Source organism: Saccopteryx bilineata, chromosome 7 (assembly GCF_036850765.1).
Source record: "Saccopteryx bilineata isolate mSacBil1 chromosome 7, mSacBil1_pri_phased_curated, whole genome shotgun sequence".
Lineage (NCBI taxonomy): Eukaryota > Metazoa > Chordata > Mammalia > Chiroptera > Emballonuridae > Saccopteryx > Saccopteryx bilineata.
In genome coordinates, this window is record NC_089496.1 from 3,525,892 (window position 1) to 3,814,249 (window position 288,358).

Sequence of the window (288,358 nt, forward strand, 5' to 3'; positions counted from 1 at the left end):
ACCACCTGTAACTTAAAATGGCTCATTTAGCCCTGGTAGCCCGAAGCTCTCTGCTGTTGAGGGGAAGTTGAACGAAGAGTCTGCTCCCTCTTTTCATTCTTCCATTGTTACCATTGTCTGCTCAATACACCCAAACCAAAACACCCCTTGTCATTTCCACAGGAACCCTGGGACCTTACAAGCAGTGCTTTTAAATCAAGCTGACAATGCAGGAACCCATTACTCACCCCCCTTCCCATGCTCGGGCTCTAACCCCAAGTCAGCTTTATGTTGGAGACTAATAAGTGCAGGTATGTGACTGCAGACCTGTTTCAATCACAGCGGATTTATAACGCAGATAACAAGGCCCAAGCATCAGGACTCATCACTTGCACATGCTCTTTCCATGTTCTGAGGGCAACCCGACAATAAATAGGGTCATATGTTTTTTTATTCCCCCCCCCCCCAAATCTGTACAATTAAACTGCTTCTACATTATTTTTCTTAAAGAAGGCCCCACCTTCCAAACTGTATTAAATTCCAGGCTCCTGAAAATATGGGTCCACCCCTCATCTCCACATATTTCCAACTGTCCTATTGCATGACTAAGGTGTGTACTAATTTACACAGGAAAGCTCCTAAAACAGAAATAGGTGATATATCCCTGTTGTCCTGGAATGAGGTAAAGGGGTTTGTTCTTTTTCCCTTCATCTCGGTCTTTCCTGGATACCAGCGCTTAATGAAAGGAGTAGGGGGGGGGGGGGGTGCTGATCTCTGTCGCTCAACTCTGTGCCTGATCTTTTAAGGCTAGTAACAGTGGACCGGACCGGGTTTTACTATTGGAACACAGATACTCTTTTTGAGGTTTATAATTGTTAGGACAACCTTTGCCCAGTTTCTTTCGCAGGAGGACCTTAGAGACTTTATGGTATAGAATAAACACGTTCTAAGTCACGTCTGAGCGCGGGCTCCAACGTCACAGGCTGCTTTACAGGGTGCCCTGTCCGGAAAAACATCTTTCCGCGTGGCCGGAGCTACATTTAATTCCCGCTGCTGACAGCCTGCGGGCGGCAAGGATGTCCTTCTGCCTCTGGGGAGGTCTTGCGTGTGCAGAGGGAGGGGGCGGAGGGCTGGGGGAGGAGATCGGAAAGGGAGAGGTAATCCCCGGTGTTTCGAACATCCCGTTTTTAGAAAGACTGAGTCTCTCCCGGAACAGCTGCTGCGGTCGCACCACAAACTTAAAAGCAGTCCTCCCGCTCGGAGCGTGCTTTTCCTCGCCACCCTCGCCTCCCCAGAGCTCCAGCTGGTGCCTGGGTCTACGCCGGTCCGGCCGGGCGCTCGGGGGCCAGCAGCGCCCCCTGCCTCTCGGCCTCGCCTCTGCGGCCGCAGTCTCCGCGCTCCGCCAGGGCCGCCGGCGGCTCCGCGGCTCAGCCAGGGCTGCCGCTCCACGGAGCTCGCGCCCGCTCGGGTCGCCGCCTCGCAAGCCTACAGCCTGCGTCCCCTCCCTCTCTCCCTGAAGGGGCATCAGGCCAAGAGACAGCGCAGGAAGCGTCCGCGGCAGGTAGGGCTGGTTTCGGGTCACCTGCTACTCCAGTGGGAGGGCGCGCTAGGGACCGCGGTGGTAAGTGGGGGTGACTGTATTGGGGGGTAACTGTACTGGGGGCTGGTCGTGGGCCCGAAGTGAGGGTGCAGAACGCCGGGGAGATGAGGAACTGTCTTGAGACAGAAAAGCGCTCAGAGCCGACCGGGAGTGGGCGCGTGCGGCAACGCGCGGCGAATCAGTGCACTGTCGGGCGGCGGGCTTCTGCGCCCGGCTCCGGGGCCAGCGTGGCGGCCGGCGCAGTCCTCTCTCCCCGCTGCCGCTGCCGGAGGCAGTCGCGTCAGCCAGAGCCGTCTCCAGCCGCCAGCATAGCGCAAACTTTTCCTCCCAAGACGCGCCCAGAAACTTCGCGCCTTCTTCCTGGCTTCCTCGCCCCCTCCCCGGCCAAGGCGGTTGGGATCGCGTTTGAGCCGCCTCGGTTGAGCTTCCTGGCTGCAGGTTCATTTGGATACACATTAGTGGGGACTCGACCCAGGGCATCTGCGGGCCAGCTCACTCCTTTTCCCATTGAGCTGGGGGAGGGGGCGGGAGAGCGAGGTGAATGTTTTGTTGTGGTGCTTTTGGGGAGGGATGGACGACACCTTTTTCTTTGCGGGGAAATCGCGTAGCACTGTCGGTTGGAAACGTGCATCCTTCTGGACCTGGAGGGGAAAGTTGGAGTAAGAGCTCTGCCACGAGGCTGGCTATTTGGGTGGCTCAAAGGCAGTTTTGCTGGGGTGGGGGGTGGGGGTTAGCCCAGGGTAACCCTCGGCTAGGCTCGCTCGTGATGGCTCTGGATTTGATTCCGGCTGGGAACGTAACCCAGTGAATTGTCCCCTCTCTCTGGAGTATTCTCACCCATCCTCGACGCGCCCGGAGTTGACGCCTTAATAGGCTGCTCTTGCAGAGCCGGGCGGTTTTCAACACTGGCCGATTCTCCTTCATTTTTTACTTCTATTCAACCTCGTGTGCTGAATTACTCTTCTTCGGTCCTGGCGCTCGGAGGGGACTTGACAGGAGGAGGAGACACCGCGCTTTCGCCCGCAGGCTGGAATCGAGGGGACTTGACCGGAGCGGCACGCCCAACAGCCGGGCCGCCGAGGTCCCGAATTCAGTGTTACAGGGATCTAAGTTGAATGGACAAACTTTCACCATTTAGTCCCGAGTGAAGCGTAAATAAAAGCAAGTAAATAAAAGCAAGTGCCCCTATGAGGACTCCTCTTTCTGCATCAAACCCCTCCCATTCCCCCTTAACTACTCAGTAATGTTTGCGCAATCAAAAGAAGAGATCAGGATGAAGGGAGGGATTTAAAGTCTACAGTTTAGCAGGAAAGGGTTCTCCAGATGAGAGAGAGAGAGAGAGAGAGAGAGAGAGAGAGAGAGAGAGTGTTTGAGGGGGTTGTGGGACAGGCAGAGGAGATAGGACCCCTCCTGGGTCGGCACAGCTATTGTGTAACCGTGACAACCGCCAGGGCTGGAGCGGTCACAGCCTTCCGGGTTCTGCACGTGGAAAGAAAAATGTGAAGGGTGGGGAAGGGAGAAAGCCACATGTCATCACTCCAGTGATGCCTTGCTTCTCCCGCTGCACCAAGGCCAGACGGCGAGGAGGAAGAGTAGCAAGGGTCAGGTTTGGAAGTGAGCAGCCCCAAGCGGGAATTGCTGTAACTCTGTCCAGCCTTGGAATCGCTGAGGCTCGTTGCAGCAGTTAAAGCTGGCCCGAGGAGCCATCGCTGACAGACTACAGAGTGATGGTCCCTCTCAGGGAGATGGGAAAAGACCTTGGTCCTTGGAAGAGAAAGGCCAGGAAATACCGGAAGGTGATGTGAAAAGAGATAAGAATAGGGTCAAGAGTTAGCTGAGAGACAACAACAACGGTTCTGATCTGGACTGGCAACATTTCAAATGGAATTTGCCCATTTATAAAATGGAAAATTAGTGGAGAAGGATAGGGACGTTTATCAAACGCTGCATACCAGGTGCTTTTTACATTATCATGATTATTCCTTCCAATTCTACACAAAATGTCATTATTTTTGTTTTAAGATGCAAATAAGCAGATAAACAGGGTTAGAAATGGGTGGTGTTCCCATTTTTGCTTTTTGAACCTTAAAGAATCATAACTCTTAAAGATGCTGTTGAAGGTTAGAGGAATAGACCGAGCAGTTATTCTCATTTTAGAGATAAGAATAATGAGATGTAAAGGCATTAACTGATGTGTCCAAATATAAGCTAGTAAGGGGCTGAGCTGAGTCAGGAACTATTTTACCTGGATGTAGGTCACCTTCCAGAGACTTCAGGCATCTTTCCATGACCTCACATAAAGGAAGGGCCTTTCTAAGATCAGTTTGCCTTGTATCTGTATAATGTAATTGACAAGCAAAGAATATACAAGTAGTAGAATTAAATGGAATCTGTGGTTGAGGATGTGTGGAGGCCAAATCAAGTCTGTAAGCAGAGAATCATATGTTCATGATATTAATAATATATATTTATATTTATCCTTATCTTATTGTAGCTTATATGATTTATTAGTAGCTTTAATAATGTTTGTAAAGTTTATACAGTATTTTTAAAAATATATTTTGTCAAATAGTAACCCCATGTCCATGCTGAGAAAATTTCCTGAGATTAATGAAGTTTTTTCTTAGTCTACTTACTGCCTTTATGAGCTAAAAGCCTAATAAAATCTTCATGTTTCAGCACCACTAGCTCACCTTTGTTAAGAGTCTGTTGCCAGTTCACTTAGGGGAACAATGATTTGAGTTTTGTTACCTTCCTACTGACTTTCTGCGAGGGAGGCTAAGGAAAATGTCTGGCAATACACAGTGTTTTGGAATTATCAGGAAACTAAATTAACACGGCAGAAACTAAAAGTAAAAGGTAGAGAAATAATTATGTGGCTTTACCTTTGCCTTCTTGCAGAATTGCCTTTATAGGTGTGTCTTAATTAATTTGTTTTAAAATTTTGCATAGGAAACATGCGAAGATGAACTGAATTTCTATTCTATTTCTATGTGTGTGCAGGGGAAGGTCTGGTAAGGGTGGGAGTGGATTTTTTTTTGGTGGCAGGGAAGGTCTAGAATATAAACAATTACAAAGGCAGAGGACATGTAGTGTTTCCAGTGACAGGCTAGCAAATCAACTATATGGTTGAACTTGAGCTGAATTATTGTGAATACTTTTCCTTTCCAAATCTAGAAAATATATTGTTTGGTGTTGGAGTTAAAATAAGATAGGAAATTTCATGGTGCCTATTTTTTATCCTTCCTACTATATTTTTACTCCATTGCATGGTCGTTTGTTAACTATCTAAATGTTTATCATAGACCTTAATGTGTCTCTGAAGATGTCTCCTGGAATTGGCAGGTATCTATTTCTGTGGGCTGGTGTTTGTTTACTGCTTATACAAAGTTCCTGGGTTGTTACCCACATTTTTATGAAACAGTTGGAATATCAAACTTCTTAGTCTCAGGGAGAAAACATTCCGGTTGGTACTGGTTTAACGAATATTAATATATCTTCAGATTATTTGTTATAGCTTTGTTATTTTAGGAAAAACAAATGTGACTCTGAATTTTACTATTCTGTGTGGGAATTATGTTTTGATGACATGTTCCTTGGGAAGCATTCCTGTCAATTAATAAATGATTTATGTCATAAATAAGAGTAACCATAGCTCTATTTTAAAAGATATTATTCTTTTCATAGTTACCTAGAGCTATATAGATAACCCAAGTAAAGTAATAAGTATTTTGACATTCAATAACATATTCCTTGAAAGGGAAAAGAGATATTCACATTTGTAAATAAATAGTACAACAATAATGATTGATCATGGACAAAACTTGTTAATCACTTTCCTTTTTACTTCAAAAACTTGGTTAAAAGATACTACCTTACTCTAGGAAACCTTATCCAAAATCCTTTTTTATCTTTATATTTTCATTACGCCTTTCAATGTAATATTTTATTTAAATTTTTTTTAAACAAATTTTTATTAATGGTAATGGGATGACATTAATAAATCAGGGTACATATATTCAAAGAAAACATGTCTAGGTTATCTTGTCATTAAATTATGTTGCATACCCCTCACCCAAAGTCAGATTGTCCTCCGCCACCCTCTATCTAGTTCTCTGTGCCCCTCCTCCTCCCCCTAACTCTCTCCCTCCCTCCCTCCCATGTCCTCCCTCCCCCCACCCCTGGTAACCACCACACTCTTGTCCATGTCTCTTAGTCTCGTTTTTATGTTCCACCAATGTATGGAATCATATAGTTCTTGTTTTTTTCTGATTTACTTATTTCACTCCGTATAATGTTATCAAGTTCCCACCATTTTGCTGTAAATGATCTGATGTCATCGTTTCTTATGGCTGAGTAGTATTCCATAGTGTATATGTGCCACATCTTCTTTATCCAGTCTTCTATTGAAGGGATTTTTGGTTGTTTCCATGTCTTGGCCACTGTGAACAGTGCTGCAATGAACATGGGGCTACATGTGTCTTCACGTATCAATGTTTCTGAGGTTTTGGGGTATATACCCAGTAGAGGGATTGCTGGGTCATAAGGTAGTTCTATTTGCAGTTTTTTTGAGGAACCACCATACTTTCCTCCATAATGGTTGTACTACTTTACAGTCCCACCAACAGTGAATGAGGGTTCCTTTTTCTCCACAGCCTCTCCAACATTTGCTATTACCCATCTTGTTGATAATAGCTAATCTAACAAGGGTGAGGTGGTATCTCATTGTAGTTTTGATTTGCATTTCTCTAATAACTAATGAAGATGAGCATCTTTTCATATATCTGTTGGCCATTTGTATCTCTTCCTGGGAGAAGTGTCTGTTCATATCCTCTAATTTTCTAAGCAGTTAATAGAATGATTTTGAATCTATTGCTTATAGAAAATAAGATTAAAGATCTTTGGTTTTATACTTTACTTTCTGTGAGATTTTAGGAAGGAGAGATTTTTCTTCTATTTGAATTTTACCCTTTCATAGAAAAAAGTGGTACAATGCTGAGTATTTTATCATAATGCACAAAATATAGGAGTGGTATAATGCACATGAAATAAGGTATATAAGAATACTTAGTAAACAGTTACATGCTATAAAAAGTACCCAGTTGACAAAGGAAAATATATATCACCTATGTCCATGTTAGTTGACCTTAACTAAGTAATAATGCCAACCCAAATAATAATTAAAAGGAAGGATATAGCTAAATCAAAATTCCTCATAAATAAGAAACAGACTGATAGGCAATAAAACATATTATTAATTATTTTGAAATTTAAATTATAATGAGATACTTAAATTATTAGGCATGTATAAATATAAATGATTAAAACATATAAATAGTTAAGTGCTTCAAAAAGCTGGAATATATAATGAAGTATACTGTTCATACTTAGATTTGAAATGATTTTACTGACTTTCAATCTATATCAATATTTGATCATTTATCTTCATGCTAATGATACTTAATAATATCTAATAGTCATGAATCAGGATATTATTAACGAGCTTGCTTATCTTCCACTGGTAAAATTTAGACATTTTGCTCATTATTTTTCAAAATTCAATAAGCTACAAGTAATACCTCTCCATAAAAATTTGTAAAATAAACCAAGAATTAAATGAGTAAAAGTTTGGTGAAAAGTCTGTATCTTTCTGAATCTGAATCTATCGTCCCTTTAAAGACGTGGTGTCACTGCTTCAGAAATTAGAACTTACTTTCTATCCCTGTTTTTTCTATAGGGCATTTGATATAACTTCAACATGTTATGTTTTTAAAATTCGTAGTTAACAGTGTGCTCTATTAGTGAGTTTTACTAGGAGATCTCAGGAAAAATTGAAACACTTGCTATATTTTTCTAATTAAATAGAATTAAACATCATTAAGTAGGATTGTTACTACTGAGAACAAAATCAATGAAATAAGCAAAAAAGTGTAAATTATTGAGCATCTTAAGAGAAATATAGTACTATTGCTTTCATGGAAAATAAAATGTTATATGTATGTGAAGGTGACATTATTAATCTACCATCAGATCAATATTCAATTTTTTTTCTTATATTATTCATTAATTTACTAGGGCTTGTACTTAGCCAATATCTTGCATGTCTTAAACAGCTTTAAAGGATTATGATGTTGTCATTATTCCAGAAATGAGCCTATTATAACCCACCCCTAATAATGGAGATATATTTATGATCAGTGTGTATGAACTACAGTGTGTCCATAAAGTCATGGTGCACTTTTGACCAGTCACAGGAAAGCAACAAAAGACGATAGAAATGTGAAATCTGCACCAAGTAAAAGAAAACCTCTCCCAGTTTCATACCTATTCTGTGCAGTTCGATGTGGGCTCACGCACAGATTTTTTAGGGCTCCTTAGGTAGCTATCCCGTATAGCCTCTATAGACTCTTCACTGACTGATGGCCTACCAGAACGGGGTTTCTCCACCAAACTGCCGGTTTCCTTCAACTGCTTATCCCACCGAGTAATGTTACTCCTATGTGGTGGCGCTTCATTATGAACACGCCGATATTCACGTTGTACTTTGGTCACGAATTTGAATTTAGTGAGCCACAGAACACACTGAACTTTCCTCTGTACCGTCCACATCTGGACTGGCATGGCTGTGGGCTGCTCCGCTGTATACACGTTGTTACATCATCATCTGCACAGGCGCACAAGCCACATCATCCTACAGAAACTGGGAAGGTTTTCCTTTTATTTGGTGCAGATTTCACATTTCTATCATCTTTTGTTGCTTTCCTGTGACTGGTCGAAAGTGCACCATGACTTTACGGACACACTGTATTTAAAAACGAGATACAGAAAAAAGTACCCTCTTAATTTGTTTTAATAGGCTAATGAAACCTTTTTTTTCACATATTATATTGACAGCTGGACCCATGCCTAATAATAGTAATAATCTCAAATTCAGTCTAAATAGTCTGGTTTTCTTTGATGAGATGTGTAAACTCAGTGTTAGGTTTTTATTTCCCATTTTTGTTTTTTATCTTTATTGTAAAGACCAGTTCATACATGTGAAATTCAGGCATTCTTGGATTTTGGTATTAGTTGTTGCTTTTAGATAAATAGTTGGTCTTCATATTGGAAGTGATTCTTCTGTGAAAGGAAAAAGTGTTTCCTGAGGTGAAAAAAATGCTATTCTTAGTTGGATAAACACTTTCAATTTTGAAATATAACACTTAATTTGAAAAATAAGTATTTGGAATACTCAGAATTATCAGCTTACTTATAATAATAAATACTGGATCAATAGAATTTGATACTAATTTGAGTTTTCTTATTGAAATGGAGTGTATTTTTTGTAGGTCTTTTATTTCTTTAGTAATGATTTTCATTATTAATATAATTCATAATCATCACTGAAAAATTAAAAAATGCAGATAAGTATTTAGTAGACAAGTGTTAATAAAAAAACTTATCCATAAATCTACTACATACAAAGACAAATATTAATTTTTAATTAAACATGGAATAATTTTTTAAATGAACTTTATATGTGACACCTAGTACCTGGATCTCTGTTTCTAATACCAAACCAGGGATCTCTGGAGAAATGGCCAATTCTAAGATTGAGGCAGTAACTATAGAAGGTGGGCCTGGCTTATTTTGTAGTGCCAAAAAATTAAGTGCTCAAACCTCTCTTTCTTGCTTTCTCTCTCTCTCTCTCTCTCTCTCTCACACACACACACACACACAGACCATAATCACACACAATAATAGAGGTATGTCAAGAGATACAGGTTCTAATTGAAAGAACTCCCTGGCCATGCTGAAATGATTTGAACAAAAAATAAAGTAGTATTGATTATGACCCAAAGTATAAAATAAATATTCATTAAGTCATGATAATATAAATAAATGATTGAATATATAAATGACTGGTCAGAAGAGACAAATCTCTCATGCAATACATTTTAAAATAATATGTAGCTATTCTGTCCTCAAGGAAGAGGAGAATAACTTTCTACTTCTGATGTGTGAGATGAGCATGGTCACTTTCTCCAGCAAGTACAGAGTGAAGAGAGGAAAAAGAGTCATTTACAGTGAATAAGCCTGGGAAACAGTATCTTAGCCAAATAGATGGTCAAGGTCAATGTCAGCAGTCGTAAAGCATGTTGATAATGTGAGCCCTTGATATGATGGGATGAAAACAACGCTTTACCTTGGCGACCTTTATATAAAAACCCATAACCTCAATAACTAAGAGAAAAACATCAGATATTCCAATAGACGGGCAGTCTACAAAATACATACTTGACCATAACTCTTCAGACCTCTCAAGATCATCCAAACCAAGGAAAGTCTGAGTTGCCATCAAAGGTAAGAGGAAGACAAAAAAACAAACAAACAACTGAATGTAATGTGGTATCCGGGATTAGGATCCATGAAAGGAAAGTAACATTAGAGAAACACTAAGGAAATCAGAATAAACTATGTATTGTAGTTAATAATATATAATATTGGTTCACGAATGTAACAAGTGTCCGTACTAATATAGGATGTATAAATAATGGGAGAAACTTGATGCAGATTATAGGGAGCTGTCTGTACTATCTTCCAAATGTTTTTTATAAATCTAAAACTGTTCTGAAAAAGAAAGTGTATTTAAAATATTAGATTACAAAACATGTAGACTAATCATGGTGAAAAGTTATTTAAAAGGTGAAAATGTCTCTGGTCAGCAAGATTAATGTCATTCAATTAAATGCTTACTTTATTCACCTAGTTCAAGGTGCTACCATTCTGCCTATTTTTTTTAACTATTGATGCTGAATATAATAGAACTTATCATAACAACTTATACTTTTAATGAACTGGTCACATAATTACTTATTTTTCTAAATAAAATGTATTATTAAAATTTTCCAGGTCATCATCATTATAGGTTCTTGTGCAAAGAAAGCTAAGTTTTAGTAATGTCTTATAAATCAATCTTAAATGTTAAAAGAGAAGGCAAACTTTTTCCCTACCTCTTTTTTTGCTATTTTATTGATATTGACAAGATCTATCATCAGTGCCAGATATCTTCAGGTCTAGATGATGATTATGCTTCCAAAACTCTTGCCAAAATGGCTCGATGACTATTTATTCTTTTTCTGCCTCTTTGAATCTCAAGGAATCTTCTACATTAAATATGCTAAAGATTATTTCTTATTAAATATTATATGTATAACACATATATCGTTATTTTGAAAATTAAAAGTACACATAGGAGGCCTTGGCCGGTTGGCTCAGCGGTAGAGCGTCGGCCTAGCGTGCGGAGGACCCGGGTTTGATTCCCGGCCAGGGCACACAGGAGAAGCGCCCATTTGCTTCTCCACCCCTCTGCCGTGCTTTCCCTCTCTGTCTCTCTCTTCCTCTCCCCCAGCCAAGGCTCCATTGGAGCAAAGATGGCCCCGGCGCTTGGGATGGCTCTGTGGCCTCTGCCCCAGGCGCTAGAGTGGCTCTGGTCGCAACATGGCGACGCCCAGGATGGGCAGAGCATCGCCCCCTGGTGGGCAGAGCGTCGCCCCTGGTGGGCGTGCCGGGTGGATCCCGGTCGGGCGCATGCGGGAGTCTGTCTGACTGTCTCTCCCTGTTTCCAGCTTCAGGAAAAAAAAAAAAAAAAGTACACATAGGAGTCCTCTCCCACCCCCCAAATTTCTAGAAGCTGAGACTAATGTGTGTTCCAGCCAATGCAGGGTGGGCAGGAGTAGGGGCTACCATTTCACTTTATACCTATTATACCTATTCTATACGTTTTCTCAAAGCTTTCCCTTACTCCACATAGACTCTTTCTTTCTTTCTGTGTATATGTACATATTTCTATTGAAATCACGTTATCCCTTCTTTTATTTCAGATTGTTTCATACTTTTAAAAAACTTGTTTTACTTTCTGCTCAACTTATGTTTTACTGAGACAATTGTTGAGAAGTTAAGGCATGCTTTTAAAAAATTTCTTTCTGTTTTTAGTTTGTATGAGTCACAGCATAAAAGATTTCAAGGACTCATTTGGGGAAAGTTATGGAACCTGATCCCAGAATGTGTGATGAGAAGTTCTTTTTTCTTTTTCTTTTGGTTATATCCCATGGAATTTTCTAAAACAATAAAAATGTCTGAAAAAAACCTCAAATCTATATGATTATATTCTCTGGACTCTCATCAGAATCTTAGATTCAGGATTTTCATTTTTGTTACACAAAAGAATTTAATAACTTTTTAAAAAAGAGATTGTGCCTATTATAATTTAACTTAATCAAAAAGAGGCATGAAAAAATAGAATATTTTGACCAAGAACATTTTTTTATATTGAGAGAGAGAGAGAGAGAAGGACAGACAGGAAAGGAGAGAGATGAGAAGCATCAACTCATAGTTATGGCACCTTAGTTGTTCATCGATTGCTTTCTCACATGTGCCTTGACCTGGGTTGGGGGAGGCTCCAGCAGAGTGCGTGACTCTTTGCTCAAGCCAGTGACCTTGGGGTCAAGTTACCAACCTCTGGGCTCAAGCCAGTGACCATGGGGCCATGTCTATGATCCCACACTGAAGCCAGCATCCTCTCACTCAAGCTGGTGAGTGTGTGCTCAAGCTGGTAACATTGGGGTTTTGAAACTGAGTCCTCAGCTTCCCAGGCTGACACTCTATTAACTGCGTCACTGCCTGGTCAGGATTGACCAAAAACTTATAAACTGTATTCCTAGCTTGCATAACAGTGATAAGTGCAATTTATACTTTTGCATTTTTTTTACTTTCTGTCAATACATTTTTATTTCCTGCTGATACATTTTCAAGTAATTTTAGGCTACTAAACCTTTATTATATGCGGCTAAAGTGTCTGTTTGTCGCTGATAGCTTATTGGTTTCTTGCGTAACTGTACTAGCCAATGAGGTGAAGTTGCTACGGCTGAACACAAATTGAGCGGGTCAGGGGGAAGATGAACATTTGTTTGCATTGGCAATCATCTGCTTTTGAAACAATTGAAGGCTGAACGCAAATTGAGCGTGTCAGGGGGAAGGTGAACATTTGTTTGCATTGGCAATCATGTTTTACATAAAAACTACGTCTTAACGTAATTTCTTTTAAGAATGCCTCCTAGAAAATACAGCACTGAAGAGGAGAGAAAAGGAGCCAAAGCTGCACAAAAATGGCTTTCTCGACCAAAAGAAACCACTGAGCAGAGAAAGACAAGGCTTGCTTCAGTCGCAGAGCAAATGCGTCTTTCTCGGCAAAATGAGACTGATGAGCATAGAGAAACAAGGCTTGCCTCAGATGCAAGACAAAAAAGCCTGTCTCGACAAAATGAGTCCCTTGAACAAAGGCAGGAGAGAAATGCAAAAAAATGACAGAGTAATGCTGACCGAAATGCAAAAAGGATTAAAACAGTTTCAAACGGAGAAACTTTAATTTTTGAGCGGGAAACCCCATGGGACACTAAGCAAAGGGGCGTCTCGCCGCCTGCCCTGGGTAATTCAGTTTGAATTAGCAGACACCTTTGCACAAATCATTTTAATTACAATTTATAATATCTAGAACAGCGGTCATTTCATATGACCGCCGGGCTTTCTAGTTTATAATTATAACTAGAGTGCTGTTTTTTAAAATGTCTTTGTTAATAAAAATAAATCATTTTGGATCATCAATTTTGAGGTTTAACTTTACATATTAGAAGACAAATTATTTAAATAGTAGTGCAGTTGTATATGTATTAATTTAATCCTTGACACATATTCTGAATCAAAATTCACTTTTGAAGACAGAAGACATTCACTACTGTCTTCTGTTTTATATTTTTATATTATAATCTAGTTAGTGCGTTATAAGTTGCTCCTGAGCCAACTGGTATAGTAGACAGACTATACTGTCTGCAAAAGTATTTGCATAACAGAGTTGTATAAGATGAGTTATCTGTAATTTTAAAATGGGAAGTTAATACATACCAAGATTATCATATCAACTTTTGAAGTTAAGACTTTTATCATCTGTGAAGTAGCTGTTCAAAAGCATTTCTACTGTATATACAATGACAGAATACCAGTTGCCTTTCACTGGCTAGATTCACATTGCACAGAGCCACAGGGATTGTTGTTTTAGACTATATTGTGATGAGATTTGGCAGAGAGTGTTCATTGTGCAGGTTTTAAAAAGGGCAAGTTTTTGGCAGAATTACTTGCATAGAGAAAGAATGCAATGCTTATACATGTGCACTCAATAAAACCTTCAGAAAGCTTGGGCTAGGATCCTACGGATATCTCACTCCAGCCTGCCCCGCCTCTGGATGATGATTGTTTAGAACCTTCTTTTGTTGTGTCTCTATCACATAGGCCTCTTCATATTCCAGGAAATGATACTTTTGATTCATATTTCAAAAGCTATTACAGTCTAGTGATCCAGTCGTTTCATATCCTGTGCCCTCCCCTTGAGGTTTATTAAGAACAGCGATTACAGCAGGTCTGCTCTTTCCTGATGTTTGCCACACAGCCGCCATGGCCATGCCGTCCTTTTTGAATATTTGTAACACTTGGTTGTTTCTGATAATCAGAAATAAAGATTTAGAATTTCTCATTTTTGCTTTACTTACTATATAAAAGCAGTATTGAAAAGTGTTTTTCTTTAACTAGATAAGGTATTAGGATGAGCAAAACAAAAGTCTTATAAATTCCTCAAATCAATATAAAGGACAAATCAGTGTCAGCCACATGAGCCAACAATCTCTATTCTTTCCTCACAGGGCACTGGCTGTGCAGGTTTCTCCTTTCATTTGGAATAATTTTGTCTTTCATTGCCACCACCTTTCCTGGCCCCCAAATGCTGCCCACTCTGCATGCCAATCTCACATCCGTTAACTAAATCTTGCTTCGAAACATATTTTTCACTTAAATTCTATCTACTTGTCCTTAATATATTTTATAGTTTCTAATAACCGTTACTGTCTCTCTTACTTCTAGTATCACAAGACTAAGGTTCTGAAGAATAAGAAGGAAATGGTTGTTACTTCCACATCTTTCTTGATATTCTTGTAGCTGTAGCATATGACCAAGTCTTGTACATGAGTATGCAATCTCTAGTGCTTTAATTGGAATGAAAACATTCAGATTCCATTGCCTTTGTTTCTTCCTCTTTGGCTACTTTGGATATATAATTAACATGGTTTATTTCACACATATATTCCTTTACCATAACGGTTATTTCACACATACTCATATTACTTTTGATACTTTTGTATGTTTAATTCCCTTTTTATCTTTTATTTAATTCAATTCAAGAAGTATTTATAGAGTGCCTGCTACGTTCTGGGCACTGTAAAAGTCACTAATGAAATACATATAAAAAAACATTGTTGCTATCCTGAGGTAGACAATTATAAATGAATTCATTATTGTTGTGGGCCAAGTCAATCACTTTGTTATTAAACCTAATAAACACAAGCTTCTATTTGTGGTCTTGGTGTTTTCTCTCTATAGCCTCCTCCATGACTCCATGATTATGCCATCTTCTTCCCTAGCTCTGCTTATATTTATGCGGAGACAATGCCCAGAGCATTATCTCCAGCCCTGACTTCTCTCTCGGGTCCCATTTATTTTGCCACACCATTACCACACCTGGGGATTAGTCCTCATTGCCCAATCCTCTCTATGGAGGTCTGGCAACTGAAAGTCTCAAGAGTCTTGATTAGTGGAACTTTAAAATGGGGCCTTAAAGTGTGGGAGGGAACATGGTACAATACTTAAGACCAGGGGTCACCAAACTATGGCCCCTGGGCCGCATGCAGCCCCCTGAGGCCATTTATCTGGCCCCCGCCGCACTTCTGCAAGGGGCACCTCTTTCATTGGTGGTCAGTGAGAGGAGCATAGTTCCCATTGAAATACTGGTCAGTTTGTTGATTTAAATTTATTTGTTCTTTATTTTAAATATTGTATTCCCTTTTTTTTTTTTACTTTAAAATAAGCTATGTGCAGTGTGCATAGGGATTTGTTCATAGTTTTTTTTTATAGTCCAGCCCTCCAATGGTCTGAGGGACAGTGAACTGGCCCCCTGTGTAAAAAGTTTGGGTACCCCTGATTAAGACTATGAAAGCAGACAGACAACCCAGGTTCAGATCCTAGCTCTGTCACCTCTGAGCTGTGTGATTCAGACAATTACTTGACTTTTTTACATCTGTTTCTAATCAGAACTGGGGGTTCATGAAAGTCCTAACCTCATAGCGTTATTTTGAGGAATACACGGGTTAATATAGGAGACTCAAATGCTTATTTGATACACAGATACATTGTCTATCATCTTTTCTCTGTCCTTACGCACATTATACATATTGCACATAGATTACATTCTCATGCTATATGTGCACTACTCTATGGCCTTTTTGTTTTTTATACGCCGAGTTCTAGTCACCTCTTTCAAAGAACAGCCCTTGGGTGACCTTTCTTTGTTATATTACTGGATAAGAGAATGACATTTTAGAATTGACTGTTACCAGCTTCTTTTTTTTGCACACAGGTGTGTTTTTAAAGACAAAAATTGGGGGAATACTGCAGAAGACCATGGTGTAAGGATATGAGGAAGAATCTAGGGCAAAGGAATCCTTCAACACTAGTTATCACAGAAGAAACAACTGGTTATAGAGACTAAACATCAAATCATCTAATTCTTGGGTGCCATATCTACTGTACATTACCACTGGCTTCGTACCTCCTTGCTGAGTGCCCCATCTCCAAATAAGCAGCGCAGATTGGCACAGCCACCTTCTCTGCCCCACACTTTCTTGTACTCAATGCATAGATTTTTTTATCCCTCCAACAGGGCCTGCTGTCATTTTGATCTTGTCTCACAGCTTGCTTCCATGGTTGGGTCACTGTCTTGTCTCTATAACTCTCCTGGAATAACCAGATACTGCTTTTGGCACCTCTCATTTAATGCTTCAGTTTCAGAATATTTTATTTTAGTCCCCTTTATAGAAAATATATGGAAACAAGTGACTTAATTCACTATCCACCACTTGCAGATCTGGACATATACCCAGAAACATTCTCCTGTCTTCAGTCTCATGTCCCCGGTCTAGACTTTTTCTAGATGACTTACGAGTGGGGAACTTTTCTTACTGGAGCTCTTTACCTTAGTCAAGATTCCATACTCTTCCTAAAAATGGGGTTTCAGGGCACCTTGCAGAAACCTGCGATACAGAACTTGTGGAATCAGATTGGCTAAAGGAAGCCAAGCCCTTATCTCCCAACCAGGAAATTTGGGAAAGCCCAGAGATCAATGAGTAAGGCCTGCTTCTAGGTGTGAGCAGTCTAATACCAAAGAGCATCTTTGTCCTCTGCTGCCTCACCTGCTTGACAGTCTAGACCAGGGGTCTCAAACTCACAGCCCGTGGGCCGCATGCGGCCCGCTGAACAATTTTGTGCGGCCCGCAGACTAATCCACGAAGTTCAATATATTTTGGATAAAATTAAGTAAGCCTAGGGGCCTACTTGTATTTTTCATTTCTCTAGCATCCTAGCTAGATATTAGCTTAGTTAACAGCAGTTGTGATGTGAACTACAGTTTCTGGTCGTTTTGTGACACTGAGTAAACTGCATGTACGATTGTGCTTGCTCTGATTTTTTTTTGTTTTCAACTGCAGTGAGAAAAGTGTTGCGTAACAGTTGCCTTTTGTAGACCTAGTGGGGCCCGCCGAACGGCTGTGATCTTGCTCTGCGGCCCACATGCTGAGTTGAGTTTGAGACCCCTGGTCTAGACTATAACTAATAGAAGCAGTATGTATGTTAATCAGTAATAATTGAACTTAAAGGTCGCTTTAGCTTCTGAGCAACTAGAAGTGAAACTGAATAATGTTTTAGTTATTTAATGGGAAAATACTTTTCTAATGCTTTTCTTGGTATTGTTGCAAATTAGTCTGTTCCCATAATTGTTACTTTTGCATATGAATATTTATTAATATACCATGTATTAATCATAATTTATAAATTATCTATCTTACATTACATATCTTATACCTATTTTATATTAATAACACTTTATTAAACCTCATTTCTATTTTATGGAAAGTGAAATGTGTTAGAGATGAAATAAGCAAGATTCACTTGAAATATTTTCTCAATAATCATAAAGCTTATTACTCTACAATGTTCATCCTAGGGATAGTAAATATATTCTTATGGTTGCAAATAAATTCAGCAGTAATACTCAGTAAATATCAATCTGCTGACTTCTCTCTTGATCGGATATTAAATAAAGGAGACATTTCTATTACTTTTCTAACTACTTTGCTGCAGTTTTTCAAGTGATTATTTTCAGGTTCATCCTGGGGACCAGCCAGGCTAGTAGTGGGTTTTCTAGGTGCTTACAGGAACACTAAAAAGAGGGTGATCTGGGTCAAAGTATCAGTTCTAGGTCCATAACCCAGGATTGAAGGCAGGTAGGGAAGGTGGAAATATATTGGGGAAGCCATGCAAGTTCTTATTTTGTGCCCCTGTGATTTCGGGGTTGCACCTGACTGCTTCTTGTATACAGCTGTCACACCTTCCTCTTTCTTTTTCTTCCACCAGTTCACCTTGCCCACAGTTTGCTGCTTTTCCTTCCGCAGACTGCCTCACGGATCTATTCATTTTCCTTGTTTCAGTTCTTATTTAAATGGGAAAGACACGTGAATTCTTCACCCTGACCTCTCCCCGGATCGTGGTCACTCCGCCAGTATTTTCTTCAGTAGTCCACACAGTTCATCAAACGTGAGGAAGCAATTGAAGTTCTTATTGTGGGAGTGAAAGGAATTTTCTTCTACCCGTCTAGGTTCTTTTAGCTGGTTCTAATATTGAAATCAATATGAGTCAGAGTAACTGGAGAAAATAAGCAAATTAATTATAGATATGCACATGGGAGCCCCACATACCTGAGAGGTTCAGAGACAGAAAGTTAAAATTAGGTCTATAGCAGTGGTGAGACACATAATTTAACAACCAGTTCTCTGCTCTAATGACCGTTTTAGGTATAAAAAACTGATATACCAAAAAGTAGTTTATTATTTCATGCATTTAATACTTAAATAAGAATAAAAGAGGTACACAAAACCAGATTGTTACAAGTTTTAAATTATTAATGAAAAAATGTTAAATAATACCTGACCAAAACAATAAAACTGTTATTTATATTGTTTCTTTTTTAATATTTTTTAATTCATTTTAGAGAGGAGAGAGAGAAGGAAAGAGAAAGAGAGAGAGAATAGTGGAGAAGCAGGAAGCATCAACTCCCATATATGCCTTGACCAGGCAAACCCAGGGTTTCGAACCAGTGACCTCAGCATTTCCAGGTCAACGCTTAATCCACTGTGCCACCATATGTCAAGCCCCATATATTGTCTCTTGATTGGCATCCTCACTTGCAGTTTTTTTCACTTATGAATAGAATGTTCATTACTATGGGTGCTAGAATATGCTGTTGCAAAGATGAACATTAAAAAAGAGAGAATGTAAATTTGTGATTTACATATGTAAAAACAAGGTAAGAAACTCTATTCAGGACAAACAGTAAGAGCAACATAAATGTTAAACATATATGACAACAAAATAAGGACTCACTATTTTATCTCACAAACTAGATATTTTTTTAAAAAGGCCAGCCACCCACCTTAGAGAGAACCCTGATTACAAGTGCCGTTTTAACAACTGGTTTGCCGAACTGAACAAAAAATTAGGTTTTGGTTCTGCCGAACCACTGAGAACTGGCTAAATCCCACCACTGGTATATATGGCATCCTGAGCAAGAACTGAGGTGAGAGCCTGGGGCTTTGTAGGGGAGGAGGGCAATTCACAGTATGAGAAGAAGATTGGATGTTTAATAATTAGACTTTTGCCCAGCTGTATTGATAGCTTGTGAAATGCTATTTCTGATAATAACTCTTATTATGGGCAAGGCCTTAGATACAAATTTTTTAAAGGAGAGATAAGAATTTGTCTTGAGCTCACAGGATCTGTTACTTCAGCTCAAAAGAATCCACATGCCCAAGTAGCACCTCTTGGGCAGGCTTTCCGAGCTCTTTCATAGTTAGGATCCCGTCTTGTGGTTGTGATTTTGTACACACACATGTTACTAATGTGGTGGAAAGTGAGTGAACTTTGAAGTCGAAATTTGTTGTTTGGGAAAATTTGGTAAGTTATTTAACTCTATCAGCTTTGGTATATCCATACATAAATGACAATTTTGCATACAAAACACATGTGAGTATGAAATGAGAACATGTAAATAATGAATCTCCCCCAGTGCCTGATATCATTGTTATTTAATATTTCAACACCAATAGTTTTATATCTTTTCACCAATATACATTAAGTATGTTCTGCCGGTGGTGAAAACCTTGAAATGCCAGGAGACAGACTTTGGATTACATTCCATAGGCAATTGAGAATGCTTAAAAGTTTTTGAACATAAAATAACTTAAATTTTAGGAAGATGAACCTAGTAATAGTTTTCAAGGAGCCCGATGAAGAGATTCTTCATAGATGTAATAAGGGCTAGACTTACAGGATGGTGATGAGAATTGAATGTGAGGGTGCCAGAGCAATACAAGGTTATTATATCAAACTTCTACTATTTAGGTATGTCTGTATTTCATGACTTTCCTTATTATATTTTCAAAGTATTATTTTTATTGAGGGAACTTTGCACTTAACATGACTTAGAACTGTTTTTATCTTTCTCTCTTAAACCTAGGTGTGTTTACCTTCAAACTTTCTCATTGATTTTATACATTTTGAAAGGAATGCACATTGTTTGCAGAATTCACAAGGAAACAAGTAATATCTTTCCACATATAAGGTCTGAGGTCAGAGTTGATTCCAGCAGGATATAGAATACCTCATGAATTTTTTTCCTGTTAAAGGAGGTTAAATATTTTGGATTATTAATGTAATTTTTAGAGACAGAGGATGTGGAGTGCGCACAGCCGGCAACTTCCAGGCAGGCATCATGGGAAGCCAGTGACATCTTAACTACTTAGTTTGTGAAATAAAATAGTAAGTCCTTATTTTGTTGTCATATATGTTTAACATTTATGTTGCTCCTGCTGTTTATCCTGAATAGAGTTTCTTACCTTTTCTTAAAATCTTTTAGTATCCTGTCTATTTTGTACATGCTAATTCAATCCTCACCTTTATAAAGATAACAATTCACAAAACATAAATAAAATCAGTAACTATTTTCACTGTCACACACACATTTTATAAACAAATATTTTAATTTAAAAATATTTTATATGAATACAGTTTATATGTATATATTTCCCTAACAAACTATCACCTCCTTAAGGTAGAGACATTTGTCTATATCTCGAATGTATTTTTCTTGACACTTATGATAACAGCCAATCATTGTTGATTTGTAATTGCAAGTGTAAATAAATCAAAATAGAGGTGTGAGAGTCAAAAATATAAGATAAAATCTTGAGTCATATGCAACATTAACAAAATACTTTGTTAATGAACTAGATACTTAAGCTATTTTTTTTTAAATTTTAGTTAGAATCAGGAAGTCTTGGAATTATGTTTTCTCTCTCAATTAAAAACATCAAAAGTCTTGAGATAGCAGTAATTATTTAATGAAAATATTACCTTGCCAGGATAAGCTCTTTTATAGCAGCATTCTATACCGTTAACAAGGTTTGAAAATGTCTCAATTACTCTATTTTTCCTCCTTACTATCGGTTCATTTTGACTCTAGGTTATCTTCATTCAAAAGAATGGTAAGAACAAAAAATATCTTTGACAGTAGCAGACAACCTGCTAGTATTCAGAACATAGTATTCTTAAAGTTCAATTTTACAGTCTAATTATATTAAATTTCTGCATCTCCAATACAGAATTTTGGAATTTCCCCAACATGGTATATTTTGTTAAAACTTTTAACAAAACTAGCAAGAGTTTTTGTTTGTTTTGTTTAATTCCTGACTTGAAAATAATCAGGGTGTAAGTCTCATGACTTTTTGGTCTCAGGATGTCTATTTGAAAATACTTGTAATTAAGGAATAATAAATAGTAAAATAACTTTTGTCTAGTTTGTCTTGTGGACTTACGATATTTCAGAATAAAAGGAAACCTAAAAGAATGTTTAGTTCAATTTGTTTTTATTTTACAGAGGTGATTGATGATGAAGTAATGTGAATTCTCTCTCCTCTCCTTCTTAATCCCTCCCTGTTATTTCTCTCCTCCCTCTCTCATTTACTTCCTTCCTTAAACATGAAAGACATCTATATTCTAAGATGGGTGCTGACTGTTTGGACGGCAATGGCCCCACATTTAAGTAATTCATGATCCGTGTCTATAAGACACTACTTGCCCTATAGTGTGTCTTGTAATGTGTTCTGAGGCACACAACTGAATAATCACAAAGCTGAGATTATAACTAAAGTCTCTTCACTCCTAGAAGGACAAACATCCTATTTCTTATTGATGTGGACCTCATCAAGAAAGATTCATTTGATGTGATCCCCGAGAAAGAATTTATCTGCTGATATGAATTTGCCATGGTTAACCAAGGGCCCAATTTATATAAATAATAAGGGCCTAGTGGCCATTTGCTGAAAGGGGCTTCTTACATAGTTTATATACCAGGAAGAAACTCAGACTGAACTCTGAGCTTCCTACACTGTGACCTGCTTGTTTCTGCTGTCTGGGTCAAATACTACAGGGAAGCCCTGTTTCCCTTTCTCTACGGATTGAGACCTTCCCCATCCAATCAGAACTGCACAGTTTGGATGCCTAATTTACATAAAACTGACCTAATGGATAATCTGGGGAGGGTAGCTTTTGCTATTTCTTTAAATGCTGGCGTCCGCTTTGTCTCTATGGATCACAGTTTAGGTTGCTGCATGAGTCTATGTCTCCCAAGCTTCAGTTCCTTTCTGCTCAGAGATTCTTCTATTTTTATTATACTCTGTAATTAATTTTAGTTTGCCCTGAAGTCAACAGATGATTTAGAGAATAAATCTAATGTATTCTATTGGAATTTTTGACACACCCAGGTAAGGTGACAACTACTAGTGACATAATGATGACTATTTCTGAGAGAACAAATTAATTTTTTATCTGATAACCAAAGACTCTATTCTGATTATGATCACCAAAGCTGTAGAGCTGCCACTGATATGGTCTTTTAGCTACTTTTATTATAGAAAAAGAGTACATTTATAAATGTATACCTTTATTAATACTGTATAATATTTTACCTATGTGTCTGCATATACATACTCTCACATTTGCATATATCTGAAGGAGAACAGTATGTGCTCCCAAAATATACCCCTTTGGCATAGGGATTATCTTGACTTTGTTATTTTTAAGAAACAACGCAGACAGGGGAAGCTCTGAAAACCTCATAGATGTTACCTTTTTGTGTAAAAAAAAAAAAAAATTATATTTACAAGGAAAATTTCTATTGGTAAGGGTGTCTTCCTCTCTGTACCCAGAAGAGGGGGATGACCAAATCTCTAGAAACTCTTACCAGTGGAGAAGGCAATTGCTTTAAATTTGCATAACAATCATACCTTTGTTTACTGTGCTTTTCCTGATAGATTCCCATAACTGAGTCTCACTGGACTCCACATCTTCCTTTGTCTTTAGCTAAAGGTAATTAAATGATGGCTTGGGCTATTTGGTGATTTACTCAGTTTTCCTGAGTCTCTCCTATGTATACAGGAGGTATGCATATTGTAAACTTCTGGGGTTTTTTTCTCCTATTAATCTTATTTTTAAATTATTATTAAAGGTGTTCTCAGCCAAGAACCTAGAAGAATAAAGGTAAAATTACTTTTCCTCCTTTGAAATCTAAGTATATTTGTACGTATATGTCTTTCATGCAACATTTTAATCCTTTATTATGTCTACTGGGTCATTATATATACTTTATGTCTACTATATATCATTATATATACTTTATATTATAGTTTTATATATGTGTTTATATATATATATAGTAAGATTAACATATTAGTTAAAAGACATTAGGTGATTATAAAATATTGGAAACATTGAATAAATTAATAAAAACTTATTAAGAAAGAGTCAATATTGGGACAAAAAGAGAAACCCTACAGTCTTGAGTAAAGTACTGTATTTCTCCATGTATAAAATGCACCCCCTTTTTAAAAATTTGGGGTCTAAAAACTGGGTGCATCTTATACAATGGTTGTAGATTTTTTTACTTGCATTTCCCATTTTTCCACGCTTATTTTTTCTCTCATTGTTGAAGACAGTGATTCATCAGACAGCTGAGGACAAGCTAATGGATGGGAGTTTTGACAGTGGTGAAGAGTTGTATGAATTTTATGATGAATAAATCTTGAGTTCAGTGACTTTATGTAATACATTTTTTTTCAAATTTCTGGCCCCCAAATTAATGTGCAGCTTATATATGGGAACATCTTATACATGGGAAATATAGTAGTTTTTATATTAACAGTAAATAACAGAAATGCACATTCAGAATCAAACTCTCCGCTCCCAGTTGTAACATTCACCCCTGAAATTGCCTGTTTCCTGGTCTGTGCCCTCAGTTATAACATAAGCTCTGAAATGGCTGGAATATGTCTATCTTAATCACCATGTTATGTCTATGGTGCTAAGTACATGGTAGATGCTCAATAATAAGTATTAAATGAATGAATGATTCCTGACTAGAATGATATGCCTGTGAAGTGTCCTCTGTAATGCTCTGACTGGTTTAGGATATTCAGGAAGAGTCTTCCAGATAGTCTAGAAACTGTGGAATCTTTGATTTGCTTTTTCTTCCTTATTTGAGTTTATCTTCTGACTTACATTGTTATCTGTCAGTTTTAGGATAACTTTATCATTCAGTAAACCCAAACCAGAGACAGATTGAAGGCAACTTGCCCTCATGCACATTCTATAATTCATTTTTAAAGAGATGCTTTTGGTAGTAACTCAGCAACTTTAAAATTAAAAAAATGGTAATAAATCATATTAAAATATTGATAATAATTGTTGAATAGTATTTGCTGTTAATCATTCCTTGTGTAGTTTATTCTGTGTAGTTTGTAGAAAGGATGAAGCTCTCTTGGAATTGGTGTCTAACTGCACCTTTCCTCCCTCAAAATGTTAAGCAATGGATAGGTAGGTGTATGACCAGTACTTACTACCATCATCACCATTCTCATACAGGTTCTCATTGGATTCCAGCAGATGGTAAAGAAACAATGGAGCCAAAAAATGGTGGGCCATTCCTTTATTCAAGTCTCATACCAGCCAACAAGCAAACACACAGGGAAACACTTCCCTTTCACTCAGAATTCACAAGGCTACTGACACATTCTACGGTTCCACAACCAGGAGAATCTTCTTCAGTTTCCTCTAGAATCAAAGGCCTCACCAGTCCCAAAGCCCATCACCTCTGGTTCCTCAGCTTCTCCTTCAGCACTCTGCCTTCTCTCTGCTCTCTCTGCACAAGCTCTGCTCAACATGGCTTCTTTCTCCTCCAGAAAACATTAGCAAGACAATGGCCCTTCCCAAGCAGGTAGGTAATTTGCAATTCCACAGATCACATACCTGGCATTGCCCAGTGCCATTTTTAACAATAAAAGTGACAAACTAAAATAATACAGATTTTACAAACACATTTGCCCAACAGCAGGTTATGTGGGCAGAGATGGGTCCTTTTCCATGTTTTTAAATAAAATACAAACAAAAAATGCTGGTTCAAAACGTTGTCAAACCATTCAACTATAGTGTGGATTTCAATCCAAAATAAATATCCACATGAAAAACATTCATGTTAGCAGAATACAATGTGGCTTTTGGTTTGTTTATTGTTCTTTGTTTGTAGGAGGTGTCAATTTATCTAAAATGTTGCCACTTTCCATTTATCATCTGGGTGTGAACAAAAAAGAGAGATAACCTCTTTTTACACAATATCATGCCTTCTTGATGCAGTCACTTTTAATAATAGAAACCAAAAGAAATGTTTCCAAAGTATTTATCATAATTCTACCAGGAAGCAGATGTGCAGTCTTATTTTTATCTTAATCATGTATTTATCTATTGCATTACATCTTTCAGTTGTGGATATTTTCCTGTAGAGGGAAATTCCATTCTTCCTGGAATAATAATAATTCTCCAAGTTTGATATGTATTTTTAAAGTGGTGAATTGATATAAAAATACATTCTCCCTTCTTATGTGTATTGGTCTCTTGATTGTATCTCTATATAGGTAAGAGCTTGATTGCTTATAATCCTTACTGAGGTTATTTCTGGGGTATCATAAAAACAAATCTAGGGAATTTCAAGGGGAAAATAATCATATTCCCACTAAAATATAGTCAAATGGATATTCTACAAGAGTATCAGCTTCATAGAAAATTATATAAAGGTGTTTGTAATAACTTATCCTCCTATCATTCTAGCTTTTTCATTCTTTTCTTTATTCTTACTGAAATGATTTTTGTCTCCATCAGAACATCTCCCCCCTAGGTCCTCTATATTTCTGGAGACTCTTGGTTTCACCTGTCTATGTATCCAGCTTAGATCTCTAAGTCAGGCATTTCAAACACAAATTTTTAGCTTATCACAACATTTCACATGCTGATGCTTTGATATAGTTGATGTAGTTTCTTACACAATGATGCCTAATCTGGCTCCAGCTCTCTTGTTCTCATGTGGGCTTCTATACACCTGTGTCTAAAGCAATACCTGTTAGTTCACTAGCCTCCTTGCTGGTGAATATTTCTCTAGGGCCAATGCACTGCTGATAGTTTCAGAACATTGTTCAACCGTCTTTTGACAAATTTGGCAATAAATAATCATATTCACCACACCTATAAGCTGTCATTCAGACCATGGTATGATGAGTTGCTTTGGCCATAGTCTGTTATACCCCCTAGCACAAAACCTCTAAGGTCTGTTTCCTTTTCTGCCTTTGTATCTTCCTGGATTTGAAACACAAAATGTGTAAAATAAAACAGAGTTTTAAAAAGTTGTATTTTCTTCACTGAACTTTCTAACCTACTTTATTTGTTTCTGTTATCACCATACAAACAGTAGTCTGAATTCTATACAGTAGTCATTTCTAATGCAATGTAAAGACTGTGTTTTAGGCCTAGTCATTCTGGGTGCCCATCCTCACTCACTCTGTCACTTGTTGGCTAGTAGCTTTGGAAATTTATTTTATCTTTATATTTTAGTTTCCACATCTATAAAATGGGGTAATATATAAGAATATTTACTAGGTTACTGTGGGAATCACATAAGCCACTATGGATTCACAATTTAGAATAGTGTCTGTACCTTAGTTACCCCTGCACAAATGTTAGGTGCTATTTTCATCACTTTCCTGTGTACTCTATTTCCAGCTTGTTCAGCAAATTTTCTTAAAAGTTCCTTCTTTTCCATTCTCACTGCCAGCACCATGATTCAAACCTTCATGACCTTTCACCTGAATTATTTAATAGACTCCTAACTCCTATTTCTGTTCTCATTTAATTGTAAACCCTAATCAATTTAGGATGTTGCATTGAAAAACCTTTATCTTGAAATACTTTGGCTGGGAGAGGTGCAGCAATGACATAAAAGTGAGAGTTTTGTATTCAGATTTTCTGAAGACAAAAATTCCAGCGGTACTTCAAAGCAACCCTATGGTGAAGAAATTGCAAGTGAGGACGCCAATCAAGAAGCAATATGGAGAAGAAACAAGATGGCAATGGAGTAGGCAGACGTACCAACTTCCACCTCCCAGAACCAAAGTGGATTACAAACTAATTTTAAGAACCATCATCTGGAAAAAACAACTTTGGACTAAACTAAGAGGACTCTTCAACCAAGGAACGCTAAAGAAGGCACACTGAGACTGGTAGGAAAAGCGAGAACACAAAGAGGGCTGCCCAGCTCCCTGGAGCAAATGGTAGCCAGGAGAGACTCGCGTCTCGGGAAGTGAGTTTAGCAGGAAGAGGAGGATTCTGAGTCCCAGAAACAAAGCTCCAGCCTGCAGCACCAGAGCCTAGAAGAGGCGTATGGACAGTATATAGCTGGAAACAAGACAGGATAGTGTTTGTGAGAAAGAGACTGATTTCTAAGACCCAGGATTCTTCTTAAAAGGACTGAGCAGAAAACCTCTCTCACAACCACTCACCCGGGGCTCCAGGGGACAGGGAGAGAGAAGAGGACCGGAGTAGCAGGTAGAGGAGGCACAGGAAGAAACATTTTGAGAGACAGCCACCCTAACCTCTGGGACAAGTCACTCCCCAAATCTGAAGTGAATATTTCCCCTGGAAACAGCAATACCAGCAAAGGGAAGCAGGACACCAGCCAAAAAAGCTCTCCTGCTGCACTCAGAGCAGAGTTGCTTACAAAGAGGGAGCTTTTGGGACTACAATAGTGAGTCTTAGGGTCTGAGCTGCAGCGCCCCCACCCACACCTCTGAGGGATCGCCGGAGAGCTGGCGGTGGCAGGACGCGGAAGCATGGTTGGGTCAGCAAGGGCGGAAGCCGGCTGGCCACCACTGAGGCCCAGGTGTGAACTCAGTCTCACCCAGCTGGGGAGGAAGGGGCATGCAAAAGTGGTCAAGCACAGCTGCGAGCCGTCTGTAATCCAGCCTATGGGGGAAGGGCAGGAGCCCCGGAAGGGGTGGAGACCTGCCCTTCAGCAAGGGGGCAGGAGCACAGCCCTACCCCGCGTGCGGAACCAGGCTTGTGGCATGACATGGGAGCTGGCTCCTCCCACAGGGCTGGAGCCAAAAGCCCAGAAGAGGTGGAGTCCTGCTACTGAGTGTGGACATGCAGCCTGGCCCGGCCTGTGGAGCCAAGGCTTTCAGCCGTCCCATGAGCAGGCTCCTCCTGCAGGGGTGGGCCAAAAGCCTGGAATCAGGCAAGACCCACAGCTGAGCAAAGGTGCTCAACCCTGTCCTCAGGGGCGAGCATAATGCCACCCGTGGGGGTGGGGCTTGTACACCCAAGAATGTGATCACAGTCACTCCCGTGAAGGAGAGGCAGAAACCACAGCAACAGCCCCAGTGGGCAGGCACCGGCAATGCCCATACCCCAAATGTCCTAGGCAACAACAGCAGAAGGGTGGCGGGCCTGCAGACAGACCACACCTAGGGAACACAGAGGCCACACCCAGTGGACTCCAGAGGCCAAAACTTTCTTTTACACAGACAAAATGAGAAAGAAAAGTAATGCAACACTGAATCAACAGGGAATCAAGAGAAAACCCCAGAAAAGGACCTGAATGAGTCAGATATAACCAAATTACCAGATGCAGAGTTTAAAATAATGATTATTAGGATGCTAAAATATATTAGAACAATAGATGGTCATTATGAACACCTTAATAAAGAGATAGCAAATATAAAAAAGGACTTTGAAATAATAAAAACGAATCAGTCATAAATGACAAATACAATATCAGAAATGAAGAATACAATGGAAGGAATTAAAAGCAGGATGGATGAAGCTGAGAATCAAATCAGAGAGTTAGAGGACAAGACAAATAAAGGCACGGAAGCAGAGCAGAAAAAAGAAAAGAGACTCAAAAAGTCAGAGGAAATTCTAAGAGAGCTCTGTGACAACATGAAGAGAAATAACATTCGCATCATAGGGGTTCCTGAAGAAGAGAAAGAACAAGGGATAGAGACTTTGTTCAAGCATATCATAGCTGAAAACTTCCCTCAATTAAGGCAGGAAAACATCTCACAAGTTCAAGAAGCACAGAGAACTCTATTAAAGAGAAACCCAAAGAAATCTACACCAAGACACATCATAATTAAAATACCAAAGCTAAGTGATAAAGAGAAAATATTTAAAGCTGCTAGAGAAAAAAAGACTATCACCTACAAAGGAGCCCCCATAAGGATGACTTCTGACTTCTCAACAGAAACACTTGAGGCCAGAAGGGAATGGCAAGAAATATTCAACGTAATGCAGGATAAGAGCCTACAACCAAGACTACTTTATCCAGCAACACTATCATTTAAAATTGAAGGAGAAATAAAAAGCTTTCCAGACAAAAAAAGTCAAGGAATTCACTACAACCAAACCAAGGCTGCAAGAAATGCTAAGGGGCCTGTTGTAAACTGATCAAAGGAGAAAAAGAATATAGCAAAAGAGGAATACAGTTTTAAAGAATGAAATGGCAATAAACAATTACATATCAATAATAACCTTAAATGTAAATGGATTAAATGATCCAATCAAAAGACATAAGGTAGCTGCGTGGATAAGAAAACAGGACCCATACATATGCTGTCTACAAGAGACACACCTTAAAACAAAAGATGCACATAGAATGAAGGTAAAAGGATGAAAAAATATTTCAAGCAAATGGAAATGGAAAAAAAACTGGGGTAGCAATACTTATATCAGATAAAATGGACTTTAAAACAAAGAATCTAATAAGAGATAAAGAAAGTCACTACATAATGATAAAGGGAGCAATCCAACAGGAAGATATAACCGTTATAAATATCTAGGCACCTAATATGGGAGCACCTAAATATATAAAGCAGACTTTGATGGATTTAAAGGGCGAGCTGAACAGAATACTATAATAGTAGGGGATTTTAATACCCCACTAACATCACTAGATAGATCCTCAAGAAAGAAAATTAACAAAGAAACAGCAGACTTAAAGGACACACTAGATTAACTCGATTTAATGGATATCTTCAGAACCTTTCACACTAAAGCAGCAGAATATACATTCTTTTCAAGTGCTCATGGTACATTCTCTAGGACAGACCACATGTTAGGGCACAAAAGTGGTCTCAACAAATTTAAGAAGATTGAAATCATATCAAGCACTTTCTCTGATCATAATGACATGAAACTAGAAATGAACCACAACAGAAAAGCTTAAAAACTCTCAAACATATGGAAAATAAATAGCAGGTTGCTAAATAATGAATGGATTAAGAATGAGATCAAAGAAGAAATAAAAAAATTCCTAGAAACGAATGACAATGAGCATACAACAACTCAAAATTTATGGGACACAGTGAAAGCAGTACTGAGAGGGAAGTTCATAGCACTACAGGCACACTTTAAGAACCTAGAAAAAGCTCAAATAAACAACTTAACCCTACATCTAAAAGAACTAGAAAAAGAACAGCAAGTAAAGCCCAAATGTAGTAGAAGGAAGGAAATAATAAAGATCAGAGCAGAAATAAATGACATAGAGGCTAAAGAAACAATACAGAAGATCCATCAAACTAAGAGCTGGTTCTTTGAAAAGGTAAACAAGATCGATGAACCTTTAACCAGACTCACCAAGAAAAAAAGAGAGGACTCAAATAAATAAAATTAGAAATGAGAGTGGAGAAATAACAACTGACACAACAGAAATACAAAATATTATAAGAAAATACTATGAAGAACTGTATGCCAAAAAGCTAGACAACTTAGATGAAATGGACAAATTCCTTGAAACACACAATCTTCCAAAAATCAATCTGGAAGAATCAGAAAACCTAAACAGACTGATTACACCAAATGAGATTGAAACAGTTATCAAAAAACTCCCAACAAAGAAAAGTCCTGGGCCATATGGCTTCACAAGTGAATTCTACCAAATATTCAAAGAAGAAATAAATCCTATCCTCCTCAAGCTATTTCAAAAAATTCAAGAGGAAGGAAGACTTCCAAGCTCCTTTTATGAGGCAAGCATTATTCTGATTCCAAAACCAGGCAAAGACAACACAAAGAAATAAAATTATAAACCAATATCCTGATGAATATAGATGCTAAAATCCTTAACAAAATATTAGCAAACCAGATACAACAATATATGGAAAAATCATACACTATGATCTAGTGGGATTTATTCTGGGGAGTCAAGGCTGGTACAATATTCACAAATCAATCAATGTGATTTATCACATAAACAAAAGCAAGGAGAAAAACCACATGATAATTTCAATAGATGCAGAAAAAGCATTTGATAAAATCCAGCACCCGTTCATGATCAAAACTCTCAGCAAAGTGGGAATACAGGGAACATACCTCAACATGATAAAAGTCATCTGAAAAACCCACAGCCAACATCATACTCAAATGGACAAAAATGAAAAGCAATCCCCTTAAGATCAGGAACAAGGCAGGAGTGCCCCCTTTCACCACTCTTATTCAATATATTCTTGGAAGTCCTAGCCATGACCATCAGACAAGAAGAAGAAATAAAAGACATTTACGTTGGAAAAGAAGAAGTAAAACTATCATTATTTGCAGATGATATGATATTGTATATAGAAAACCCTAAAGTCTCAGTCGAAAAACTACTGGACCTGATAAATGAATTCAGCAAAGTAGCAGGATATAAAGTTAATACTTAGAAATCAGAGGCATTTTTATATGCCAACAATGAACAGTCAGAAAGAGATATTAAGGAAACAATCACTATTGTCTCCTTCACTATTACAACCAAAAAAATAAAGTACCTAGGAGTAAATTTAACCAAGGAGACTAAAGACTTGTATTTGGAAAATTATAAAACATTGATAAAAGAAATCAAGGAAGATACAAACAAGTGGAAGCATATACCTTGCTCATGGTTAGGAAGAATAAACATCATTAAAATTTCTATATTACCCAAAGCAATCTATAAATTCAATGCAATACCAATGAAACTACCAATGGCATACTTCAAAGATATAGATCACATATTTCAAAAATTTATATGGAACCAAAAAAGAACACAAATAGCCTCAGCAATCTTAAAAAAGAAGAATGAAGTGGAAGGTATCACATTTCCTGATATCAAGTTATACTACAAGGCCATTGTACTCAAAACAGCCTGGTACTGGCATAAGAACAGGCATATAGACCAATGGAACATAACAGAGAACCCAGGAATAAACCCACAGCTCTATATGGACAACTGATATTTGACAAAGAAAGTAAGAGCATACAATGGAGTAAAGACAGCCTCTTTAATAAATGGCGCTGGGAAAATTGGACAGCTACCTGCAAAAAAATGAAACTAGACCACCAACTTACACCATTCACCAAAATAAACTCAAAAGGAATAAAAGACTTAAATGTAAGTCATGAAACCATAAACATCTTAGAAGAAAACATAGGCAATAAACTCTCCGACCTCTCTCGCAGCAATATATTTGCCAATTTATCTCCACGGGGAAGTGAAATAAAAGACAGGATAAACAAATGGGACTTTATTAAACTAAAAAGCTTTTGCACAGCTAAATAACAGAATAAAAAGACAAACTACAAAATGGGAGAACATATTTGACAATACATCTGATAAGAGGTTAATAATCAAAATTTATAAAGAACTTGTAAATCTCAACACCAGGAAGACAAACAATCCAATCAAAAAATGGGCAAAAGTAATGAATAGACACTTCTCCAAAGAGGACATACAGATGACCAATAGGCATATGAAAAAATGCTCCACATCACTAATCATTAGAGAAATGCAAATTAAAACCACAATGAGTTATCATGTCATACCCGTCAGAATGGCGCTCATCAACAAAACAACACAGAATAAGTGCTGGCGAGGATGTGGAGAAAAGGGAACCCTTCTGCACTGCTGGTGGGAATGCAGACTGGTGCAGCCTCTGTGGAAAACAGTATGTAGATTCCTCAAAAAATTGAAAATCGAACTGCCTTTTGACCCAGCTATCCCACTTTTAGGAATATACCCCAAGAACACCATAGAACTGCTCCAAAAAGAGAAATGCACCCCCATGTTTGTGGCAGCATTATACACAATAGCAAAGATCTGGAAACAACCCAAGTGTCCATCAGAGGACGAGTGGATTAAAAACTTTGGCACATATATACTATGGAATACTACTCAGCCATAAGAAATGATGACATCGGATCATTTACAATAACATGGATGGACCTTGATAACATTATACAAAGTGAAATAAGTAAATCAGAAAAAACTAAGAACTATATGAATCCATATATAGATGGGACATAAAAATGAGACTCAGAGACATGGACAAGAATGTGATGGTTATGGGGGGGGGAGATGGGTGAGGAAGGAGAGAGAGGGGGTGGGGGAGGGGAGGGGCCCAAAGAAAACCAGAGAGAAGGTGATGGAAGAAAATTTTACTTTGGGTGAGGGGTATGCAGTATATTCAAATGTCAAAATAATGTGGAGAAGTTTTCTCTCAACATATATACCCTGATTTATCAATGTCACTGCATTACATTTAATAATAAATTAAAGAAAAACCTTTATCTTAGTTAAGAACACTGTATTTGGTGAGATCATGGTCTTACAGAAAAATATATAATTTTGTATATATTGTATAATTGTGTATAAGTATGTATATATTTCTGTATGTGTGTGAAATAGTAAAAGTGAAATCAACTGCATTCTAACCAAATTAGATAGTCATGGTTATTAAAACTGCTCATGTTAACCATCTTTTTGGCACCTTCCTCAATTGATTAAAAAAACTACTGAAGCATGTAATATACTCACGTATATACTTATATAATTTTAAATGATAGAGCCTCTATGCTCTTTTAAAATTTGTTAACCAGTTTGCATATGTGTGTGTATGTGTGTGTATACACAAAGGGGATCCTCAAGTTATGACGGTATCAACATACGGCATTTTGAGTTTATGATGCTCACTTTCATAAATCTGAAAAAAAATTGAGACATGAGAGTTTCAGTTTATGCTGTTAGCGTTGTACTTACGGACTATGTGGGTGAGTAGTTTGGTTGCATGGGGCAGAAGAATACACATTAACATGGCATGTTTGTGTTTTTCTGTTCTAGGTCATGATTTTACAGCTGTGTTAGGATATGGAAGTGACTTAGGCTAGGAAGTGTTTTCACTTACACCAAATTGAGTATGACAGTGTTGTAGGAACAGAATTGTGCTGTAACATGAGGGCCCTGTGTGTGTTTGTATGTGTACACATATATATCCCTATGTATTTTTTTTTTACTTTATCTTCTCTTCATAAATTGAGATTTTTTACATCATATACTTGTTCCTGTTTTATACGAGAGGGATCAATTTGGTTGGTGTTCTTTTGTTTAAAAGAGTTGACCTGAAATGAAGCTAAATGTGAGTTTTTAAAAATTGATATACATATGCTTCAAGTTGTTGAAAAATCATCAGTATTGAAACCATTTTGTGTAAGGTATGATTTTCTTCTTCTGATGTGTTTCCCTCATTATCAGCTAGCTGTTCTTGAATGCCAGTGTTTTTATCTTCTCTGCTCTAAGTAATGTCAGAATCTAGCTGAAATACCCTATGTTGATTTGATTTACCTTAAGTTGTTATGAATTCACTGTAAACTAACTTTGAGTTTAGCTCACATTTATCTTAGACACATGAGACTATGGCATCACCTCTTTTCCCATGCGACACTCTAGAGTCTCTTAAAATAACCACTAGTCTTTAATTCCAGATTACATGACATCCATATTATGAAATTTTCATTGATGCCATGTCATTCACCTTCCACTTAAATCAAGAAATAAGTTTTAAACTATAGAATTTACATATTATGTCTCTATTATAGCACTTACATTCTGCCTCAGTTCTAGCTCTTTGTATGCATATTTTAAGTACTTTGTTACCATCTTGAGTAAAGGACCATATTTGATTGACCAGCTACAAACAAAATACAGAGGAGTGCAATCTCATACAGGTTCTCAATTCTAAGATCAGTATTTAAAGTTAAATGGCATATTGTCAATATTACCCTGAAAAGTCACTAAAGTAATATGTAAAATCTATTATAGCATTCATGTGCTACATTAGGGGCTGACATTCAGTGTCTAGCATGTATATAACATTGAAGGTTTTCCTTCTGCATTGGATTAAGTCTCTGATTCTTCCCTTCAGCACAGATGAAGTCATTGGCTTCTATGTAAAGGCTGTGTTTTATGAAAAAATTCATGCATCTTTAAACATGCAAATCAAAAACAGCTTGGTGAGATGCTCAGACTATGAGAACTGAGAATGACTAAGGGGATTTCCTTTCTTTTCTTTCTTAAAATTATTTTTACAATACTAAGGAGCCCCAAATTCTGTCTCCTTGGTTTTTATAAAATTTGGTTGCTCATATTCACAAGAGTTTGGGTATATATATGGGTAAATACATAAAAGATGACAGAGATATAGATAGATAGGTATAAGGTTGGATAAAACTATATGAATTTTGGGGACTTTATCAAACTTTAAAACTTTGTGCATCAAAGGAAACAGCAAAATAATAAGGCAACCTTTAGAATGGGAGAAAATAATTGCAAATAGTACATCTGAAAAGGATTACTATTTATAATATACAAAAAACTCCTACATCTCCATAACATCAATAAAAAAGAAACCTGATTGAAAAATAAGCAAAGCCCTGACCTATGGTGGCTCAGTGGATAAAGCATCAGCCTGGAACACTGAGGTCGCTGGTTTGAAACCCTGGGCTTGCCTGGTCCAGGCACATATGGGAGTTAATGCTCCTTGTTCTGCCCCCGTTCTCTCTCTCTGTGGCTCTCTCTTCTCTCTGAAGTGAATAAATAAAATGTTTAAAAAAATAAGAAGAAAAATAAACAAAGGAGTTGGATACACATTTATTCAAAGATATATAAATGGTTATAAAGCATACGAAAAGATGGTTAACATCACTATTATTGAAGAGATACAAATAAAACTACAGTGAGATAGCACTTAAAATCTATTAATGTGGCTACTGTGCAAAAATCACAAATAACAAGGATCGATGAGGATGTGGAGAAATGAAAACTTTTGCACACTGTTGGTGGGACTGTAAAACGATCCAGAGGCTTAGGAAAACAGTATGGAATTTTCATTAAACAGTTGAAAATATAAGTACCACATGATCCAGCAAGCCTACTTTTGGTATATAAAGTCATTCTACCTTATCCATGGTTTCGCTTTACTTGGTTTCAGTTACCCAAGGTCAACTGTGGTCCAAAAATATTAAATGGAAAATTCCAGATATAAAAATTTCTTAGATTAAATTGAGTGCCTTATTGGAACACATGATGAAGTCTTGTGCCATCCTGAAATGTATACCCTATGGATAAGGGGGGACTACTATATATTTAAAAGACTTGAAAACAGGATCTTGAAGAGATATTCATAGACCAATGTTCACCATAGAATTATTCATAGTAACCAAGAAATGTGAACAACCCCAGTGTCTATCAAAGGATAAATGGGTGAAATATGGTGTGTCTGTACAATGGAAAATTATTCATCCTTAAAAAAGAAAGAAATCCTGTCACATGCCACAATATGGGTAAACCTTGAGGACATTATGCCAAGTGAAATAACCCAGTCACAGAAGGACAAATACTGTATTATCCCACTTATAGAAATATATAATCAAATTCATAGAAACAGGTAGTAGAATGGTAGTTTCAGGGGCTGGAGAGAGGGGAAAATGAGAAACTGTTCAAAGGGCATAGGGTTTCAGCTCTGTTCTGGAGATGTTGCACAACAATGTAAATATGCATCCCAATACTGAGGTGTACACTTAAAAAGGGCTAAGATGGTACATTTTATGTTACATGGTTTTTCCCAAAATTAAAAATGATTTAAAAAATACTATATAGTTTAAATAACCAGTTTAAATTGAGGGTGACTGACATTATATAATATACTGGCTCAGTTTAAGATATTATTCAAGAAAGGTTTCAATATAAGAAACATTGTTAAAATTGCAGACGTTTTTATCTTACAGACTTTCATTCAAATCCATGTTCTGCTACTGACTGGCTCTATGACCGAAAATGCTAGTTTTTCTGAGCATAAATTTCATCTAAAGCTAATTTGGATTAAAAATAGTATGTACCAGCAGGAGCTTGAAATGACATGTTGGGTTTAGCACATGGCAAGCACTCAGAAAAGGTTTATTATTACTATCGATGGTTCCATTTAAAAATAAATATTTGTAACATCATGTAAGTTTAAGGCGTCTTTGTTAAAACATGCATCTGTAACTTCTTTACTTAATTCATATTTGGAAGATAGGCAGGAATTACTTTTCTTTACTGTGTTTGAAAGAACATTAAGACATGAAATACTTGATTATTTACTTGAATCAGGATTGAAACACTTGGCTAGTTGAAGCGCTTCTGGGAATGAGAAGAGGGCGCCTCTCTGAGGGACTGAGCTGGATTTCTGAATTGAGTCTTTCAGGAAGAAGGGGCTTCTCTGCCTATTTTCCATGAATTTTTATTTTTTTCATAATAAATTGCCTTGAATCTGATACATGTTAAGTAATATCTCTTATTTTTTCATTACTTAAAAAAATGAAGTCTTAGAACATTTTCATCTTTCTTATTCCTCTTGTATACTTTCTGTTGGACACTTGAAACTTTCTTTTCTTATTTATTTTCCTATTAGATGTACTATACAATAGCCTTTGTTATGTTTATAATTCCATTTCTTATGTTTCAAATATTATAAATACCCTCTTGAATTCTGGGAAAATTTAGCATTATTTTATTGTTCACTCTCTCACAAAGGGTTCTTCACTTTGCAAGAATGTTCTTACTAAATTATCTCCACAGACACTCGCTTCACTTTCTTAAGAGGGATTTTTTTCAAAGGCTGTCTTTCTTTTTCCTTTCCTTTTATTTTCTATATGTTTTACATCCTTTTAGGAATTTGCTCTTTCCGTCAAAATGTAAATTTTTAAAATGGACTGCTCATTGCTCTCCTGGTTCTCGCCTTGAGGTCTCTCATGTCCGACCTTCCGAAAGCGCATTAGCTCACTGCCTGGGAAGTCTTCTGCCCTGGGAGCCGCTGACTCAGTTCCTTTACTTCTTTCCAAGGAGTCTGAACATATTGAACGTTATTTTCCTTTCAGTCAGTTCCAAGATGATGTTTGCCTCTGCTTAAGTGTATTTTCTCTCGGCTACTGGAAACTTCTGTTTTGAAAATTGCTCCTCGGTGCATTTGGGAGGAAGTTGCCAAGTTTCTTTCTTTCTTTCTTTTTTTTTTTTTTTTTTTTTTTTACAGAGACAGAGAGAGAGTCAGAGAGAGGGATAGACAGGGACAGACAGACAGGAGATGAGAAGCATCAATCATCAGTTTTTCGTTGCGACACCTTAGTTGTTCATTGATTGGTTGCTCATATGTGCCTTCAGCAGACTGAGTAATCCCTTGCTCGAGTCAGCGACCTTGAGTCCAAGCTGGTGAGCTTTCCCTCAAACCAGATGAGCCCGCACTCAAACTGGTGACCTCGGGGTCTCAAACCTGGGTCCTCGGCATCCCAATCCGATGCTGTATCCACTGCGCCACCATCTGGTCAGGTGCCAAGTTTCTTTTTGTGCTTAAATTTGTTTTTCAGTTCCTGAAAATGTGACAGAACTTCTACCCTTTTCTGACGTTCTTCTTCCTCAGGTTTCACCTCACCCTCCTAGCATCCCTCTGCCATGTTGTCTCTCCATTCCAGGTCACTTCAAATATACTATTGTTCTGAATGCTTAAATCTACCTGAACCATCCACTGTCTTTTTCCAATGTAGCGAGAGTTGTATTTTCATTAACTATGCATGATATGTCATTCTGTAAAAACAAATGACTACACATTCTGGAAACTTAAGCAACTAAATTTCATTCTTTTTCTTTTATACCTGATCTACTTCATCTGCTTTTTTCATCCTTGTATAAAAATTGTGCTTTAAACTGACTGAATGTGGCACAGTGGGTACAGCATTAACCTGGGATGCTGAGGACCCAGGTTCAATACCTGATAGTTGCCAGATTGAGCACAGGCTCGCCAGCTTGGGAGCAGGCTCACCAGTTTGAGCACAGGCTCACTGGCTTGAGCATAGGGTCATCAACATCATCCTATGGTCGCTGGCTTGAGACTAACAGTCTCTGGCTTGAAGCCCTAGGCCACTGGCTTGAGCAGGGGTTCACTGGCTCTGCTGGTGCCTCCTGGTCAAGACATGTTTGAAAAGCAATAAAAAAAAAACCAAATGAGTTGGTACTTCTCATCTTTCTCCCTTCCTGTCTATCTCTCTCTCTTGCTTAAAAAACAATTGTGCTTTAATGACTCCACAGAAACTCATGGTGGAAATGTGGCTTTACATAGTAATCACTGTTATGGGAATTTTAAGTGTTTATTGGTGCTGTGAATTTTAAGTTTTATGAATCATGTAAAGAATATAGTGTAGTGGAAAGATGACCGAGCATGTATTCAGAAGATGCCAGTATTTGCTGTTAGTGTTCTTGTCAACTTGACTTTGACTTTTCAGTAACTCTTCTGATTCTGTTTTGTTATTTCTAAAATGGTAAATTAATAACACCTATTCCCAAAGGTGTGCTTCAAATGAGTTAAAAATCATGTGATTAAAAATTGTAAATTGGTACATAACAGGTACAGATTATTCTTATGTTGACCTCAAAGCATGGAGATGCAAGTGTGTCAAGCACATAAAAATGTAAATTACAAATAGAGAATGTGACTAGAACAGTATAAGAATTTTATTTATTCAGCTTTCAATAGAAAATCAGGACTTTTCTTAAAATGCTGAAATTTGCATCCTGGGTTTTATGTAATAAAAGAAAATTTCTAGGTAACCCGGTGAATATTTGAGTATGTGAGGCAAGTGGGTTACATTTACTTTTTTGTTCTGAACCAAATATCATATCCCGGAATACTACAGGTGTGGGGAGTTCACAGTTTCTATCTCTGATTGGATTGGTATTCTGCTGTGATTCATGGGGAAACCCCGTTGGCCTGCATGAACGTGTGGTAGCATGTGTTGTTCAAGATCAGGTTCTGTGTGAAAACCCTTTGCTTCCTTGTGTGAGGAGCCATCATGCTCCCACAGGAAGGTGATTTCACAGTTTTAGATCTACCTACATGTCTAATTGCATAAGTGTTTTAACCTTTAAAAATACTGCATGGCAAACCCACATATAGAATCACTAGAAACAATATTAAAAGGACTTATTATCCCCTTTTATTCACTTTTGGAAACTGCTGAATTACTCTGCCATTTTAAATCATTAATTAATGAAGACCATTTGATGAACAACATATGGTGGGTAAAGCTACAATTTTCTATTCTTTTGAAAATTGAATTTGAATTGTTAATTTGAGTCCAACATTTCTTTATTCTGTTCATTGAGTTGTCTTCTAGAATCATGGTAACCATCTGTATAGTCAAGTTGCTTATATAGGGTGATATTAGCTGTTTCCTAAGACAGTACCTTGGCTCCATAACGTACAACCAAATTTACTTATTATGTGTTTTTTACTTTACCTCCTAATATTAAGGTTGCCTTCTTTTCTGCCTAATATATTTATTCTCCATAAACCTCTCCTCCTGGTACAAAGTTACATAATAATGCTTTTAACCCCTCTAGATTATTTATTCCTTTACCCTGTTTGTAGATAGCTATTTTGCCCATTAACTTGTTGCTCAGTCAAGCTGTACATGTTTAGTGCTTTTAATCTTTCATCACAAATCATTTTCCTCTACATCTTAATTATTCTTTTCTCATGTGTCTGAACTCCTTCCAGCTTATCTGAACCTTTTGGATAATGAGATGCCTGGATCTGAACACCAGGTGCAGTCCACCAGTCCTGTCTAGGACGCCCATGGCCTCCAGTGCTGCTATGATGCCTTCTTGTTCCTGGATGTGCTCATTAGACAGGCGAGGCCTGTCTCTACAGGCAGAGTCAAGCATGGCTGCATCTCGCCCATCCTGCAGCTCCCTTCTCGCTAATCTTTTCTCCAGAATAAAATATCTCAGCTTTCTCTTTCCCTGTCTTATATTCTTGTTTTTTAGCTCTTCTTATAATTCCTGTCTTTTCTTATTTTTTTAAAATTGCTTTTATTGAGGGAACACCGGTTAACATAATCATACATGTTTCAGGCACCCAATTCTATGACACATCTCTGTACACCATATTATGTGCTCACCCTGCCCCCAAGTCATCTTTGTCCATCAGCATTTATCTCCTTTACACCCTCCATCTTCTCCTCCCCCTCTCAGACAATCACTGTATGGTTGTTCATGTCCATGAGATTTTTTTTTGTATTTTTTTGCTCAGCCCTCCCTCTGTTTTTATTTTTTTCTTCCTGCCTAATCCATGATCTAATTCATCCATGTATTTCACTATTTCTATCTTTTTCTAACCAGTATCTTCCCACTTCTACATTTTTATACATGGTGCTAATTAGCCATTTCTGCCACACTGCATGTGCACATCAACTTCTTTCCCACCTCCATGGGCAGAGGTAGGCATGCTCCCTTACATTTTTCCAAGGACTCACTGTACTGAGTAGTTGAGAGAGGCACAAGCAGAGCAGGGACAATAGGCCAGGTACAGAAGGTCAGCAGAGCAGAAAGCCCTGGATACCTAGCAATGGGAAAAGCTGGCCTGGGACCTCGCCCCTAGGTTTCCCTGTTATATCACTGCTCATGCAGTTTGGACCCTCCCCTGAACTTTCCTCTCCTGGCATGTTGCTAGTCGGGAGGGTTAGACCCCCTTAGAAGAGGAACGAATATCAAATACATCTAGGCATCAGTTGTGCTTCAGCTTCAGGCCCAGAAAAATCAGCAAAACCAGACAAGCAATGCCATGGCTGACCTCAGAACCTTCTGCGTTAATAATGATGCCCTGCCCTGGCACTGACCAGTCAGTGGAGATCATGAGGACACACCTGGAAAGCAGATGAATATTCCATTGAGATCTTCCCTTGAAACCTCTAGGGTTTCAAGAGGTCCTCACGAGGGTCCTCAAGAGGGAGGACCAGTGTGGCTCTCTCAGGCTCTCTCAGAGCAAGACTGGGCCTTTCTCCCACCCTTCCCCCAGGCGTGTTTTCCTTGTCTCCATCTTTCTCCTGAGCTCCGAGGGCCCTTCTTCTGCCTCTGTAACTTGTTCCTGAGCCCACTTCTTCTATAGCTCACTTCTTCTTCCTCCAGGACTTTCGAAATAAACTATCTGAAATCGTTTGAGTCTCGGCTCAGAGTTCTTTCTTAGTCAGAAGGCAAGTACTGTTGTTGCTGAACCAAGGTTCGGTCTCACTCCAGCTTTTGCTGCCAATGTTACCTTTTCATTTTCTTTTTAAATCAAATCAATAAGTAGTTTGGCAATATTCTGCTGGGCATGAAACGTTAATTTTATCACAGTTGCTCAGAAAATTGAGCTATAAATATTTTAATACTATTGTTTGTGACTTAATAAAAATAACATTTAGTTCAATTTTTATTGATGTATTATATAATTTTGGGGAAAGATATCTGTGAAATAGCTACCATGTAAACTATGGCTTGTGTTTCTTAAATACTAGTTTGGTCTTCTTTCTTCCTTCACTCTGTTCTTTTCTTTCTTTCCTGCTTTCTTCCTCCAATCACATAATGGTTACTGACATCCTACCACCTGCAGGATAATGTGAGGGAGAGAATATAGCACTTACATTGCAGTCTCTGCTTTAAAAGTGGTTGATTGTGCAGCTACATCAAATCAGTTACATTCTGTAACTTTGTTCTTATACATAACATAGTGGAGTTCAAAAATGTGATGTTTAAGTGAGAATAAGACATCATTTTACTATACTTATAGGAATACTGAGAAATAAATCCCAAAGAAAGTTTTAGATCAGATTTTGGAGGACTTTAAAAGCTTGAAAAGTTGTATATAAAACAATAAAAGGTCCCCGATTTGTCTACCAAATGAATCTTATCAAAACACTTTCAGAATATGAATGTGGTTGGTGTATGAACGGTGGAGAATTGAGGTGAGGGAGACTGTCAAAGGAGCTAGGAGAGTATTATAATAGTCTAGGAATTAGATAATAAAAACAGATAAACATTAGAGCTTGGAAGAAAATTTGAGTCTGGTATTATGGATTTGGGAACAAACTTTAAAATTGGTGGCTGGTCAAAACTGGTTGGATTGCCTTACTCCCTGGAATGTTTTCATGGTTAATCCAGACTTCTGGGCACTTTCTCTGACTTGCTAAAGACTAGTGTGTGAAAACTGTAATTGTTACTATCCTCTTTGTTAATTCATATACTTAAAACTCATTACAAAATTTTCAGGTGAAAGAGCAGTCATTATCAAAATAAGTTAATTTTATGATTTAGTGTGAATAGAAAAAGGGGATATCCAAAGGGGTTAATGAATTAAAGAATCTAGAGTCACTGAGGGAAAACTGCTGCAGTGAGGCAGTGATGTGGTTAACTTAGCAGGTAGATCGTCACAAGAGGTACAGCTGGTGGGAATGGGTGAAAAAAATTAAAAGAATTTTTAGGAGACCTAGGAATCTGCCCTCTTGTTCTCAGTGGAGTAGGAAAGGTCTGAGCAGCGTTGCGGATATCAGTGTGCTTTGGGTGACTGAAGTGAATTGTTTGGGAAAGGGACTACCCTGGCCAGCGGACTTTTATTTTATTTTTTTTGGTTTTATTTTGTTTTTCCCAAATAATAGTGATGTGTGGACACTGTAAATAGATGCTTTTCATCTACTTATAAATATTGGGAAAGAAAAATAAAAATTAATAGGCAGATCATATTGGGGCACAGTGCAAAAGACTCAGACATGAGATGATTAGAGCCAGCACTTTGATAATTTATACAGGGTTTGAGCAAAGGTTCAATAGTGAAGAGAAAAATTGTGTCGTGGAAAGCTCTTCAGTAGTACCAAATTAACCTATTTGTGTTTTTGTTTTGTTTTGTTTTGTTTTTTCATTTTTCCGAAGCTGGAAACGGGGAGGCAGTCAGACTCCCGCATGCGCCCGACCGGGATCCACCCAGCATGCCCACCAGGGGGCGATGCTCTGCCCATCAAGGGCATTGCTCTGTTGCATCCAGAGCCATTCTAGCGCCTGAGGCAGAGGCCACAGAGCCACCCTCAGCGCCTGGGCCATCTTTGCTCCAATGGAGCCTTGGCTGTGAGAGAGGAAGAGAGAGACAGAGAGGAAGGAGAGGGGTAGGGGTGGAGAAGCAGATGGGCGCTTCTCCTGTGTGCCCTGGCAGGGAACCGAACCCGGGACTCCTGCACGCCAGGCCGACACTCTACCTCTGAGCCAACTGGCCGGAGCCCAAATTAACCTATTTGTATAGGAGCATCTTTTTAGGAACTTAGTCTCACTTGGAGAAGGTAATTAAATATTTTCCTGTTACTATTTTGAAAACAAACAGGATCTTTCATTTGAGTTTTTTTTTATTTATACTACACGAGTATTTTAATATTAATATCAAAATTGTTACCTTACTTGATATTAACATTATTTATATACTACCACACTTTTAGTATTGACTTTATTCAGCTAAGCAAATAAGAATGAATCTTTATTCTTATAAAATGAAAAAAGAGAATCAAAACCCAGATTAAAAAAAATCTGATGAAAAAGGCAGACTTGTATTAGGGATAATGACACTTTCTATATTTCAAAGTGGCATTTATTTCTGAAGCATGTAAGCCTCTCTTCACAGTGACTTACTATATTATAGGGCCATGACAATCAAAACAGCATGGTATTGGCAGAAAAATAGACACTCAGACCAATGGAACAGAATAGAAAGCCCAGAAATAAAACCACATATATATGGTCAAATAATTTTTGATAAGGGGCCAACAACACACAATGGAGAAGAGAAAGCCTCTTCAACAAATGGTGCTGGGAAAACTGGAAAGCCACATGCAAAAGAATGAAACTTGACTACAGCTTGTCCCCTTGTACTAAAACTAATTCAAAATGGATCAAAGACCTAAACATAAGACCTGAAACAATAAAGAAGAAGACATAGGTTCTAAACTCATGGACCTGGGTTTTAAAGAGCATTTTATGAATTTTACTCCAAAGGCAAGAGAAGTGAAAGCAAAGATAAATGAATGGGACTACATCAGACTAAGAAGTTTTTGCTCAGCAAGAGAAACTGACAACAAAATAAATAGACAGCCAACTAAATGGGAAATGATATTTTCAAACAACAGCTCAGATAAGGGCCTAATATCCAAAAGATACAAAGAACTCATAAAACTCTACTGTGTTTATCAAGAGTAAAGTAAACTATTATTCAAACTCACTTCCATTTGGGATTGTAGCACAAAGTGTTAATGGCATCATTATTCCAAACAAAATATGTTATAACCCTTACTTTTGGTGACAGGTTTCTTCATTTCCATGAATGGCTTGTAGTTTATAAGATATTTAAATGCTGTAATTATTTTCTTGTTATTATATGTTATGCTAATGATTTTGCTGGTTGACATGTTAGTCCTTTGATAAAGACAATGTCATTTTTGTCACCTTTGTGAGATACATTTTTATATATGTTCTCCATACTAAATAAATATGGATAATATACAAGTGATAGCTTTGGGGGGATAATGTGAACAACACATAAAGGTTTGCTTATAAGTTGGTAAGCGTCTTAAAATTTTTCATTATTGACTTGCAATATTGTAAAGACAGTAAGTCTTAAAGAGAGACAATTTTTCAAGAGATAATTTTGGAACTTTACACTTTTAAATGCTTTATTCCTTCAGGTTGGAAAAGTCAAGTTCTAGTGTTCTATAAAATACTATAGGTTAGAGGCTGCTTTCTTATATTAAGAATTACTTATGGCATCATATGAGACATGAATATATTAACACTTTATTTTGTGTATATGTAGCATTTCTAAACTAAAATATATATTTTAGAAATAGGTGATAAAAACTACCTATCTTTAGAAGAAAAATCAAAATAATTTAATCAGATAAGTTTGGACTTAAAAGTACATCGGGTAAAATAAAGGGACTTCTATAAATGTGATGCGTTATATGTTTACTCATATTTTCAACAGATCAGCATTAAATTGTTGTTAAAATGCCACTGTTTTCTAATTAAACACACACACACACACCCAAAGAACAAGCCTGATCAGTGGCACAGTGAATAGAGCGTTGGCCTGGGAAGCTGAGGACCCAGGTTCGAAACCCCGAGGTCGCCTGCTTGAGCACGGGTTCACCAGCTTGAGTGTGGGGTCACTGGCTTGAGCATGGGATCATAGACATGGCCCCAGGGTTCGCTGGCTTGAGCTCAAAGGTCTCTGGCTTGAGCAAGGGGTCACTGGCCCCCTAGTCAAGGCACATATGAGAAAGCAGTCAATGAACAACTAAGGTGACGCAACTATGAGTTGATGCTTCTCATCTCTCTCTTCCTGTCTGTCTGTTTGTGTCTGTCTCTTTGTCTCTCTCTCTCTCTCTCTTACTAAAAAACAAAAACAAAAAAACAAAGACATTTATTATTATTCTGTGATAGGTGCAAACATCATCCTGTAATATTACACTCTTTAATAATTTGCATTCTGTTTGAAAATCTAAACAGCATTAGAAATAAATAAGTACTTAAAATAAAACAAAGCAATATATCTGTAAATATGATATACCTAGAAGGCAAATAAGCTATGATTATTTTATATTTTTTCAAATAATAAATGTTTCACAGTCACTATGTAAATTAATCATTCATAAAATATTTTTCAATAACACCATCGTTAGGGACTGCTCATTGATTTGCCTATAACTAAAAATTTGTGTCCTCTTGCAGGTTGCCTTTTGGAAAATAGATTTAATTTTCAGTATAAGTATTATTAGAGGTTTAATATTTACCCATGGAAAAGAAAATAACTGACCCATCAGGGAGATTAAAATTAAAACCATAGCCTCATAAGCACTAAATCCTAATGGTTAAGTTAGTGTAATTTCATGCACAGTAAGAAATAAATTGTGTCAATTATTATTATCTCTTAGTAACATTTTTAAACTATAAGAAAAGAATATAAATATATCACACAAAAGGAATAAGTGGTAAAATATACTCTTCATTTCACTTTGAAAAATGTTTTTTAAAATTCAGATAAATTGGCAGGATGGAAAGATAAGTGACAAAACAAACACGTATAGAAAATATATTATTTGTAGAATCCAGGTGTAAGTATATGGATGTTTGTTGTACCCTTATGTTTTATATGTGTTTGAAAATTTTTATAATAAAATTTTGGAAAAACATTTGCAACGTAAGAAAGACATCATTTTTTAAATCAATCAATGTGATAAACTGTTAAGGTAAATGCCAATAATAACATGACATAATTCCTAATAATTAGAAAGATAAGCTATGCCGTATTTTAAAATGTGTAGTATATTTTTAAAGTAAATCTAAACTTAGCTAAATTCCTTTCAGTTATATATTTTTTGAAGAGAAATTTATACTCTTTTTCTCTAGATTATGTGTTTAAACCTAATTATTTTTTATGGCTGTCTATTATTTAGTGGTAACCTGAAGTTATCACCTTGTGTTGTATTCTTGTCAATGGGCTTATTCAGTTTTATGGTTCTCTTTGGTGCATTTACAAAGTGCACTTTATACTACACTTCTAGTTGCCTATAAACAAGAAAACAATCTATACTACTGTATTTCAAATCATTGCCATCCTGGCTGGCCATTCATTTGCAATAAAAAGCACAAGTAAAATGGCAAGTGTAATTCATACATGCTCATTTCTGAAGTGTTAATAAGTAAGTGTCTGGTCAGCTGTGGCATAGAGGAGGCAGCAGACCCCACACATGGTGGGCTTGTCAAGTTTGTTGGGATACCAAGAGTATACCTCCCTGCCCATTCCCTTCTCTTCTATGAGTTTTTCTATTAGTTATTCTTCATTAATTTTGTTCCAGCTTTTTAAGAATAAAATATTTAAGGAGGCTATTAAAAGGTAAATGTTATCACGCACTATTGTTACTGAACTCGATAGGGCTGGCCACTTGGGTGTTCTAGCCAAGAACAAGAAGTGGTTGTTGCAAGGTAGTTTTATTTACTTGTAGCATGTAAAGAAGAAAGAGAATTCACATCCAAAATATATTTTATATATTATTATTAATATATATATATATTAGCCATTGCTTATATATACTATTTGGTCAATTACATGTTTATTTCTTCTTTGCAGTTAGCCAAATTTATCAGTTGAACCTGTCAGGCTCATCCTATTACAACTGAATCTGAAAAATATTGTGCTACATTTAGCAAGAATAGCATCAGGTAACAATGGCCTAGATTTCTGTCCTATCTCACACTCTGAGTTATTAATATCTGAGCTTTAGTTAATGTACATCCTAGACAATGCTGAGAAAATGTGGCACAGAGAGAGTTTGGAACTTGGAGATTATCTGTTGTCTGTCACATCTATTTACCAGTTCAGCAAGCACTAGGGAGACAGCGGCTTGGAGCCTGGGCAGTCAGGAGCAGGCGGTTGTGTGCTGGAAAAGAACAAGAAGAGGGTCTCTTTGGGCCATGGTGACAGAAGGACAGCTTTGCCAAGGCTAGCAGTCCTTGGATAATCTATGGCCATATGTTTGCAATTCCTCATGTATAAAACGCTCCCGTGTATAAGACACACCTTAATTTTGGGGCCAACATTTGAAAAAAACATGTATTACATAAAGTTATTGAACTCAAGTTTTATTCATCATAAAATTCATACAACTCCTCATCACTGTCAAAACTCCCATCTATTAGCTTGTCCTCATCTGTGTCTGATGACGAATCACTGTCTTCATATATTGGCTCATCCTCAGTTCCATCTTTTGCATTTGAAATGCCACACTTCTTAAATGACTTGACAATTATCTCAATCTTGATGTTATCCCAGGATTTTTTCACCCAAGTACAAACTTCTCCTATAGTTAGTTTCTTTACTCTTCCTGCTGGTGTCAAATTGTCCCCAGAAGACTTTATCCATTGGTTCCATTCATCTCTCATGGCAGCTTTGAAGGCTTTGTTAATGCTGAAATCAAGTGGTTGGAGCTGGGATGTCAACCATGTATGCTCCATGTATGACAGCAAGTTTTGTTTTCTGCTTTGCAGCAATCTTCTTTGCATTTTTTGTTATGTGTGCCCTGAACTGATCAAGCATCAATAGGGCATTTTTGTTTGAGAGTTCACCTGGTCTCCTTCTCCAAACTTTCTCAAACCAGATCTTCATTCTATCCTGTTCCATCCAACCCTTGTCATGAACGTGGACAATTACTCTTCAAGGAGTGTCTTCTTTTGGCATTGTTTTGCATTTGAAAATCAGCATAGGAGTCAGCTTGGTTTCATCAGCACAACAAGATAGAACAACTGTATAATGGCTCTTTTCATGTCCACTTATGTTCACAGTTACAGTTTTCACCCCCTTCTTGTCAACAGTTCTGTTACTTGGGATGTCAAATTGAAGATGGACTTTATCCATATTTGCAATCTGTCCCAACTCAAACTGATGTGTCTTTGGACATTGAATGACAAAATGATGAAATTCAAAGACCTTCTGCTCTAGCTTTCAGGCATCTTTTGGGCAAGTCTGGTGAGTGTACACATGCTTAGTCCATTCCGTTTCATGAACCTGAAGCACCAATTGTGGCCTCCTTTCAAATCAGTAACTTCTTTTTCATCAGCAATTCTTCGTGCCTCATGCTGAACCATCTTTGTGAACAGAGGAATTCCAATTGCCTTTTGCTCTTCAATCCACGTCTTCAATTCCCTCTCTACACCAGGCCATTTTGCTGACTTGCCTCTCATGGCCTTCTTCTGCCATGGTATTTTCATTAGGATTTCTTCTTTCCGTAGCTAGTCTCGATTGATTTCTCAGTTGGAGGAGGTCCAGACATACATTCAGCAGCACAATTTCCATCCACTTTTGCAAACTGAATCACTTTTAACTTGAATTCAGCACTGTATAGAAATCTTTTCTGAGTCATTTCTGGGCAGAACATGGCAAAATGTAACCTACCATTATATACCAGTAACAAATGTGAAACAGCTCAATGACAAGAATGAAAAAGCAGGAAATGCAAGTAAAAAAAACTACAACAATGAGCACAAAAATAAGTGCAAAAAATGGAAAATGCAGGTAAATCAATCTACAACCACTGTATAAGATGCACTCAATTTTTAGACCCCAAATTTTTTGAAAAAAGTTATGTCTTATACATAGGGAAATATGGTATATGTAATATTTTTTATAAATGTCATAAATTCAAAAGATCTTGGATTATAAATGATGATTGGGTCTCTGCTATATAACTTTACTTAATATTTTTCATTGAAACATTTTTCATTGTAAAGTTGTTATGATGCCTTGTGTGTTCAAATTAGTTATATACTTTCTAATGTCATTAAGATGAAATTCCATGTGACTGTTTACCTTGTTCAGAATTAGCAGCCATGGCTTTCTGATAATTACCCAATATGAACAAGCAAGTGCCTCACTTGCTCAGGCTGTTTGACTTTGGTTTGCATTGGTGTCAGAGCAAAAGAGTGACGACTGTGCTAGGATTTTCTACTATCTTATTAGTTTTATAGGATAACACAACTTACCATATGGGTAACAGCATTTGATCAGTTTTCATCTGGATCCATATTTTTATTGGGGTTTTAAATATACATTTTTATAGAAATTATTTTGGTAATGAGATGATCAATATATATTTGAAGGAATGTTGCTGGTGTATAATCTTAGCAATGTTCTTTTGTAATTAAATTACCACTAGCTATCATATGCTGTGTTAATATTCTGTTGTTTCACTGTTTTCCATGCATCAATGGAAATCAAATGGCTCTTAGTTTTTTTTTTATTTTTTTGAATATAAGACAGGGTTAAACTTTTACACAGTTACTTAGCCTAACATCATTTTCATCCTTGCCAACTTGTCTTACTTCTCCACAAACCTATGAGTTATGTTGTCCTCGTTTTATAAACTATTTCCTTTGGCAGCAAAAATAGAGATTTCTTTTGGCTCTCAACTTGTATAATTAGTTCAGCTTAAATAAAATTTAGTTGCAAATATTGATATCTCTTTCACATGCTTATGACTAAGAATGATCCTTCCACATGATGCTTTGGCTTAGCCTAATAATCAGTAAAAAGTCAATTCAGTCATTACTAATTTGCACATTCATTAGAATTTGTCCAACAGGTGGCTGACATAATCAAAACCTAAAATCAAAAAGCATTCTTTTTGGATAAACAAATACTTCCTACACATAAGTGTAGGAGTAAAATAAAACATAAAAACCAGACAAGGAAGAGATCAAGGAAGAGATCCTATGAAAGAAATTCACAGGAAACACAAAATAACACCTTCACCACAGGGGGAAGTCGATGTGAAGAAAGGCAGCTTTGGATTCTTTCCAATGGGGCTTAATTGAACTACAATAAAGACATTGTTATACCAGGCTCCTTCCTATCTGGTAAGCTTACACAAACTCAGAAAGCAGCCACATCGAAAAGCTTCAATGACTATCATTTTCTGGACATAAATCTAATGAGAGCTATAAAATATGGAAGACTAAAGGCAATATCAAAATGAAGCTTGAAGGTTAAGTGGTAAATTAATTAGTATTAATTTTATACACAAATTCTCCTTCAAATAACTTGAGTGGTCTTACTTGCAGTGATACATTTTCAGATTTTCTCAAAATGCACATAGAATGGAAGTTTCCAAAGTTTTTTGGTTCATAGTGCCTTAGCAGCTTAGTATTATTTTCTTGGCACCATTTAGGCCAAAAAACAAACAAAAGCCAAGAACTCTCTTTATTAAATAGTTATAGCCAAATAACAATAAATATTTATGTCCTGATAACCTAAATTGGAAGAAAAAATAAAATTAATATTTTTATTTCATTCTGGAATAACCACAGTTATTAATGTGTGTGTGTCTGTGTGTGTTGGGCACTGCAGAACTTTTCAAACCTCGAGACAGAGTGAATGCTACCAGCTCTATTACCTGTTCCTCATGGATTTTCAGCAGGTAACTGCTTTTTATTGTATCACCGGCTGAAAATCCAGCTTCACACATCTACGATGCCCTCAAAGGGAACCTTGAACGCTCCAGTGTTGAAACTGTGAAATACCTTGACTAATACATAGTTTGTATAGTATCTGACAGAAGTTGAATGTTGTATTTACCTTAAAAAATTAAAATATCCCACAGCAGGCCCTGTGAGTTCATGTAGCATTCCAGGGTGCCTTGGCACGCAGTTTGGGAATCACAAATCGAAGGTATTGAATCCCAATGTGAATCTTAACTGCTGAATCTTAAAATTGAGGAGTCAAAAAGCCTACGGTGAGGAAATTGCAACATTGTAAAGCAGTTGTAAAACCTCTTATCTTACTCCCTAATCTTAGTGTTTTCTAGTTTTCTCAGTTAAGTTAGAACAAGTATTTCTCAGGATTCACAGGGTAATTTTCTGTGGCTCTAGAAATTTGATGTTTGTGTACACAGTGGCTGTATATGGCCCCATCATCTTTGCTTGGGTCAAGTGTTACTGATGTATTTGTTACAAAAACATTATCAGTGTCTGTGAGGACATTTTCAGTTTTGACATGGCATTCTCAGAGTTGGACTAAAGGTTTTCCAAATTGTCTAACTATACTTTTTCAACTCAGCAAGGATGATTTTTAAACAGTCCACATGAGATGATTGTTCTGAGAGGGGGCTATCTTCATATGAATGTATTCTTACCGCAGATAAATCATGGGGTGTTCTAAGCTAGGGGATTTGGACTAATTTTCCATTTTATCTCATTTTTGCATTCCATTAACCCAGTTAATTGTATAAATATTATTTTTAAAATATCTTAAAGAAATGTATATTTACTTTCAGCTATAGAGCTCAGTTGGTCTTATCTGGATTACTAGAAGAAATCAAATATGAGAATTTTTCAACTAGATGATATATATTTTTTTCTGAACAATTAATTATGACAGCTATCACTGTTCCCAAGCGAAGGCTCAGAATAGAAAACTAAAGTGAATTGTCAAGAATGTAAATCAGTTTTTAAGTGAAAAGGAAAACAGAAAATAGAATAGAATAGAGCTCTTCTTACATATCTCAGGCAGGGCCAGAGCTGGTTAGTAATGGAGATACACAGTTCCTGTCACTGACATGCTCGTGATTTTTTTTTTGTTATAGAGACAGAGAGAGAGACAGATAGGGACAGACAGACAGACAGGAAGGGAGAGAGATGAGAAGCATCAATTCTTCATTGCAGCATCTTAATTATTCATTGATTGCTTTTTCATATGTGCCTTGACTGGGGCGCTACAGCAGACTGAGTGACCCTTTGCTCTAGCCAATGACCTTGGGCTCAAGCTGCTGAGCCTTGCTCAAACCAGATGAGCCTGCGCTCAAGCCAGCAACCTCGGGGTTTCAAACCTGAGTCCTCTGCATCCCAGTCCGATGCTCTATTCATTGCACCACTGCCTGATCAGGTGACATGCTTATGATTTTGAATTCAAATTTTGAGTTATGCATTTTTAATCTTAATTTCCTGTCTTCAACTTTGTTAATAAATTTCCCATACCATTAAATAGATAAACTCATCATAATTTTTGGTTCTGGCAACATATTAGATGGCTTTATTAGCAGGGACAGTTTGTTTAATTTATATATATATCATCTACTAGACCAGGGGTCGGGAACCTTTTCGGGTGAAAGAGCCATGAATGCCACATATTTTAAAATGTAATTCTGTGAGAGCCATACAACGACCCGTGTACTTTATGCATTATTCAATAAAAATTTGGTGTTGTCCGGGAGGAGGACAGCTGTGATTGGCTCCAGCCACCCGCAACCATGAACATGAGTGGTAGGAAATAAATGGATTGTAATACATGAGAATGTTTTATATTTTTAACGTTATTATTTTTTTTATTAAAGATTTGTCTGTGAGCCAGATGCAGCCATCAAAAGAGTCACATCTGGCTTGCGAGCCATAGGTTCCCAACCCCTGTACTAGACAATAGATATTTGAAGAAATGAAATCCAGGACTAATGCTGGTCAGGCTAATTTGTCTGGGACCTTGTGAGTACTCTCAGCCATAAGACCCCTAAAAATCTATAGGGAGACATAGCAGGGAGTTAGTCATGTGAATAAAGGCTGTTTGGAGGTACTTCACTTATGACATATAAACAGGACTGACTCTAGTTATTTCATATTCAACTATAAGTGCAGAAAACAATAAATTAGCTGATACTTTGATCTGCAATATCTAAGTAAGTGAAACATTGGGGAAAGTAATATGTAAGTAACAAAGTATGAGAAGAAAAAACAATTCAGTTTCTTTTTTTATTTCATGAAATTCTGTTGTCTAAATTTCAGAAACAAATGTGTATGCATATCTTTATGTATGTGTATATACATGTGTGTGTTTCTAGATTTTGCTTCTGAACTGATTGTGTCATTATGGTTTTCATGGTTGATATTGAATTTTTTCCCACCTAGGTAGCTAGTAGCAGGTCTATAGAGTTATATTTACAAATAAAGATTGGGATGATTGGAGAAATAGATACAAACTCTGGTCCCGTGACCAGAAAAGTGGGGGAATACTGTTAAAATTATTTGCCTTCCCTAGAGGAATGAGTGGTGTCATCCGGCTGTCTCCAGATAATTTTCTGTTCCCTTATGGGAGTTCTTACTTAAGAGTTGTATTTTAGTACTCCAAGTTTTCAACAAAGCAGTTTTTTAAATGCCAAGTTTCTTAATTTGTCATTCAATTCTTAAATACTTTTAGTACTAAAAATAAACAACAGCAATAGGATATACATATATCTCAACATCTTCTGATTATATTATTGTTTGATTTAAAGTCTGTACTTTTGTCTGTACCCTCCAAAAACAATAAAACATGAAAGGTAACACTCATATGTTGTTCAAACCATCACATCTATGCCATTACTTTACAATTATACTTGGCTCCATCCATTCATTTATTCATTACTTTTTTTACTCTAATAAATTTGTTGAATGTATCTTATGCACAATCATAATAATACTTTCTATACTGAAATGGGACCATTCCAAGAATAAGTTAAAAACTTGGAAGATTGAGTGTTGTGATGCTTTTTTATATCCAATAATGCAGAGCATTAAAATACACCTAATGAGGTTTCAAGGATTATATTTTCCCTCCTTGCCTAATAAACAAATAAGTAAAACCAAAATAAACACTAATAAAACCCAAATCCAGGACTTTGTGTATTATCCAGCTGCTCTAGAATTTCTCTTCAAAACATATTTATTCTACTTAGAAAAGCACAGTGGCTGCCAAGCCAGGTTGATTTGTAATGACAATTTCTCCCATCTCTGAAATGTTAATCAATGGATTGACGTTTAAGTATGAATTCGCGGTAAATTCTATAATCTTTTGAGATATTAATATCTGCTTTATGTGAATCAAATGTTTCCAAGTAGCTGGACCAGATGGTGGTGCTGTAGATAGAGCATCAGCCTGGGATGCTGAGGACCCAGATTCAAAACCCTGAGGTCACCAGCTTGAGTGCGGGCTCACCAACAATGGGGTCACTGGCTTGAGCATGCGTGGGATCATAGACATGACCCCATGGTCACTGGCTTGAGCCTAAATGTCACTGACTTGAGCTGAAAGTTGCTGGTTTAAGCAAGGTGTCACTGCCTCAGCTGGAACCTCTCAGGTCAAGGCACATATGAGAAAAAATCAGTGACTAACTAAGGTGCCACAACTATAGTTGACAACTTCTCATTTCTCTCCCTTCCTGTCTCTCTCTTGCTAAAAAAAAAAAAAAAAAAAAAAAAAAAGTTTCAAAGTTGTGGTGAATAGCACAGGGCAGATAAGAAAAAATGCAGCTTTAATTTTGGGCTCTAACTGACTTAAAATTGTTAGATATTGCAGGCTAGTTCTTAAAAGAATTCTGTGTATAAATGCTTGAAGGCCTTGCTAAAGATACAGGAATTCTGCTGGTTGTGTAAATTGCTCATTGTTCTGTCATGTGAAGTTTAAGGCAAAAGTTGTCTCGACCCTGGGAATTCCTTCCGCTTTATCTCACAGCGAAGTGTTTTATTTCTCTGAGGACAAGGATGAAGAATGCAGATTTCCACGTCTTACCTAAGTTTCAAAGCTAGCATTAGATTCACTTTTTTTTATTTTATTTTATTTTATTTATTTTATTTTATTTTATTTGTAACAGAGACAGAGAGAGAGACAGAGAGAAGGACAGACAAGGACAGACAGACAGTAAGTGAGAGAGATGTGAAGTATCAATTCTTTGTTGTGGCACATTAGTTGTTCATTGACTGCTTTGTCATATGTGCTTTAACCAGGGGCTACTGCAGAGGAAGTGACCCCTTGCTCAAGCCAATGACCTTGGGCTTCAAGCCAGTTACCTTTGGGCTTAAGCTAGCAATCATGGGGTCATATCTATGATCCTATGCTCAAGCCAATGACCCTGCGCTCAAGCTAGTGAATCTGCACTCAAGCTGGATGAGCCCGAGCTCAAGCTCGCAACTTCCGGGTTTTGAACCTGGGTCCTCTCCATCCCAGCCTGACACTCCATCCACTGCGTCATCACCAGGTCAGGCTATCTATTTTATTTTAATTAATGTAAAATTAAATGTAAAAAGTGATACTACATTCAGTTATTAGAACACTTTTAAGTTTGTTTGAAGCATCTTTCGTTCATTCAGTATCCCTTTTCATTGTAAATTTTATTAAATCTCAATACAGATTAATTATTTCTAAGTAGAGAAATGCAAAAATTTAAAGTACATAGCTTATTTAGAACACTTAGTATGAAAAATATAAAGTATCTGATTAATACTTTTTCTATTGATTACATGTTAAAATGATATTTTAATATATTGGTTAAATAAAATATACTACTTTTTCCATTTTGGACATGGCTACAAAATTTTTTAAATTACATATGTCTCACATTTTACTTTTTTAGCCAGCACCTGGACATATTTTAGAATTGGATTATATTACCTATGTACTCTTTTAACCTTCTTTAAATAACTATAATAAGGAAATTATTAATACTTACTTTAAACTTTATATTTTAGGCATTCTGCTAATCACTTTATAGTCTGACTGCATATAAATACTCCATATCATCTTATTTTTAAACCTAATTTCATGTAGCATCATAATAGGTATGTGTAGGTATTCATTATCTTTCTTGTGAATAATTAATTTTTAAGATGATCTTTTTTTTTTTTTTTTTTTTTTTTTGTATTTTCTGAAGCTGGAAACAGGGAGAGACAGTAGTCAGACAGACTCCCGCATGCGCCCGACCGGGATCCACCCGGCACGCCCACCAGGGGGTGACGCTCTGCCCCTCCAGGGCGTCGCTCTGTTGCGACCAGAGCCACTCTAGCGCCTGGGGCAGAGGCCAAGGAGCCATCCCCAGAACTCGGGCCATCTTTGCTCCAATGGAGCCTCGGCTGCGGGAGGGGAAGAGAAAGACAGAGAGGAAGGAGAGGGAGAGGAGTGGAGAAGCAGATGGGCGCTTCTCCTGTGTGCCCTGGCCAGGAATCGAACCCGGGACTTCACGCCAGGCTGAGGCTCTACCACTGAGCCAACTGGCCAGGGCTAAGATGATCTTTATGGAAATAATTTTTGCCTTATGGGTAAGGGTATGAGAAGTAGGGTTATTGAAAAGAGGAGAAAAAATAGCAAGTTGAAATAGACTTGTTTTTGATGTTACCTTTTCTAATTAAGGTGGCACTGTCCTAGCAATTAGGCATTCCCAGAGATTTCATAATACCTGTATAGTTCAAGAGAAAAATGTGTATGATGAGTTATATTTATTTTGAGAAACTATAACTCAGCCAGAAAAATGAATAAGTTCTTACATTCACGCCATATTGCTTGTCTGGGAATTTTTCTAGTGAGATAGCAAAAAGAGCTATGTTAAAAAAAATATTGACAGGATTTTCAAACACTAACAAATGATATCCCACTTTCTTTTCTTGTGAACAACCTCTTTCTGGGCTCTCTGAAACCAAACAAATTTCAAAAGCCTTTATTCTTTTTTCTAAAGTTTGTCTACATCCTACTTTCTGAGATCCATGCTGAATGCAAATTAAGGGAAATGCCTTATTACCAAGAAAAACAACTAAATAAAAATAGGATAAACATGAGATAGTAGGTTTCTTATTTCCCTGATGTAGTTTGTGTCTTTAATAAATAAATTATGGCATCTTCAGAAAGTTTTTATTAAGGAGTTTTAAGTAAAGTTATAATTTCATTCATGTCTAGAGAAATAAATTTTGACTTTTAAAACAATAAAAGTCATATGGAATTAACTCTAGGTGATACTGAAGTTGTAGATAAAATTGAGCATTTTCTCAACAGTTTACTAGGTATTTTGGTTCAAAAATCTGTTTTGTTGATAAAGAAATAACTCCTCAAGATTTAAGTAAACAATTGAATCATTTTAAAATTGGGAGAGAAACACCCAACAAATCACCTTTTTTAGTGATGTTGATATATTGTTTAGAAATTCTTACAAATCCCAACAAACTAGAATGTCTTTCCAACTGCCATATAACTCACAGAAACACATTTTTCTTTTCATTATTTTTTGGGGAGTTGGCTTTTGAAACTTAAATTGTACATTAATGTATTAAAGCTCTATTTAACTGTGTATTTTCCATTCTTTTCTGTTCTATTTGAGTGCAAAGTATATCACACACATCATAAATTAATACTGAAAAATTTAAATTTACCCCAATAAGGTCTCTCAGTGATGACTTTATAAACTCAGTCCTGTTTATTCTGTGTGTGGCCACTTTAGTTATTAGTGGGGGTTACACTGACTCCCTTTTCCCAGATTTATGAGACTTGGCAAAAACCTTAAGAAAACAGAGCCCAGCTTCTCTCAATGAAAACATTATTAGATACAAAATAAACATTAATTTAGGTAAACTGGTAGTACTCGGCCCAACATTAATACACCTTTATTTAGATTTCACTCTGATGAGTGAAAGAAGACATGGGGGACAGGGGATTGCTTTACAGCGACCACAAAAGAAGGCACATTAAAATAATAGCTCAGACTTTGTCCTTAGAACACCTTCGTGCTCACTCATGGAGGGCAGGGTCCTGACCGGGGAAGCATGCATCATGTCCTTCTTCCCGTGGAGGAAGATCAAGAGAACACCCAATCTTGCTGAAATTAGCACAGAATCCCTAAAGGCAAAATGATTGATTTTCTTTGGGATTTCAACAAAAGCTTTGAGAAATAGGTTAACTAACCACACAGTTAGTTAATACATGGTTTTCAAATAACTTATTAACTCTTGATAACATTGAAGTTATGAAGAGACTAAAGTGTTTTTAAAAGGATAACTTAAATGTTTCTGTTGCCAACAAGTTAATGGCCTGAAAAAGAAAAAGAGGGACAATTTGTGAGCTAGATTAGGAATGATATGGACACAGCAGCTAGGTACAGGGTGTCACACTAAATTGAATCCTGAGTTGGACAAATCAGCTATGAAGAACAGTTTGGCGACAATCCTGAAAATTTTGATATGGATTGGATAATTTAAAAACTGCAAGTATATTAACAGTCAAAATGAAAATATTTAAGTTATAAATTGGTTACATTATATTAGTTATAAATTCATGTGATTCAATGTTTATATATGCATTTAAAATATGGAAAGATGAACAAAAATTTTTTTTTAATTTTTTTTTAATTGAGAGGAGAAGGAATAGCGAGACAGACCCCTGCATGTGCCCCAATCAGGACCCACCCTGCAACCCCTATCTGGGTGATACTCAAATCAACGGAGCAGTCCTCAGCAGCCAGGCAACACTCGGACTAATCCAGCCACTGGCTGTGGGAGGGGAATAGGGAGAGGAGGTGGAGGAAAGGAGAAGAGAAACAGATGGTCAGTAAGCCAACCAGCCAGGGCCAAAAGATGAACAAGATTTTAACAGTGATAATTTCTGAGTGGAGTGTGAATAGGAATATAAAGGTTTTCTTTTTCTTTTATTTTTTGTTTTGCTTATCTGTGATTTGACTTTGTAGAGTGCAAGCATACTACTTTTGTAATAATTACAATCTATTAATAAAATAGCAGTAAAAGAAACAAGTTATTGTAGTTATGAAAAATATAAAGAAACCCTAGTCTTTAGTCAGTGAAGTAGGTAATGTCTTTGTTTTATTATGTAAAATCCAAAAGATTGTTTCAATAATATGATACTAGTTTTTCTTGAAACCAAACTAGTTGATACGAAGAACAACATTCAGCCTGATGGGCGGTGGTGCAGCGGATGGAGAGGTAACCCGGTCGCCGAGGTCCGTAACTCGAAATCTTCAGGTGGCCCGCTTCAGTGCAAGCTTACTGGCTTGAGTGTGGGGTCACTGTCTTGAGTGTGAAATCATCAACATGATCTCACAGTCACTGACTTGAACAAGGGATCACTGGCTCGCCTGGAGACAACCTCACCCTCCAAGGCAACGTGTCTGAAGCAATCAATGACCAAGTGCTGCAACTAGGAATTGATGCTTCTCATCTCTCTCCTTTCCTGTCTCTCTTCTCTTTTTCTCTCACAAAACAAACAATCGAAACAAAGAACAACACTCAGACTTTGCTAAGAAATTTCAAGTCTCTATCAAAACAAAACAAAAAAGACTATTTTCTTTATGGAAGAAATCTAAATTGCATTTGAATTTTGTCATTTTAGGTAACAAAAAATTTTGCTATAAATAAGAGTTTTTCAAACTCCTTTTACTTCTATCCCTAGCCATATTATGCATTCACTCACTCAGCATTAGGCCATTCCCTCAGAAAAACTTTATGGAATTTGGATTAAATAGATTTGGCCTTAATAGGAACTCTGTATTAATCTGAAACTGTGTATAACATTATTAATAACATTCATGTTGTAGACTGTTGATTATAGGAAATAAATGATATAGTCTCTCAGGAAATAAAAACAAGACTCCTCTGTAACAGGTAGGACCAAATTGTGTATGGATGTTTATAGTGACTGATGAAGAATGCCTCAATATCTGTTTTTTAATGTAAATAATCTTGCACACATTAGAACAATAGGACACCGTAAAGATAATCTCCACTAGTCTTTTCATTTAAGAATAAGGAAACTGCAGCTCACAAAGAGTAATTTGCCAACAGTCAAATTATTTATTGACAGAACTTAAACCAGAACTTCACTTACCTGATTTCTAATACTGAATGTTTTCACTCTGTACTAAAATGTTTTCCATATTGAGGAAGGAGAGAGAAAATGCAGAAGTGTTATTTACTAAATCCATATGCATTACAGAAAATCAAACTGAATTTAAAATGAAAGCTTAATGATAAACTGATTTTTGTAGATGACCAAACATCTTCCTCTAAAATTTCAAGAATAGTAACCTTAAACACATTAGTTCATTTCCATTGATATTATGAGTTTACTTAGTCCATTATATAATATAGTCTTGTCTAATACCATTTAATTTAATTAGTTCTCATATTCAGAGTATATGTAACTTGTAAGAATTACAAGTCTAAGTAGTTACTTATTACTCATTCTAAGATTGCATGAATATGAGTAAGCTGGTTATAGTTTCACTCTAATTTGGATTTCAAAAAGAACCAACTCTTTGCTGTTTTTCAAAAACTTGTGCATTTCTTTTTTTAATTTTCATGCCAACTGAGATATTATGGTTTTTAACCATTTCATGAAAATACATTTGGATTCTCTTACGATCCCACCTGCTTTATCAGGAGGGAGCAATCAGAAGTAAAAAGAGGTCAGAAACTATTCTTACTTTAAAAAGACAACCATTCTCTTAGTAACAATGGAGGAAATGAGACTTTGTTCTAATACTGTATACCCAGTAAGTTCAAAAATCCAAATGAGAATTATCAGTGCTTTTAATGCAGTTAAGAGAAGAAATGTTTTAAATGATCACAGTGAATCTACTTAATGGACACTTAAATAAGTTGTTCTGTTTAGATGGTAGCTTCCCCATTCTACTTTTTTTTTTCCTAAGTGTGAGGAGAAGATACAGAGACAGACTCTCACATGACCCTGACTGTGATCCACACTGCAACCTCTGTCTGTAGCAGATGCTCTGCCCATCTGGGGCCATGCTCACAACTGAGCTATTTTTAGTGCCTGAGGTGGAGGCTCCAGGGAGTCATCCTCAATGCTCAAGGTGATGTGCTCCAATCAATTGAGCCATGGCTGCAAGAGAGGAAGAGAGAGAGAGAGAGAGAGAGAGAGAGAGAGAGAGAGAGAGAGACAAAGAGAGAGAATGGAAACAGAAGGGGTGAAGAAGTAGGTGGTTGCTTCTCCTGTGTGCCCTGACCAGGAATCAAACATGCCTGGTTAATGCTCTGCCGCTGAACCAAGAGGCCAGGGCACTCATTCCACATTTTATCTTTTCCAGTTTTCTCCAAATCATTTACTATATTCTGACAAATTTATGATGTCCTTTGTATTTGTTTTCTATTTCTTCTTCCAAAATACAGGCTGCTTGAATAGATTTCTTCTCTGTTTATAAGTCAGTGCTTGACACTTAAAAAATGCTGAATAAATATTTTCTTGAACAAATAAATCAATAGTCATCAGTAATAGTGGTTCAATTATTATTTTAAATCAGATAAAATAGAATATTGTCCCCTTTATGTTAACAAGTATTATATTTTTAAAAATACTATTATTTCTTACAAATCATCTCATAAACTTAATTTTACTAATATATTCATTAATATTTTTCATATATGTACATTTAAAAATTCTAGGACACTTAATACTAGCCTGTAGTATGTTAACTGCTCCATAATTAATTACAGCATACAGAAAATTTATTTAATTTTATCTGTTTTTATAATTTTTTACTTTTTCCGTGTGCTGTGCTGATAGTTTAAATCTGTAGTGCTTTAACCTTCACTTAGGAAAGATAAAGGTAGTGATTATGGTTGTTATTGTTGAGTGGTAGGAATAATTACTTATTCTGCAAAAGTACTATAAATTACAGTGCTTATCAGGTGTCTTACTTTTTTTTTTAATTTATTTATTTTTTTCTGAAGCTGGAAACGGGGAGAGACAGTCAGACAGACTCCCGCATGCGCCCGACGGGGATCCACCCGGCACGCCCACCAGGGGTGACGCTCTGCCCACCGATGCTCTGCCCCTCCGGGGCTCGCTCTGCCGCGACCAGAGCCACTCTAGTGCCTGGGACAGAGGCCAAGGAGCCATCCCCAGCGCCCGGGCCATCTTTGCTCCAATGGAGCCATGGCTGCAGCAGGGGAAGAGAGAGACAGAGAGGAAGGAGGGGGGGGGGTGAAGAAGCAAATGGGCGCTTCTCCTATGTGCCCTGGCTGGGAATCAAACCCGGGTCCCCCGCACGCCAGGCTGACGCTCTACCACTGAGCCAACGGGCCAGGGCAGGTGTCGTACTTTTTATTAAAAACAGTATATACATCTTAATCTAACCAGGAGAAGGAGTTAATTCTCTTATTTCATGAATTGTAAGATGCATGTTTTTTTTTCCTATTTTAACATCTCAGGCAACAGGATGATGCATCTTACACTCAATGGCATCCCATAGTTTGATTGGCAACATTTTTTTCTTAGTGAACCTGAAATAATGGTATAGGACCTATACTATAGGCTATAATAGCTTCTTAGGTAGAGTATATATGATATAATAAATTACAATATGTTTAAAATCTTTATTCTTTAAAACAATATTCATCTATAGATTCTATGTGAGAAAGGCAGAAATATTGTCTGATTATATTGAGTTCAGGTTGCTCTAAGCCTTAAATTTAAAGCATTTTCTTAAGTAAAATATTTTCCTTGTTAAAAGCATACAAAACAGATATCTGTTTGAATAGCAGTTTATATTTTTATGCATGAAATAACTGTTAGTACCATTTATATACAATAGTCAGTTTTTAGATCTCACTTTTTGACATAGAAACAATGTTTAACATAGTGGCTCTCTGATCAATTCATCCTCCTCTAAAGATCTCACACTGATCTTGAGCCCCACAGTCTCCCTCACTAGCAGCTTTTTCTCTGTCTTGGCTGCTGAGTCACCTCATCTCCCTGACTTCTGCACAATGGAGACTACCCAGGATCAGGGCTCACACCTGTTCTTTACCTACATGCCTGCCTGCCCTTGCAACTTCACTCTAGTTAATGCCATCTACATCTGATGGCTACCACAGGCATTCTATCCCTGACCGCTCCCCTCACCTTCTGACTTGAATTCAGCCATGTTCTCAATGTAGTCACGTGGACCTCCAGTAAGCAAATTTAACATATCCAATATCTGATTCTTGATCTTCTCGCAAACCTCTTCGCTCTCATACACCATGTCCAGTCTTTCAATTAATAAAGTGCCCCTCTTCAGAACTGAATGCTGTACCTGATCATCTCTTTTTGCATCTTTCACAGCTAAAACTTGGTGTTTCCTTCACTCACTTTTGACCTTCTCAAGATCTTTGCTTCAATTTAACTTCTTGATGATGCTTTCTTTAACAATTCTTTTTAAAATTCCAAACCTCAATCTGTGGTATTATTTATCCTTTCTTTTTTGATATATTTTTTTCTTCATAGCACTTGTCATGATCTGGGTGGTATTTCTCTTGACTACTACATGCCTTCCCATACCCATACTTAGTACGAAGTAAGCTCCAGTGCAGTTAGGAACTGCCCTATTTATTTCTGTGTTTTATCTTCATTATCTAGAAGAGTATCACATTTTAAGTGTTCTGTAAGTAATAGTTAAATTAATTTAAACCTATCAGTATGACCACTATGAAGTATTCTTTCATTTCTTCCCTATTTTCTCCCTTTTATTTCTTTCCTTCCAGCAAAACATATTACTGACCTGTGTTTTAGATATATGACTCATAGAACTCACACTCAGGTCTAAAACTTTCTTATTTTAAAGAAGGGGACAGTAAAAAGTAGGCCTATCTCACTCTATTTTGGCTGCTATAGCAAAATGCCATCAACTGGGTAATTTATAAACAAGTAAGATTTATTGCTCAAATATGGAAGCTTGAGAGCCCAAGGTCGAGGGTCCAGGATGGCTGCCGTTGAGCGAGCGTTCTTGTCCTGGCCATGGATGGTGCCTTCTTACTGTGCCCTCACATGAATGAGCTAGGGATCCCTGTTGCCCCCCCCCCAAGAGACTGCTTATTTCTTTATTTTCAAATACAGTTGAAATATGATATTATACTAGTTTCAGGTATACCACATAGTGATTAGACGTTTATATAAGTTACAACATGATCACCGCACTAAGTATAGTCCTGGTGTCTTTTTTTAAAGTGCACTAATCTCATTCATGGGGCTTCCGCCCTTGGGATTTAAGCACTTCCCCAAGGACCCACCTACTAATACCATCACTGTTGAGGGTTAGGATTTTGACATATAAGTTTTGGGGGGAGCACAGACATTCCTACCATAGCAAGGTCATATAAATAAGCTGAAGAGAAAAAGTTTGCTGGTGGCAGAAGCTGACCTCAAATTAGTGTTGAGAAGCCATGGAGATACCACATTCTTCAAACTAATAGTCAGCTGTTTGGTCTTACAATGATATTTTCCATTAAAGACCATCTGTCATTGAAGAGTATGTAATGATTGCTGTTATGGTGGCTGTTAAAAGGAATGAAAAATCCTAAGAGGGTAAAAATAAAATTTCTTGAGTTTGCACTTTGTGAGGACTATGCTGATTACACTAAGTATGTTTAAAGTGATGGAGTTGTTTGAAGAATGTGAGTGTAACTGTCTAGCCTGACATTAGATATTATTGAACATGAGCAGTGTTATTTCGGATTAACTCATAAACCAATTCCATGGTGTACTTTTCTTTCTTTGTGCATTTATTATGTGTGCAGATAAAACAAACATTTTCTGTCAGTGTTGAAATGAAGTCATGTTTTAGGTTTGAGCCTTCTTTCTTTTTTTAATTTCTACTTAAGTCCTAGTTGATTGTCAATATCAGACTCTTGATCCACTTTTTTTTGTGTGTGTGACAGAGACAGAGAGAGTCAGAGAGAGGGACAGATAGGGACAGACAGGAAGGGAGAGATGAGAAGCATCAATTCTTCGTTGTGGCCCCTTAGTTGTTCAATGACTGATTTCTCATATGTGCCTTGACCATGGGGCTACAGCAGACCGAGTGATCCCTTGCTCAAGCCATCAACCTTGGGCTCAAGCTGGTGAGCTGTGCTCAAACCAGATGAGCCCGTGCTCAAGCTGATGACCTCTGGTTCCTCTGCATCCCAGTCCGAAGCTCTATCCACTGTGCCATCGCCTAGTCAGGCTTGATCCACTTTTTAATGGTTTTAACCAGTCCTTCAGCAGTGCTATTATCTTTATTATTACTGTTATAGAACCTTCCTGTGAAATTACAAAACAAAGATAAATAAATAATGGGGGAATAGCATTTCTATGCTGAAAGTAAGACAAAAACACAGTAGGCTATTAATTAAGTATTGGCCAAAATGTGTTTGGCCAAGAGAGCTGGAATTTTACAAAGATGAAAGAGAATCTAATCTGCTAACTCTTATCCTCTGATCACATGAAAGAAATAGTAACACTTCTTAATAGTTTTAGGACAGATAGTTTACATTTGTACTGTTTTTAAAATAATTTTATTAAAAATGTATTATAAATATAGATGATAAAAAACCTATCAAAGATTTTATATCAGCCCTGGATGGTTAGTTCAAGTCAGTTAAGAGTGTCGCCCAGAAACGAGGTTCTGGGCTCCATCCCTGGTCAGGGCACACATGGGAAGCAACCAATGAATGCACGACTGAGTGGAACAACAAATGAATGCTTCCTTTCCATCTCACCTCTCTCTCCTTTGCCTTTCTGTCTTAAATAATAATAATAATAATAATAATAATAATAAATCCCTGGCCAGATAGCTAGGAGCATCATCCTTGAGTACAGAGCACAGAGGTCGCTTGTTCGATTCCCCAGTCAGGGCACATAAAGGCGTAGCTCGATATTCCTGCCCTTCTCTCTCTCAAAAAAAAGTTTTATATCTATAGATTTTAAACATACATTTAAAATCAATTCTAAGACAATCAATAAATGAACATTGATTTTTTTCCTCTTATACAAAGACCCCGAGATAACTGCTCAAACAAGAGAGTGGTACATTTCCGTGTTGTGTGGAAGGACTGATGCAGTCAGGGCTTTGGGGCTGGTAAGTGGCTCTGTTCTGCCCTCAGATCCTTTCTGTCATGTTGCCCTGAGGTCCTTAAAGTGGCGCTCTTGGCTGCAGTGTCACCAAAGCTGGCTTATAATCACCGTATTCACGTCTAATCTGTTTGACTAGGAAATAAAAGGCAATGGAGGCAAGAAACTTATTTCAAAGAATTGTCAAGTGCATTCATTATACCCATCACTTTGAGTTACAATATATTTCCTCTTCTTCTCCAACTGTGAGAGGATAGCAGATTAGCTCCTATGATGTGCCTTGCTCAAATTCAGGGCTGAGCCATTTCTATTCCTAACACAAAGTAGAGGTGTTGGTATTGGGGGACAGTATTTTCTGCCACATCCTTATACCTATGCCCATCATAAAGTAGAAATTTTTGAAACTATACTTTTATTTTTTCAAAAAAACACTGTTTGTAATAGTAAAAGCTAATTTTTATCTTTTATTTTGATTTCATTACAAAGTTTCAGTGAAACCAGACCTTATTAAAAATCACAATAGTTGTTTCATGGATACACATGTAAATCATAACTATAACTTTGGATATCTTGTCTGAAATATGTTTTCTTAAGTTCACCTATAAACACATTGGAATTTCTTTTTAAAATCAATTTACATGAGAGTTTGTTTTAAAATAAAACCATTCCATTGTTGCTAAACATTGTATAGAAGTGGAGATTATCGGAATTTTTAAAAAATAGTTCCACTATAGCCAAATAACTGAGAAAGAGTGTGATGTTTCTTCATTTACACCTTGAATGTTTTTTTTGTATTCATAAAGCATAACCTGCTCTTTTCAATTCCTTATAATAATTATTCAATCAGGTCCTTTATCACAAATTTACATGTGATTTCTGGGTTATTAAAGAATAGCATTTATTTCTTTTAGAAAATTCATAAACTCTGTATCCCCAAAATTCATTTAATGTTTAGTAAGTTAGACGAGCAGATATTTTTATGTTTTTTCTTTATAATTAGTTGATTTCTTATCTATCTCATTAATATTTATTAGGCTTCTACTGAGTCTGTTCAGCTCCTGTGGGTAATTTGAGTTGGATTTAAAAGATTATACAATTTCTCTGTCTAAGCATCTTTTAATATTTTTAGAGAGGTAAGAAGTGGACAGAATTCAGACTTTAAAGAAGATAATCTGACTGTCAGTTAATGTAAATAAAAATGTGCTGTTGTGATGCTGATAGATCAGGAATTTATCCAGAAATGCTGTTTGAATAAGATTGGATCTGAGAGGGCGGGACGTTATGCACACAGAGCAGGAAGTGAACATGGCTTAGATGGTATGTGCTTGTTGACCATCTTGACTGGAACAGGGAGTGCACATTGAGGAACGGAGAGACCAAGTCATTTATTTAAAGAAGGAACAGACATGCCAAGCTAGGGAGTTTACATTTTGAATAAGAGATGGCATTTTGAAACCAAACACTTTTAAAAAACAAAAATCCAAACATTAGCCACTCCCTGGATTGGAGTCTGTACAGGGTAGAATCCAGAATACCAATCATCATAACCCAGGCTTATAGTCACAGCAAATGGGGGCTCAGTTAATGGGCTTGGAAATGGAGTAGAAAAAATCAATCCTAGATATAAAATAACATACATATTGCTAAAAGACATTGCTTACACTAATGACAACTTTGTCAGTTAAAGAACAGATATTCCCTTACTTTTTCTTCTCATACCCATGTTACTTCTCTATTTGATAAAGAGAAATTAGAATAAATGTAAAAGCAGTTTTTTTTCTTATCTTACTCTGCACTATATAAGAGCCAATAACATTTATCTTTCAGAAAGCAAAATTGAGTTAAATCAAAAATTAATTAAAAAAACAGGTTTATATTTGTTGTCTGTTACAGTCATTGAAATAACATTTATGTATGCTGTTCTTTATGAGAACTATAAATCCCTGTTAAGGTGATGACATATCAAACACCTAAATTTACATGGAAGAACTTTAACACTCTGGGTGGTTAATTCTTGACAATAAGATAACCTATGTGAAGCATGGCAAGACTTGATTCAGGTTTTTAGGCTTTTTTTTTTTTGTATTTTTCCAAAGTTAGAAATGGGGAGGCAGTCAGCTGTCTGCATGTGCTTGACCAGTATCCACCCCACATGCCCACCAGGGGATGATACTCTGCTCATCTCAGGCGTTGCTCGTTTATGGCCGAAGCTATTCTAGCACCTGAGGTGGAGACCATGGGGCCTTCCTAAGCTCCCAGGCCAATTTTGCTCCAATGGAGCTTTGGCTGTGGGAGAGGAAGAGAGAGACAGAGAGGAAGGAGAGGGGGAAGGGTGGAGAAGTAGATGAGTGCTTGTCCTGGTTGCCCTGACTGGGAATCGAACCCAGGACTTCCACACATCGGGCTGACGCTTTACCGCTGAGCCAACCAGCCAGGGAGGGTTGAAGGCTCTTAACTCAAGGCTCTGTGTTCTATAACATCCTCCATTTGTACCTTCTCTGCATTCTTTATGCAGGGAATAACTTCTTTATAATAAGAGAAGTTGACACACTGAAAAAGTTAGATTTAAAATTATTTTTAATGTTCATTTTATTGATCTTAGGAGGTGAGAGAGAAGGAGAGAGACAGGAACATCAAATTGCTCCTGTATGTGCCCTGATGGGGGATCAACTGGGACCCTCTGCACTTCAGGATGGTGCTCACCAGCCGAGCTGTCAGCCAGGGCAGAAAGAGTCAGAATTTAACAGTTCAAGTTGTGAGACAGAGTTCTGGAAATAGCAAAATATTGAAAATGTCTTCCAATTAATCCAAATTTATTTTTAACAGCAATAAGGCATAATTTGACTTCCAGTGGTAATGATTTTCTATTTTTTTTAGTACCTCAGGCGTAAACATATTGTAGGCAATTATATAATTTAATTGATATAAACTGAAATAATCTTGAGATACCATTTAAAGATTGTAATTCTTTTTCTAAAATATATGAATTTACAACTTTTTACTACATACATGATATATATGAATCAAATGCAGTATTTGAAAAGTCAAAGTTGTGTGACTACATAATACTGATGTTTATCACAGTTCTTCATAGTCTAGTTCTTCTTTGAATGAACAGATAAAACAGTACACAAAGTAACTTTTAAAAAGAAGACTCTTAATTTTATTAGATTATTTCAACGTGAGAGATTTATTGAGGGGCTGTCTAAAATAACTGATTTTTTTGAAGTATTATGGATAGAAAGGTATCTTTTTTTGTTGTTTTACAATCAAGAATCTTTCAAGTTTTATTGAGATATAATGGGCATACATTAGTGTGTAACTTTATGATAGACAATAGCCAAAACTTCTTTGTTCCTCTTTGACATTCCAGAAGATGCACACATGCACTCTTACAGTTGAACTTCACATTCTCTCTAACCCATGACAGCAATAACCTTTACATTTCTTCTTTTTCCTTGAAATGGCTTGCATATTTTACCACTTAAACACTGCTTTACCATCCCTTTTTAGCTTGGATATGCATTTACTTAGGAAAAGGTATGTGCTGTGAATGTTCTTGGACTTTCAGAATTATAAAGACAGGATACATGCTTAGTGGATAATTCTCAAATATGTGCTCAATTTCTGCTAATGTTCAATTTTAGGTTTTGTCTTCTGGATAAAACTCAACAATTGACAAAAGGAGAGAATGATGAAATATAAGGAGGCAGAAATAATCACATCAAAGTATCATTTTCTTTAGCACAAAGCTTTCTCTATTGGGACAATGGGGTTAAGGGGGCTAGGAGGAATTTAACAGAATTTCCCAAATTACTAAAGAGCATTAGCTCACTTCAAATCATAGGTACCAACAGGATTCTTTGGCAGACCACACCCAACTAGGGTACTGAGATTATCCTAATTCTTAATAAGGAATAATCATCACAATGGCCAATGTTTATTTTATACATACCATGTGGATATAGGGATTTTACTGTATATTTTATGAAATTGAATAACAATAATGTTGCCATTATTTCCTAAATTTTGAAGAAATGCTTATCAGAAAGTGATAAAACTTGAATTTGTACCCAAGTTCACCTGACTCCAAATTTTAAAATTCTTCACTATTTCATGGCCCCTTTTTAAATAGAGGGGTTTTCTGTAACATCCTCAAATAAGGTTAGAGAAAAATGTGATTCTAAAAATTCTTGAAAAAAAGATATCTAGGAATACCAAGAATGTCCCTGACACACTCAGTTATTTCTTCTATTTTCCTTTGGGCATGAATCTTTGTAGCAGCAATGGGTCATTTCAGTTTGATCTCAGAGTTCCCATATGTTTTTGGTACTCTTGTGGCAATACAAATTTTTCATGTTTTCATGATTCATGATGACACACATAGGGATGAAATATAGAAATTTTAGCTACTTTATTACCATACATTATGAGGTGGGCTGGTAACGGAAGAGGAGGAGTCTGACTACTTTTTCATTTAGCAAATATATGCTCCACTCCTGCTCTGTGCCAGGCAATGTGTTAGGCTTTGGGAATACAATGGTGAATATGATTGATGTCCTTGCCTTCATGTAGCCTAAAAGAAGTACATATGTCCATAGATGAAGATCACAATTGTTCTGGGAGGTGCAAATGCAAATCTTGAGATATAGGCAATGGCCTATAGTTTTTCTTTTAAACTGTGATTTTACTGTACTGTAACAGTTTATTTTTTTTTTGAATATGCTGAAAAAGTGCAGCAGTTATTGAAAAAAATTAAAGCTAAAGTTCTTTATGGGTATAAATTTTTGGCTTTTAGAATATCCAAATAAGCTTTCAGAAGTAACTTTACATTGGCTTTTTGTCAAAACTGTTTTTAAATATTAACTCAGTTCTCAGACCTTCTTCAGAGACATTTTATTCAAACATTTTATAACTCTAAATTGAATATTATAAAATAAAAACATTTCTTTTTCACTCTTCCTTTATCTTTATTTTCTAATAATTTCCATATCCAATAAAGCAATTAGATATGTTCTTTTGCTTAGGATTTCATTTTGGCAGTACATATGGGCTCAACAAATTGAAAGTTCAGAGAAAATAATAATAATAATAATAATATTTTAATAGGGATCTTATCTAATTGAACATTAAAAAAATTTACATTATGGAATGAAGGTTGGAAAATTTAATGCCAAATTACACAAACACATTTGCAAGTTGGATAGGACAGCAGGGGGGTTTCCAGGTTTCCTTTTAAGTTTCATATTCACTTAATATCTTTGGGAAAATAGTTACCATTGTAGTCCATGTAAAGATGGAAGACCTCTAAGATAAAACTTTTTTTGAGAGCTAGCTATGTGCCAGACAAGATGCTGAGTGCTTTCTGTGAGCCATTCTGGCAACAGGCATCTCATGTTCTAAGAACTGATAATTCTATTTTATCGTTGAGGAAACTGGATTTAGAGAAATTAAGTGAATTCTCTGAGTGTAAATCTGATAAGCAAAACAAAGATTACAACCCAAACCATAGCAGAGCCAGAACCAGAGCTCTCCTTAGTCTCTGTCAGCCCTGGACAATCAGGACTCTTATCCCAGTTGCTATGTAACACATGGTAAAAAGAAATGAACTCAATTATTGAGGATTTTGAGAGATTATTGATGTTATTTAAGGAGAATTCTGTATTTTAAAATCCCAACTGCAGTGCTAGTTTCACTTTCGAGTCAACTTCAGAGGTCATAAAGTAGAATGCGATAGGACATTTTCTCTAAGAGAGAAATATGTCAAAACTGAAAATGGGGAAATGTCACATATAACTCAGTGCTCAACTCAGAAATCCCCCTGGTTAGATCCCCCCCCCAGATCTACCCCTCTATTCTATTCTTTTCCTCTGGGTTCCGGGGGATACTTAAAAACTGATGTTCCAAATAATTGATTCTATTTTCCACAGTAATTCAAACTACTCTTTATTGCTCCAACACATATACTTTTTTCTTGGCTTACTTCTTTGACACCTAATTGAGATACAACTCACATATCACATCCAATTCATATACTAAACTATCTACTTCATTGGTTTCTAGTACATTCACAAATATGTGCAACATCACCTCAGTCAATTTTAGAACATTTCCACCACCCCTCCGGGAAACTCCTGGACTCTTTAACTGTCACCCCATACTCACTGCCCTTTTCCCAGATCTACCCCCAATCTACTTTCTGTCTCTGTTCATTTCTTTGTTCTGGCCTTTCATATGAATGAACTCATATAATATATGGTCTTTGTGACTGGCTTCTCTCATTGAGTTTATCTAAGTGAGGCAGAAAGATATGGGATGGACATTTAAATCCAGTGTTTCAGATATAGCTGAGAATATAAGGATGGGGTTAAGCACAGTTCAGAAAACCAATATTAAATATACACAATACTTTATGTCAATTATCTCTCAGGAAAGATGAAGAAAGAAACTGATATAATATCATACGTAGGACACTAGCTAAGGATGATGATGAGGGTGGAAGGGGAAATTGCACAGCTAAATATTAACACAGGAAAAAAACATATTTAGCACAGGGCTTCAACATAGCAATCATTTAAAAGGGGGGAGCAAAATGTTTACATAAGAAAGACCAGAAGGGTGTTTAGAAATATGAGCTGCTTGATAAAAAGTTGAAATTTCTGTACAATTTCATAAAACAGCACCCCAATCTATTCTTTACACACAGGCATATTGCTCATGCACTGAGTAATTGCCAAGTTCCTTTTAAATTACAAATATGTGAGTCCAGGAACTACTTTCTTATATGTATTAAGAGAATGTAGGTAAAAGGGATTAATTTAGCTTTAGCTACAAACTGTTTAACAAGGTTTACATTGCGCTTCCGTATTGCATAGTCAGTGAATCTAACAGTGTTTCTGAAAGTGTTATAGAGTCACACTTTATGAGAGTATATCTAAAGAAAGTTGAAAACTGGTATTAATTATCAAACAGTGTTTAATCATTTTACAATAGCCATATTTCTTTTTAGTTTTGTTTCTGAATAATGTAAATTGAAATATGCATTTTGAGAAAAATAATGTACAAATATTGAATTCTTACACAAATTGTATTTGAGTATTTATTAAGTGTGGAAGGAATTTGTAATATGTGTAATATGTGCTATTAGTATACCACGTTAGGGCTAGCAGATACATTAATATGTTCCAAAAGGTAAACAGCTTTTTGAATCTGTGGGAGAGACAACCTCAAATCTTTCGTATACTATAAATACAGCAATCTGGGACCTATTATAAATAATACTTGGCATGTTTACAGACATGGAATAGTTTCAATGAATTGAAAGTTTTTAGTTATTTTTAACGTACCTAAACCTAATTGAATATTAACATAATATCTAATTTTTTCCTACTTTCAGTGAAGAGGTATTGCTTCCATGTTTTCTGGATTATTATAGCCAATAAATTAAAATTTATTTTTTAGTTCCTGCTATATATCAAACAAAGTTGTGCTATGTTATGATATATAATCATAGCATGCTAATAACGAAGTTAGATCACCCAAGTGTCATAAGCTCATATGAATTTCAAAATATCCTTAATAATAAAATGACAAAATTACTTGTAAAAACTGATCTTGGATAAAATATAATTGCTTTTATATGTGATTGTTTTTTCATGAAGAAAAATTATTTTAATTAACTATTTAAAATAATCCTATATATATGTCAAAAGATGTCAGTAATTTATAAACTATGTATACTTCTTAAGTGCCATCATAATTAGTAGTCAGTAATTTTTTTAAAGAAAGTCAAATAAATAACTTTATAAGACTTTATGAAAGCTTTTTATGTCCATTTTAAACATAAAAATGAGGGGTGGGAATAGAAAATAGTGTGCTGAAAAATAAATAGGGTAGATGAAAATTTTAAACATATATATAGGGGTGGGGCTTGGGGGACTAGATAAAAAAGGTAAAAGGATTGAGAAGCACAGATTGGTAGTTACAAAACAGTCACAGGGATGTAGTGTGTAGCATAGGGAATACAGTCAATATTGTAATAACTATCTATGCATGATGCCAGGTGGGGACTGGAAATATTGGGGGAAACACTTTGTAAAAGTATATGATTATCTAAGCACTCTGCTCTTCACCTGAAATTAATACAAAATAATATTGAATATAAACTGTAATTGTAAATGTTTTTAAATTAACAAAGCATATATTGAATTATAGACATAAGCTCTACTTTGAATATTTGGATGAGCATAGTATATCTATCAACTTTGCATAGCCCAGGAGGTTATTTAAATTCCTATTTTCTTCCTTTAAGGCTAGTATCTTGTCTGGAAAAGACACTAATGAAGCCTATTCTTTCAATCTTTATTAATAGAAATGAAGATCTGAAAGTCAAGCATTATACATGTTCACCAATGTTTATTCCATTTTTATATTAAGATTTTACATATCATTGTTTCATTGGTATCTAGTTATTTTCTCTTTTATGAAAACTTGCATGATTCAATTTAGATGAATAGCATTAGAAACACTCCAGATACAAGTATGTCTCATCCTTCATAACTGTATTCAAACTCTGTCTGATTGTCTCCTTGTAAGCCGGAGAAATGGAGTTTACTTGCTTGCATGTTCATTTGTTTGTTTTCCTGATCTCCTGTAATTTTTCTCTTCATTTGAGTTCATACTCTTGGAGGTTATATAATATTTTCCTGGCATCTCTTTATTTATAGGACTATATAGGTGTATATTCAGGTCATTATTAAATGTCTTTAAAACAGTAATTTGTTTTGAACTTAAAAATATTAAAAAGTAAAATTAGGACAAATTGAATACAATAATTTCAAAATGGCTAATACTCCTTCATCACTTACTATGTACTGGGCACGGTATAGGACAGTGTTTTTCAGCCACTGGTCCTTGGTCCAGTCTATCAGAAATTTCATGCTGGTCCGAGAAATGGTCAATCACTGATGTTGTATGACGACTATAGACTCAGTGATCTTAGTTGAATTTATTTATGGCCAGAGTGATTTCTGCCTTAGTGGTCCACAAAATAATTCTCCTATTTTCACTGGTCCTCAAGTATAAAAGGGTTGAAGATCACTGGCAGGCTTTAGAATGTAGAACCAACATAGAAACTATTACTGTATATCATCATCACTAGAATTATAAGTACCAATCATTAAAGAACTATTACTGCCAAAATTGATGGACAATTTTTTCCTTTGTTGTAAAAAACTTCCTTGTTCATATTCATCAGTTGTTGGATTTAATGTTAAAAATAAATAAAATAATCTTGATTATATTTACATTAATTATATTAAATTATTATTTTATTTATTTAATTATTTGTAGCCAAGCTGGCTTAAATATTATGAAATTCAAATCTGATAAGAAGACTGGGTTTCTAAATTCTACATATGACACAAAGTTCTTTTCACATACTCCTTACTTTTAATCTCGGATAGTGTTATGTTTATGAAGTGCATTATTTAAACTCTTCTTCTTATACAGATGAAACGCCTTACTTTGCTAGAAATGTTTATTTCTGACATGTTTCATTAAATAATGAAGAAAGAAACAAATAGTGTTAATATGTTTAGCACATCTTTCACCTAGAAAAAATATGGGTACATAGGAGTCATTTAACTTATGTTTTTTGATCTCAAAATACATGCATTCCTGGAGAATTTATGAGAATATGAAGTGCAAGGTCACATTTTTCCTGCTATATGCTATATTCATGTTAAAATGTTTGCTGTTAAACATTGGCGTTGCTGGTAGATTTAATTGGATATCTTGGTTTATTTATTTAAAAGTGTTAGGAGTTTTAAAGAGAATCCTTATACTTGTTTTTACCATATGTCTTAACAATGATTTTATTAATTTACTATTGTTGACTAGTTTTAAATAGTTAGAACCTTAAGATTCTAAGTTAAGCATTGTGCAGACCCATGTTATAGTTAAATTTACTATAGGAACTTACTTAAATACTATTTCCTATATACCAGTGGTCCCCAACCCCCGGGCCGTGGACCTGTACTGGTCCGTGGGCCATTTGGTACCAGTCCGCAGAGAAAGAATAAATAACTTACATTATTTCCATTTTATTTATATTTAAGTCTAAACGATGTTTTATTTTTAAAAAATGAGCAGATTCCCTCTGTTACATCCATCTAAGACTCACTCTTGACACTTGTCTCATAAGTTCGACAATTATATTTAAAAATACAACAGTTGCCTGACCTGTGGTGGCACAGTGGATAAAGCATCGACCTGGAATGCTGAGGTTGCTGGTTCAAAACTCTGGGCTTGCCTGGTCAAGGCACATAGGGGAGTTGATGCTTCCTGCTCCTCCCCCCTTCTCTCTCTCTCTCTCTCTCTCTCTCTGTCTCTCTTCTCTAAAATGAATAAATAAATAAAAATAATTTAAAAAAAAAGGTTCAGTCCTCGACTGCACTTTCTCAGTGTAGAGCCCAAGGTCTTTAAAAATAAAAATAAAAAAAATAAAAATACAACAGTTTTTACGCCAGTCGCATAATTTTATTTTGTGCATTTATCCGTCCCACCCTAAAGGCCAGTCCGTGAAAATATTTTTTGACATTAAAACGATCCGTGGCCCAAAAAAGGTTGGGGACCACTGCTATACATAAGTGATTTTGTATAATAGGTTGATATGAGTTTTACAAATTGGCAACTATTGATAATAACCTCTATATATTGTTTTTGAGGACATGATGAACTTCTTGATTTGGAGTCCTATAAAGTATGCATTAAGTGATTTTAAAAATCTTTTTTTTAATATAGTAATCTTCTCATTAAATACTTTTTAATTGGAAAATATAATTACATGTGTAAATTGTAAAACAAAGGGCCACAGCAGAGGCCGGGAAGTAAAAGAAATTCTTATTTTGCACAGTCGTGTCATTCTTATGCTGGCACCATGCTCTAATCTTCGTATGTCTTTACGTTGCCTCTACTGTAGTGTAAGTACAATTTTTGTAATTTTTGTGAGCAGTATAATTCAATCTTGTGCACCCTACAGGAAAACCATCTAATCAAACAATAAGTCAAAAATATGAACTACAATTAGGCCAAAATGAGTTTTTACAGACACTAGTACTTTTAATTCAGGGTGGTCATAGCTCCTTGTGTCTTCTGAGCTTAAAAATACTTAGGTGGTATGTGCACCATGAAGGTATGAAGAACAAATAGCTCTTTATAAATAAAAAAAGGAAAATAAAAAAACCACGAGGACTACTTTTCTCCCTTCCCCTACACACACACACACACACACACACACACACACATTTAGGGTTTTGGTTTTTTTTTTGGAAAAAACTCTAAATCTAAATGTTCAAGGTTTTCATATGCAAAGACTTACTGTATATTTTAATTTCTGTCCTATGTATAGAATCTACCTTTTCACTCTAATTATACATCATTTTGCCTTAATGATTTTTGGAACAAATGGATATACCAAAGTAAGGCAAATCAATGAAATTCACATATAAAATTTTACATTCCTTGCTCCTCAAATAATATTTTTGATGAGTTACCTTCCATCTAATAAGTCCTGGACTCTGTGTTCCTTTGGGAAATGGTACAAGACCTTCTTGAGTGTTAGATTATGCATTGGGATCTCTGATTTAGTGGCACAGTGTAAAAATCTCTCATAATCAGAACACTCCCTATTGGCTCCACATCTGAAGATCCCCAAGAGAGCTGTTTGTCTCAGTGAACATCTGGAATAGGTTACATGCAGTTAATTGGCTCCAGGTCGAGCTTGTTACAGACAGTAGCATGCAGTATAACCTATGCAATTCACTAAATCCACCCACTTGAGGTTAAATCACACCTACTTCACTCTATAATTCCTCCCAGATGCAGGACACACACACGTGTGCATACACAAAATGCACACAGACACACAGACACACACACAAACATGCACTGGAAGTTAGCAAAATATCAATAGATTAGTGGAGAGGTTGTTGGCAATGCATTAAACATAAATTATTTCAATTAAAAGATTAACTATTGAATTCAAAGGACTGTTGGGATGAAAAACAAAGAACCAGGAACTGCAAATTTTAGAGAGTGACTTTTATAGTAGAAAAATATTTAAAATAAAAAGAAGTGTCCCAGCAGGTTCAGGATTTGTGTTTTATTTTATCCCTTGCCCTTAACATATGTTTCAGCACGTGTAGGTGCTTATCAGAATGTCAGAGTAGCAAGGAAAGCAGTACTTTGATTTTTAACGTATTTAACAATATTAATGAGTTAAGTTACAAGGAACAGTATGACTACTGTTCATTGAAAACCAAAACATCAATCTTCATAACTTATAGTGTTGGAGGCACAGGGCATGTCATAGCGATTAATGACCAGTTGGAGGAGTAGATATCTCAATACATAGCCAAGGGCCATTAACCCTAACTGGCCATTAATTCCCAGGAAATGTCCTGTACTGAAGTCATTATTGCTAATAAAATGCACACATGGAAAATCTCCTCTCTTTTGCCTCTGTGCATAAACATACATTCACATTATATGCGTTGTTGCATGTCATGAAAATAAAGTAGTATTTCACATGACCAGAGGTTCAGAAAATCTAAGTGTAATGAGAAATTTAATATATACTTAATCTCTGCATTCAATTTGCCTTTCATTTCATGGCTAGATGAAAGAATACATGTTTGTATGTTCAGGCTGTGGATCTGTTGCAATCAGACACCTATGTTCTGCTAAAATGTGGATATAGGGAAAAGTGAAAGGAACAAGCAGATGGGATTGGAGAAACCCGATGAATATGAATTGAAGCAGCATGATCTATTATCAAAGGCATTGTGGAGTAACAGCATAGTGTGCATCATAATGTATTAGGTACCAAGACAGGCAAGAGACATGTTGAAGAATTAGGTCAAGTTCCTCTTTAGTGTCCTCTTTCCCATCCTGCTGGATTATGCTCTACTCTCTGCCTCTCCTCAGCAATCTAACCAAGTCTATTATGCTTCTAGTTTTCATGAACCCTTACTAGGTTTCACTCTTTTCTTGACCTGTCTCTTTATGCTCTCCATTCTCCTTGATTTTCCTCCATGATGAAGCTGTCTTTGTCTTGCTTAAACCTGTGTGATACTCCTTTGAGCTATCTTCCCTTATTAAGTATCTCAATTTCAGGAATTGTTTCACAGTACTTTAATTATTTGCATATAAATAACCACTCTTTTTTTAGAAAAGAAGCTTATCTTTATTCTCACCTTAATAAATAGTTGGGGTTTAACAATGGTTTTATGAGATATATACACATATTCCTATTTGCAAAAAGCAGTATGTTTGCAAGGGAAATCTGGAAGTCAAAGAATGCATCTATTTTGCTATATAAATGTCAAATTGAAAACTTACAAGGAAGCATGTCCTAAGAGATTAAGTAATTCAAAGCACGTAATTTAAAATTAATCCTGATAAATTTTTCTGTAAACCAGATAAAGTGACTCTGTTTTTAGGCATTAACATAAACATGTTGTCTAGTTAGCTTTGAAACAATACAATTCATTATTTCTTAAAAGTTTTTTTAAATGTTATTTAAATAAGGACTTTATTAGTGTTTTATATTAAAACACATGTTATTGAAATTTTAAAAACAAATTTTCATAGAGGACTGATGAAGATATAGGTCTTTTTGGTCAGAAGTACAATACATGCCTGTTTTCTCTCAGATTACATCTAATCAGATGAAAACTTCAGAAAATATCATTTAAATGTGAATGAAATATATGATATGTGGCATATCTAATATAATATTCTCCATTGAATATCTAAATCAACTTATTTATATTTATAATAATCTCCTAAATCAAAGAATTAAATACACATATATATACACATAGACAATAGTTTGGTACTTCCTGTAGGTATCTTTAAAGGTAATTAAAGTAACTGAGAAAATGTAATTTATTAATTCATGTTCAATATTTTATGAAAAACATAAAATTTGTAGTTTATCTTTAAAATGTTTGTCATGTATACATAAATTAATATATTCCTAAATCTTATTCACTTCCAGAATGATCTCAATTTCTGAGATTTAAGGTAAATGAAAGCTTAATATTCAAAGTCTAGAGGCATTTTAGTAAAGAGTTGATCTATTATAAGAAAAATTTACCTATTTTACCTTCTCTTAAAACTAAACTACATAGATATAAAATATTAATTTTGATATTAAATAATTAGAAAATAACTTAAAGTATAATTACTTTTATATGGTGAAAGCTATCACCAAATATGTACAGAAATTATTGGGACAAAAGTTGAAGCTGCCTGACCAGGCGGTGGCACAGTGGATAAGAGTGTCAGTCTCAGATGCTGAGGACTTAGGTCACCGGTTTGAGCATGGGCTCATCCAGCTTGAGGGCAGAATTGCTGGCCTGAACATGGGATTATAGGCATGACTCACTGGTCTCTGATTTAAGCTCAGAGTTTGCTGGCTTGAACTCAATCAAGGTCGCTGGCTTGAGCAAGGGGTCACTGGCTCAGCTATCCCCCCACTCAAGGCACATTAGAGAAAACAATCAATGAACAACTAAGGTGCCATAACTATGAGTTGATGCTTCTCATCTCTCTCCCTTCATCTTTCTCCCTTCCTGTCTGTGTGCCCCCGTCTTCTCTTTCTCTCTTACAAAAAAAAAAAAAGTTGAAGCAGAAGCAAGGGCTATCTAAAATGCTCCCAGGAAGTGGATATGGCAAGACCTTTTCTGTGGGCTATTTCTTTAAAAGGCAGCAGTAACTCTGCAGAGAAGGAAGACAAGTTGAAGGACCGCATCAAGAGTTGAAGATCACTTCATTTTGCCATAATGAAACACACTTATAGACTTAGGGTTTAGAAGGCAAACTCGAGCTAAAGTCCAGAACAAATGTTTTAATCCAGCTTTTATTTGCCAGGTGACCTTGAGAGAACTGTTTAATTTGTACCTCAGTTTCCTCCTCTGTGAGATATTTGTCTATCTTTCTTGGCTGTCATTGGCATTAATAAATAAGAAGTAAAAGAACGCTTATTAGTATTTTTTAAAATTTGATAAAAATTCAATTTGAATTGGGCAGTATGAAACTGAAAAATTTTAGGAGTGTCCCATCATCAGGAGTCAGGGGAAAGAATTATACAGAGAAAATGAGGAAGCAAAGAAAGGAAATTATTTGATTGGCTGTAATTTAAGGCTTAGTTGGCTGTTTGTGATTGGTTGTTGTTATTGTTTTCAGTTCATGACTTTGAATCATTCATAGGCTTAGATTTCAGTTTGCTTACATAGGCCACTGTGCCCCATCTAATGGCCTCCTTCTTTAATTAATTTAGCAGCATTAAGTCATTTAATTTGTGTAAAGCACTTCAAAAAAATGACCTAGTCGTCTTGGCCAGTGGCTCAGTGGATAGAGTGTTGGCCTGGAGCACCAAGGTAGCCGGTTCAGTAAAGGGCCTTTACCATCCATCTCAGGTCACCGGCTGGAGGCCACCTGGCTGGGCTGGCTTGGTCCCAGAGTCACCGATCCCAGGGTTGTGGACTCCATCCAGGGCACCAGTTGGAGTCCTGTTCAGGGCACATATGAGAAGGGATTAGTGGCACAAATAAGTAGAACAACACATTGATGCTTTTTTGTCTCTCTCTTCTTCCTCTTTAAAATGAAATGAAATGAAATACCTAGTATCATATAAATGAATGTTATTTGTAATTTTTATTATTAGGATTAGTTTGCAATATGTGTGGTTTGATTTATTTCATATCTTAAGAAAGACAACCAAGATGGCATATTGATGGCAGCTCATTAAGAACCACTGCCTTCCTCTTATAAACTCTACTTTACAGTTTGTTTTTCTATTCAGTGCTTTCCATGTAGAACAGTAAAGGTACAGCTAAGATCGCATTGTACCAGGCCTAAAATTGTACTGGTGGCCCTGACCTGATCATCTCCAATTTTCCCAATTTTAGATAGACTTTTAAAAGATATTTTAAGTAAGAGAAGAACTCCCTCACAATGACAGCTTTTATTTGTTCTTGTTTGAGGATCTTTTCTTTCAGGGATGATAAGGGAATAGAGTAAGCTTTCGCCAGTGTTTTTATCAGACCAAAGAATTCATTAGGGACAGAAAGAGTTATTCCTTCTATATTTGCATTAAAAAAACTTTCGTAGAAGAGATGCTAGTTAACATAAATTGTTGATTTTAAATTATGCACTCATTTCCAAAACTGAAGAAAGCCAGACCTGAAGTGTATTACTCATTTCTGATTCATTTCCCTGGCAACAATTTGTAAGAGCAAACCAGGAGAGAAGGAGCAGTTATTTTTTAGAATTCAAATACATTCATAAATTTATAGTAGTAATTTTTGGGAAATCTATAAACTATTAAATTAATAGTTCTCTTCTTGTTTTTAGATTGTTTCCACTATTTCAAAGAGACCATTGTTTTCATCATGAATGCTGATACAGATGAGAAACCAAAGTCCAAAAGCTACTCTTCTTATCTTTTTAATGCCTTGATATTGCTAAGCATGACCATGCTGTTTCTTCCGGTCACTGGAACTTCTAAGCAAAATATTCCACGACTCAAACTCACCTACAAAGGTAAGTGTGTCCATGTTTTCAGGTGGTCTCTTTGATTATGTATTTATTCTATTTATAAATGCATGCTGACTACACTGACATGTTTATAGTACTGGTGTTAGTTAATACAAATATTATAGAACACAAAGGCCAGTTATTTATTTTATTGTGAGGAAGATAGATGCCCAAACTGTCTGTGCACATATACTTTCATTCCATTATTTTGAATGATCAACTACTTATGAGAAAAATTAGGAAATTTTGGTCTGCAAGTTATAATCAGTTTTGTACAAAAACAAATCAATCCCTAAAAACAGAAGAAAAACAATATACTGTAGCTGCTAATATCTGGTTTATTTCTAGAGGGGAATATTTTTAAAAACAGGTAGATATCTTCAAAATAATTAGCACTCTAGAATACTTTTCACATCTCAAGTATAGACATTTTTTATTATTTAAAAAAATCAGCATGAAAGTCTTAAAAAGATGAAAAAAACTTTCAGAAATAAAATCTGCTAATTGTTTTTTAATATTTAAATTAATATAAAACAAAGTTTATGTAAGTTACTTTGATCATCTTGTGTGTATGTCTGTATAATACACATATGTATATACATATATATGAGAGAGAAGACAGAGTGCCAAGCTTTATGCTCAAAGCTAATTTTTTGTTTTGTTTTGTTTTGTTTTCTGTGATATACTCTTGGCTTCTTTAATAGCTTAAATAATGAGAAGAATGTAGCAGACTCAGACTCCTCTATTCTGAATTTAGCAGATAAAAAATTTTACTGGCAGTTTTAATATACTCTGATCTTTAAGACAACATTTTTTTCAGCTTAAATTAAATACCAATAATAAAAGCTGATTTGATGTCAAATATAAGTGTAAATGAAATTAGCATATTATAACCATTACACATTTTTATATGTTGGTATTTATTTGGAATTTATAAATTAAAGAGTTAAAACAAAATATTATTTTTGCATTTTTATAATATTATTGAAAATCTAGAACATATAAAACTTAATTTATAGTTAAAAAACTAATTTGTGCCTGACCAGGCAGTGGCGCAGTGGATAGAGCATCGGACTGGGATGCAGAAAACTCAGGTTCAAAACCCTGAGGTCACCGGCTTGAACACAGGCTCATCTGGTTTGAGCACAGCTCACCAGCTTGAACCCAAGGTCTCCGGCTTGAGCAAGGGGTTACTCGGTCTGCTCTACCCCCCCCCCCAACAAGGTACATATGAGAAAGCAATCAATGAATAACTAAGGTGCTGCAATGAAGAATTGATGCTTCTCATCTCTCTTCCTTCTTGTCTGTCTGGCCCTATCTGTCCCTCTGTCTGTCTCTTTCTCTGTCTGTCACAGAAATAAAAAACTAATTTGTGGTCGAGGGGATGATTGACTGGAAAGGAAGAAGAGGAAAATTTCTGCGCTTATAGAAATGTTTTCTATCTGGATGAGGATGTGAATCACCCAAGTATATGGATTTTTCACAACCCTTCATATTGCACATGTCAGATGTGTTCATTTGCCTATATTTAAAATTATCTTGGGAAAAGAACAGCAAATATTAAAACAATAAAAATATGAGGAAAGCTTGAAAATGAAGACATGAAAGTAAAAGAGGAAACATCTGATTCTATGATAAAGTGAATAACACAAGAATATTGCATCCATAAGGTAAAAAATGAAAGAGATCAGATTTACAAAGAAATTTTAATAATAGCTAATAACCAGCAGCTGTGGATTCATTAGAGCAAAGCATTAATATAAGGACTATATGAACTATGCCACTTCATCCTCACCACCACCCTGTGAGGTGGGAATTATTATCATTTCTTTTCCTACTTATGAGGATACTAAGGTGCTGAGAAATTGAGAAATTTACCGGGATCTCAAAATAGTGCATGGTTCAGCTCCTGAGTCAAAGCCATGCTGCAGAGGATCTTAGTGCCTAATTGTATCTCTCAAACCCTAGACATAAGTAGTTCTTCCCAGAGGCACTTGCTACCACAGTGAACTTTAAAGTTTACAGAAGCATCATTTTGATATTTAACTAACTATATGAGTTTCAATTGTTAAAATTGAATGGAGTTGAAGAAGATTACATGCTCTATTTAAGATCATTAGATGGCAAAAAAAAGAAAGAAAAAAGGATAAAGAAAAAAATCACTGGATGGCCAAAATAGATTTACAGATTTGTGGGATTTTGCACTATTTGATAAAATTATGGGGAAAAAAAGTAGATTGTCATTGTGGTAATTGCTATTCATAATCAAATTTTCATATAAGTGATTGTAAAATTTTAACTCAAATGGTAAACTGATCATTTAAAAATAACAAGTTAAATTCTTAAAAAATAGAAAAAATAATAAGTTTTCCCCTAGATGGTTTTTGTATTAATAAATGTCTTTAGACTTGGAATCAACTGTATTAGAGTTTAAAATCCTGCTTTATTTATCTCATAGATTCTCATACCTCTCAGTACCTAGTGCTTATATAAAATGAGAACTGGTATAAGTATTGGAATATTCTTTGGATAATTTTTATATTAAGTATACTTCTGAAATGTATTTGTAGGTATTTATCTACATGTAGGTTATATACATATCAAAGGCTGCTTAACAGTAGCAGTGATTAACTGTAGGGTAGGAATTATAGAAATCTCCTCCCAACTCAACCCCAATAGTCACACACACACAGACAGGCACACTACTATGGGCTCCCTGTGGTTGCTACCAACCATTCATTTCGAGATTGTATGCTAACAGTCATTTGGCTAGGAGAATTACTGACAATTTTTACTTCTCTTTCTACTTTAAAAAATGTGTATCTTTCTTCTCTTTGGAATCATCAGTTCGGCACTATGAAGTCTACAGTTTCTATTAACTTTAAAATTTTTCCACCATTTCCATATCCACCTCTTCTGTAGCATATCTGAGAGTTGAGAAAGACAGAATTTCAAATCCTGACAATACTGCTTTATAAAACTGGCCTATTCCTGAATATACAAAGTTATGACATAAGAATACTGCTAATTTAGGGTTATGGTGAGAATAATTGCTTACATACCACATTCCTACTTCTAAGATAATAATCACAACTCTGCCTTGGCATTTCTATCTTTCTTTCTTTCTCTTATTATTCTGACTAGTAAATTGAGATCAGCTAGTACTACCCATTGCTCAGACAGTTTTGAGAGTCTAAAAGTTTGTACTTGGGCACGGAAACACTGTAAAATGTGGGGTTAGAAAAATCAGCCAAAATGAAACTTTAATTTGGTTTTCAAAAATAATTAATTTTTATGGCACAAAATCACCTTTGTTTTGCTTTCCCTAACTCACACACTTGCTTAGGAACTGATTAGAGACCCAGGCAGCATCCCTAGAGTTAGCTCTTTTGAACAGCTGGAAGATTATTTAAAGGATTTCTTAAAGGCCAACAGAATGTAATAATCATTTTATCCAAAGAATGCTTTTTGATAAAGACTTAGCTTTGAACCCTTAAATCCACAGGAGCTTGTTTGGTTCCATTGTTGTATAAAGAGATTTCTCTTTAGTTGCATATTTTGAATTTTTGTATATTTATTCATGCTAAATCTGTTTCTTCAGTAATGAGTAAGAAACATTGAATCAGGATGTTCTATATTTCTGGATGTGTGTAGTATGTGGTGTGTATGTGTGTATGTGTGTATGATCTTTTAAGTTTTTTATTGAATTTATTGCAATAATTTTGATTAATAAAAGTATATACGTTTCAGGTGTACAGTTCTATAACACATCATCTGTATATTGTTTTCTGTGTTCACCACCCCGAGACTGTATAGTCTGTTTTCTAAGTACATCCTTTTGAGCCTGGCATAGTGAGAATTTAAGTATCAATACCATTGGAATATTTTTCTCTCAAAAATTTTGCTATCTCGCCTGACCGGGCGGTGGCGCAGTGGATGGAGCGTTGGACTGGGATGCAGAAGGATTCAGGTTGGAGACCCCGAGATCACCAACTGGAGCGCGGGCTCATCTGGTTTGAACAAAAAGCTCACTGGCTTGGAACCAGGGTCGCTGGCTCCAGCAAGGGGTTACTCGGTCTGCTGAAGGCCCGGCCCGTGGTCAGGGCACATATAAGAAAGCAATCAATGAACAAGTAGGAGGTTGCAGCGCGCAACGAGAAACTAATGATTGATGCTTCTCATCTCTCTCTGTTCCTGTCTGTCTGTCCCTGTCTATCTCTGCCTCTGTAAAAAAAAAATAAAAAAAATAAAAATTTTGCTATCTCAAAGAATCACAGTAAACCTGCAAAGCAGCAGCCAGTCAACACTGAAGCCACATATATATAAGACATCAGAAGGAAACTAACCTACCTAATAGTTACCATATATCCACTCATTCTACAAATATGTATTGAGCCAACACTGTGCCTGGCACTGTTTTAAGTCAGAGATAAGTCACTCTCCTCTTTGAATTTCTTTTCCAGATAGGGATATAGACAATGAAAAAGTAAATAAATGAATAATATTTAAAATAGTGGGAAGGGTTCTGAAGAATATGAAGCAAGAGTGTGAGTGGGACCAGGAACCTCCTTAGACTGTATCATGTTGATGTTTTATGTCACTATAAAAAACCCATTGTTTTTATACCCATTTTATAGATCAGAAACCTGTGGCTCAGAGCTTAAGGCGTAGGCCCAAAGCAAGAAGCCATTAAATGGCAGAACTAACCTGTGTGTGTTCATCTCTCTAGTTCAAAGCCCATGCTCTAGCCATCTTGTGTCCTTGACAGAAACATTATATATTCAGGAACACAAATATAAAGAAAAAAAAAGAAAAACCCACAAGATTTCACCATTACTTCTTTGTCAGTATGTTCTTTTCAATAACTACAAATAGCATTAGTTATTTTTTTGCTCCTTAAAACTTACTTTCCTAGAAAATAAACACTTATACGCACCTTTAAAATTTTTATCTGCTATTGTATAACTAAACAATGTAGTGTATAGAATGGTTATTTGTATTGTTGCAATTTTCCGAGAAATGAGTGGATACTTCCATATATTTATTTTATTTGAACAATTACTTTGTTTACCAGTGAAATGTGGGATGTATCTTAAGTAGAGGTTCATGGTTATTTGACTCATCTTAACTCTTTTGATTTAACTAATCTAACATTAGCTTGATTATCTCAATTCATTGTAATGGTGGAAGAAAACAGGTTCTGAGGCCAAACTTCTAGGTCTTAACTTGCTGTTACTAGTTAAGTGGATGTTTAGTTTTTGTGCTGCAATTTTCTTATTATTTCTGTGAAATATCATTATCATGTAGATGTGAATGGTTGTTCCTAAACCAAAGGTTTCTCTCTGTAAATAAGTTTGAAAAATATAGCTTCCTCTTGGGTGTCTACAACGTTATTAAAATTGCTTCTGTTTACTCCCAAAGCATTTTCTACTTGAGTCAGTTTTCCTCAGCCAGGTACCACACAGGAATTGAAAATTTATTAAAGGTACTTTGCGGATTTTAACCTTGTGGTCTTCTGGTTGTTGACTAGCTCTTACAGTTAAACAGGTCACTGTTAACCTTGATTAGTTTTTTTAAGTAGTTGGTAGTCCCCAGAGTTGGTTAAAATGAATCATAAAATCATTCTTTAGTTCATACATGTAGTCTGGGTATTTTTTTTTTCAAAATAGTGGGGAAAGTAGATAGCTTGCTGTGAAAATGTTCTGCTAAAGTACTTACTGAAGAAACATTATCAATCTTATAGTAAGAATTTTTATTTTATGTGTTTTTTCTATAAACAAGTCATTGAAGGTTTAATTTTGGTGGATGTACCATATTTGAATGGACACACTTGTTTTCCCAGACATATCTTCTCTAAATGGAGGCTGTGCAGTTAGGATTCCATAGGTTTAAGAGTTCTAGGGTAATTTTATTGTGTATTTGATATACTACTGTCAGCAGTTCATAACAATACTTTCTGAATGTTCACTATGTTTCTGGCCTTATTCTGTCAACAAGGGGATATATCAGCAAACAGAAGAGGCAAAATTCCCTGTCATCATGCAGCCTATATTCTGATATGAAAAGGCAGACCATAATAAGTACACCATATGGCAAGACACAAGATGATAAGCGCTATGGAGAAAAATGAATGAATCAGGAATGTTAGCAAAGAGTAGTGAGGTGTAGTAGTTAGGCAAGAGATCACTAAGAGAGTGTTGTTCTCATAAATATTTAAAGAACAGTTGCAAGTCATGTATTGAGAATTGAGAAATGAATTGGGAGTGGGGCAAAAGGAATAGCAGGTGCAAAGATCCTGAGGTAAAAAAGGTATCTGGCATGTCCAATGATCCTAAAAGACAGTATGGCTAAACAGCAGTGGAATGGCTGAAAGAAGAAGATTATTTAGAGTTAACAGAAGGGAAGATTAGTGCTTCCACTGCTGCTGTTGTTAAAACATTGCCTTTTCATCTGCATGTTATGAGAATCCACTATAGATGTTTTAGCACACATATGACATGATCTGACTGTTAATGTAGAATCACTCTGGTTTCTGTGTTGTGAATACACTGAAAGGAAGAATTCAGATATATAGGGAATCAAGTTTGAGGCTAGTGTAATAATTTGGTCTATGAACCAGATTGGTTGCAGTGGAGAAAGAAAAAAAGGATATGAAGGGAGAGGTAACAGTATTTGTTGATAGCTTGAATATAAAATAAGATATAAAGTTATAAAATCTGACTCTATAGGTGTCTTGTTTGTTTTTGGTTTAAAGCTTAAGTTACTATTAATTGAGATGGCAAAGATTGTGAGAGAATTTGGTTTGGGAGGTCAAGTAGACATATTTGTTAGAGGAGGCTATTAGATTTCTATGTAACATGTCCGTCAAGAAGGCATCCGAGTATATATAACTTACAGAGTTTATGGGAGATGTCAGCTGGAGATATAAATTTGGCAGTTAACTGATAGACATTTTTAAGTCCCTGAGATTCCGCTTGACCTGTGGTGGTGCAGTGAGTAAACTGTTGATGTGCAATGCTGAGGTCATTGGTTCAAAACCCAGACTTGCCTGGCCAAGGCACATATGAGAAGCAACTACTATGAGCTGATGCTTCTCATTGCCCCCCCCAACTCTTTTCTCTCTGTGTCTCTCCTCTCTTTAAAATCAATAAATAAAATCTTTAAAAAAATAAATCTCTGAGACTGTGGCATGATGAAAGAATTTTAAAAGAATTAGGAAGCTTGAGTCGTGGATTACTAAATCAGGAAATTAGAGAAAGGAGGAATAAGTATCAAAGTGAACTAAAAAGAAATATCCAGGTATGTAGGAGAGAAATCAGGAGTTGTAGAATAGAGGAACTTAAAAAGAAAGGAAGTAAAGCAAAAGGGATTATCAGCAATGTCATGTTCAGCTAATGTGTTATAAAAGATGAGAAGTAAAAATTAATGTGAGATTTAACATTGAAGCCCTGGCTGGCAGGCTCAGTGGTAGAGCATCAGCCCAGTGTGTGCAAGTCCCAGGTTCCATTCCCATCCAGGGCACACAGGAGAAGCACCCATTTGCTTCTCCACTCTTCCCCTTCTCCTTTCTCTCTATCTCTCTCTTCCCCTCCTGCAGCCAAGGCTCTATTGGAGCAAAGTTGGGCCAGGCACTGTTGATATATCCATGGCCTCCACCTCAAGTGCTAGACTGGCTCTGGTTGCAACTGAGCAGCCCCCCAGATAGGCAGAGCATCTCCCCCTGGTGGGATTGCTGGGTGGGTCTCAGCCAGATGCATGAGGAAGTCTGTCCTCTGCCTCCTCACTTCTCACTTCAGAAAAATACAAAAAATATATATACATAAAAATAATAATAATTTAAAATAATAATAGATTTAACATCGAGAGTTCATTGTTGTTGATGAGAGCAATATCTGTATGTGGGAACCATAGGACAATTAGAATGGATTCTTATAGGCTAAGTTGTAGGCTAAGGAGCTAGAGACAATTAGAATTAATTATTTCAAGGACTCTTCCTATAAAGAAGACTTGGACAGTAGTAACTGGAAGAACAATGTGATCAAGAGACTTGTTTTATCATGTGCTAAATAACAGCATATTTATATGCTAATTGGAAAGATCTAGGACTCTAATGGGAAAGATCAGAAGAGATGTGGGATAATCCATACACTATTGAATAAAATATTAATGAAACTATTTTTTCTCTAAAAACAGGCTACTTTTAGAACAAAAGTTAATAAAAGTGATTATTTTGTATAATAAACTATTATCTGTTTCATCATCAGTGTCAATTGTTGTCTAGATGGAAAGAGAAGGTAAACAGATTCAAAATATATTAAAGGAGAAATGTGTTCACTTTGATATAGTAATATAGGTAATAAATAATATATATGCTTTAAAAATTGATATATTAGGATTTGGAAATAAAACTCCAGAAAGGTTAAATAATAACCCAATGGTCATATAAGTGAATAATTAAAAAACTGATCCAAATCTGCTACTTTTCAATTCAGTAGTGTTTGTACTACAACTTGCTTGTCTTCTACCCTATTATATAATAATAATTAATATCTGTTTCAGTGTATGTGGAACACTGTTCTAAACATTATTAATCTGTAGAGCAGGGGTCCTCAAACTTTTTACACAGGGGCCAGTTCACTGTCCCTCAGACCGTTGGAGGGCCGGACTATAAAAAAAAACTATGAACAAATCCCTATGCACACTGCACATATCTTATTTTAAATTAAAAAAACAAAACGAGAACAAATACAATATTTAAAATGAAGAACAAGTAAATTTAAATCAACAAACTGACCAGTATTTCAATGGGAACTATGGGCCTGCTTTTGGCTAATGAGATGGTCAATGTGCTCCTCTCATTGACCACCAATGAAAGAGGTGCCCCTTCCGGAAGTGCGGCGGGGGCCGGATAAATGGCCTCAGGGGGCCGCATGTGGCCCGCGGGCCGTAGTTTGGGGACCCCTGCTATAGAGGTTCACAAACTGGTGGAAGTTACACAATAATATGAGGTAATACATGTTATCATATTGCCATACAAATATCATTACAAAAAGTGTTTCTGCATTTAAGAAGATGCACTAAAAATCATTGAGGTCTACAGTGGTCAGTGATGTCCTCCTGGTGGGATTAACGACACCTGTGTCATGAAACACTTTGATTGTGTGTTTGGTTATACATAAAAGTGAAAGGGACTTTAGAAGGGCCATAGCTTAAGTGAGTGGTTCTCAAACTTTTTGAAGTCGGGGTGCATTTAAAATCCTGCAAGTAATTGTAGCTGCACTATATACAAATTTCTGAGAAATATGTTATAATAATTAAGTCAAATATTAAAGAAAAAATATAGTCCAAGCATGCTTTTATGGTAATTAAACGAAATAAATATGATGAAATTAAATCTATTCTGACATTAAAAAACATATTTATGTTAAATTTATTGAGTTATATTTTTTAGAATTCATGAAAAAGAGGGGTTAAAAATAAAAAAAAATAAAAAAGTTATCTTTTCTATATATAGATATATTCTTAGTAATATTTAGTAAATTTGGCAGGTCCCAGCACAAATGTGTTAAGTTTTTTCATTCATACATATCATCTTAACTTTACACCAAACAACTGATAGAAGAAACTTGCCTCCAGTCTTTCCCAGGGAACATGGGGGGTAGTGTAAACAATCCAGTACCACAATTTAACAGCCTTTTGCAACCTAATCAGGCTAGTGAGGTGGGAGGTTGGGCAGACTGTCAGTTTACAGTCAATTCCTCACATTTCTGTCTCCCAAAAATATAAACTCCAAAAACCCTGTTGGTTTTTGGTCCCCAACAGGCACATATTTCTCTGGAATACCACAGGGTACACCTGGAAATCTTCTAGAGTGCACCAGTGTGTCCTGTTGCACACTTTCAGAACCACTGGCTTAAGTAAAGGCATTTTTTGGGCAATTAAACCCAGTCAGCTATTTTTCAGTTAAAAAAGTTTTTTTTGAACAGATCTTATGTGTAGTTAGTTTATTATTTTATAAATTATTGAGGCGATGAAAAATTTTATATGCAACTGTTTGTTTTATGACTTCTCTTACCTAAAATTTGGCTCTAATACCTTAGGTCTTATTAAAGAATTTTTACAACAAGTTTCTTTCACTACATCTGTAAAATATAAAATTATGGACATTTTAAAAATGAATTTTCTGGGATCTTTCTTAACAGAAAATTTGACAAATGGCTCTTTGTTTCTTAAGAACTACTAATATTCATTTTGCATTTTTGTAGGTGTCTATTAAACATGTTGATTCAATTCTATTAATTCAAAAGAGGCATAAATTAGAACTAAAGTGTTTTTTACTTATAAAGATACTCATTAAGGGGTTTTTCGACTGAAGCCACAGAGTGCAAGACACAGTAGAGAACATAAGATAAATATTTTAGTAATCCCAGTGGAATGGTTAAGTGGAGGAAGCAAAGGTTTGAACATGTCTGTGAGTATAGTGCATAAATGTAGAGTTGTTTTGAAAAAGAATCTTGTTTTCCTAAGTAATGCTAAATCTGAAAATATAAATTATAGCTGTCATGGTTAATAGGTATTAGAGTTAGAAGACATAGATAAACTATTATCTATTTTTTAGCTCTTTCTTTGTCATGTACTGTTCATGCTGCATTAGAATGATTATTTGCTCCAAGTCTAGGTTTTCTATTTGGAAATGAATGATAATCCTGCTTCTGCTTGAGTTCTAATTAAATAATATAAGGAAGGTGGAAGGCTCCTTGGATATTATTAGGCATGAAATGGATGTTATGGCAGGCTTCAAAGAAAGAGTATACATATATTATTGAATTAATTAAAGTAAGATATGGTCCTGGCCGGTTGGCTCAGTGGTAGAGCGTCGGCCTGGCTTGTAAGGGGTCCCGGGTTCGATTACCGGCCAGGGCACACAGGAGAAGCGCCCATCTGCTTCTCCTCCCCCTCTCCTTCCTCTCTGTCTCTCTCTTCCCCTCCCGCAGCGAGGCTACATTGGAGCAAAGATGGCCCGGGTGCTGGGGATGGCTCCTTGGCCTCTGCCCCAGGCGCCAGAGTGGCTCTGGTCGCAACAGAGCGACCCCCCAGAGGGGCAGAGCATCGCCCCCTGGTGAGCAGAGCCTCGCTCCCTGGTGGGCGTGCCGGGTGGATCCCGGTCGGGGGCATGCGGGAGTCTGTCTGACTGTCTCTCCCCGTTTCCAGCTTCGGAAAAATGCAAAAAAAAAAAAAAAAAAAAAGTAAAGTAAGATATGAAGAAAACTTAAGGTCTTTAAAAATATAATTGTATTTAGGCATCATGGGTAGAATTTTTGCTGCCATGGATAATAGGAAATTTACTTGAAAGTCAATAATAAATCATAAATTGTTATAGTTGCATCTTCCTTCTAGATTAATACATATTACATTTTATTTATTTATTTTTTACAGAGACAGAGAGCGAGTCAGAGAGAGGGATAGACAGGGACAGACAGACAGGAATGGAGAGATGAGAAGCATCAATCATTAGATTTTCATTGCGCGTTGCAACACCTTAGTTGTTCATTGATTGCTTTCTCATATGTGCCTTGACCGCGGGCCTTCAGCAGACCAAGTAACCCCTTGCTGGAGCCAGCGACCTTGGGTTCAAGCTGATGGGCTTTTTCCTCAAACCAGATGAGCCCGCACTCAAGCTGGCGACCTCGGGGTCTTGAACCCGGGTCCTTGGCATCCCAGTCCGATGCTCTATCCACTGCGCCACCGCCTGGTCAGGCAATACATATTACATTTAATGGTACTTTTCTTCTTTGTATGAGAAAACAGGATGAAAGTATATATTTTATGGTTTTAAACTAAGCAGGTCATTTCTTATTTAAAGCAATGAAGTTAGTTATAACTTAAGTTACATAAATTAGAGATATACAGATTGGAACAATGTAGAATTGTAAAAAATCATAATAATAATTTAATCATGTTACATAAATTACTACATGTCATCATTTAAAAGTTTAAGAGATATTCTCATGTGAAAAAGGAAGGAGTCCAGCTCTTTAGTGCACTGGGCCACGGTGTTCTTTTAGCTTTTCTGTTAAAACTGTGATTCAAGGACCAGTAGCATCAGCATAATCTGAGGACTTGTTAGAAATACAGAATCTCAGGCTCCCTCCTAAACTTCTAAATAGGAATCATAGCTTAACAAGCCTCCCAGCTGATTTGAATGCTTGTTAAATCCTGAGAAGCACTGCTCTAGGAAGTTGTGTTTTAGCATCCAGCCTCTCCCTCCCCAACACCAGCATTTGGAGATCACTTTGGGAACTTTTTAGGACTGCAAAGCATTAGAACCACAATTGGGTCTTCAAATGGCACATTATCCTCTCTCAATTATTAATAAGCCTGTAATAAATCCTGATTTAGATGGAAGGTAGATAAACCAATGCAAACACAAATCACTAGTTTGAAAAATCATTAAATGTTTATTAAACTTATAGGCAAGAAGTGGTCATGAGTTATATAGCAGAGGTTTAGACATTGTTCTTATCTGTAAAGGTTTGTAGTCTTCTTCAGGGATAAAATAACTGCAAAAAGATTAGTGCCATAAGATTAGGGTACAGAAAAGCAAACACTTAAAAGAATTTCAGAGGCAGTTGGGTATGAAATTGAACTTTGAACATTGGATGAAATTTCAGGTTTACTAAGCAAAGTGTATGTTGCCATTGGAGGATTTTGATCATGAAGTTGACCTAACTTAATTGTGATTTGTGGGGGGAAAATAGAACAGACAGCATTACGTGGTAAGGGTTGGTGGTAGGTAGGGGGACACATAGAACAAGGTTGTTTATGAGCCTGTAACAGTAATTTAGAGTAGTAAGATGTGTCTTCACTGGCTGACAATAAGAATAAGTATTTGATAAGAAGAATAGGAAATTTGCATGACAGTATCTATAATGCTTGAAATTTAGCTGGATGTTGGTGCAAGTGAAATGAAATAGACTTAGAGGTACCAATTATTTAAACTGAGGGAAAGAGTAAGGCAATACAGAAGAGAAACTAAAGATGATCCTGAGAATTTGAGCCTGGAGTCTAGGTCATGTCATTAAAGTCATTAAAGTAAGTAGGATGACTTGGTTGCAGGAAAACAACAATACAAAGCAAGCTACTGCAAATTTGAACTGCAACTTTGAAGAGGCAGTGAGGTTTAGGCTTGTCTATTTTGAAGTCACAGTAGAGAACTAAAAATTTATGACAGAAAAACAATTTATAGGAAACATTATTTCATTTCTTACACCCTATACATACTGCCCGAATTTGAGAGAACATTTATTTCATGATTTGTTTTTAATCTCCCTCTTGGAAGTGTCTGTGTTTTTTCTGATGCAAATTCTCTGCACACCTCTACCAGGATTACCCTCCGCAGGTAGTTGATCAGAGGACCCTTTCTGGAGAAAGCCTAGAGGAAAATTCTATAGCTATTTGACATCTGTTTATTCTGAGTGGATAGCCAAGCTGACATTATTCTGAATCGATGGAAATTAAATTTCAGCTCAGACTTCACACTGAGTATCCAGCATGATGAGTGAAAACCGCCACCACCAACAAAACCAGGACAGATTCAGGCCAATTACTTTAAATTTCATAATAGCAACAGCGAGGTGGCGATTCAAATAACTGCCGGGAAAAATAGAAGACACATTCAAAGGCTGTGGGATATGGATAGCATCAAACATCTCAGCCGTGACTTGGAAAGCTGGAAGATAATCTATTATGCCACAGAACCCTAAAGATGAATGTAGATCAACCAGAATTCTGTAGTTGACCGAACTATTAATAAAAGTAAATTAGAAACATTTTCACAAATGAAAATTTTTTAAATTTGTCTTAAGGAACCTTTATTAGGAAACTTCTGGAGATGTCCTCACCAAAATAGAAAATAAATCAAGGGGAGCCCTGGTGGGTTGGCTCAGCAGTACAGTGTTGGCCCAGCTTGTGGGAGTCCTGGGTTTGATTCCCAGTCAGGGCACACAGGAGAAGTGACCATCTGCTTCTCCACCCCTCCCTCTCTTGCTTCTCTCTCTCTTCCCATCCTGCACCCATGACTCAGATGGTTTGAGCAATTTGGCCCTAAGGAACTGAGAATGGCTCCATGATCTCACCTCAGGTGCTGAAATAGCTCCTTATGGAGCAGTTGCCCAAGATGGCTGAGCATCGCCTCCTAGTGGGCTTGCCAGGTGGATCTTGGTTGGGGTGTATGGGGTAGTCTGTCTCTCTGTCTTCCCACCTCTCACTTAATAAAAAGAAAGAAAGAAAGAAAGAAAGAAAGAAAGAAAGAAAGAAAGAAAGAAAGAAAGAAAGAAAGAAAGGGAGAGAGAGGAGGGAAGGTTGAGGAGGGCAGGGGAGGGGAGGAGGGAAAAGGAGGGAAGGAGGGAAGGGCAGGGAAAGGAAGGGAAGGGAAGGAAAAGGAAGGGAAGGGAAGGAAAAGGAAGGGAAGAAATCGAATAAAGGAGGAAGATGTGGGATCCAGGAAAGATGGGTTCATAATAGAAGAGTGGTTGAAGGAAGTTTAAGCTAGCCATTTCTCAGGTGAGAGATCAGCCAGTCAACATTGCAGAAAGAGAAAGAAAGGCCCTAAAAGGAATATCTGTGGGAGAAGAAATAAAAACACTGACAGAATTTAATCTGAAAATTTTATGGAGACATTTTTCAGGAAGTGTGGTAAAATTTGATCATGATCTTATAGAAAAACAAGCAAATGTTACAATGGAGAAATTATTAATAAGAGCAATGTTTTTCAAGAAAGAAAGTTTAATCAGAAAACATTACTTTTCTAAATAAGGAAGAATATTTACCTTGGAATAGTAATGGAATCATTAAATACAGGTTTCATAAAATGGACATATTGTAATGGTTGCAAAAAGAATTGGCATAAAGAAGCTAAAGTTCTCAACTTCTATAAACAGAAATTCAATGAAAATGTCTAGAAATGACATTTTAAAAGATAGTAATATATAAATGTTACAGACAAATATGAAAATGAATAGAAAATAAACTAAATGTTTTAATATGAGGGTTAGGTTTGGGGTGGACAGAGGATGAAACGGGAATAGATGGGCTTATATATGTCTTTTAACATTACCTTTTGATAAACATATGCTTAACTTTGATATAATTAGTGTTTTTAAGTAATATTTTAAAAATATTGTTATCTTTTCAGTTATTCTTTTAAATCTTCGCTCTATAAATTAATTTGTAATGACCTTAACTTGAATTATTTACTCCAGTCAAATTTGTCTTGCTTTTTAGAATCTGTAGTAGATGGAAGATTAAGGTATGCCTGAGTTGGTTGTTTTGTTTTGTTTTGTTTTTTTGTTTTTGTTTTTTTTTACAGGAACAGAGAAAGTCAGAGACAGGGATAGATAGGGACAAACAGGAACGGAGAGAAATGAGAAGCATCAATCATCAGTTTTTCACTGCGACACCTTAGTTGTTCGTTGTTTGTTTTCTCACATGTGCCTTGACCACGGGCCTTCAGCAGACCGAGTAGCCCCTTGCTCAAGCCAGCGACCTTGAGTCCAAGCTGGTGAGCTTTTTTGCTCAAGCAGATGAGCCTGCACTCAAGCTGGCGACCTCGGGGTCTCGAACCTGGATCCTCCGTATCCAAGTCCGATGCTCTATCCACTGCGCCACATCCTGGTCAGGCCCTTTCTGAGTTTTTAAAAATTAAATACATATACTTGATTGAAAACAAATCCATATTCATTTGTGACTCGATGTTTTGATTTTAAGCATGTCTTGAAATTTGAAAACGGAGAAATTCTCAATACTTTGAAAGGAATTAAAAAAAATAATTGGCAAAGTAAAATTAGTCTTCCCCTGAGTTATCCTCTCAAGTATTTCTGAGGAAGTTGATTCTATTATCAAATAGTTCTCCTGTAAATGTGCTGGGTATTTATAGTGCTAACCTTTTTTTTTAATAGGTCAGTAGGGAAAATGAACATAGCAAAAGCTTTTGAGAATTTAAAAGATCTTCTTATTCAGAGTAAGAATTTAAAAGGTCTCATAATCATAAATTATGAATCTCATGTGTGATGGATTATATAAAACATCTACTATTGAAAGCTAGCCAAATGAGAGTAAACCTGTGATTTAAAAGCATGGATGTAAATGGAAATGTGACAGTGTAAAATTGCCACACTCCTACGCCATATCCTGTCCTGGCAAGAACATCGCTCTAGTGATATAATAGGCTTTATTTGTTTCTAATTTATGTTTCCTTATGTGGTATTATGTGATTTATTATTGACATAGATAATGATCTAAGTCTTAACGAACTGAATGGTCTCCAAAATTCCATTGCAGAAGATTAAATGAGAATTTGACTTATTTTTTTCTGATTGAAACTTGCATTTTCAGTAAGAAACATAATTGAACTTCTCACCTAGGAAAGTATAATGATAATATAATATATTATACACCTATATTTTTGAAGTAGTCTTTTGTTGGAATTATTCTTTCTTTATATACTTGATCAATTTTGAGCCGTATGCTCTGGAGTCTAAATGCATATATATAGAGAGGTTAATTGGTATTTTTGATAGCAGGAGGTAATCAAAATCTTTTCATATGATCTCAGGCTTCAGAAATTCAGTTGGAAATGGTGGGGGCCAGTTTAACGTGAATTAATTTTCTGAAGGCTGAGTCCAAGAGAGAATGCATGTCTGTCTTGAACCAAAAGCTGAAAAAGCAAATACAAGTTCACCGAAAGCCAAAGGGACTCAGTGAGCCACAACATTAGGGGACTGATTTTCACTTTGGAATGACCAGTTTGTTCCCTTTACTCAATTCCTGATCCAAACTGAGAATGGGTGAATGGGCTTTTTAAGGAGGGGAAATCAAAGAGAGGGGGAAATGCTTTGGTAGCCAGAACATTTCTGGAAACTGTAGGAAGAAGGAATTTCATAGAAGGAATCTTTGGATACTAACAAGCATCATGAAAGCCCTGGGAAATCTAAGATCAAGGAGGGGGAAGCTGAATTTATGACAAAGGCAAGAATAGATTTTTTTTTTTACTTTTTTAGACAGCTTTGCAGAGAGCACACTGGAGACGTGACTGCATTTAAGAAATCTTAGAACCACCTTATTGATGTAATGACTATTTTCTTGAGGAAAAAGAGGAGCATGTGGGGCAAGAATTTGGGCTGAAATATCCTGAGATGGTAGGGAAAGGTGACTGGGTTTTGATCTAGATTCATTTTTAGTGGTAAGCTATCTCTGCTGAGGAAGCTTTCTCTCCTTGGACTGGAGTAGATTGGAAATTGACTTTCCTTAAAGGTGATTTTTTTTTTTTTTACCCCCATGAAATTCTGCCTTGATTTTTTTCTTCTTTTAATTTTTTAAAATCTTCCTATTGAATGTTTTTTTAAGACTATGGGAAGCCATTTTTTAGCTATGCAGCCTTCTCATGAGAGAAATTTGCAACTCCACCCAACTCCACCCAGTTCAGGATTTCTGGCAATAATTGCCGGGTTTCAAGGGTATGAGATCTTGTTCATTTAACATTCAAACATTGAGGAAGTCTTTGTTACTTAATCCTAAATTTATTGGATTCAGTGTGATTCACCACTCCCTTCCTTTCTGGGATGAAGGGGAAGAATATAGACCATCATCAGGTGAAATGTTTCTTCAAGCTGAATGAACAGTTATATTAAGGGACACTAAAAGGGAGATACAAAGAATTCTTTTTTAGAATGAATGTTTATTTCAAACAGGAGCAGGGATTATGGGATAATTTTTCTTCCCTTCATATGGGTCATTTGGCTGTGAGTGAGATTTATTGTTACTATCTTCACCACTAAGAGCAAATTGGTTTTGTAAAGCCTACTTAACTGTTCTGGACTTCACTGAATTGGTAACATGTGAGTCCAACAGAATTATTGAATAGATCTTCCTTTAGCTCTAGTTGCTTTGTACTGTTCTTCCAAAAGTTGAGAGACTACCTCCTCGGAGGAACAAAGCAATGCCCATAGACCTGGGAATGACAGTGTGTTCCTTGATACATATGCAATTTCAACAAAAGTTAAACATAAGGTTCTAATGATATAGAACTCTAATGTTGAAAAGAGTTTAGTGATAATTTGTTTTTTTACTCACACATACTGATGAAAGAGGTGAAGTAGTGTCATTTGTCTTGCTAAAGGACATACAGATTGGAAGTTCTTTCCATTTCACAAGTAAAGATATTTAACAGTGAATACTAGTCTCCTTTGTCCACGTGTGAGCGCTTCCTTCCTCTAGGCTGTAAGATCCATGACAGTCAACACTCTGTGGCACGGGCAGAATAGTTGGTGATTTTTTTTTTCAAACCATACCTTTATTTTTTTTTAATAATAATTTTATTTTTTTAATGGGGCGACATCAATAAATCAGGATACATATATTCAAAGATCAACAAGTCCAGTTGGTGATCTTAGTTGAGTCAGTGTTTTGCCTTCAAAATTCAAATTTCATGAAGGTAGTGACTCATGTTCTTGTGCTGAAAATGAGGAATTATGCTAAACAAACTTATTACCTAAATGTGGGAAATAGACAATTTTCATTGTGACTTCAGGCGAGCTATGAGGAGTTGTGGATAAGACTCTGGACATACTCTTCAGAAAAATGCACACATTCATAAACAGAAAAATACCACGTTGTTTTATAGGGTTTTGGGTCCTCAAAAACCATTTTGTCTCTCTATAATGGCTCACTGATCATGAGTCACAAACAACTTGTCTGTCATAAACTCAATTAAAATCATATGCATGGTTTCCAGATTTAAGTGAGTGGAGTAAGAGAATGATCAAGTCTTTGGTTCATTAATTTCAGAAAGAATCAGTTTGTAGATTTTCCAAGAGTGTATTGCTGGAGCAAGAGTGGGGATTTGAGGGTCTGGGCGATTGAATGAGATTAGAAATTGAGAACTAATTGATAGGAAAATGAATTGCTAAAAGAAAAGTTAGAGGAGTGATCACTTACTGTGGATTAAGTCAAAGGTTTAGGTAGATAGAAAAATGAATGCATTTATGACTGAGTTAAATACTGCTGCCATCCAAGGCAAATGGGCTGGTTAATGAAGAGCAGAGTGGGCATTCTCTGAAAGGAATGTGAAAAGCAACACACTACCCACCACCCAAGGCGGGAAAACCAACAGTGTTTCTGTTCAAAAGGATTATAAACTGTGGATAGTCTTAAAAATCACGTGACTAAGAGTTACCAGTTTAGGAGAAGAAAAAAACCAATAAAGCACCTGACCTGTGGTGGCGCAGTGGGTAAAGTGTCAACCTGGAAATGTTGAGGTCGCCGGTTCGAAACCCTGGGCTTGCCTGGTCAAGGCACATATGGGAGTTAATGTTTCCAGCTCCTCCCCCCTTCTTTCTCTCTATCTCTCCTCTCTCTCTCTCTCTCCCTCTCCTCTCTAAAATGAATAAATAAAAAAATTAAAAAAAAAAACAATAAAACTCTGAAATATATTGCTAAATTATTTGTGTTTAATTTTCATGAATTTGCAGCCTGCTGAGCCAGCATCCATTTCTGATTTCTGAAATTCCCGGGATCGTGTTAGCTCTGGGTGTTAAGATGTAGGCTCGGAACTTAACCCCCGCCACCCCTTGACATTAGTTGATGATCCCTTGGAAACAAAAATGACTTTGCTTAGTTTGGCAGAAATGCAAGAAAGATAAGCTGCTCGGGGAAGAGGGAACCTGTTCCAATCCCTGTCCCAAGGTCCTTTCAAAATGTGTACGTCAGCCTGAGAAATTTTTATATGTAATGCCTAAATCTAATTATTTAGTTTGGCTACAAAGGATTGGCAAAGCATGCTTTAATCATTTTGATGCTAACATTGTCACAAGGCAACATTAAATCATTTTGAAATGATAATACATAAGGTTAGTCACTATTTTTGCAGCTGTTTTTCTTTGTCAAATTTGTTTGAAACTGAACCCAATAGAATTTGTTATGGTAAAAGAAAATAAAACAAAAGACTATGTCCACTTTGTATTTCTTTTCCTCACTGTGTATAGATATAAACAAAAAATGAGATGCAAAATTCTTAAAGCACCCTCCTCCTCCCATCGGTATGCTATCATTGAAGACTCACCATCTTTCAGAAATTGTATAGTTTCCCTGTCCCACCTTTCCTGATTCTCATCCATCTTGAACACTGCTGCCAGACTTATTCTCTGACATTTAGTTATGGTCTTTGTCACTTTTCTGCATAAAAAATTTATTGGCTTCCAGTTGCCTACATTATAACCAACTCCCCAGACCACCATCTTAGGTCCCAGTTACCTGGGAGCTGCCTCATGCCCTGCTTACATTTCACGGCCCCCGCATGTTCTCTGGGTGCCAGCTCTGGGTGCCAGCATCCTGAACTACTCTATTCCACACACAGTTATGAATACTAAATTTGACTCACACCTGACCTGGGTGCTAGGATTCAAAGGTAAGTTCAAGACATGGTCTGTTCCCCAAAGGAGCTCACACTCCAGAGTAGGAGAAATATTTAAAATACAGTGTGTAATTGCAACAGATGGTGATATATGCCCTTGTACATTCTAGTGCTGCCTAGGATATAATTTTCTTTACATCTTTTCTAGAAAGCTTCTATTGTTCTTTCTAGACCATTCTCAAATAACACCTCCAGTAGTGGGATTCAGCTGGTTTGCACCAATTTGGCAGAACCTATACCTAATTTTTGGTTGAGTTCAGGGAACTGGTTGTTAAAATGACACTTGTAATCAGGGTTTTTTCTCGCAGGTCGATGCCTGGGCAGCTGCCTGATGTGGAAATCACAAATTTATATTTCTTACTCTTTTTTTTTTTTTTTTTTAAATAATTTTATTTTTTTAATGGGGTGACATCAATAAATCAGGATACATATATTCAAAGATAACAAGACCAGGGTATCTTGTCGTTCAATTATGATGCATACCCGTCACCCAAAGTCAGATTGTCCTCTGTCACCTTCTATCTTCTTTTCTTTGTGCCTTTCCCCCTCCCCCTTTCCCTCTCCCATTCCCCCCTCCCCCCCGTAACCACCACACTCTTATCAATGTCTCTTAGTTTCACTTTTATGTCCCACCTACGTATGGAATAATGCAGTTCCTGGTTTTTTCTGATTTACTTATTTCGCTTCGTATCATGTTATCTAGATCCCACCATTTTGCTGTAAATGTTCCGATGTCATCATTTCTTATGGCTGAGTAGTATTCCATAGTGTATATGTGCCACATCTTCTTTATCCAGTCATCTATTGACGGGCTTTTTGGTTGTTTCCATGTCCTGGCCACTGTGAACAATGCTGCAATAAACATGGGGCTGCATGTGTCTTTACGTATCAATGTTTCTGAGTTTTTGGGGTATATACCCAGTAGAGGGATTGCTGGGTCATAAGGTAGTTCTATTTTCAGTTTTTTGAGGAACCACAATACTTTCTTCCATAATGGTTGTACTACTTTACATTCCCACCAACAGTGTATGAGGGTTCCTTTTTCTCCACAGCCTCTCCAACATTTGCTATTACCTGTCTTGCTAATAATAGCTAATCGAACAGGTGTGAGGTGGTATCTCATTGCTGTTTTGATTTGCATTTCTCTAATAGCTAAAGAAGATGAGCATCTTTTCATATATCTGTTGGCCATTTGTATTTCTTCCTGGGAGAAGTGTCTGTTCATATCCTCTTCCCATTTTTTTATTGGATTGTTTGTTTGTTTGTTGTTGAGTTTTATGAGTTCTTTGTATATTTTGGATATTAGGCCCTTATCTGAGCTGTTGTTTGAAAATATCATTTCCCATTTAGTTGGCTTTCTGTTTATTTTGTTATCAGTTTCTCTTGCTGAGCAAAAACTTCTTAGTCTGATGTAGTCCCATTCATTAATTTTTGCCTTCACTTCTCTTGCCTGGGGAGTCAAATTCATAAAATGCTCTTTAAAACCCAGGTCCATGAGTTGAGTACCTATGTCTTCTTCTATGTACTTAATTGTTTCAGGTCTTATGTTTAGATCTTTGATCCATTTTGAGTTAATTTTAGTACAGGGGGACAAACTGTAGTCCAGTTTCATTCTTTTGCATGTGGCTTTCCAGTTTTCCCAGCACCATTTATTGAAGAGGCTTTCTTTTCTCCATTGTGTGTTGTTGGCCCCTTTATCAAAAATTATTTGACTATATATATGTGGTTTTATTTCTGGACTTTCTATTCTGTTCCATTGGTCTGAGTGTCTATTTTTCTGCCAATACCATGCTGTTTTGATTGTCGTGGCCCTATAATAGAGTTTGAAGTCAGGTATTGTAATGCCCCCAGCTTCATTCTTTTTCTTTAGGATTGCTTTGGCTGTTCGGGGTTTTTTATAGTTCCATATAAATCTGATTATTTTTTGCTCTATTTCTTTAAAAAACGTCATTGGAAGTTTGATGGGAATTGCATTGAATTTGTATATTGCTTTGGGTAATATAGCCATCTTGATTATATTTATTCTTCCTAGACAAGAACAAGGTATATTCTTCCATCTCATTATATCTTTTTCAATTTCCCTTAACAATGGTTTATAGTTTTCATTATATAAGTCCTTTACATTCTTTGTTATGTTTATTCCTAAGTATTTTATTTTTTTTGTTGCAATCGTGAAGGGGATTATTCTTTTGAGTTCCTTCTCAGTTGTTTCATTGTTGGCATATAGAAAGGCTATTGACTTCTGAATGTTAATTTTGTATCCTGCGACCTTGCTGTATTGGCTTATTGTTTCTAGTAGTCTTTTTGTGGATTCTTTGGGGTTTTCGATGTATAGGATCATATCATCTGCAAAAAGTGATACCTTTACTTCTTCTTTTCTGATATGGATGCCTTTTATTTCTTTGTCTTGTCTGATTGCTGTGGCGAGAACCTCTAGTACCACATTAAATAAGAATGGAGAGAGTGGACAACCCTTTCTTGTTCCTGATTTAAGGGGGAAAGCCTTCAGTTTAGTGCCATTTAATATGATGTTAGCTGATGGTTTATCATATATGGCCTTTATCATGTTGAGATATTTTCCTTCTATACCCATTTTGTTGAGAGTCTTAAACATAAAATTGTGTTGTATTTTATCGAAAGCCTTTTCTGCATCTATTGATAAGATCATGTGGTTTTTGTTCTTTGTTTTGTTGATATGGTGTATTACATTAACCGTTTTACGTATGTTGAACCATCCTTGAGATTCTGGGATGAATCCCACTTGATCATGATGTATTATTTTTTTAATATGTTGTTGTATTCGATTTGCTAGTATTTTGTTTAGTATTTTAGCATCTGTATTCATTAGAGATATTAGTCTGTAGTTTTCTTTTTTTGTGCCATCCATGCCTGGTTTTGGTATGAGGGTTATGTTGGCCTCATAAAATGTGTTTGGAAGTATTGCTTCTTCTTCAATTTTTTGGAAGACTTTGAGTAGAATAGGAACCAAGTCTTCTTTGAATGTTTGATAAAATTCGCTGGTATAGCCGTCAGGGCCTGGACTTTTATTTTTGGGAAGGTTTTTAATGGTTTTTTCTATTTCTTCTCTACTGATAGGTCTGTTTAGGCTTTCTGCTTCTTCTTGACTCAGTCTAGGAAGGTTGTATTGTTCTAGGAATTTATCCATTTCTTCTAGGTTGTTGAATTTAGTGGCATAAAGTTTTTCATAGTATTCTACAATAATTCTTTGTATATCTACGGTGTCCGTGATAATTTCTCCTCTTTCATTTTGGATTTTGTTTATATGAGTTCTTTCTCTTTTTTCCTTTGTAAGTCTTGCCAAGGGTTTGTCAATTTTATTGATCTTTTCAAAGAACCAGCTCCTTGTTCTATTAATTTTTTCTATAGTTTTTCTGTTCTCTAATTCATTTATTTCTGCTCTGATTTTTATTATCTCCTTTCTTCGGCTGCTTTTGGGTTGTCTTTGTTCTTCTTTTTCTAGTTCCTTAAGGTGGGATGTTAAGTGGTTCACTTGGGCTCTCTCTTGTTTGTTCATATATGCCTGAAGTGATATGAACTTCCCTCTTATCACTGCTTTTGCTGCATCCCATAGATTCTGATATGTCGTATTGTCATTTTCATTAGTCTGTATAAATCTTTTGATCTCTGCACTTATTTCTTCTTTGACCCATTCATTATTTAAAAGTATGTTGTTTAGTTTCCACATTTTTGTGGAATTTTTTTCCTCTTTTTTGCAGTTCAATTCTAGTTTCAAGGCTTTATGATCAGAAAATATGCTTGGTACAACTTCAATTTTTCTGAATTTGCTGATGTTTTTGTGGCCCAACATATGGTCAATTCTTGAGAATGATCCATGTACACTGGAGAAAAATGTATACTCAGTCACTTTGGGATGAAATGTCCTGCAGATGTCTATCATATCCAGGTGCTCTAGTGTTTTGTTTAAGGCCACTATGTCTTTGTTGATTCTCTGTTTGGATGACTGATCTAGAGCCGTCAGCGGTGTATTGAGGTCTCCAAGTATGATTGTATTTTTGTCAGTTTTTGTTTTAAGGTCAATAAGTAGCTGTCTTATATATTTTGGTGCTCCTTGGTTTGGTGCATATATATTAAGAATTGTTATGTCTTCTTGATTCAGTGTCCCCTTAGCCATTATGAAATGGCCATTTTTATCTCTGAGTACTTTTCCTGTCTTGTAGTCAGCATTATCCGATATGAGTATTGCTACACCTGCTTTTTTTGGATGTTATTTGCTTGGAGTATTGTTTTCCAGCCTTTCACTTTGAATTTGTTTTTATCCTTGTTACTTAGATGAGTTTCCTGTAGGCAGCATATAGTTGGATTTTCTTTTTTAATCCATTCTGCTACTCTGTGCCTTTTTATTGGTGAGTTTAATCCATTTACATTTAGTGTAATTATTGATACTTGTGAGTTCCCTATTGCCATTTTATATCTTGCTTTCTGTTAGTTTTGTGTCTTGTTTGATCCTTCTCTTTCGTTTTTCTATCTTTTGTTTTTATTTGGTTGTATTCCATACATCTTTCCTCTGTTGCTATCTTTTTTATCTCATGTGCTTCTGTGGTGGTTTTTTCAATGGTGGTTACCTTTGAGTAATGAAAAGGGTCCCTACCCTGTTCATTGTAGCAAACTATTTTGTGAGTACTTTTGCACTTCATCGTCCTTTGCTACTGTTAATCTCCATCTTCTCCCCCTCTTTCTTTTTGTTGTTGTCACAGTTTAAATTTGGTTTTATTGTGTCCTTCTTGGAGCTTTTACTTGTGGCCCTGTTTTTTTTTGTTCTTTGTATCTGATTGGAGAACCCCCTTTAGTAATTCCTGGAGTGGGGGTTTTCTGATGGTAAATTCCCTCATCTTTTCTGTATCTGTGAATGTTTTTATTTCTCCTTCATATTTGAAGGATAGCTTTGATGGGTATAGTATTCGTGGCTGAAAGTTTCTCTCTTTCAGGACTTTAAATATTGGGGTCCACTCTCTTCTAGCTTGTAGAGTTTCTGCTGAGAAATCTGATGATAATCTAATGGGCCTTCCTTTATATGTTGTATTCTTCTTTTCCCTGGCTGCCTTGAGAATTTTTTCTTTGCTGTTGGTTTGTGTCAATTTCATTATGATATGCCTTGGAGTAGGTTTGTTGGGGTTAAGAAAACTCGGTGTTCTGTTTGCTTCTTGAATTTGAGGCTTTAGTTCTTTCCACAGGCTTGGGAAGTTCTCATCTATTATTTGTTTGAGTATGTTCTCCATTCCATTTTCTCTCTCTTCTCCCTCTGATATACCTATTATTCTTATGTTATTCTTTTTGATGGAGTCAGATAATTCTTGTAGGGCTATTTCATTTTTTTTTTAATTTTTAAGTCTCTTTCTTCTTCTCTCTGTTGTGCCTCAAGTTGCTTGTCTTCTATTTCACTAATCCTCTCTTCTATCTGACCTGTTCTATTAGCTAAGCTTGTTACTTCGTTTTTCAGCTCGTGAATTGAGTTTTTCATCTCTGTTTGATTTGTTTTTATAGTTTCAATTTCTTTGGACATATATTCTTTGTGTTCATTGAGTTGTTTTCTGAGCTTCCTAAATTGCCTTTCTGTGTTTTCTTGTATATCTCGGAGGATTTTTAGTATTTCTATCTTGAATTCTCTGTCATTTAGCTCCAAGGTTTCCAATATATTAAATTTTTTCTCCATAGATTTTTCCTCATCTAGCTGTGTTACCTCTCTTTCTTTTGTATCCATGATATTTGATTTTCTCTTTCTTAATGACATCTGAGGGTGGTTTTGTTGATAGTATTAATGAGATTTAATAAAGAATAAAAAGTTAAAAAAAATAAAAAATCAAAAAGAGTTTTTTTTTTTTTAAAAAAAATTAATAATGAAATAAAGAAAAATAAAATAATAATTTTTAAAAAAAGGAAATTATTCCCCCCTTCCTTTTTTCCTCTCCTGTCCCCTTTTTCTTGAGAAAATCTTGTGGTGAACTGTGAATTATAACAAACAATGCCTGTGATGGAGGTCCTGAATTGGGGAAAAGTAATAAAGGGGCAAAAAAAAAAAAGAAGAAAAAAAAAGGAAAAAAAAAAGGGGGGCGGTATGGACCCACAAAAAGCAAATAAGGAAAAAATTTGGGTCAAGAATAAAATGATTTGCTTTTAGGTGTTGGTGTTGTCTAAGAGTTATGATGAGAGGAATAAGAGAACAGAAAAATGGGGGGACAAATTAAAAAAATACTATTGTATTTAGTGGAACAAGAACTAGATAAAATGGAGAGCCAGGGATGGGAGCACTGCTAGTGAGTTAAAAAGGTGAAGTAAAAAACCCCCAAAATGCCACAAACATAAGTTTGAGTCCCAGATAAGATAATTTGTTTGTTATTGAGGTTTGAATGAGAGGAGATGTAAAGGAGAAAGGAAGAAACTAATATAGAGGGAGAAAAGAAAGAGAGAGAGAGGAAAAAAGAGGGAACCAGTAAAAGAAGAAAAAAGAAAGGAGAGAGAGAGAGTTAAGGGTTTTGGAGTGCAACCCTCATAGAGAGAAAGGAAGAGGAGAAAAAAGATAATGGGAGATGTAACACTTATGGGTAGTGTAGTTCAAGGAGAGGAGAGAGTAAGACTGGCAGAGAGTTAATCGGCCAAATTGGAGGAGGAAAAAAAGTATCAAGAATGAAGATAAGAGAAACAAACGAACAAATATAATAAAATGGGATAGGTTATAAAGTCTGCAGATTATTCTTGATTTTGAGAGGTTATCTTCTTGTTTTTTCTTTTCTCTCCCTCTTCCTGGTCGGTGACTCTGTACCCCAGGTTCTGCCCCTTTGGCACACTCAGGTAGAGGTTTGCAGTTGATAAGTCTCTATGGCAATGTCATGTATTGTGCTTTAGTCTCGTTGGGAGTCAAGGCTCATTAGCTTTCATAGGCTCCGACAGTGAGAGAGTCCATGTTCCTGGAGCCTTTCTCCTAGTCTTTCCTTCCTCAATTAGTAGCCTGATAATCCAGCTATGGGGTTGTTGCTGCCTCTGCCTGGATAGTAAGAGGTTCAAAGAGCTGGCAACTCCCCACTCTATTTCCACTCAGCACAGGGCTCTGGGTAAAGCTCAGTCAGTCAGAGCTGCTAGCATAATCAGGCGGGCTTTCCGCCCACTCAAAGACCTCTGGCTCTGCCACTCTGTCCGGTAACACAGGCGGGCACCCACTTCCGGGGTGCTTGGAGGAAACTCTCATTCACTATCTGCGTGCGCAGACCAGGATATCCGGCCAGCAGTCTCACGCTCTGAGTGAAACCCCCAACCGCATGGAAATTTGCAGTGCTGGAATTCGCTCTCGCTCCGTCCCCGTGCGCGGCTTTTGCAAGGCGCTGGGGCGGCCCGAGATTCCGCTTTTGCCCACACAAAGGCCCCTGACTCTGCCCCTCTGTGCGATAACACGGGCGCGCCCTGCCGAGGCACTCGGAGGAATCGCTCACTACCTATCTGCGCGCGCACACCAGGATATGAGGCCGGCCGCGTTTCCCTGAGAGAAACCCTCACCAGCACGGAAAATTTCCACCGTTGGAATTAGTTCTCGCTCCCTCCTGTGCGCGGCTTTCCCAGGGCGCTGGGGCTGCCCAGAGATTCTGCTTTCAGCCCACAGAAAGGCCTCTGACCCTGCCTCTCTGTGGGGCAACACGGACATCCACTTCTGGGGCTTAGGAAGAGATCTCTCGCCCACTAACTGTGCGCCAACCAGGAGAACGGGTAAAATGGCTGCCCCGCTTGTCTTTCTTTGTTTGGGTTTGGCGCGAGTGTTAGCTTGTATTGCCCGGCTTGCCACAGGAACAGTTTTTCCTCCGCTAGGATCTCCGTGCCACAGCCTGGTTCGGCCTTTTGTGCGCGGCCTGGATGTATTCACCCCCTTTGCCCGCCTCAGTTTCTATATTCACAGTTACCAGAGAAAGCCGCCCTGTTTAGGTTAGTGAGGAAGGCGGAGCATTTCTTACTCCCTATTTCCTTCAGGATTTGGTTATATATTTAGCCAATTTTTCACTCGACCATACCTTCGGGTGTATTGTGAAGCATCTGGAGGCTCCAAGTATAGGTTTTTCTGTTTCTGGTTGAAGATCTTGTTGAGTTTTGGGGGAGATTTATCGGTATCGCTTCCTACTCCGCCATTACTCTGACGTCATCTCCAAGAGAGTTCTTACTCTTTTTTAATGTTAATCTGTGCAATAGCGTATTCCAAGCACCTGTAGTAATGTTCATTCCATCCACAAGTGAAAATACTTGCAAGTGAGGATGCCAATCAAGTAGCAATGTAGAAATATCTTAAATAACAGTTTTATTGTTTTTGAGAGGTATTAATATTTTTTCATTAATATTTTAAAACGTTTTATTATAACATAATCTAGTTTTGTGTACTTCTTTTATTGTTCTTAAATGCATGAAAATATAAACTACCTTTCAGTATATCTTTTTTTATATTTTAACTGGTAGTTAGGGCAGAGAACCAGTTGTTAAATTACTTGAATCCCACTACTGAGCACCTCCTTTTGTAAGTTGATGAGCTATGAATTATTCAAAAGATTTATTGATGTTTTGTGTAAACTCCTGTTAGAATTTTTTTCACTTAGGTTGTTTTTTATTTACATCTCTATTTGCACATTGATCTGTGAGCCTCTTGAAGGCAGGACTCAGTCAATCCCACAACCTTAACTACATGCTCAATACTTAACATGTACAGATTCTAATATATGTTTGTGGACTGAAGAGACTTTTAATATTCCAATATTATAAAAAAAATAGAGATGTTTTAATCTCCATAAACCAGGTTAAATGGAAGATGAGCTAATACTTTTCTTTAATAGAACTTACTTGGTCCAAAAGCAAGGTCCTTACAAAGAATAATTCTGTTCAAAATAACAATATTATGCAACTTTTCCTGTGTTCAAGGCATTGTTCTGAGAACTTTATATAAACTATCTCATGAGAATCATGTGAGTTGGGACACATTATGACTTCTTTTTTATAGATTTTATATGGAGTTTAAAAAATACCTCATCATCACTATAAATAGCTTATAGTTGCATAGCATTTACTGTGTGCCAGGAACTATTCTAATGCTTTATATATTAACTAATTTACTCCTCATGCCTACATTATTTATTACATACATTTTATTAATATCCCTATTTTATAGATGAGGAAACTAAGGAACAGAGAATTTAAGTTTCTGGTTCTAGATCTCACAGTCGAGTGGTGTGGCCAGGATATGGCCCAGGTGGTGTAGACGTCAAGCTCCCGCTCTCACTCTTTAACCTAGCCAGGTTTTGTTTGTAATTAAAGTTGCAATGCACTGTTCAGATACTTGTTATTATCCATGGATGCTTGAAATAATGAGGTTTTATATCCTATAATACATTTTTCTCTATTTATTGGGTTAATATATACTCTTGGAAATCTCCTTACATTCTTTCTATTTTGCCCATTTTATTCTTTGTTAAACAAGGGGAAATCCCACAGAAGATACAGAATTGCCTGATGGAATGAAGGTGTGGGTGTAATGTTTTTGTTAAGACTTTAGATCATTTGTCATTTTTTTTTCTAGATCATCTGTCTTATCTATTCTCTCGGTGGCCCTCTTCTCTCCTCTGTTCTACTCTACAATAAGTATGAACTGTTTTTTTGGATATTAGCCCTGCAAAAATAGGTTGACTGCATTTGAAGATGTTAAAATACCATATATTATTCCACTGTGTCTCTTTCTGAAAATCTACTAACATTCTATTTAATTTAATAGAAAAATAATTAGTATAGAGTTCAGATTTTATCCAATGTACATGAAGCATGATTCATAAATATTAATAAGATATTTATGTTTGATGAAGCTACACACACTTGAGAATTCAAATAATATATCTTCTTCAGCATACAGCCTTATGATTTGTCAGAACTAAGACAAAAATCTATCTTAATGACTAAGGGTAATAACATTTAATCACTGTAAATTAGAAAAAAGAGTGAAGGGAATTCTCAAAAATATGAAATAATACTGTGAGGCCCACAGCTGATGGATGGAATGTATAGTCTTAAAATATAAGGGACTCAAATATTTTACAAAGGTTGAAATTGCCCTGATACATTTTAGAATTATGTTTAGATGCCTGTTTCTGAGATGTTATCTTTCTCATCAATTAGTAATGAATTACTTGAAAATAATAATTTTGTTATGAAACCCTGTTAACAACTTATAATGGACTTTAATAAGTGATGAATGAGGGTGTATAAGTACTGGGGAAAAAATCTGAAAAGCTTTGAGTTTGTAAACCAAGACCTAAATTTAAATAAGAGTTTGTCCATATCACAATTATAAGTAAAATAAAGAATTCAGACCTATATCAAAGAGAAATAGAAACTGATATTGGGGTTATATTATCAGCTTTTCCATCACATAATTTTGTGACTTTAGGACATGTGGTTAAATTTGCTGAAATTAAATACCTTTATTTACAAAATTATGAATTTGCTTGAGTTGGTTTTTAGAGTCCTTCCCCACATTACAATTCTGCTTCCATTACTGATTCAGGCTCATATCGTTTTCAGAATCCATTTTTTTTTTTGGATTTGCCTTCTTTGTTTATGTCTTTCTGAGTATATGAAATAGGCGCAGTGTGATCCTTTAAACATGGGCATAAATCTAAACACTATCCTATCAAAAGTAGGGGAAGGAAAGTTATGAGATTTACCACACTTGGTTTCAGACTTACTTTGCATATATTGCTTAATCAGTTTGAAAATATTACTGTGACATTTTTTATGATTTAAATAGTTTATTTACAACTTAAGAAGGTGAACACAGGGTTGTAAAATGTCTAGCTTTTAATTTATTTTGTGTCAACATTTTTAAATTCATCTTAATATCCAGTTTTTCTATGTTAAGTGTATCAATAAATAAAAATACAATAATTACATCTATTTTCCTCTCTCTCTCTCTCTCTTTGTATATGTGGGAGAGAAAGAGAGAGAGAGAGAGAGAGGGGAAGGGAGAGACATGAGAAGCATCAACTCCTAGTTGTTCATTGATTACTTCTCACTCATGCCTTGACTTAGTGTCCCAGGTCAATGCTCTATTTACCCTGCCAACACCAATCAGTCTAATTACATATATTTCTAAATAAGTATATGCTAAAAACTGTACTTTGTTTGAATATAACTAAATTTTGAGTTTTTGTGCTATATTTATGCATTTATAAAGTAGGCAATGTATGTATTAAGATAAACAAATATTGTATTTATTTATAATTTTATTTATAATCTTATGTTTTTATTAATAACTTTTTCTTTCATTCTTTTCTCCTTTAACTTGCTGATAGACTTGCTGCTTTCAAATAGCTGTATTCCCTTTTTGGGTTCATCAGAAGGACTGGATTTCCAAACAGTTCTGCTAGATGAGGAGAGGGGCAGGCTGCTTCTGGGAGCCAAGGACCACATCTTCCTGCTCAGTCTGGTTGACTTAAACAAAAATTTTAAGAAGGTCAGTTTATTTTAATATAGTTGACTGAATGCATTTATTTTCATCTGTTCCCTTCTCCTCTCTGTTTTGTTTTAAGTGATTCAGCATCAAATGCAGTAGGTCATTTACATGTCAAAAAGAACATATTGCCTTTAATATGTTTCAAAATTTACGGATTTAAGTACATATGCATGTTCCTTGTTAGGGATGAATGAGTATAATACTATATTTTGAAAGTATGAATGAAAGAAATGAAAAAGTAATAAATAGATAATGCTACATTATGCAATATGAATGCGAGCTTTGAATTGAAAAGCTGGCAAATGTGCTAACACATATTTATAGCAATTTTTGTAAAAGTATTTTTTATTACCTTTCAGTTAACAAATAAACATGTTATATTGATAGTGTGACTACAGTAGCAATTAAACACCACACTTTTTATCCACAGTTCAATTTTATATCTCAACAGGCTTCTCCTGTGACCTAGTCACACATGGATAGTGACAATTAATAGTGCCCCATGGGCTCATTGAGAAAAATCTTACCACTAAAAGGAAATATATACTAGTTGTTGAAAACATGAAAGGCAATTGCTGCTGTATCCTACATTTTCAACTAGCACAGTGATACTAAAAGGAAAGGGTGCCATACCTTAGACCTTGTACTTATTATTAGCTAATAGTTTAGCAAATATCAGTGTCTGTGCAAGCAAAGGTAGATACCTAGACTAGGAGGATAGAATGACTGATGTGAAGACGTAGTGCATGACCTTTTCTGTGTCTATAAGGAAACTTTGTTTTTTTCCTGTTCTTTTTTAGAAGTATTCCGAAAGAAATACTAGGAGACATTGCAGGGTTTCAGGTTAATAGGTTTCCTCTCCTTCGAAGCAAGTGTTTTTTAGGTATCTCAGGACTGTAAAGCTTCATTAGAGTTCAACCACAATGATTGCCTTAACTCCATAAATTTGAGGTGCTTTTAATAACTAAATATTAGTTGCTCAGTTATTGATTGTTAGCATTCAGGGCTTTAGTCTACACAGAGAAAATATTTATCTCTAGATGTATTAATATTGCTTAATTAATGTCTGCAGCTGAAATTATGGCTTTTGCTTTTTAATCATTTTAACTTTAACTTTTCAACACATTTTTGACTGAGGCCCATCAGACAAAAAGGAGTTATGTCTTATGAAAGTTCAGGTTTAAAAAAATTTTTTTGACATTTATTTATTGATTTTAGTGAGAGAGGACAGGAGAGAGAGAGAGAGACAGGATCTGTTACTGTATGTGCCCTTCTGGGGATAAAAATGGCAACATCTGTGCTTCAGGATGATGCTCTAAAGTCTAAATAACTGAGCTGTCTGGCCAGGGTGAAAGCTCAGATTTGACAAAGAAATAGTCTTCGATTGAAAATGTATATGCATGCATTTCACATAATCTGTATTTCTAGAAGAAAGTCTGAAGACTAAAATACTGCCAGGAGTTGTTCTTGACTTGTTTTAATCCGAACATACTTTCTTCTTTTTTTTTTTTTTTTTTTTTTTTGTATTTTTCTGAAGTTGGAAACGGGGAGGCAGTCAGACAGACTCCCGCATGTGCCCGACCGGGATCCACCCAGCATGCCCACCAGGGGGTGATGCTCTGCCCATCTGGGGCGTTGCTCTGTTGCAGCCAGAGCCATTCTAGCGACTGAGGCAGAGGCCACAGAGCCATCCTCAGCGCCCAGGCCAACTTTGCTCCAATGGAGCCTTGGTTGCGGGAGGGGAAGAGAGAGACAGAGAGGAAGGAGAGGGGAAGGGGTGAAGAAGCAGATAGGTGCTTCTCCTGTGTGCCCTGGCCCAGAATCGAACCCGGGACTCCTGCGCGCCAGGCCGATGCTCTACCACTGAGCCAACCGGCCAGGGCCCGAACATACTTTCAAACACATAAAGATATCTTATTTAAAAAAAAAATATCATTTTGTAGCCTGGATATTCTTCATAGTAAAATGCAATAAACATCTGCTTATGTGCTAGAATTTGAAAATCTTGCTGTTATTCTTCATTCCATTTATTTTTAAGGGTGTTTTTTTCTTTAGGAAAATTTTTTTTAAGGATCCGTACTCTTAGGAGAGCCTATTGATGGTCTCAACTCTATTTCAGTCATCAGCAAATATTTTATCAGGGGCTGAATCTTTTTAAAAGAGCCCTCTTTCCAAATCTTAGTCAACTTTGCTGTATTGCTTTGAGAGGTTCTACATAGCTGACAGCATTTTCCCAAATATGTCTCAGTTTTAGTATTAGAGCAAAAAGCAGTTCATACTTTTAAGGGAATTTATTCTTGTGCTGCTCTGTGCCTTTAGGGATTGGAAGAAAAAGTCCATTTATCTGAACTGAGTGTGTTAGATCATTGCTTAAAATAAAATCTAATAGCACAATTTCCTTCTGTGACTATTTTAAGCAAATCTGTCTTTGGCCATATTCCATGCTTGAAATGTGCTAATATTTAATGAAATAAATATTTATGAAATATTGATTTTCCTTTTGATGTTATTGAAATAAATGGTTATTTGACTACATAATAAAATTAAGGTCTGTACTAGGAATTTTTCGGCCTAACATATTTTTTTACATTTTTATAACATGTATGATTCATAAAAAGGTTTTGCATGTAAAGGTATGAATTTATGTTTATGTCAGTATCCACCTTTAACATTTATATAAATCACTCCAGTGTTAAAAGGTAGCAAGTAAGTGTCAAGATGTAGTACTTTAGCAGTGTTTAGACCTACATGGTTTGCATTGGCTCAGTGCCTCTCGGCTAAAATCCAAAATCCTCTGTAGATGAAACCACACATACTGGGATCTCTGGAAGGCTGAAAGATGTCCTTTGTGCTCCTTGGACTGAAAGCAATATACAGCACATAATTGAGTTATGAGTGACTGGTTGGAAACTTTTTTCTTTGGTAAATTTTTATTTTTTATATTTTTATTGAATTTACTAGGGTGAGATTAGTTAATAAACTTACATAGATTTCAGGTGTACAGTTCTATAATACGCCGTGTATATATTGCATTGTGTGTTCACCACTCAAACTCAAGTCTCCTTCTGTCAACATTTTTCCCCCTGTCTCCTCATCTACCACCCCCTCAATCCTTTCTCCTCTGGTAATCATCATGCTGTTGTGGGTGTCTGTAGGCATTCTTTATCCTTTTGGTTACTCCCTTCACCATTTTCACCCATCCCCACACCCCACTCTTCTCTGACTGATGTCAGTCTGTTTCTATTTCTTAGTTTATTTTGTACATTGGATTCCACATGTGAGTGAAATCATATGACATTTGTCTTCTCTAACTGGTTTATTTCACTTAGAATAATGCTCTCCAGATCCATTCACGGTGTTACAAAGGTAAGATTTCCTTACTTTTTATGGCCAAGTAGTATTCTATTGTGAAAATGTGCCACAGTGTTTTTATCCAGTCATCTACTCATGGGCACTTGGACTGGCTATTGTAAATAATACTGCAATAAACATAGGGATGCATATATTCTTTCAAATTAGTATCTCAGGTTTCTTTAGATATATTCCCAAAAGTTGAATTGTTGGGTCGTAAGGCAGTTCCATTTTTAATTTTTTGAGGAAACTCAAAATCTTTTCTACAATAGCTGTACCAATCTGCATTCCCACCAACAGTGCATGAGGGTTCCTTTTTCTCCACACTTGTGTATTTATTGATGACAGCCATTCTGACAGGTGTGAGGTAATGCCTCATTGTGGTTTTAATTTGCATCTCTTTGATGATTAGTGACTTTGAGAATCTTCTCATGTATCTACTTGCCATCAATATGTCCTCTTTGTGGAAGTGTCTATTAGGGTCGTTGGTCCATTTTTTTTTAAATGGAATGCTTATATTTTGGTGTTGAGTTGTATAAGTTCTTCATAAGTTTTGGATATTAACCCTTATCAGATGTATCATTGAAAAATACATTCTCTCATTCAATGGGTTGTCTTTTTATTTTTTTGATAGTTTTCTTTGCTCTGTAAAAATTTTTTAGTTTGATGTAGTCCCATTTGTTTATTTTTTCTTTTGTTTCCCTTTCCCAAGAAGATACATTAGAAAAAATATTGCTATTAGAAATGCCTGAGGTTTTACTGTCTATATTTTCATCTAGGATTTTTATGGTTTTGAGTCTAATATTTAAATCTTTAATTTTGAGCTTATTCTTTTTCTTTTTTTTTTTCTGAAGTGAGAAGCAGAGAGGCAGAGAGACAGACTCCCACATGTGCCTGATTGGGAACCACCCAGCATGCCTATCAGGGAGCTATGCTCTGCCCATCTGGGCTGTTACTCCACTGCAACTGGGGTCATTCTAGTGCCTGAGGCAGAGGCCATGGAGCCATCCTCAGTGCCCAGGCCAACTTTGCTCCAATAGAGCCTTGGCTGCAGGAGGGGAAGAGAGAGACAGAGAGAAAGGAGAAGGGGAAGGGTGGAAAAGCAGATGGATGCTTCTCCTGTGTGCCCTGGCTGAGAATCAAACCTGGGACTTCCACACGCCAGACTGACGTTGTACTGCTAAGCCAACCAGTCAGGGCTTGAGTTTATTCTTATGCATGATATAAGGTGGTCTACTTTCATTCTTTTGCATGAATCTGTCCAATTATCCCAACACCATTTATTGAATAGACTATTTTTACCCCATGGTATTTTCTTGCTACCTTTGTTGAATATTAATTGACCATAGAGGTGTGGGTTTATTTCTGGGCTATTTTGTTCCATAGATCTATATGCCTGTTTTTATACCAGTATCATGTTGTTTTGCTTATGATAGCCTCATAGTATAATTTAATATTAGATAGCAATTTTTCCAATTGTGTTCTTCTTTTTCAAGATTGCTGTGGGTATTCAGGATCTTTTGTGGTTCCATAAAAACTTTTAAATATTTATTCTAGTTCTATAAAATATGCCATTGGTATCTTCAAAAGAACTTTGTTGAATCTATAGATTGCTTTTGGTAGAATGGACATTTTAATGATGTTGATGTTTCATATCCATAAACAAAGTATATACTTCCACTTATTTTATCTTCTTCAGTTTCTTTCTTCAGTGTTATAATTTTCTGAGTAAAGGTTTTTTACATCCTTGGTTAAATTTATTTCTAGGTATTTTATTCTTTTTAAAGTGTGAATAGGATTGTTTTATTGATTTCTCTTTCTGGAAAATCATTCTTGGTGTATAAAAATGCAACTGATTACTGGATATTTATTTTGTATATGGCTATCTGACTGAATTCATTGATCAGTTCTAGTAGTTTTTTAGTAGATCTTTTAGGGATCTATATATATATATAGTAACATGTCACCTGCAAATATGACAGTTTTTTACTTCTTTCTTTCAAATTTAGATGCTTTTTATTTCTTCTTCATATCTGATTGCTGTGGCTAGGACTTCCAATGCTATGTTAAATAAGAGTGGTGAAAGGGGGGCATCCCTGTCTTGTTCTCAATCTTAAGGGAAACACTTGTGTTTTTTTGTTGTTGTTGTTGTTTTTTTTGCCTATTGATTATGATGTTGGCTATGGGGTTGTTATATATGGCCTTTATTACATTTAGGTATATTTCCTTTTTTACCGACTTTGCTGAGAGTTTATATCATAAATGAGTGCTAGTCTGATCAAATTCATATTTGCATCTATTGATATGATCATGGTTTTTTGTTTGTTTTTTCATTTTGTTTATTGATGTATCACATTTACTGATTTTCAGATACTGTGCCAGCCTGCATTCCCAGAATAAATTCCACTTGATAATAGCATATAATCTTTTGAATGTATTCCTGGATGCAATTTGCTCATATGTTCTTGAGGATTTTAGGCTTATAATTTCTTTCTTTGTATTGTCTCTTTTTGGCTTTGGAATTATGATAATGCTGAGCTCATAAATGAGCCTTCTCTTGAATTTTTTGGAATACTTTGAGAACGATAGGTATTTATTCTTCTTTGAATGTTTGGTAACATTCTACTGTGAAACCATCTGGTTCAGGACTTTTGTTTCTTAGGAGTTGTTTGATTACTGCTTAAAATTTACTAGTTTTGGAAGATTGTATATTTCTAGAAATTCATCATTTTCATCCAGATTGTCTAATTTGTTGGCATATAGTTTTTCATAATATTTTCTTACAATCCTTTGTATTACAACTGACACCTTTCTTTGGTGTCAGTTACTTCTCTTTCATTCTTGATTTTGATTTATTTTGATCCTCTCTCTCTCTCTCTCTGAGGACTCTGGTTATAGGTTTGTCAATCTTGTTTATCTTTTTAAGGAACCAGCTCTTGGTTTCATTAATATTTTTTATTTTTAAAAATATTTTATTTTGCTTATTTCTACTCTGATCCTTATTCTTTAATTCCTTCTACTCACTTTGGGATTTGTTATTCTTATTCAGGCTCTTTTAAGTGTCAAGTTAGATTGTTTATTTGATATTTTTGTTTGCTTCATGTAATAGGCTTGTCATGGTATGAATTTCCCTTTTAAGACTCCTTTTTTTATTTTTATTTATTTATTTATTTATTGTTTTTGTATTTTTCCGAAGCTGGAAACGGGGAGAGACAGTCAGACAGACTCCCGCATGTGCCCGACCGGGATCCACCCGGCACGCCCACCAGGGGGCGACGCTCTGCCTACCAAGGGTGATGCTCTGCCCCTCCGGGGCGTCGCTCTGTCGCGACCAGAGCCACTCTAGCGCCTGGGGCCAAGGCCAAGGAGCCATCCCCAGTGCCCAGGCCATCTTTGCTCCAATGGAGCCTCGGCTGTGGGAGGGGAAGAGAGAGACAGAGCGGAAGGAGAGGGGGAGGGGTGCAGAAGCAGATGGGCGCTTCTCCTGTGTGCCCTGGCCGGGAATCGAGCCCGGGACCTCTGCACGCCAGGCCAACGCTCTACCACTGAGCAACCGGCCAGAGCCCAAGACTGCTTTTGCTATGTCTCGTAGATTTTGGTTCGTTTTGTTCTTGTTTTCATTTGTTTTAAAGTATCATTTGATTTCTTCCTTGATCTCATTGTTAACCTATTTACTGTTTAGTAACATGTTATTTAGCTTCCAAGTCTTTGTGTGCTTTTCATATTTTTTCTTATGGTAGATTTCTATTTTTAGACCATTATGGTTGGAGAAGATGTTGATATGATTTCAGTATTTTAAAATTTACTGAGACTTGTTTTGTTTCCTGACATTCTATCTGTCCAAGGAAATGTTTCCATGTGCAAAAGAATGTATATTCTTCTGCTTTGGGATGAAATGTTCTGAAGATATTAATTAAATTTATTTGATCTAGTATGTCATTTAAGGTCACTGTTTCCCTGTTAATTTTCTGCCTGGAGGATCTATCCATTAATGTCAATAAGTGTTAAAATCTCCTATATGATAGTATTACTATCAGTTTCTTCCTTTATGTTCATCAAGGTTTTCTTTACATAGATAGGTGCTCTTATGTTTGGTGCATAAATATTGACAAGTGTTATATTCTCTTTTTGGATCACTACATTTATCATTATGTAGTCTCCTTCTTTGTATTTTACTATAAACTTTGTTTTAAGGTCTATTTTGTCAATATAAATATTGCTACCTCAGCTTTTATTTCCCCTTTCCATTGCATGAAATATATTTTTCCATTTGTTTACTTTTAGCCTGTGGGTATCTTTTGTTCTGAGGTGAGTCTCTTGTAAACAGCACATATATGGGTCTTGTTTTCTGATCCCTTTTGCTACCCTATGTCTTTCGATTAGAGCATTCAAGTCATTTACTTTTAAAGTGATTATTGATAGGCATGTATTTATTGCCATTTTATTTTTTTAACTATGTTTCTTCAGGGTTTGTGCTTCTTCTCTTTCTTCTTCTTGTCCTTTTCCTCCTCCTTCTTCTCTCTTTTCTCCCAGTATTAGATTTCTTATAATACTAGATTTGTAGTAACAAATTCCTTTTTCTTATCTGGAAAGCTCTTTATTTCTCCTCTAGTTTTAAATGATAGCCTTGCTGGGTAAAGTAGTCTTGGTTGTAGGTTCTTGCTTTTCATTACTTTGGATATTTCATGCCAATTCATTCTGACATGAAATGTTTCTGTTGAGAAATCAGCTGACAGCCTTATGGGAGCTCCCTTGTAGGTAACTTTTTTTTTCTTGCTGCTTTTAAGATTCTCTCTTTGTCCTTAATTTTGTCCTTAATTCTAATTTTGATGTGTCTTTCTGTGGGCCTCTTTGGGTCCATCTTGTTTGGGATTCTCTGCACTTCCTGAACTTGTTTGTTTTTTTCCTTCACCAGTTTAGGAAAGTTTTCAGTCATTTTTTAAAAATATGTTCTTGATCCATTGCTTTCTCCTTTTTCTTCTTTACCTCTGTGTGTGGATGTTGTGCTTCATGTTGTCCTAAACTATCTTCTTTAATTTTTTTCTTTTTGTTGGTCTGATTAGGTGTTTTTATTCTACCTTGTCTTTCTTTTTTTTTTTTTTTTTTTTTTTTTCCGTATTTTTCTGAAGCTGGAAACAGGGAGAGACAGTCAGACAGACTCCCGCATGTGCCCGACCGGGATCCACCCGGCAAGCCCACCAGGGGCCACGCTCTGCCCATCAGGGGGCGATGCTCTGCCCATCCTGGGTGTCGCCATGTTGCGACCAGAGCCACTCTAGCGCCTGAGGCAGAGGCCACAGAGCCATCCCCAGTGCCTGGGCCATCTTTGCTCCAATGGAGCCTTGGCTGCGGGAGGGGAAGAGAGAGACAGAGAGGAAAGTGCGGTGGAGGGGTGGAGAAGCAAATGGGCGCTTCTCCTATGTGCCCTGGCCAGGAATCGAACCCGGGTCCTCTGCACACTAGGCCGACGCTCTACCGCTGAGCCAACCAGCCAGGGCTCTACCTTGTCTTTCAATTGGCTGATTTCACCCTCTGCTTTATATAAGCTACTGTTTATTTATTCCAGTGTATTCTTTATTTCAGTTATTGTATTCTTTATTTCTGACTGTCCCTTTTTTATGGTTTCTGTGATCTTTTTCATGCTGCTGAGCATTCTTATAACCATTACTTTGAACTCTATATCTGATCATTTGCTTGCCTTCACTTCAGTTAGCTCTTTCTCTGGAGAGTTCTCCTATTTTGTCATATAGAATCTGTTTCTTTGTCTTCCCATTTTGGCTGCCTCTTTGTTTTTATTTCTATATGTTGGATAGATCTGCTATGACTCTCAGTCTTTGTGAAATGGCCATAAATAGCATGTATCCTGTGGGGTCCAATGGTACAAACTTCTTGATCACCTGATCTAGGTGATCCAGGATTGTCCCTTGTGTGGGTTTTGGTTTTGTGGGCCCTCCTGTTGTAATTAAGGCTTGATTGCTATTGGCCTATTTGTTCATGAGTTTTACCATCAGGCTGGCTGACTGTGAGGCTTAAAACCAACTACAGTGTGTGAGCTTCTGTGCATGTGCTGACCACACAAAGTGGTATTTGCCTCTGCAGGGTTTGGTGCCTGCCAAGATCTCCCATTGGATGAGCTGCTTGTAAAGCTTATTGGATCCTGCTCTGATGTTGTCTGAAGCTGTCTACAGGGTGTGTTGACTCTGAGTCTCTTGGGAGGGACTCTGGTGTCAGCCAATGTAAGGCACTACCTGTGACTGGTCCTTGACAACCTGTTTGGAGCTATAAGCATTCCACAGTTTATGGCTGTCTCTTCTGGGCCAGGGTGCATGCAGGAAAGATGATGCTGCACATAAAAGATGAATTTTCCCAACACTGGGCCCATGGGCAGGTCAGCAAAAGTCCCAAGGCACCTCAATTTTTGCCTCTGCCTACCTTTGCCTTCTGGCTGCCTGTTAGGCTCAGTTAATGAAAGAGCCCCTGTCTGTGCTCCTCAGCATCATATAAGCTCCAGAGTGGGAGTCCAGGGGATAGGTCTGTTGCTTTCCCCTATGCTGATTCCTCTAGGCTCTACCCAAGGAACATGGTGCCGAGGTATGAGAAAATAATTCAGCACAGGGATCCTGGTGGCTGTCCCTTCAGCTGTTTCCCTAGAACCACAAACCCAAGAATCCCTTTACACAACTGGGCAGCTCTTCTCTCCCTCTGCCAGAACTGTGAGTGGCTGTGAACGAATTTTGTGTGTTGGCCCTTTACAAGGGTGCCTATGTTTCTAATGGACTCTGCTCTACAGAAAACCCACTACTTTTCACAGGCAGATGTTATGTGGTCTCCTCTTCCCAGCTCTGATGTTCTGGGATGGGGATCCTGGTTTGGGATATAAACTTCGTGCTTCTCAGGGGGAACTCCCTACAGTTGAGATATTTCTCCAGAGCCTCAGATGCCACCCAGTTGTGGAGTAGAACCAGCCCTTCTTATGTCTCCACCCTTTCTACCTGACTTAATGTGGCTTCTTCTAGTTGTCAGTTGGTTATTCAGGATGATTGTTTCCTCTGGGAAATAAAAAAATTCTGTAGAATATATTCAGTTGAACTATCAAAATTCAGGGTATATATTTACTTAAAGTTTTTATACAAACAAGACAGTGCCTATAAAAAATTAGCCACTGTCATTTCATACTGACCACAAGCCTTTAGTGAGAAAGGACCAGAAATTATAGAAAAATTATGTACAAAACTAATTTAGTGATAAATATTTAATACCATCTTATTATCTTTACTCTGCTCAGAATAGATTTTGAGTCTTTTAAAAATCAATGTGCTGGTATATGCTCAATAAATTTTGATGAGTAAACTACTGTATAAGAAGGAAGTCAAAACCAAACCTTTAGGGTATTTTCACAATTTGGAGAGTAGAAATTAAGTAGACATTTTTTTTTAACTCTCTGACATTTAGATAAGAAAGATAAGATTCTGATCTTTGTTTTGAGTGAAAAAACTTTCTATAGGGGTTTAACAGACTTAGAAACAAATATAAGCACACATCATGAGAGACATGATAACTCACAATTTAAGAGGCTTTTCTAAATTTGTTCTGTAAGGCCTCTATCAGATACGTACTGAATACCCTGTACGTATGTAGTTCTCTCTAGGAAAGGTTTGGGGCAAATAATGACATTGATTTCACATACCTTTTCCCTAACATTAGACCAAATTTGAGCCATTAGAACCAGCCAGAAGAGATCTTATTCCAAGGGTAAGTCATGAATCTGAAACTGTATTTACCACCCTCAACTTTTCTGTTATAGGTTGAGTTCCCCCAGAAGCTCACTATGAGATGAAGATTAGCTTAGAGAATATTTGTAAGGTAGAGTTTTTAGAATGAACATGTGGGAGAGGGTCGCTAAGGAAGTAGAGTTAGACAAAGGGAAGCTAAGCAGTGATGCAGTTCCAACAAAAGCTTCACTTGAGTGATCAAGCCGATAAGATGGCATACATTTCAATATTTTCCTCTAGTGTAAGTGATAATACCATTATTTAGTTGGGTTTATTTTATAAAAGAGAATCTCTGTTTTCTTCTTATCTGATATATCCACTGTGACCATCAATGTTATCTCTTAAAAAATTAAATCCATATATTGCTTACAGATTTATACACTTCTGCCAGTTCTTGATTTCTGAGGACTTGAATGAACTCCAGATTTCTATTGACTTCTAAGGTTCTTTGCAACACATTTCTATCCTGGTTTTATCCACTGTTTAATGTCCTCTCACTCAAACTTTATGGAGATGGTAATACCATCTGCTTACTGATGTTATCAAGGACCCAGTTTTTTCTGTCTCTTCTGTCTGTTATTCTTGGTGTTGGCATTGTCCTTAAGTTGGTAGCAAGATATCTGGAACAGTGTCATGGATCACATGCAGAAGAGAAAATGTAAAGGGGTGAAAAACCATCATTTATTATGTCTTTTCCTTAGGAGCAACAAAACCTTTTGCAGAACCCTTCCTCATATCTCATTGGCCAGAAACACATAAGTTCAGATCCTTAAATTCAAAAGAGTGGTTGGGAAACTACAATTTGCTTATATCAGTCAGTTACTTTACTCAGAAATGTTCAAGAATCAATGACATTGATCACTATAGTTAGTGAGAGAGACTAGAAAACAAGCTTTCTGAGAAATATAATTTACTTAGGGAACTGATTTTTTTCCTATTAAATACCCAAGACAAACATAAAAGATTTCTCAGCCAATAAAAAAGAAGAGTGTGTATTGTCTATTCATAGAGGATTATCAAGATTAGCTAGTTCTATAAGGAGATTATCTGTAAACATTTTTTTTCTTTCAGGAAATAGCCTTGGAAAGTATTCAGTGCAAGTAAAAATCTTTGAAATTATTTTTCTCGACCATACATGGTAAAAATCGAAAAATCTTCTAGCCTTTACAAATACTTCTCTTGCTTACATAAGAGTTTATTTGCCTCAGTAAAAATCCTCTGTTATTTTTATGTAATCTGAGCTTTATGATATCTAGTCTGCTGCAGACCTCTTCAAATTTGCTGCTATTCTGTATGTTTTCTTCCTTCATATAACTTGTTGGGACTGACATTTTCAGGAGAGAATAGATTACAAGTTGACTCAAAGAATTAAAGTCTTTATCATCATTCTACTACTAATGTTTAGCATTATACACTAATTATTAAATGCACAAAGAACATATTTTAAAAACTTACATAAGTAAATATGACTTAAGCATTATTGACTATACAGCTTAACAGAATTATCCCTAAAATAATGTTGCTTTGATTGATTTGAATTTGTCAGTTTCTGAGGTTGGAACCGATTTTATGAATTTGTATTAAAACTTGAGATTTTGTTTGTGACTGAATTTTCAATCATTTATTTTCTTTTATTCTACTTTAGTCAGTGTTTTTTTGTTGTTTTGTTTTTTATTAAAAAGTCATTTGAGTGTCTACTGTTAACTCTAAGAATATTATACTAGAATATAATACTCAGGTCTGTCATTGCTCATGCCCTCGTTAGGGAGACAAGGCATAACACAGTTTAATGAGTTAAAAGACAAGAGAGAAATTCTTTAAATATCCAAAATAATGGGACAGATAGATCACATATCATCGAAAGTCAGGGATGGGAAAAAAATTTACATGTTGTGCACGGGATTTAAACTAGTTCAAAAGCAATTGTTTTAGTTAACTAGTCAATTAAAAATGGCTTGCCCTTAGCTTTTGATCGAGGTTTATTGTTTTCCTGTTCAGTTAGGATGGGGAAAACCATGTCTGAGAAATGAAGTAGAAGAGAGTCATTTCTCTCCTCCATGTGGCTATTTCTCATAGTTTAAGTCAACGATTTTCATTTTTCTTTTTTGTTTTTTTGTATTTTTCTGAAGTTAGCAGTGGAGAGGCAGTCAGACAGACTCCTGCATGTGCTTGACTGGGATCCACCCGGCATGCCCACCAGGGGGCGATGCTCTGCCCATCTAGGGTGTTGCTTTGTTTTGGCCTGAGCCATTCTAGTGCCTGAGGCGGAGGACCTGGAGCCATCCTCAGCGTCCAGGCCAACTTTTTACTTCAATGGAGCCTTGGCTGTGGGAAAGGAAGGGAGAGATAGGAAGGAGAGGGGGGCAGGTGGAGAAGCAAATGGGCTCTTCTCCTGTGTGCCTTGGCTGGGAATCGAACCCTGGACAGACTTTCACATGCTGGGCTGACGCTCTACTGCTGAGCCAACTAGCCAGGGCCTAAGTCAATGATTTTCGACCTTTTTCATCTCATGGCACACATTACTAAAATTCTGTGGAATACTAAAAATATATTATATTTTTGTGATGATCTGACAAAACAAAAATAGATATAATTTTGATTCATTCACACTAGTCAGCTATTGTTGTGTTGGCTGTTGTTGTTTTTGTTTATTTGTCAATCTAAGGGAAAGAGGTCAGTCCCCCTGACTAAATAGTCAGGTGTTGCATGTTTTAACAATTCTTGCAGCACACTAGTGTGCCTCCTGTGATACACTGGTTGAAAATTGCTGGTTTAAGTTAACGAAATTAGATTTATCTGCCCTTGCTCTTAATATTTACCCCATCTGTAGGGTCAGAGGGAATATATATATATATATATATATATATATATATATATAATTTTAATAGTTCAACTGTAGATGGACATTTATATCTATTTATCATTCATTTATGAGTGACACATTAGAAACCCACTCATGGCAGACATAATAATGAAAGTGTTGACATTTGTACAATATGGTTTAAGGGCCTATGATTTCTAAACAAATGATTTTCAACTACTTGCCATCTGTCACACTGTGACTACAAGTGAACATTCTCCACTTCAGCTAGCCTTAAGTAGTCTTAGCAATAATTTATATAAAATCCAGGGCTCTCTCTATGTAAACATCAGGAGTAATATATACAAGTTGAAAGTCTCTCTCTTTTTTTTAATGAAGTCATAGATGACAGTAAAAAAAAAATGTTCAGTCTTCTCTGTTTGATTATGTTACTTAGCCGGGCTTCTGAGTTAATGAATTGTTGGGATCCTTCCATCTCAAAATATTACTCATTTTGGAACCAGTTCAAGCCATGCATGGGTGGAACAAGTCTCTAAACCAGGATGTAAGCAAACAGGTCACAAAGGGAATGATTTATTAAACTAAGCACTGCTTTTGTATCTGTTTTATTCAAACATTTATTTCTTAGTTTTCTTTCTCTGTTCCTCTCTCTTTTTTTTTCCCAAGTGGGCTATTGAAACAGATGAGAAGACCAATGAGAAATTAACTTGGAGACTACAATTATTACTTATTTCACCTACTAATCAATAGTAACTCATGGAGAATAATGAACAACTTCATTCTACCTCCCACCATCCCTTTCGATTCTTCTCCTGCACCTGTTTGACAACCACAGCAGGTGCATGGGTTTTGAGGTCACTGTTAGGTTGTACAGACAGTTGTTACTCAGTAATGAAAAGGTCCAATCTAAAATATAATAATTCCAACCTCATCTAAAATTGAACCTTCTGTCCCTCTACCTATCCCTGCTGCAGCATGCCATGTGAGGGAGGGCCCCGCATAGGAAATGTTCAGAGGCTTCTTCTACCTAGTGGTCCTTTTCTGGAAGCTTGTTAAAGTATGAGACTTTTAGAGTCAAATCAGGACAAGGGACGGTGAAAAGGTTTAGAAAAGTGTCCACTCTACAGTCATTGTCCCAGGGACTTTTCAACTCTCTGACCCTGTCAGATATTTTAAGGTTGACTTTTTTCATAGGAACCTTTGTGAATTTGGGGAATTTCTACTTTCTGGAGTTTTATTTTTTCTTATTTATTTAAGGCAACTGTATTTCTTTTCTGAACGGTATGTTCTCATTCTTTACCATGCAATAGACTACAGTTTTTCTAGCTGTTAATTTCTGAAGTTGTTTCTCAATACTCTTGAACTGGACCAAAGGTGATCTCATGCCATCCGATTTTTGAGTGAGCATGACTCCCATCTGTTCCAGAGGAAGCTGCCACCTCATTTTCTTGGACACACTCTAGAAGTTCAGGCTGATACTGATATATAACTATTGAGCCCATTATTTGTATTCATACAGCTTATCAGTCTCTCTCTCACTCTTTAGACATTAGTCCTTGATGTCCCATAAACTACATGTTCAATAGAAAGTGCTTCTTAAGGTCCCACCAAGCCCTTTACTAAAACCAACTCCTCGCCTAGGGGTTGTAGGACACATGATACACCTGTCTCATGAAATAGTTTTCTCAAGTTTCCAACTATTTTATGGTTTGAACATGGGTGAAAACATCTAAATGATTCATGTCCACCTACTTGGAAAATTTGTGCATCTTGAGCTTACATCTTATTTTGAGTTTTTTGTCAGCTAATACGTCTTTTTAAACAATTTGCTATACTATCTAAACCATAAAGTGAGCACTCGAAAGAATGTTTGCTGAACCTACAAATGTTATGTGAACTCACTGTGTATCATTCCTGAAGTATTCACACTGGGACTGTAGGAGCAATCAAATGAGAATGTTAATTTTCTTATTAATATTACTTGTTTTTTGGATAGTAATAGCCCCAATCAAAACATTTGTTTTACATCTCATTTCCCATACTTTTCCATAGTATTTCTGTTGTTATAGTATATCAAAGCTAAGCTATAACAATCTAGGTAGACAGTGTAGGATGTGTATTTATCTGCTTTTAAGTAATCTTCAAAATTCATCTTTAAATAGTTTATTGTCACTTTGAGATAATACTTACCTTTATTCCTTTTTATTTTATTAATTTTTTTTCTTGAAATTGATATATGTCAGAATTAAATAGTTCACATAAAATGTTCAAAGAACTGCTGTTAGCTAAGCAAAAATGACCTCTAACTGGCCCCATCCAACAACAATCTCTTAGCTAAACTTACAATGTTGAAAGGAAAGGCTGGACAATACTTAATTTTTTTCTCTTTAAAGTAATTTATATTTGTTTTTAATGTAAAAAGTAGTAAATATGTTTCAGGAGGGGGTGGAGAAGTTAGCTTTTCTACTAGTTTTAAAATGGAAAAGCAATGTACCAGAACAATATATACAATATATAAGTCTAACTCCATATATTAATGGAAAAACCTGAGACAATTTCATTTTACTTTGCTAAAATTTAGGTCCTCACATTTACTCTGTTGGTTATTGAACCACAAATAATCAGAATTAATTAAAAAGAACACAGGTTAACTTAAGGATGAAATGCTTACACTAGAACTTGAACACTTTTAAGAAGACTGACCTTGTATTTATTTTTTTAGCAGGATGTTAAATAAGTAATTCTACATTTACAAATGATTTTTTTTCCACCAAACAATAAAATGTAATTATTGTACTATTTTTCTTCTTATTGAACATGTAAACTAGTATGTAATTATAAAAATTAGTTCAATTACTTGAAATTCATCAAACTCTGCCATTTTGAGGCATTTTTATTAGGAAAATAACTAAGCTAAATGAGTTTATAACTTTAAATATAATAATTTTCGGTAGAATATTTAAATGCCTATCATTGTATAGCATGAAAAGGACTTTGTTGTTTTCTCTTCCTTGAGAAAGTCTTACAACAAGAGTGTTTTCATACATGAGAATCCTGTACTTGCTTGCTTTATGTTGAGTATAAGCAGAAACACTTTTACAAATCTGAATGACCTGCTGACTCAAGTTCATTAACTCACTTTATGGCCAAATAAGACATTCCCATCTAATGCTTTATCCTGTAAGTTTATTCTTTAGGGGAAAAGATTTCAAATAAATAACTTCTTATTTAAAATCAAGTTATTGATAAAAGAAAATTGCCACCCCTTTTATATTCAGTTAGTACTTGAAATTAAGAAAATATAAACACTTGGAAACCATGTGGACATCCCAATAAATTAACTTTTGGAATAAGGCGCCCTGCTTAGTTTCATGGTGATTAATCTGTTTCTACTGCCCGTGGAGCACATGCTGTTTGGTAATCACAGAGGTGGAACAATTGCCTCGTTCATGGATGGGCCGGCTCCCCAGCTCGGGTGCTGATGTGCGGGTCCCATCTGGTCCCTGCAGCGGACCGTCAGGATGTTGTCAGACTGCTCATGCATCTGCCAGGACTCTGACAAGAACTCTCCATTTTAAGGGAAACTGTGCAGATCACTTTGCAGTAATTGTTGGATGCTTATTATGCATGTGATGCGGTGCCAAGTGCTGAGGACAGTAGGAAGAAGCAATGTCCCCCGTCACTCAATAGCAGTGGCCACGAAATTTCAATGAGTCATATAATCCTTTAACAAGATAATGAAGACTGTGACTTGTGTTCCTTACAAAACTGAAATCTAGCTACAAACATAACTCTACCACAAATTCAAGATTACCAATCCATTTATGGAGTCCTTAAAATTTCTTTTAATTTGTATAATACAATAGTATTTCTCTTACTTTCTTACAATATGTATTTATTGAACCCCTACTATGTTCCTAGCTGCTAAGAAATATAGTGGAGAGAAAAAACCAGTGAGGCCTCTGTTTTTATGGTGCTTCTAAATTGGGGGCCATTTGTTGTTGTTGGAGAAGAGAAAAGGAAACAAATAAGAAAATATCAGTGTTAAGTGTTATTTTAAAAATGCAGTATTCTTGGGAAACTACTTTAGATTTGTCTTCAGGGAAGGCCTTTCTGGGGAGGTAACATCAACATGGCCATTTAGGAAAGGGACCGTCCAGAGGAGATCAGAAGCTCATTCTGAGGATACCTCTGAAAGTGCAGCATTAGCTGTTAACCAGCCTGACAGCAGGGACTCAAAATCACGTCCTTGAATTCCACTGCATTTCATTGATCTTTATGTCTAGGGAAAGAACCCACACTGAATTCACAGTACTTGCAAAAAGAAAGTAGCAGATGGATATGATGAACACAAGTGTATTAGAATTCTGAGGTGGTTGGTAGAAGAAAGCTAAATATAAAAAATATTTTGAGCTGAATCCTAAAAAATGAATGGGAGACACCAGTCTCACCCAAGACTTCCTGAAGGGAGCTACATAGGCAGATCAAACCCCAAACTGGAGAATTTAAACTACCCATCTGTAAAAATTTCTACTCCAGCCAGTTTGAATTATATAAGCGTTATTTGCCTTTGGTTCCCCTGTCCTGATTTTTCAATAGTCATTCTCTAAGCTCAGACCTCTTACTTCTCTCTCTCCTTGGAATCCAGAATAGTCATTGTTCCTTGGTTGTTCAAATTCTTGTACTGTATGGCTTTTAGAGCAACATTTTTTCCAACTTATTTGCAATCATTCTGAAACTTGAATCCTGTTATTTGATTGAGATGGTCTTGCATTTTTATGGCTCTGAATTGTTTTGTGTTTAATTAGGTTTTATGAACAAATTATAACTTCCTCTTTTGTATTCTATTCAATTGTTTTGGCATCTCTGAATTAGGCCAAAAGGCATTTGACTGACCTTGCACTTGCTAACTTGAGTCAATTAAAATGCTTCTCCAGAGATGAAACAAAAACCAGATATAATTAGAATTTCCTTGGGATGTTGTTAAAATTTCTTATCACTATTTGAATGTTTCTATAACTTGCCTAAAATTAAATAATTAAAAATAAATTGCCTGACATTTTCACCTTACCAAATGATAACTGTTAATGAATTATGAAAACTATGAATGAAACAATAATTATTAGGGACATTGCAATGTTTTACCTGTGAGTTCCTCCTGCCTATTTGTGTTCAAAGTGAAATAGAGTAATTCAAAAATCAAACAAACTAACAAAAAAATTTTGGATTTTAGATAAATATGAACAAATGAAATCAATATATGGTAACTAGACCAAAGGTTTATTTTATATGTGCATCCCCCACTATATTTGCATTAGAAAATTAATATTAAATCTCTTTTGCAAAAATGTGTTTAAGATATAACTTTACATCAAATGAATATATGTAAAGTAAATTGAAATTACTTCTCATTCTATTAAAATGATCTCTCTCATACTGATAAATCTATATTCTCAAACAAAAAATATATACATATATATGTTTACTCTCAATCTTTTCAAAAATATGGAACACTTCATGAAATTCTGTGTCATCTTTGTTCAGGAGCAATGGTAATCTTCTGTTTGTGGTTCCAATTTTAGTATATGGGCTGTTGAACAGAACACTATACATATATTGTTTGAGGTTCCTATTTGATTCTTCCAAGTGTAAATGTAAAAGTTAAATTTTTGAAAATAATTTCCACTGTGAACTATTATGAAAAAGAAATGAGCATACTAACATGGTTAAGTCAGTAAGTTATAGAATTCAGGGACTGACTTAACAGACTAACTTCTTTTAAAACATTAAACTAATAAATTATCACTTCCAGATAGAGAAATCTTATAAATTATTTAATCTTGTTTCCCACAGTAGTTTTCTATTATCAACTTAATCTATAAGGTTAGCACTGAAATTAAAACCAATTTGCAACCCCTTAGTTATTTAGTAATGGTTACACCCTGGACAGTTATACTGAGAGGTATTCTTGGGCTCATCAAGACCTCCAGAGATCTGTTTGATTTCTGATGAGTGTCCTGCATGTAGGAGAGCAGCAGTAAGCTTTCTACATATTTGAGATTTTTGATTTCTAAACTCCAAGTCCCCAGTGACTACTCATCATCAAAATAATAGCCTTGAAACCTGTATCTGGTACATCCTACGTTAGTTTGTGTGGGAATATTTCAGGATAATTCAAACATGCCAGTTGTGCAATTGGCATTTCTGCTTCTAGTATGCCTTCTTTGATAAGTGAAAGAAAAATATTTGTGGGTAACTTTCTAAGGGAGTGGTGTACAGCTGCATCAACTTCTGGATGGTACCACTGGGCATAGCTTGCATACACTTTTGGAAAGAGAGGTGTGCGTCTTTGTGTCCCCCTACTTAATGGAACTTTTAGTGTGGCACAGCACTGCTTGTACAAGACACTAATGTACCAGAAAATGTATCAGGTGCTAGGTATTTTTTGAGCTTTTGTATTAACTATGTTAAAACTTGAGATTACATGTGAAATATGTTATTTTATACCCATCAGATTTAGCATCTCTGTATCTTCCTGTGGATACCTATAATTCTGTCTCTGTTTCCTTTCTTGTTACTGCTTTTCACCCTCTATAACCACACACAATTTGACTGGAAAAATATGAACATGGTGGAATCTATAACTAGAGATAGAGCTGTATGTTACATAATAACTTCAAAAGATCATTGAAAAAAATGTTACTTGAACATATTTCTGCAAACTCTATGTAAATATGAGTGTGGTTTATTTGCTTTCTTCTGTTTTTAGATTGAATTAAGAAAAATTACATTTCTTTAAAGTCTTTATCAACAAGGAATCAAACATTTTTTTTAAAAAAAGACTTTATTCTAATGACTAGGTGGCAAACAAGAGGAAATCCGACCGTAAATCATAATTAAAATGATCTTTTAAATATTGGCACAACTACAATGGTGTTTTTTAAAGTAAATGTTTAGTCTGGAAAACAATCAGATATCTCCTAGGTGGTTGTTATTAAGGTAATTTTATTTGTGATGTCTAGATTCTTGACAACATTGTGTCAAAATAAGCCAATATATAATTCCTTCTAATCTTTACTTTTAAGGCTTCAATGTTACTTTAAGAGGTAAAATTATCTTTGTGATACTATCTTAGAATTCCTGTGTAATAATAATAATGTTCCAAAGATAATTTATATTTTTAACAGGTGCTAGACTTTATGGGATTGAAGATAAATGATGAAAAATTATATATAATAACATCTTGGAGAAAAAGTCTGCTTTGTAAACAGAAAATAGGGGATTTTATTAAAATTGGTTTCTGGAGTGCAACAAATTCCCAGTGCTGTGTATTTTTATACAACTTTACCCACTGTTCAAATCCTAAGTTTCTAAAGCTTGTAATTTTAGTTATACTGCTTCACACACTAGGATGGCACATTTAATTTATAATTACATGACTTATAATCAATAACTGAAAATGTACAAAGACATTAAAACATCTTTTAGCTATTTGTATTCTTTTGCAAAGAAACAAAGAAATCTAGAATCACTATTTTAATGTCAGGTCCTTAAGAAAAAAATAGAGTTGAAACTGTTAAACTAAACTATTAGGCTAGTGTTGAAACTATTAAGAGCAAACAGTTTAAAGCAATGGTTCAGAGTCAGACTGGTAGAAACTGTTGTTTACCATTGATGTTTCTGGTTCCATCGATGTTCTTTGGTTCTCCCCAAGCACAATAACTCTATCCTCTGTGATCTCTCCTCACTTTATATTTCCCATGGAAATGAGTTCTTTTATCTAGCTACAAAGCTGTCTTGCTTTCTCAAATCCTAGCACCTCAATGCCACACCTTTCTGGGCATACTGAAAGCCCTTCAAAGTCATGTGCCTAATGAAATAATGATCGATGATTAGTAACTACTTTGTGCTAACTTTGGACCTGTCAGTTAGATTTCAAAAATGATACAAAGATTGCTTTCACATTTTGTTAATTTTAAATAGCTCCCTCTGTTTGAATCCCCCATAAATATATTCAAAATAAATTTTAGAAACTTCATTTATTGCATAATTTAACTCAACTAGTACACTGTTTTAAGGTAAAAAATAGAATACTCTGATGACTATTTACTTCTTTAAGTTTCATTTACTAAGCATGAAAGAGTTCTATATTTTCCTTTTCTTTTTTATAGTATTAATACTAGTAAGATATTCAGGTTTGACCAAATCTATAAATGGTCTAAATTTATTTTTGAAATGTTATTAAATCTCACCATCTTATAAAATAGAAAAGAAAGGATTTATTATAGCTAAAGGAATTGAAAAAATATTAGTCAAGATTAAAGACCAAAGAAAATAAGCTAAAAATTAAACTAATTGAGAGATCATGGACATGCATTCTTGTGTACAATTTATTTTCAGTCCAATGATACAAAGTAGAATCACTATAATAAACAAAATCATAAGTATAGAGTTGCAGTTTTGTGTAATGAAAGAATTCTGGAGATTGGTTGTACTAAGTGAGTATACTTAATATTGAACTGTGCACTTAAAATAGCTAAAATTAAAATTTTATGTACATTTTATCACAATTAATTTTTAAAAGAATCAGCAAGAAAAAGTGAGAGGCTAGCTTGAATTCCTAAGATCAAATAGGAAGCAATAATTTCATAAATTCAAGATGCCATTTGTAAAGGAGAGAATAAGATCACTCAGTTCAATATTATTTCTATTAGTGATTTATAAAAATAATAAACAATAAAAAATAAAACTTGAAGAAACTTTCAAATTTCCTGCCTAGCAGCAGTGTTTTATTTCTTCTATTCATTTATTCATTTATTTAGGGCTTCACAATTGTAGGTTGATGACTATTGTAAATTGGCCTATGCATGGAACATTTTTGGTTTCTCTATTTACTAATTTTCATTGCTTAGTTGTTTTTAATTGTGTGTCATCCAGAACAAAAGCTAAAATCTGGTAAATAACTTATTTCTTTTTTTTTTTTTTTTTTTTTTTTACAGAGACAGAGAGAGAGTCAGAGAGAAGGACAGACAGGGACAGACAGACAGGAACGGAGAGATGAGAAGCATCAATTATTAGTTTTTCGTTGCACATTGCGACACCTTAGTTGTTCATTGATCATTTTCTCATATGTGCCTTGACTGTGGGCCTTCAGCAGACCGAGTAACCCCTCGCTCGAGCCAGCGACCTTGGGTCCAGGCTGGTGAGCTTTTGCTCAAATCAAATGAGCCTGCACTCAAGCTGGCAACCTCGGAGTCTCAAACCTGGGTCCTCGGCATCCCAGTCCGACGCTCTATCCACTGCACCACCACCTGGTCAGGCAATAACTTGTTTTTTACTGCCAATTTTTCCTTGTTTCTTTTTTTCAATCTTGGACACCATCATCCTGTAATTCTGTATTCATCACTCTCATGCATTTCTTCTCATATATATACATATACCTAAAATGAATCTTATTTCAGTTGTTTTTAATGTTATTCTAAGGAGATCATGCTGCTTGTAATTTTAAAGAATATATGTTGTTCATGTAATAATGCATTGCTAAGATCCATTCTTATTGCCTTTTATTACTGTAGTGCATTCATGTTTGACTACTGGCTACTATTTAAAATTGTGTGAAAGTATAATTGCAGTGATTTAAACCATGTCTGAATAAATAGCATCTTTAGGTCCTTATTGTGAACCCTATCAAGGTTAGCTTGCCATTTGCGCTACTCCTGGCTCAACCACCTGGTCTATGTCCATCTTTGGATTGTAGGTTGTTAAAGTATGCTCTAAATGAACAACCTTGCTTTATTGCAAAAATCTCAATAGTTTCATTTTTAATAGGCTTTAAGTGCTATTTCTCTGTTCTTTATTCATAAAACCCTAAAGTTTCACTGTGAAGATAATTCATAAAACATTAGTGGCTTCTAAATAATTTGTTAATTCCAGGTTTAACCTGTCTCTTTCAATGTATTCCCTCAGGATATTTTCCTTTTCCTCACCTCTTAAAATATCTTCTGTGAACATTGGGGAGGGACATAATAGAGTTTGTCGGAACTCTTGGAACATTGTCAGCAACTAAGAGCTTGCGTTTCTTGTTTCTCCTTGCTTATAGCTTAACAGAGAGCATTTCTTTCTGTGAGCTAATGAAGTAATGTACCTGTTTGAACCTTACTTTCCAAAAACTTCATGACACAATTTCTAAAGTTTGTTAAAAAACAAAAAAAATAAATAACAAAAAAAATCAAACCTTTATGATAGATTCAATACTACTAAAAAATGCCTGACCAGGTGGTAGGGCAGTGGATAGAGCATCAGACTGGCTTGTGGAGGACCCAGGTTCAAAATCCCTAGATCACTGGCTTGAGCGCAGGCTCATCTGACTTGAACGTGAGCTCATCCGACTTGAACGTGGACTCACAGGCTTGAGCGCGGGCTTGCTGGCTTAAGCATGAGATCATAGATATGACCCATGGTCGCTTGCTTGAGCCTAGAGGTCACTGGCTTGAAGCCCAAGGTTACTGGCTTGAGCAAGGGATCACTTGCTCTGCTTTAGCCCCCACATGATCGCTGGCTTGAGTGCAAAGATCGCTGGCTTGAGCAAGTGGTCACATGCTCTGCTGTAGCCCCCCCACCCCCTTCGTCAAAGCACATACGAGAAACCAATTGATGAATAATTAAAGTGCTGCAACAAAGAATTGATACTTCTCATCTCTCTCCCTTCCTGTCTGTTGCTGTCTCTCCCTCTCTGACTTTGTCTCGTCAAAAAAAAAAAAAAAGAAAAAGAAAAAGTATTAACATATAATTAAAACCTAGCATCCAAGGAGTTTGCTGCCTTTGTCCTTAATTATTTGCCCAAACACTATTTCCTGTATTATGTAGTGGTTGAGACACCCTTTCCTCTGGTTCAGGAAGCTCTTTGGGTCATATTTTGATTCTGCTCTGGCCCTTGACATGTTATTTCATGACTCTACGAGTAAGTTTTCTGACCTGAAAATGAAGAGGGTAACTAGAGCTATCACATACAGTCAATATGAGATTTTGATAAGATGATACATATAAAATGCTTAAGTAAGTGTCAGATGAATCTGAGCTCCATAAGTGTTAATTAGGATAGGGCAAAAGCAGGTTCACAGTTGTGAGTACACAAACCAGTTCTTGTATTGTTATTGTTGTCTTATTTTCCATACAATCAACTGTAAACCTACTTTTGCCTGACCTGTATTATCAACAAATTGACACTGGTCCTTGGGTTGGAGTAAGTGATGAGCTCTTGTGATGAAAAGCTGTTACCGCACCGCATTGCCCATGTTTAATAGTGCACTGCCACTCTGAGCAAACACAGAGAAATAGGGTATGATATAGACCAGGGGTAGGGAACTTTTTGGCTGAGAGAGCCATGAACGCCACATATTTTAAAATGTAACTCCATGAAAGCCATACAACCACCTGTGTACATTACGCATTATCCAATAAAAATTTGGTGTTGTCCCAGAGGACAGCTGTGATTGGTTCCAGTCACCCGGAACCATGAACATGAGTGGTAGGAAATGAATGGATTGTAATACATGAGAATGTTTTATATTTTTAATGTTATTATTTTTTTTATTAAAGATTTGTCTGTGAGCCAGATACAGCCATCAGAAGAGCCACATCTGGCCTGTGAGCCATAGGTTCTCGACTCCTGATATAGACTCTCCTACTTAAGCAAATGCTAATCTGAAATTCTGTTGATATCACAATAAGAACTTACAGGTTTATGAACATAACTTATCTATTCATAAATGCATTTTAAAGGAAATAAGATTAACAAGTAAAAGTGGATGGTTCTGGACAGTTTTGTTTTGTTTTAGAAATTTTTTAGGGTAACTTTGTAAAATACTAAATCTCAAAATTTTTACACCGTATCTAACAACATATTTTTGGCTTGATATCCACTCTTTAAATTTGCATTCTTACTTCCTTAATTAGAATTATAGGGTGTCTTAGATATTTGATTCTAACACACCTTGAAATGTTTTACAGATTTATTGGCCTGCTGCAAAGGAACGGGTGGAATTATGTAAATTAGCTGGGAAAGATGCCAATGTAAGTATAAGATTTAAAAAAATACCTTTGTTATACTGCTACTGATGTGATAGTAAATATTTATATGGGGTTTTATTAAATTAATGGCTCTGGTGTATTATTTTTAAGACTACACTAACTTATACTGTGTAAAGATTATGATATAACATATTTCTACCTTTGTCAAAGGAATGACATTATTTTTAGAAACTTAGAATTAGTTTACTTTCTGTTTCATTAATTCTGCATATTATTTTTCTCACAAAAAACCCTCAGATACATTTAAAATATTTAAAAATAAACCCACATAAGGCCCTGGCTGATTGGCTCAGTAGTAGAGTGTCAGCCTGGCATGCAGAAGTCCCGGGTTTGAATCCCAGCCAGGGCACTAGAAGTTCCCATCTGCTTCTCCACCCTTCCCCTTCTTACTCTTCTCTCTCTCTTCCCCTCCCTCAGCCAAGGATTCATTGGAGCAAAGTTGGCCCAGGTGTTGAGGATGGCTCGGTGGCCTACACCTCAGGTGCTAGAATGGCTCTAGGTGCAACAGAGCAACACCCCAAATGGCTATAGTATCACCCCCCTAGTGGGTATGCCAGGTGGATCCTGGTCCAGTGCATGTGGGAGTCTGTCTCTCTGCCTCCTTGCTTCTCACTTCAAAAAACTACATTAAATAAATAAATAAATAATAAACCCACTGAAAATATTGCATCTCTAGGATTGTGTATTTTTCATTTACATGCATACATTTTATGAATGTACACAAAGTCCTCTTGCAATTAATACTTAATTTAATTGGGTTAAAATGGAACTTAGAAAATCTAGAAAGATTCTTCCACAACTAGACATATAGAGATTTTAGGAAGGTTTGGTTGGAAATGAATGACACAACATTGTGAAATAAAAACTAGAAATTTACTCTAAAATTTGCTAAAGCATAATTATATAAAATAAATTATAATTATATGAAAGATAAATAGTGGAGTCTTAATATAAACTTTTAGTTTAAGCTGCCTTTGGGACCAGAGCAAAGCCTTAGCTGGGTGTGACAGGCTGAATCATCTCGGCATCGCCACCATTGTCCTGCGTGCTCCACAGCTACCTTTCCTGTTTTATCTCCAGTTGAGCACTGTGGCTCTCACTGCCCCTTCTCATCTGAGGCTCAGATTCAGGCCAGATGCTTTGTGTTCTGCCCTGACTTTTTGCACTGTGGAATAGGGGCAATTGCTTTTTTTTTGGCAAATAAATCACTTCCTGAATGTAACTCAAGATGATAAGAGGTTCTAACTTTGGGCAGAAACATGGACTGCATCCTCTAATGTGGATTCTAACTACAATAACCAAGGAATACTAAGCAAAGCAATGCTTTTTTATTAATAACAACTAGTGTGTGCTATTTGAAAGGCATAATTAGATTTTAAAATTCTCACTTTATTAATGTGCTAAAAGTAACAATACGACACATGATGCCTAGTAATTTGAAGGGAAGATTAGAAGACTAAGAATCTGAGATAAATTGGTTCACTCATTTGTACAGTCATTTACTCAACTACTATTTATTAAGAGCCTAAGTCTATGCATAAACCCGAGACTGACTGCTGCCCCGGAGTCTGCAGTCCACAGAGGGACACCGAGACTACGAAATGATGACTGATGCGCAGACACAGTGCTGCAAAGCCAAAGCATCAGAATGAATAGAGAAAGTTTTCATTATGCCTGATTTTGTATTCAGTTAGTATTAAATGTGACCTTTTCAGACGTATTTATATTAGCAGAAATATATCAGGTATGTTAACATCAAATGCAACACAAAATGGTTTTTACTTTTATTTTGCTGGAAATGAAAGAAACTAAACTGTTGTAGGATATATTTTCTTTCTCCCATGTCTCTAATTTTTTCACCCTATTCAATACTCCAACTTTCAGCAAGTGACCAGGTCTGCAAAAGCATCAATATTTTTTTGAACTTGTGGGAAAAAAGATGCTTTGGTTATGAGGGTTTCAAAATTATTGTTGATTAACAGTAAAAGTATGTCATAAACAGTACAAACCCCTTAATATTTTGTATTTTGCCAGCATTGAGTATATGAGAGCAAGGCAAATAGGAAAAAGGTGTTTTAAATTTACTCCAATAAACTAATGTCAATTTTCCCATGGGGCAGATGTGGGATAAACACTCAAGGTCAAACAGTCAGTGAAGGTTCTGATTGTGATAGTGTTCCCATTTCAGTATGTTCACCAATTCTAGTTATACAGTAACTCAGTTGCCTCTATTATTAAGTTAAAGCAAAGGGTGATAAACTTTTCTGGAGGTGGAATCCCAGAGCCATAGGACCCAGCACATACAAACTATTCTTCCAATTCAGTTGTATTGGGGACCAGTAATAATCTCTAACCTTTAAGCATACCTCCTACTAACCTAGGATTAGAGATTTGGGGAGTTTTGCTCTTTTTACTGAAATCTGTAAAGTTTGATGTTGAATAATGTAGGGATAATACAAGTCTTGTCTCCTTTTTAATTTTTCCCTTTAAAATAATATATTTTAAAGTTACTAAGAATAGGTAACATTTTTATAGCACCTATGTTCTGGGAGTTGCTTTTAATGTTTTATATTTATAATTTCATTTAGTCCTTATGATATCTAGCATGATACTATATGCTAGATTTTATTATTATTTCTCATTTTCCAGATGAGAAGACTGAGGCCAGAAAAATTACTATAAATGACTTAACCGGTATCACATGTCTAGTAAATAAGGAAGCTAAGAATTGAATCCAGAAATCTTGCTCCTGCAATCTGTACTCTGAACACAACACTGTAACCTACACATAAAGGTCTTCACTCTACATAGAAGGTCTGAAATATGTATCCCACAAATCATTTCTCTCTTCAGCATCACTATAATCTAAGATACTCATTATTTGGCATAGCACAGATTTCTGCCAACAGAAACCTGAAACAAGTGAGGTGTTTTATTGATATCGTTTACTACCTTTGGCATTACCCTCTCTTTTCCCTTCTCTCTGGTAATTTTTACCTGCTTCCCAAGGGTGTGTTTAGGATTAACAAGTGTTTGGAAAAGACTGTCCCTTTACACAAAGGTACTATATAACTGAAAAATAGTGAATTATTTACCGTAATGAAAGTTAGCTAATTGGAGGGAGTAGAAGTTGAGGAAACAGCAGAGAAGTATTCCACTTTCTTGAACACAAGAAATTGGTATCAATCAGTTTAATACAAGGAGGGCGAGATGACAGGAAGCCATTTGGTAGTACTTTGTTTGTACTTAGAATATTTTTCGAAAGAAAGTCCCTAAAGAAATGTCTTTAGTTCTGACTGTAAGGAGTGGGATAAACAGTCAGACAAAGCAGACGAATGCACAGGGTGTAGGCAGCCTGGCCTCTGTCAGCTTCACCACCGACGGAGGCGTGCACCCTGTCAATGGAGACAATACATAGAGTTAAAGGACCTTGCTTCTCTAAGGTTCTATGATTACATCTTAAAAAAGAATGTCAGAAAGTGAAACAAAGTGTTCATTGTAGAAAGTTTGCAAATTATGTAGGAATCATTTGTAAATATTTCCTCCCCCATGAACATTACCCAGAGATAGCTGGTGACATTTTGATGTTTATTCTTCTATCTTATCTATTTACTATTTTTGACAATGAAATCATTGTATACATAGTCCCTTAAACCACTTTTTTTTCCACTTCACAGATTGCCATGAGCATTTTCCCATGTCATTAAATTTCTTTTTATAACAGTACTTTTAATAGCTATACTGCATTCCTCTATGCATTATCTCATCAATCCCCTATTGTTAGAAATTTGGTATCAATCCAATTTTAATTATTGTAAATGATGCTGCACATGAAAAACCTCATATAAAAATATTGTGAACATCTTTGACTAGTGAGTAGAATTACTGGTCAAAGGATATAAAAAAAATTAATACAAGGAGGGCAAGATGACAGGAAGCCATTTGGTAGCACTTTGTTTCTACTTAGAATATTTTTCAAAAGAAAGTCCCTAAAGAAATGTCTTTAGTTCTGACTGTAAGGAGTGGGATAAACAGTCAGACAAACAGGCCATTGCAAAATGGCCCTCCAGGAAGTTTATGCCTCTTATGCTTTAAACAGTAGTGATGCTCGGGAGAGAGTTTTGTTTCTCATTTCCTTGCTAATATTGGATACAACATATAGTTAATATTTAATACTAAAACATAAAAGAGTAAAATAAATATGTGAAATGTTTACCAAGAAAAATAAAGTTATTTTTGTTGTTTCATCTTGGCATTTTTTCATCACTATTAAAACTAAATATTTTATGTAGTTTAAAATTAGAATTTATTTTTTGGAACGGCATATCTCTACAGTTTGTTCATTTTAAAATTTTTTATGTTCCTTTTCCTGACTGATTATTTACAGATTTTCAAGATTGGCAGATCATATATAACTATATTTATAATATAAAGTATATTATTTGTTTGTGATCCACTCATGTAAAAAAAATATTTTTTCCAAGTTGTCCTATTTGATATTGATTTAAAACTTATATAAGTAAGTGTATCTCTCAAATTTTTTTCTTTAAAATGTTTACCTTTACTTTTCTACCACAATTGGGTTTAGTGCTATAGAAATCTCCATTGTTAGATCTTCCATTTCTAAGAAAGAAATGTGATATTTGGATTTTCTTGTATTTATTTTGAAGTGTTAAAATGTTTTCAAAACTGTAAAACCTAAACAAGTATCTCTGCAGACTGGATTCTAGCTGAGGTCTGCTGGACAAACCTAATATGTAGCACAATGAGAGGCACGTGATGGATGATAAAAAACGTTTGATGATCACAATGTTTTGAAAAATATACTAGAAATAGAAACAGACCCATTTCCTATATCATATGTCTTTCCATATACAACCTAAATAAATTAAAATTAACAATTTATGTCAGTTATCAGAAATATATATAAAGTTGTGTTGGATTTAATTGGACTTTAAGTCCAGAGAATTACATGTACTTCTGTTTTGCTGGTACTCTTCCAGGTATTGAGGGAGAGACTACAATTCCAAGTGTTAATACATACACTAAAACATATGTCTTTTCTCCAACTACTAACTCAGTTTCATATTTGTTTTATAAAGTTAATTATATATACTCATGTATGGGTGTGAGAGGTAATATATTGACACAAATAATACTTGAGGGAATTTTAAAAAGTTGAAGCTTGTTTTTTTTCTCTCCATCTCTCTCTCTGCCAGTGGAGGAGGGGGCTAGGTGGAAAGGGGCATAGGGAGGAGGAATAGGGAAAGAAGGGGAAATTCCGTAAATAGTACTTTTCTAAAAAAGAGTATGTTACTCACTGAACTGAATTGTTTGGTCACATGCAACAACCCTGGCCATTGTGGGCAAGAGCGACGAGTCAGCTTTCAGGAAAAGTTGAAAAAGTTTTGTCTTAAAGTATCTTTCTTCATGCCTAACAGAATTATGCTACCATTAATAGCCATGCAAGTCACTAAATGAATTAAATCAAGTTAATTATTGCTCATGCTATTTAAACAAAACTTGAAAACTTTGTGCCCAAAAAGAAACCACACAGAATCTTTGACACACACACACAAAATAAGTTACAAATTAAAGGGGAAATCCTTGTAAAGTTTCTCCTCACATCACTGATCTGGCTGAAATGTCCACTCCAGGCAATTTTGAATTAAGAGACCTTATCTTTTAGGATCTCTGTTCCCAGGTCTTTTCCTCAGGCAGCCAGTGCCTGTACGTTGCCTCCAGGCTGCCCCCAGGTCTTTTCTTCAGGCAGCCAGTGCCTGTATGTTGCCTCCAGGCTGCCCCCGGGTCTTTTCCTCAGGCAGCCAGAGCCTGTAAGTTGCCTCCAGGCTGCCCCCAGGTCTTTTCCTCAGGCAGCCAGTGCCTATACATTGCCTCCAGGCCCCCAGGTCTTTTCCTCGGGCAGCCAGTGCCTGTACATTGCCTCCAGGCTGCCCCCAGGTCTTTTCCTCAGGCAGCCAGTGCCTGTACGTTGCCTCCAGGCTGCCCCCAGGTCTTTTCCTCAGGCAGCCAGTGCCTGTACGTTGCCTCCAGGCTGCCCCCGGGTCTTTTCCTCAGGCAGCCAGTGCCTGTACATTGCCTCCAGGCTGCCCCCGGGCTTTTCCTCAGGCAGCCAGTGCCTGTACATTGCCTCCAGGCTGCCCCCGGGCTTTTCCTCAGGCAGCCAGTGCCTGTACATTGCCTCCAGGCTGCCCCCAGGTATTTTCCTCAGGCAGCCAGTGCCTGTACGTTGCCTCCAGGCTGCCCCCAGGTCTTTTCCTCAGGCAGTCAGTGCCTGTACATTGCCTCCAGGCTGCCCCCAGGTCTTTTCCTCAGGCAGCCAGTGCCTGTACGTTGCCTCCAGGCTGCCCCCGGGTCTTTTCCTCAGGCAGCCAGTGCCTGTACATTGCCTCCAGGCTGCCCCCAGGTCTTTTCCTCAGGCAGCCAGTGCCTGTACATTGCCTCCAGGCTGCCCGCCTTCTGTCAACCTCAGTACAGAAAGGGTTGAGCCTGCTGACTTTTGTGTAAAAAACGTCAGGTAATTCAGGACTTATCCATACATTGTACTTCCCAGGTCAGCCCAATCTGAGAAGGGAGGAATTTCGTAAATAAATCCTTGGTAATATCGTACCATGTTAGAAACTAGCTCAACAGGTTACTTTCCGCTGCATTTTAGTAAAGTATCCCTAGAAAAGTTTAAGGATGGGATATGTTTTAGGGGTTATTGAAAGCTTTTTCCTTATAATCACTAAAATTATATCGCTTTTGTATATAAAACTTCACCCTGTGTCATTTTGCTTTTTGAAACAGAGCTGTGTCTCCCAGAATCCTTCATCTTTCTGCCTCCATAGTTTATAATTGGGAAAGGGAATTTTTTTATTGCTTTACACAAATATTTAGTTCAGAATCTTGTAAAATTAATGTCTTATTCACCTAGGGCTATTATAACAAACGACTGTAAACTGGGTGGCTTAAACAACAGACGTGTGTTTCTCACAGTTTTGGCAGCTGAGAAGGCCAAGATCAAGGTGTGGCTGACTTGGTGCCCCATGCAAATCGCCTCCTGGCTGGCTGACAGCCATCTTCCACCATATCTTCACATGGCGGCGAGTAGGAGAGCAGGCTCCCAGCATCCTTCCAATCCCATCAGGCAGATCCTACTCTCATGACCTCTTCTTAACCTGATTGCCTCCAAAAGGCCCCACCTCCTAGCACCCTCACTCTAGGGAGGATAGGGTTTCAACCTATGAATTTTGGGAGGACACAAATATTCAGTCCATAACAATTACCCTTCAATTAGAGGACTATCTGGCAAAACCGAGCCTTTGAAAAAATGATGAAATAACTGGCAGTGAGTCAATCCCACCTCACTCCAGCCATATAATTCTACTCCTGCTTTCCCTGTTTATTATTCCCTGGGTAGATCTCACCCTTGCATAAATCACTTCACGGTGGGAAAGGCCAAGTCATAAAAGCCCCTTTAGTGTGCATGAGTGAGCAAAATAAAGGACGTTAAAATCCTTACCCTAGCCTTGAAGGCATCACTGCACGTTATCTGGTGATGGAGTACGTTTTTACACTTCTAGGGTTGTCGTGTTACTGCGCCCCACTCTTTGTTCACAATCATTAGTATGCAGTACTTACTCAGTTAGGTTTTTATTTGAGGTTGCCAGATTGCCTAATATGATGTTAAGGAACATGAAGCTAGTTTCTTATGGTGCTTTTCTGCAAAAAGAAAATATTCTTTTTAACAGACACCATGGCATGAAAGTGAAAAACTGACATTATATCATTTTGTTAAACAAGATGATCTGCCAGAAAATTGTCTTAATGAATATCAAACATTCTTTTTTCAGGAGTCTACATGTAATAAATATATGAAAGCATATATTGAACACCTGACAATATTCAGGACAATAAAGATGTCCGTAGTATGCTTTGCACATCTGTAGATATGACTTTTTTTTCAGTATATAGTCTAAGCAACTATATTCAGTGATCCTGCTCCTGATAGAGAGGCTAAATCTTCCTACTCCATAAAAGAAACATCCTTTACTTGTGTGCCTCAGGGACTAATATTGTCATTTTTTCCTGTAGTTTTAAGCAACTGTGCTTTTTAGAAGGAAGCAGACAGCAGAAGACTCAGTGGGTTCACTGTAATATTCGTCTTTGATAAATTGTGCAGACTTTATTAGGGGGCTAAAATTCTTGAGACATAAAATTGCCAGGGCAGTTGGGTAGGTACTGGGAACTCTTACAGTATGCTGCTTATTCTAAAATCAGAAGAGCCACTGATAGTATAGAGCAGGTAATAAGCAATTATTAAATGTTATATTATTTATTTACATCATGTAACAATTCTACTAATTAAGCTGTTGTCTGCCTTTTAAAACATTTATTTAATTCTAAGAACCATCCCACCAGTTCAGTTAGGTTATTGGTGGTATTTTTTTTTCTCCTAATAACCCTGATAGCAATAGTGCCTGACTTAAGGAATTCACATACATTCAGATAGGGAAAAACTGGACTTTTGTGTTTTATTTTTTTGTTTTTTTTTTTAAATGAATCTCAGTGGTTTCATAAGTTTCCAACTCCTTAGAAAATCCTTTCCTATCTCTTGGGTAGAGTCAATCTAGAATAAAAGTATGTGTTTTGTCAGGGGTCCTTGGGTCCAGGAATTATAAAGCCATAGTTAAGAAATTGTTTCCAATAATTTTGTAATAATAAGTCACTTATGGAAGATAAATTGAAAACAAAATATAATAAAAATGACTATGAAAAATTGAGAGTCGCTATTTACAAGTAACTGGGGGATAGAATATAATCATTATAAAGACAATGAGGATGTAAAGAAGTATTTTTAGGTGTGTGCATATGCAAAACAATTAGAAATGTAAAAATTTCTTCAAAAATTGGACTTAGTATAAAAAATATTCATGGAAAAACAGATTCTTGGAATAAGCAGGAATTAGTCTGAGTCCTAAAGGTTCTGAAATATTGAAAATAAATGGGAATAAAATTGTAGAGCATTCCAGCCAGTAAGAATGAAACACGTGAATAAAAACATGCATCTGTATTCAATATTTTGTCCAGTTAGCTGTTGATGTTGCAGACTACTAGTAGGATCTGTATGAGATAGACAGTATGTGAGTACTCATGTACTCAGTACATGACAGATTTCATTCTCAAGTAATTCTTGAAAGAAAGAATGGATACCTCATTAATACTCTATGCATATCCATTCTCCAGACCAGTGGTCCCCAACCTTTTTTGGGCCACGGACCAGTTTAATGTCAGAAAATATTTTCACGGGTCAGCCTTTAGGGTGGGAAAGATAAATGTATCACATGACCAAGACAAGCGTCAAGAGTGAGTCTTAGATAGATGTAACAAAGGGAATCTGGTCATTTTAAATATAAATAAAATGGAAATAATGTAAGTTATTTATTCTTTCTCTACAGACCGGTACCAAATGGCCCATGGACTGGTACCTGTCCGCGGCCCGGGGGTTGGGCACCACTGCTCTAGACCCCATTGAGTACCACTATAGAGATGTGCAGTCTCACACTGATTAGTTCAAAACCTTTAAAACTTGAAAAATCTTCAGTCACTCATTTAAACTATGGTTTCTAATTTTTTCTGCCTTCTTTGCTAAGTCAGTTCTTTAAACATTTTTTATACATCTTTTTCATTTTCCCCTTAATTTTGATGATTTATCTACTTGAAAACCAGGTGGCCTGAATGATAGTGTTTCAAAAACTTGAATTGTGTGCTAATTCTTTTCTTTTATTTTTTTTATGCCCAATAGACAGAATGTGCAAATTTCATTCGAGTTCTTCAACCATATAACAAAACTCATATTTATGTGTGTGGAACTGGAGCATTTCATCCAGTATGTGGATATATAGATCTTGGAGTCTACAAGGAGGTAATGTAATGAAATTGCATGAAAACAATTTATTGTAATACCTTGTTGTTTAATGCCTAAGACATTACATGGGCCGATTTGAATGTAAAGATGGACTCATATAGTTTATGAACTGTATAAGAACTCATGTTCCCAACCAAAATTATGTTGCCATTTTGATTATACACTTTACTTAAAAATTTTTCTACTAAAAGGTTTTGTTAGTGAGGTGATCAAAATTAATAGTGTAAAATATTGAAAGTGCTTGTTTTCTATGGGCTCTGTGTATGTCTTCATCTTCTCTTGAGGTTCCTTTACAAGTAGATCTGTAGAGTGTGTTGCTGTTGGTAAAGATTCATTTCCCAAAAGAACTTGCAATGGAATTGTATCTTATTAAAAATTTCATTTTTCCCATCCAGCAAATTTTACCTGTTACTTATGTTAACTATAATGGACATTAGGTACAGAAAATGTAATGATTTTCAAATAACTGTGTAGATAGTCATTATTTCTGCTGGACCAAATTGACATAATGGAAATAAAGTCTTCATTAATTAGAAATAATGGATTCCAGCTATCTATAAGTATTTTCAATAAATGAGAAACATGCACATTTCAGTAGCTTAATTAATTACTAATATATTAGAGCTCTTTTCTTATGTCATGTACTTTTTTGTGTCAATCCATGCCAGGCACTTTAAATGGATTGTTTATTTGAAGTTTCACAACACTCTTTTTTTTTCTTTTTTTTTTTTGTATTTTTCTGAAGCTGGAAACGGGGAGAAACAGTCAGACAGACTCCCGCATGCGCCCGACCGGGATCCACCCGGTACGCCCATCAGGGGCGAAGCTCTGCCCACGAGGGGGCGATGCTCTGCCCCTCCGGGGCGTCGCTCTGCCGCGACCAGAGCTACTCTAGCGCCTGGGGCAGAGGCCAAGGAGCCATCCCCAGCGCCCGGGCCATCTTTGCTCCAATGGAGCCTTGGCTGCGGGAGGGGAAGAGAGAGACAGAGAGGAAGGGGGGACGGGTGGAGAAGCAAAAGGGCGCTTCTCCTATGTGCCCTGGCCGGGAATCAAACCTGGGTCCCCCGCACGCCAGGCCGACGCTCTACCATTGAGCCAACCGGCCAGGGCCCACAACACTCTTAATGAAGTTAATACTGCTTTTTACTTCCAACTTACAAGTTAGTAAAAATGGTCTAGCAAGGAACTGAACCAAGTCAGTCTGTCTCTAGAGCAAGCACGTACAACTAACTGAACTTTAGAAAACGAACTCTAAGTGTATCTTTGTTTGGGTGATAGGTTGGACTGTCCACCCTTATGTTTATGTATATAACCACACATATTTGCAGGAAAATTGGCTGCGTGTTCGAAGTTAAAGTCTGAGTTTATAGTACAGGTTTGCCTTTATGGATTCATGCAGAAATCAAACCCACAACTGTGTCTGGATAAATTTTCCTCTCTAACCAACTTGTCTAAACAGCCCAGATTCAAATGTTAGAAAATAAAGCAACACTGATAGTTAAATCTCTGAACCAGTGGGAGACTTGGCAACTTGAATTCACCATTCTTTGTTGCTTGTGTAATGCTCTCTTGCCTAGCTTTGATGAAGGATAATATATAAATATAATAGTAGTGCAGAGCGGTAGGATGTAATTATATGAGATAGCCCCACAGCTTGGATGTGTTTTGAGGCCTGAGGCTAAAGGCTAAACTCACAACCTGCTGAAGGATGCAAAGAGTGCTCTTTAGCTCCTAAAAGTCACAAGTGCTGAAAAGGAATTTAGATGGCACTGATTACTTATCTTGGGACTGTCAAGAAGCCCAGGGGCAGTGAATTTTACAAGTTCTGTGAATAAGAGAATTATGAGTGAACAGAGGTATTGAGCCTTGCCAATTTGCTGCTTGTCTGGACTACAGATAATTGTATTTAGCCTTGTTTGAAGATTGTTAGCTTTTAAAATAAATTCTTGGTCCCAGGAATTCATTGTTTTTCCAGAGGGAGTTCAGAAGGCTCTTCCATTTTCAAAATAGATAAGGTTGTTCCGGAGGTGACTAAGTAGAGGGAACTAATACAGCTGGGGCTAGAATAGGTTTACAGTTGTGTTTTCCCAAGACACAGTTTATTCTTGTGTTATTATTCATTAATAACTTTATTATTTTCCATGTGAACAACTGTAAACCTGTGTTCACCCCACCCTGTATATAAAACGGATGGAGGTGAGAAATCTGGGAAGTGGCCTTTCTGGGGACTCCTGTGCAGTGCAGCTGGGACAGTGGGAAGAAGGTTAAAAATGCTGAAATGAATTCCAGATTTCTAACTTCGGCAGTGAGTTTGAGGACGGTGTTATTTATTGAGGTGAGAGTAGTAACAAGCTTGTGGGGAGAATGGTGAGTTAGTTTTGTACGTTCTGCATTTGAAAATTGCTCGGGAGGTCATGCCAAGTGGTCATTTGGATCTGGATTTCAGGACAGAAGTCAGGGCTGTTGTCAACAACTAATCATTTGAGCATGGGGAGCCAGGGTTTGAAATATGGCTGTAGTCATTTACCAGCTCCATGGTCTTATACATGCTGCATAAGCCTTCCAAGCTTCTGTTTATTCAGCAGTGTAATGAGAGTAATGCTAACTACCTCACGGAGTAAATCTGAGGATAAAATGAGAAAATTATAGTATAGGCTTTGGCAAAGCACTTGCTTTGTTCCAGCCACTTAATATGCAACCATAGTAGGCAACAGGAACACAGAAAGGCAAGAGGCAAGGATTCCAAAAGTATTATACGAATATATATCTTTATATAAAAATAATGTATGCTATTACATTATACATATACACATATGCATATACATATACTCTGCAAAACTTGCAGTGCCTGATAGCTGTTAAATGATTAGATTGGAAGTATATTCTTTGTTTCTTCTGCTGCTGCAAATTTCATCTTTAAATGGGAATGGTATTAATAATAACTTTGCCTGGATGTAATGAATAAATGTTTTCTATCATTCTCATTCCTTTCTTTCAACAATATTTCTGCATGCAGCTTAGATAGATGCTTTTTGCATAATTACTTAGAATTAAGTGATTAAATAGGGAAGCATAAAGTTTGAAGTCTCAAAAGTTAGGGTGCTGTGCAGTTCAGTCAGTTGATCTGAGGAAGTTCATTTAATCAGCCATTCATTTTTACATCATTTTCCTGTTGGTGACCTTGACTGGCTCAAGGCAACTTGCTTTCCTGATATCTCTTTTCTCCAGGAGATTAGAAGGGAGACCTTGTCCTCAGCCTCCACAAATATCCACTTTACGGGCTTATCTTGAGAATTTAATGAAATGTTGCATTTTGCAAACAGAAGTCTGCACAATTGTAAGGGAGTATTTAGTACTTTGCATCAAATGTGACATTCTCTCCGATATTTTCTTGGTTTTCTTTTTTAAGCTTTTAAAATCTTCTGGCATACCAGATTCAGCTTACTTTCCCCCTATATAACATCCCATTTTAGAGTCAACAGTTCTGTTTGATCTGTGGAGAAGTATTCCTTTAATGATATTCAAACATACTCAAGAGCCACAGTCTACAAGTGTTTTGTTTGTTTGTTTGTTTGTCTGTCTCTGACAAATTTCTAGCATCATCCACAGTTGGAAATCGTGCCCTAAATGTGTTCTCATTGGACTTTCAGTCCCTATTATCATAACTTGTCATTAGCTGACTTGTTCTGATTAAACATAGTTGGGTTTGATCATGTTACATGGTCACTATGAGGCTACTATAAATTGATTTTAATACATTTTAAGTTTATGAGTTTGAATTCTGAGACTAGATTCATTAAAACCATGAACTTTGGAGACAACCCTGAGTTCAAGCTACTGTTTTGCCTCTTACTAGCTGTGTGATGCTGAACAAGGTACTTAACCCCTCTATCCTCAGTATTTCTCTTTTAAAGCTGGAATTCCAAGAGTAGCTTCATCATTAGGCCCATTGGGAGAGTTCAGTGAAACAATGTACATAAAGTTTCTGGCCCATGGATCATACATATTAACCGCTAAGTACCTTGCTATTAGTATTCAAGTGCATTTACTTAAACCTCTGGAATGGCAGTTATTAATCATGCTCTTTAAATTGCTATTACTACCCTGGCTGGGTGGCTCAATTGGTTAGTGCTTCATCCCTGTGTATCAGGGTTCAGGGTTTGACAAGGCATGTGCAGGAATCAACCAATGAATACAAAAATGGGTGGAACAACAAATTGATGTTTTACTCTCTAAAATCAATTAATTTTAAAAATTCAAATTGCTATTACTACTTTTTTAAAAGGCGGTAACTACTGCTGGTCCTGTTCATAAGAAAAAGATCTGGCATGGCATATACAATCAGTTACTCTATCCCTTTTGCTTCATTGCTTGTTTTCTAGATAAGTAGCAATGAGTGGTTCTTTGTATGGCATGTATGTGTGCTAAAACACCATCTAGAGAGAATGTCCGAAATGCTGACTTTTTCTAGCACATAAGCTGGGTGAGTCATCTGCCTTTTTGCTGGATGGTAGTGTTGTCATTGTTATGAAACACTCAAGCTCATGGGACCATATTCATTATACATTCATATTTTTCTTGGAAAGTTCAACTTAAGATGTTATTTTTTCCTGAATATTAAAAGTATGCCAATGTCATTCTGACTGTGGCCACTATTATACAAATAGATGTTTCAGCCAAAATAACTGTGGTTTTTAATGTGTACAGTGTTTTCATAATAGTGAAAATATTGTAACAGCATTTTTTTGCCCACATTCATCGACAGCTATGAAAATGAACTGCCTACCTTAGAACATTACATGTCACTAAATTACAAAATACAACAAGGCTTAGGTAATTTGGGATAGTTACAGTTGCTTGGGTAAATAGACCATACTATGAAAGTATAATTATAGTAAATTTATTTTTTAGGTGAGGAAATTTGCTTGCTAGGCTCAATAAATTAGGTATTAGACTTAAGAAATATGTGTGTTTGATGTTGATATTGATAATTATAGTGGTTCAGACTAAACAGAGTGATGAGTATATTAGTACTTCTGATTGAAAAATCCATTCATTATTATTATTATTACTTTGGGCAAAAGTGATCAAAACATGGTGATTGAGTCTTGCCAGAAATAATATTTTCTGTTGAGTTAAGGAGCACAGCATGATACACATGCTATATGCTCAATGAGTTTTTTGTTGAATTAATGAGTTAAAATTTAGTTCTTATCTTCTATGTTCTTGTTGATTCTGAAAGTTCAAGAAATCTCACTGTGTTAATATTTCTCCTAACAGGATGTTATGTTCAAACTAGATACACACAATTTGGAGTCTGGTAGACTGAAATGTCCTTTTGATCCTCAACAGCCCTTTGCTTCAGTAATGACAGGTAAGATCAATGACAGGCAGATCTTGCTTTAGGTGATTTTCTAAAAAGGTATGTGTAGATTAAACTACATTTTCTCATTAACCTAAAGATTACTTTGGAATCTTCTACTGGCTATTTAGTTATAGAATTTTAATGCCAAATCTCTATATTTAGCATCCTTATCAATAAAGTGAGGTCTCAGCCATCCACATGTCTATACAGTTACATTTCAAATGAATTTATCATTGAATTCTTTTTCATGCAAGTGACATATACACTTGTTTTAAATTTTTATGTTTAATTGTCTCAGATTTTCTTATACTAAGCTCTATCCTTATAAATGCAGCAATTCCCAAAATGTATGCTTAAGCTTTAAGTGGTAGAAATAATAATAAGATAAAAGTGGATAAATTAATAAAACAAATGAATCAAATAATAGAGTACAGATAATAGAATGTTATGACACCTTTTCTTTCTGATTTTTAAAACCTGATTATATTAGTGAATTTTACAACCTGATTATATTAGTGAATTCATGAAATTTTTACTGGCATGTTCAGTCTTTGGCTTTGTATACATCTGAAATTTTCTTATGAGATGGCTCTCCTGTTTAAAGAAAGCAGAACTGTGTGGTCTGAAGTCTGTTCTGAGGAATGTCGGCACAACTTCTGAATTTTAACCATTATAAGAACTCCTTTTGTCTTGGTTTGGTTCCTGACTTTAGTCTTTTTTTATTTAACTTGTCTATCAATTCCTTGAATTATCTACGAGAGTGAAGGACATTTTAATTTTCACTTAGTGAGAACTAGTGATCTTCCTTTGAAGTGAAACCCTGTGTTTTTGTGTGTTTTGAAAATTGTGACTAATGTTCAGTCATTATCCTCAAAAAATGAGATAGATGATTTGTGATTGTAATCTGTCAAGTAGGGTTAACATACCCTTAATAAAATAAAAAAAAAACAATAGATGGTAGGCATTGGTGACCCTTCTTAGGAATCTCTAAGTAATTTAAATACAAAGAAGACAGTTGTAAAGCCTGATGGATCTACAAATTCCATTTTGGAGCTGTAATATACAATTTTTTTCTGACAAAATGTTCAAAATTTTGCAGTTTTGTTTCAAACTAATCATTTGTTTCCTTTACTCTTACCAAACATCACCAGACATTACTCATAATATCTTTGATGTAGTTGTGTTTTTTTACTTCTATTTTTAAAAAATTTGCCCCACAATAAAATAGTGCCATTTACCATATACTTTAGGGAAATGTTTTAAGAAATGGAAGCAGTACCATACTATATTTATGTTATACAACTGTATTTCTTTCTTGTGTTTTGTTTTGTTTTCCTTTGAAGTTAACTATTATTATTTCAGTGGTTGTCTCAACTATTATAGTTCAGTAAAAACTTATTTAGAGGGATATAGTAATCAGAGGATTTAAAAATATCTGCATCACTATACAATGGCAAAATTTTAAAGTCATTTTTCTGAGGAAAATAAGATTTTAGTGATAAAACAATGTCTTTAGTTATTCTTTTATTTGGGCATTTAAAAAGGCTAAATGTTCTGTAGAGATGTTTGGGCCTATTAAGACCAAACATAGTCAAAGTAGTTGACTATGAAGATTTTTTTTATAATTTTATTTAGAAAATTAAACTTAATGGGGTGACATATTATTAACAGGTAAATATTTCTATAGCATTTGAACTTTTGATTATGTTGTGTACCCATCCATCACCCAATAGTGTTGGGCCAGTGGTGTAATGAATAAAGTGTCTGATTATGGATCAGAAGTTTTCTTGAAATAGAAGCTTAGCTCTCAAAAGGGCGACATATTCTTCTATAGGGATAACATTCTTTTCTGCCATCTTCCTTCACCCCAACAATGTGCTAACAAGCATTGAGAAACTTTGACCTCCCTCTTCTCCTTTTCTCCCCCAATCCTTTTCTTTACCTCTCCTTCCCCCTGCTCTCTCCTCTGCCTTTTCTCCATTTTTCCTCTGCTCATCTTATCATTTTCTACTCCTTCCTGTCTCCTTTTCCTCTTCCTCCATCTATCCTCCCTGCACCTTTCCCCTCTCAGCTTCTTTTTTCCTCTCTAGGCTCATTTATTTTTCTCCTCCACCTCCTGCTCCTTCTCTCTCCCACCCCCTGTCTCTCCCATAAAACATGGATATGCACTTTACATAAATAACAGGACAAAGAAGTTTGGTATGCAGTAATGGTGACATTGTTCCCTTCTTTCCCTTTTCAGGAATTCCTGTTTATCAGAACTGTTAGAGACATGACTAGCTACAAGGAATGCAAAATGTTATAATTACAAAGAATGACTTCAGTGCTGAAAGCTCCCTTTCAGCAGAGATTAGGCAGAGAAAAGTTGTGGTCATTGAGGTTGTGTTGGTTAAGTAAATACTAATTACACAATCCATTCCTCATTACGGCATTTACTTTTTAATATTTCTTTGTGATGTTACAATGAGTAACTCCTAATTATGATATATCCTTGAATTATTTACAAGAAGGGAAAGAAGTAGAGCTTATTTGTAAAAGAAGCCAATACATATGCAGTTATTAATTCAGAAGACCTTGACTTTTTTCATATTGAACTAACATCAGCTTACCAAAGTTCATTGAGTTATCTTTTCTTTAAACAAGCACACTTTTTCAAAATCTGAAAATGAAGTTTATGAATTATACTGTCAATATATTCTAATGTTAAGCAATAAACATCTTTGGTTTCATGCTGTGAAATTAGTATATTGTAAATAGTGTCTGCTGGTAAACTCTTAGAAGTCCTATGCATTCTTTCCTCCCGCCCAGATGAGTACCTCTACTCTGGAACTGCTTCTGATTTCCTTGGCAAAGATACTGCGTTCACGCGCTCCCTTGGGCCTGCTCAGGACCACCATTACATCAGAACTGACATTTCAGAGCACTACTGGCTCAATGGTTAGTGATGTACTCACATTTGATTGTTTTTCCTTGCATATGGGTAGATAAGAAACTCATTATTATTCATTCAGATGGGCTTTGGGTTAAGTGACTTAGCTCAACATTATAAAATACGTTTGAAATAATTTCTCACTAACTTAGACATATTGTGTATATGATAATAGCTAACATTTGTTGAGTGTGTGCTCTTATCTTTGACACTTCTATGCTCTGATTCATTTCTTTAATATTTAAAATGACCTGTGATATATATAATTATTACATACTTTTTAAAGATGAGTAAACTGAGGTAGAGAAAAGTTGAGTAATTTGGTCAAGGTCTTGCAACTTGTTCATTGCAGAGCTGGGCTTCAAGTTAGCAATATTCTGCAATCTGCTTTTTAATGACTAAACCAAATTCTGTCTGAGTATAATGGAAAGGGGTTAGATTATAATACTAACTTCTTTTGTTTAAAGATAATTTATGTTTTGGTTAAGACATCTCCATCAAATCAATTTAAGCATATTGATATTGACATTAATTTGATTACTTTTTTGTTTAAGGGTCATAGAATATTATAAGTTTTCAATAAAACAAACTCCTCCCCCCCAATCCAAAACAAATAAACGCATTTATTTAATTCAAGAAATAATGCAAGGATTCTTTTTCTCTCCTGCCTTACAATAAGTCAGGTTTTATCATGATTTTTCTAATGTTTTCTAATTAACATAGGACTTTATCCCACTGTGTTGCAGAATAACATAACATTGCTATATAGGCAGGCCAACAATATTTCTCATTCCCACCATAAATATTGAGTTTTAGTGGAGGAGGCCTGGGTAAAGATTTCCTAGGGGCTCTTTCTCTATCTCTCCATATCACTTAAGGAGTGAACAAAAGGGGAAAACACTTTAAAAACATTTTTAGTCCAAACTTCCAGATCTCTTTGTTTATACAACAATGTGAATTTCATTGACCACAGGAGACCATTATGAATATCACTATGAATAACACAAATTTAGGATATCCCCAACTAAGTGATTTCTTTCTTCTTCTTCTTTATTTTTTATTTTTATTTTTTTTACAGAGACAGAGAGAGAGAGTCAGAGAAAGGGATAGATAGGGACAAACAGAGTGATTTCTTAATACTCACACAAGACAGGACTGTCATCTGGAGCAGCATGGAGTTTTGTGGAAATACGTGATTTGAGAGGGATCCATAGATTTTACCAACTGAAAAACTTAGTTACTTGCTTAGGTAACAAGATACACGTATGGTTTTAAAATGAAATATAGATTGTATTTTTTGATCTTGGGATTACAAATGGCATTATATTGCCATTTAAAAGATTATTGCATTTTTCCCCTGAACTGTGATATGTCTGTAAAGAAGTCAGAAGCATCACTCAAACAATAAATGGAGGAAATAGTTATTCAACTGTTATTTGCCTAGCATGTTGTTCTTAGGGCTGTGCAAAGAGAATTGCAAAGTAGGAAGCCTTTGAGTTGGTTGAACATTCTCTTAATAAGCAGCATTTGAGGGCCTATTACACACTGAATGCAATTCTACACACTGGGATTAAAATGATTATATGGCATGGTTGCTGATTTCATGGGTGGCAAATGCCTAAGGCATAAGGGAGTGGGAGATGGGGCTGAAAGGTTGTAAATATTATCCTGAAACCAATGGAAAGTTATCCACAGTTTACCGATTTATTTTTATGAGGTATGATTGACATATAGCATTATATTAGTTGCAAATGTACAACATAATACTATATTGGTATATAATGCAAAATGATCACCACAGTAAATGTAGCAAGATCCATCACCTGATATAGTTCCAATTATTTTTTCTTGTCATAGGAGCTTTTAAGATTTACTCTCTTAAAAACTTTTAAATATGCAGTGCAATATTATTAACTATAGTTACCATGCTGTGTATTATATCCTCACAGCTCATTTCTTTTATAACTAGAAGTTTGTTCTTTTTGGTCCTCTTCACCCATTTCCTGATCTTAATTAGGGAACCAGATCTTTGTTTTTTATGAAGGTAACTGACAAAATAGCATGAAAGGAAGACTGAACAGAGAATGAGGACAGAGAGAAGAGGCCGTTGCACAAAAACAGAAAAATGAGGATGGGACAGGAACAAAGTCAGGGGCAGCAGAGGTGGACATAGAATATATAGGAGTGAATATTTGAAATAAAAATTTGGGAATAAAAATTTTATGGAAGGTTTCAAGAGAAGATTTTGGATATTGGAAAAAATTTACAATTAAAGAAGTCATCAGAAAGGAAGAAGTTGAAGGTAGGAGGAACTACACACTGCAGAAGGTCTCAATGGATTGAATGCAGACAAATGATTAAGAACTAGGAGAACATTTTTGATGCTAAAACATTTGAGGCAGATTGCTTAGTGGTTAGTGACAGGGATACAATATAACCTGATCTATCTAGACATTTCCATTTTTATCTGCTTTCTTCAGCTCTCAATTGTGTCCCAGTTTAGATAAAATTCATACCTCTGTTTCTGTGTAATTTAATTGCTAAAGTTTAAATCCTGATGATGACTTATTTGTAACCTCAAATATTTATGTAAATCCAATTCTTTGTCTAAAAATGTGTAATAATATTTATAATGTGTTATAAAGAGTAAAGTAGATCAAATAGAGAGGTCTGATGGAAAATAATTTTAAGAGCTATTCAGTGTCAATATTATTATCACCATCATTATCATCATTTCTTTAAGTAAGAGGAGTAGAGGGTGCGTCTAAAACCCTGAATGCTCTGATTTTCTGACACCTATTTAGCATTTTTGACTATTGACAACCTTGCCTTCCTGTACACTTCACAATTCTGTGAGCTCATCCATTCTAATAGTTTCTGCTGTTTCCTGTGTTCACGTGTTTCCTAAACCTCTATTTCCAGCCTTTTCTTGTAACTAAATGCCCTTAAAAACATTTATTTGGATAGTTTATATTTTCATCTCAGATTAGAATAAGTTGTTTAATATGACAGTAAAGATATCTAAGCCTTAGCCTTCATTATGCCACTAAAGTGCTTTGAGATTTTTACAAGTTATTTTAGTGATCCTTTGTTTGAGTTTCCTTAAACATGTGCATCTATAGATATAGATGCATAGATAGATATATAAAAAACTAATTATATGTAAAATTGTATGAGTCTAACTTTAAAATTATCTTGTTTTCTCTTTGTAACTTATCCTTCAATACCAGTTTTCTGATTTCATCTGTCTTAACTTCCTTAACTTCATTCACCCAGTTACGTTGAAATTATCTTTGAGCCCTTCCTCTCCTCCACCCCTTTATCCAACTTTTTGCTAAGGGCCTTTACTTCCTTCAAAATATCTATTGACCTTGTTCTTTTTCATGACTACCATCTTCCTATAGGTTTTCGTCACCTTATCTTTGGTTTATAACCATTATTTTACTGTTGTTGTTTTTTTAAAATAATTTCTGGTCTAGCCAGAGTTAGTGTGAGCATCAGGTCGGAGGTATTCTGGGGGACAAGCAGGCTGGAACTGGATGATCACAGTGCTCAGAGGACCCTTCTCGGTCCATGGAAACTAGGGCAGAGCAAGGGCAACATGGCAGAAACTATGTGAGATCCTCTAATGAGGAAGTACCTGGCAGGCTATGGCAAAAATGGTGGGCTTGCCAAGGGAGCATTTCTGTCCTCCATTCTGAGAAGTGTCCATTTTTCAGATATGGTCGGCCTAGGGTGCAAAGAGAGGTCAGTAGGGTCCATGGGCTGGTGTCAGGAGTGTGGGGATACAAAATACAATGATTGGCAGAGGAACTGTGTTGACTAGTGGGAATGAATGTTATTTCAGACATTCTTTCCACAAATTGAGACTCTGTGTAAAGAATAGATATGTCCAGGTGTCCTAACTGCAAGCCCCATCCTTCCATTATGTACCAAATTCTGACAAGAATAAGCATGTCATGTCTCCTGAATTTGGAAGCTGAAATCCCATTCTGGTGGCAGTGATGGGGATAAAGTCTCTGTTTCTTCTTTTATTTTAATTTTTAAAAAGTGTTTTGGCCTTGGCCAGTTAGCTCAGTCAGTTAAGAGCATCATCCCAAAACAACAAGGTTGCAGGTTTGATCCCTGGTCAGGGCACACATGGGAAGCAACCAAGGACTGCACGACTGAGTGGAACAGCAAATGAGTGCTTCCCTCCCCTCCACTCTCTCTCCCTCCCTCTGTCTCTAAAAATCAATAAAAATTATGCCCTGGCCAGATAGCTCGGTTAGAGTATCGTCCCTGAGGACAGAGGTTGCCGGTTAGATTCCCGGGTCAGGGCACATACAGGAGCAGCTGGATATTACTGTCTCCTCTCTCGCTCTCTGCCTCTATCTCAAAAAAATTATTTTTAATTTAATTTTTTATTAAATTTAATGGGGTAAGTGATCAATAAGGGTACATAGGTTTCCATAGCGTTTGAACTGTTGATTGCATTGTGTGCCCACCACCCAAAGTCAACTCATTTTCTGTCACCATATATTTGTCTCTCTTTACTCTCCTCTGTCCCATCCCCCCCTCTTGGTAATGAAGATGTGGTACATATATACAAATGGAATGCTTCTCAGCCATAAGAAATGATGATATATTTCCATTTATGACAACATGAATGGCCCTTGAGGACATGATAGTAAGTGAAATAAGTAAATCAGAAAAGCTAAGAACTATATGGTTTCCCACATTGGTGGGATATAAAACTGAGACTCATGGGCATAGATAAAAGTGAAGTGTTTCTTCCTTAGCACTGGAACTAACACAGTACAGTTAATGATCCAGCCAGCTTGCTCGATAGCTGTAGTATCCAATAGGGTAGACACTAGCCACATATGGCTATTTAAATTTACATTAATTAAAATTAAGTAAATGTAAAATTCTGTTTCTTAGTCACACTAGTCATATATAAAGTGCTCAAGAACCACATGGGTAGCAGCTGCCATATTGGATAGCACAGGTATTGGACATTTCCTTCATCACAGAAATTTCTATTGAATAGCTATGGTCTAAAATGTAGTTATTAATTACATAGAAGAATCAACAATAGCATAATGCTACATAAATATAAAATTTCTTTACTAGTCATATAGCATGTAGATGTAAAACTTGCTCCTGGGTTTTATAAAATTGTTGCCAGGTTGAAAGAACTGAGAGATATTTAATATTTCAAACCATGAGGTCTATGTATAATCTGTTTCTTCATATCTATTATTACACAATTGTATTCTTTATTTTTAGTTAGAAAATTTGAGAATTTCTTTTCTGTTAAATTTTGCTTTTCATTATTTCATTTTCAATTTAAAATCTACATGTCTGTGATGAACTAAACTCTTATAAAGGTAAATTGATATATGTTAAAGTTAAATGAAATTTCCAATTAAGTATTTAGCTGTTAAGATGCAGATGTTAAGTAATTAATCTTTTGAAAAATATGAATCTTTTTTAAGTCAGTTTTTGTCACAGAGCCACTTAGGAAGTTTAAAATCCTTGATGCATGTGTGTACCATATTTTTTTCTTTGCCCTGCCTGGAATTAAACAGGGTGAGATCAGTTAACCTCTTTACTTACTAGTCCAAGGATCCTTGTCAGAATTTCCCTAGGACTTTGTCTAATCCAGTTCTGGAAGATTTAAGAAGTATCAATACTGATCCCTTCTTTGAGAAACTAATCCACATATTAAATACTTAACAAGAGAATTAAAAAATTACAAAGGTGAAGTAGTAATACTATGCAAGTTCTAGATGAACACATGATTTCACACTTTGATTTTTCTCAAATTAATCTTAGAACATATCAGGGAATAGAAATATAAATAGAAGTCAGAGTAGTTACTCAAACACTGTAGAGTGTTTGTGAGAATTTTAGGATAAAACTAAAGTATGGAAAATGAAAACAAATGACCCCTCAGATGCATATATTTTTTCCTTCCCAAAGTAAATGAAACTCTTTGTTTTAATTTTTCATTTTTAACATATGGAGGCAGTTTTTAATTTGAAGTTTCTGTTGGAGTGCTCTGTTGTCTATAAATTCTCCTTCCACTCAAAGGACAACATTTTTCAAAAGTAATAGGAAAAGATACTACAAGAAGAAGCAAAGGAATGTAAGAAAGTCATTATGTATTGTCATGGCAGGTGAGCCATCTGAGTGAAAAGAGGTTCACAGGGAGAAATAAAAGTGATGTGTACTGGAGGCCTCATGGATTTATACCATTTTCAGTTGGCAGTGACTCTTGGTGTCATGCTAAAAGTTCATTTGTGAAAATGCACGAGTATAAACTTCTTCTTTATTAGGACATGTGTTTCAAATGCCAAAGAGGAAAAATGTGCGATAATAGAACCCAGGTGTCTATTGCTGGGATTTTAAATGATTTAATTCAACAACAATGGATGTCATAACACTGATTAAATGATACCTATCTTTACCCAAATTTGGCAGCAAGTCAGGAAAGAGTTTCTATCATGAAACACTAGCATCAATGTTGTAAGACAGGACCTCAATTGCATCAGCAAGAAAGAAACTCTCTGTTCTTTTAAACATCCTATTTTAACTTGTAAATATGCTTATTATTTAAATCACTGACTAGAGTATTTTTTGATACACTTTTTCCATAATTCCATTTTTTCATACAGTAAACATTTGACTTTAACACTCCATTCAATTTTCTTACAGTACTCCAAAACCATTTTCTTACAGTACTGGAAAAAGAACCAACAATTAAAAGAGAGTTCAATAAAACCAAAAATCATTGAATAAACACAAGACCATCTGTTAAATACTGTATGAAGAAGTAGTCTATGGCTCTTAATCTTAGATGTTTATAAGAATCACTTATAAGGTTTCCTTTATTTTTGTATCTCTGTATTTTAAAAATATACATGCCAGTGCAACTGGAGATTTTCATCCAGGTCAGTGACATTGAACTGAGGCATCTGTAGATTCAAAAAAGTTCTATAGCTGTAAGTGTGTGGGAGTCCACTGTTGACTCTTTCTCTCCCCATTATCTCATCCTTCTGTTTAAGTCACTGGAAATATCAAGACTGGGCCATCTTCTTAGCCTTATATCTTGGCCATATATTAATAATTCCTTAATCTATATTATAATTTGTTTGAAGTGAAAAGTCAGTTTTATTAATTTTTATATTCTTTGATTCCTTGATCCTACCAGTTTTCTTGTTCTGAATGCCTTGAATATAGTAGTACTGTAATTAAATACAGTCTTTGTTTTCATGAATTTGCTGAAACCCTAATACCACATTTGTAGGAAAATTTATTTCCACAAAGTGGTATTTTTTTAAGAAAACAATATATATATTTAAATTGAAAGTGAGAAGTGTTCATTTATGACTACGAAAAATTTTTACTTTACTCAGGAATTCAAAACCAATTGTATTGTATGGATGTGTACAATTTGTTATTATTTTCTAGTTTGTCACAATAATAATGATTACCATTGCTGTCGTCATCTTAATAATAAATAATATTAATGAAACGTAGTAAGTCAGTCACTATTACATACTAAATGCTTTACATATATTAATTTGTGATCTTAGTTATCCAAGGAGGTAGATGACATTCATAGGCTCACATTAGGTATGAGAATCGAGGCATTGAGAAAATAATTTGCCTAGCACCACCTTTCCAGTAAGTGGCAAAGGCATGAAATAAACCTGGCCAGAATGTCTCCATGGCCTACACTGAAGTCGACATACACACTATTTGTTGTTGTTTTTTTCATTTTCCCCACTTTAGCAGTTTCACAAAATGCAGCACATAATTCCATAATATAACAAAATTTAGGGTATGTTTATAGTTTTTACTAAACTTTTTATAATAGATATTGTGGCTAAAAAGCAAAAACTCCATCATATAAAAGAATATAAATCATAGAATTTCCAGGTGTGAAAGGGCTTTCTACATAATTTAGTCAAGTTACAAACATAAATATCAGCCAGTCATTTTCTCATCTGCTAAGTTCCTAGAGAACTTGTTCAGGACCTCTTCGTGCAAATACATGTTTCTACATGTGTAATATTTATTTTTGTGTATGTCTCATTTCTTGCATTCCACTCATGGTTCATTGAAAAAAATCGACAAATTATTTTATATATGAAAGATGTCGGTAGTATTGTAGCTAAATTATTTTGGTATTTTAATTTATAGCTTCTTTTCTTTCAAACAGGAGCAAAATTTATTGGAACTTTTCCCATACCAGACACCTATAATCCAGATGATGATAAAATATATTTCTTCTTTCGTGAATCATCTCAAGAAGGCAGTACTTCCGATAAGACGATTCTTTCTCGAGTTGGAAGAGTTTGTAAGGCAAGATATCTTTATTTTACTTAAGCATGTATGTGTGGAAGTAAAACTTAATGTCTAGTATTTATAAGTGATGGGATTATTCATGCTATCTTACAGGCATAATTTTTGAGATCCAAAAGCAAAAGGAAAAAAAATTGATTCAATTTTTCCAAAATGTAAGTTTACTTTTTCAGTGCCTGAGCTGTTGCCTGGGTGTGAATCTCTTTGACACCTTGCTCCTTTTACTGATGGGCTCTTCCTTTGCTAGTTATTGATATTCCATTAAAATCACTGTATTGTCCCAATTCATGGAGGTTAAAATATTCTGATACATTTAATAATCTTATTTTGAAATTGAAAACAACTTAATGAAATTCCTAGAGTAACTTAGGCAGTAAAAACATCATATCTTGTATTTTTATTAAAACACAAATCTCTTGCCTGACTCATGGTGGTACAGTGGATAAAGCGTCAACCTGGAACATTGAAGTCGCTGGTTTGAAACCCTGGGCTTGCCTGGTCAAGGCACATATGGGAGTTTATGCTTCCTGTCCCTTTCTCCTCTCCTCTCCCTCTAAAAATGAATAAAACATAAAAAACAAGCAAGCAAAGATCTCTTCACACATCTAAAATTATATATCTTTGCCTGGATCAAATGAGTTGAAAATATGGCTATAGTATTACCATAATAATTATTTTAGAACATTACTCTAGATTAGGATCTGAGAGAAAATGAAAAAAAGAGGGAAAAAACTAAAATACAATAATTATTTTGAAGAATAAAACAATTACTTTTTAAATCTTGCTATTTTATGTACATTACAGGTAAGTATGGAAACTCTGAGACACTTCCATTTTGTGCCATCGAAGCTCTCATTTTAGTGAATAACTAGCTTTGTAGAATAATAATGCTACTGGATCTACTTTTGACTTAAGTATATTATTTTTGTAGCTGGATTTATCACCACTAAAATAACTTTTCTTAACTAGACAAACACCGTCAGCCTGAACTTAGGTATTCAGAGAAAGAGCTGTTAAGCTAATAAATACTCTCAGTGGGAAGCTTGCTTTGGTTTTATACAAACTTTTCATTTTTCTTCCATCTGAGCCTATCACTTTTTGTCTCAGTCTGTGCCCTCAGGCTTTTAAAACTTCCAGGGACAGTAATACAAACCATCACAGCACTTAAAAGGGCTAATGAAAGCAGGACTTTTGAGTGAGGCCAACTTGTGAGCACAAATGAGTCTTTACCTAGAGTCACAGCCAGTTGTGCTGTCTTCCATTGATGCCTTTACCTGCAGGGGACAGATTCTCTCAAAAGCATCCTCATTCTTTCCGAGTCTAAGAATTCACAGTAATTTCTTTTGAAGGCTCTTGCCTAGAGGTAAATGGCCGCTGCTAGTGTGTTGTTGTACTGAAGCATGCCTTCTATCACAGTACCAACCCTGAAGGGCGGGCTGCGAACTGACATCATTTGTGTAAGCAAGCTATGTTAAATATGTCATAGAGATTTACAATCAATTAAATGTATTTCAAGAGTCACTTTCTGATGAACTTGCTTAACAACTACATGTTTTGTAAACCAGTACAATACTTATTTCTTGATAGGTTTAAACAAAAGAGATTAATTTATAATCTTGAGTCATGTTTTTATCCTACTATCAATATACTGAAAGTTAATTTTAAAGGTGGAGAAATATGGTAAAAAAATTTAGTTGCTTCATTTATTAATATAAAATTCTTTATTAAAAATGTAATCTAGATGTTAAGTATCAGTCATGAGATATTTTATTGAAATTATGAACAAACTCTTATAGAACTGAAAAAGCAGAGAGAATTATAACACTTAAGTCTTCCCACCACAAAACCTCTGAGGCCACACAGAAAGATTGGTCATGCTATTGTTTTTGGATAAAAAGCTAACAAATTGTGAAATCACATAAAGACATGTGATGGATTAATTTTCTTTAAAAAAAAGATACAATAGAGGTTCTCACATTAGTGTTTCTCTTTACTCAATCTCTGTTTTAAGTGAACACTATCTTTCAAACTTTCCACTACAAACATTTGATCTATTGGTCAAATGTTTACAGTTTGTTCTAAACGCTTTTTTTGTAATTTCTAAATTGCAACACTCCCTGCACATGTCTTTAAATCCATTTAATAATGTAGGAATAACATGTGGCAAAAAGTGAATGTTAAAGTGGAGACTTCACTGACGAGGCAAAAAAATTTTTTTAATGACATCTTGCATAAAACCAAAAGTTTAACAAATAGCTACTCAGTATCATCATTGTTGCGATTTCATTTTTTTTCACATAAAAATTGTCACTCTGACATTATTTGGAACATTTTCCTCTATGCTGTTTCATTTTTTTACGTTTATTTGATTGTTATAGGATTGTTTTCTGATTTTCAACAAATAAGAACAGAATGCATCTCTACTACTATGAAACAAAATTGAGTTTGATAAATAAAAGCAAAGCTCTCAGAGGGAAAAGATCAAGTTAAAACTAAGAGTTAGTATACAAAGCTTTTCACTTACATGGGTGTCCTTTATATATATTATTTTTCTACCAGGATTTTCTCACAGAATCAGATTATTTGGAAGTCTTCAGCTTTTGTTTTCAAATTCTTTCTTTCTTTCTTTCTTTCTTTCTTTCTTTCTTTCTTTCTTTCTTTCTTTCTTTCTCTTTCTTTCTTTTCTTTCTTTCTTTCTTTTCTTTCTTTCTTTCTTTTCTTTCTTTCTTTCTCTTTCTTTCTTTCTTTCTCTTTTTCTTTCTTTTTCTTTTTCTTTTTTAGTGAGAGAAGGGGAGGTAGAGACACAGATTCCTGCCTGCTTCCTGACCAGGAACCACCCAGCAAGCCCACTAGGGGGCGATGCTCTGCCCATCTGAGACCCTTGCTCCATTGCTCAGTAACAGAGCCTTTTTTTAGTGCCTTAGAGGCCAGGGAGCCATCCTCAGTGCCCAAGGCCAACTTTGCTCGAACCAATCAGGCCATGGCTCTTGGAGGGGAAGAGAGAAAGAGAAATAGAAAGAGAGAGAGAAGGGGGAGGAGTGGAGAAGCAGATGGTCGCTTCTCCTGTGTGTCCTGACTGGGAATCAAACTGGGACATCCATACTCCAGGCTGACACTCTAACACTGAACCAACCGGCTAGGGCATTGCTTTTAGTTTCTAACTGATCATTTCAGCCCAGTGAAAAACTATTGGCAGTTTAAGAGTCCCATACCTCTTCAGCTCCTAAACTAAAGTAAAAGTTGTTTTATTGATTTGTCATATTATTTTTAGACTGAGTAACATATAGAGATGATTAGGGAGGGGACTTTGAAAGTAGGTTGAAATTGCACAAGAATGACTAAAGACTCATTTATACAATAAAAGGCATCTTTTTTACTTTTGTTACCCATTTATTCACTATTATATTATTTCATTATTTCAGCAACAACCAGGTTATATGGGTTCTAGGCAAAATGCAATATATTAGGCACTGGGAATAAGTAAACTATTATTCTGCTTCTTTAAAACCTCATAATACAGTTAAAGTAATAGAAATATAAAAAGATAATCCCAAGAAAAAAAATAAAGATAATCTTAATATAATGTGATAGAGGTCAGAACTGAGAACTGTGTGTGCGTTCAGTAAAGCTAAATAACTTGAGTCCTGTTTGGGAGGCAGCAGGTATTTTAGGCAGCCTTGTCAGAGTATATTTTGTTTCCAGAACAGTGAAATCTTATAAGTGAAACTCAAGGGTGTAAATGGTGAGCAATGTCATTTGAGATTGGGATGGTAAATCAGAAGACAAGAAGTCTTGTTTCTATATTAAGGAGTTTAAACTTAATGCTGTAGGCAATGAAAAGTTATAAATGTGTTAAGCAGAGAAGTGACTTAGATAGGTAGCATATACTATATTTAGCAATAATTTGAGGAATGCATCTGGGCTGAGAAATATTTGTGCCAGGGAGACATGTTAGGTGGTTCCCTAAAGATAATAGGAATGAAGATATATGGGTAAATTCAAGAGATATTGTTAAAGTAGAATCTACATGTAGATTTCTAAAATAATCCTTAATTTATTTCAAGTAGAGCCCTTTTGTCATGATGGGAATACTCTCTATCTGTACTCTCCAACACAGTAGTTACATGGGTGTTAATGGCAACATATGACTAGTATAACTGAGGAAATAGATCTTAATGTTGTTTAATTATAATTTAAATAGCCTCATGTGGCTAGTGGCTGTATTATAAATGTAGACTACCAAAGCATTCATTCACTTAACATATTTATTGATATTTGACCCTATGTATAACACTATACTAAGCAGTAATTTTATAGAAGATTTTTTGGAGGGAAAAAAGATATTGTACTTATTGAGTTTACCTAGTAGATGATATATAGATCAAACAAGAAAGCACAGGCATTAATATATAATTAGAAAGTGTGATAAATGCTATAATGGAAAAATCACAGGGTGCAATTTGGAAAAATGAGCAGGCTTTAGTTAGGTATCTCTGAGAAAGTGGCTTTTGAACCAGATGTTGAAAATGATTAGGAAATTGTAGGGCAAAGGTGGCAGGGATGGGGAAAAAAAATCCAGGCAAAAGGAAAAGCACATGTGAAATCTCAGAGATGGGTTTTTAAAAGCATTTAAGAAATTAAAAGAGGTTTACTATGACTGGACTATAATGAGTAAATGGAAAAGTATCATGATAGTGACTGTTTCCCTTTAAAACAGACATAAAATGTCAACAGTCTTTGGAAGCCTAATCTTTCTTGTTTATAAACTACAGTGACTGACATTGCAGATATTGACTCCACCATGTATATAAAAGTCTGCAACAGCTCCTGTCCTATACGATCTTTAGTACATTTTAACTCTCCCTGATCTCATCCCAGAGAGGTTGATATTTGCCCTGTAGACAAGGGCTCCTATATATTTAGTAATTGTGAATTTCCACAAGAGAAGGTAGATTAGGAAAATGTGCAAAGAGTTACATTGTAATATTTGAGACAAGAGGCACCAAAAATTCTATGGGCATAGATCTTATATTTGGACAAGTTGAACTTGATATGTCTCTCGGTGTGCTGCTGTAATATCCAGTTGAAAAATATGAACCGAGATTCAGTGGTGTCCGGACTCATGAACTTGGTAACTACCAGTGCAGTTGTGGTTCTTAAAGTCATGAAAGTGTCTGAAATTGACCAAGAAAACTTGTAGATGAAAGAAAAAGGACAGAATCCTGAGAAACAATAACATTTAAGAAAGAGAGGAGGAAATGTCTATAAAGGCAATTGAGAAGAAATCGTTTGATAGCCAGTTGCAGAGCAGACAAGAATGTTTGTTGTCAGTAGTCAAAGAAAAAGAATTCTTTCAAGAACAAAGCAGTTAACAGGAATGTCACACTCCAAAAGGAAGTCAGGTAAGATTACGATTAAAAATCTACTGTTAGATTCACAGCAAGCATGATCATTTGTACTCAAATAATATGAATATTCAGCTTGAAATCAGATCTAGGTTTGTATTTCTGTTGTACTTCTTCCTAGCTCAGTTTCTTACCTAGAAAATGAGGACGCTCATCCTCAGTGACTCTTTCACCAGTCAAATGAAAGGCTGAAATGAGATTGTTTGAATTTGAATGTGACAGATATTGACACAGGGATTGGAAAACAAGGGTGGCTTAGATTCTGTTTTCAACCAATTAACAATCTAAGAGACTGCCTTGTAAATAGTGTAAGTACCTGGTTACACTACAATGAATGTCAAAAATAATAGGCACACTGCCTGCCAGGCGGTATTGCAGTGGATAGAGCGTCGGACTGGGATGCCGAGGATCCAGGTTTGAGACCCTGAGGTCTCCAGCTTGAGTGCGGGCTCATCTGGTTTGAGCAAAGCTCACCAGCTCGGACCCAAGGTTGCTGCTTGAGCAAGGGGTTACTCAGTCTGCTGAAGGCCCATGGTCAAGGCACATATGTGAAAGCAATCAATGAACAGCTAAGGAGCTGCAATGAAAAACTGATGATTGATGCTTCTCATCTCTCTTTGTTCCTGTCTGTCTGTCCCTCTCTCTGACTCTCTCTTTGTCTCTGTAAAAAAAAAAAAAAAATTATGTGCACACACATACATGCACATGTTTGGAGCCAAATAAACTGACCGCTTAGGAGAGGAAGAGTGGTCGTATAGATGTATTGGGCAATTGGACACAAGGTGTTGACCCAAGATTACTGAAAAGAGCTGATATTTTATTAATTTTAAAGACTGAAGTTACTGTTATTATTTTCCCCTCATTTTTAGCAAATATTTGGATTCTGATTTACGGACTTAGTCAAAACAATTTGGAGACATACCTGGTAAACTTATATTAACAATTTGAATAATGCAAATTTTGGACAGGGAGAGTCACTTAAGTAGTAAAATGATTTAGAAGATAATTTCACAGGGCTATGTTGATCAGTGACAGCCTTAGAAAAGTTTGTTCATCCAAAGACTCTTTCTAATTCAGTATGCTTATGATCGTTCATTTACCGGTGAATTGCTTTTCAGTTATGTCAATACTTTCCAGTCAAACGACTTTCTCAGTTTTTTCATATTTAAAATAAAGGGCTGAGCCTAGAATGATTTCTGAAGTCCTTGCCAGGCCCTATGATTCTTTGATTCTGTAGAGCAGCCAATATTTTCAAGCACTACAGGGTGTACCTTTCTTGCATGACTGTTCCAATAGGTGGTCAATTACTCAGAATTTCCTGGTAAGGTAATAAATGCTTACTGAACCAACAGGTGAAACAGCCTGAAATAAACCTTCTGAAAAAAATGTGTCTATTTACTTTGTAAGTTAGTACCTTCAGATACTATTATTTATGTTTATGTGATGTTAATTACCGTGTATGTGTGTGTGTGTGTGTGTGTGTGTGTGTGTGTGGCGAAGACCCACCCTGTAAGTTAATGTGTGGAAATTCCATTCACTTCGGTGAGGTTTGCTTACAACTTTCCGCCTCAAGGCTGTTTTGCATTATTTTTGGATTCTATTCATTTTGGAAGCATTGTCCATTCGCTTACTTAGGCTAGCCCACACCGGATTCCAGCTGTAGGTCATGCCAGTTCTTTTTTTTCTTTTTTTTCTTTTTTTTTTTTTTTTTGTTCTGCAGTATTTCCTTTGTCCATGCCAGGAATTCAGTTTGGATGGCCCTTTCACATAACTTGCCTGGGAGGCCAATTAATAACCTTTTGCCTCAATTCCACTTGCATTGTCTATTTTGATAGATGGCCCTATTTGGACAATAACTGCCTTTGAAGATTGGTGTTTTTAGGCTGATGACACTTGCCGTATTTATTGATCTCCGCCAGGTTGTGGTTTTTTGCTTACTTTCAGCATGTCACAACCTAAATGAGAGATTTAGAGCCATGAGTTACAGATGTGCTTTTGCTCCGCTTCCATCTGTTTTCCTGTCAGAAATTCCTAGGCAAGGGTTTATAGGGCTGGCTGGAGCTCTTTTCTTTTTATTTTAATGAACTCTGATCCTACCTGAAAATGACTGCCTAATATGCCTAGATTTATCTAATTTTCATCTGTTAACTCTTAGCAACTGAATTTCTTAACATTGTATGTTACCCAAGTCCTTCATTTCTAATGATTTTTACAAGTTTTTGAAGTAGTTAGAAAAACATGTTCTCCATTTAGATTCTCCAATGGGCAAATCAAAAACAGTCATCTCCAAACACTGAAGTTCTTTTTTAAAAGAAAAATTCCATTTTGCCTTGAAAGCCTCTCCAGAGTTGATTGCTTTAACCACTGTGTTCGATTCCTGACATCCAAGGTTTTGTGTGCTTTTTCTTCTCCTCTCCTTAGTCTGAGATGTTTGAGTTTGTATAGTTGTGCTTCTTCTACTATGGATGTATTTCAAGTTTATTAGAAGAGGAAGTAGAAGAGTCATTATTTTCTGTATGCTTTTATATTTTAGTGGCCAGAACTTTTTGGGGCATCCCAATGTAACAATTAACGTGACACAGAGGGTCAGCATATTGCAAAAGAAGACCCAGGCTGAAAAGGAAAACGAAACAGTTTTCTGATTTGATTCAGTGGTATATAGTTCACTATCTTTCATTAGTTCATTTAAATATTAAAACATCTTCATTTAAGCTCTTCCTCTCAGTATAAAAAATGATTTAATATAGTATAATGGAATGCCCTTCTAACAAGACTTAAGATTTTATTCCAGGTTTTGGGTTATTTTAGGTGAGAGGAAGGGAGATAGTGAGGCAGATTCCCACAGCTAACTGGGATCCACCCAGCAACCCCATCTGAGGCTGATGCTTGAGTACCACTGAGCTATTTTTTGCACCTGAGGCTGATGTGCTCCAGTGGAGCTATCCTCAGAGCCAGAGGCCATGCTCAAACCAATCAAGCCACTGGCTGTGGGAGAGGAAGAGGAAGAGAATGGAAAGAAGGAAGGGGGGAAAAGCAGATGGTCACTTCTCCTGTGTGTCCTGACTGGGAATTGAACCCAAAATGTCCATACACTGGGCTGACGCTCTATCCACTGAGCCACCAGCCAGGGCCCTAGCTTTTACTTGCTGTTTCTCTCACACCAAAATCATAATTTCAAGCTTCTAAATCGGCCACCTGTGTTTGGATTAGTCTTATTATTATTTACTAATACATATGCATATAGACCATCCTTATTAAGTTTACAGAGATTCTAAAATCTATCCCTAGAAATAACTTGGTGAAGATTAAGGCAGCAAAGAAAGAAGTAGATTAGATAGTAGCTCCAAAGTGTCAGTGGCTGTGATCATATCCCCAGTACTTCCTGGTGCAAATGGGTCTTTAGGAGATTTGAAGACATATCTCAACACAAGACTATTAAAAATCTGCTAGGTACAGCTGTTATTATAAATGGCATATCAGATAAAAAATATGAATGATGTGTTGAAATATAACAAGCATTACATCGAAAACACAAGAGCATTAAATTGCCCTGATCTTATTTGTTGAATTTGGAAAAAGGGCCAACTGTGTATTTGCCTCAGTATGACCATTTCAGCTGTGAAAAAACATTTTCACTGATTTAGATTACTGTAGCATTTAGATCACACTTCACAGGAAGGTGGGCAGACTTAGTTTAAGTAGAATGTCTGAGATTCAATGTTACTAATGGGTAAAACTGGGGAAAGGGTGCACAAAAAATGCACAAAATTATATTTTTCAGTGTTTCAGGGCATTCCTGCATAAAGATGCCCAAGAACAGCATTAGGCCAAAGAACTAAATTTTAAGTAAAGAAGAATTTACAACCTCTGACTCCAGCGTCTAACCTTTTTTTTTAAAGTGCTTAAGGCAGAGGTAATCAACCTTTTTATACCTACCCCCCATTTTGTATCTGTTAGTAGTAACATTTTCTAACCACCCTCCGGTTCCACAGTAATGGTGATTTATAAAGTAGGGAAGTAACTTTACTTTATAAAATTTATAAAGCAGAGTTACAGCAAGTTAAAGCATATAATAATAATTACTTACCAAGTACTTTATGTCAGATTTTCGCTAAGTTTGACAGAATAAATCTTTACAAAATAACTTACTATAGTTAAATCTATCTTTTTATTTATACTTTGGTTGCTCTGCTACTGCCCACCATGAAAGCTGGAACTCCCACTAGTGGGCAGTAGGGTCCAGGTTGACTACCACTGGCTTAAGGCATGTCATTCTCCAAGGTTTACTGATTTCAAAAGCCTGGTGTCCTTTCTCTTAAACTCATCAGTTTGGTTACAGAGTTCTCAATGCACATCTATGCTTTAATAGACTAGAATATGCTCACAAATGTCTTGGAGATTTTGTTGATTTATAAAATCTTCAGGATTTAAGAGTGTAGGAGCTGATAGTCAATCACTACATGTTCCATAAGCTTCTGTTTCGCAATACACAGGTGAGAATGACAATATTTATAAAGTGCTGAGCGATCCCCAAATAGGATGGTATACAGAGATAAAATTGTGTTTAACGAATGAACCCAGAATAGTGACCCAAAGGTCAGAAGACACACTCAATAAAAGTTCATTTGTGACAGTTTGTAGCTACTCTACATGTCTATGTAAGATTTATAAGGATGTAAATTTGCTGGGAGAGTAGAAGGAAAATGAAATCACCAGTAACCTGCCTCATGACTGATCTACCCATCAGTAGTTACTATGATTAGATGTATTTCATAACATGCAACCATCACCCAATCAAATAACTCAGAAATACTATATTTTAAAGTTGCTGAAAGATTATAAATTGTGTTTTGTTTCATTTTTCATTTTTTTTCTTTTCTTTTATAGTAATCACTTTGAAATTTAAAAATATATTTCAAACATACAAACAGCTAAAGAATAAGAAAACAGGGACCCCCTGCACTCACCACCCAGACTGAACCCCTGTGGTCGGGCTTGTTTACATTTAACTTCTTTGTTTCATCTGCATCTTTGTGTAGAGGATGTCAAGGCTTTTGGCAATCTGACCACAAAGAAGCTGTGATAAATTGAGTGGAGACACACAGGAGTGAAGGGTGACTAAAAGCTGCTGATTCTGACATCTCAATAATAAATCTATTGTGTTAGTGAGAGGTTGTGTTCTTTAGAACTTCACAAAAATAAGCAAGGAGGTGACACTTTCATACAAAAGTGGTTACCTCCCTTTCAGCCCTCATCTGGGTTTAAGTTCTCAGGGAGGATTGTGTGGATTTGCAAACAAATCTAGGGATAGAGAGCTAGTCAACAAAGTGAGCCAACTGACACTTCCCTCCAGGAGAAATACAACTCCTTGTGAATTGAACTCTACCATCCAGGTCATGCTTCTGGATGTCTGCAAGAGTTACTGTCCAGTCATTAAATGCTTATAATCCATTCCTGAGAGCTATTATCCCCAAAACTATACTTGTTTCCTTGCTGACAGCAGGTGGCTTTCATCTTTGATCTGGATTTTTTTTTAAATCTTTTTATTTCTTGAGTGGCCAGGGAATGCTGCTAGATGGGTAGGCAAGAAAATTTGAAGATTCTTGTGTTCAAAGGATTGAAATTTCCATTTGTCAGGTTAAAAAGTATGCAAGCCCAGTATAAATCCCTTTTCTGTCCAACAAATTTGGAGCTAATAGAATTTTTTCAGGGTTTGCCTTGCATGTGGATGCTCATTGCAATTTGAAAGAGAAACCATGTTTGAAAATGGACATTTTTTGCTGCTTTTATCTAATACAGTGTTAGAAGGAAAATTGGACTGCCCCTTTTTATGATGAGGTAGTGATGTGTATACCATTTAAAGAAATGTTAAGCAAATATTTAATCTCTCTCTTTACTCATTTAGCAAAATAATTTGAGCAACTACTCTGTGTGAGGGTAAGAGCAGTAAACCAAACATAGTCCCTGGCATTACATTCATGGCAGTTGATATATATATATATATTTTATATATTGAATCAACACTGTCTTTGGTATTTATTGCTGACTCTCTCAAAATATACAATTAGGCAATGAAAATTTAATAAATGTCTGAGTATGTAAGAAGAAGAACACATTAAAATATAAAGGTTTTGACTAGAGCTCTGGTTAGTAAAATTGGGGCTCTGCTAAAAAAACGCGTAAAGGCTACGTGTGTGAATTTAAAAAGTTATAAATCAACGGTCATGTGAAAGATGAAGAGATAACTTACCTTGCCTTTTTAAATACATTTAAAACTATCTTTCTTTTTGAATAATTTCTGATAACATATTTTCTCACTGGAATACTACCATACATTAACACATGATTCGTTATTACATCAAAATGAATTATCAATATTTCCTCATTCATATTAACACCTGGGTTTATATTTATTAAATGATCTGAGGGTATTAGCATTAACAATAAAAATCATATCTAGATAAAGCTGCTTTCACATCTGCAGACATATGACATCATCCAATAGCTGCCACACAGATTGCTTTTATTATTGAGCAATGATAATTAATAGCAGCACCATGCACAAAATGTAATTATACATGTTTCTAGAAGGTTATTATATAAAATATGTATTTATTTTCTTAAAATAAAACTTACTTCATTCTTTGTTAATTACCAAATCTTTAGTAATTTTTTTAGTAATTGTTTATTGTGTACTAAATAACATACAGATGCTTTGCCTGGTATTATAAAGTCTTTCTTGATTTTAGCCCAATTTACTTTTTTTTTTTTGGCAGAGAGACAGAGAGTGGGACAACTAGGGACAGAAAGAGAAAGAGATGAGAAGCATCAATTCTTCATTGTGACACCTTAGTTGTTCATTGATTGCTTTCTCATATGTGCTTTGACCAGGGGGGACATGGCAGACCACATGACCCCTTGCTCAAGCCAATATTCACTGGCTTAAACCAGCAATCTTTGGGCTCAAGTCAGCGACCCCTGCGCTTAAGCTGGTGAGCGGCCCACCCTCTCCGCAACTGCCCCCCCCCCCCACTTCTGCTCAAGCCGGATGAGCCAAACTCAAGCCAGTGACTTTGAGGCTTCAAACCTGGGTCCTCTGCATTCCAGTCCAATGCTCTATCCACTGCGCCACCACCTGGTCAGGCCAATTCACTCTTAGAACATTTTCTTCCACTATTTCAGTTCAATCCATTCTTTATCTACACCCAGTTTGTCCTGGTTCTTTATATATGTTCTGAATTATTCCACCTGTTGTCTTTTCCCCCTGGTTTCCATCACTTAGAGTATTTCCTGAGCTGATCTCTGCATGTCTGAACCTACCTATTCTTTTAAAGATCGTATTAAATCTAAGTCTTCAATGAAGACTTAATTTCCAACTAAAAACATAAATCCAGAGTAAACTCAAATTCTTTGATATTTATCTATAGTTTTATTTATACTTTTCTAAAGATTTTTATCAATTTTATCTTGTGTCTTTGGTCACTAATTATTAGACATGTATTTATTAAACGGTGTTTAATAGGTAGGAAGTGGGGTGTTAGTGACATATTTGGAGTAGACAGACATTGGGTAAAAGGAATAAGGAAGTACATTTTCTGATGAGTAAAAACTGTTAGAAAATAAACTGGATATTCTTTTGCTTTTTACTATTACCATGTGTCAGCAGCCCTAAACAGTAGCAGTGCCAAAATCCAACAGCCAGAAAGTCTTTTGCTTGTCCAAGTTCTACATAAGTGGTTTCCATTGTGTTTGTATTATGTGTATGTGCACATATATGTATAGTCAGCTTCCAACACACATGAGCTCAGCTATATGCATATTCTAAGAATAAGTTCACACCCTGGCTGGTGACGCAGTGGGTAAAGTGTTGTCCTGGAGCACTGGAGTCACAGGTTGGATACGTGCCCTTGAGCCCCAAAGTTGCTGGGCTGAGGCATATCTGAGAAGAAGTCAGTGGATGCACAACTAAGTGGAACAACGTTGTGATTATTCTGTCTTTCTCTCTTCTCTCTCTTTCTCCCTTCCTTTTGCTCAAGAGAAAAAAAGTTTACAATGACTTGGCATCATTTAAAATTTAAAACAGCAAGATGAAGTATTAAGTGCAAATTTTAGTTCATAAATGAAAATATTATTTAATTGGGGTGTTTTAAATTTCAAATTTATTTTTTAATTATTTGTTGTAAACTTAAAGAACAATTAAATAAAATTATTAGGTAATAATTATACAGAGCTATTACTGAAAATAATTCAGTTGTTTACAGATAGGGATATAAAACATGATGAACAACCATGTGTCATAGTACACCCTTGGCATTAGGTGCTAAAGCTAGAAAGGTAGTCAGGGTCTCCCATCTCAGGGACCTTAACTGCCTTCTCAACTCTCCTCCTAATCTAAGAGGTTTCTCTGATTTGCTTTGTTACTATCATTATTCCCCATATTACTTAACTTCCTTCTCCCACTTTATTCAAGAATAGCAGCTATTTATATGACTTTCAGTAATCCTGTATGAAGTAGTCATTTAGATGCTTTTCTCTAATTTAATTTCATTTAATTTTCAGAGATAAAAGAAGCACTGGGAAGGCACTGCCTAAAAATTCAGACTTGAAATTTGACAGTGAACTTCTTATTAACTTTACAGGCCATAGATTACATGAAGGATAAAACTTTTTGTCATGTTTATATTTAAAAGCAAATACATTTATAGAAATAGTGGCCACAAAAATAATTTTTGGAAGTCAAAATTAAGTACTTAATATATTTATACTGTAAAATAGTCTAATTCTGTTTATTATAAGCATAGTAGATTTAGTTGAGTCAAACAAAAAAATCATATTAATTTAGTGTTTATAGAGATACATTAAAAATAAGAAATACAGAGTGTGGCAAAAGTAGGTTACAGTTATGAGGAACTCTGAGTTTATTATTACATTGCTATTTATTAATTACTCTATTATTTTCCATACGAACAACTGTCAATCTACTTTTCCCCTACCTTGTATGTGTCTTTGTGGTGAACTACTTAGTAGTGTAACCATGTTGGGTTGGCTGACAGAAGAAACACTAAAAATTATTAAAGACGGGCAATAGTGACAAGTAACAAAAGCAGGCTTAGAATTCTGAATGCAGTTTTTCAATGACTTTTCAGGTAGAGATAAAAAGAATTATTATTATAGTAGTCAATGTAAGGAAACAGGTGAAAACAACAACAAAAAAAAACCCCAAAATAATAGATCTCTACCAGAAGATTCAAGAAATGAAAGGAAATTCAAACCTAAACTAGGAATACTAAATGCCCACAAGAAAGCACATTCTCAGACCAGGAGAAAATAAAAGGAAAGTGGAAACAGGCTACTGACAATCTATACAGAAGAGACAAAAGGATGACAGGTACCTCTGAGGAAGACTCCTCTGAGGAAGAGCCTGCAATTCTAGAAAGGGAAGAGAGAGCTGTCCTGGAAGTACTGGGAAGACAGATCACCAGGGTTAGATGAGCTACCGTAGAATCATTTCAAGCCACAAAGATTAAATTTGTCAAAATCTAACTGAATGATAAAGGTGAAGGGAATAAGAAAAATAAGAACTCGTAGACACTGACAACAGTATGGGATTAGAAGAGGAAAGGGTGGGGTGGGGAAGACAGAAGAACAAATGGAGGATAAATGGTGATGGAAGAAGACTTGATGCGGGTGGTGAACACACAGTAGAACATACAGAATATGTATTCTAGAATTGTACACCTTAAACCTATATAATTTTATTAACCAATGTAACCTAATACACTCAATAAAATATTTTAAAAACTATATGCTGAGTGTGGGGCTTTGGGGGAGGGTAAAGGGGATAAATGGTGATGGATTAAGATTTGACTTGGGAAGAGTCAACTCAAAACATGGTGTATAGAATGTGTTGTAGAATTGGACACCTGAAACCTGTATAATTATGTTAACCAAGGTCACCCCAATAAATTCAATTTAAAAAAATTTTCTGTGAAAGAAAAAGTTTCAGCTCAGTCTGTTCTCCTCCATTCTTCATTACTTGAGTATTATGAGGATCTTACTTCATTTCTCATTTTCTCATTTCACAGAGTTCTGCAAAGTTCTCTCAGGCACAATTCACACAATGGTTTTTAACAAAATGGTAACATCTCAGATGGCATTACGTACTAATGTATGTTAGTGAGTTAATGAATGAATTTAGGGAAGACCCAGTAGTAAAAAGTTAAGCTATTCTCTCAGACAGAAAGAGAATATAATGAACCTCAGAATAAAGGAAGTAACAGAAAGGAAATTTCATAACTATTTCCATGTTGTTCTCAGTCTCAGCCCCAGGAAGAAATTTGAAATAGAAAACTACTTACCTTTTCCAGGGCAAACCATTTTTCCAGTATAAGAAGCCAAACCCAGGCTTATTTTGAAGGTTTATAGCCTCTCCATATCAAAAAATATTTTTAAAAAATTTCTATACAAAGAAAAAAATTTTTAATATGTCAAGAAATATGGAAAACAAAGCAATGACCTAAAGTCTAGAAATATGTACTATACATCCCACTTTTTAAGAAAAGAGATGCCAAAGAGTGTAGTAACTGTAATAGTACTATTGCTCTGATTTTTCACACAAGTAAAGTGATGCTCAAGGTGTTGCAACAAGGACTTCTACCTTATATGGAGCAAGAAATTCCAGTTGTATGAGCTGGATTCAGAAATGGAATTGCAAGCATTTTCTGGATGCTGGAATGCCTCAAAGAATTTCAGAAAAGCCCTGGCCAGCTGGCTCAGTGGTAGAGCATTAGACTGGTGTGTGGAAGTCCCGGGTTTGATTTCAGGCTAGGGCACACAAAAGAAGCACCCATCTGCTTCTTTCCCCTTTCCCCTTTCCTTTATCTCCATCTCTCTCTTCCCCTCCTGCAGCCAAGGCTCCATCAGAGCAAAAGTTGGCCCAGGCACTGAGGATGGCTCCATGTCGTCCACCTCAGGTGCTAGAATGTTTCCAGTTGCAATGGAGCAACACCCCAGATGGGCAGTGCATCATCCCTTAGTGGGCTTGCCAAGTGGCTCCTGGTCAGGGGCACGCAGGAGTCTCTCTCTGCCTCCCCTCTTTTCACTTCAGAAAAATAAAAAAATAAAAGAATTTCAGAAAAAGGTTAGTCTATATTTTATAAACTACAGGAAAGCCTTTGATTGTGTGGGTCATGAGAAGCTATAGATTGCTCTGAAAGAGATGGGTGTGCCTCAGCACTTCATTGTCCTGATGTGTAACCTGTTTTGGGGACAGGAAGCCACTGTCAGGACAGACTGTGGAGAGTGAGAATGATATCCTATAAACAGAGGTATCAGACAAGAGTCCATTTTATCTCCTTATTTGGTTATTATGTATCCAGAGCATACACGAAAAACTGGGCTAGACTCAGAGGCAGGAGGAGTGAAAATTGGAAGAAATATCAATAATTTAAGATATGTAGATGACACCATCTTACCGGACAGAAAGTAGCAATGATTTGAAATGACTTTTGATGAAAGTGAAAAAAGATAGTGCCAAAGCAGGACTGCATTTGAGCATCAGGAAGACAAAAATCATGACTACAGAAGAAACAATGTCAATGTAGGCAGTGAAGACATTCAAATTGTTAAAGTTTGCTTACCTTGGGTTTCAGACATCAATTTAAATGGAAACTACAGCCATGAAATCAAAGGAAGGCTGAGACTTGGAAGGGCAGCAAGGGAAGACTTAGAAAAGGTCATCAAAATTAAAGATGTATTATTAGAGATCAAGGCTAAGATCATCACACCCTTGTATTTCCAGTTACTATGTACAGATGCAAAGATTGGATGAAGAAGGCTGATAGGACATGGTACTGGAGGAGAGCTCTACAGAGAGCATAGACTGCCAGAAAAACAAATAACAAACAAGTGGCTCCTCGAGCAAATTAAGGCAGAAACAGTGTTGAAATAAAAAATAGCAAAACTGAATGAAGTTGTTCCACTTTGAGCTCATTATGAGAAGGCCGGGTTCTTTGGCAAAGACAATAATACTGGAAAAAATAGAAGGCAGCAGGAAAAGAGGAAAGCAAATGAGAGATGGACTTATTCCATCAAAGAAGCCATGGGCATGAGTCTACAGGAGCTGAGCAGGGCTGCTGAGGCCAGGGCTCCGTGGCCATCACTCATTCATGTCACCAGGAGTGCATGGGACACATACAGCCCTGTTTATCCTATTTAATTGGTTTAAATGCTAATGTTTTACTAGACATCTAAAAAATATGTGTAATGAAATATTTTAGAATGAAATAAAATATGGAAAAAGAAGATTGCCTTTATATGTATGTTATTATTATATATGTGCTTATGTTGCCTTGGAGTTTTATTAGTAGGGTACTAAATTTTGAAAAGACTATTTTTAAATATATACTAAAGCATATTTTTAAGGATGCAAACATTGACTAAATCATACGTATTACATACAAGTCAGTGCTAGCATTTATACAAGTTCGGTATACTAAATACTTCATACATATGTTTCATTTAGTCATCAAAATAACCATCTTTCAAAGCATTACTCATATCTTATCTCTGAGAAAACAGAAACCTGAAGAAGTCAATAGCTTTCTGTAGGTTACTGAGCAAAAATTGGCAGGGATGGGAGCTGATTCCAAACCTGCCTATTTACTTGTAGCCTTGCAGGCATCGACTCATCAGCAGGGGTATGCTGCTTACCCGGCATTCACTTTTCACTTACCCATAAGAATACCATTTAATGTTGAGTGGCAGAACTGTTTTTCTCCTCATTTGAAAGTTGAAAGGCTGGAAGATGTAGGCTCTGTCTTTGTAAACACTGCCATTAGTAAGACACCACCTGTAATCAACACCAGGTTTCACTGGTGATAGAATCATGATAGTAAATCTCTATCTTTATCTTCTTCTTTCCAGAATGATGTAGGAGGACAGCGAAGCCTAATAAACAAATGGACGACTTTTCTTAAGGCCAGATTGATTTGCTCAATTCCTGGAAGTGATGGGGCAGATACTCATTTTGATGAGCTTCGTAAGTCACATGTTTCATTTTTCGTAAAAAATGAGAAGATCTGACTGTCTAATTAATTCAAAATTTATTTTATTTTGACACCAAATACCCAATTATATAGCCCAGTACAATATGCAGGAGTGGTTCTTACTGAATTTGCACACATAAGGAACACAGAGGTGCACTGCAATGGAGCAATTCTACTCTGTGTAAGTGCCCTCCGAGTTAAGAGGGAAGCAAAACTACAGCAAGAGACAGAAAGACACGGGCTCTGGGACTGCCTGTCCATCCACTCTCCGTGGAGTCTTTCACTTTTAGAAGGAACTACTGTCTGTATGTGGGGAACACCTTGGGTTCCTTATTCTGTGGATGCCCCTGCTGGAGAGCATGGGAGATTTGGTGAACTCTGTCCCTCCAAATTGCTAATAAAAATAATACTCAGAGAAGCGTTAGATAGTGTCTTTCCTTCATTTCTCTCTTTACTCCCCTCAAAGCTAATTCTAGAAGGAACTTTTTCAGTTTCATATAAAGTTAGCATCATTAGCTTTTATCTTCTTGAACTTTGTTGGCAATGTAGAAATGATTGTATTGATAATTTTGTCAGTATTGTATTTTACAGTATTAAAGTATTTATTCAATATTCATGGATGATCTCTAATGTTTAATATAAGCATGCTCACCCCTTAACCTTTTAAAAATATTATTTATACATACTTTAGTAACAATGCTGTAAGTAACTAACTCATGTAGCTGTTTTCATACTTTTATCAAATAGATAATTGAATTACTAATAAGTTGACAGAATTAGAGGACAATACTTTTTTACACTGGTGGATAAAAATAACTTATGTTTTTAAGTTTTATTCTTTGTGAAATCACATATTCTTTTTTTTTTCTTTTACAGAGACAGAGAGAGGGATAGACAGGGACAGACAGACAGGAACGGAGAGATGAGAAACATCAATCATTAGTTTTGCATTGCAACACCTTGGTTGTTCATTGATTGCTTTCTCATATGTACCTTGACTGGGGGGGCTACAGCAGAGTGAGTAACCCCTTGCTGGAGCCAGTGACCTGGAGTTCAAGTTGGTGAGCTTTTGCTCAAACCAGATGAGCCCGCACTCAAGCTGGTGACCTCAGGGTCTCAAACCTGGGTCCTCTGCATCCCAGTCCAATGCTCTATCCACTGCACTACTGCCTGGTCAGGCAAATCACATACTCTTAATTGGAAATAGTCATGGAGATGATCGAGGAAGCCATTCAATTTTTAGGGGATTGATGTTAACACAAGGTTAAATGTCCAACTTCAAGTCATATAGCTAGTAAGAAAACTAGTTTTTTATCCTTAATTTCTTAGATAGTAATGTAATGAAATTTACTGTTATTTTCATTTTATATACTGTTTTGAGTCTCAGAAATACTGTATTATTAAAGAAAAAAATATATAAACTCAAAAAATAAAAAAAGGTGAATCATTATTTTTTCCCATTAATAGAAGATATTTACTTACTCCCCACAAGAGATGAAAGAAATCCTGTAGTATATGGAGTCTTTACCACCACCAGGTATGTTAAAAAAAAAATGCTTGTAATTCTTCTAGAGAATTGTTATATATAAGTAAGAAAATTCAGTTGTATGTTCTTTTGTCTCTTCCTTTTGCGTAAAGAAATACATTCTTTAATTTTTCTTTTCCACTTAGTGTTTTCTAGAAATCTTGTCATATCAATCCAAAAATGTTTCTATATTCTTTTCACACCAGCCAAGTATCCTCTATATCATTTGCCACAATTATTTAAACAGTCTCTTGTACATAGACTTTTCTATTGTTTCCAACCCTTTGCTGGTACGCATAATGCCTGAATGACTAACCCTGTCCATAAGCTGTCCCTGTATGAGTAGGTATATCTGTTAACTAAAGTCTCAGACTAAAATTACTGGGTACAAAAGCATACACACATACTGATCACAATAAATAAATCAAGTTGCATGACAGAGGTTAGTACTAAAGAAATACATGTCTTGGTCTTTAGCTAAATTGTAATCAGGAGATGGAACACTCGACTTTTACAGTGTTATCACATGCTATCTTATTTGTGCTTCCTCACTACCCAACAAAGATGGCGTTTGGCTGCTGTTTTCACCATATCACCACACTCTACTAACATAGACAGAGGAAATTTGTATACTTCTATAAAAAGAGGAGCCGATTAATAGTAAAAATAGAACTAGAACTGAAGGTATTTTCCTAATTTTTGTCACTATATTCTTTTCTTCATTATGGATAATACTGTCCGACACCTGTCATTGAATCTCTGGCTTCCTTAAAAGTTTTCCTTGAATTTATGAAACTTTATTGAAGAATATATGGACCTTACTTAATTTTATTTAATATTAATTTTATTTTATTTTATTTTTTTTTCTTTTCATTTTTCTGAAGCTGGAAACAGGGAGAGACAGTCAGACAGACTCCAGCATGCGCCCGACCAGGATCCACTCGGCACGCCCACCAGGGGCGACGCTTTGTCCACCAGGGGGCGATGCTCTGCCCATCCTGGGCATCGCCATGTTGTGACCAGAGCCACTCTAACGCCTGGGGCAGAGGCCAAGGAGCCATCCCCAGCACCCGGGCCATCCTTGCTCCAATGGAGCCTTGGCTGCGGGAGGGGAAGAGAGAGAGACAGAGAGGAAAGTGCAGCAGAGGGGTGGAGAAGCAAATGGGAGCTTCTCCTGTGTGCCCTGGCCGGGAATCAAACCCGGGTCCTCCGCACGCTAGGCCGATGCTCTACCGCTGAGCCAACCGGCCAGGGCTAATTTTATTTAACTTAGTAACTTACATTGGACTATATTCAAAATGCATCTTTATTTCTGTTACATATTATAGCTGACTGTACACTCTATAAAATACTTTGCACTTTTTCCACAGCTCTGCTGTCAATCTTTACAATGTATATTTATATTAACACTGGAGAAATTGGCAGCATTGCTATTGATATTAGAGAAATGGTCTTACTGCCTCCTTTTGATTAAAGTATTAAACTATTTTTGTAGGCAGATTATAATTTTATTCCTGTGGCATTACCCTCATTATATATACATTATACTTTACATAGAAACTCAAATGTACTATTGGCTCAGAATATATCAGAAAACAAAATACTAGTTGATTCATTTTAAGATAGAACACTTGAAATGTGAAAATAAAGAAGATACCCTAAGAAGCTGCTATTTTTGGCTCCCTTTTCCCACTAATTTATATCTGAACTACAAGGTGCAGGAAGAGCAAGTGCCTGTAGTTACTCGAGTATCTCAGCCCTACTCTCTTGGCATATGTCCATTCACAGAACTGACTTTGAAGTCACCATGTGCTCCACACACAAAGTATAGATATGTGCCAGGGAGATGTCGCCCCAAGATATATAGTTCTCTTTTTCTCCTACCAAGTTTCTGCCCACCCAGAGTATGAAGTTACAAGTCAACTCTTTGTTCTTGGTGTACTTTGTCATCTTATTTTTAATGTTGCCCTGAAGACTGAGGTAATGTTAGAATGCATGTCACAGCCTTTGTTCAATGAGAAGATGTAATTAATCTACAATAACAGCAATGTCAGTAAGCATGGTGCATCATCCCTTTAAAATATCATAGGCAGATCATGTGATTTTATGGGAACATCCCCGCCCTTTCTATCAGCTAGTTTTCTTCCAGATGCCTGTTTACTGTCAATGTTCCCCATTAATGTCATTCTAAGAATATTAATGAGTGAGTTACTCCTGCTAAGAGAACTCTTAGCTCATTTGTGTAGCATTGAGATGATGTGTCTCTTAGGTCATAAAGAGTGATCTTGAGGGTTTTTTTTGTATTTTTCCGAAGTGAGAAACAGGGGTGAGGGAGAAGACAGACTCCTTCATGCGCCTGACAGGGATCCACCTGGAATGCCCACCAGGGGGCAATGTTCAGCCCCTCTGGAGCATTGCTCCATTGCAATCACAGCCATTCTAGCACCTGAGGCAGAGGCCATGGAGCCGTCTTCAGCGCCCAGGCCAACTTTGCTCCAATGGACCCTTGGCTGCAGGAAGGGAAGAGAGAGATAAAGAAAAAAGAGAAGAGAAAGGGTGGAGAAGCAGATGGGTGCTTCTCCTGTGTGCCCTCTCCTGGAATTGAACCCAGGACTTCCACATGCCAATCCTCTACCACTGAGCCAACCGGCCAGGGCAAGAATGATCTTGTTTTTAAGAACAGGAATCACTGAAAATTTTAGATTCAGAAAAAATGTATTTTAATTTCAAGAAATAAAACAAAAACGGAACATACCATGGCTGTGTAAGTTTTAATCATTAATTAGAAAAATGTTGTTGGATTCCCATAGAGCTTTTCTGCCTCTTAATTATATGTGCTGCAATCCTATGTAATTATGATTAATTTTTAGCATGAGATAAATACATATGTAAATTCAAATTCAAGAAGGAGCAAAAAAAGAGTTTTTCAACAGTTTTAAATTAATAATTTTTTTGTGTGTGTGACAGAAACAGAGAGACAGGGAGAGGGACTGATAGGGACAGACAGACAGGAAGGGAGAGAGATGAGAAGCATCAATTCTTTGTTGTGACACCTTAGTTGTTCATTGATTGCTTTCTCATATGTGCCTTGACCAGGGGGCTACAGCAGACCGAGTGACCCCTTGCTCAAGCCAGCAACCTTGGGCTCAAGCTGGTGAGCTTTGCTCAAACCAGATGAGCTGGGGCTTAAGCTGGAGACCTCGGGGTCTCGAACTTGAGTCCCTGTGCTTATTGCCTGGTCAGGCTAAATTCATAAAAATTATATAAGGACATTAATAGCCAGAATTTATGGACAGTCACTTACTTAAAGAAAAGACACATAATTATTAATTACTTGTCTAAATTTCTCCATTAAAAAAAGTAGGTAATGTACTTTTTTATTTTGTAAGTTTCTTAAAAGGCATTATGGTATAATAATCAAATAAAATTCAAGAGCATGTAGATAAATATAATACTTTTTTCTACATGTTTCTTTCTATCCTCTGGTTTTTCTAGGAAATTCTTATCTATCCATCAAATGTCAATTTAGATGCCACTTACTTCCTGAAAACTTACAGAACAGCCCAGTTTGTTGCTGCTTAGCTTACTGTAATTGCTTGTAATGAAACTGTTAATACACTTTATTCAGGGAGCTAGAAGCTCCTCGACCACATACCTATATTTTATCTGTAGCACCTGTCCTACACTTATTTGTGCTCAGTAAGTGTCCAGTGAATGAACCAGCGAAGGATTGAATCATGTTCTTTCTTTCAGCTCCATCTTCAAAGGCTCTGCTGTTTGTGTGTATAGCATGGCTGACATCAGAGCGGTTTTTAATGGCCCGTATGCTCACAAGGAAAGTGCAGACCATCGCTGGGTGCAGTATGATGGAAGGATTCCTTATCCCCGACCTGGCACTGTATGTATCCAATTTAATAATCTTTCTTAAGCCCAGTTTCTCTTATCTAAATTTATTGTAATAAACTATGTTCTTCACCACAGCAACAAGCACTGTGAATTTTTTTTAAATAACTGTTATTTACAGTGATGTTTTAGCATTTTCATCCTTTACTGGCATTTATTATTTTTCTTTTGAGTAAGAATTTTGAGGAATACAGGAAACAATGAACTCTAACTTAAAGTGCAGACTATGATGAGACTGTAGTGCTTATCTTCAATAAGTACACAATCCTTCAATAAGTATACACATCTTAGATTTAGATCTAGAATGACAAATATTCCAAATTAGATGGAAATGCCACATAGTATTTATTCCCCAAATACAGCAATATATATAGTCCGAGTCCCCACTTGTATTTTTAAAAGACTACATCAATTATAAAGACATATTTAAATGATCTCCTTTCTTATTATGCATTTATCTTGTTTTTATTATGTTGTACCCAGGGAAATTATGCATATTTTAGATGGCAAAAAGACCTAGATATACCTGGGTCCAAAATTTTATCAGACAATATAAATCATGTTTAAACACAGATGAAACAAGAAATGTGTTTTAAGCCCTGGCCGGTTGACTCAGTAGTAAAGCATTGGCCCAGGGTGTGGAAGTCCCAGGTTTGATTCCCGGCCAGGGCACACAGGAGAAGCAACCATCTGCTTCTCCACCCTTCCTCCTCTCCTTTCTCTCTGTCTCTCTCTTCCCCTCCCGCAGCCCAGGCTCCAGTGGAGCAAAAATTGGCCCAGGTGCAGAGGATGGCTCCATGACCTCCAACTCAGGTGCTAGAGTGGTTCTGATTGCAGAGGAGCAATGCCCCAGATGGGCAGAGCATTGGAGGGCATGCCAGGTGGATCCCCGCCAGGCACATGCAGGAGTCTGTCTGTCTTCCGCCCCTCCCTCCCATTCTCACTTCGGAAAACTACCAAAAAAAATGTGCTTTACAGTTTATGTTTATGCATCTGTTTAAAAAAAAACTCTGCAGTTTAAAATCAGTATGTGCATTATAAATTAAGGCTTTTGTTTGTTCTGTTGATGTAATTAAAACAATTTACTTAAATATTTTAGGATTGAACCATTATTATATCATTCTATTCAATATATATTGAATATTAAATATTATATTGAACTGATATAAAGAAAAAATCTTTTTTTTTAAATGTAGGATTTATTGTATTTCAATCAAGAGGTCTAAAATAATCGTCAGAATCTCTGAAAAAAGTTGACTTACCCGTCTAATTCTATTGAATTTTGCCTGTTCATATGTTCATTCTTTTTTTTTTTTAATTTTTAGAGAGGAGAATGAGAGAGAGAGAAAGAGAGAGAGAGAGAGAGAGAGAGAGAAGGGGGAGGGAGGAGCAGGAAGCATCAACCCCCATATATGCCTTGACCAGGCAAGCCCAGGGTTTTGAACCGGCAACCTCAGCGTTCCAGGTCGACGCTTTATCCACTGCACCACCACAGGTCAGGCCATATGTTCATTCTTAAAGGGCAGACCAGCTGGTAGCCAGGCTTTCTGAATTCTCTTTTAATCATCCTGTTATATAACCTAATTAAATTTGAAAAACACATTTTACAACCATATCTATTTCCTCTTCATAATTCCTCAATATAAATATGTCTCAGGGATGTGTCTAGACTGATCATAAGGTCATCACAACTTTTGCGGAAATAATTTTTTTGCAAATAATATTATGGTATTCATGATTCCCTTTATTTTTGTTGTACACCAAAGATTACTTGATCATTTTATTTTTATATTTAACAGTAATTTAGGGTGTGGATACTCTTCTAAAGGTTTTACAAACCTTAACTTAATTTTCAAAATAAATATGAAGTGCTATTATTATTAATGCTGTTTTACAGGTGAGGAGTCTCAGGCACAAACAGGTGCAGTAACTTGCCCAGAGTCACAAAGCTAGTGAGTGGTGCAGCTGAGCTATCAACCCAGACACTTAGAAGGCTGAGTCCAAACTCTTAGCGCGTGTACTAAGATAATATATTAAAATTTTTGATGTTACATTTATTTTCCCTTTCCATAGAAGATCTTTTACCAAATATACATTACACACACATACACACACATAACTCATATATAATGAATACATTATATATATTTGGGGGATAAGTAGAAGTATTAAAATTCAGAGGGAATTCTAGCTGGGGAAGTTTTATCGTGTTAGGATTCTAGGGTTAATTATCATAGACTGTCACATTCTGAACTGTTTCGTCATGAATTTGTTTTAATTGTTTTATTATTTTATTTTATAGTGAGAGAGAGAGAGAGAAGGAGAAAGAAGGACAGATAGGGGAAGACAGGAAGGGAGAGGGATGAGAAGCATCAACTCATAGTTGTGTCACCTTAGTTGTTCATTGATTACTTCTCATAGGTGCCTTGACCGGGGGCTCCAACTAAGCCAGTGACCTGTTGCTCAAGCTAGTGACCATGGGGTCATGTCTGTGATCCCATACTCAAGCTGGTGACCCTGTGCTCAAGCTGGTGATCCCACACTCAAGCCAGATGAGCCGGTACTCAAGCTGGTGACCTCGGAGTTTTGAACCTGGGTCCTCAGACTCCAAAGCTGAAGCTCTATCTACTGTGCCATTGCCTGATCAGGTCATGAGTTTGTTTTAAATAATAAAGACTGTGACCATTCAGGCCATTTAAAGAGCATTTTTAATTATCTGGATATTGCAGGAGCAAGAATTTGGCACTAGGCCCTGGCCGGTTGGCTCAGTGGTAGAGCGTCGGCCTGGCGTGCAGAAGTCCCGGGTTCGATTCCCGGCCAGGGCACACAGGAGAAGCGCCCATCTGCTTCTCCACCCTTCCCCCTCTCCTTCCTCTCTGTCTCTCTCTTCCCCTCCCGCAGCCGAGGCTCCATTGGAGCAAAGATGGCCCGGGCACTGGGGATGGCTCCTCGGCCTCTGCCCCAAGCGCTGGAGAGTGGCTCTGGTCACAACGGGGCGATGCCCCCTGGTGGGCAGAGCGTCGCCCCATGGTGGGCGTGCCGGGTGGATCCTGGTCGGGCGCATGCGGGAGTCTGTCTGACTGTCTCTCCCCGTTTCCGGCTTCAGAAAAATACAGAAAAAAAAAAAAGAATTTGGCACTAAAACCATTCACATTAATTATGGAAAAGTATTTGCATATCTATAAACAGCAGTTGATTCTTATGATACTAAGAAATTGAAATTATCAAAATGATCATTCAGGTTACACTGGGTTCCAGTTCCAGTGTAGCTCAGAGGTGCTGTGGAGGTGGTTTGTTCCCATGTCCCTGCACCTGCCTGAAAGCGTTGTGAATGCCACGTGAAGCTTAAAGACTATTCACATGTCATGTCACTGCCTCATTCGGACTCGGACACTTTCCTGAACTGTGAACGTGTGACGCTACCATAACAGAACGTGCACGCAAGTGAAGAGGGCTTCCCATCAACGAGAAAAGAAGCACCACGTTGTGGTAATCAGGCCAGTCTGGGCTGCTGAGAACTCAAAATATAAATTGTTCACACTGTAGATAGTTTTTTGAAGAGTCAAAATTATCTAGAGAATATGTGGTATTCACACTGCCAAAGAAATTCAGGTACCTTTTATTTTTTTTAACAATTTAAAAAAAGTGAAAAATATTATCAGGCTTAAGGAGGTGCCATTTAACAGTTATTCCTTTCTAAACATCAATATTTCACATTGAATTTCTATGCCCTTTAAAAATATGTAAATATATTTACATCTGAAGCAGAGCTTGGAGGAATATGCCTTATAAATAACATTTTATCCATAGCCCGCCTCAGGCCACTGTTGGTTGAGGAGACAGATACAAAGTCTCCCTTAGGAGAACAGCAGAGCTGTGCTTGATAGGTCCAGTAGATCCTTTTTTATAGAACTTAGATTTTATTTGCTTTATAGTTTTGGTTGAAAGGAGACGGGTTTTTTCTTGTTCTGTACTAAATTCAGATTATGTTAATGCTGGTTTCAGATGGCAAGTAACTATGTGTGTATATACACACACACACACACACACACACACACACACATATAAGGCAGTTTAAAGAATTTTTTAAATAAACCAAAATACTGAGGTATTTTTAAATATATTTTATTGTCTAATCTTGTCTAATTGATAGTGAAGACCCCCTTTTCCTGAAAGCTTTATGGGCATATCTAGAGAGCAATAGTAGCCAAAGGATATCAATTATTTCTAGGTAACTAGTTATTTTTATATATATTCTCTTTGATATCACTGTGACCAAATATGAAAATGTCTAAAATCATAAATATGTAGGCATTGTTATTTCCTTTTTAAGAAAATTATTTTTAACTTTAGTGAGAGGAGGGGAGGCAGAGAGACAGATTCCCATATGTGCCCTGACTGGGATTCACCATGCGTCCTGACTGGGATGCACCAAGAAAGCCTATTAGGGAGTGATGTTCTGCCCATCTGGGGCATTGCTCCGTTACAACTGGAGCCATTTCTTAATGCCTCAAGTAAAAGTCATGGAGCCACCCTCTGCGCCTGAGGCCAAGTCACTCGAACCAATCAAGTCATGGCTGTGTGTGGGGGGGGAGAGAGAGAGAGAGAAAGGAGAGGGCTGGTTGCTTCTCTGTGTGCCCTGACTGGGAATTGAACCCGTGACATCCACATGCCAGGCCGATACTCTACCACTGAGCCAACTGGCCAGGGCCACCATTGTTATTTTCTAAAATATTTATTTTATTTGCATACAACTCTATTGTAGGATTTTCACACAATATTCTATATTTGGAGGGTTGGTGCTGAAGTTAGGAACATCATATACCTGATGTAAAAATTTGTTACACAAATATGCTTTTTATAAACTAATCTTACCATTTTAAATAACATTGTATTTATAAAATCATTGAAATTATATTTCTCAGTGTGTCAAGTAACTACACTTATAAAATTTTGAGAATTTAAGAACTGGAATGGATGATACAGACCACATAATTCACCCTCAGTTTACAGAGGAGGAAACTGATGCCCAGAATAATTAAATAAGTTGACTCATATTAATTTCCAAACAGCAGAATGAAGAGGAATATTGAAGTTTTCTGACCAGTCTTTTATATTCTCTAATATTCACCTGTTCCCTAAATTCATTTGATAGATATGCCACTGCCTGTCCTAGCTAAAATTAATCATTTATTCCTACATAATCTTCTACATTCTCTCTCATATGTTTTTAAGCAGCTTAATTTCAGTAATTTTTAAGTGAAACCATGAATCGTTTTATTTTCTACAAACCTCCAGTTCAGAAATCTTAGTCAAAAATCATTATTTAACATGCTCATGATCCAGACATAGCGATAAGGACTTACATATTACCTCAACACATCTTTACAACCATGTAATAATGTAGATATTTTATGGATAAGAAGTCCAATGAGAGTAAACTCATGTTCATAGTCTCATAGTTTATGAAGTGATAAGACAAGAAGTCCAATGAGAGTAAACTCATGTTCATGGTCTCATAGTTTATGAAGTGATAAGACTGATTAAACTTAGAAATACGTGAATACAAAGCAAAGGCTGATAACCTCCATGCCATTCTACCTACAAAGTGATAAAAGCAAATAACCAATGAAAACCTTACACTGTTTCCCCAGGAATTGGTCTGTCCTCCACACAAATAATAATGAAGTATTGAAGCTTTATTGCACTTGTCACTTCTCCTTTCATTGTAATTTTGGGGAACATGTCAGACAAAAACATTGCTGAATAATTTGCTTTCTATGAAAAGTCAGAATCTTTACTGAAAGCCACTTTCTACTCAAGTTAGAAAATTTAAATAGATTATTACAAGCCACCTTTGATTTACTTTTTCTGCATACATATTGTTGTTAAAGTTGAGTTCTAACTTGTTCTCCCAGGAGTGCCTTCTGTTGACATTATCACTCAGTATGCCACTTTCATTGTGCCATGCCTTCTTTAATAGTCTTGAAATAATTATGTAACAAGTCGAACCTACACTCTTAGCCCTACAATGATATCACTACTCTACAATGTTCGTTAATAAGCCTGAAAACTCAAGGATGCACGGGAGACTTTGATAAAATTCCTTCACTCCAAAGGATACTTCTGCCCTCTGGTGTTCAACTAGCATCTCTGAGCAAACTTTATTTTGTTCAGATGGACTCTGGAAAACCATTCATGAACTGCAGGTCTTGGTAATAAAAAGCTCCAAGTGAAATGAAATTGGACTAATGTGCCATACGGTGGATGATGCAGGTTAGATATGGACACCAAACTGAGATCAGGCCAAAAAGAACAGGATGCTAAAAATCTGATCATCTGGGAAATATTGTTAAAGGCAGATTTCTTTTTTCACATTTGATTTATTATAAAGACTTACTTTGTAGTTTTCCTCTGTTTTAATAAAAATTATTTAATTTATGCATGAATTCAAATATTAACGTCTACTAAAAGTGAATTTCAGTTCTTAAACCAGTGTCTTATCAAAAAAGTGAAAAGAAAGTACTTAAATTTTGTGTGTGTGTGTGTGTGTGTGTATGTGTGTGTGGAGAGAACATTTCACATGAGATCTATCTTAACAGATTTTTAAGTTCACAATGCAGTATTGTTATGTATAGGCATCATGCTGTACAGTAGATCTCTAGAACTTATCTTGTGTAACTGAAGTTTTATACCTATTGATTAATTACTCTCCAGTTTATACCTTCCCCAGATCCTGGAGGAAAAGAATCACATTTCTTGTCTTTGCTCCATGACTCCTATAGGTGGGATCATGCAATATTTATTTGTCCTTCGCGACTGACTGGTCACACTCACAGTGTTCCAGTTTTACCTCTGCTGTCACATATTGCAGGATTTTCTTCCTTCTTAAAGCTGAATAACATTCTATTATATACATATACCACATTTTTTAATCCAGCCATACATCAGTGAACATTTAAGTTGTTTCCACATTCAGTATAAAGATTCTTTTAAAAATTAGAACTAAAACTGTATCATCCAGAAATCTAGTTCTGGGTATTTATTCAAAAAAATTTAAGTCAGGATTTTGAAGAGATTAGCACCCCCTTGTTCCTTGCCGCATTATTCACAATAACCAAAATGTAGAAAGTTCCTGTTTGTGAGTTCAAATAGTTAAGAAATGTATGTTTTACTACTTTTGAATCATTTTGCCAGTTTTTTACAATTTATAAACCTCTAATTATGTAAAAATATCAAATTCCATTTCCCCCAAATAGTTTCTGCTTTTACTGTTAAACATTTATTTTTATTTTTAAAAAGTCAAAACTTACACATGAATTTTCAAACTAAGGTTCCATTTTCTGATAGGGAGCAAAATGTGATAGTTATAAATACTATCTTTTAATTTTTTAACCTGATTTAATTGATTTCACTTATGTACTTTGGTGAATGATAAATAAATTGTAATCCCCACTAATAGCTTAAATCCAGAAAACATAGTCTTTTTAGTTAGAAAAGAAAAAAAATGTCCTGTAAAAACGTGAGTAAGAATTATAAATCTCAAATAGACCCTGTATAAACATTTCCACTTTCCAAATATATTTTAGAAATGTATATATTTTTAAAAAATTAAAAATACTTTTTCAGAATTCATATTTACATATTAATCAATTAGCTATTTAATTTACCTGGCCCATTTCAAAAACACAATCTTAGATGATTTTTTTCAGCTACCACCTAATATGAAATAATAAAATATCTTCCTTTGTATACATATTAAATTCTCACTAAACTAGAGGCCCCACCATATACAACTCCTCACATGAAATTTTTCTTTAGAGAAAACCAAAGGAAAAAAACTTGCCTTCCTTAACATTAGGGCCCTTATTGTCCCTCTGCTGTGAGATAAAGTCTCTCTAATTCAGGATGAAGGAGTAGATAGGTGTAATAATCCTAATTTCTTTCCCACCAATTATTAAGACTTTCTCACACTGTAAAAGACATTGAAATATCAAAAAGTTCTTTTGATTCCAGGCCTACTAGAATATTCATCATACCAAATATGTTACTATGGACAAGCCCTGGGCCCTGGCATATCCATGTGTTCTAGAAAGGCATTTTTTACTTAACCTGTCAAATCATCACTGCCTTAACTGAGCTGGTTTATTATTTTGTTTCAACAAAGCAAATCCTGTAGGGGGTTGAATCATAGAATAATGATACCTAATGTCAATAACTCAGTCAGACGAGATACCTGTAATGGTGGTTACCTAGAACTAAAATGATTGCTGAGACATAGGAGACAGAGAGAGGGACAAATACGTTCAGACAGACAGGAAGGGAGAGAGATGAGAAGCAGCAATTCTTCATTGCGGCACCTTAGTTGTTCATTGATTGCTTTCTCATATGTATGTGCCTTGACCAGGAGGCTCTAGCTGAACCAGTGACCCCTTGCTCATGCTAGCAACCTTTGGGCTCAAGCCAGCAACCATAAGGACATATCTATGATCCCATGCTCAAGCCAGTGCCCCGGGGTTTTGAACCTGGACCCTTTGCATGGATAGGCTGATGCTCTACCCACTGCACCACCGCCTGATCAGGCTGATTGCTGAGATATTCTAACTTCCCCTGGGAAAGTTAGAATGTTACTAAAGTTAGAATGTTGGGAAACAGCAGGAGTTTGAGAGGATTATGGAACCTAGAAGTTCCAAAAATTTTTGGATAACCTGTTTTGTATTCCTGACTCACCTAAAATATTGGGTTTTGCATGATGACATTCTTAGAGAGCTAATGATTCTCAGAATTTTAAGTCTTCATTGATCTCCTAAATTAGATTTGAGTTGTCACTTCACAGGCCCCATTAAATAAGGATTTTCTTTATTATACTGTAGACAAGAGATGTGTGAGATAAACACAGGTGTGCCTGACCAAAGAAAATGAATAATTTAAAAATAGTATCTTAAACTTCCTTTTGATTTGTAATGTGTTTGACTGCGACAGTCTTACCAGCGGGGACTGAAGATACGGAAGAATTCTCCCAGTGCCGTATGCCAGTGATTTTCAACCTTTTTTGAACCACGGCACATTTTTTATATACATTTACAAAATCCTGGGGCACACCACCTACCAAAATGACACAAAATGACACTCTAACACAGTACATATTATACAGATTGTTAATAATATATTTTCTAAATGTATTTATACTCACTTAGTGTGAAACCTGGGCCTGTTTCGATGAACACAAAAGGGATATCCTGGCAGGAATAGTAGAAAGACACACACGAAGCTCTTCCTCAACAGTTCTCAGTCTTTCCCTGTTTTTAGTTTTTATCGCAGTCAAGCTTGAGAAGCTCAGCTCACATAGCTATGTGGTTGAAAACGGGAGCAATGTCAAAATAGCTTTGTTGGCCGGAATGGGGAACTCCTTGGCAACAGATAACCAAAAGCTGTTCAAAGGAAGATCAGCAAACTTTAGCTTTAAAGTTAGATAACATTGTGATGCATTGTGATGCATTGTATATCACCCTCTGCAGGGGCCTCTTTTAAAAAGAAAAAGGTCAAATATCTATGTACGCCATCAGGATAGACATAACCAGCTGAGGCTGAGGCTTCACCTAGTGGTGGCAACATTTACCTCCAGTCCTGACCAGGATTAGAAATCGGGACCATGGGGAGGAGTAGGAGCTTCAACTACTTGCTGTGGCCACACAATGACAAATGTGCGGCAGCCTGAGCGGGGACCTTCCTGGGTGTGGATGAGAGGCAGCATACTATTGGTTCATCGCTAGTGGTCGGGATGAATCCTAGAAGGTGATTGGTCAGTGAGCGTTTCCTGTGCCTCCACTCTTCCTGTCGCTGATAGCTGGAGGGATTGTGAGGGGAGTGTTTATGTTCAGATGGAGGCAGCTGGCAGTGGGTCGGATAAATAGCCTCCGCAGGCCATATCCGGCACGCAGGCCATAGTTTGGGGACCCATGTTTAATTTCCTCACGGCACACCTGACCATGTCTCACGGCACACTGGTTGAAAAACACTGCTGTATACTATCTTCTCATTCATGCACCTGAGGAATACATTTTGTTGTTTTATTTTGTTTTAAACAAGGCTTTCCTAATTAATTTAAAATCCATGAGAAACTGTAGGGAAGTCTCATTTTATGCATCACTGGCTCATAGATGTCTCCCTATCATATAAAAATTCAGTTTTATTTTCTCCTCAATGTTTGTTCACTGCAACTTCCACTCATTGGGTGACAAACTATTACTTTGTCTTTGTAAAGCCAGTAGCCACGGCCAGGGCCACCATCATAGCAGCCTTCTGGCTATGCAGGTTCGCATTGGATTCGGACAGTCGGTAAAGAAACAGCGGAGCCAAAAACTGGTGGGCCATAAGTCCTTAATCCTAGCTTGCACCCGGCGGGCAAGTAAAAATACACACTGGGCTCCAAAACCCAGTCACATTCAGTGCTCACAAAGCCACTGACTTATCCGAGTTTCCTAGAATCAAAGGTTTCTAGCTCACCAGACTTATTCACCTCTGTTCCCCATCTCCTTCCTTATCCCAAATACAAACTCTACACAAACTGGCATCTCACTCAGCACTCCACCATCTTGGCTGCTTCTCCTGGCCTCCTCCATGTGGCCTTTCTCTGCTCTCCTCTGCTCTCTCTTCTAATGTTAATCTCAGGAACCAAGAGGGCAAACTCCTGTTTTGCCCCCACTTTATACTGTAGCTTCACAACCTCTAATCCAATATACAAAGTAGGGAAGTCCCTAATACAAAGTCACTCCTCTGAGGCATGATTGGATTGTACCACCCCACATCAAAAAGGGTGGGAAAGGCTTAATCCCAAAACCAAGCCCCAGGCTACAAGGATTCTCAACACACATTAATATCACCTGGGCGACGGCCTCCATCTTTAACAAAGTGAGCATAATACATTTTATCTGCCCAACAGTCTTCTCTTCTCTAGATTACTAAGACTATCTTTAATTTTTCCCCTCTCAGGATTTTGATTCTAGAAGGGAGAATCTGGAGCAGGACTACCACATGAGTCTCCTGATTCCAACATCCTAAAACTGAAGACGTGGAAGAGGACATATACAAAGAATCACTTTCATTTCCCTTTAGCTGTGTCTGGGTTGTGTTTCTCAGAAATGATGAGAGACAACTGATTTTAACTTTCTTTTTCGTAGAGCCAACATTCACTTTTAAAATGAGGTTCTCCAAATCCCAGACTACTTACTCTGTTCAACCATGTTTCCTTTTTCTGGTATAGAAATTCCTCTAAAGGAAAGGGAACCTTACGAGAGAAAGAAGTTTTTACCTCTGTATTTGTACTTTCTCTGGTCATAGCTGTTATAAACTGACTCTTAGATGAATAAGCTGGGGGATAGTGTAAAGCCAGAAGCCACGGCCAGGGCTACTATCACAGCAGCCTTCTGGCCTATGCAGGTTCGCATTGGATTCGGACAGTCGGTAAAGAAACAACGGAGCCACAAACTGGTGGGCCATAGTCTTTAATCCTAGCTTGCACCCGGCGGGCAAGTAAAAAATACACATTGGGCTCCAAAACCCAGTCACATTCAGTGCTCACAAAGCTACTGATTTATCCGAGTTTCCTAGAATCAAAGGTTTCTAGCTCACTAGCCTTATTCTCCTCAGTTCCCCATCTCCTTCCTTATCCCAAATACAAACTCTACACAAACTGGCATCTCACTCAGCACTCCTCCATCTTGGCTGTTTCTCCTGGCCTACTCCACGTGGCCTCCTTCTGCTACTGGCTCTACTTTCTCTGCTCTCTCATGCTAATCTCAGAAACCAAGAGCATAAGTTCCCGTTCTACCCCCATTTTATACTGTAGCTTCACAACCTCTAATCCAATATACAAAGTCACTTCTCTGAGGCATGATTGGATTGTACCACCCCACATCAAAAAGGGTGGAAAAGGCTTAATCCCAAAACCAAGCCCCAGGCTACAAGGATTCTCAACACACATTAATATCACCTGGGCAACGGCCTCACGTGGGCAGCGCTATTTTTAACAAAGTGAGCATAATATATTTTATCTGCCCAACAGATAGGATGATCCCTATCAAATCTGCATTTTTTTTTTTTTACTTTGGAAATAAAAATCAGATTTTTTGTTTGTTTGTTTGTTTTCTTTTGGTTTACTTTTCCCAGTTTGCTGGAAATGAAAGCCTGGTTTAGTTCTTTTCTTGTGCCAGTTCTTTCCTCAGGTTAGTTAGTCATTCCTCTGATTTGTTTAAAAGGAAACTGCAACCTGCAGAGAACCGCCTGAAGCATTAGGGGGAGAAAACTTTTAACAGCTGCCTGGTGCTGGCCAACGGGCAAATTCTCTCATTGGGTAAAAACTATTTTTCTCCCTCCTCTTATCCATTGTTTCCTACTGCACGACTAAAAGCCCTCTGCAAACACCTGGGTCTGCCAAGCATAATCTGGTCACACGCAGCCACTCTGGCCGCCAGCCAGGAGAGATAGGCACTTACCCCCGGCCTGTTGCTGTGGAATTTACCCTCTCATCTCGGGGTTTGTCTAGGCAGGTCTCTTTTCTACTCTTTTGTCGGTATTATTTCCAGCAAGATAAAGACATTTTAAACTTCTGTAAATTACTCTTTTTTTCCCCTTTCAAATTTTCATCTATCTTGTTTGCAGACCAATAAGTGGAGACACAGATCTTGGAGCTTATCATAGAAGTGAAATTAGTGGAAGTCAGGCAAATGTTAGAAAACTGGAGGCAGAATTAAATGGAACTCTACAGTGTATTCAGATGGAGCATGTTAATTCATAGAAATTAAATATATATATAAATAGAGAAAAATCTGCTAGGTTTTTAATACCTGGGGTGTAAAACAGCAGTTGGAAAATTTTATAGGGCTTTCTAAAGGAATATAGTGGAATATGCTCATTTGTTTTAGATGTAGCATTTTCCTGCATTTTCTCTTTTTTCCTTTGCAGAATTTTTTTTCCTGTTTGACTCTTACCTGCATCTCTTGCTTGGCATCTCAAGTTATTTTTAGATCTGTATGCTGTGCAGCTATATGATATCAAAGGAAAAATTCCTCTGGTTTTTAATGTACTACAATAACAATACTTGGTTCAAACTGTACTGTCTTAAACCCCAGGGAGAAACTCTCCCAAATCACTTTCATTTGTGAAAGCACAGTGAGGACGTGGACCCAAGAGATCATGTGTAACAACCTGGAGGAAAAAGATCTTATGCAAACACTGGCAGCATGCCAGGAGGAAAAGCTGCCACAAAAAAACACATTTTCAAAGATCATTTTATAATGGTCAATAGAAACCAGGTTTTCCTTCTTTTCTTTCTTTCTTAGATTTTATGACACTTAAATCCTTTTTGTTCATAGTGAGCAATGAGGAAAATTGTCCTATTTGTTTCCTTGCTAAATGCCCATATCTTCATTCATCTGTACTTTCCCACATTAAAATCACAAAGGATTTGAAAATGTCATTCCAAAAACTGTGGCTTCAATGTCATCATATTATTTCTTTGGAAATTTTGGCTACTGTGTAAGTACAGCTGCAAAGTCCAAAGAGATTTTTTTTTCTTATTAAGTTGAAGGCCTGTTTCAAAAATATAATGCAGGCAAAATCTTGCTTTTGCTTTGATTTTAATGATAGACCAACCAGATTGTGCCACAAGCATTATAAGCTATAAGCCCACTCTAAATTGCCTTTAACTGTGAGCTTCAAACATGCAGCCTCTAATTGGGCAGGAGCTTTGAATTATTTGAGCTCCATATCCATTTTGAGTTGCAACTTAATCTATTTAATATGGGGTTCCTTCCTTTATAGAGTTGAAAGATTCCACTTGGCTGAAGGCTAAGTGCTAGAAGCCAGACACAGACTTAGATCTTTAGACCAACATCCAGTTAAGAATATCCTAAGTCATTACCAAATTACTAGTATTCTAAGATATTTCTAACCTCCTTGGTGCAGACCTTGAAAAAATCAATACATATCAAGAAAAGATCAGTTTATTAAGACCAGATATACAAGATTTTTGTGCAAGATAAAGATATTTTCAAATTAATTAAAAAATTATTGTAATATGCAGATGATGTTTAATTGACTTGTACACTTGAAACCTGTGTGGTTTTGCAAACCAATGTCAACCCAATAAATGCAATTAAAAATAAATTTTAAATTTTAAAATCACAAACATATTAATAGGGATGTTTTGTTATATTAATAGATGTTTTGTACAACTTTTATAAATATATATATTTAAATATAGTGAATTACTGGTACAAAATTGGATCAGGGTCATATTTGTGACTTTAAAGATATCTTAGCATCTTTAGATCACTGAGAATGACCATATTGACTGTTTTGAGTAAGAAGTATGATATGTTTTGGAAATTTGACAGCATTCTAATTAATGCCTAATCTAAATTGTTCAGTTCAGTGGAAATTATTTCCAACTTGTCAAAAATTTAAAATATGGAGAAAGCAGCATATTCTTAAAGCTTTCCTCAATGTAACTTATTTTCTTCCCTATGCCTGCATCATATAGCCAAAGTTTTTCATTTCAAAAGAATCAGCGCATTAAGAATTCAAATGTGAACTACTAAATTACAATATACTGAAATAATAAAATAGACTTAGAATATAGGAGTGGAGATATATACTAAAAAAGTGATTATAATTATCTACAATACTCATGTTCTTTGGATAAAGACATGAAATCATTTAATTTGTACTAATATGAATTTTTAACATTTCCACCAGGGGGCAGAGTATGCTAACTATTGAATTGGTGGACCCTAAAAGGCTCACAGACAATTTTAGACAGAAGAAAGTTCCACAGATCCTAGGGGAAGACCTTTTAAGTTGTTTGCTGTGCAATTTTCACACCAGTTATAATTATGGTTTTAATTTAAAAATGAAATCTTAAATTAATTGAAAGAAATTGAAAGTAATGGTTTCTCATATTCCCATGTTTACAGATTACTTCATAATTATTTCAACTTGAATTTCATTACTTTTATAAGAAATAAAAATCTTCATAGGAACAAAGTTAGTTATGGAAACTTCAGAAAATATGGACAAATAGAATATATAATATTTTTGAGAGAGAAGATTGGATGTAGGTATGTCTGAGTTAAACTGCATTTAAAAAATTGCATTTATTAGTCAGCTCACCTTTCCTTTTATATTAGCAATGATTATTGGAAGAAGAAAGTAGAAATTTTTATTAGAATAAAGTAGAAATTTATGTGATGCATGAACATTATTTCCCTCATTTCTTTTCAGTGTCCAAGCAAAACCTATGATCCACTGATCAAATCCACCCGAGATTTTCCAGATGATGTCATCAGTTTCATCAAGCGGCACCCTGTGATGTATAAGTCAGTATATCCAGTTGCGGGAGGGCCAACATTCAAGCGAATCAATGTGGATTATAGAATGACGCAGATTGTGGTGGATCACGTCGTCGCAGAAGATGGCCAGTATGATGTAATGTTTCTTGGAACAGGTACGCTAGAACAAGAGTATACTTTCCTTCCAAGGCATTTTTAATTATTACACAGAGTAAACAAAAACTTCAAAGATATTTATTGGTCAAAAACAAAATGAGTAATTACTAGCTAACATCTAGTCGGAATTTTTTTGTTGTGTTCAGATGTCTTAGTCTTTCCTATTGGAAAATTATGCCTTACTCTTCGCCACACCCACACTGGCCTCTTTTCCTCATTAGCTCGTTTTAGGATTTACATGCATAGAGATTTTGGAGGTTACCTTGCTGAGGAATTCTTCAGACCAGGATAGATGCATTTCTTTCCAGGTAGTCATTTGTTAGTTAGTATTTCTTTTTTTTTTTTTTTTTTTTTTTCATTTTTCTGAAGCTGGAAACGGGGAGAGACAGACTCCCGCATGCGCCCGACCGGGATCCACCCGGCACGCCCACCAGGGGCGACGCTCTGCCCACCAGGGGGCGATGCTCTGCCCATCCTGGGCGTCGCCATGTTGCGACCAGAGCCACTCTAGCGCCTGAGGTAGAGGCCACAGAGCCATCCCCAGCGCCCGGGCCATCTTTGCTCCAATGGAGCCTTGGCTGCGGGAGGGGAAGAGAGAGACAGAGAGGAAAGAGCGGCGGAGGGGTGGAGAAGCAAATGGGCGCTTCTCCTGTGTGCCCTGGCCGGGAATCGAACCCGGGTCCTCCGCACGCGTTAGTTAGTATTTCTTAAAATGGCATAACGTGAGTGTTGAATTGACCATCATAAATATCTTCTTGTCTTCTTTGGTATTTATTTGAGATTTCAAAATCTATTTGTGTATTTTGACTGCAGTGCACCTCCTATAGATTAGATGCTCATTACATATTTGTTGAATGACTATAGACCAAAATTAAACAAGTTGGACAAAGCAATGTTTCTTTATTTTCAAACTTCACATTTCCCTTTCCCTACAGACATATTTGATAAGCCAGACCCCAAAGGATCCTTTTACCCAGTTTTGAAAATCAGTGACTTAAGATGGTTTTTAAAAATAGTTACACATTACTTTGTAAAGCTTTTTAAGTAGAAACTTCTTCTTGGAGATTTTATTTCTTATCCTTGAATTTTGTAGATTAAATAGCACTTTCATTATTGGGGCCTGTTGGGGTTGTTTTTGTTTGTTTTTGTCTGACAACTCAGTGATTATAAAACAATAAAAAAAAATTTTTTCTAGAAAGAGACCTATTATTTAGCATATCTCAAAAATGAGAAAAGTATTATCTAAGAATAAAACATGTATCATTAACATAGATACATTGCATCTTAGTATGTAATTTAATGGTTCAAGCATTGCATAATGAAAGATACCAGTTTTCAAGAAATAAACATTTTTTATAGAACTAGATTTTGAGAAGTACAGACAATGTTAGAATAATTTTATCCTAAAAAATATGTTTGTTCTATAGAAGTTAGGTTTATTAGAAAGCATGTGTGTAAAAGATTCAAGAATTTTCAAGAAAGGAGTCAAATCTGATTATGTTACAAATGACAAATCCAAGGCCAAGGAAAAGAAGTTATATTCCCAGTGCTACAAAGACTGCTATTGAAAAGTCAATGCTTGAAATAATTAGGTTGTCAATAGTTCTAATAAGCTTGCCACTTAATTTCTACTATCTTCTCAAAGCTCATTCAAAACTAGTTTTTGAACATTTCAGTGTCATAAATGTCATTCTGCCACTAGGTGGTAGTATGTAACTTTTGCTGATTAAATTATAAGGATGCTAAGATAGATTTTCAATTTTGACATTTGGAAAATTTATATTTAATATTTTTTAAGGATTGCAGAGTCACTTAAAGACTATCTTGTGTAAATAGGATTATTACCACTCATGTTAATATACTCCAACCACAGTGCTTAGAACTTTAAGAGCATCTATTTTGTATAAGTTAATTTGCAAATATGATTCCTTTCTTTTAATAAAATGTTCTTTAGATTGTCTTTCTGTAATCATGTGCCACCTCGTGTAACTGCAATATAAGATCTTGTACTTAAAGCATCTTTTAAAAATGTTGAATTTTGGTTTATATTATTAACCATTTTATAGTTTTATTAAATTCAACTAAAATAATCTTAAAACTTTGGTTTCTAGCTTGCTAATAATGTTTCTGTATATAAAATACATTTGATAAGTTAAGTTACAGTTTCCTTCATGTAGATAACTTTAATGATTTCTCTTTCATTTGTTAATATTATTTAAATATATATCTTTCCTTTTTTGTGAATTGAATATAATAATTACTGAATAAATATTTGTTATATCAAGAGAGATCAAGAAGTTGAGATTTTTTTACTCTAATGTATTTAACTTTTTAAATGAAGTTTCAAAATATTATTTCATTTTTGTTATCAACCAGTGAGCTATATATGAGCTATATATATATTCCTCTTGTTAGGAATATAATCCAAGCACATGACCTTTTTTTTTTTTTTGTATTTTTCTGAAGCTGGAAATGGGGAGGCAGTCAAACAGACTCCCGCATGCGCCCGACCCGGATCCATCTGGCACGCCCACCAGGGGGCAATGCTCTGCCCATCTTGGGGCGTTGCTCTGCCGCAATCAGAGCCATTCTAGTGCCTGAGGCAGAGGCCACAGAGCCATCCTCAGCGCCCGGGCAAACTTTGCTCCAGTGGAGCCTTGGCTGCGGGAGGGGAAGAAAGAGACAGAGAGGAAGGAGAGGGGGAGGGGTGGAGAAGCAGATGGTTGCTTCTCCTGTGTGCCCTGGCCAGGAATAGAACCCGGGACTCCTGCACGCCAGGCTGACGCTCTACCACTGAGCCAACCGACCAGGGCCCAAGCACATGACTTTTAATATTTTTTTGTAAATATGTTTTATGAGATATATGCTATAATATTTTGGCAAGGGAGAATCATATACATTAAGCTTTACTTCGTGCATGCTTTACTTAATCTGATTTCTTGAGAGACATTCAGAGAAATATTGGGATGTCATGTGAAGATTGCTAGCAATATGTTTACATCAAAACATTGAAGAAGAAATAGCAGGATCATGGGCACTGTATTTTTTCAGACATTGGGACAGTCCTAAAAGTGGTCAGCATTTCAAAGGAGAAGTGGAACATGGAAGAGGTCGTACTGGAGGAGTTGCAGGTATTCAAGGTAAGACTCCATCCAGAGTTCTGGGAGAAGAGATGCTGAAACTGACAAAGCTTTGATATAGGACATGTTTTTAATACATCATCACTTTTCCTGGAGAATTCTTTGCAAATAACTTTTTTTTTTCCTTTTCCTTAAGCAATGAAAAAAAAATGTTTAGACAATTAAAAATAAGACTCACTTCCCCCTGTAGAATACCACTGAGTGCAGGGCTCCTGGGGTTACCCCTCATTACTGCATTCTCGGAGCGTGTGGCCAGACAAATTGCCACAGTGGATAGAGCCTGGGTCTCTTGTTACCCAGATGCTTTTCTGTTTTATAAATTTTACTTTTCAGTTTTCCTCAATTGAATTTGAGAAAACTGGAAAAGTTTTATGAGCCATTGCTTTTCTGTAAGAAAATTTAAAAAAATAGAAAAGCTTGTATGAAAGTAAGCCTTCAGGTATGTTAAATTCCTCTCACCCACCAAAATAGTTAATAAATATAAAATAATAGTTTTCTAGATTTTTGAAATGTCTTTGACTTTTAATAGTAAATTCTTTGTAGATACTTAATGAAATTCAATTTAAAATTATTTTCTAAAGATAACTTTAGATATAAACTTTTATTGCTAGAAAAGCTTTTAAAAATATGCTCTTTTATAACATTTGTTGTTGAAACAGTTTATTAAAACGAACTGTTTCCATGTAAGCATCTACCTATTACCTTAAAAGAGTGTAGAACTCTCCTGTGAGGGGCTTGAGTTAATTAACATGCTGAGTTCCACAGGACCGTGTTTACATTGTGAAGATATTAGTGGTCAAGAAGTTAACAAGAAAAAGACCTGCTTTCTGGCATCTACCTAAAACAAAGTCTTGGTGGTTCCAAAGAGAGAAGCTGGTGTCAATGTGAATGTGAATACCAGAAGCCAAAAATAAAGCCCCCACAACACAGATAGGAACATTAGAATAAATGTATTTGTCAGTTGTCAGGAACAATTGTATGGATTTCACTGTTAATATTAAATAACAAAACTGTTCTCTGAAGTATATAACATAAAAGATATATGGCTAGAACTTTCTCACTTTAAAATTTTTTCTGCATATATTTTCTTAAATTTGTCACATTTGGTACTGTTTTGTTGTAGTAAATATTGGCTAGTGAAAAATGAATGAATTTAGATAGACTAGATAGACCAATAGATAAAAAATTTTAAAATGTTTATTTTATTTTATTTTTTTAGTTTGGTAGCTTTTTTATTCAGGTGTCTGATTTTATATTATATGCATCGAACCATTTCTTCTACAAATAAAACTGGTCATAGTTTATATCAAGATATTAGGTGCATCAATATCTTACAGTATTCCATAAGGAATGTGATCATCCACAAGGAGCACTACAGTGTGTCTGTAAAGTCATGGTGCACTTTTGATCGGCACAGGAAAGCAACAAAAGATGATAGAAATATGAAATCTGCACCAAATAAAAGGAAAACCCTCCCAGTTTCTATATGATGATGTGGCAGCATGTGCACATGCGCAGATGATGACATAACACCGTGTATACAGCGGAGCAGCCCACAGCCATGCCAGTTGAGATGTGGACAATACAGAGGAAAGTTCAGTGTGTTCTGTGGCTCGCTAAATTCGAATCCGTGACCAAAGTACAACGTGAATATCGGCACGTTTATAACGAAGCCCCACCACATAGGAATAACATTACTCGGTGGGATGAGCAGTTGAAGGAAACCGGCAGTTTGGTGGAGAAACCCCGTTCTGGTAGGCCATCAGTCAGTGACGAGTAGAGGCTATACAGGATAGCTACCTAAGGAGCCCTAAAAAATCTGTGCGTGAGCCACATCGAACTGCACTAAATAAGTATGAAACTGGGAGAGTTTTCCTTTTATTTGGTGCAGATTTCACATTTCTATCGTCTTTTGTTGCTTTCCTGTGACCGGTCAAAATTGCACCATGATTTTACGGACACACTGTATATAACTCTTGAAAACTCTGCTCCTGGAACAAGATTTTCAACTACTGATCTAAGTAAGGGCAGGAAAATGTAATAAATAATTATGGAGATGTTCTTGTCAACACTAGTTTGAATTATATGAAAGCAGTTAAGATAAGCAGATTTAGAAGAAGGAGAAACATTGTAGGAACTGAGAATGATTTTCAGTGTAGTTTCTCATACAGTTAGTTGATTTTTCTTTAATAAGATACTTTAAAATAACTGTTTTGATAACTTCTATTAAAGTAGACTCACTACCCATCAGAAGGAAATAGTCCACATTAACATCCTCTCCTCCCTGTGTAACAACAGAGCCTTAAAGTTTACTTTACTGATCTTTGGTACAAGATAATATAATATATCGGCTACTAGAAAGACTGTTAATGCTTATTAACATCTAATTTCTTTTTCAGCACTCATCAGTCATCTTGAACATGGAGTTGTCTTTGAAGCAGGTATTTTCTCATTTTTGTGTACAATTTAACCACATAGCAACAGGGTGATTGAATCAAAGTTTAATTTTAGGGAAAATCTATTGAAATTGGATGTTAAATTATAATGATAGAAAAAGCTTTAGATTATGTGTTTATTTTATAACTGATTAAAGGCTGTTATTTCAGCCTTGCCTTAGGACAAGTAAAACCAAATTTCATTAACTGAATAATATAGTCTCCCCTTTCCCTGGCTCTTGAAAATTGAACTCACTTTTCTAGTCTCATGAGGAAGACTTTCTGTCAAGGGCATGAAGTAATTCCTGTAGACTGCCAACCCTAATTATTAAAAATGGTTTTTAATTAGGGAGTCTAGGAGTTAGACTATGAACTGGGGTGGGAAATAGCCCAACAGTTAACCATCCTGTCATTTAATATATGACTACAGAATCAATTTCCTCAACAACAAAGTTAGAAAAATAATATCTACTACCTAATAAATGGAATGTTGCATGCAAAATTTTAGACTGAGAGCTGGTACATTGTCAATGTAAAGTCAATGATAGCGGATAATAATCACAATATTTTATATATTTTGCCATTATCAGATATGATACTCCAAGTCCCATCTTATTCAAAAGATTAAGATTTGCATTCCCATTTCTATATGTACCCCTAAAGTCTAAGAAAGTCATGTCGGCCTAGCGTGCGGAGGACCCGGGTTTGATTCCCGGCCAGGGCACACAGGAGAAGCGCCCATTTGCTTCTCCACCCCTCCGCCGCACCTTCCTCTCTGTCTCTCTCTTCCCCTCCCGCAGCCAAGGCTCCATTGGAGCAAAGATGGTCCGGGTGCTGGGGATGGCTCTGTGGCCTCTGCCTCAGGCGCTAGAGTGGCTCTGGTCGCAACATGGCGAAGCCCAGGATGGGCAGAGCATCGCCCCCTGGTGGGCAGAGCGTCGCCCTTGGTGGGCGTGCCAGGTGGATCCCGGTCGGGCGCATGCGGGAGTCTGTCTGACTGTCTCTCCCTGTTTCCAGCTTCAGAAAAATGAAAAAAAAAAAAAAAAAAGAAAGAAAGAAAGTCATGTGATAACATATTCAATATTAAGGTGTTGCTAAAATTGTCTTAGATTGCTATGCCTAGTATTATACAGGTATTATTAAGGAAAAACTCTAAATAGGTTTTTTCTTCAGTATTTTCCATTTATTTGTTCATTCATTCAATAGTTAGTTGAGGTTGCTGTAAAGCCAGTAGCCAGGGCCACCATCACAGCTGCCTGGCCCATGCAGGTTCACATTAGTTTCGGACAGATGGTAATAAAACAATGGAGCCAAAAACTGGTGGGCCATCAGCTTTAATCCTAGTTTGCACCCGGCGGGCAAGCAATACACACAGTGGGAAGACACTTTCCTTTCCATTCTGGGCTCTCAAAGCCACTGACTTATCTGAGTTTCCTAGAATCAAAGGTTTCTAGCTCACCAGCCTCATTCTCCTCTGTTCCCCATCTCCTTCTCTCTGCACAAACTCTACACAAACTGGCTTCTTCTTCAGCACTCTGCCATCTTGGCTGCCTCTCCTCCCCTCCACGTGGGCATTTTCTACTCTCCTACAGCATGGGCCTCTCCTAGAACAGGGGTCAGGAAACTTCTTGGCTGAGAGAGCCATGAACGCCACATATTTTAAAATGTAATTCCATGAGAGCCATACAACGACCCGTGTAGTTATGCATTATCCAATAAAAATTTGTTGTCCTGGAGGACAGCTGTAATTGGCACCAGCCACCCACAACCTGAAGAGCGGTAGGAAATGAATGGATTGTAATACATGAGAATGTTTTATATTTTTAACGTTACTATTTTTTTTATTAAAGATTTGTCTGTGAGCCAGATGCAGCCATCAAAAGAGCCACATCTGGCTCATGAGCCATAGGTTCCTGACCCCTGTCCTAGAACATAATCATTCTTCTCCTCTAATGCTTATCTCAGGAACTGAGAGAGAGCAAGCTCCCAGTCTGCCCCACTTTATAGTGTAGAAACCAAAACCTTTAATCCAATATACAAACAATGAAGTCTCTGATACAAAGTCACTTATCTGAGGCATAATGGGATTCCTCATGAGAGTGCACCACCCCACATCAAACAGGATGGGAAAGGCTTAGCCTTAAAACTAAGCCCCAGGCTACAAGGATCCTGCCTGCCCACAGCCCACCCCCAACACACATTAATATAATCACACCCATCCAAAGCAAAAGGGCAACCAATAACATCACCTGGGCGATGGGCTTCCACATGGGCAACGCCATCTTTAACAAAGTGAGTGTAATATATTTTATCTGCCCAACAGTGGCCTACTGCTGTCCTTGAAGGGTAGAGAGACGCATGGATAGCATAGCTTCTGGAAGGTTGTGGTGGAGCTGGGAGACAAAGGAACTGCTACAGTGCAGAAACCAATGGAAGCATGTGCTACAGAGACAGCGGAGGGGGACTGGTCTAAAAGGAAGCCCAGGGGAGCAAGAAAAGAGAGCTACACACCAAGATATGTAACCTGAGCCATCAAGGATGTTGCTGTTAATCAGATAAAAGAAGGGGAGATGGATGGGGAAATGTGTGCCTAGTAGAAGAGAACATTTGAAAAGATGTGAAGAGAGAGAGGCCATAGTTTATTCTAATAAGTTTCTGTACAATTAGAACAAAGGGCATGTGTGTGCTATAGGGACAAGAGGCTAGAACTGAATCTGGAGAAATAAGACAGAGTAAGATTAGGTATATCTTTATACATCCTCCTAAGCAGGTTATCAGTTTTATCTCAGGACAATGAAATGTTTAAGCAGGAGGTTGCAGTGATAAGATTTTCCTTTTAGAGAGATCAGTCTGGGGTGGCAGTGCCAAAGATAGATTGAGTCTTAGGTTAGAGGTGGGTGATGTTGGAAAACAAGGCTAAAGCCAGCGGAAATATTAGGACACTTACATGTAATCCAGGAAAGAAATGATAAGGACTGGAACAAAGCAGTGGAGAGGGAGAAGAGAAAATAGATTAGAGAGTTCTGTATGAGAGAATGGAAAAGATAAGGTGACAGACTGAAGGACAGAGAAAGAAGATTCAAAGACAACTCCCAGATTTGTGTCTGAGGTGGCTGGTAACATGCCTATTGCCAAAGTGGGGTAGCAGGAGTTGATTTAGGGGAAACAGTGTGTCTACATTTGTGTTGTTTTCAAGGTACAGTCTCTGCACAATAAGAAGGGTAAAGAAATGAGAATAGAAAAGACAGAGACCCAACATTTAATGCAAAGAAAGGAATCATTAAAGGAAACAGAAGTCAAGCAGAAATAAAGAAGAACTAGAGAAAGTCCTTATTTTTAAATATTATAGAGAATTGAATAAAACAAATACTGAAAACTGTACATTGTATTAGCCACCAGGAAGTCTCAACTGACAGTTGAATGGGTGGTAGAGGTAGAAGACAGATTTCTGTAGGTTGAGTACATGTATATTATTTGTGCCAGTATCTATTTTCTCACATTTTTTTCTCCATATAAAGTTTCACGTGGTCCACTAGAGTTGATCATGAGTTCTGGAAGGCACAGACTACGGCGTAGTCACTTGTACATCTCCCTTTTCCCCACTCCCTCACCAAAACACATACACGCAAATGAATACATGTAGAGAGCAGTGCCACCAAAACACATACATGCAAATGAATACATGTAGAGAGCAGTGCATTAATTTCAGAGCTTACTCTCAAAATAGAGTTATATTGTCTGGGCTTTTCAGTACTCTGTAGCCTTTCCTTTGTGCTGCAGCCACCCTCAGTCTACTTAATACTTCTTTCACAGGGATACCAAATACTTTCTCTCCCACTTATAACCCATTTTCCTTCAGGGATCAGTATGTACTTCATTAGCAAATGAAATGGTTAGTTAAAACCACAGGCAAGTTTTATAAATCTCTTTCCAGTCATCTCTTATGCAAGAAACCATGTCAGGTGAGGACCATCAGGATTGCCTATAGCATGTGTGCTTGATATAATCTACCAAAGAATATTTTCATCTATTGAGAAGGAATTTGCCATTTTAATTCCTCAGTCTAGTAGCTGGTTTTTAACCTTCTTACATTACTGCTAAGGTTACTCTAGCCCTATAGAAATGCTCCATTTCAATTATCAGGGTCTTCACATCGCCATCCTGCCAGGGGTGGGAGTGATTTGACTTATCTTACTTTTTGTTACATGTCTGTACAGGTGTTTATTATGAGCAGGACACCTGGGAGACAGAATTAGATCTGTGATGTTGTTTCAAGATAGGGAAATTCTTAAGACTAGCTTGAAAGATGCTGTTAATTTATTTGTTTTGCCTGTTTTGCAGCAACAGTTATACATCGGTTCCCGAGATGGATTGGCTCAGCTCTCATTGCACAGGTGTGACACTTACGGGAAAGCCTGTGCGGACTGTTGTCTTGCCAGAGACCCCTACTGTGCCTGGGATGGAACTGCATGCTCTCGATATACACCCACTTCAAAAAGGTACAAGGCACATGGAGTTGTTATGATGCCTCCTTTTCTGTACAACGAATATTTCACATGAATACCTTGTCTTAAGTTTAAATTAAAGAGAAAATATTATATAGAAAGCCTGGTGTATAGAAGGAATATTTAGATTAAAATATTTTCTAGGTTTACATAACACTACATTTTGAAGAATAAAAAAAAATGTTTTGAAATTCTGAAAAGTAGAACTTTAAAAAAAACCTGATATATTGTTTATATTCTTTTTTCTTTATTGGTGTTAAACACCATTAAAATTTGTTTTCTTTGTTACTTTATTCTTTCTATATTCATCCCTTCTTATTTCTAAATAATTATGCACTTATTGTTTTGTATAGTACGTGTAGATATATTTGTTTGTGAAAGTATCCAGTGACTTGGTACAATTTTACTTTTATAGTAATAATTCTAACTTGGCTAATTTCTGCCACTCACGTATATTTAAACATTAACATATGCCCTATTATTTGTACTGCGTTGCTTTATGTAGCTTAAAAACAATGCTATTATGAGTCAACAATTCCCAGCCAGGGATTTATACTACACTCACATGGGCCGAAGTATCCAAGTTATATGTTCAAAGATGTTCATTTCAGCATTTTTTCAATAAGAAAATTAATGTCTGCCCATTAATATGACTGATGCTAGCTAAATATATTATAATACAATTATCTTTTAAATGTGGAACATAGTAGTAATATATCTGTCAAAGTATATTTTCCTTTAGGCAAAAAGTCAGCTAATTGTATATGGCATTATTTTTTTTTAATCTTTAGGTCTTTATTAACAAAATAAGGTAACAGGTAAGCATATGTTAGTTTCATACTACTATACACTTTTTATTTTGAAATGTATCTGATTTGTCAAATTGCAAATTTTAGGGATGACAGATTGAATGTATAGTACAATAGCAGATACCTCTTAAAATTAGGAGGAATTTTATAATCCTTGAAATTGGGATTACAAATTGAAAATAAGAAGTGACCAACATTTTGTTATAGATTTTGTTCAAGAATATACTCATCACAATGAGTATCTGGGGAGTGCTTTTCTTTTCTAAAAGTTAAAAAATAAGATTGCATATTAGTTGGTAATGAACCTTCAGTTTGATGAATTGACCCTGTTCCTTAAGAAGTCAAGATTTTAAAATATCATTGACCTCTGTACCTTATACCATCATACGTTTTTCTTCTTGTACTTCCCAAGGCTATAGCTATGATTTGCAGACATGCCACTGTGATATTTTCCCTTTACAGCATAATATCCTTGTGAGCCAAAAAAATGTGTATGAAAGATGAATCTTGTTCAGGGTTGTCATCGGGTCAACATTGTCCTTAGAACACTCTTGTTATTGCAGAAGTTTAGCTGTGACTTCTGTGATCTCTTAAGTGACAATATATTGTAAAATAGCCAAAGAAAATAAAAATATATTTAATTATATAATAATTTCTTTAACTTAGATGTAGCAATTTTTTTCATATAATAGCTATTTTCTTTTAAGGAAATATGTGACAATAATGCACAAAACCATTATTTTATTATTACCATTATCATCACTACTATCAGAAAACGTGAAGTGCAGATCAGCAAAGACAAGTGACATGTGGGCCATTCACACCACATCAAATCTGTTCTCCTATTTTAAGTGACACTATTTTACTTGTTGCTTAATAAAATCTAATACTGAATCTTCATATGATAAGGTGTTTTGTATTTGTGTGTACTTTCTTAGCCACTAACTAAGGTTGTTTTACATCATATTATTTTCCCTATGACTGGCTTAAAAAAGAGGGGAAGGGTGGTTACTCCCATTTGATATATGTAAAACCTGGATTATATTTATAGTCAACCTATTTTGTTGTCAAAAGTCAGAAAAAAAAGAACATCGTAGTAGTTAAATTCAGATCATCTTATTGCCCAAATAAGATTCATCCTGTTAGGATTCTACTAATAATAATAATAATTTATTTTAACGTTAGTGATTGAAATTGCATTTAAGTTGAGCAGTAAGATAAGCATAGTTCTGTTTCTGCCACTGTTACTAATGTTAGCTGTAAATTTTCTATGTTCCAGTTATCATGCTTGAAGTTCTAAACAGTTTAATTTGTTTTCTATAGGCGAGCTAGACGCCAGGATGTTAAGTACGGAGATCCAATCACCCAGTGTTGGGACATAGAGGACAGTAAGTATAAAGTTAATGTGCTTTTCTATCATTTGAAATTTTAAGCCTAATCTTTTTGTGTCTTTTCATTATTTGACTTAAAACATCGATTATATAGGAAGATATCATTTTGTGTATGCTTATATTCTGAGAAAGCAACAGGAGATTTTATAAATCAACACCCTGTCCATGTGTCTAAGTGAAGAATCCTTTGTTAGATCATTATTTCATATGTCTTTTAAAAATTCTATCTTTTTTTCTACTGCCTTATCTATTTTTGTAAAGTTTGAAAACTGTTAGTAGAGATAAAGCAAGATACAGTCCAAAACATACGGACATTTAAAGAAAACTCAAAAAGACCCTCCCAGGAAGGTCTGATAGAAATATAGGCTAGGCACCTTTTAGAAAGAAGTTTTAGTTAGCTTATGCATTATTACTACTCACTTACTAATTCGGGTCTTCATTTCATCAGTAAATATTTATTAGTAGTTCCATGTGCGTATAATTGTCTCAGCTATGCTTTGAGACAGTGAAACTCCTTAGAGAGCTTATAGTTCTTTGGGGAGATGTCATAAGGCACAATTAGTAATAAGGGAGTGTAGCAAAAGGAGAAATCACCAGAGACTGTGTAGTTCAGAGGAAATTTTATAGAAATTTGAAAAACTGAATATGAAAAGTACGGAGTGGAGAATAGGGGGTTTGTTAAGTAAGTGTGCAAATAAAAAAAATCTATAAAATTAGTTATTTTCCACTGTCAATATCTGCCATCAGCTAGAGAATTTCAGTGCACGTGCGTGCACGCACACACCCACACACACACAGCTGGAGGGAGAAAAGAACTGCCTTGCTGTCATCACATTATTAGTAACCACCCCATGATTGAATAAACAGCACAAATTTTATAGTCCCTAACTTAAGATCCAGCAATGTTTTCCTAATTTAAAAACATAACAATCATGTATAACGCATAATTTTATTCTTCTGAAAAAGAAGCCCTGGCTTAGAATCATGTTTAACTTCTCATTGTGATATGTACGTGACTCACTGTCCTATCCAGTGTTTTATTTGAAAATGATCACCATGTGCTGAGTGTGCAGTTTTCCACATGTGCATATGACATTTATCAGGAAATATTATAGGTATTGAAGACATATCAATGAGCAAAAAAGAAAACAATCTGTACACTTGAAACCTATGTAACTTTATAAACCAATTTGACCCCAGTAAATTTCATTTAAGAAAATAAAACAAAACAAAAAACAAGAAGAAAAAATAAAACAATCTGTGTATTCACAGAACTTATATTGAAGTGTGTATTAGGGGAGGGAAAGGCAATAAACATAAAAACTAGTACAATACATGCTGTGTCTGATAAAGGTAAATGCTATGAAGAGATAAAAAACACAAGTGCTGCCCATGGTCCTTACAATGACTGTCTCCTCTATACCACCCCCCATGCTTGCTCTAACCCATTGCAGACAGATTTTTCTAATCAGCATCATCACTTTACCCAATCCATTTAGTATCCGGGTCACCAGCAATTTCCTCCTTGCCAAATCCAATAGCCAATTTTCACTTCCCAGTTTTACTTCATCTCTAGCTCCTTCTTCCTTGAAACACTTTCATTACTTGACATCCATGTAGTGATGTGCTGGAGCCAGTTCTTATGCCCCCATAAGAACTGATTGTTGATTAGGAAATTTGTAAGCTGGTTTTAACCCATCGGTAGTTTGAATCAGCCACGGTGGGCATTTTCACACCAGAAAAATCAACACAGACTAGAAATCAAAGCCTTGTATTTTCAGAGGTGCTGTCTCAACACACCTGTTCTTCATGGTCCTACATCTATCTACTTTACAGGTTGCTCCTCCTGAGTGTTTCTTTTTCATCTCACTATCTAAATATCCAACCTCTGCCTCTTAACTCTCTAGTACCATCAATGTCAATACTACCAGACTCCCAAATTCATGGTCCAGTCCTGAGTTTTCTCCTTGTGTAAGACTGTGTGCTCATCTGCTTACTCAAGAACACTTCTTCAATACCCAAAATTCATCTGCAATTATATGGCAAAAAAATTCTTATCTCCTCCAAAACGGATCTGTTCTTCAGAATTTCTCATATTAATTAATAGTACCCCTATTCACCCAATTGTTTAGGTCAAAAAGCAGCTAGAAGTCATCTCTTTATTCTTCTCTTTCCTTGGCTTCCTGTCACCAACTTCTCTGTGAGATCATTGGACTCTGCAGCTACAACGATATAATTATCACCTCTGTAGATGCCCCCTTATGGAATCCTCCGTCCTCCCATGCATCCATTAACTTGAGTTCCCTGCTTTCATGCTTGGCTACAGTCTGCATCTACTTCCACAGCATAACCTTTCTAACATCTTCAGTCAGATCATACTATTCCCTTACTCAGTGGTGGGATTCAAATAATTTAACAACCAGTTCTCTGCCCTAATGACCGTTTTAAATATAAAAAAATAATATACTGAAAGGTAGTATATTATTTCATGCATTTAATGCTTAAATAAGAACAATAGACCTGACCTGTGGTGGCACAGTGATTAAAGCATTGACCTGAATGCTGAAGTCGCTGGTTCAAAACCCTGGGTTTGCCTGGTCAAGGCACATATGGGAGTTGATGCTTCCTGCTCCTCCCCCTTCTTTCTCTGTCCTCTCTAAAGTGAATAAATAAAATCTTAAAAAAAAAAACCAGAACAATAAAAGTACACAAAACTAGATTGTTATAAGAGTTTTAAAATATTAAGGAAAAAATATTAAATAATACCTGACAAAAAACAATAATGTAAGATGACAACTTCTCACCCCCTGGTTGTTTGGCACTTTTTCTCTTTATATTACATGGTTGTCTACTGAAGTTACAAACATGAGAGAATTCCATTGTAATCAAAGGTGTAATGAGTTTTATGAAATGAATAAATAAATATTACAAACATAGTTCTGTGAGATTTTTTTCATCTATGGATGGAATGAACATTACTATGGGCGCTTAGAATACATTGTTGAGCAGAGGAACGTTAAAAAAAAAAGAAGAAATGTAAATTAGTGACTTCCACATTGGGTAACTGCTCAGCTGCCCACAATAGGAAGAACCCTGATTACAAGAGCCATTTTAACAACCAGTTCCCCAAACTCAACAAAAGTTAGGCATCAGTTCTGCCGAACCGGGGTGAGCCGGCTGAATCCTACCACTACTCTTACTCACAATCTTTCACTTGCTTCTTAGAACAATTAGTAAAAGCTCCACAGCCTTTACCACGACCTGATCTGGTTTCTAATCCAGTCTCTGACCCTTTTCATATCATTGTTGAATGACCCCCTGACTGTCTGCTGTTTGTTAAAAGCATCAACCTGGTTCCTGACTCAGCTGTGTTTGCATTTGATTCCTCTGTACCTGAAAAACTCTTCTCGTCAGGTATCCACAGAGCTTCATCTTCACATCATTTACCTCTATGCTTTAAAAGATTAATTTTGCAGGCCTGCCCTTCCTGACCATCCTATCTGAAATATCCTTCTTCCCTTTATTTTCTAATTGGTATTATTTTTATTTGTACTAGGTAACAGTGACAGATACTGTGTTTTTTATTTGTTCACTTGATTACTTTGTCTCTGTCACTAGAATGTAAGTTTCTTGAGGGTAGTGCATTTGCCTGTCACAGTCAGCAGTAAATCCCTAGCACCTAAAGCAACATCAGTATGGAAGCACTCAAGAGTGTTTGCATGAGCCCTGGCCGGTTGTCCAGTGGTAGAGCATCAACGCGGTGTGTGGAAGGCTTGGGTTCTATTTCCAGTCAGGGCACACAGGAAAAGGAACCATTTGTATCTCTCCCCCTCCCCTTCTCTCTGTATCTCTTCCCCTCTGGCAGCCATGGTTTGATTGATTCGATTGCATTGGCCTGGGCACTGAAGATGGCTCCATTGAGCCTCTGCCTCAGGTGCTAAAAATAACTTAGTTGTGAGCATGGCCCTAATGAGCAAGCAGAGCATCAGCCCCAGATGGGGTTGCTGGGTGGATCCTGGTCAGGGTACATGTGGGAGTCTGTCTCTCTGTCCCCTCTCCACTTAAAAAAAAAAATGTTTGCCCTATGCATGGGTAAAGGAAAGGATACTCAGAAATGTAGTATTTAAGCTATGTTCTAAGAAGGGAGTCAAAATTCAGAAAGCAGAAGCCCCAGATACTTAAGACAGTGGTCCCCAACCTTTTTGGGGCCATGGACTGGTTTAATGTCAGAAAATATTTTCACGGACTGGCCTTTAGGGAGGGATGGATAAATGTATCACGTGACCAAGACAAGCATCAAGAGTGGGTCTTAGACAGATGTAACAGAGGGAATCTGGTCATTTTTAAAAAATAAAACATTCAGACTTAAATATAAATAAAACGGAAATAATGTAAGTTATTTATTCTTTCTCTGTGGACCAGTACCAAATGGCCCACGGACTGGTACTGGTCCGTAGCTCGGGGGCTGGAGACCACTGCTTTAAGGCAGCTCTGAGCTGCTGGTCAGCCAGAATGGCAGGTCGGGACTTTGTAGACTGCCAACCAGCATTGGCAAGCACACCTGAATTTGTTCGGCCACAACCTCTCCCCTCTTGCCACAGAGCTTGCTTTAGGCACCCGTGCACCCTGCAATGAGGGTAATTAAAACCAGAAAGAGCTCACATAGGTTTTGTTAGTTTGTGGTGATCTCTGTGTAATTTCATGGAGTTTATGTTTATGCAGTAGGTGCTAAACAGCTATTTAATATCTCTATTAAAAGTATTTATTTGTTTGTTTGTTTACTTATTATTCATTAAGATAAGAAGAGGTAGAGGTAGAGTCCTGCATGTGTCTTAACCAGGATCAACCCGGCAAGCCCACTAGGGGGCAATGCTCTGCCCATCTGGGGCCAACTCACTCCAATTGAGCTATGGCTGCAGGAGGGGATGAGAGAGAGAGAGAGAGAGAGAGAGAGAGAGAGAAGTGAGAGGGAGTGGGGTAGAGAAGCCAATGGGTGTTTCTCCTGTGGGCCCCAACCAGGGATCAAACCTGAGAAATCCACATGCCGGGCTGACACTCTACCATTAAACCAACCAACCAGAGCCAAAAAGTCGTTTTAAAATATAAAAATAATTGATACCTATATAGATAACTGATTGGAATAAAAGACAGAGATTAGAATTGAATAATTGTCAAATAGATGTTCCTTTCCCTTTCCTTCCTTCCTGCTGTTTTAAAACATTATTGTAAATAACTTTCGCACCTTTAAAAATTGATAGTAATAGAATATTATATATCATGTTTGTATGTGTATATTATACATGCATATATATAAATATACATATGTTTTTAAATTTAAAAATAGGAAATTTAGGCCCTGGCTGGTTGGCTCAGCGGTAGAGCGTCGGCCTGGCATGTAGGAGTCCCGGGTTTGATTCCTGGCCAGGGCACACAGGAGAGGCACCCATCTGCTTCTCCACCCCTCTCCCTCTCCTTCCTCTCTGTCTCTCTCTTCCTCTCCCACAGCCAAAGCTCCATTGGAGCAAAGATGGCCCGGGCACTGAGGATGGTCTGTAGCCTCTGCCTCAGGTGCTAAAGTGGCTCTAGATGCAACAGAGCGATGCCCCAGAGAGGCAGAGCACCAACCCCTGGTGAGCATGCCGGGTGGATCCCGGTCGGGTGGATGCGGGAGTCTGTCTGACTGCCTCCCCGTTTCCAGCTTCGGAAAAATGAAAAAAAAAAAAAAGGAAATTTAAAATTCAGAAATGAAACAAACATTATTGGAAGCAACAGTAAAATTATTTTCAGCCAAAGTGATGATTTTATGTTAAAGGGTCACTGTTGCTACTGATTGGAGAAAGGATATCATGGAGTCAGCTCACTATTTCACTATTCTAGTTTTCACTAATTTATCTTTTATTAAATTGACCAATGTTTTGGTTAAGTCAGCCTGAATGAGTTTCTCCAGAATTCATGGCCTTGGCCAGCACTGAATGATCCACCTGCATCCCCTGCTTTGCTCACGAGCCCCTTTTCCTCAGGAACACTTTCTCTGTTACTATGAAATGACACGTGTCTTTGTCTCCCAGATCGGCTCTGGTGATCTTTCTGTGCATTAGGAATTTATTAACTGTGAAAAGCATAGTTATAATCTGTTCAATTGACAGAGATAGTGGATAGATTACAGATTTCAAATGGAATCCACACATTTTGAAGGTTAGATTGTAGACAGATCATAATGGTGTCAGCATGCTTCACTTAACTATTGCTGGTAAAACACAAGTAACTTCAAAAGAAGTTTCTTAAAAAGAAGCCTAACCAATGGATGTGTGTGCATTTCTGCCATTTGCTGATAATTTTGTGTGCTTAGGTTTAGGATTTACTTAGGTGCCTTAAGCCCTACTCTGGTTTATGCCTAAAAAGCTAAGTAAGCCCATCTGCAGAATTGAGACATCTGAACAGATGATGAAAAAGTGCATGTTTAGGCCAGGTTGAACAGCAGTCATTTTTTATTTGATCAAATTTGAGCTACAGATCTTAGATCACACATGGGACACAGCCCTTGGCTACTCTGGATGGAATGTATTTCAGATGGTGCAGCTGATTTACGAGAAGAAGGTGTCTGAGACACTGCTCCTTGAGCATCTCATTAACCACTTACAGCAGATGCACACTGGGCCAAAGCATCCCTCTTTGAATAAAAGAGAACATACAAGGTGGGGCAAAAGTAGGCTTACAGTTGTTCATATGGGACATCAATAAATAATAATACAGGAATAAATTCTGTTTCACATACAACTGTAAACCAACTTTTACCTGATCCTGTGTTTTGGGAGATAATATAGATAAAATTCTGATTCTGCATATTGGAACATCTAGATTATTACTATCCTAAGATTGCATCAAGTATAGACCACTGTACTTACTTTTCTGACACTGTATTTCTTAAAGTTATGTGTTCAGCTCTGTAGACAATTTATGGTAGAATTTCTTGGTAATGTGAAATACTCTTCCAGAACTAGCTACAAAATTGGCTATTTTTATACAAAATAAAAGGTGTTAAAGCTTTAGAAGATAATAATGGTTTATTCATTTCAGCTCAGAGACAGACTCAATGTTTAGATTACATCTGGTAAATTCTTGCCTTAAAAAGTCAATTCCAAATAGTTAATATATTGACGAAAGAGTTAAAATTGCAAGGAAAAGATAGAGTTTTAAAAATCAATCTATTAAATAATATTTGACTCTCAGGTAACAATATTATAACATGAATTTCCTTTCTCTTTAATAATGTGTATGAATCCTTCCCCCATGGCATCTGTTCTAAATCAGTCCATTTTCCCATTGCTTTTAAAATCAGGTCAAGGTTAATCTCCTATTCCATGTTTGCTTTCCAGGCATTAGTCATGAAGCTGCTGATGAAAAGGTGATTTTTGGCATTGAATTTAATTCAACCTTTCTGGAATGTATACCTAAATCCCAACAAGCATCTATTAAGTGGTATATCCAGCGGTCGGGAGATGAACTCCGAGAGGAGGTAAGTAAGTTATAGTCATCAAAAAAGCTCACCTTGAGGGGAAGAGTATAAAACTTAAATCAAGTTTTGGTTATGGAGAGATGTTCAACTTTTAGTGCCATATGGTGCTCTCATCACTATTTGATACAAAGGAAAATAACAGCTTATACTAACACCAAAGGTAATGCCATTGAGATATGAATAGACCAATTTAATGCAAATGTGTTAATACTATGTATTTAAAATCAGATTGAATGTTTAGAAAGAAATTTACATAGTTTTTCAAATTTTTATTTCACATTGAATGTCTATATTTTAGAACAATTCCCTGATCAAGAATAAGTACACAGTATTTTCCCTCACTATAGCACAATGACTAAGTTTTAGCTCAATATGTCAAGTATATATAAAAAAGAAATGAAATATATACTTTATAAATAGTTGGATAAGTATATGGACATATGAACATTTTAACTCTTATGTATTAAAATTAAATCAACAGTAGAAAAAGTAATACAGATTTTCCGTTCATCTTTTGACATTTTTCTGGTTCAGTTCTAACACATATGTGTGATTGAAACCTATCACAAGATTTTTTTGTGAGATCTAAAGATATGAATTTAATAGTATGAATTTGAGTAGTCTGAGAAATCCTGTATTAATATTATTAGAATGTCACTGAATTTGTTTTCTATTTTAGTGCCTAAGAAAAACCACTTTAAAACTCAATCTAGAGTTTTAAATTCCCAGTATTAAGGTCCTGCCCAGTAGCTCAGTTGGAGAGCATTGTCCTGATATGCCAGGTTGTAGGTTCAATCCCTAGTCAGGGCACATACACAAACAACCAATGAGTGCATAAATAAATGGAACAATAAATCGATGTTTCTCTCTCTTCCTCTCTCTTTCACTCTCTCTCTCCCCAATTCCTCTTTCTCTTTCTAAAAGTTAATACAAAAATTTTCCAATATTAAACTAAGAACACAGCAATGGAATGAGCACAGGATTCAGAATTCCTTTGGTCATATCACTGAGCCCTTGTGGGCCAGAATTGTATAACATGAACAAAATAAATTCAAAAGTTATTGTGAAAATAAAATGAGATAATACATATAAGAATGTGAATTTCAAAGCAGAGAATTACTCACAAGTGTCAAAAGTACGCCTATAAAATTGCAGATCCTCTCAGGGCGGGTGTGTAAAACAGGAAATAGCACGGATCGTGTGTTCAGCTTGACTGCTAAGGATTTATGAGCAGGTTGTAACTTCTCTAACACTCAGTTTCTCTGTCATATAAGGAGGTGGACCAAATGTTCTGTAAAATACCAGCCTCCTTGATAAGTCTATTGACATTTAGAATAGTGTATGTAATCAATAAAACATTAATATAGAACAGTGCTTTTCAACCTCAAGAGACTGCTCTCAGGGTGTTCACATTTGGCAACATTTTGGGGTGGATGGGTAGAGGATGCTAGTGGGGTAGAGGTCAGAGACTATACTAAACATCCCACAATGCACAACCTCTCACAAGAAAGAATTATCTGGCTCCAATTTCAGTAGTGCTGAGGTTAAGAAATTTTGGAGTAGAAGAATCAGATTTTATCCTAAGATTGGTTCAAAGATATATTCCATCATTATATAGGATGGGGCAAAAGTAGGATTACAGTTGTTCTTATGGAAAATAATATAATAATAAATAAATAATAAGAATAAACTTTCACATACAACTAAATCTATTTTTTTTTGCCCCACTCTGTATTAAAAAGTTAATATCTTTCTCTTCATCGAAGATCTTTAAGAATAAATTTTACATTAAAATAATGACATGTAACATAATTAATACCAAGAGAATTACTTTATTCTTTATAAAGTCAGATTTCTTCAGTAAAACTTGATTTTCCATTATTACTGATAGCCATAAATTTTAAAACTGGCATATTGTATTTATAGTAAATGTTTATTCTAAGGGTACTTATCTTACTTGTATATATTGAGGTATTATCTGACAAAGTTTATTTAGTTTCAACATATGAAGCATATACTTTTTATACAAGACATATTAGAAGAATTTTATCTGAGTTTTTAACATGCAAATTTTCTTTTAGATACATTGTAATATTTTATTTTTTAAAGTGTTGAAATTTAAATTTAAATGTCACAAACCAGTATTTTAAGTTTTATAGTGAGTAAAGTTTGATAATTTTTCAGTTAGATAAAATGTTTAATAATTTTTCTTCATAGAAAATTTAATCTGTCTTTTAAAAAAGGTATATGGTACTTTGCTCGGGGTATCCCAGGTATAGATACATACATTTGATTGTGTATGTTTCCATTCATATCTTTCATGTTCCTGAAAATGATATGCATTACTTTAGTTTATTTTTTAACAGTATATCATTCAGTCTATGGTACCATGATCCATGAATTTTAATGGAGTAGAAATAGTATATTTATTGGATTTTCCTTAAAAGTATCTTAGCTGTAATATTTCAAATGGTTATTTTCATTTATCTTCACAAATAGCTAGTTACACAAAGTGCAGAATCTGCCTTATTGCTTCCTGAGCTGAGGAAAGGGGCAAAATCCAGACGAGATTTGAATCATTTTTCCCAGCAGGACACCTGCTCCTTTCCAGGAAGGTCACACTTTGGAATCTTTCCTCCATTCAAAAAAAGCCTGAGGGAGGGCCAGGATCTCCGAGTGTGGCAAGGTGGCTGTCACCAGGTGTTTCTCTGCCAGGGAGAGAACATCTCCTCACTCAGCTGTTTCACAGCTGGGTGCTGTTGGGGAGGTCCCCAGTCAGTTATCTGTTGACTTTCTTACAAAGCTGTGCTTGAAATTGATGATGTTTATGCTATAACTAGCGAGTTAATTGGCAGTCCCCAGGCTTCTGTTGAACTTTTGGGATCTTAATAAATAAAAGAGGCAAGACAACATGCCATTCGTAGTAGTATTTTTCTATGGATTTAAAAAATATTTTATAAAGTGAAACTAAGAGACATTGATAAGAGTGTGGTGGTTACGGGGGAGGGGGGAGAGGGAGAGGGAGAGGGAAAGGGGGAGGGGCACAAAGAAAACTAGATAGAAGGTGACAGAGGACAATCTGACTTTGGGTGATGGGTATGCAACATAATTGAACTCAAGATAACCTGGACTTGTTATCTTTGAATATATGTATCCTGATTTATTGATGTTGCCCCTTTAAAAAAATAAAATTATTAAAAAAGAAAAAGAAAAAAAATATTTTATAAACATCTTCAAATATTTGCATTTTTCTCTTTGTAAGTCTTGGCTTTATTTTGTTCTTTTTATTATAAAAGGAATGTCAATGTTTGTAAAAACATAGTAACACCTGAAGAACTATGAGGTCTCTAAGAGTAGATAAGCACAAATACTTATTTTGATGTCTATTCCAGCATTTCCCCCACTAACCATTACATTATGAACATTTTCCCTTGTCATTCAACTTAAAACATTTTTTAATTGATTATTTTATATAGAGAGGAAGGCAGAGAGAGAGAGAGAGAAAAAAAAAAAAATCCATTTCTGTATGTGCCCTGACCAGGGATCGAACCAGAAATCTCTGCACATCAGGATTCCATTCCAACAAAACGAGCTATCCAGCTAGGGCTCATTCCATTTTAATATCGTTTTTCTCCTGCTTACCACCCCCACTGCCCTGATACTATAGTCATCCATGAATGTTCCATGTCTTATTTAAATAGCTCATGTTTTCTCTTTTAAAAAAAAGTAATCAACTTCCCTATATCTAAATCTTTCTCTACTTTTTATTTGCTTAGGACAGACACTTAAAAGAAAAATAAGTGGGTTAAGGGCTTTGTCTTCCTGGCTTGAGATAAACAACTGTATGTTGACAATTTCCCATGAAAATCACCATATTAGTGCCATTTCTGAACCCCTGAGGCAAAATTTTGTATTATAATTTAAGAAAATCATTAGCAATTTGATGCAAAAAATATTAAATTGTGTTAATGTTTATTTCTTTTAATATTATTGGATGTGAATGACTTTCTCATGTTTCTTGGCTATTGGTTTCAGTTGTATACTGCTCACAAAAATTAGGGGATATTTCAAAATAAATATGAAATGATAAAATATCCCTAATTTTTGTGAGCAGTATATTTGGTGAATTGCTCTATCATTTGCTTGGTTTACATCAATGCATTTATTAAAAAATTATTTTATGAAGCCCTTTATATATTATAGATATTAACATTTTAATATTTTACATGTTAAAAGTAACTTATTACTGCTAAAAAATTTTGTTTCTAATTTTATTATTTACAAAAATTTTATTATTTATATTTATAATTTATATGTCTATTGATTTATTCTGTATGACTTCTCATTCATACTTAGAAATTTCTTATCTAATTAAATAGAAAATACATATTTTCTAATTTATTATTTTATTTTTAAAAGTACAATTTACAAATAAATCTGAGTTAGTTATGTAGAAATTCACTTCTTTTCTTTTAAATAAGTCACTTGCGTCAGTACTATTTTTAAATAAGTTTTCCTTCTATGTTTGTTGATGAAAGGAAGCCCTAGTCACATCTAAGATAGCAAGGCTTTAGCTGTGAAAATAAAGGACAGGTGAATTATCTAGGTGAATTATCTGCAGAGGAATTACCATTAGGCTGCTAATATCAGAGAAAAATGTTCCTGACCTTTACCTGCTGCTTAGTACTTAATGTCCTTTGTCCCTTTCCATGTTACTCTTCTCATTTTAAATGAATTGCCCTTCCTTGAAGATCTACATTTAATAATGCTAAATATATTATCCTTGTTCACATCAGGCAAATGGATAGTCCACCCCAATTCAAGCATGTTTTTGATTTGTAAGGTTGAGCAGTTTTTACTTATCTCTTTTAGATTGGAGAAAATTCCATGAGTTTAAATTAGTGCCAGAGATTACATTATCTCTTTGTGGAGGAGCTGAATCTTCTAAATTGACTGTGCTGACATTTCACTATCGAGATACAGTCTGCATAATGAATGCATCCTCGTCCAGCGGGGAAGGAAGGCATTACAGTGAAGGAGAATGTAAAGTAGGCGAATGTTAATCAACCACGTAATTTCTAGGTCACAGATTTCTACCTCTACACTGCAAAAGTCCTATGAAACTATGTTAATTCAAAATGTATTTTATTAGAGACACCATTTTATATTTTTGAAATTTTAAGGGGAAAAATCACTTTGACAATCTAATTAATAAGCATTAGCTAAATCCAAAAAGCCTAAAATTTATTAAAGCAAGTTTTATACCTGTAGGTCAAAAACCAGAGAAAAATGAAGCATTCTATGGAAGAAAGTTAAGGGAAGGATCACGGTGGAGCAGTGAAATGCTGGGTGTCTGAAACACGAGTCCTGGGGGTCAGAAGTAGTCTGGAAAGGAGGGAAATGAACCAGACTTAGAGGAAAGCTGAGAGAATGGCAAAAATAATGCCGAAGTGTTGCTTCTTTTGTGGGAAAGCAAAGTCTTAATATCTTTCTGTAGGAAGATTAAAAGGAACAATAAAAAGTAGAGAGAGCTGTGACAGTTTTTGAAGCCACATTAAACAGTTTACATATGAGCAAGAATTCCAGTCAGGAAAGGAAATCTAAAGGTGAACTGGAAAGGAAGTTACCTGCTTTGATTGTCATGCTAATAACCATAGACCATTTTCTTTGAAAAGAATTGCAGAAATAAAGGCTTCAGAACATCACCTCTCCAGCAACATGAAATGTTGCTAATAATACTTCACACTTTAACCTTCAAAGAGCTTTACTTTAACCCTCCCCCAAAAAACACCATATGCTGTGTCACCAACTTGATAAATGGGAGACCAAGTAACGAAGATAAATGAGTTATCATCGGAAGCCTAGCAGATAGGAGCAGGCCTTGGCTTATGGAGTCAGTATTTTGTGTTCTAAGATGTATTTAAATTAAATAATTAAATATATATATATATATATATATATATATTCTATGGTAAAATTACTTAATAAAAATATATATATATATACAAAGTGTGTTAAATTTGAGATTGATGTTTCTGTTTCAAATTGGCCTTTTAGAACCCTACCATTCAAATTCACATTTATTTTAGGCACAAGATTCCATGGTTACTGAGAATATAAGTGTATTCAAGGTTAGTTTGTGTTACAATAGCATTTTAAAATGTCTAGTCCTTTAGGATAAATTCCTTAGAAAAAAATTCTAAAAACCTAGATCACCACATAAGCAAAGTGGGAGAAACAGACAAACAAACAAAACCCTAATGGTGTGGATTTAGTGTAGAGAGAAGGCAGGCCTGGAGACCAGTTAGCCTCATTAACCAGGGATTGGAGCGTGACCTGCCTTTGGCCTCGTGGGTACCCCGCCAGCTGCACTTTGCTGGCACAGAGGGTGGTTGGTCATATATGTGGTAGTTAACTGGGGCTGCTAGCAGAGATGTTTCTTTTCCTTTTCTCATATTTCCAGAATTGAGGGATTTTTTCCCTACATATTTTTCACATAAAGATGCAGAGTTTAGTCCACCCACTGTGAATAAATTTAATTTAGTCCTCTTTATGCCTCCTTGATTTCCATCAACTGCAAGTCTACAATACAGGGGCAGATGTGTAAACTGGAAATCTTCCAGACTTCTTCGTTGTTGCTGTGATTCTACTTAACGCCGAACTACTTAACAATACTCCACATTAAACAGGGCTCTTGTGTCAGTAAACATGCCTTTAGTTTTACTGAAGATAGGTTTGCTATTCACACCAGATTGCCAGCCAGGCAAACTGAGATGTCTGAACTGCCTCTCAGTAGTACTGCTTCAAAGGGTAAACAGCCTCGCATTTCAGGGGAGGTTCTTTTTGTTCTTTGAGCTTTCTCACACTTGAAATCACATTACCATGTGATAGTGTATCGAGGTATGGCAAATATTTCCACAATGACATAGTCGAATGTATCATATATACACCCTCAGTATCAAAATTCAACCCAGAGTAGAAAGAGAAATTCAGCTTTAAATGTTGCTAGCCTCCTGACTATGGTCTTGCTCACGTACAGCTCCCACATTCAGAAGGCTGTACTCAGGCCTTTCCACTTGCCTTTAACAAGTCACCATTTACAGCTTCCATATGCTATTCAGATCATTTATTTAGTGATATCTAGAAAACAGAGTAAATTCCTTGGAAATCATTGTTCTAGTCTACATTAAAGGTGGTAGCAAAGCTATTTTTCTACACTGTCGGTGTCACATTCTGGCTCTGAAATTCGTAGAACACCTTTGTAAAGATGGTCAGTTGATAGTTTCCAGTTTTATACTTCAATTTTTTTTTTTATAGCTTTTCAATCCTGGGAGGAAAACTGACTGTATTCTAAAGGTTCAGTTAGGCATCATAAGGTTCAAACATGCCTCTTTGATGCTATTACTTCAGTTGAATTTTTTCACTCATTTTGTCTATGGCTGATGGTATATGCTTGATGACAGAGAGAAGGGAGTATATCTTTTAGATTCATCTAAGTAAAAGTACATAGCTTGTTTTCATTTACTCATAGTCCTTTCTGTGTTTCATTTATTACCTACATTTTTCCAATTCTGCAGTTGAAACCTGATGAAAGGGTCATCAAAACAGAATATGGGCTACTGGTTCGAAGTTTGCAGAAGAAGGACTCTGGGATGTATTACTGCAAAGCACAGGAGCACACTTTTATCCACACGATCGTGAAGCTGACTCTGAATGTCATTGAGAACGAACAGATGGAAAACACCCCGAGGGCAGAGCACGAGGAGGGGCAGGTCAAGGATCTGTTGGCCGAGTCACGGTTGAGGTACAAAGACTACATCCAGATCCTTAGCAGCCCAAGCTTCAGCCTGGACCAGTACTGCGAGCAGATGTGGCACAGGGAGAAGCGGAGACAGCGGAACAAGGGCAGCCCAAAGTGGAAGCACATGCAGGAAATGAAGAAGAAACGAAACCGAAGACACCACGGCGAAGAGCTTCCTAGAGCGGTGGCCACGTAGTTTTCTATTTAATTTAAAAGAATTCTTTACCTGCAAAAATACGGTCTTCTCTTTTGTACATCCCTTATCCTAAGTCCTAAGAGTTTTCTGTGGAGTTTTTCTAGATATAAGAGAAATAATGAGTTGGACTGTATGTGGAGAGTATGGCATAGGAAGGGCAAGTAGGTCATCTGAACCAGTTTGCCAGGAACTAAACTTGAACCTGCTGTGGGTCAGAACTATCCTCAAAATAGGGACTTTGCATTTGTAAATGTTTAATGTTCCAAGTTTTTGAATTTATGATATGTAAATAAGTGAGCTAAGCAAACATCACATTTGATAATGTACTAAGGTGTTGCGTTTCCCTTGCGTGGTCACTAAGCATGGAGTTTGCCATGTTGTGTTATATGTTCTTATGACCAGATATATCATTCCACTCTAGACCTGGCTACCTTGTGGTTGGAATTGGAGGGAAGACACTAAATCAGACTGCTTATGTACTAGCAGGAACTTTCCCAGTGAGCCATTCGCTCTTGGCACATGGTTTAGGAATTTGGAGAGGCACATTATTTTTTTTTTCAGACCACGGGGGTTTTTAGTGCACTACAGCATTGATTTACTGAAGGATAGAAATGTTCCTTCCAGGATTCCTTATGACTTACCAGGAGAAACAAGTTCACGGAGAGAAGCTGGTGCTCGGTTATGTTTTTAGATTAGAGGCTGAGCTTTACAGGGACAGAATGCTTAATAAATATGGGAAAACATTTAAATAAAATAAGGGAAACATTATGATGTATACTGCATCCTAATGGGAAGGCATGCAGATGGGATTTTTTAAGAAACAGAAAGAAAGACAGCTATAAATTCTGGCTTTGGGGAAAACTCATATCCCCATAAAAAGGAAGAACAGTCACAAATAAAGTGGGTGAAACATAATGTAGCTTTACTCACCAGAGTATAAGTAGCTGCCAATTTATAATACATCTGTTAAAAATTTCCAAATGATAAAAACAAACAAACAAAAACTGCTAGCAAATGTCTGAAGAAAAGGAAATTTTCTAAGGTATCATGGGAAGAATGAATACAAATTTATTTATAACCAAGTGGCTTGAGTACTTTTTTTTTCTAAATATTCATCATATTCTATAAATTATTTTCATTTACTGCCTTTATTCTCTTGAATATTGCATTATGGAATTTTATTTGAGTGAATAGAAAAAAACAATATATACATAACTAGAGATAGAATTAAGTAGACAATGGTGGGTAGTGGGAAAATATATTGTTAAGTAACAGAACAAATGCAAAATTTCTGACAACGAAAAGGGTTAAGTTAACTCTTTGACATCTTTTTTCACATGATCTTTCTGCATTTCTGAGTTTATATGTTGTAATTCAAGTAGCATTGTTTTAGTAATTTAATAATAAATAAGCCTACTGCATGTAAAGAAAACAAACAACATAAACATTTTTCATATTGAGTTAGCAATTTTAAATATTTCCAGTTTGACTGTACCTCTTAAATGCATGGTTTGTTTTCTGCCCATTTAAGCCGAACTCACCTTTCCTTCTTAAACACAAAACCCTTAGCCTTCTTCTGTTTTGCCTTTTCACGCCCTTTTTAGTGTGAAATGAAAAATTAGCCACTTCCTCACATGGAAGGCAGCTTTTCAGAAGACTGAATAGCAGACATTGTTTCTTTCTCATGCATTCTACGTGTCTTGAAAGAACAGCCTGGGAGACCTCATGTGATTAGAGAGCAACTTATTACTGTATCAATATCATGTCTGCGACTGGCTTGATGCTCCAAGCATTCTACTTTACATTCATTTTATTTGCATTGCTTACCAATCTCAAAGTAGTCACAGTGATACAGGAGGCTGAGCACCCCTTTTGATATGAAACTCATAAATATTTGTAGATGTTTCTGTATAAGTAAAACTTAAGGATTTAAAACAGTTCATTTTTTTTTTTAAATAAAGCAAACCAGAGCAAGTCACTCTCTAAAGAAAATGGATAAGAACAGTTGAAGTTGGACCAGACTCCTAATTAAATACCATAACAAGAGTGTTTGTAACTATGGATTTGCTGCATTAAAATGTTCCAGGAACTTATACCAAACTCAAAGCAAATGGTAGGAGTAGGTTTTATTTTTTTAAAGATTTTCACATATTTGTATGTCAGACATTAATGATCAAATTATGTAAGCTTTGAGAAAATTACATGAAGCTCAAATGTTAGGATTGACTTATGAAAATAAATTTGGTTTTCATCCAAATATGAATGTCCAAGCCATTTTTAATAATTTCTTTCTTATTATAGTTATTCAGACAAAATTTTAGAAACCTAATTTAAGGCTAATGTTCTGCTTCTTTGGATTTAAAATTATGAATTTATAATAATTACTTAAAATATATTTGAAATATTGTTAGTAAAATAGAAAGTCATATAATAAAAAGCGTATGGACAATGATTTATGTGTATTTATAAAGATAGAGGGCATTTAAGTTACATTTAATTTTTTAACCTTTTAATTAACTAATACATTGAGGAACCATGAGAATATATTAAATGTAAGTCAAGACACAATATATATACTTCGATACAGTATATATTCCAAATTATTTTTGAGATAATGAAAAATAAAATTATAATCAATACTTTCAAGTACATTTTCTTAGAAATCAATTCTTTATTGGAGAGGTCTTAAAATGTCTACATTTATTCTTGGAGTCATATTTTCCTTCCTTCTTTTGAATGCATATACTTCTGACTTGCATATTCTCTCCTGCATTTCATTCCAGATATTTATGCTGCTATGTGGAGTCCTGCATGTCTGCATTCACTTACATTCAGTTTATAGGGAATTTAAAGAGTTTGTTTAGAAACTCTTTAATTATTAGAGCTTAAAGTACTACATTCACATTGTTAACACTTTTGAAAACCAAACAAGTTACTTAGAAGAAAAATAGCCATACATGAAACTCAAGAAATTTAGAGATTTTCAAAAACCACTAACAGTAGAACTACAGTTGACAGAAAATCTCATTAATCTATCGACTAAATAATGATCATTTACAATATGCTGTTTGCAAAATGGTCTTACTCTTGAATTTTGCCATGATCTATATTTCAGTTTTTCATATGCTGTTAAACTTTGTTCCTGCTGAATTGTACAGTCTAAACCAAAAAAAAAAATAATTTGCAGTGGCCAGTATCTTTTTTTTCAACATTATCAAAATTAAATTTTTAAGAACCATTTAATATCATCTAGATATCCATTAAAATAAAAACCTTCAACACTGATACTTTAAAGTGAAATATATATTTCATAGATAACATCAATGCAAATGAAATTAAAACCCAAAACAGCTTCTGTTTAGAATGTTACATTTCTCTTAGTATCTTGAGATTGATTCACCTTACTGGGAATGGATAGTGTAGAAAAAAGGAGATATTTTAAATGTTTTTATAGAGAGATATATTTTTTCACATAAGATGACCACAATATTTAAATGATTTAGCTTATTATATGTGAGGTTAATAAATAAGATCTAAAATTCTAAGATGCTCCACATCAACAGTGCAAAAGCAGGAACATACCTCTCACTTAAATATGTTGTAGTATAAAGTATTTATGATAAGTTGACAATAGATGAATTTTGGGGTAAAGGGCAAAAGTCTCTCAGCTAATTGTATAATTTAATTCCGGTATTATAAGTGCTTAGTAATAAAATTTGAATTTATAGTTTTGCTATTTTGAGAGAAATGTAGTCTTGTAATCTAAAATAATTGAAATATGTTAATTGTATATTTTGGTTGTATTATAATAAAACACAAACATTTGTATTCTATGGTGTTAAACAGAATGTTGGTTTGTGTGCATGTTTTGTTTTCACACACCTGGACATGGTAACCAAATAATATGTATAATATTGCATTAAATCAAATAGCAGAGAAAATATTTCCTGACAATCATCAATAGATATATTCTTCACTATAAGTTTACCATAACTTCCCTTATTAAAAAAGAATAAATGGCTCTCCCTAATTACTACAGTTACATAGTTAAGCTTTACTGTGATTTAAATTTAGACTTTGGCAGACTGAGATGAACATTATTATCATGAGTAACTGCTTTTAAGATTTCTAATTACCATCCTATAAGTGAAATTTTAAAATACTCATCAGTATGTTTAGCTGTATAAGAATAATTTATTAAAGGAGTAAGTTGAAGATTTTGTTTTGTTTTCTTTATAAAAACATTTCTCAAATTTCTTCTAGAGAAAATATTTCTTGCCAACTTGATACACATATGCAAGATAGTTTATATTCACAAACATTATTATTATAGCATTTCCCTAAACCTGGCAGTAAAATAACTTGTAGAGATATTGCATAAAGAAATTTTAAAATTTCTGAATGCTCTGACAAGCTTTTTAACATGAGTTTACAGTAATTCATAATTAAAAGAAAAAATAATTTTGTATAGGGCATTCTTAGGTCTAAGATCATGTCCAAACTTAAAATGCAACACAAAATTAATTGAGGAAAATTCCAGAAGTATTTGTTTGAGTATAAAAATTTTTATGAATAATTTCCAGGACTAAAGCAATAAGAGTTTAACATTTATGTTGAGTATCAAAAGTTTATAATCATACATCTGAATTAACGTGATTTACTAGTCCAAGAAACTCTTGTCTAGGAAGATAAAGCTGCAAATTCATTATTGTTAGTTTCAGAAGTTCATATACCTTTCTTTTGTGTAAATATCAATACAAACACACATCTTGGAGACTGATTTGGCAATATCCAATGAACTTGAAATGCACACACTCCAAGAACCAGTTTTTCATAATTAAATATATACCCTTGGGAACCTTCTCTGGTGTGAATAATAGATATTTTCAGAAGTTCTTGTTGATGGGTTAATTATAATAGAAAAAAAGAGAACAATCTGTTCTGCAAAAAGACAAAGAATAAATTAAAGTATAGTCACTTAACGGAAACAGAAGTTTAAAATAAAAAGAAAGTATACATCAGGATACAAAAATCTCAGGAATGTAGAAGGAATAGAATCCAGTAGTATAGGAATGCAAAGAGAATTACACTTGGTATATCAAATATAAAGAAGCAAATGATACTGCTTATGCATACGTATGTTCATATGTAAGTATTAGTAAACATTAAAAAATTTTCTGAAAAATTTAAGCATCAAATTCAAAATTAATTTTCACTAAGGTTCAGAAATAAGAGAACAAGGAAACAGGGAACTACAATTATTTCAGTAACATTTTATTTCTTTAAAAACATGGTTAAATATTATATTTATAGTATGTTACATATATTTGTAGGAACTAGTGTATTTGAATCTTAATATTTGATGAAGTTGGGCTTTGGATTATAACAAATATATTGCTCTTAACACAATTCTATGTGCTTAAATTATTTAAAAATAAAAAAGTAGATTAAGGATCTACTCAATTAAAAAATAACTCAGTAATAAATTCTATCTTTGCAATTTTTATTAATTTTTAATGGAGTGATATCAATAAGTCAGGGTACATATATTCAAAGAAAACATGTCCAGGTTATCTTGTCATTCAATTATGTTGCATGCCCATCACCCAAAGTCAGATTGTCCTCCGTCACTTTCTATCTAGTTTTCTTTGTGCCCCTCCCCATCCGCTTCCACTCTCCCCCCTTCCCGCCCTTGCCCCCCCCCGTAACCACCACACTCTTGTCCATGTTTCTTAGTATCCCTTTTATGTCCCACCTACGTATGGAATACTGCAGGTTTTGTTTTTTTCTGATTTATTTATTTCACTCCGTATAATGTTATCAAGATCCCACCATTTTGTTGTAAACGATCCGATGTCATCATTTCTTATGGCTGAGTAGTATTCCATAGTGTATATATGCCACATCTTCTTTATCCAGTCATCTATTGATGGGCTTTTGGTTGTTTCCATGTCTTGGCCACTGTGAACAATGCTGCAATGAACATGGGGCTGCATGTGTCTTTACGTATCAATGTTTCTGAGTTTTGGGGGTATATACCCAGTAGAGGGATTGCTGGGTCATAAGGTGGTAATATTTTCAGTTTTTTGAGGAACCACCATACTTTCTTCCAGAATGGTTGTACTACTTTACATTCCCACCAACAGTGAATGAGGGTTCCTTTTTCTCCACAGCCTCTCCAACATTTGCTATTACCTGTCTTGTTAATAATAGCTAATCTAACAGGTATGAGGTGATATCTCATTGCAGTTTTGATTTGCATTAATCTAATAACCAATGAAGATGAGCATCTTTTCATAGATCTGTTGGCCACTTGTATTTCTTCCTGGGAGAAGTGTCTGTTCCTGTCCTCTTCCCATTTTGTTATTGGATTGTTTATTTGTTTGTTTTTGAGTTTTATGAGTTCTTTGTATATTTTGGATATTAGGCCCTTATCTGAGCTGTTGTTTAAAAATATCATTTCCCATTTAGTTGGCTGTCTGTTTATTTTGTTGTCAGTTTCTCTTGTTGAAAAAAAACTTCTTAGTCTGATGTAATCCCATTCATTTATTTTTGTCTTCACTTCCATTGCCTTTGAAGTCAAATTCATAAAATGCTCTTTAAAACCAAGGTCCATGAGTTGAGAACCTATGTCTTCTTCTATGTACTTTATTGTTTCAGGTCTTATATTGATATTTAGGTCTTTGATCCATTTTGAATTAATTTTAGTACAAGGGGACAAACTGTTGTCCAGTTTCATTCTTTTGCATGTAGCTTTCCAGTTTCCCCAGCACCATTTGTAGAAGAGGTTTTCTTTTCTTCATTGTGTGTTGTCAGCCCCTTTATCAAAAATTATTTGACCATATATATGTGATTTTATTTCTGGACTTTCTATTCTGTTCCATTGGTCTGAGTGTCTATTTTTGTGCCAATACCATGCTGTTTTGATTGTCGTGGCTCTATAATATATTTGAAGTCAGGTATTATAATGCTCCCAGCTTCATTCTTTTTCTTTAGGATTGCTTTGGCCATTCAGGGTTTTTTATAGTTCCATATAAATTTGATGATTTTTCCATTTTTTAAAAAAAATGTCATTGGAATTTTGATGGGAATTGCATTAAATTTGTATATTGCTTTGTGTAATATGGCTGTTTTGATTATATTTATTCTTCTTATCCAAGAACAAAGAATATTCTTCCATCTCATTTTATCTATTTCGATTTCTCTTAACAATGCTTTGTAGTTTTCATTGTATAGATCCTTTACATTCTTTGTTATGTTTATTCCTAGGAATTTTATTTTTTTGTTGCAATCGTGAAGGTGATTATTGTTTTTAGTTTGTTCTCTAATATTTCATTGTTGGCATATAGAAAGGCTATGGACTTTTGTATATTAATTTTGTATCCTGTGACCTTACTGTATTGGCTTATTGTATCTAGTAGTCTTTTGTAGATTCTTTGGGGTTTTCAATGTATAAGATCATATCATCTGCAAAAAGTGATATCTTTACTTCTTCTTTTCCTATATGCATGCCTTTTATTTCTTTATCTTGTCTGATTGCTCTGGCTAGAACCTCTAGCACCACATTAAATAAGAGTGGAGAGAGTGGACAACCCTGTCCTGTTTCTGATTTAAGGGGGAAAGCCTTCAGTTTTGTGCCATTTAATATGATGTTAGCTGATGGTTTATCATATATGGCCTTTATCATGTTGAGATATTTTTTTTCTATACCCATTTTGTTAAGTGTCTTAAACATAAAATTGTGTTGTATTTTATTGAATGCCTTTTCTGCATCTATTGATAAGATCATGTGGTTTTTGTTCTTTGTTTTGTTGATATGGTGTATTACATTAACCGTTTTACGTATGTTGAACCATCCTTGAGATACTGGGATGAATCCCACTTGATCATGATGTATTACTTTTTTAATATGTTGTTGTATTCAATTTGCTAGTATTTTGTTTAGTATTTTAGCATCTGTATTCATTAAAGATATTGGTCTGTAGTTTTCCTTTTTTGTGCCATCCCTGCCCCATTTCTGTATGAGGGTTATGTTGGCCTCATAAAATGTTTTTGGAAGTATTGCTTTTTCTTCAATTTTTTGGAAGACTTTGAGTAGAATAGGAATAGAGTCTTCTTTGAATGTTTGATAGAATTCAGTGGTATAACCATCTGGGCAGGTACTTTAATTTTGGGGGAGATTTTTAATATTTTTTTCTATTTCTTCCCTGTTAATTGGTCTGTTTAGACTTTCTGCTTCTTCTTGACTCAGTCTAGGATAGTTATATTGTTCGAGGAATTTATCCATTTCTTCTAGATTGTTGATTTAGTGGCATATAGTTTTTTGTAGTATTCTACAATAATTCTTTGTATATTTATGATATCTGTGGTGATTTCTCCTCTTTCATTTTGGATTTTTTTATGTAAGTCCTTTCTTTTTTTCCTTGGTGTGCCTTTCCAACGGTTTGTCAATTTTGTTGATCCTTTCAAAGAACCAGTTCTATGTCTATTAATTTTTTCTATAGTTTTTCTGTTCTCTATTTTATTTATTTTTGCTCTGATTTTTATTATTTCTTTTCTACGGCTGGTTTTGAGTTGTCTTTGTTTTTCTTTTTCCAGTTCCTTAAGGTGTGAAGTTAAGTGGTTCACTTGGACTCTTTCTTATTTGTTCATATACACCTGAAGTGACATGAATTTCCCTCTTATCACTGCTGTTGCTGCATCCCATAGATTCTGATATGTTGTATTGTCATTTTCATTTGTCTGTATATATCTTTTGATCTCTGCACTTATTTCTTCATTGACCCATTCATTTTTTAAAAGTATATTGTTTAGATTCCACATTTTTGTGAGTTTTTTTCTTCTTTTTTGCAGTTGAATTCTAGTTACAAGGCTTTATGATCAGAAAATATGCTTGGTACAATTTTGATTTTTCTAAATTTGCTGATGTTAATTTTGTGGCCCAAAACATGTTCAATTCTTGAAAATGTTCTGTGTACACTAGAGAAAAATGTATACTCTGTCACTTTGGGATGAAATGTCCTGTAGATGTCTATCATATCCAGGTGCTCTAGAGTTTTGTTTAAGGCCAATATATCTTTATTGATTCTCTGTTTGGATGACCAATCTAGAGCTGTCAGCAGTGTACTGAGGTCTCCAAGTATGATTGTATTTTTGTCAGTTTTTGTTTTTAGGTCAATAAGTAGCTGTCTTATATATTTTGGTGCTCCTTGGTTTGGTGCATATATATTAAGGATTGTTATGTCTTCTTGATTCAGTGTCCCCTTAATCATTATGAAATGACCATTTTTGCCTCTGAGTACTTTTGCTGTCTTGTAATCAGCATTATTAGATATGAGTATAGCTACGCATGCTTTTTTTTGGATGTTATTTGCTTAGAGTATTGTTCTTCAGCCTTGTACTTTGAATTTGTTTTTATCCTTGTTGCTTAGATGTGTTTCTTGTAGGCAGCATACAGTTGGATTTTATTTTTTAATCCATTCTGCTACTCTGTGTCTTTTTATTGGTGAGTTTGATCCATTTACATTTAATGTAATTATTGACACTTGTGGGTTCCCTATTGCCATTTATAAATTGCTTTCTGTTAGTTTTGTATCTTGTTTAATTCTTCTCTTTTGTCTTTTTATCTTTTGTTTTTGTTTGGTTATATTCCATACTTCTTTCCTCTGTTGCTACTTTTTTTTTTTTTTTTTGTATTTTTATGAAGCTGGAAATGGGGAGAGACAGCCAGACAGACTCCCGCATGCACCCGACCGGTATCCACCCGGCACGCCCACCAGGGGCGACGCTCTGCCCACCAGAGGGCGATGCTCTGCCTCTTCGGGGGGTCGCTCTGTTGCGACCAGAGCCACTCTAGCACCTGGGGCAGAGGCCAAGGAGCCATCCCCAGTGCCCGGGCCATCTTTGCTCCAATGGAGCCTTGGCTGCGGGAGGGGAAGAGAGAGAGAGGAAGGAGGGGGTGGGGTGGAGAGACAAATGGGCGCTTCTCCTATGTGCCCTGGCCGGGAATTGAACCCGGGTCCCCCACACGCCAGGCCAACGCTCTACCGCTGAGCCAACTGGCCAGGGCGCTACCTTTTTTAAGTCATGTGCTTCTGTGGTGGTTTTTTTCAAGGGTGGTTACCATTAAGTAATGAAAAGGGTTCCTACCCTATTCATTGTAGTACGCTATCTTGTGAGTACTTCTGAACTCCATCGTCCTTTGCTACTGTTAATCTCCGTCCTCTCCTTTGTTGTTGTTTTCACAGTTTAAATTTGGTTTTATTGTGTTCTTGGTTGAGTATTTACTTGTGGTTTTCTTTTGTTTTGTTCCTTGTATCTGGCTGGAAAACCCCCTTTAGTAATTCCTGAAATGGGGGTTTTCTGATAATAAATTCCATCATCTTTTCTGTATCTGTGAATGTTTTTATTTCTCCTTCGTATTTGAAGGATACCTTTGATGGGTATAGTATTCGTGGCTGAAAGTTCCTCTCTTTCAGGACTTTAAATATTGAGGTCCACTCTATTCTAGCTTGCAGAGCTTCTGTTTGAGAAATTCAATGATAATCTAATGGGCCTTCCTTTATATGTTGTATTCTTTTCCCTGGCTGCCTTGAGAATGTTTTATTTGTCGTTGGTTTGTGCCAATTTTATTATGATGTGCCTTGAAGTAGGTTTTTTGGAGTTAAGAAAACTCAGTGTTCTGTTTGCTTCTTGAATTTGAGGCTTTAGTTCTTTCCACAGGCTTGGGAAATTCTCATCTATTATTTGTTTGAATATGTTCTCCATTCCATTTTCTTTCTCTTCTCCCTCTGATATACCTATTATTCATATGTTAGTCTTTTTGATGGAGTCAGACAATTCCTGTAGGGCTTTCTCTTTTTTTTTTTTAATTTTTGAGTGTCTCTCTTCTTCTCTCTGTTGTGCCTCAAGTTGCTTGTCTTCTATGTCACTAATCCTCTCTTCTATCTGGCCTGATCTATTAGCTAAGCTTGTTACCTCGTTTTTCAGTTCATGAATTGAGTTTTTCATCTCTGTTTGATTTGTTTTTATAGTTTCAGTTTCCTTGGTAATATATACTTTGTGTTCATTGACTTGTTTTCTGAACTCCCTAAATTGCCTTTCTGTGTTTTCTTGTATATCTCTGAGTATTTTTAGGATTTCTATTTTAAATTCTCTGTCATTTAGCTCCAAGGTTTCCAATATATTAAATTTTTTTCCCATAAATATTTCCTCATCTATCTGTGCTACCTCTCTGCCTTTTGTATCCATGATATTTGATTTCCTTTTCCTTAATGGCATCTGATGGTGGTTTTGTTGATAGTACTAATGAGAATTAATAAGGAATAAAAAGTAACAAAAAATTATTATTTCCCTTTTTTTCCTCTCCTCTCCTCTCCCCTCCTCCTTGAGAAAAAATTGTCATAAATTGTGAATTATATTTTGTTAAATAGAACAAAAACTACATATAATGGAGGGCGTGCATTGGGGAGAAGTGATAAAGGGGCAAAAATGGAGTTATGGACCCACAAAATGCAAAAAAGAAAAAAATTTGGGTCAAGAATAAAATTATTTGCTTTTAAGTGGTGGTCAACTAAGAGATATAACAAGAGGGATAAGAGGGAAACAGGAAAAGGAGAAAAAAAATTTAAATTACTATTGTATTTAGTGGAGCAAAAACTAGATAAAATGAAGAGCCAATGTTGGGAGCACTGCTAATGAGTCTGAAAAGCCAAGTATAGAGCACCCAAAGTGCCAGAAAGAAAAATTTGAGTCCCAAATAAAATACTTTATTTGTGATTGAGGATTGAATGACAGGAAAAGTAAAGGAGAAAAGAAGAAACTAATATAGAGGGAGAAAAAAAAGAGAAAAACATGAAAAGAAGAAAAAAGAACAAAAGGAGAGACAGAGAGAGAGAGAGAGAGAGAGAGAGAGTTAAGGGTTTTTAAGTGCAACCCTCCTAGAGAGAAAGGAAGAAGAAAGGAAAGAAAATGGGAGATGTAACACTTATGGGTAGTGTAGTTCCAGAAGAGGAAAGAGTAAGACCAGTAGAGAATAAAATGACCAAAGTGGAAGAAGAAGAAAGTAATCAAGACAAGAAGATGAAAGAAAGAAACAAACAAACAAAATAAAATGAAAAAAGTTATAAAGTCTGTGGCTTATTCTTGATTTTGAGAGGTTATCTTCTTGCTCTTTCTTTTATCTCCCTCTTCCTGATTGATGACTCTGTACCCCGGGCTCTGCCCCTTTGGCACATTCAGGTAAAGGTTTGCAGTTGATAAGTCTCTTTGGCGATGTCATATATTAGGCTTCAATTTCGTTGGCAATTGAGGCTTGTTAGCATTTGCATGCTCTGAAATGGGAGATCCCCGTTTTCCCAGAGCCTCTCTCCTAGTTTTTCCTTCCTGAATTAGTAGCCTGATGATCCAGCTATGGGGTTCCTGCTGCTTCTGCCTGGAGATTAAGAGACTCAAAGAGCTGGCAAATCCTCACCCTCTCCCCACTCTGCGCAGGGCTCTGTGTAAGGCTCTGTCAGTCAGAGCCGCTAGCATAATCAGGCAGAGCTGGGAACCAATTGATTTCAAGGTGCCTTTCTATGTGCCTCTAGGCATGTCCAGTATGCCTCAGCACTCCGTGGGATCAGTTTCCCCAAGCTTTTGCACTTTGTAATCTGTTTTGGCTGGGTAGAAGATGCCCTAGTCACTGTTTGCAAAACAGGAGGTCTTACAAGCTGCCAAATCCCTCTTGGTAACTTATAGCCCTGAGTATGAAAGCTCTTTCAATAAGAAGTTGCCCCCACCCCAACATGCATAGTAAAAGGCATTAAAAAATATCATGCCTTTTGTCTTAGATCGTTGAACTGAGAGAGATCTTGTCAGTTAGGGTCACATAGGTCAGTTGGGAGGCAAGCAGACTGTGGGTTAAGCTAATCCTTCCTGGGTCTGTTAGCTTGTATGGCTCGGTGAGGCATCCTGCCCACCCAGAGAAGTTCGAGCGTGGGGAATTTTGCTCTTGCGCACTCCCTGCATGCCACTCCTCAGGGTGCAATGGCGGCACCTAGACTCTGGTCACAGCCCACACAAAGGCCTCTGACTCTGCTCCTCTGTCCGGGAACACGGGTGCCCACTCCCGGGGCACTGGGAGGAACCTCTTGCACACTATCTGTGCTAGCCGACCAGGATATCACAGCTAATGGCTGCCACACTTGCCTGTCTTTGTCTGGGTTTGTCTCGGGCATTAGCTTGTGTTGACTGGGTCGCCACAGGCACAGTCTCTTTTTGGCTTAGACGTCTGTGCCACAGCCTGGCTCTATTAACTGCCTTTGCCCGCCTTAGTTCCAATACTCTCAGTTCCGAGAGAAAGCAGCCCTTGTTTAGGTTAGTGAGGAAGGCAGAGTGTTCCTTTCTCCATCTTATATCCTTTTGGATTGGTTATATATTTAGTCCATTTTTCACTCGATCACACCTTCATGTTCAGTGTGGGACTTCTAGACGCTCCAAGGTTCAATTTTTCTGTTTCTGGTTAAAGAACTTGTTGAAATTTTGGGGAGATATATTGGTATTGTTCCTCATGACACCATTTCTCTGACCTCAGTAATAAATTCTAAACAGGTAGGGAAAGAAAAAGACAGAGAAAGAGGAAAAAGACTAACAAGTAGGAATATTAGATTTTCAGCTGTTATAATAGATAATAGATGCAACTTTCTAATTCCAGTTACTGCTACATTATGGACTTTTTTGGATACCCTGATTATTTTAAAAATGTGACAGCTAGAACCTTGTTTGGCCTTAGGGACTTTGAGATAATCTTGTTTTTAAAGCAACATGTTATTGCTATGGAAATGCATAAGATATCTAGGTGGTCGAACTATAAATTTAATATGCCAATAGAGTCCAAACAGCTTAGTTGGCCATTCTTGGATTGAACATTGTTCAAGGCTGATATTTAACATACAGAGTTTTCTTTTCCTGGTTTATGTATCAGATTTATAAACCAACACATGCTCTTCAGGTAATTCAAATAGGGAAAAGAAATATTTATATCTAGCAAAATGTCTTTAAATGATTTCACAAATTATTATTAGCTACAAGAAATGTTCTATATCAATTTAATTCACACTTTTAATATAGTGTGGGTGCTTTGTGCGTTTTTAACATACCATGGGCCAAAATATAGCATAAAATTTTGCCTTTTTCAAGTTCTCAATTGTATTGAGTCCTGTTTTTCAGGGGCTAGTCTATTTAAATATATATTATGGTCTATTTAAATAAATAATATAGAAATATAAAGAGGCACATGCAACAGTATTAAAGTACACAAACTTGGATAAGAAGAAAATAAAACTAATTTACCAAATAGGAAGTTATTTAGAATCAGGAAAAGGGTTGTTTAATGATCCATGTCCCACTAAGCTTTTAATACATTAAAACAACTTACTCTTGGGTGATTATCTCTAATTATTGATTTGTGTTATAATTGTAGCCTTATCCTATGGGCCATTTTTACAGTTGAAAAACAAATAAGGGTGATGTCAGAGAAATGGCGCTGTAAGGAGCGATACCGATAAATCTCCCCCAAAATTAAACAAGATCTTCAACCAGAGACAGAAAAATCTATCCTTGGAGCCTCCATCAGTTCTACACTAAATGCAAAGGTATAATCGAGTGAAAAATTGACTAAATATATAATCAACCCTGAAGGAAATAAGATGGAGGAAGAAACACTCCGCCTTCCTCACTAACCTAAATAAGGGCTGCTTTCACTGGGAACTGAGAGTATAGGAACTGGGGTGGGCATAGGGTGTGAATAGTACCAGGCTGTGGCACAAATGTCTGAACCAGGCTGTGGCATGGACATCCAAGCCGAGGAAAAACTATGCTTGTGGCAACCCAGTCAACACAAGCTAATGCTTGCGCCAAATTCAGACAAAGAAAAACAAGTGGGGCAGCCATGCGCCCCAATCTTCTGGTTGGCGGATGCAGATAGTGTGCAAAAGATTCCTCCTAGAGCCCCGGGAGTGGGCGCCCATGTTACCGGACAGAGGGGCAGAGTCAGAAGCCTTTGTGTGGGCTAAAACCGAAGTCTCAGGGTCACCCCTGCACCCTAAAAAGCAGTGGGCGAGGAGTGAGTGGGAGCGAATATCCCTACGCTCGAACTTTTCCGTGTAGCGGGGCGCCTCACTTGGAGTGAGAGACGGCCGGCCTGATATCCTGGTCGGCGAGCGTGGATACTGGGCGAGAGATTCCCGCAGGAGTGGGTGCCCGTGTCACTGGACAGAGGGGCAGAGTCAGAGGCCTTTGTGTGGGCCAAATCCGGAGTCTCGGGGTCGCCCCTGCGCCCTGAAAAAGTGGCACATGGGGAGTGAGCAGGAGCGAAATTCCCAACGCTGGAACTTCTCACAGCGGACAGGGTGCATCACCCAGGGTGAGAGGCAGCCAGCCTGATATCCTGGTCGGTGAGTGCGGATAGTGGGCAAGAGTGGGCTCCTGTTTTCCCAGACAGAGGGGCAGAGTCAGAGACCTTTGCGTGGGCTGTGACCAGAGTCTCAATGTCAGTGACCCTGCGCCCTAAAGAGTGGAGCACGAAAGCGAGATTCCCTATGCTTGAACTTCTCCAGGTGAGTTCGGTGCCTCATGCAGCCATACAAGCTGACAGACCCGTGAAGGATTAGCTTAACCCACAGTCTGCTCGCCTCCCAACTGACCTATGTGACCCTAACTGACAAGAACTCTCTCAGGTCAGTGATCTATTACAAGAGGGAAGATATTTTTTAGTACCTCTTGTTATGCTATGCACATAGGGGTGGGGGCAACCTCTGATTGGCAGAGCTTGCATACTCAGGGCTATATGTGAAAAAGAGGGATTTGGCAGCTCATAAGTCCTCCTGCTTTGCAAACAGTGACTAGGGCATCTTCTACCCAGCCAAAACAGGTTACAAAGTGCAAAAAGCCTGGGGAAAGGGGTCCCACAGAGTGCTGAGGCATTCGAGACGTGCTTAGAGGTGCATAGAAAGGCTCCTTGAAAACAATTGGCTCCCAGCCCCACCTGATTATGCTAGCGGCTCTGACTGATTGAGCCTTACCCAGAGCCCTGTGCTGAGTGAAGATAAAGTGAAGATTTGACAGCTCTTTGAGCCTCTTACTCTCCAGGCAGAGGCAGCAGCAACCCCATAGCTGGATCATCAGGCTGCTAATTCAGGAAGGAAAGACTAGGAGAGAGGCTCTGGGAAAACAGACTCTCATTGTCAGAGCCTGCAAATGCTAATGAGCCTCGATTGCCAACGAGACTGAAGCCCAATATATGACATTGCCATAGAGACTTATCAACTTCAAACCTGTACCTGACTGTACCACAGGGGAAGAGCCTGGGGTACAGAGTTACCGACCAAGAAGAGGGAGAAAAAAGAAAGAGCAAGAAGATAACCTCTCAAAATCAAGAATAATCCACAGACTTTATAACCTATCCCATTTTATTATATTTGTTCGTTTGTTTCTGTTATCTTCTTGTCTTGATTATTTTCTTCCTTTTCCAATTTGGTCATTTAATTCTCTGCCTGTCTTACACTCTCCTCTCCTTGAACTACACTGCCCATAAGTGTTACATCTCTCATTATCATTTCTTTCCTCTTTCTTTCTCTCTATGAGGGTTGCACTCCAAAACCCTTAACTCTCTCCTTTTGTTCTTTTTTCTTCTTTTTGTGTTTTCCTCGTTCTTTTATTCTCCTTCTATATTAGTTTCTTCTTTTCTCCTTTACTTGTCCTCTCATTGATCTTCAATCATGAACAAATTATTTTATTTGGAACTAAAATTTTAACTGCATTGGGGTTTCTTACTTTGCTTCTTTAACTCACTAGCAGTGCTCTCAACCCTGGCTCTCCATTTTATCTAGTTTTTGCTCCACTACATACAATATTAATTTTTTATTTTTTTTTTCATTTTTCCTGTTTCCCTCTTATTCCTCTCATTACATCTCTTAGTTAACCATCACCTAAAAGCAAATAATTTTATTCTTGACCCAAATTTTTTCCTTTTTTGCAATTTGTGGTTCCATAACTCGTTTTTTGCCCCTTTATCACTTCTTCCCAATGCAGGCCCTCAATTATATGTAGTTTTTCTTCTATTTATCACAATATAATTCACAGTTCACCACAAGATTCTCTGAAGAAGGAGAGGAGAGGATAAGAGTGAAAAAAAAGAAAGGGAAATATTTTTTTAATATTTTTTAACTTTTTGTTCTTTATTAATTCTCATTAGTACTATCAACAAAACCACCCTCAGATGCCATTAAGAAAAAGGAAATAGAATATCATGGATACAAGACTGAGAGGTAGCACAGATAGATGAGAAAAAAGCTATGGAGAAAAAATTTAATATATTGGAAACCTTGGAGCGAAATGACAGAGAATTTAAAATAGAAATCCTAAAAATACTCAGAGATATACAATAAAACACAGAAAGGCAGTTTAGGGATGTCAGAAAACAACTCAATGAACAAAAAGACTATATTACCAAGGAAATTGAAACTATAAAAACAAATTAAACAGAAATGAAAATCTGAATTTATGAGCTGAAAAATGCGGTAACAAGCTTAGCTAATAGAACAAGTCAGATAGAAGGTAGGATTAGTGAAATAGAATACAAGGAACTTGAGGCACAATGAGAGAAGAAGAGAGAGACTCAAAAATTTAATAAAATGAGAAAGCCCTACAGGAATTGTCTGACTCCATCAAAAAGACTAACATAAGAATAATAGGTATATCAGAGGGAGAAGAGAGAGAAAATGGAATGAAGAACATATTCAAACAAATAATTGATGAGAACATCACAAGCCTGTGGAAAGAATGAAAACCTCAAATTCAAGAAGCAAACAGAACACTGAGTTTTCTTAACCCCAACAAATCTACTTCAAGGCACATCATAATGAAATTGGCACAAACGACAAATAAAACATTCTCAAGGCAGCCAGGGAAAAGAAGAATACAACATATAAAGGAAGGCCCATTAGATTATCATCGGATTTCTCAATCAGAAACTCTACAAGCTAGAAGAGAGTGGACCCCAATATTTAAAGTCCTGAAAGAGAGGAACTTTCAGCCAAGAATACTATACCCATCAAAGGTATCCTTCAAATATGAAGGAGAAATAAAAACATTTACAGATACAGAAAAGATGATGGAATTTATCATCAGAAAACCCCACTCCAGGAATTACTAAAGGAGGTTTCCCAACCAGATACAAAGAACAAAACAAAAGAAAACCTCAAGTAAAAGCTCCACCAAGAAACAATAAAACTAAATTTAAACTGTGACAAAAAAAAAACAAACAAACAAGAAAAAGGAGGAGAGGACAGAAATTAACAGTAGCAAAGGACAATGGAGTACAGAAGTACTCACAAGATAGTGCATTACAATGAACAGGGTAGGAACCTCTTCATTACTTAATGATAACCACCCTTGAAAAAACCACCACAAAAACACATGATTTAAAAAAGATAGCAACTGAGGAAAGAAGTATGAAATACAACCAAACAAAAACAAAGGATAGAAAAGCAAAAGAGAAGAAACAAACAAGACACAAAACTGACAGAAAGTAATGTATAAAATGGCAATAGAGAACCCACAAGTATCAATAATTACACTAAATGTAAATAGATTACACTCACCAATAAAAAGGCACAGAGTAGCAGAATGGATTAAAAAAGAAAATCCACAGTTGACTCAGCGGTAGAGCGTCGGCCTAGCGTGCGGAGGACCCGGGTTCGATTCCTGGCCAGGGCACACAGGAGAAGTGCCCATTTGCTTCTCCACCCCTCCGCCGCGCTTTCCTCTCTGTCTCTTTCTTCCCCTCCCGCAGCCGAGGCTCCATTGGAGCAAAGATGGCCCGGGCGCTGGGGATGGCTCTGTGGCGTCTGCCTCAGGCGCTAGAGTGGCTCTGGTCGCAACATGGCGACGCCCAGGATGGGCAGAGCATCGCCCCCTGGTGGGCAGAGCGTCGCCCCCTGGTGGGCATGCCGGGTGAATCCCGGTCGGGCGTATGCGGGAGTCTGTCTGACTGTCTCTCCCTGTTTCCAGCTTCGGAAAAATGAAAGAAAAGAAAAGAAAAGAAAAAAAAAAAAAAAAAGAAAATCCAGTAGGATGCTGCTTACAAGAACCTCATGTAAGCAACAAGGATAAACAAATTTAAAGTGAAAGGCTGGGAAACAATAGTCTAAGCAAATAACATTAAAAAAAAAGCAGGCATAACAATACTCATATCTGATAATACTGACTACAAGACAGCAAAAGTACTCAGAGGCAAAAGTAGTCATTTCATAATGATTAAGGGGACAATGAATCAAGAAGACATAACAATTCTTATCATATATATGCACCAAACTAAGGAGCACCAATATATATGACAGCTACTTTCTGACCTTAACAAGAACGGACAAAAATACAATGATACTTTGGACCTCAATACACCGCTGATGGCTCTAGATCGTTCATCCAAACAGAGAATCAATAAAGATATATTGGCCTTAAACAAAACACTAGAGCACCTGGATATGATAGACATCTACAGAACATTTCATCCCAAAGTGACAGAGTATACATTTTCTTCCGTGTACATGGATCATTCTCAAGAATTGACCATATGTTGGACCACAAAAATAACATCAGCAAATTCAGAAACATCAAAGTTGTACCAAGCATATTTTCTAATCATAAAGTCTTGAAACTAGAATTGAACTGCAAAAAAGAGGAAAAAACCCCCACAGAAATGTGGAAACTAAACAATAAACTTTTAAAAAATGAATGAGTCAAAGAAGTAATAAGCACAGAGATCAAAAGATATATACAGACAAATGAAAATGACAATACAACATATCAGAATCTATGGAATGCAGCAAAAGCAGTGATAAGAGGGAAGTTCACGTCACTTCAGGCCTTTATGAACAAACAAGAGAGAGCCCAAGTGAACCACTTAACTTCACACCTTAAGGAACTGGAAAAAGAAAAACAAAGACAACCAAAAACCAGCCGAAGAAAGGAGATAATAAAAATCAGAGCAGAAATAAATGAAATAGAGAACAGAAAAACTATAGAAAAAAATTAATAGAACAAGGAGCTGTTTCTTTGAAAAGATAAATAAAGTTGACAAATCCTTGGCAAGACTTACCAAGGAAAAAAGAGAAAGGACTCATATAAACAAAATCCAAAATGAAAGAGGAGAAGTCACCACGGACATCATAGATATACAAAGAATTATTGTAGAATACTATGAAAAACTTTATGCCACTCAATTCAACAATCCAGAAGAAATGGATAAATTCCTAGAACAATAAAATCTTTTTAGACTGAGTCAAGAAGAGCAGAAAGCCTAAACAGACCAATTAGCAGGGAAGAAATAGAAAAAACTATTAAAAACCTCCCCAAAAATAAAAGTCTAGGCCCAGACTGTTATACTAGTGAATTCTATCAAACATTCAAAGAAGGCTCTATTCCTATTCTACTCAAAGTCTTCCAAAAAATTGAAGAAGAAGCAATACTTCCAAACACATTTTATGAGGCCAACATAACCCTCATACAGAAACGGGGCAAAGACGGCACAAAAAAGCAAAACTACAGACCAATATCTCTAATGAATACAGATGCTAAAATACTAAACAAAATACTAGCAAATCAAATACAACAACATATTAAGAAAATAATACATCATGATCAAGTGGGATTCATCCCAGTATCTCAAGGATGGTTCAACATATGTAAAATGGTTAACATAATACACCATATCAACAAAACAAAGAACAAAAACCACATGATCTTATCAATAGATGCAGAAAAGGCATTCGATAAAATACAATACAATTTTATGTTTAAGACACTTAACAAAATGGGTATAGAAAAAAAATATCTCAACATAATAAAGGCCATATATAATAAACCATCAGCTAACATCATATTAAATGGCACAAAACTGAAGGCTTTCCCCCTTAAACCAGGAACAGGACAGGGTTGTCCACTCTCTCCACTCTTATTTAATGTGGTGCTAGAGGTTCTAGCCAGAGCAATCAGACAAGATAAAGAAATAAAAAAAAATCCATATTGGAAAAGAAGAAGTAAAGGTATTAGTTTTTGCAGATGACATAATCCTATACATTGAAAACCCCAAGGAGTCTACAAAAAGACTACTAGATACAATAAGCCAATACAGTAAGGTCACAGGATACAAAATTAACATACAAAAGTTCATAGCCTTTCTATATGCCAACTATGAAACATATGAGAACGAGCTCAAAAAAATAATCCCCTTCATGATTGCAACAAAAAAATAAAATACCTAGGAATAAACATAACAAAGAATGTAAAGGACTTATATAATGAAAACTACAATCAATGTTAAGGGAAATCGAAAAAGGCACAATGAGATGGAGGAATATTCCTTGTTCTTGGATAGGAAGAATAAATATAATCAAGATGGCCATATTACTTAAAGCAATATACAAATTTAATGCAATTCTCATCAAAATTCCAATGACATTTTTGAAAGAAATGAAACAAAAAATCATTAGATTTATATGGAACTATAAAAAACCCCAAATAGCCAAATCAATCCTAAAGAAAAAAAATGAAGCTGCGAGTATTACAATACCTGACTTCAAACTATATTATAGAGCTACAACAATCAAACCAGCATGATTTGGCAGGAAAATAGACACTGAGACCAAAGGAACAGAATAGAAAGTCCAGAAATAAAACCACATATATATGGTCAAATAATTTTTGATAAAAGGGCCAACAACACACAATGGAGAAAAGAAACCCTATTCAGAAATAACTGGGATAACTTGAAAGCTACATGCAAATGAATGCAACTTGACTACAGTTTGTCCCCTTGTACTAAAATAAATTCAAAATGGATCAAAGACCTAAATATCAATATAAGACCTAAAACAATAAAGTACATAGAAGAAGACATAGGTTCTCAACTCATGGACCTTGGTTTTAAAGAGCATTTTATGAATTTGACTCTAAAGGCAAGGGAAGTGAAGGCAAAAATAAATGAATGGGACTACATCAGACTAAGAAATTTTTGCTCAGCAAGAGAAACTGACATCAAAATAGACAGCCAACTAAATGGGAAATGATATTTTCAAACAACAGCTCAGATAAGAGCCTAATATCCAAAATATACAAAGAACTCATAAAACTCAGAAACAAACAAACAATCCAATAAAAAAATGAGAAGAGGACAGGAACAGACACTTCTCCCAGGAAGAAATACAAATGGCCAGCAGATCTATGAAAAGATGCTCATCTTCATTAGTTATTAGAGAAATGCAAATCAAAACTGCAATGAGATACCACCTCACACCTGTTAGATTAGCTATTATTAACAAGACAGGTAATAGCAAATGTTGGATAGGCTGTGGAGAAAAAGGAACCCTCATTCACTGTTGGTGGAAATGTAAAGTAGTACAACCATTCTGGAAGAAAGTATAGTGGTTCCTCAAAAAACTGAAAATAGAACTACCTTATGACCCAGCAATCCCTCTACTGGGTATATACCCCCAAAACTCAGAAACAATGATACGTAAAGACACATGCAGCCCCATGTTCATTGCAGCATTGTTCACAGTGATCAAGACATGGAAACAACCAAAAAGCCCTTCAATAGGTGACTAGATAAAGAAGATGTGGCACATATACACCATAGTATACTATTCAGCCATAAGAAGTGATGACATCGGATCACTTACAACAAAATGGTGGGATCTTGATAACATTATATGAAGTGAAATGAGTAAATCAGAAAAATACAATAACTACAGAATTCCACACATTGGTGGGACATAAAAAAGAGACTAAGAGACATGGACAAGAGTGAGGTGGTTACGGTGGGCAGGGGGAGAGAAGGAGTGAGAGGGGGAGGGGAGGGGGAGGGACACACAAAAACTAGATAGAAGGTGATGGAAAACAATCTGACTTTGGGTGATGGGTATGCAACATAATTGAATGACAAGATAACTTGGACATGTTTTCTTTGAATATGTGTACCCTGACTTATTGATGTCACTCCATTAAAATTAAGAAAAATTAAAAAAATTTAAAAAAGAAAGAATAAATATAGATTATCTCTAATAAACATGTATTAGCAAAGAAAAAGGAGACTGACAGACATTGACAAGAGTGTGGTGATTACGGAAGGGGGAGGGAGAGGGAAGGGGAAGGTGGAGGGGCACAAAGAAAACTAGATAGAAGGTGACGGAGGACAATCTGACTTTGGGTGATGGGTATGCAACATAATTGAGTGACAAGATAACCTGGACATGTTTTCTTTGAACATATGTACCCTGATTTATTGATGTCACCCTAGTAAAACTAATTAAAAAAAAAAAGAAAACAAATAAAAACTCAGAATCTTCTGTAGTAGTTTGCATTGTGGTTAGTCTTTAAGGACATTTTGAAGTAGTATTAAGTTTCAGTGACCAAAAGCAAAGTTCAGAGTGAGAATTACCAGCTTGACCAGGCAGTGGTGCAGTTGATAAAGCATCGAACTGGGATACAAGGATCCAGGTTCAAAATCCTGAGGTCACCAGCTTGAGCACCAGCTCATCTAGTTTGAGCAAGGGGTCACTCAGTCTGCTGTAGCCCCCTCAATCAAGGTACTTATGAGAAAGCAATCAATGAACAACTAAGATGCCACAACAAAGAATTGATGCTTCTCATTTCTCTACTTTTCTGTGTCTGTCTGTCTCTATCTGTTCCTCTCTCTGTTTCTGTCTCTGTCACAAAAAAAAGCCAAAAAAAAAAAAAAGAGTGAGAATATCCATACCTTCCATACCTTCCTTACTCATATGTGTAAACCATGCAAGGGGGGATAAGAAAGCAAGTGACTGAATATTAAGTATGTTTTGATTCAGAGTAGCAATTGAATCATGTCGACGGGGGAGACATTTTAGTATTCTTCAGCAGAGAAATGATGAGATTTTCATCAAATTTGCATAAGAGATATAGGAAGTGAAAAATTACCCCTTAACTGCCATGTTTTACAACCGGATGAATGACAATTTTAAAAAATTAAATTAAAAGAGAAGTATAGCCTGACCAGGTGGTGGCGCAGTAGACAGAGTGTCAGACTGGGATGCGGAGGACCCAGGTTCAAGACCCCGAGTTTGCCAGCTTGAGCGTAGGCTCATCTGGTTTGAGCAGAGCTCATCAGCTTGGACCCAAGGTCACTGGCTCCAGCAAGGGGTTACTCAGTCTGCTATAGCCCCATGGTCAAGGCACATATGAGAAAGCAACCAATGAACAACTAAGGTGTCGCAACAAAAAATTGATGATTGATGCTTCTTATCTCTCTCTGCTCCTGTCTGTCCCTATCTATCCCTCTCTCTGACTCTCTCTCTGTCTGTGTTAAAAGAGAGAAAAAGAGAGAGAGAGAGAGAGAGAGAAGTATAGAGGGAAAAATGTTTAAGGTAGGAAGATCATAGTTGCAGCATTGAATACTGGGGTTTGAAATGGTTTGAGGAGTGTCTGTAGGCAGTGTAATATATGGGTTTGGTGCTCAGGAGAAATGAAAACTGGAATTACTTTGTGGTCACTGGCATGATGACAGGAGCAACGTAGTAGTGAATGCAGTGAACGTAAACAGAACTGAGTGGTCAATTTGGAACCCAAATTAGTGTATATCCTTATATATGTAATCATTAATTTATCTGTATCTCAATGAGATATCTCTCCAGTACCAAACAACTTTGAAAATGTAGGATTTTTCCTTTTTTTTTTTCACCAGAAACTACATTTCTTTAGGACTGGATCTTTATTTTTAATATCTAGCACAGTTTCTAGCAAATAGAGAGTTAACCTGTGTTGGGAAACAACAAAACAGTTTCCCTCAAAATTATTATGATTCATTGTTTAAAAAAAAATTTCACCAAATGGAAGTATTTCTAAAATTCTTACCTCATGTGCTTCTTTTTAAAGCAAATTGGTAAATTGATGGTCTATTTTTATTTTGAATGATAATCTGTTTTAAACAAAACAATTGGCCCTGGCTGGTTGGCTCAGTGGTAGAGCGTCGGCCTGGTGTGCAGGAATCCCGGGTTCGATTCCTGGCCAGGGCATACAGGAGAAGTGCCCATCTGCTTCTCCAGCCCTCCCCCTCTCCTTCCTCTCTGTCTCTCTCTTCCCCTCCCTCAGCCAAGGCTCCATTGAAGCAAAAGATGGCCCGGGAGCTGGGGATGGCTCCTTGGCCTCTGCCCCAGGCACTAGAGTGGCTCTGGTCGCAACAGAGCGATGCCCCAGATGGGCAGAGCATCGCCCCTGGTGGTCAGAGCATAGCCCCTGGTGGGCGTGCCGGGTGGATCCCGATCGGGCGCATGCGGGAGTCTGTCTGACTGCCTCCCCATTTCTGGCTTTGGAAAAAAAAAAAAGTATAAACAAAACAATTACTACAAACTGGTATTGTTGGAGTATTTTGTTTGATTCATGTGGACACAGTGCCATAAACTGTTTTAAACTGGTAGAAAGGTTTGTATAGTTTTTAATAGGTGGTTTGTTTAAACACAAGGACTTTGCAAAGGTCTTCGAAGAAAACTTTAAAGATTTAAATTTATATTCATAGCGTAGTCAAGATTAAAGATTTCTCTGCTTTGGTTAATAATATAAAATAAATAAATAATATTTTTAACAATCTGATTTTTGCTACAGTATTCCCCTGTCCAACTTACATTAAAGAGTACATATATAACTATTAAATAGAAACTTCTTGTAAAAAAAATTCTAGTAGGCCAAGACTTTCAACCTTTTCCATCTCATGGCACACATAAACTAGTTACTAAAACTCTGCAGCACACCAAAATATTTATTTTTTTGTCCATCTAAAAAAATAATGGATGTAATTTTATTCATTCACATCTGACAGGTGTTGTTGCACCAGCTGTTGTCATTTCTTTTTATTTGACAATCTAAGGGAAAAGAGGTCAGTGCCCCTAACTAAATAGTCAGGTATTGCATGTTTTAAAAATTATTCTGGCCAAGCCTGATGTGGTGCTGTGGATAAAGCATTGACCTAAGACCTGGAATGTGTAAGTCTCAGGTTCAAATCCCTGGGCTTGCCTGGTCAAGGCACATATGAAAAGCAATCAATGAAAACTAAAGTGAAATAACTATGAGTTGATGCTACTTGCTTCCATCCCCTCCCCCATCTTCTCACTCTGTAAAATCAATAAATAAAGTCTTAAGCATAAATAAAAATTTAAAATCTAAAAAATTATTACAGCACACTCTTTGAAAATCGCTGTTGTAGAGTCTTTCAAGCACTGTAACAGTTTCTAGTTGCAAAAGTATAAAATACATGATTGGAGGCCCTGGCTGGTTGGCTCAGCGGTAGAGCGTCAGCCTGGTGTGCGGGGTACCCGGGTTGGATTCCCGGCCAGGGCACACAGGGGAGGCGCCCATTTGCTTCTCCACCCCTCCCCCTCTCCTTCCTCTCTGTCTCTCTCTTCCCCTCCTGCAGCCGGGGCTCCATTGGAGCAAGGATGGCCCGGGCGCTGGGGATGGCTCCTTGGCCTCTGCCCCAGGTGCTGGAGTGGCTCTGGTCACGGCAGAGCGATTCCCCGGAGGAGCAGAGCATCGCCCCTGGTGGGCAGAGCCTCGCCCCTGGTGGGCGTGCCGGGTGGATCCCGGTCAGGCGCATGCGGGAGTCTGACTGTCTCTCCCCGTTTCCAGCTTCAGAAAAATACAAAAATAAAAATAAAAAAATAATACATAATTGGATGCTAATTTCCCTGAAGTCAATGTCTTTCATATTCACCATAGGGTACAAGCTTACAGTGTTTGCCAGAATTTGGGCTGAAGTCAGGCCAGGGTAATCAGTATACTTATGTGGTGGGGAATGGAGAATTTATCAGATATAAAGGGTGATCTGATATTGAGGTGGAGGATTTGTCTAAAAACTGGGTGGTGCAGGTCCAACAAGGATAGATGTGGAGCCCAAAGTCAAAGCCTACTTGAGAACAGGTCTTAGAAAGTCCTGAGTCAAAAAAGTCTACCAGTTTGGCTATACCAAAGCCCAAGAAGGTGGGTAGTGGTGAAGAACGGAATACAGATGTGTGGCCGGGCTGTTAACAGGCTTGAGGCCTCTTGAAATTCAGGAAGCAGAGAAAGGCACTTGCCTGAGGCCTGATGCCTCCATTTATACTTTTGCCCTAGCCCTGCAAATATAAGGTCTACCGGAAAGTTCTGTCCGTTTTTGGAATAAAACAAAATACAAACTTTTCTTACCGTCAATAAACTTTATTAAATAATATTATTTCCATTATTATTAATGATTTCTTGCCAGCGTGAGGGCAATTTGTATATCCCATTTTTGAAAATTGTTTTATATTTTGATGAGAAAAATTGAACCAGTTCTTGTTTGATATCTTCTTCATTTTTGAATTTTTTGCCCTTCAAAAAATTTTGTGAGGATGAAAACAAGTGATAGTCGGAGGGTGCTAAGTCCGGGGAATATGATGGATGCGACAGACATGCTTCTGTAGCATTTCTTCCTTGTTGAAATTTGTAAAAATTACAGTGGCGTAAATGAACTTTATCAGTAGCCATGGGTACACTATCACTTCACACATAAGACTAACGTGAATCAACTTTGTTTTAGTTAATTTGCTACGTCAGTATGTATACATTAAGTGATAAAAATAGAGAGGCACACAAATTAACATGTGCTTACATGTTGAAACTTGTTGTGATAGAAATGGACAGAACTTTCTAGTAGACCTTATATAATGGGCTAGCCTTATATGGAGATAAACAAAGAGGGAATTTGTATGAACCAATGATAATAATGTGTGACAAACTGTGGACAGTAATCAACTCAAGCCTCAGAAGCTGAAGTTAAGAAGGGAGAGGAAGAGTGTTGCCTGTGTGCAGACCAGCGGGAGAGTACAGATACTGAATTACTGGTCCACAAGTCCATCTGCCCGCTGTGGACAAACATGCCACCACAGGTGTTATTGTAAGAAGAGGACTCGCTGCCACCTGGGAAAGTAGCCACGTCCAGGTCTCCTACCTGGGAACTTAGATTGCTATGTTTTCATTGCAGTGGTTTTTGTTTGTTTGTTTGTTTTTATTGATTGATTCATTTTAGAGAGAGAGAAAAGGAAAAAGAGACAGAAATATCAATTTGTTTCTGTATGTGCCCTGACGAGGGATTAAACCCACAACCTCTGCATTTTGGGATGAAGTTCTAAGCAATCAAGCTACCAAGCCAGGGCTGGAATGCTGCTTTTTATTTTAGTTAATTTTTGAGTGATATATTCTTACATGGACTTTACCAAGGGACTGGCCATAATTTGAAATATAGCTTCTTGAGGGAACTGTGATTTGAGTTTCAAGCCATGGAACACAATAAAAATGAAAGTTACTAATACCTACCAATTATTGAATGCATCTTATGTGCCATCTACTTTGCAGACATGATTTCAGTTAATGCTCATAGTTATAGGAATACTTATCCACATTTTTTTCAGAAAAAGAAGCCTAGACTGGCAGAGAATAAATGGGTGCTCTAATGTCATCACAGATATTACAAAGCTGGTAAGTTGCAGAACCCAGATAAACCCTACCTGTCTGATTCTAAATCCCAAAGTGTTAACAATAACAATATTGTCTCTTTATTATTTGTATTTTGGAAATGCTTATAATGAGTGATCTCAGTTTTGCTTTATGGAGATTCAGTTTTGTTTCTATTTATTAATAGTAAATTATTATAGAAGTTAATCTCCCTGGCTGGTTGGCTCAGTGGTAGAGCATCAGCCCCACATGTGGATGTCCTGGTTGAATTCCTGGTCAGAGCACACAGGAAAAGTGCCCATTTGCTTTTCCACCCCCGCACCTCTCCTCTCTCTCTCTCTCTCTCTCTCTCTTTTCTGTGGCCATGTCTCGATTGATTCGAGTACATTTGCCTTGAATGCTGAAAATGGCTCAGTGGAGCTTCTACCTCAGGTGCTAAAAATACCTTGATTGCAAGCATGGCCCCAGATAACCAGATCGGGGTTGCTGGGTGGACCCAGGCTGGGACGCGTGCAGGAGTCTGTCTCTCTATCTCCCCTCCTCTCCTCTCACTTGGAAAAAAAAAAAGGTTAATATTTACTTAATGCAACCTGCATTAATTTATTTTAACAATCTAATAAAGTAAATAGTATTTTAATAATATCTAATAACGTAATTTGGCATTGAACTCACTGGGTGGTATTTATGGCACTAGTGAAAATACTTATGTTCATAAGCACTGGCTGAATTGCTCAGTGGGTAAAGTGTTGTCCTGGCACATTGAGATTGTGGGTTCAGTCCCTCCTTGGGCACAAATGAGAAGCAATCAATAGTGTGCAATGATGTTGAATTACGAGGTGATGCCTCAGTTTCACATTTGTGAAACTAAAGCCTTCCCTTTCATAAGGTTTAGTATTTTTGTGTTTTAACATTAGTCTTTCAACTAAGATAACTTGTGGTTTCCAGAGTGATAGTCAAATAAATTTCAAATTGAGGCTCTCTGCAAAGTCTCAGATTGTCGCTTAGTCAAAAGTTATTGCTCTTCTCTTTAGAAGTAAAGAGTGATAGTATCTGTAGAACTTAAGTGAACTGTGGCTCCATTTTAGGAGGTAAGTTAGGCATAATACCTATCCTGGAGGTTTAGAATTCTATTTTCCCTTATGGCATAGCTCTCTTTCTCTCCTGGGAGCCACGTTTGCAATCAGGACGCATGTCAGGTAACACTATGGATAGGAGCAGGCTGTGCTTCTCTGCAGAACATCTTCTGTGTACTCTGGGTAGAACGAGGTGCAAAGCTGATTAGACCCAAATGATCTCACACAGAAGGGTGGATTCCAGAACAATTTGCAGGCAATTATGATACTGGTTGGTTATAAAAACAATGAACTAAAGAAAGTACACCTTGTCTTAAGACTTTGACATACTAGGAGAAAAAAATAGAAAAAAAATAAAATAAAAGATAAGGAAGTGGTAATTAATAATGTTCTAAACTGTAGGTTACTAGTCATGGGGAATCTGTCAATTTTCTACTGATATTTTATTCTTTATTTCAAATTTTTTCTGTCAACTTTTTAAAGGATTTATTATGTGAACACATTGTAAATTAATATGAACTACATAATTGTTCAATATTATAAGAGACAGTGAAGCAAACATAAAGCTTTATTAAACTGTATCTTTATTTCCTTCTTGGACCTCCTTGTGGAAGTTCCTATGTCACTGTTGAGTGGAAATATCCGTAAAGCAATCACATCAGCTATATTTCATTAGAACAAGTATCTAGATGCAGAATCTAAACATTTCAGATTTATGAGGTGTTGTGTGTGTGTGTGTGTGTATGTGTGTGTGTGTGTGTGTGTGTGTGTACAATCTTTACTCATCATTCTGGCTTTCTCTGCTTTGAAGATATGTGAGATAGGAAATAAGTCCAGCCAGGGAAAAGAAGCAAAAAAGTACATGGGGAAGTTAGTGTTTTTCTATGAATATCTTAGTATATTAAGAAGTTGATAGAAGTTTATTTCTTGCTTTTCCTGAAATCATCTCCCATGTGATTTCTATAGTGTCTTCTAGCCTACTAAAACTCTAAAGTATCTTCCCTAGCTATGTCTCCACAGCTTAACCAGTTACAAATGTTTAACCACACACTCATTTGACTTATTGCATATCCATGTTTAGCTGTTTATTAGATCTTTGTCTATCTATCATCTATCTATCTATCTATCTATCTATCTATCTATCTATCTATCTATCTATCTATCTATCTATCATCATCTATCTATCATCTATCATCTATCTAATTATACACATACAACATGCCCACATCTAACAGGTGTTAGAAAATTTTGATACATGAAAAAGTTAAAAAAATGAGGTCTGGCCAGGTGCTCAGATGGTTAGAACATCATCCCAATAAACCAAGGTGGTGGGCTTGACCCCAGTCAAGGCACGTACAAGAATCAACCAATGAAGAATTAAATAAGTGGAACAACAAATCAATGACTTTCTCTCTGTGTCTCCCTTGCTCTCCCTCCCTCCCTGTCTTTAAAATTAATCAATAAATTAAAAAAAAACTTAGAAAAAAGAAATGAAGTTAAGAAATGAAGGAGAGTAAACAGAGCAAGTGGATGGGGACAAGAAAAAAAAAAGAAGGTTGAATCGGTAATGTAAACAGTAGTAGAGATTATAGCTAATAATAGAGAAGAAAACCTGAATAAGAAGCCATGGGAAAGTCCTAAAAGAAGATGTGGAGGAACAAACAGTACATAAATATATATATAACTTTGAACTCAATTGAACATGAACAATAGGGTCACAAAAAAATGACTGCAGGAATGACTGAGTCATTTACTCAGGGCAGGACAACACAACATGCTGAAGGTTCCCCTGAAGCTAGGGAAGATGGTCTTACCACATGGCTGAATTATTCCTGATTGTGGTGACCCTCCTTTGTTCCTAGAGGCTATGCATGAAGGGCCCTCCTGTAATAGCCTGCAGAGAAGATTCTCCCCTATAATAGGCAGGGGCTCAAAGGGCCCCTGAGGCTCTGGAGACCTCTTCCTGTGGATGCGCAGTGCTGGTGGCCGGCTCTGGAGCGCTGGCTGAGGCTTCCTGGGCTGGAGACATGCTCCTCCATGGTTTGGTGAGAGCTGCACCTACTAAAAGCTCTCTTTTTCTTAGTCTATTGCTTTAACTAGCTATTACTCTAGAACCCAGACTGATGTTTCTCCGTCTGGTGATGTTGTGTAGCTTGTTGTGTTGATTCTTTTTCTGTATTCTACTTTAGGTTACGTAAATTCAAACCCCTTTTGATTTTGCTTTGATTATTTTTATTGTTATTAATCATAATAAATCTCCCTCCAAAATCCATCCTCAAGTAATTGTATCTCTGTACAGCACTTCCTGCACAGCACAGAATGCAAAGTTAAAAGCTAAAAAGGTAGCGCTAAAATTCCTAGAATGATTTGGAAGTAATATAAACATCAGAATTTGGGATTCTAGACAGTGAGATATGGAAAATTGTATGAACTAAGGTGAAGTTATGACAAGTAAAGAAAGTCTTTTGGCAGGTTCTTATCATCTTGTCTAGTTCTTAAATTTTGACATACTCCAGGGAAGATTCTAAGTAATCCGAAGCCATATTCCTTTGGTTGAAATTCAGGTTCTCTTATTTATTTATTTATTTATTTATTTATTTATTTATTTATTTATAGAGACAGAGAGAGAGTCAGAGAGAGGGACAGACAGGGACAGACTGAAAGGAAAGGAGAGATGAGAAGCATCAATCATTAGTTTTTCATTGCGCATTGCAACACCTTAGTTGTTCATTGATTGCTTTCTCATATGTGCCTTGACTGCGGGCCTTCAGCAGACTGAGTAACCTCTTGCTCGAGCCAGTGACCTTGGGTCCAAGCTGATGAGCTTTTGCTCAAACCAGATGAGCCCGCGCTCAAGCTGGAGACCTCAGGGTCTCGAACCTGGGTCCTCGGCATCCCAACCCAACGCTCTATCCACTGTGCCACCGCCTGGTCATGAGGGTTCTATTATTTTAGAGCAAATTGACTTTGAGAAAGTAATTTATGCTTTTCTGTAACCCATGTAAATTGAGGATAATAACAATATTATATGTTCAATGTAAGCTTCAGCTATAATATATAACATACAAAATTTATTTCATGCCTTTAGCTCTGCCTGAAGAGCTAAAAAAGCATCTTGAGATTCCTAAAAAAGCATCTTGTATTGATGTTCTTCTCCTAAACTCCAGACTCTTATGCTAACATTTTTATTAGCTATTACTTTCTGGATTTACTAGTTATCTGAAAGTAAAATAGCTGAATCTGAACTCATATTGTTTATTTTGGTGGATGGCAACATCCAAAAATTTCCCTTTCCCTATTTTGGTCCCAAATCTGACATCAACTATTATTACTATATTTTTTTTAATTTTTTTAAGGGAGAGAGAGACACACAAACAGGCAGGTAGGTAAAAGATGAAAAGCATCAACTTGTGGTTGTGGCACTTTAATTGTTCATTGATTGTTTCCTCATACGTGCTTGACCCAGGAGGCTCCAGCTGACCAGTGACCCTTGCTCTAGCCAGCAACCTTGGGCTCAAGACAGGGACCTTGGGCTTCAAGCCAGCAATGTTTGGGCTCAAATCAGAGACTGTGAAGTCATTAACTATGACCCATGCTCAAGTTGTGACCTAGAGGTTCGAACCTGGAGCCTCAGCGTCCCAGGTTGATGCTCTATCCACTGCGCCATCACTTGGTCAGGCCGACATCAACTCTTATTAATTTATTTTAATTAACTTGTTTATTAACTCAAAAGAGAAGCTAAACACTTTTTATGTGCATCTTCTTATTCTATCAATTATTTTTGCCTTAATTCAGGAACCTCCATTTGTCTCCTGAATGATTGCCAAATTGTTACTTCCTTTCTGAGTTTCCTGACTCTTGCCTCATACCTCTCCAATTCATTTTTTGTAAAAATGCCATTGAAATTTTTCTAAAGGGGAAATCTGATAATGCCACTGCTTTCCAAAGAATTCCCCAGTATTTCTTTATTATCTACAAACTTCAAACTTTTCATATCATAATAAACCCTTCTGAGTTGGCTTCTGTTGTAGTAATATAAGGTTATAGTAATTAAATATATAGAAATATAAAAATATGGTAGATATATAAAAGTAATTAAAAGGATATTAAAAATAATTATTAAAATTAAGTAAAGTTATGCCAATTGGATAGAAATTAATATAGTGGCTTAGTGCCATAACTCTGTAATGTGATAAACAGACTCTGACTTTCAAGCAGAGCCCAGTTAGTATGTGTGTGAAGTTATACATAGATAAGAAGTGGCTTGGTGTTATTTACATTAACTTTGTAAATTAATGAAAATAAGACCATCTTAAAAAGTGGTTTAATGTAAACATTTCAGTAGATTGACATAAGGGGGTTCCCTGCGAAGAACTCCCAAAAAGGTGGTTTGAGGTGATAATCCTGTAGATTGACACCTGTTAGAAGGCGTTGGTCAGAAAGGGTACTAAAGCTGAGGGGCCCCCCTGCTGCAGTAGTCGCCCAGACTCCAACATTGATGTTGACTGTCTCCACGCAACTCTGAGCTCTGACCAAAGCCAGCTGAGAGGAGCATGCCAACGGGGCCCCCTTAAGCTGTACCCAGGCACGCCAAAAGATTTGTGAATAATAAATTGCCTGTGATTATTCAACTAATTTGTGTGTCACTCGTGTCTTTCCTCCGGTGGCATTTAACAGTAGCATCCTCATAGCCGCCTCAAGAGTAGTCTCGAAGAGGCTGCCAGCCCTGCTAATAAGCAGGAATGTCCCCCCACTGCACGGGGAAATCGAATCAGGGACGCCTGATCGACGTAGAGCTTGGGCTCTACTGGGACAGCTTCTTCCCACCATCCAACCTCATATTTCCCTAGTTCCTTACCCTGTCCTTTACACTTACACAGCACATGCTGTTTCCCTTCTGCGTGCCCACACGGAATGTGCCCTCCACCTGGTCTTCTCATTTTCTTTGTCTACTTGGCAAACACACATCTTTAAGGCCTTAGGTTAAGCAGTGCTAATTTAATAGCTCCTACTCTGAATCTTGCCATCAGCCTTAGGGACTCTCATCTCCCCAAATATTGCTATTTATTAAATTATAGTTGATCTTTAATATTTGAGAATTGTGTATGAAAATTTGCCGTATCACTAAAATTAATTTGTAACTCTAAAATCAATACTGTGCTCTTGCAGTCATTTGCAGACATGTAGGTAAGCTTTGTACAGTCCTGAGTTACAGTGCTATTGACCTGAAATGCAATGTTAATGAATCAATAGTGTATTTAAATAAGGTGTCTTTAAACAGAAACATACATAAAACAAAGTTATGCATCAATTAATCAATAAAAATGTGACTAGAGGCTCATAGGAACTTAACCATGTGTTTTTTCCAGGAGCAATGGTTCAGTGTTTATAATTCGGTGTTTTCAGTGACCTTATAAAACATTACTACAGCCCCAAACTAGAATCAACTATATATTTATTTGTTAGAATGTCATATGTAATTTTCTTGAAGGTTATTACTCTGTCTTTTCATATTATCTGTCTAAGGGTGGGGTTTTGAACAATTCTTCACACAAAGTATCTAATAAACATTTGTCCAATGGATAATATGCAAACATACATGTATACAGGAATTAGAATATATATGGCAACATTATTTATTGTAGTATGAGTATATTTTCTGAAGAAATGGAAAAAGTTAATAAATAAAAAGAAGAAAAGAATTATTCAAGGACAGAGTTGGTTAGGCACTGCTGTCCCAATTTCTGTGTCCCAGGTAGATGGCCTCGAGTTAGTGAAAGAAGAAAAGAAGTAAGATGGGAAGTAGTTTGAGTCAAGAATCCCTGGCAAGGAGAGTGTTAGAAGAAGTAACCAAGAACAGAAAGATTACATGGAAGGCTACAGAAACAACTCTTACTTTCCTTCAGGTCTAGTGAGGGTTTTTCTAGCTTCCCTTCCCTGTCTCACATTTCTTATGTACAAATATGTTGAGAAATCATCCCATCTGCCTAGCACTGTCCTTTTTTTAGCACTGAACATCCTACCTCCTGGAAAACCCCCAATCTTGGGCAAACCAAGATGGTTGGTCATCCTGTTTACAAGCGCTTATATCCTGAAGCATAGCATATTATGCACATTAAGGCAGTTAACTTCATTTGGTGGTCACTCCATTATTCATTAAAACTATAACTTTCAAACTTTAATTATTTGGCAAGCACAATTTGGTTATTAAGGACATAAAGATGAACCTGTTAGTGCCTTTTTCCTCAAGGATCCCTGTGTAACGTCTCAAAATAATTTACACTTTAAATGTTTTTATAAATAGGTATAGAGTAAGGCTGGGAATTTATAGCAATAGGTACTTCTGATATAGGTTCTTTTTAAAATTAAATACTTTTTAAGATCAGTTTTAGGTTTAAAATAAAATTTAGATGATGGTGTAGAGTTGTCTCATATACCTCCTGCTCCCACACATGTATAACCTCCCCACTAGCAATATCACTCATTAGAATGACATATTTCACCAAGGATGAAGCTACTGTTGACATGTCATAATCACTCAAATTCCATAGCTAATCTTAGGGTTCACAGTAGAGGTTGTACATTCTTTGGGTTTGGACAAATGTATAATGGCATATATCCATCATCATATTATAAAAAGTAGTTTCACTGCCCTAAAAAATCTTCATCTGTACTCTACTTATACTCTTCCCTTCCCCAACACCCACTAAACCTGGCAACCACTGAACTTTTTGTTGTGTCCATAGTTTTTTTTTCCGTAAGGTCATATAGTGGGAATCATACTGTATGTAGCTTTCTCAGATTGACTTATTTCACTTAATACTACACACTTAAGTTTTTATCATATCTTTTTGTGGCTTGATAACTCATTTCTTTGTATTGTTAAATGTTATTCCATTGCCTGCATGAACCATAGCTTGTTCACCTACTGAAAGATATCTTGGTTGATCCTAGTTTTTGGCAGTTATAAATACAGCTGATATAAACATTTGTGTGCAATTTTTTGTGGAATAAATTTTCGACTTGGGTAAATACCAAGAAAAACAATTGCTGGATCATATAGTAAAAGTATGTTTAGTTTTACAGAAAACTGATAAACTGTCTTCTGAAATTGCTTTACCATTTTGCATTTCCACCAGCAATGGATGGGAGTTCCTGGTGCTCCACATCCTCACTTGGTATTTGATGTTGTCCATGTTCAGGATTTTGGTCATTCTAACAGGCATGTAGTGTTATCTCATTGTTGGAGTCTTCATAGGGCTGAATAACCAAACTCTGATTCCAAAGAAAGGTTCAATGTGAATCTGAGAGCCATTTTTAATATGTAATTAAGTATGACAAGTAAAGAACTTAAGAAAAAATAGATGTTCACATTGTATAGAAGAGAAACATGCTGAGGAGTAACATACCTGGGGAAAGATGGAAGAAGAAAGGTTCTACTTCTTATATGGCATGTTTTCAGGTTCCTTAAAGACCCAGAAACTCGAGCGTCTGAATCACAAGGAAGAAAAATAAATATGTTCTTTTCATGTGCACTAACCCTGCAGTAGAATTTGATACTTTTTTTTCCTAGAACGATTGCAACCCTAAAATCAAGAATTCTTTTAAAAATAATAAACAATTATGAACACATTCCTTGTGAGAGCATGATAAGAATGTAATTGTTATACATGATGGTTAAGTTAATTCAAATTTTATCTTGGTTTAAAAATAACAGTTCTTACTAATGGCAATAATTCATTTTTTAGGTATATTTTATTATCTAAGTTATCTCCAGTTTGATGACATTATACTTACTATTTAGTTTACCACATAGTTTAACAGGAATTTTTCCAGAGGATGGCTCCAAAAGATCTTTGCATGAAAGCAGTATTATTTTTATTCCTGACTCAATCTTTAACAGTTACAATCCTACCCTAGTTTTGTTTACTGCTCTGAGTGCTCCCAAAATAGCTTTACTACTGATAATTTTCTCCATGAAACAAATATATTTTGTTTATTATTAAAATATGTAAATGATTAATAGCAAAACTGCTTATTTATAAAAGGGGCTTCAATCAGTGCTTTATTCTGGGTATGCAATAGATACATAAACATTCGATTCAGATTAAATTTGCAGCTGTGGCAATGAAAAGGAATGTGGCAGGCCAACTTCAGCTACTTGACTATATTTTGCTGTCTATAATCAAATATTTAAATAAAATAAACCATTTGATATTGATTTCCATCATTCTATCATGTGATTTATATTCAAAATATTTATATGTATTTGACAAGATAGTCAAATATGAAAAGCAGCTTTGGCAGTTTATGATTATTTACTTGATTAGAAATTTATTAGACAATGAAATAGCTTTTTAGAATGTTTGAAACAATAAAGACATAGTGCAATTTTATACAAATTAGTGTGTTTAACAGTAATCGTCCAATGATGATATGCACACACACTGAAAGTGTGTGATGTGGTGAGAAAGCCCAGAAACCAGAGTCGTGAGCGCGGGAACTGACACTGACGGGTTAGGGATCTCTCACTTAGAGTCTCTGCCAGGTTTCTCTCATGAGGATGAAAAAGCTGGGATAGTATGTTCCCAGTGGCTTTTTATGGAAATTTTATTCTAGAAAATTTTAACAGATATGGCATTGCAAAGGGGTTGATTGACCACATATGTTTGAGAAATACTGTTTTTCATATCCTGTCTTGAAAATTCACAGTGCATATTTATATATGAAACATGAAATAGATTAAGGATGTAATTCGCCTTTTGGAGGACAATGTGGTAACAAGGTTAACTGAATGTTAGTTACCTTTTTAGTTTTATGTTAGTTTTACACATAAAGCTAGGTGATTTTCAAATTCTCATTTTTGAAAGTTCATTATTATATCTCTGAAAGCATTAAATAACATACCAGTTTTTTAAAAAAATCAATCTTTATTAATCTCACATAATTAGTGAACAATGGCAGAAATAAAGATTTTTAAGGTATTTTGCTTTAATCAGATACTGATAGGTACAGAAAGTACTAACATCCTATTTTAATTCTAAACTGTGTTTTTTTCTGAGCACAACATCAAAAAGCCTTTATTCCTTTACTTCACAATCATTGGAGTCCAGGGTCACTGATTAGGATTTTCTGGGTGACAGGAGGAAGACAGTTGTAAGTATACATTAGATTAATTTCTATTGACTAAATCCTTCCTAAAAACAAGTCAGCAAGTTCGTAAGTTTGGCTAAGTGGTCACCTCTCAGGTACATCAGTGTTAGAAATGCTGAGGTATGTGACAGAAAACCAGAGGTTTTTCTTACCTCTAAGTGTACTGAGAACATTTTAAGTCTATTTACAATAAATATAGCCTATCTCTCTCTCACTTAGAAGAAAAAGTTTTACATGATAATTTGGGTTAATTAAATTTTGTAGAAATTACAATCTTGTACATGTAAAAAAAATGAAATCTTCTTTATGAAAAATACTACATCTTTTCTCTTTCAGTCTTTAGAAATCACAGGCATTTCTCCAGATAAGAAAGTGAAATAATTGCTCACAAACCAATGGCCCTTCTAGCGTGGCCCGTTCTCATCCAAATCACCAACAGGATATAAAAATAAGAAAAGAGCTATATCAGTACAGAAAACTAAAAAAGCATATAGTAATAAAAGTAACAGAAGACCTCCCAGAAATTTCAGTCTTTATTATATCTAGACAGATGGGGTAAGTTTAAGGAATAGCATGGAAAAAAATACCTGGAGTCTTTTGTATGTTATTGCATTTTGGAGGTAATTCTGACAAAAGCTTTTACGCAAAATGGAAACCACAGTGGGGAGATAAAGTAGGTGGGGTCGTCATTCCAAAAATGAGATATTTGGAAACTATCCTTTGAATTGGGTGGCCCAGCCAGGCAGGAAGCAAATAACTATGGCTCTCATTTATTTCACAGGATGGCTTCACAGTAGCAAATCTCCATGCTGTGACTTTTTTGATGGTGGCTGCCTTTATTCTCAAGCTGAGATCATTTGATCCTGCAAAATAAATTCACAGTTGTTCTATTTCCCTTCTCTTTTTTGTAGATTTGAAGATCTCAGAAAGGGACCCACACCACTGACAGGATCTGTCCCATCTTCTGCTTGATTATAAATCAGTAGTCTCTGGTAAGGAGACCTCAAGAGAAGCGTGAGCAAAGAGAGAGCAATCACCACATGAATAAAAAGATTCTGCATCAGAAAAGTTGGAGGCCTGGTAGCTAGGCTTAATGTTTCCAACTGAGCATAAATGATACTTGCAGAATATAAACAATTCCCAGACCTGGCCACCTGTTGACTGGTGGACAAAACAGACCGGTTACTCCATGACTCTGCCTGAAACAAGACAGACATGAGGATGCTCTGCAACTTCAGAAGTGACTGCCTCTTTGCTGGTTAACAAGTGAGACAACTGCTTCTTCATCAATGAGAACTTTATCTTGGTTTTAATCCTCTCGCCTTCTAGATAAAAATGACTGAGATAATCAGTCACTGCTTCCTGACAGCATGGAATCCAAATGAACTTCCACATTCTCCACCCCTTCTTGGAATCACATAGTCCAAGCCCCAAATACTAAAATGAGCTCCTCTCCAAAACTTCAGCAGATAACCCACATGTCAACAGCAAGGCAAATAAAGCTAGCAGGTATGTTCCTGGAAGTTCTGACTGGTAGGCTTTGAAAACAGCATGAAGCCTTGGAGGATGTGATTCAGCATGAATCCATCAAAGCAAAACCAAACCAACAACACATAAGATAATGAGGAATATAAAATTTTAGATTTCTGTTTTTTTCTTTTCAAATAGATTGAAGAACTTTGATAGATGAACATACAACTAAGAGAAATTTGAGCCATGGCAAGGATACCATGAAGACAAGAAGCGAAATTTATCAGTTTAAAAGTATAAGGTTGGACTGACCTGTGGTGGCGCAGTGGATAAAGTGTCGACCTGGAAATGCTGAGGTCGCCGGTTCAAAACCCTGGGCTTGCCTGGTCAAGGCACATATGGGAGTTGATGCTTCCAGCTCCTCCCCCCTTCTCTCTCTCTGTCTCTCTCTCCTCTCTCTCCCTCTTGGTCTCTCTCTCTCTCCTCTCTAAAAATGAATTAAAAAAATAAATAAAAGTATAAGGTAGTCAGTTTACTACTAGATTGAAGATTTCATAAAATTAGTTGAGTGAAAGAAAAAACAGTGGAATGTTGAGTGAGCACCTATTTACTCAGTGATCAATATATGATATATGAGTACCCTATAGATAGGTGAACAGGGATTGAATCCAGTCCACTATATTGAGTGCCAAACCATAGGTCTTGCCAAGTGGGAATCTATGTAGAGGAAGCATTTTTACATGTCTCACCACCCTATAAGCACTACATGTCCAGAAGGCATAAAAGAAAGAACAGGCTAAAATCAGACCGGAAGAAAAGTATAATACAACTGAAGTTTTCATAGATGACACTAGCGTTTCTATGCAATGAGCCACAACACATGCAGGTGCTCAGGAACCCAGCGGCTCATCCATTGGGTATTCTGTAAGACCTGGGTAGGCTGAAACCCTAGGACTCAATCTTCTCCAGCTGCAAGAAATCACATTTGTTTACCTTTATTTATCATGTGACATAAAAAAGGTGTGAAGGCACTGGCCTTGAACAGTTCACTTTTTTAGTCAACCAGTGTATTAAATTCACATGGCATGTTTATTTCTGGAGAGCAGCTGAACAAAATTAAGACACATGGATCAACCACAGTACAAAAATTTCTAAAACTGTGATGGTGATCCAGTATCAACTCAAGAAACAAACAAGAAACCCAGAATAACTTCAGCAAAAATGGAATGCATGGATTGTAAGGAGTGAACTGGGGGACTCAGTACATTGATAAAGCTCAGCAGATCGCGTGGGGGTAGGAAAAAGCTTTCTGTCCTCATTAGATTTTCTTTTCTTTTTTTAAATTTTATTTATTGATTTTAGGGAGAATGGAAGGGAGAGAGAGAAACAGGAACATTGTCCTGTTCCTGTGTGTGCCCTGATTAGGGATTGAACTGGCAACCTCTGTGCTTCAGGGTGAAGCTCTAATCAACTGAGCTATCGGGCCAGGGCCCCACTTAAACTTTCATAACTGGGTGTAGAGTTCCGTGGTACCCTATTTTGAAATTTTTTATGAAGTAGATGTTATATTGTGATTTTATTAAAGGTAAATTTTACATGAATTTTTCATCTTAATGCTGTGTTCTCTTTTCTATTTTACTGTCTTGTTCTAGCTCCTTTTCATGGGCTTCTATTGTTCAATAATTTTCAATACTTCTATTGTTCAGTTTTCCTGACCATTTATATTATACCTATCACAGCACTTGACATGCAATAGATGTTTGATTAATAAGCTTCACTTTTCTTACATCTCCTATTTCAGTACCTCTTTTACCCAAGATTTCTCTCTCTCATCTGGTTTACTAAAATGCTTTTTCTCACACTTCATGTTGTGTATAATCTGGGCTGACGTTGTTCACATTCTGGACTTCATCATACTTGTAACTTAAAGGCCAACTATGCTTTTAAAATACTAACGCCCAGTGACTACATTTCAAAACAAATATGTTAGGCTTACTGCTAGGAAAATCTACTTAAATCCATAGTTCTTCTATTGGATGTTGTGTTATTCTCCTATTTCTCTCTCACCTGAGAAGTCACCTGAGAAGTCCTCTCACAAATTAGGCCCAGTGTCTTTTTCCTTTCACCTTCCCTTCACTTACCTACTTGTCCAAATTTTATATTAGAAAAAGCAAAAAGGGAAAGAAGTAATGGCATCTTTCTAAATTTTCTAATTCTTCCTCAAGTTCCCTAGAGAACTAGGACTCAAAATCATATAGATGTTGTTCCTTTAAGATAAAAGGAGATCTTGTTACCTCACATGGTGAATAAATCATAATAAATCTAAGACACAGAACAAGAGAACAGAGAGCAAGTTTAGAGAATCTGAGGATTAGCCAATTGCTCCCTAATGTCAAACCAAGATCCAGTACAAGTAATCATTCTGACATCTGCCAGGAAAAGTCAAAGGTTAGGATTTAATGTCACCATAGTCTGATTTCCCAACTTCATTGAGCAGGTGCTTAATAAGGCATGGTTGTTTGTTTTGTTTAAAGAGTTCAGGGCAAAGGAAGATGTCGAGTCACAAAGGAGAATGACTTGCAGCTCTATGATTCTGGTGAGAACACTGTAACCTTTTTGTTAACGACAATTATGTTGAGGTCATTACTTTGTCAGAGTTGATTTCTTTGCCTAGAAAAATATTGAATTCAAACATATCATGTTACATGGAACTACTAATGCCACTGATGAGTCTTCAGTGATTACTAAGGAGAAGAGTTTAAGGTCAGCAGAAAGAGCCCTGAATAGTGGGTAATTATATAAAAATGTGTTTTAGTGCAACTTCTAAAGGCAAAGGTTGTGTAAAGCTGGCAGAAATTTCCACACAAACAACACAATTTATTGACAGAAAGAAAGACAGAATTAGGAGCAAGAGCAGGATAGAACAAGCTTGAGAGAGGGAGAGAGAAAGAGATCTATGCACAGCAAATGTAATTAATGCTGTTTGTAAGAAGTTTCAATGAATGACAGTTTTAAGCATAACAAGCATATCAGAGATTTAAAATATTGTTCAGTAGGCCCGTTTCTCTTTCTCTCTTCCTTGAAAATTGTTTAATTCAATAAATTTAACATCTACTGAATTAACAAAAAGGGCTCAGGAACCAGAAGAGCTGTCTAGGTTTGAATCTCAGGTTCCCTCTTTCTGAGGCACCCTTGCATGTGTTTAACCTCTCAGTATCTCTGTTATCTTTGAAATAACAGTACACAATTAAGAGAATTAACAGTGTCAATTTTTGTGAAATAAATACTTGCTGAAAACTGAGCGAACACTCAAGAACACCCATTTCCGTGCTTCCTGGTGTGTATGCCCTTGTGTATTTCCTTTTCTACCTTGAATCTATGCTGGATTTGTGACTCATTTTAAACAACAGCAATTTATTTCTTTTCAAAAGAGAGAGAGAGCGAGAAAGAAAAAGAGAGAAACATAAATTTGTTGTTCCACTTATTTTTGCATTCACTGGTTGTTATTTGTATCTACCATGGCCAGAGATCATCAGATCCACAACCTTTGAGGAGCAGGATGATGCTCTAACCAACGGAGCTGCCTAGCCTGGTAAGACAACAGCAATATTTGAACAGCACAGATATGCAAGTCTCAGACCTATTTCATAAGCCAGACTGGAAGTTTTCACTTTTGAGCTTTTGGTAGCTCAAAGTCTTGGACCACCGTGCCTCAACTCTGGTTATGCTGTGGGAGAGACCATGGGAACAGGCCACATGGAGACACCACGTGGAGAGGGTGAGGCTCTGAGACTACAGGGAAGAAGAGAGAGACCTGGCCATCCCAGCCTACCAGCTGAGCCCAGCCTTGCAGCCCACCCAGCCAAGGAGCCAGACGAGTGATAAGGCCGTTTGGGATGTTCCAGCACCAGTGGCTGTCTCCAACAGTCAGGATGAGAGACATAAAGCAAGACCAGAAAATGACTACAAGGGCAACTCAAAGAGCTATGGGATATAATAAATTGATGCTATTTAAAGGCACTAATTTTGGGGGTAGTTTGTTATACAGTAGATAATAGAAACAAACAACAAGGTGAGCATGTAGTTATGTGGTTCAGTGTGGTGGCCACTCACCGCAGTAGCTACTGAGCACTGAAATGTAGAAACTGAAATGTAGCTAGTATGCCTCAGAAACTGAATTTTAAATTTAATGTAATCTAGTTAATTTCTATATAAAAGCTGAAGCAATGTAAAATATTTTTTATGTTACACACCTTTGTTTTGATAGGACAAGATTTTACTTTGTTGCATTGTCTACAATGCTGTCCTTATAGTTCTGTCAGGCACCTGTCATTTCTAGTATTAAACATAAACATGCTATCAAAAAAGATTGCAATATTTATTATTAATAATTTCTATATAAATTACTTAGTAAAATAATATGTTGGCTATTTTGGGCTACCTAAAATAAAATATACTTTTAATTTCACTAATTTATTTTTACTTTTTAAGTTGTGATTTCTAGAAAACTTGAAATTGCATAAGTGATTTGAAGTATATTTTTATTTGACAGAATTGTTATAAAGGAATCAATGTAGAAGTGTTTTAAAGGAGACTAATTTTTTAATAGTTTTAGATTACATAGACCCCACAATAAATTTCAATTATAGTGGAGAACAAAGTTTTTGTTGCATCCACAAAAATACTTGTTCTTACCTAATTCGAGTGTGCTGATCTCAAATCTGATATCAGTTTTTCTCTGTAAGCTACAGTTTGTTTGCAATTCAAGATTTTAGGTTTTCATCTCATAAAATTTTTAACATTTAGTTTAAAATAATGAAGTAGAATGTCTTCTTGGGCATCATCTTTGTGAAAATATAATAATTTATATAATGCAGTAAATACACTAATACACTAAAAGATATGATTGCATCAGAATTTGTCTACAATTTTGAAATAGAACATATTAAAACACTTATTATAATCATAAAATTTGCACAAAACTTATTTAAATTCTATTCAGGCAAAAATTTGCGTTTGTAGCTCTTGCATTTGTGTACTTGTTGAGGAAAATCTCATTTGATGCTTCAGCAGTAGTCTGACTATCACTAACAGCTCCAAAGTTTTCAGGAAACTTATCAAGTGACTGTTCAGGAAGTGAATCTTAATGCTCATGTTACATCCAATGTCGCAGAAAGCCAACAGGTTCCTTTGAACCAGAAGTTCATAGTTTTCTGCTTTTTTGTTGCCAAGGAAGTTCTTTATAACTGCCACAAAAGACTGCCATGATGCTTTCTCCTCCTTATTCATCTTCCTGGCAAATTCTTCTTCACGTATGAGAGTTTGAATTTGAGGTCCATCGAATACACCTGCTTTTATCTTCTTGAAAGACAAGGCAGAAATAATATGTTGAAAGCATTCACTTTCTCTATTCAAAGTTTGAACAAATTGCTTCATTAAGCCAAGTTTGATGTGAGGTGGGGGAAAATGATCCTGTCTTGATTAACTACACAGGTTAATTCACAGTATTTTGCATCCCTATTTTCAGAGCTTCACATTTCAGCCACAACTTCTGTGTCCAGTGTTTCTCCCGAGCTCGGCTGTCCCACAAACACAGAAAGCAAGGATACTTTGTGAAACCTCTCTGTTGTCGTAGCAGGAAATTTACCATTTTAAGATCCACACAAATGATCTAGTTATGCTCCTCATACTTCAGAAAGTCGAGGACAATTTTTATGACATTATAATCTTCTCGCAGATGAGTTGAATAACCAATTAGAACTGCTGCATAAACATTACCATTGTGTAGGAGAACACATTTCAGACTCTGTTTAGAGCTGTCAAGAAATATCTGCCACTCTCTTGGACTGTAAGTGATAACACCTAGCTGGCTGAGAAGACTACTAATATCATGACTGTAAACAAAGTGTTTGTCTTGGGAAATAAAGTCCACAAAGATTTGTTCACGCTTCCTGAAATGGGATACTTTAGCTCAGTGGTCCCCAACCTTTTGGGGGGCACTGATCAGTTTAATGTCAGAAAATATTTTCACGGAACAGCCTTTAGTGTGGGATGGATAAATGTATCATGTGGTCGAGACAAGCGTCAAGAGTGAGTCTTAGATAAATGTAACAGAGGGAATGTGGTCATTTTTTAAAAATAAAACATTGTTCAGACTTAAATATAAATAAAACAGAAATAATGTAAGTTATTTATTCTTTCTCTGCGGACCGGTACCAAATGGCCCACAGACTGGTACTGGTCTGTGGCCTGGGGGTTGGCGACTACTGCTTTAGCAGACCAGGAAGTACATTATTTTCTTGAAGCCTGGATGCTAATAATTCAGTTGCTTTCTTTGATGGGTCCAAATCTCTTACTAAGACATTCAATTCGGGTTGGCTAAACTTCTGAGGGGTTAATGACTGCTTGGCATCAGAAGAACACCCTTCAGATTCTACAATCATTTCCTCATGCATCTTATCAAAATATACTTGATCACCATGTTCACTTTCTTCATCCTTAGAAGAAATAAAACCATTGAAAACTGGAAGCGGGAGTTTCTCAGAGTGTGGGATAGGTCGTATTGCTGAAAGAATATTAGGATATGCAATCATATGCCATTTTTTCAGATATTTTTTTATCAGATAATTTTTTACATTTAAAAACAACTATAATTATGTGAAAGTGATGTTTGTTAAACATTAATTGCCTTGTGGTTATGTTTAATTCAAGAGTTGTTGCCCTTTACCTCCAATTTAAAAACCAAAGCATGCCATTAACTATAACAAAAAGAAATTAAAATTGCATAAAAACTAGAGCATGCACCAAAAAACAGATTATAGATTTGGAATCAGCAATGCAGAAATATATAGAAACAGTTTTAAAACCTCATGTAACAGAAAAGAAAAAAAAAATTGTTCCCCAGTGTTATATTATTAACTAAATAAATAATATTAATTATATTGTATGGTTGATTTATTACAATGAACAAACAATTATTGATATAGTATTACTAACTAAAGTTTATTTATTCAGATTATTTTAGATGATCTGTCCTTTGTCTATTCCAGGATTCCATCCAGGGTATTACAATAATACCATTGTATATTCTTTGGCTCTTCTGTGCTGTTGCAGATTTTCAGATATTCTTTGTTTTTGGTGACTTGAGGTAGGTTGAATGGTAGAGCTCAAAAAAGTATTTTCATATTGAAATCCTTGAAACCTATGAATATGGCTTTATTTTGGAATGTGACTCTTATATGATTAAATTGAGGGTTTCCAGATGAGGTTAGCTTGGATTATCTGGTGACCCCTCAAACCAATGATGTGTTTTATAAGAAACAAAGAGTTTACAGGCAGAAGAGGAAGAAACAATGTAGTCACAGAGCTGGAGACAAGAGATGCAGAAACAGCAGTGATGTCCCCATAAGCACAGGAAAACCAATGACCACCAGAAGCTGTAACAGTCCAGGGACTAAATCTCTCTTAGAACTTCGGAGGCAACACAGTTCTGACAATACATTTGGAAATTAAAACAATAACCTTGACAGTACTAGTCAGTATTTTGAATGCTCCTTACTAGAATCTGTCTGGTGTTTTTCTTATGGTTAGAGTGGGAACATACATTCTTAGGAGGAGGACCAGAGAAATGAAGTATCATTTTCATTAATTTGGGTCAAATGCACATACTATCAATATGATTTATTACAGTTTATATTGATATTGATTATCTGGTCTAGGAAGAATTTTTCTACTATGAAGTTACTTTTTTTTCCTTTTCTGTTCCATATTGTTCCCTTTGGGAGGAATTTTGGCAAATCAAAATAAAATTTATAATCAAATGCATAGGAAGAGATGGCCATGAGCGTTGCTAAGAGCAAGAAATAGATGCTGAGTGGCTACTGATCAAGGAGAAAAATATACCATTTAAAACCACAGTATGATACCTGCTGATTAGCTCTATGGATAGAGCCTGGCATGCAGACATCCCGGGTTCGATCCCTGATCAGGACATTAATGAAAAGCAAGCATCTGCTTCTCCTCCCCTCCCTCTTCCACTTTTCTCTGTCTTCCTCTCCCACAGCCAGTGGCTTGATTGGTTCAAGCATTGGCCCCAGGTGCTGAGGACAGGTTGGTTGATTCAAGTATCAGCCCAAGATGGGGGTTGCTGGGTCGATCCCAGCTGGGTTGCAGCTGGTAGTCTGTCTCTCTATCTCCCTTTTTCTCACTTCAAAACAAAACAAAATCACAGTGTAAAAATGGTGGGTACACATTTGAAAAGGAGAGGCCTCAACTCCTCTGAAATAAAAAGACAAAGGAGCAGTAAAGAGATAGAAATATTGAATAAATAATGCAAGGAAACAATAAAGCTCTCATAGATTAAAAAAAAAAAGCTTTTAAAGAAAGTAAAATTCAATTCAATTTCACAAACATTACTCTATACCAAACACTGAACTCGAACTCTGAAGAATCCAAATTTAGTTAGATTTAGTTTTTGTCTTACGCTCTTTACCATTTCAAAATGAAGGATATTGTGTGAATAATATATAAAAATAAATATAGCAATGTAGGGATATTTTAAAGGGCAATATAAGAGTAGCATTTAAATTCATCTGAAACTCAGGAAATTTTCCAAAGATTAGCTGATATTTTAGAGAAAAAGCATTAACCACAAAAACTGACATGGTATCCTGACTTAAAAATAATTGTCAAAATAGTTCTTAACTTTGAAGATTCTGAAATGCTATTTGTCACCAACCCAGAATTGATTAGAGTTGGGGATATAACTCAAGCCAAGAAAAATCATAAAAATATAAACCAGAATGAAAAGTATTAATTATATCGAGAACTAAAAGTGCCAGACAAGCTCTGTGTGGAAAAAATTATATAAAAAATTGAAACTTTAAAAGATTGTTTGATGATCCTTGAATGGGAGAATGGGGTATTAGTTATTTACATGGTTGTAATGTGAAAAAGCATTAACCTTGCAAGCTTCAGTTCCATGGTCTGTAAAAAATGTGGATAGAAATAGCTCTTACAACAAAAGATCACATGAAATGAGGCATGCTCAACACAGGGTCTGAAAGAAAATAAACTCCCAGGAATTATCAACATTACTGTGGTCATTATTATTGGTTTAACCATCATTTTTCTTTCCCATTCTGGTTTTCATTAAGATAGCCCTCATATCACACTCATTTTTGTTGCTCTAGTGGCTAACTAAGTACTTGTCACCAAGAAGAAATTCAATAATGAGCTTATTCCACTTTATTAGAGAGAACCTGATTGTATCAAGGAGCAAGCAATAAAAATAACTTAGAAGATTGATGAAAACAGTGTGCTTCAAACTAATTTGGTCCTTAAAAAAATAAACAAATATAAAATATTTATTTGAAAAAAATGTCTTTTAAAAGCCATGCTCATAAATAGATACATAAGAAAGTATATGTGTGAAAAAGCTGTGATTCCCTTTGCAGAAGCACTGTGTCCTGTCCCTAATTAAATGGAAAGAATTAAAGACAAGCATGAAGGAGCAGGAGTTGGCATGGTTGTGGTTTGTAGGCTTGGTTTCTATTTATAAGTAAAAAATGAAAGAGAAGGTGTCATAAACTTAAACTAGGGAGGTCCAATACTAAGTCGCAAGACTGTTCTGTGGACTGAGTTAAGTTAAGCCCCTTTACAATGTCTCTGTTTCATTCTCTCCATCTGTTTTACCAGACTATTGGGAAGATTATTTAGTTAATATTGAAGACTGTATTTGTCAATTCCACAAAACGTCTGTTATTTAATGATTAGAGAGCTCTAAACGACGCCAGGGGAGTATCATACAGGCTAACAACAGCATATCGTCAGTTGAGTCCTTCAGAGACCCACAGGACAAAATATGATATGCCTCAAAGCCTTTGGAATTGTGTTTCAATAATTATTTCTCCCTACTACTTCTCCAAGTCAATTGAGTTCTCTACTTGGTGGGCTTGACAAGCAATTTGTTTTTTATGATGGTGGAAATTTTGAGCAGTCTCAACATTATCCTGAAAATGATTTTTCTAAACAGAAATTACAGTGACACAAAGCACTCACTACAAGGTGATAAACTCTCTTTCTACATAACCTGGAATGTGAAAGCCTTGCTCTAACTCCTTATCCAAGATCTCTCTTCTTTCTTTTAGTGAAAGCAACAGTCCAAAAGAAATTTTTAGTAATTTGATCCTAAACTGCAGGTTGGGAAGCCTTTTAATACATCACATTTAATTGCAGTTTTTTTCAATAGGCTATACAAGACAGAGAACCTCAAAATTTGAAATAATAACATATGCCGAATACCTCAAGGAGAAAAGAATTTCCTTTGTGAATCAGGGTTCATAAACAGTCTGCAATTTCATAATTCCATAATAGGTATCATTCTGGCTCAGTGAACATGAAAACACAGCTTTATGTTTTAGCATACCTCTGATTTCCAGTTCTAGAATATTAACTCAGCACCTTATAATCTCAACTATCAATACATTCATAAAAGGACCAGAGGGTAGAAAAATATTCCAATACAATCTTAATCAACATATGCCATCAGTCTTATAATAAGGCTTGGTAAATAAAATCCCCTCTAAAATGAAACCTGCATATGAGCCAAATCTGTTCTTTCGGGTCAGTAGGGTACCATTTGGTAAATTACCTCTTTTCCTTCCTACCCCAAGAGATTGATATTACCTCGCATATGTGGGCTAGTAATGCTCACCATGCATCACTCTTCTGAATTGCTCCAAAGATCATGCCCGGTTTAAATAAGAATGAAAATATTACTAATGGATAATTTAGACTTTAGGCCTGAGGCTAGATTCATGCTGTTACCCAGTCAGGATATTAGCACTTTCCTTTCTATATCTTTGCACAATAGTGACATGAGCTAAGATTGGATATCCTTCCAGAAATCTGGCTTGAATCCCTCTTTGTGTGGATTTAATTTGCACCCTTCTTAATATTTCTGTGTATTACAGTTGTTTTCATACCAGGTGGCATGGCATTTCAGACATGACTGAAAAGAGCTCTATTTTCATAATTCAAAATTAATTATGCCCCAGCAATGTGAACATAGCTCTCTGGGTGGTAATCCTAAAGCTAATGTTCTCACTAGAAAATCAAAACACTCATTTGTGATCTATAGTGAAGATTATCGTGTCTACAGAGCATGTGTTTGGCGTGACTTCAGAATGTGGCTCCAGTAATTTCTACTGTGCTGCATGTTCATCATGGTAATGCAGGAGCTCGGTTTCATGTCAGAATCATAAAGAGAGTTGGAGATCCGGTGCTCCCGGGTGCTTTTCAATGTGCAGGAGGGTGGTGGTGACAGGTCGGGAAAGGGTCAGCAGGGGCCTAGAAGTAGCTTTATGGAAGGCTGATATTGAGCCGTTGGCCTAACCTGACTGTTTTACATTTCTCGTCTTCTTTCCCTCTATGCTACTGCAGGGGCTTGTAGCAGATATACACTCATTTGGTTTGGCAATCACTCCTGGAAACATTAGGAAGTTTGACCTACGTGCTCCAACGTTAGTTCTGCAATTCTGCATCCTCCATTTCTGCTAACTTCTCCAGGTAACTCAGTCCTTCTTCCTACCTCCTACTCATACCTGCAAACCAGACTCTTGCCCAGTGGTCCAGTGAACCTGCATAGATTCAAGCACATCAGCTCTGGGTCATCATTTCTATGTCAGTGACTATTTGAATGAATTGCAGGTTGACTAAAAATTTAACCAGTTATTTGAATCAGTGTATGTGTGTGTGTTTGTGTGTGTGTGTGTGTGTGTGTTTCTGGTTCCCTAGGCAACATTCACATTTAAATAGTATCCCTTAATAATTTGAACTAAAGGTAGTGGTAGCTGGATTATGAAGTACCTGCCTGCCTCACATCCCATGTCTAAGCCCTATATGTTACTCAACATTTCATAAGAGCCTTTCTCCTTTCTTGCTCAATGGAAGCAGGGATAAACACCCAAGATGTGGCCAATCAAATTAACTCTTTGGGGAATTTGGATTTGAGCATCAGAGAGAAATTTTATTAGCTCTAGAAAGCAAAAGTGAAAGAAAAAAAAGAGCCAAGTAAAATCATGTGTTATAGGCAGCACATCTTAGTGTCCATTGGTCAATGGATGAATAAAGGGGGTCAATCTGTAAAGAGAAAATAAAAATAAAGCAAGTATGTAGAAGAAGATAAAAATGACAGTCTCCTGTAAATCCAGGAAAT

General features: G+C 36.4%; 1 protein-coding gene and 1 non-coding gene across 4 annotated transcripts; one reads left to right on the forward strand and one right to left on the reverse strand.

The window, feature by feature from the left end:
- Positions 1-1,152: 1,152 nt before the first annotated feature.
- SEMA3D (semaphorin 3D) lies at positions 1,153-239,985 on the forward strand. Of its 3 annotated transcripts, XM_066239284.1 has the most exons (19): positions 1,153-1,540; positions 24,746-25,097; positions 83,965-84,153; positions 115,960-116,120; positions 142,074-142,136; positions 151,963-152,082; positions 157,366-157,459; positions 160,259-160,387; positions 168,592-168,734; positions 187,064-187,178; positions 188,653-188,722; positions 192,464-192,608; positions 207,896-208,118; positions 211,171-211,259; positions 213,659-213,700; positions 218,036-218,193; positions 220,332-220,396; positions 227,776-227,915; positions 235,493-239,985. In XM_066239284.1, exons 3-19 carry the CDS (start codon positions 84,003-84,005, stop codon positions 235,910-235,912), a joined length of 2,328 nt encoding a protein of 775 aa, XP_066095381.1. In that variant the 5' UTR covers positions 1,153-1,540; positions 24,746-25,097; positions 83,965-84,002; the 3' UTR covers positions 235,913-239,985. The 3 variants fall into 3 exon arrangements, with proteins under 3 accessions (XP_066095381.1, XP_066095380.1, XP_066095382.1); XM_066239283.1 differs by lacking the exon at positions 24,746-25,097; XM_066239285.1 differs by lacking the exons at positions 1,153-1,540; positions 24,746-25,097 and adding an exon at positions 48,512-48,587.
- LOC136311348 (U6 spliceosomal RNA) lies at positions 135,564-135,670 on the reverse strand. Its single transcript, XR_010726747.1, has one exon. It is a non-coding gene; the product is annotated as a U6 spliceosomal RNA (small nuclear RNA).
- Positions 239,986-288,358: the final 48,373 nt, after the last annotated feature.

What these genes read in the sequence shown, in the direction of transcription:
- SEMA3D (XM_066239284.1), top strand. Translation starts at nt 84,003, where the DNA reads ATGAATGCTGATACAGATGAGAAACCAAAGTCCAAAAGCTACTCTTCT. An exon ending in TAAACAAAAATTTTAAGAAG is followed by an intron (nt 116,121 to 142,073) that starts GTCAGTTTATTT and finishes AATGTTTTACAG; the next exon opens with ATTTATTGGCCTGCTGCAAA. An exon ending in CTTATCCCCGACCTGGCACT is followed by an intron (nt 192,609 to 207,895) that starts GTATGTATCCAA and finishes ATTTCTTTTCAG; the next exon opens with TGTCCAAGCAAAACCTATGA.